Source organism: Drosophila ananassae, chromosome 3L (assembly GCF_017639315.1).
Source record: "Drosophila ananassae strain 14024-0371.13 chromosome 3L, ASM1763931v2, whole genome shotgun sequence".
NCBI classification, from domain to species: Eukaryota; Metazoa; Arthropoda; class Insecta; order Diptera; family Drosophilidae; genus Drosophila; species Drosophila ananassae.
The window spans coordinates 2,208,310-2,489,751 of NC_057929.1; the positions used below are offsets into that span (position 1 = coordinate 2,208,310).

A 281,442-nucleotide genomic window follows, 5' to 3' on the forward strand; every position below is an offset into this window, starting at 1 on the left:
CTATTGAGTCCTTTGTAACCCCTTGATAAGCGTAAATGTATTTATTTGTGACTTGCCCTCTGACACCGCGCACCCCCTTTGTTAGCATCCTGCCTCGAGCCAGCCACCCCCTTTCCCCTTCTTCGTCAAGGTTGCGTGTGTGTCAAATTAGGGTTAAATGCTTCTCCCCCTCCATCCGCTTTCCACCCCAACTCCCCCCCACTCTCGTCGTTTCCCTTGTCTTCTTAGCTAATTTGTTGTTTTTTCCTGGATTTTTTTATTAGGCGCTGCCTCTGTTCCGGAATACTTTCCCATGTACTTTGGAGTTTTGAGCGCCATACGCCCGACTGATTTTGGCCTTAAGTAGGTCTTAAGTCTTCATTTGTCTACTCTGGAACGAAGCCTCCATCTGTAGCTCCTCTTGAACAGTAAGCGCTTAATATGCCGACCGCATGGAAAACCCACAATTTTCCAGTCCAATTTTTGCTGTCAATTTAAGTTGTAATTAACAGACCGACGGCTGAGCACCCCGCCACATCAGGCACCCCACCCACTGAATAGTGGGCAAAAACCCAAAAAAAATTAAAGAATATTGAGAGTCCTGAGTCCTGTGGAACACAGCATATGGCATGCAGCTCACGTGCGCTCATTACGCATTTGATAAATTTAGCCTGAAAGGAAGCCAGAGGGAAAGGAGGATTCCCTTTTGAGAGGCAGGAGGTTCACCTTGTTCTCCGTGGAAAAAAAATATGTGTATTCCGCAGCAAATGTCAAAATAGACAATGCACAGATTACCTGTATTACTGCGGAAAAAGGAGCCCCATGGCACTCACTTTCGGCACATAATTAATCAAAAAATGAAAGCTGGAGCTGTCCGATTTCGGGGCAGTCCAACAGTCTCCGGATTTGGGTCATTAAAAGCCGGGGTACAGTACCCGGTACGGGACCAGTACGGGGCGTGCATAATGAGCTCGACTGCCAAAAGGATTAAGACTCGAAAGCTGCCCAACATTTTTAATGTCCTCCTTATGCGCTGCGGGTCGCTGCTCTTGGCTTTCCATTTGCTTTGTTTCCTTGGCCGAAGGACCAACCCATACCCAAGTCCTTCAACCATTCACATTTTTAATTCCTTTGCTTTTTTGTATTTTGATTCCTTTTTTGTGCTGCTCCACCAGCCCTCCCAGTTGATGCATCTTATGCCACTTTGGCGAAAGCTGCTCTAAAAAATAAGCTTAGGAATGGAAAACAAACCGCCGTCCAGCTACTTGAGTTTGTTGTATGCCAGAGAATACTCTCCTACCTATCTATCCTTTTTTTTTTTTGAAAATTTTAATACTTTTCTGCTCGTATACTCACTCAATTAGAGACCCTTTTTATTTCTTCGGATACTCGGCTTAAACGGGCTTGGGCCCCGTGGCCACTTAAGTATTCTAAGCTCGCTGCTTAATCTGGCTCTACGATTTGACCTCTTTCGATCACGTTTTGTCTTTGCTTTTTAATTGAGCCTGGCTCGATTTTTCTTGCTTTTCTACCCCCAATCCTTGGTGAATTATTTTCTTAACTTTTTTTTTGATAAATTTTAGGCAATATGCTACAATAACCAGAAAAAAAGCAATTTCAGGAACTTAATTTTTCAGCGATTATGTTTGTAAATATTTTCCCACTCACCCCAAAACTTTACCGAAAACCTTTCCAGAATCAGTGCCCAATGAGGAAACCAGAAGACAAGCAAAGTCTCTTTATCATCAACAAACATAGGTACCCCCCAGCCATCCCAGAATAAGACCCACCCCTGGATGGTCTGAAATATGAATTTATTTTCCATACTTTTCATCTCATTTCTCTTTGTGTTGTTTTTGTGTTCATTTTTTGTATTTTAAGTCCTTGTAAAGTGACCCTTTTAATTTTCGTTGCGCTGCGCTTCGTCGTATTGTTGCCACTTAATGTATCTGTATCTGTTTCTGTATCCCAGCATTCACCCTCAGTGAGTTTTCCGGCATTTCTCTCGGCTTTTGTCATATTGTTAATATATTCAAACGGGGCACTTTTTGCGGTTTGACACGCTTGTTCTGTTCTGATTCCTCGATATGATCTCAGGGTTTCGGTTTCACGGAGCCATCTGGGTGGAGCGGAGTATCTGCCCGATTGAACGCATTAAGGTATCGCCCGATGATGAAAAAGTTTAATTTGCATTCAACTTTTTAATTGCATTTGTGCATAAAGTATCTTTGTCTGCTTCGATGAAACTTCCGGCAAGTTTATTTCTTAATTTCATTAAAAATAATATAGGAACTAGTCGGGCAGGGGATAGGCACTAGCCCCCATCTTGAAAAACTTTGTCTCTAATCAATGGCCCGGGCCAAAGGCATAACTCAACTATTGAGCACTCTAACTAAATTAGTTGGAAAATTAGATTGTCTTGGGAGAGCGACTTGTATTAATTTCGGAGCGGGCAAGGAGCCACAGCTTCCGAATACCAATGCCAGGACCGAATCCTAAAATGGCTTCCGGTTGACGGAGCCGGCATTAAACGTTTTCTAATTAAGTGCGCTGCGGCTTCCTTCGTCCTTTTGCGTTTCAGTTCTGTGGACATTTTATGATTGTCTTGGGCCAGGATAACGATTGTTTCTCGGTCCGAGCACCAGCGATGCGTTTCTTTTCGATTCGTAATTCCATCCCAAAAAAGGGTTAAAAATGTTAAATGAAAATTTCGCGGTGTCAGTTGCGCGGGCTTATTGGATTAGAGGACGAAACTGCTGCGACTGTCCCTGTTTTGTTTTATTTTGGGGAAAAATGGAAATGGCCCCAGAAACCAAATACCTTTAATGACGGGATTTTACACAACTTGGGATTCATTCCCATCCCCTATAGATGTCGTTTCATTAAAGAAATCAAAGCAGAAATAAGTTGAAGAGACGCGATTATCGTGGCTCGTGTCTCCCAAATATAAAGAAAAATGTTCTTCTTTCTGAAAAGTTATTGAATATTCCGTTTTGTGTTTGTTTAATTACCAACTTTTTCCATTGAAAATGCATTTTGAGTTCTCTTCAGCTTTTTTTTATAATTTTGTCTCCTGCTTTTTAATCTGCCTACTTAATTGAGTGTAAGTTGTTCTTTGATGTTAAACTTTTCTTTTTAATTTCCACGAGGCTTCTTTTTTTTACTATTTGTCTAGGCCATCTTAAGCTTATTTTTTGTCTAATTGGAATTTTTCTATGATTTTCGCTAATACTTGACTGAAAAATCTACACCAAATACTGCATCTTAAGCTTATTTTTTGTCTAATTGGAATTTTTCTATGATTTTCGCTAATACTTGACTGATGGTTTAAAAAATGTACACCAAATACTGCGCCGAATATATACATATATATTAATTCAAGCCCCGATAAGTATGCTAACCTTGGCATCCTTCCACGGACTGCCATCTAATTTCAATTAAATTCGAGTGCAACCAACTGTGAAATAAACAAGAAATCACTTAATGCCAACAATTACATAAGCAATTAAGTACCCCTGTGGCTCACTCCTTGCCAAAGTCCGGCCAAAGGAGTCACCACAGCGGTGACAGGACGAAAGTTTATCAAATCGATGTCGCTTACGCTGGCGGAATACAAACAACAAACCGAGTCACTTGTATACTTAACTGGTCAAGCCATGAAGGGGTCCAAAAAGTTGCTAAACTTTCAGCCTTTTTCGGAGGGAAAAGTACCCCTCTCCAGGCATCAGAAGATTGGGCCAATTTGTTGTCTTGTTTGGCATTTGATACTTGATACGCTTAGGGGGGGAAAAACAAGCTCACATACGAGACTGATAAGCTACTTGAATGCTGCAGATTTTCCCGACCCCTCCACTCTGACTAGTGCTTAAAATATTTATAAAAATATGAAAAAGCTGCAATAAAAGAAGAGTCCTGACCGGCAGACTAAGCTGATATTGGCAAGCCCAACTAGGCGTATGCGTGATGTGTGTGCGCGTCTTCAACTATAAGTCGAGCACTTACTTTCGGCCCTTCCACCATGTCCTTTTTATACTTTTTTTATGTGTGCCCGCCCGATAAAGTCAACACAATGATAAATCGTTGCAAGGGTCCGGCTCTTACCGTCTCCCATGTGGATGTATAATCGAATTTTTATTGATACAAGCAGCTTAGGTTGAAAGGATGTGGCCTCTGGACAAATACAAAATAAGTCGATACTTGGTCAAATAAAAAATATATACTAATACGTATTTGTATCAATTGGCTGGGGCTGGGGCATGGGGGTATCTGGGGTTGAGGGCCTTATCAGGGGCTTTTACCCTGGCCCAGACAAATTACCTTATGAATATGTTTAAAGAAGGAAAACCCATTATAATTGCCCATAGATTGTAAGCTGACTTTGTGACTTGAAGATGAAGAAGGTAGTAGGCAAATCGGTAGTGGAGTTGGGGCCGGATGGAGAGCAAATTGTTTGCGTTTCGATAGTGATTCACTTACCAGAGAACCAAGAACCAAGAACCAAGAACCGAGACCCGAGAACACTCTGCTAACAACTCCGCAGTAACTCAATTAGCTCAAAGGCACACAGCCAGTGAAAGCCAGGCAAAGGCAAAAATTGTTGATAATTCATTTTTCTTCAGCAACCCTTTGATTGACGACTGTCTTGCCTCAGAGCATCTTGATAAGATTAATCAAATTTTCATAAATTTCCCGGCCGGGGAAAGGAGTGGCGGGCATGCCGCTGAAAAGTAGCGTGAAATATGCTCGGCGTGTAAAAGGGATTTAGGCGTAATTGTATAAGAAAGGCGTAATGGTGGGGTTGGGGGAGGGAATCAGCCTTTCAGCGCGACAATCGGGTTGACAGGACTATATCGCTAAGAAGTCTTTTCGAAATTCGAGCTCCCCCCAACCATCTTAGGCTGTATAGTTTCTTTTGTTGCATACTTTTAGGCAGGCACTTAATTAGCAACCGAATGAAAGGCTCTCCAGGACTAGGAGTCGGGGGCTAAAAGAGTTTTAGACAACGGGGGAGACCACAAAATGAATCTTTGGTTAAAACCCCATGTATGCTTGTAGTTTGCTCCTTTCATTCAGTATTTGCATTTAAAATTCTAAGACGTCTGAAAGCTTCTTTACAGTGGGAACCCCCGGCAAATTGTCAAGTTCGGGGAAAAGTTTTCCCAACGTATTTACATTTTGGCCGGCCCACTGTAAGCAGGCGCCCGAAAACGAATATAAAATGTAAAACTAAATTTGCACGTTACCCGCAACAGCAGCCGAGGAATATGTAACATCCAGTTCCACCCCCCCGATTCCGGGGATTCGAAGCAGGTGAAACCCAAACAAAGTCCTTTGGAGGGGGGGTGGGAGGAGTAGAACCCAAACCGCTTAAGATGCCGGGAGGATGCGTTGCCAGGACACCTTTACCTCACCCAGCATTCGGCTATTAGCAGCCAGGAGCAGACTGTGAAAGAAATAAGGACTTAGCAATCTTGACAACTACTTTCCGGTTGACATGCAATTTCCACGTAGATAAATTGAAGCAAACCGGAAAACTGAAAACTGTTCAAAAAATCATTGCGCCAAAAGGGAATGCCTGAAATGGGTTGGCAGTGCAAATTATTTTAGCTGCTACTGATTCTGCTTCATCACTTTTCATTGGGTTTAAAATGTTGTCCGGGGGTTGGGGAAAATCGGATGGCATTGGATGGTTCTGGTTCTGGATGGCTGTGGGAGGTAAAGCCAAGCACAATTGCCATCAACGCGTGGGACATGAAACGGAAGCTAACTTGAAGCCGGCACGAAAATGCATTTGCAACCCACCCAGACCCATCCAGAGATGCTCCAGTTGAGTCGATATCGGGCAAAACCATCGTCAGCAGAGCAGAGCAGAGCAAAAGTAGCAAAAGCACCAAAAGCAGCAACAGCAGCAGTTTCCGTCCGAAAGCAGGAATTTACTTGACATTTTCATTAGTGCGGCACAGCCACAAAACACTTTGCCAGTCTACGGCAAAAACCTTGGGTAGAGGAGCGAACTTGGAATGGGATTGGCAAGCACTTTCCTGGAGGGCTCACTCGTGGCAGCGTTTCTCCTGCAGCTTCGAGCAGAAATAAAAAGTAGCAAGGATTGTCGGGCAGCTCATATGAGTACAGTGGAATCGGGTTTTGGAATTTGTAGTAATTTTTTGCTTTCTAAAAGATAGTGACATCACTGCTCCATTCTAACACTATTAAATGTCACTAGGAAAAAAAGGAATAGGTATTATCCATTAAACAATTTACTTAATCCAAGTTTTTAAGGTTAGAGACTAATCTTTAGGCACATATTCAAGAGGTTATAGCTCCTTGGCTTGAAATCTGCTAGTCTAGTTAGTTCATATTTATAAACCTTTGCTCTTCTTGTCAAACTATTTTGACTGTTCTATAGTAGAAGTTGGGCAGGCAATTGGAGCAAGCCCCATCCTCCTGCTGAGCCCACAGATCACGCACATAAACCCCATTTGGAATGGCTTAGTTCTTGGGGTTTCGCAGCCTCACAAAAACATTCCCGGCCCACGTCGCCAGTTGTCACAGAGCCAAGTTGGTTCGGGGGTTGTGTTTTCTCGGAAAGGGGCTGGATGTTGGATGGTGAGGCCGATAGAGAGTTTCTCATCTTGATTCTGCAACGTTGCCTTGCTCCTTTCGCTCCTTTGGCCACTTTCCCGCAGCCAGCCTGTGAGGCTGGGTCTGTGCTCGTGCCTAATGTTGTGGGAAATTGCATTAATTATTCTATTAGCAGCGTAATTCGTTCTTAATTGCATGATAAACTTTATTGCCTTTTAGGAGGATTGCGAGCATAAGTATAAGTATATATATTGCACGGAGTCATAGTCACTGTCACAGTCACCCTTCCTTCGGGGATTCGCATTCGATGAAATGCTGAGCATAAGTAGAAATTTATTTCACTTAAGTGGACATCTTAGTTAGAGTGTTGGACTTACGGTTGCGGTAGCTGTTCGGCCAAGATAGCAACTTGTGACGAGATCCGTGTATTTTGGCCTCTCGATGGGGTAAAACACTCGGTTGCTGACGAAACTGCTTAGTAATTCCCAACCCTTTAGCTGTCAGAAAGCTTGTTTACCGATGGGGCTCTGATTAGCCGCGATTTTGAACAGCACTCGAGGCGATCGACTATCGGAAATCTATCTATCTAACCGGGTTCTTCAGTCCGAGTCCGATTCCGAGTCCAAGTTATCTAAGCGAAATCCAATTAAGCTTTATCGCCTCAAATTAATCAAGCAGCAACAGCTGAACACAATAGCTGAGCAAACAGAATCGTTCTTAAGTCAACAGTAATCAAATCGCAAAACCAAATGAACTTATCGATCTCGGCTAGGTGAGACACAGGTAAGGCATAGTTGTGGCTTATTAGTATATACCCCACTCGCTTCGACCTTATTCACTTTAAAAATAAAGATTCCCAGCCAAGAGATAAGCCTGTGAAAAGTGCAGCACTTCACCTGATCAAAGCAAGTGATTTTGTTTGTTTGATTTTCGATTTTGTACCCCAATTCGATTCCCAGTTTCTGTTTGTATTTGTTTAGGCCACGAACACGAGCCGCTTGTCAGTTTTTAACCAATATTTGCCACCCCTGGCCGCCACCACCGCCCACACGCAAAATGGTCCACTCCGGCTGTCATACCTCTGCCATCCTTGCGTCCCCTGCCAGTTTGGAATTTTGCGGCACTCCTGGTTCCAAGTTGACCGTTCTCTGCATGCAACTAATTTAATTATGTGGTCATTTCAAACTATCCTTTGGTCATCCCAACACCCCATCTGCCCCCACTCGTTCCCCAGCAAATGAGTTGCTTTTAGCGGAAAATGTTGCAGCGGCAAATTCTGAAATTCTGAAATTGAGTTGAGTCCGCTTCATATTTTAACCGCATTTTCTGCAGGCCCATTGATGAAATTTGCGAAACTACAAAATTGCGGTAAACTCTCAATAAAAGCCACAATTGGAGGGGATGGGAAGTGGCTTCAGTCCATGGAACTTTAAATGGATGGAGAAGAATATTTAGCCAGTTTCAGAAAGGTTTTGAAAGTCTCTTGAATGTTAAACCTTATGTGACGACTACCCATCTATTTATTTGCCTTAAAATTGTGCACAATTTAAAAATAAGCCATTACTGAAATGAGAAAATGCGGAGGACAAATCGCGAAGGTCTCCGGCAGAGTTGGTTGTGTGAATGGAGGGTGGGTGTGTGGCACATGGTCTTTTTGTGGCAGAAACGCAGACAAGACCGAGACCTCGATGGTAGGACAAACAAAGTCAAGTGTTGCCCGGAGTGACAGCCGCAGGCACATGACAACTGAAGGGCTCTGGGTCAGATTCAGGTAGCCTGGACGTGGTGATGATGTTATTTGGCCAACATCACAGCCAACTGACTTTTTGGCTAAGTCGCGAGGTCAATATTAGCATTGACGATAAGCGGCATAGAAGGTACATATTTGAGAGTAATTTTAATTACGGATTTGTCCGAGGCAGTCGACAATGTCAAGCATCAAAGACAACAGACAAACAACAACGATATCGACTGAATATCGATCTATCGATCGCGATAAGCAAACACAAACTCGTCAAACATTGTTCGGCGGCATCCACAAACGATTGGCGCAATCTGGTGACTTGCGGACACTCCGGCGACTCCATTTTCTATTTTGGTCTTCGATCTTGGTTTCATTGTCAAGCCACCAAAGTCGAGCTCCTTATCGTCGGGCGAAATTTAACAAATCGATATCTTGTTCCCCCCGAGCTTTTGAAGATGCCGGTCGAATGGTAACCGCAATCATAGTCACATCCGATTCCCCCAGATACAGATACAGATACACTAACAGAGATACAAATAGAGCCTAGAGTCATCGAATTTATCTATTGATTTGAGTCTAGAGTAGGGGTGGGTGTATCTTCGTATCTCGGTATCTGTTAAATCAATTAAGGCTTTCAAGTGGAACTTTTGCCGATCGCAACACGCTTACCCATGTCACCAGGGGGCTTGGGTGTGTGCATCACCCCGCCAACTATGACAGCCACCCAGTCACCAGAACCATCCACCCACCACTCCAGCTCCCGCGGTGCTTTCAATTACCTCAAGTGGTAAATGTGGTTATTCCATTTAATCAGGAGGTGCGACTGGTCCAACAAAGCCCGTACATTGTTTGGCCAATGTCTCATGCCTTTCAAACTTCTCCAACTAATTGGAATGCGTTCCACGTCCAAGGTTAGCCCTCGGGATATGTCGGTCAGAGCTTGGATGATAAAGAAAATGATTGGATTGTTGAACAAGTTTTTTGGAAATAGCTCTATCTTGATCTTCGGGACTTCCAACCTCATCGCAAGACCTATAGTTCTATCAATTGAGCACTAAATGTCAAACCTTTAAGTTAGGATTTCCTTTATTTATAGCCGCCGAAACGCTAGTCCCCGTTTAATTACTTTATTTTCGCCATTTTCCGCGCTTTTCCTTCCGCCATCAAATCCCATTTTGTGGTTCAAGCGAGTAAATAGAGTTTCAAGTACATAATAGCCTATATAAGGGTCTCGTATATGTATCTCTGCTGCTATTGCTATATATTGGGGGAAAAAATAAAGAAAAACCCTAAATTGGCGCAGGCGCATTTCCCGACATCACTGGCTGATGAGCTCCAATGGCACCGCCAACAGAGGATATCCACTCGTCCCCGTCTCCCCTGTCGGGGAGCGTCAATACTTGAGCCAGGCGAATGGCAGCTCTCCAGTCCACACACACATCCTGGCTGCAGGATAATTCCCAAGCTTCCCTAATCGGGCATTCGAATTGGTTGGCCAACAGAGTTCGTTCTGTAAATACTTTTATATAGAAGATATGTTAGTGTATGTGGAGATGTGGGGACGATGTCCTGACTGTCGATTGTATCCTGAGGGTCCTTGAGTGGGTTGATAAGCCAGGCGGCAGGACCACCCAAATAAAGACGCCCGAGCTGAGCGGAAATGTCAAGTTGACGCTCTCGCCGGAAGTGCTCAGTGCTCGGAATTCAGGACTCAGATCTGAGAGCTGGCAGATAGAGACAGGACAATGGCAGTGATGCCAGGACACTGTATCCTTCTCGGCATTACCCTGAAAAAAGGGGCTGTGATGCGTTTAATCAACAATAAAATCAGAAATCAAAAACTTAATGAATGTCCTTTTGTCGTTACGACGACAATGACACCGAAGGAGGTTTCCAATGGGGTGGGACTCCTGATGATGATGATGACGGGTGCTCCCCGCTCTCCGCTTTCCTTTCCTCGTTCCATTCCAACGGCCGTTACGGCATCCGTGTCCGTGCTTCTGGCCGTGTCCGTATCCGTGTCCGCGTTTATATTCAGTCTGTGTGTGTGTGTGTGAGCCAGTGTCCGGGATGATGACTACGATGATGTTGATGGGGCAATGACGGCAACGAGAGCTCTTAGCGCGGCTGATGGCTGCCACATTCCGTAATAGCGGTAACAGGGAATGCCTAGCCCAGGACACTGGCCACTTCCTCACTCCTGAATCTCTCGTAACTGGACCCAAACGGGCGCATAAAGTTGAAATGTTTCCCCACACGTTAAGGCGACTGGCACTGAAAGAAAAATGTATAAAATTAATATCTTATTTCAACTGAGTTTGAAACACATCTTCACGATGGTTGTCCGTTTTGGGAAATATTAAGGTCAATTCTGTTTTTAGTTTAACTTATTGTTAAGTTTTAGAGTTCCCTGTAAACCATTTTTCACCGTGAAGAGGCCCGCCATAAAAGATGAAAACTTGAAACTGAACTCTGGGGCCCGCCAAACGATGGCTTTAATAAAATTATTGATTTTCGCGTCCCGAGAACTGCCTCCTGGACCACCTACCTCCTTTCTACCTCACTTCCTACATCCTACCTACAAAAAAAACCATCACGCACATGCTGTGCCGGTCTTTTTTAGCCCGATGATGTCGCGTTTTTGCTTATTGGGATGGGAAGTGCTCTATGGGGGACGAGGAAGTTCACGATGAGTTGGCTAACTGTAAATATAATATACTTTCAATGTATGGGCCACCAACCCAGACACATGGGTTTATTTTGGGCGAACAGAAAAATTGGCAGCGCGTTTGGTGGCCCAAAAGATGTCATCGAACCGGAAACGCCAAACGAATGTGTGTGGCCACTGGAAAATATGGCTTCATACATTGTAACTAAAGAATTCGCCATGATAATTTGAAGAAGAGATGCTAAAGAATTCTTTTATAATTTAGTAGGAATAGGAGTCCGCCTTACAACCAAACTAGACTCTATTTACAAACCATGTTTCAAGGATTATGGCACTTAAGGATTATAAATACCTCCTAGAAAGTCTACTAGAAATAAAATTCACCACCAAAAAGCTACTATGTTGTCTTTTGATGAGGAATTAATTAAATTTCTCTATTCAGGATCTGAAATTACATGTCGCATTAAAATGTATGTTTCAACATAAAAGTATGCTTCATTTCCAAGTGTGTGTGTGTGCTCGTGCGTGGGTGTTGGTGGCTCTATCTAAAATGCTAAGAACACCAAAAGATTTTGAGAACCGAAATTTTTGGTAAAGCTCCCCAAATAACGGCAACGGCGCAAGGAGAAAGGAGAAAGGCGGCAAGCGGATGTAAAGGAAAGAAAAGATGAGGGTGGGGAAAGCGATAAAACCGCAGTTGGAGCAATGTTGGAAAAAAAGTATAGAAAATAAGAACAAGATGAAGTCTCGAGCAAAGCAAAGCACTCGCTTAGCCAATCAGCGAGTGGCGGGGGCGGAGTCTATCCCGAACTGGTTTGCCGGCGCTTTTTATGTCGATTTCGGTTTCGTGTTTTTCCTCTTTTTTTTTTGTATCTCGTATCTTGTATTTCTCGTATCTTGTGCCTGCGTTTACGCTTTGCTCATCTCTCTGTGCTCTAATTTTTTCCATGGGTTATCTCGCTCTGGCACAACACCATAAGAGCGAGAGAGAGGGAAATGGCGTTCGTGCTGGTGTCCATGTGTGTGTGAGTCCAAGAGAGCCGAAGCGAGCGAGAGGGCCCGAAGAGTGAGGGAGAAAGTAGGTGCCTTCGTATTGGGGAAATTGGGGGGGTTCCGGTGGGATAATATTTCATATTATAATCTAATCCTGGGAAAGGCTAATGGTGAGAAATATTAATATTATCAGTATAGTTTTATTATTTTGTTTAACACTATTTTATGAAATGGAAACCCTTTTTGAAACATCCTTTTTAGACTTCGCCCAAAAAGGAAACAGGATTTCTAGCTAATTAAAACCTTCCGTAACTCCACCCAGTTTTGGGTTCCTTTTTGTTTTTTTCTTCTCCTGCCAGAGGGGTTCCCCTAGACGGCTGGTATATAGAAATCTTATATACCATTTACTTGGACGCGGTTGGCTAAATCCTGGCTCTCGGACACCTAATCACATGTAATGCGCGCGCATTATCTGCGCTCTTATCTCCGGTTTCTTCCGGGGGCACCACCCCCCATCCCCATCCCCAACCCCATCGCCCGCCGGTCGCCAAAGTCCACTTCGTTTCGCAGTTCACGAGCCTGAACCGAAGGCCGTCGCCATTCACAGGCAACGGAGGTGCTAAATGCCGAGTGGGTGTTGCCACTTCCCCCGGGCAGCGCTCCCCAGCCTGGCCGTCATCCTCCACCACCACCCACCATCGTCAGAGGAATAAGCACACGCCCACGCCCACTGTTCACGGTGTATCCCCAGTGTCGGTGTGTGTTTCGTGGTGTGACGGTGTGCGTGTGCTTGGCATAATTCCACCCGAATTTGCAGCAAATCCACGGCGCACAAAAAATAAAAGAAAACGCGCAGCCGAACGAGAAACCATTGGGTGCGGGGTGCTGGTGCCGGGGTGGAAGTGAGGGGGTGGTGCTGGGGGGTTGGGCACCACACGAACGAGCGACGACAAGTGCAATTCTGCGCCGGAACAGGTTTACCCACCATTTGCGTGTATGTGTGTGTCGGTGAGAGAATGGCTCTCTGGCCCTCTCAAAATGGTGCTCTCTCGTCGTTTCCGGCAAGTATGTGTGCTTTGTTTTGGTCACACACACGCATAACGGGAGAGCGGTATGCTTAGCTCACTCACCAACAAGGAATTTCGTAGTATTTCTACTACTATTTGGAATTCCCTTTTCGGAGCAGATATTTTGGTTTAAAATTTAGTCTATTATTATGTTTTTAGACAATTAATTGTAATTTGGAAATCATTTTTAAGAATAGTGCTATTAAATAAAGTTTTTAACTCTACTACACAGATTTCCTGTTATTTTTAAAAATGGTTTTTTGAGGAGTTTCATAGAATAAAAGTTTGCTGTATTTTGGCAATTAAAATTATTAATTGTAGTACAATGAAGATCACAGTGTCCAATTTGAAAGATAATACAAAAAATATAATTACAATAAAAAATTAATATTTCTTATTGTAAAAATGAATAGACAAACTAGACCCTAAACATAGAAACTTTATTTAAAGGTAATCCATTGTGGAAGGACTGCAATTATACTACTTTTTACTGCCATTTCTACTCCGCTGTTATCTCAAAAGCGCCTCTCTTTGGAGCACCCACACAGAGGCATCCCAAGGTGAGAGAGCTGCGACTCTCATAACTCACACCAACGCACCCCCATGCCGGAGGCATAGACCGAGCACCCGAACGCCGGCACCCGGCAGCATCGACTGCTCTGCCGCGCGAAGGCGAAAGAATGCCGTCAGTTGTGCGACAACTTGGACTGCGAGAGGATGTCTTGACGCGCACCCTGCCATTCAGTCAGTTACCTGCGAAGAGTTCCCAGGTGCGAGAGCGATCAGCTCCAGAACATAGCCAAATTAAAGGACATAGCTCCCATATACATACACCTCCTCCTGCGGGCAGCCAGACGTTCGGCCCTCCAAGCCCCCAAGAAGAGCCACTGAACGCTCCACTGGATTTGGAAGTGCGGCATTCGACACGCTGCCAATCCTGGTGACGCAGCGACGCGATCAGCTCCCGATTTCATGGCACTAATGATGTCGCGTCGCCCCCAACAACAACAACAACAACAAAAACAAAAATATCAACAACTATTGCAACAACAACTGACTCAGAAACAGAACCAGCATCTAGCGTCATCGAATCCGTTCCAGCAGGAGTCGCGCCTTCCAACCGAACGTGTGTGCGAATACGCGAGTGTGTGTGCGTGTGTCTAATTAGCGTCTTAAATCGGAAATCAGAAATCGGCAATCAGAAATCACAAATTGAGAAATATCTCTTCCCCCCCATCAACCTCATCAGTCCTCTCAACCATCTCGGTAACATTATCGCGCGTCTGCAATTGCACTCAAATCGAATCAAACTCAAATCGTTGCGGAGAACCATTCAAATTGCAATTAATGCCAAAGCGCCTGCATCTGGCCAATAAAAGTAATAGGTGGAACAATATTGCCAGTGATTAGAACATTGAATCGCCAGCGAGATGGACTTCCAGAGCGCCATGGAGACCTTTGCCGAGGCCTGGGTGGCGGCCAATGCCGGTCAGCAGGTGAGTTCTATAACCGATATCCAAAGCCAAGTTTGTGAAAAATATTATATATAATGGGATCTTGAGTGCCTCCTACGATTCGCCGCCGGCAATTCACACCTACTTCACAGATACACTTATGTATCTGAAAGTACAGAAACCCTCTATCTTCCGGATTCAAAATGAATCAGTTGAAGGCAAACAATAGCGACATATGGCCAAGCGATGGTGATAACAGTCGTGGGTAGATATGCGACCGTTTCGCTATTTATGCAGATTAAGATAATCCTTATCGGCTGAGATTTTCGAGATCGGTGGCGCGATAAGCCCGACTCCCTGTACTCCACACACCCCTTCGTCTGTTTACTCGGAACAGTTCTTTTCTGTTTTTGTTTGGGCCACTAATTGCATTGTAAAGCCGATCCCCAAGCCCCGCGGTCTAGTTGTCCCCCCAAAAAAAAGTGGGTTGAGTTCCACCGAAAGCTTTTGCCAGCCAGATAAGATAATCCCGACGGCAACTTTGACAAATGCTGGTAATTTCGGCATAAGGCGATGACGAACTTAGATATCGATGGGGTTTACGGATCGGGATGGCACCCACCCCGGGTACCCACAAAGGGGTTACCACCATTGGGGGGAGTACAAAATCGTGCATGTGTTCCGCGCGTCATCGTGGTGCGACGTTATTTTTTCTTTTTTTTTTTTATCGGACGCCCCTGTCTAGTGATATCGCAATTAATCCAAATAAGTGCGATAAAATTGATTATGAACATGCTGGCGTGATTAGCCCACTCCCCGCACAGTAAAAAGTAAAGTAATGGGTGGGTTGGGGTGTCACTCATACACATGTCCAGATAGCCCAGTGTGTGCGAGAGTGTGTTTGTGGGCAGAGTTTATTAGCAGACATAATTGATTATGTTGTGTGAGTGTAATTATTATTTATCTGACTCCGAGGTCTGACTTCGACTTCTGCCGACTTCGTTGGTGCCTCAGACCCATTGATATCGGTTACCCGATCTCTCGTCGGTTACCCAAGCACCCAAAAATGGGGGGTGACTAATCCAAGAATTTATGGATTTTGTTTCCATTCGATTTTGAAAATGTCTATGGCTGTATATTAACTAAATCTGGGGGACCCACTCCGCCATTGTCTCTCTTATATATAGTAGTACCCCCTGACCAAACTGGCCAAATCGGAAAGCTCTACCCTCCTCGCCAATGGGAATACTGGGTTTCTAATCACGGGCTTACTTCAGCCCCAAGGGGAAGATCGAGATTTAATTTTTAAGTTAAAAAAATTAATTCATCCCCTGGGCTAATGATTACGCAATTTCCCAGTACTGCTCTGATGAAATTTTAGTTTCTCGAAGAACTCAAGACTCTCCATATTTTATTGTTGTTCGATTAGAGTCGTTTGGGACACCAGGCTAGGGCATTCGAAGCTTCGGCTCTGCTTCGATTTGTTTCATCTCCTAGCCTTTTGTTGTTTCTGTTAAGAATTTTTTGACAGTTTTATGTGTCGACGCATATGCTTAGTGAATGGGATTAAGATAAGACTTAGGCGGCGTAAGTTAGGCGGCCCGACTGGGCCAGATAATAAACCTGTATGGCCAGAACCGTCAGAATGGGTATAAATAAATGGGAATTCTTTCGTAAACTATAACAAATCATATTTAATAACAAACCCATATGCGTCGGTGTGTGCGTGAGTTCGTTTGGCTTGCAAACTAATTATAAAGCATTTAGTTTTATTGTTGTGATAATTTCTGTCTTCTGTCTTTTTTTTCGGGTTTTTTTCATCGAGAAAAATGTCGAAATCGAACCCGAGGAAGAGATAATGCCGAGCGAGTCTCTTCATTCACGGTTAGATCACCTGAGACCCCTCCAGCTCCAGTTCCAACCCGCCTCTCCACCGCTCCTGAGTTGGCCAGATAGGCCGTCTTATAAATTATAAATGGTTCGATTTTGTCTAATCTGAAAGTGTTAGGGAGGGTGGGGGTAAAGAAACAGAGGCCTTAGAAATCAGATAATGGAATATTTATTAATTGAAATCTTCTTCACCGCCACTGTTTCCTGCTCACCGGCATGATCATCGAATAGTCATTTCCTCAGGCCCAGTCCCAAGCGATCGGGGTGACCAAGACTAATGATAATCGGGGTTAATCTGGCCGCGCATCAAATCTGAGCTCCAATCAAATGCATTCTTCGACCATTCTTCGAGATCTCCTTTCAAAGGTATCAGAGGCAACGAAAGCCCCTTCCCACGTTTTCGGTTTCGTTAAATTCCGGTAGTCAAATGTCCATTAAATGCTGCTCATAAATGTCCAAACTGTTTGTCATCTTTGTTGCCGTTGTGGCTGCCGTTTGTTGGTGTTGTTAAGACCCGCCTTCTGACTCTGCAGCTACTGCTTCTGGCTTGGCTTTCTTTTATTCCTTGTGGGCTCTAGACACCTCTTTTCAGTTCTCTGGGCATTCCGTATTTATCAGAGCTTAGGTATTGTGCGGCCCAGTCCCCCCCGCCTGATCTCTTTAGCCGCTTTTGCGCTGCCCCGTCTTGATTGTAACACATTTTTAGCATTTCATTCGACGGCGACTTTCGGCTTTCTCAGCTCCTCAGCTCTCAGATCTGGGAGCTGGTAGCAGAAATCCCCAGCGATCTGTCAGTTGAGCGGCTTTTTACGGCCCGATTATGCGCCTTCGTTGAGTTTGCATATAAGATACAACACATATAGTATATATACTCGTATTTATTAATTATTCAAAGCCGATTGGATTATAATAATTTATAATGATTATTATCATAAGTCGCTTGGCCTCAGCTTTAGCTTCAGCTTCAGATTGTCAGCGGTCTCAGTTCCACAATCAGAATCGGAATCAGAATCAGAATCAGATTTGAGACACAGATTTGGCTCGGCTGGTTTCCATTTCAATCAAACTAAGAGCCCCCCAAAGTACTCGATAGTTAACACACCGCCTATGTCACTGGGAGGTTCTTGGGAAGAGTGACAGGAATATCAAAACACCGAAAACGCTTTAAGTTAATTACAAGTTGTCAGCTTGTCTCAGAAACTTCCATTTCTTCATTATTATTTGGCACTTTCAGTAAGGTCTTAAATCAATTCTATTTCACTATTTTTTTTTGTTTTTGGTTCATGATCGGTTTTCGTTTGTTCATGTTTTTCGATTTCGGTTTTTCTATGGTTGGAATCGCTATGGGTTTCAAAGGGGCCGCCGGATGGTCTCCTCCTCCTCTCCTACTGCTCCTCAGATAATCAACAAAACGTGTTCGACTTGTTGAGGTTTTCCTTTCTGCACTTATCATAGAACACCTTGCGGCCGGGCGTTGTTGGCTTGCAGCTAATGACACCTTGATAAAACGATTTGTAAGACATTGCGATAAAAGCGGTTCAGGCTTTGTAGCTTAAGGTGAACCAAAAGCTGATAGCGAAGGAGTGGAAAAAAAAAGAATAGAAATACCAGAACCAAACGAAGTTGAAGCCGAAAAATAAGCGGAAAAGTTCGAATGATAATGACAACTTTCGGGTAATTAATTTGTAGGGCGCAGTGTGGCGCAGTCCGGCATCTGGATTCCGTGTCTCTCTGTATTTGTTTGGGGCATTTATCATTCAGCATAATCGAATGGCACAGTCTGTGACAAAACACGAAAACAGAATCGAATTTTATACGATTTACGCATTCCGAAAATCATCTTCAAATGTTGCCTCCCCCATTGTCACCTTTTTCATTCTTAATTAGTGGATTTAGCTTGTTCCCCGTAGATATACGAGACTGCCCGATTTCAGGCCAGATCTCGCCCCTCTTCTATCCGGACGGAGGCAACTATTTTTATATGGGCCAACCAAATCCGTATTCCGTATTCCTCCACTCGAGCGGACATAAATTTTGGGAATGTTTTGAAAATTATGACAAGTCGGTTGAGCGGAATATCCAGAGACAAGTGGAAGTGAAATTAATATCGGGGGAATATCTCTGAGAAAATCTGGGGAGATCTGAACCATATATAAACCATATAATAATTTTTTATGATTTTTCCGACGGGGTGATTATAAACTTTTGGTTCTGATTGCCGCCAAGATCACGATGACATTGTTGGGGCTTACACGAAGGTATTTTCGGTGCTGAAGATTTATTATTTATCACTAATACGCCCCGTTGAAAATCATAAGCCGGGCCAGGCTTATGCCGGGCTACGCGATTTCTACAAGTCACAGCGACAATCGGCTTCCGAGCATATTTCTCTCCTCAAGCCAAGTCACAGAGCCAAGTCGAAATGTCGGTAACCTCGTCTTATTTAAAGTATTAACTGCTAACTAATGTGCGACACATTATAAAGCAACACGCTCGCTCGCTCGCCCATACGGCCAGACATCGATATCGCTTCGGACTGGGACTGAGACTGGGACTGGGACTTGGACTGAAGCTGAGGCTGACAAACACAGGTGAAACAGGTGATCGCCATCACGACACGGGCACAGTGAGTAAGCGGCGATCATGCCTGGCATCGACAAAAGAGATTATATTTCCTAAGCGGGCCCAACAAAATGTGACCAAAGCTGGAGCGAAGCGTCTGGAAGCGTATTTAATGCGCCGATCGCCTCGCCTCGCATCGCCGCCAGCCCCGCTCCAGTGCTCCGATCGCTGAGCTGCTTAACTAAATCCGGCTTAAGATCCAGCGCACACAAAATTAATGTCGTTGAAAAACACAGCAAAAGTCACACATTAACAGCGGCGGCAGAGGCGGGCGGCGGCGGAGATCGTTGCCCAGTTGTCCAGTTGCCCAGGAAGTGGCTATATGGCCACTCTGGCGATCACCCATTGTCGATCTCTTTCTAGTCCCCCCCCAACTGGTCTCTTTCGGCTAATGGCCGGAGGAAATGCTCGGTGTGTGGACATCTTACAGGGGATTAGTTTGAATTTGCAGAGTGAAGCGGAATGCGGGAAAATAAGCTACTTGCTCTTGGAGAGCCTGCCTTTTGAGCCCCTCGGGAGGTCCCTGTTCCCCTGGAATTGATTCAAATTACCGGCGATTTATTGGCGATCGCCGGCACTTGGCTACCGTGATCAACTAATCCACTTATCAGTCTGGGCATCTAGCATCTCTGTCGGTTAGGCCATCCGGTTTGTCTTTGTTTTCCTGGAATCAGACCATATTTTCATAACCTTTAATCGGTATTGTAAAAAATGAAACAACAATTAAGGTACCAGCGGTATGATAAATCGATCATTACCCAATTTAATCTATATAATGGGGCTAGAGGACTGGGGGACTGGCGGTGACCAACCGCCTTTTATCCAAATCTAATCAATTCCACCAACGGCTCTCCCACCCCGCCCTGGCGTATATCTAAATGTGTAAATTAGTGTGTTTGCCGTTTATCAGAGAGTGGACAGTTGGAAACCCGAAAGCCCTGAACCCGAAACCCGCAAGTGACCAAGGCGTACGGTGTTATATCAAATGCCCCGACACTGTCGCCGGGTTAATCTAATCGCACGGGCTCGCTCTGCGCCTGGGTTTGGGAATTATGCGCCAGTTTGGGAAGATAACCACCGACACAAGTCCAAGAACGGAATTCGATAAATTCCCAGTGTTATCATAATGAAGCGCCCCCGATTCCGATTCCGTAAGAGCGGGTAAACAGAATTTGATTGATTAGACACACAATTAACACAATCACATCTGATTCGGCTCGATTTCAATTCATTTCTCCACAATTCGTCCAATGAGGGCAGTGTAAATAGACTACTCTGCTCTTCAGAAATGCCCAGACAGCTGCAGTTGCGTAGCCAGAGTCGCTGCCTTTGAGGTTGAGGGTCAGAGTTGAGTGTCAAACGGTTGATGTTGACCCAACGCCAAATCCCACTATATATATCGCCTCGGTCGCATCGGTTGCGTGCTTGACACTAACCCCAAAAACGCTAAAAAAGTATAGCAAGAAACCAGAACGGGTAAAAAAAAAGAAGAAACAAATCAATTCCTGTGCAAATTGAAAGCTGCCACCCACCCACTGGATATTGGTGGTACCACAAAGGTGGCTCGCATGTCTGGCGACTGTAGCCGCTTATCGGTGTCATCGTATTTTGTCCCCACACGCTGTAGCCGTGGATGGGGGGCTTTTGACTTGGCTAAACTTTGCGTGTTAGCCAGACCTAATCCCGGCTAAATAGTGGGGCGGCAGTTAGGAGTGATGTTAGTGGTGCAGTTATAGCATGACACGTAATGTGAATGTCAGCTAATCTGCATGTGAAATGGCAAAGCAAAGCGAGGCAGCAATTATACCAAACACTAATTAGAAAGAGTGGTGGTACTACCCCAGCAGGAAGTTGTCAGCAGCTAGCTCGGTCACTCAGTCAGTTGCTCAATCACTCATCCAGTCACTCATTCATTCAGTCATTCATTTATTCATTCATTCATTATTCGCTCTAAACCGGAGATGGTCCCCAGCAGATCATGGAAATACGCTTATGTCGGATTATCCCATAATTTATGTTTTCTGTGCCTTGGCCGAACAATGGATTTGCCTTTCCAGCACACACACACACACTCGTACACTCGCACACCTAATTGCCAAGATCATCAGAAGGAGATAGAGACTGCCAACGAGGCAGACAGAGAGGTAGACACTCTTTAAAAAGGAGGCTAATGACAATACACCTCGGAGGAAGCGTTCCCGGCAGGGGCGATCAAGAGCAGATGACAAAACAGAAATTGTGTCACTCGATTACAGGATCGGGAAGCATTATAAAAAAAAGAGGCATCGGAGGCAGAGGCAGAGGCAGCAGCAGAAGGAAACAGCAACCGGAAGCGTAATCGAGCTAAACGAACGCCGTCGGGGAAGTGATCAAAAGGTGCGTGTGTGTGGGTTAGCCCATTGTGAAAGCCAAGGAAGAGGAAAAAATGAGCGGGAAGCGCTGAGGAAAAACGCGATGAGGAAACTCGCCCAGGAACAAAGTCAAACACAAAAAATAAAAAGAACACATCACTACCGGTCAGAAGGGGAAGCGACCTGGAAGGGAGAATAGGAACCAACCGAAGGCAACAAAAAACGGCTAGAAGACCCAGACAACCACCAATGGGTCCCCCCACGTGCAATTAATAAAAAAAAAAAACCGATGCCGGGGGAAACACCATGCCAAGGTAGGCAAAAAGCGAAAGAGAGAGGGCCATATAGAGATCCCCGTAGCTATGGCAATGCTAACAGGTGAGGGTGACAGTCCGAGCGACGACCATGTAGCGATGGCGGTCCTAGAAAAGTCAGCTGGGAACAGCTGTAAAAATGCTAAGCGATGCGGAAGATATGTATCTGCGGGATGGTGAAAATTGTATCTACAGCAGCTAATTAACGAAAGCGTTTTTCGAGGTGATCGGCAAGCGATGGGCCCCGGTTGCCATTCCAAGATGGCAATCTAAATAGCTAAGACTTGTCTATCTCGTACATAAAATCACTTAATTTTCACAACTATATAGAGCAATTAATCATTTTTATTGGCTTGTTAAAATTTTAAATATTTCGATTGTTAAAAACTGAACATATATCTTGTTTGGAGGAACACTTAGCAATTAGTGGAACATAAAGATCCACCTTTCGTTGAACGAGGAGAACGAGAATTCCGCGAAATAGTTTCGTTTCCTGTTTGCCGATTTTCGGGACATAGGGCAGAATGTTTTCCGCTTAAAAATAAAGACATATTCGAGTATTTTGACTCGAAAACCAATTCCGTGAGTGTCGCCAAAAACTATATGCATATATATTCGGGAAAACACATTCGCCAGCGGGTCGAAAATCGTAAAGTTCGAGCCTTAGGGCCCACAAAGACCCATAAACTTACATAGTTGGGCCTGTTTAAAATGCGCTTAATAGTTTCAACATGTGGCGTGGAGAGACAATTAGGCAATAAAATTAATTCACACCAAGAAAGCATTAAAAAAAAACGTCAGACGCCAGACCGAAACGGTGGAGACTGTGGCAAGGTGCTGGCTGTGCTTTCCATTCGCCATTTGGAGTTGCCACTTTGGCCATGCAACATTTTCGCACGCATAACTCGGAAATTGCAACTCCGCGATGCGGCGACACCACCCCGCCCCCAGTGGCGCGTGTCCGCTGACAGTTGGCGATGTTAGCTTGCTGCATTAGCTCTCTGCTTCCACCTCTTGCCAGCTCTTTAATTGACTTTTTTACGTTTGGGCCCCTCTCTGAATGGCAACCGGCAGGCAGGCATTTGTCTACGAATAATTAAGCCGATCAGCAAATCAAACAAAAGTTTGCGCCTGGCAGAGAACTGTCATCGAAAGCATAAAATCATTATTCGCAAATGCTTTGGGGCAAAAAAACAGGGGGTCTGGAGGCTGGGAAATGAGCCATCCCTGAGGTGGGGTTTACGAGATCAGGAAGTCAGTCGCCAGTCGACAGAATACTTCTATAAAGTGCAAAACTATTGGCTTTAATTAGCATTTTATGTTTGATTTGCTACAGAGTGCAGGACCTTAATCCGTAACCCCCTTTAATGGTACATGGCCACAGCTTCTTGTGGCATCAGCACGTGCCTTCAGTTGGCACACGCTCTTCTCTTGGCTTCCTGTCACTGTTCCTCGGGTTTCACTTTCAACAGGACAACGGAACAGGACTTTTCGATGTAGGACACACTGCTGCTGCTGCGGCTGCTGCTTCTACTTCCTATACAAATGAGGGTGCTGCCTCTGAAGAGAGACCACTTCACATCCGATATGTGTGTGCCCTGATATGATAATCTCGCAATCGAGAGCTCGCACCTCATTTGTGGCAGAAACAGCCGAAGTAGCAGCAGCAGCAGCGATGAATGTCTAGAGGTCTTCCCCCATTGTATTCCGGAGTGCTTCCTGTCTCGATGCGGCAATAAAAACGGGAATACTTCCACTCGAGTCCAAGGTGAACCTTGGCATGTGTGTCTGTCTCTGTACTCGTATACTCCTTGGCTGCGGTTCTAATCGTTCCCCCGTGACTCAAAACCGAGGGGCTGTTCGTCATTTGGTCTCTTATCATTAACGACTTTTGTTTTTTGTCTTTTTATATCACCAGCCAGAGATCTGAGGTCTGGGGCTTTCCCCCTTGGCCCTGGTCCGGAATATGCCGCAACAACGCGGGTGAAAAGTGAAAGCGGCCGGACTGACCCAGCGCAAGTGGAGCAAACATTTTAATTAAGTCCTGTTTTGGGGGACGAGGCTGAAAGCGAAGGTCCTTTGTCTGAACCTGATCTAATCAGCCTTCGTTACCGCTAACGGTAAAAGCTCTCTTGCATTTTGTCGCCCCACCCTCGACGGACTTTGAAGTCCTCGCGCCGTGTTCACATGTCCTGCTCCTGCTACTCTCTGGCACTCTCTTCACATCCTGTTTAGAAAACATTGTCTTGTTTTTTTTTGTTCCCAATGCCGTTTAGACCAAAAGCCACACAAATTAAGTTAACTTCCTGTCTGTCTATGGCTAATAGCAAATTAATAAGAGCTTCCGGTCAATTTGGCTTGCGGTTTTCTGTCGCATTTCCATTTCGTTGGTCCTGTTCTCTTTTATTGCTGATTGTCCTGGGTGCGGTGGGTGTGACCCCGACTTTCGGACTTCGGTCTCAGCGACAGCTGTAGAACTTACTGGCTTCGTCGTTCCTCCTGGAAGTTCTTTTGGCGCCTGCCCTTGACACACATACCCGTACTCGAGCACCCGGGGCATCCTTTCCACTCCACTACTCACACTGGCCATGTCCTCAGCTGTCTTCAACTGCTGCACTCTGTACTTGCATTGCGAATGCACTTTCTGTGCAATTGTTATCTAAGTAGGGCTCTCGGCTATCGCCAGCACCCGTCGACAATTCAGGCCGCTTCCTGTTCAGTTCTTCCCTCGCTTACAGGACCCCTCAAGGCGAGTGTTATCCTATGCAGCCATCCTGCACTTGCACTCGGCCAAATGTCAAAGCAAACGCCGACGCCGACGCCACTGCAGTTACAGGAGGAAGTCGAAGGACTCTGGAGGTCCTGCTCGGCTGCCTGCGCGCACAGCTGTCCAAATTGTGCAATTGAAATGGTTGGGGGGATCCTTTTGGTTTTTTTTTTCTGAAGATCTCGTAAGTTTTTTTCTGAGTTCCCTTGGCGGGATTAGAGGCTCTGAGGTTGCTTGTCGGGGATTAGTTGAAAGAGTCAAGTCATTTGGAACTAAGACAGTGGATTATACATTTTTGTGAACAATAAATTATGATCTCTCTTCATCTTTTTTTTGATATTTTTAAGCCTTTGGAGAAAGGGATTTCACAAGAGATACTTTCTAGATACTCTCAAGAGATACTCTTTCCACTCTCTTCCAGTTTCTTTCATTAATTAATCCGATCCATCATATATTACATCCAACTATCGCCAATTAAAAGTCTATATTCCACATAACCACCCCCATTTCCGATGCTACTCCGCCCTCCGCCCTGGTCGTGCCACTTTTTATCAATTTAAAGCAGAGCAGACATGATTTACATTTTTATTTATCGCGGTGCTTCCATTCGGAGGCGCAGACATGGCTGCCACCGAGTGTTGCAGCAGCAGTCGCTGCGGCAGACGAGGATGTGTCTATCTAGTTCGGAGGCAGTATCGCTGGGGGATATTTTTCACATTTTTAGCTTAATTGCATTTGGCTGGCCGCACGTTCCGGCCACTGTTGCTGCCTCTCCGAGAGGCAATTGTTTATCTTATGCTGGGCTACGTCTGCGCCGCGTCTCGTCTAGTCTCACGTGCAACACTGCAACAGTGCCACAGTGCAACCTGCAACAGCAGCAAGTAGCAGGAGCAACTGGTATTTTCATAGCTGTCTTTGCCTAATAGACACACCACACACTCACCCATACACCTGAAGTGCAGTTTGCAGCTTGCAACATTGCAGCAAAGTCAAACAATTGTCGATGAGAATGGGGCTGTGGCAGAGGCAGGGGCAGCTGGCCGCAAATAGGGGGAGTGTTTTGTGTTCTGTGGCTTGTTAAGTTTAAGATTGTTTGATATAGCCAGAGGTCTGGGTTGGGCTTTCCACAGGCAGTCACACACACAGACACACACCCTCCTCTCTGCTATCCCCACTCCACCCAAGCCCAGCAACCTAGCAACTTGCAACGTGTTGCTGTTACGAGGCTTTCGGCGCTAAGAGACATGTTTTCAATTATGATTGCTGGCGTGTCTTATTAATTACAACCATCAAGCGATAGACAGCATTTAGTCTGGCGTTTAGTAGGGGAGCGCTCGGGTTGTAATTAATGTTTAATTGTGCATTCCAACCGGAAGGATAAAGGGTTCTGATGGTAAGCCCTCTGAAGATTATTGTTTTGTAGATCGCCAACGGGATACGGTCGTCTTCTGCGCAGAATCTGTAGGCTCGAGCGAACAATCTAACTGATTGCTTACAAATGAATCTCAATTAAAATTAATTCAAAACATGAACCGAGTATTATTTACCCATTTGACACTCGCTAGAACGGCTCCTACGGCCACTCGATACACACCAGATTGACACACATCTTTCGGGTGGAGAAATGGGGCGGAGTGAGCATTGGGGGGCAGTGGATGGATCATCAGAAAGAGTTCTGGGAGATGCTCCGAACTGGGGAGCTGCGCATATCAACGGCATCAATTAATTTGGTATTCGTGATTCTACTTAACATCGATTGACCCCGACAGATTAGTGAGCGAGGCGAACGAAATGTTGAACTTTGCTTTCGAGCATTCCTCAGGCCTGGATCTTGGGGCTTCAACTCGCCTTTTGGAATCTACAGCCAGCCCCCTGCACAGAACCGTCCAGTTGTGACGCAAATTGTCAAGCGATTATTTACATCTACAGATATTTGAGTTAATTGAGCGCATATAGAACCATCGGTGATGGCTCTACGTTTTGGGGGCGCCTCTGTCTGTGGCTGAGGCTGCGGCTGTGGCTCTGGCCTAATTGGTGCGATTGAATTAAAATCGTTTGCCGCCACTTGCCGGTTGTGGTTACACTACCTCAGCATCTGCATATATTCTTCTATATATAGTATAGTGTCGATTAGGCTCACAGATCACTTGATTGCTTTGCTCTTGGTTCGCTTAAATGATTGATCAATGAGCCAATTGTCCGCGAGAATCAGTTTAGAATTTGCATGAATCTCGGCATTGGAGCCGTGCCATGGCGTCTTTTATTGATTGATGAATAAAATGTATATCAGACATGGTGCTCCGGCATGATGCGATTACATAAACATAGCTAAGGCAGGCAGACAACAAATGGGTATCCTCTGCACAGGAAGAGGATCAGAGGACTCGCAGGTCGCATCGGTCGTAAATTATTTCCTGCTCATTTGGCCATGACAAAATTGTGTCCCCTGACGATGCTTCCTCCGGGTTTTCTTTCTAACTTTTAACCTATTTAATTGACTTATAATTGGAGTAGCCCAAACACACTGGCCCCGGGACATATGTGTAGGTAATAATTTGTTGAGCAAGGAGTTCCTCAAGCGCAACACGGACCAGGGACCTGAGGCACTGGCCCTAAAGGGGATGGACCCAGGATCATGTGAAACAGTTAGCAGAGAGGTTGGCCCAAAGAGAGTCACACTTGAACGAGCTGGAGGAGCGGGGAAATTATGCCGCCCCAGCATGTTGAACTTGAAATTGTAATTTGGCATTCGGTTCTCGGTTTTTTGGTATTCCAGGGGGTACCTAGCATTTGGCATTGGCAAGGGCACCTACATAAGCCAGGATGTCGTCTGGTAACCAACAAATGAAACTTCACTTGCCAACGGGGTTGGGTTGTCATTGCCAGAGTCCGCTTCCGTTAACTGTTTTGCCTTTTGGCCAGTTTCCAAACTGTCAGCTGTTCTCTGATCGATGTCGAGGGGCTCTTCTACCGACATTATCCACCACTTTGGGATATTGGAAATTTTAATGTCCTGCACAAGCAGGTAGTTAAGCCGTATTGTCAGGGCCATTAAGCGATTAGGAAGAGTTAGTATATAATTTTAGCGAAGAAAAACAAGCATTGCTGGTTAGGCCAACCATCGAAAAACAATCACTACTAATAGAAGTCGTTATGGGCTATGAGATGGCATGTCCTTTCTGCTTTTTATTCCCTTCCCGATCGATTTAAGTGGCCATCAAGTGTTAAGTTAATAATTTGCCAGGGCGAAATACGCGAGCCGGGTAATTGAAAGAAGGCAAAATGCCAACACACATTGTAAGCACGAGAGAGCTTTATTAATTTTTGTATTTAAAACATTTCAAGCACTCGACACCTTCTCCCCAGTGGCAGTGGCACTACCATCGACCACTGCCACTACCAGTACCAGTACCAGTACGAGTACCAGTTTCAGTTTCAGTTTGCTGTTTAGTTCTGGGACGATCGATCCTACAGTAGCCGTAGCACCAGTAGCAATGATCTCAAATTGATGTTCGACGAGTAGAAATAATGGGGATCGTCCGAGGGGGCAAGGATGTGAGCAAGGAACGCGCGCATAATCAAGGCATGGGGACATGGACACGGACTTGGATGTGGATGCAGAGATGGACCTGCTACTTGGACATGGGCATGCCATTGCCATTGCCAATTGGCGATTTGCCTTTGCTGCTGATGCTTCTGCTGCTGCTGGTGCTTCTCCCCTTTATGATTATTGTTATTATTGAGTGTAGGCCTCTGCAATTCAGGGCAAAGTCATCATTAATGCGTCGAGTGCTCAGCAGCAACAGCAACATCAGCAACATTACCGAAAAAGCCCTCCAAGATGCTGAAGCAACAACATCACTAGCAGCAACAGCAGCAGCAGTAAAATAAAATGAAATGAAATATAATTAAATGTCGCTGTCTTGCTGGCCTGCTGGCTGACTGGCTTGGCTTGCTGGGCTGGTGAGGATCGGTTGGGTTAACTTGCGTAGCTGGGTAGCTGCTGGACGGGCTCGTAATTTGGCCAGAAATTCTTCCGCGATCGCTGATCGTCGATCGTCTGAGTCGGAGTCTGGATCTTGGGTATCGCTCAAACTGATCGCATACCAAGTCGAGTGTATTTTGTCAACCGGTTTTGGCCCGTTTGTCAGCACTTTCTGGCCGTCCCTTTCCCGCATTTTGTCTCTGCTTATCTGCGGCTTTGTGGCATCTTTAAATGGCGTTTTTTCGCACTCGGCCCAACTCGATGCGGGCGTCGATCTTTCACGGACGGCGGGAACAGGAACAGGGACAGGGACAGAGATCGAGGTTATGGGGATTGCTACTCTTTAGCAGAACGTTCGCTGATTTTTAATTATTTTGCACGTTACGATCCGGACGATGTTCGCCATCGTTGGAAGGAAGTTGCTGGCCATGTCTGTTGAATTCCGAACTGGCCTGGCTCTTGCTGCCTTTCGTCACTTCGATATTGAAACACTTAATCACAATTTCGTTAAGGACACAAGGCATGCGAGCAGGGAGACAGTCAGACAGGGACACACATAAATGGCAAAAGTCAGGGAATATTCCAAAAATCTCATACAAATTACGAAAAAGCAGACAAAACCAGAGAGAAATCACGAGCGAGGAGACACGAAAATGATATTTCTACGCGCCGAATTCCAAATGTTTGCGTTCGCTAGGGAATTTGACGAACACGCAGTCCCGAAGATCTCTGATCGCCTCAGATCGCTGGATGTTGAATACTGAGACGCTGAACACTGATCACCTCCCGCTGACGATGATAATTAATAACAGGGGCCCGTCCCGGCCCAGTCCGAACCGGCAAAAAGCATAAAAACGCTGGCAAACACCCAATCGTACGGCCAGAAAAAAACACCAGACTCTCGGCCAATGGAAATGGTAATGCCTCGGAGCGAGGTTGGCTCCTCCCGACAGCACAACACACACAAAAAAAACAAAGAAGCCAGACCAGTCGGACATAATCTCAGACAGCGGGGAAATGTCAATGTCTCGATTGCGGGCAGTATTAAGATAGCAGACAGAAGGCGATCCTCGATCTTCGATCTGCAATCTCCAGTGATCAACACTTACATAAACCAGCCAAAGCCAGGAGCCTGACAGCGAACATGACAAGAACAAGGCCAGCGACATGGTCGAGATCAGTGGAACAACCAAACTACCATCCATCCAGCTTATCCCTCGAGTCTCTAAATTCCCACCAAAAATATCAGACGACACATTTTCCTCTCATTCTCACCAAAAGCCGGGTCGGGTCGCAATCCTCCGGACAGTTGATCAGTCATTCCCATCACGCAACACTCGAGCAAAAACAATTAATGCCTTCGAACAGGAGGAATCAAATGATATTTGGCTAAGGACAGGACAGCGCCATGGTGCCAGGCGCAACCACGATTTATAGCCCGAGTGGAATGTGCCATACATCAGTGGCACAGGATCAGGGCGCAAAAACCATTTAGTCCGCAAAAAGGAGTGGCAGGAGTGGCTGGAGCGGCAGGAGGAGCCGCGTCCATCCATCCCAGTGTAGTCGATGATTAAAACACATTAAAAATCCAGTAGCCCTGAACTGCGGAGAGTACGGTTCGGACTTTCGGTTTTTGGATGGGTCCCAAAAACCAAACTAATTTCATATTTTTCATGCAATTGATGAAATTCCATCAAGCCCCCAAAAAGAGACTCTCCTTTCGGGGCAGCCTCTTCGCTCCTGTATCTGTGTCGCAATCAGAATCCCCGACTGTCGCTCCGTCTGTCCAGTTGTCCGGCTGTCCGTTGATGTCCGGGGACTACCTGTTGCGACGTGTTATTAGGCGACGTATTGACGACAAGCAAACGTCAACCCGAAACGTCAGCTCATCATATCATCGATTGATGCGCATCGCTGCCACTCCCCATCCTTGCTCCTTCGAGGTCCCCCTCATGCCCGGATTTCCTCAACTTTTTTCTTTCCTGTTTTGGGTAGCCCCTTGCATATTTTTGGGACTGTCTTTAAGGACAGAACAGAAGCTCGTTGTTCTTGTTCTGGAATTTGTGAAGATGGTACGGGGAAAAAAAAAGGAGCAGGGCCTCTAATTTTGTGCAGATCCGAGGTGGACCCCGCTCGCCAAGGTGGTGATATTTGTTAGTGTAAACTGTCTATCAGGCTGTTCCTGTTCCTGCTCCTCCCGGGGCTTCTCCACCGGCCAGCAGCCAGCGGACCGACGTGATTTTGCGCTTTAATGAGGATTATTAAATGCGAGATTATTATGTGCTGCAATTACTTTTCGCTGCCACTGTGTTCGATGGTAAGGTTCAGTTTTTTTTCCTTCTCATCTTTTGCCTTTTCATATTCGGCGGGTTTGGACTCGGGTTTTTTCCCCCCACTTTGATTTATTTTATTGAACCATAAAAATGTAAATTTTCGCGAGACAAAAGACAAACTTAATCGTTGTCAATTATGGCCTTTGACAGGTTAATATTATAACGTTCGGCTTAATGGCCAAAAGGGAAAGCCGGGCTGGGGGGATCTTGATTGGTAGCATTCAGCGAGGATGATCGGGCTGGTAGATCAGAGGCCAGAGAGGAACGCTATTGATTAATGGGTGTAAGAGTTATTAATATGCAGCCGGACGACGGTGATGTGTGACCGGGAATGGGGCATGGATTACCTGGGGCACCTCGTCTTCGCCTGAAATACATCTCAAGGTTCTAGGGAGGCTCTTTGGGGGTTACTCTTTCAACCATCGCATTGAACCTCCGCTGATGACTCATTCTGGCGGATCAGCAATTTCTCGCATTCTTCAATCAGTCCTAATGCCATGAATTTGGTGGCAGCTCCTTGAAATGTTTGATTATTTTGCAATTTATGGCCGCTGGCGGTTCAGTTTCCGGCAGAGGCGAGCGCCGGCCTCCCCCTCGGGCGGGAATCGGAAACAGGAATCCTGAATCAGGAGTCTGGAGGTTGGAGTCGAAGGGGAGTGAATGGGAGCACCTCTATTAACATAATCACAACACGAGTCGGTCGTCGGTCGATCGTTTGCTCTTCAGTCTTTTTCGCTTTTTGGCCAACCGAAAATTACGGCAAGTGCGAGCGCAAAGAATATGTATATGTTTCAAAAAATGTTATGAGACGGTACGGTGCGGGGATGGCGGACTCAGATCAATTTTTCGGGAACCCAAATCACTGCAGGGCGATCAATTAAAATTTTGATCGAATTTTCGTCAATTTCTTGACATGTGGCCGGGAACTGAAGCCGAGTAGCAGCTTTCGGCTGGACGGCAGGGGGCTGCCACGCAAGACGAGATCAATGTAAGCTAAAATTGTCGGCTGGTGGCCTTAGGCGGAGTTTGCCCGGTCTTCTGCTACTTCTCCGTCCTTCTCAGCACTGAAAGAAATCTAGAAGGAGTGTCTCAGTAACCGTAATACTTTGAAAAGTGAACTACTTGATCAGATCTCCCTGTGCAGGCCCATATCTCTGGCTTTCCTGCTGGAGCTTCTGCTTCTGCATAGTGAATGAAATTGATTAAAGCGTAAATGAATTTTTGCGGGCCTAAATCGCCGCTGATGGCCGGGAGGAAGAAGGTGGGGAGCCTGCGATGATTATAACACAAGATCGATTGCTGCTTGTCGCTGATCGCTAACTCGATGTGGCTACTGTGGAAAGCAGAGACGCCGCGCCGTTGCAGCTCAGTCATCAGACCTCAGTCCCAGGGATCCATCCCTTCAGCCTTGCCTGTTTGCTTCTTTTCTTGACTTCTTATTAAGTTTCTGAACATGTTTTTCGGTTAAAGGATATGCCGCTGCTACTTCTCTGGCCTCTGCTGGTTTTTATGCCCTCATTTGACAAACTAGCCAGAGGCGACGATCGACCTGGCCCGGCCTGGCCTCGGCTTCGATTTAAGTTTATCCGCACGATCAGCGCCAAAAAGCTAAAAACCCAAAGCGAATGCCAATGCCATAATTTTTTGTGAAAATACCAGAAATAAAAACCCGTATGTTAGATGCTTCGAGTGGAATTCCATGCGTGCCCAGCCAGTATAAACGGTAAAAACGGTAGCCAAAGCCGAGACGCTATAATTATTAGGGTCAGCTCGGGATCGATGATGGGAACAGAGATTGGTTCACAGGGGCGCTAGTTCGAGGGGATTTAGATGGTTTAATATACTCTACATATTCTGAGTCAAGTCACTTTGTAAACCAAAAGAGATCCTCCAAATAAAATATCTATAATAATCAATTAAAGCCACTAAGCTGTGGCATTCAATGCCTCGGAAGTCGGTCACTTCTGATGGACAGAGTGCCATTGCTGATTTCGCTTTTTGGGCATCAAAGACTCCAATTTCTTAGCTCTTTTTTTAGATTTCAAGTTCCGAATCCAAGTCGGACTCATCATCAATTGCTGCTTTGTGGGGCCAATGGGTAGATGGCATGGACGTGAGGACGGGGTGCCTCCCTCCGGACACACATGTGTGGGGCAGTTGTGAAAAAGCTTTCAGCTCTTTAATGGACTGGAGACGAGAGCCACATTAATTTAGTTACGCTTCGACAACGATCTCGAGCTCCAGCCGGAGATCTTTGCATCATTAAAGACAATTTCGTGATTCGCCACGATTTGTGCAGCAAATTACTTGCTAAATTATAGAAAGCAAACACTGCTGGCCGGCTGGCTGGCCGGCTGGCCCGCTGCTCTCGGCTAACAAATCAATAGAAATCAACGCCTGTCAGGCCTGAGACGATTCTCATGGCCATTGTTGACTTAATCAATAAAGCGAATTTGGGTTGTTTTCTATTTCGAGCGCGATCCATCGAATTGGAAGTTGGAAGTGGAAATTTCACCCGATCATTTAGCCGAGCAAACAAGCGACAAATGGGAAATCTTGGGCTCTATCTCCCCAACCACCTACCCGTACCTATTCCCATTCACAGTGTTTTCATTTTTGGCTTTTATTTCTTTGTACTTTCAGAGTCAGGCCTTGGCTTTGACGCGGGCTGCCAACGCGGCCGCCGTTGTGGCCGCCGCCAATGCCAAATCACCCGCTTCGGGCGCCTCGGCAGCCGCCAGTCTGGCGGACCTGGCCGTCAAAAAGGAGCACTCCCTATCACCGCCCCACAGTGTCGTCGGCGTGGGCGTGGCCAGCGAGGAGCAGCATCGACGATCCTCCTTGCAGGGTGTCCAGGAGAAGCTCACCCAGCTACAGATGCAGCAGCAGCACCACCAGCAACAACAGCTCCACCACCACCAGCAGCAACAGCAGCCAGGCGGCGGCGGTGGAGGTGGTGGCGCGGGACCAGGTGGAGAGGCAGGAGGCCGGAGGTCCTCCGAGGGCTCTCCGCCCGCCAGCCATCCCAGCCAGAACTCCGAGGGAAACGCGCTCTCCTCCTCGACAGCCTCTTCTAGTCAGAACGCCACCCCCAAGAGCGATCGCGAAAGGGAGCGGGAACGGGAGCGCGAGAGGGAGGAGCGCGTGGAGCGGGGCAGCATTTCGTGCCTTCCACCCGCCGCCCTGGGAATGGCCGTGGGCGTGCAGCAGGCCCAGCAGCAGGCGGAGAAGCTCCTCAGCCACCCGGCCCTGGACTCGCGACGGGAGTTCGACGTCAGCAAAGTAAATCGTGAGTAAAGGAAGCTTTAATTATTCAAAAAATATAAATTATTTCTTGAACATACGGTAGGGGATTATTAAAGGAATAAACTATTATTCCTAATCCCTCAGAGGATGGAGGGCAGGAAATGCAATTAGGATGCAATAACTGCAAAGGATTTTTGCGAAAAGGGAATGTATAGTTGCGAAGAACTTACACACATTCCTGGAAAAAAGTGTTATTTGCATAAAATCTTGTAATTAGAAGAGATTATTTATGTGTGCCGTTATCGAGAGGCTTTAAAGACACAACTTTAATCAGAACAGCAGCAGAAGCAGCAGTCGCAGCTGACGGCAAATGGAAATGCCTCGGCTGCTTCCTTTGCCCCAACGCAGCAGCCTCAGCCGGCTTAATCCATGAAAAGTTCATTTGATTTGCTCACAAGGCATTAAGCACGTATCCCACAGATACAGCATACAAACACACACACCTACTCATATGCACACAGATACAGATACAGGTACAGACACATACGCAGAGTTGAAGCAGCAGTGGCCATGGTAATCTTGTTTGGTTCATCAATAGTTTAGCCATGGCCAGAAGTAAACCTGTGCCACATCGACCACTGCGTTGCAAATGCATCCATTCAGTTGGAGCCTCACCCTCGATAGAGTGTGGGTGTGTGTGTGTGTGTTGGTTGTGCGACGGATATAAATGGAAACAGTGAAGCCTTTTGCATACCAACAATATCAGCTCGAGAGCACGGAGCAGCTTCCGTCACTACTCCATTCAGATACAGATACAGATGGCTAGAGCTATAGCTACAGATACACAACACTCGTATATGCATCGAAATCCCCTGGATTAAGCATATGAAGCATTCATAACGTTTATTTTGTGTGTGCCGTCTCCTCCTGGGTCTGTTTCCTGCGACAGCAAGTCTGTGTGCAAACAAACATACTGCTTCTGGTTAGAAAACCTAGGTGGGAGCGACCTGGTGGGTTGGCTGGGTGCCAAATGAACACACTTGTGGCGCCACATCTAGAGGGGTGGCAGCCATGCATCCTGCGTGCTTCGCTTCTGTTTGCTCTGGCTTCTGTTTCTCGTTTCTCCTGGGCACTCACTGCGTATACGCAATCTGAAAGGATGTGTGTCTGTGTGGGTGAGAGCACGTGTGACCCGTCAACGCATCAACAGGTGGCAACAAACCCACTGCGGATGTCGGGGCCAATTTGTGGCTTCAACTTGCGACAATAGTTGTTGAAAACAATTGACTGTCTCACCGTGGATGGAAGGTATCTCTTCCACGTCGTGGTTAGTAAATATTAAAGGTCCTGTCGCAATGCCATTAATACTTTAAGCTTGCCCCAAAAATTTGAGTGGAAAACTAAAACTCGGGCTCAGGCTTAAATCAAGTCCCTGGAGCAGACGACGAGAAGGGATTTGATTTGAATTTTGTTGTGAATTTGTGAATGTCTCTGTTGCATGTGCGTGTGTAAGAGTGTTCGAGTGTGTGAGTGCGTATCTATGTAATGTGCTTTGTAGCATATTTTGAGGATTTGCACAACAAAGAGGGGGTTTGGCGAAATCGGATGGTTTGAGATTGAACGAACACGGTATCCTGGCCCCAGCAGCCACCACCTACTGACAAGGGGGGGAGCTCAGTGCAGTTTGGTTTGCTTATTGTTGCCATTATTTGTTGTTGTTATTGTTGTTGTTATTATTGTCATTTAACATTGCCATTTTTGGCTCTGTGTTTGTGAGTTCATATGTAAATCTGTTTTGTTTCATGGCGTTTTGTTGTGCATATTCCCAGAGTGTGTATTGGTGCGTTTGCGTGTTTATTGTGCCTAAGCTGCTCAGCGACGCAACACGATATTTATCCTGCCTCCTGTCGCCCAACCACGCCTCCCAACCCACCAGCTGGGCTTTTCATTTTGGGGCTATTTTTATGCCCCATGCCTCTGATGGTGGTGCCTCGCTTCGATTTATGCAGAGTTTAGTATGCAACATTTTCATACGTTAGCCTTAATAAATCCCCACCCGGCTGCACTTGTCAATATGCATGCTGCCCCCCTGGCCCCGTGCCACCAATTTTTGTCCACCAGCTGCCATACTGTTTGGCACCTATAAGCCTATGCACACACCGACACACCCACTCTCATCCAGGGACACACACGCTGCCAACAGAATATACATATATAGCGTCGCGTTCTGCAATTGAAAATCACTGCGCCTTAGTTAACGACACGTTTGTGGATCAACGCGTTCGGGATGCGACCCAGCCCAGCCTTGCCCACCACCCGGCTCCCCCCACTTGACCCTGCTATTGAATCATTGTTGTTTTTGGCCACCAAAAGTGGAGCAACAGCAGCAGCATCTGCATGTGTCATAAGCCCGAACCATGAATGCAGGACTCTGTGGACATAAGCACGCGCTCAAGGATTCAAAAAATGGGCACCCATTCGATCGGCTATTATGCAGATGTCATGAGCTACAGCCCCCGAGAGGGATTGTATAATGAGGTGGTGGGGTGGATGGACTGGGCAACTGGGCAACTGGGGAACTGGGAAGTTGGGGTGCTCCTCCTGATAAGCCCTGATGGACGCACAAGTGTCGGCAAAGCTGGGCAGTAACTTTTGCAGTGCTCTCGCTTTAGCTCGAAAGGAGCAGGATTTCGGGGAAGGGGCTGCTGGTAATCAAGCCGCACAGAAACAAGCTGTGCACTGCAACCTCCTCCTCGTGCCGAAGGATAAGAGATTCTAAAGCGAGAGGAAGAGTACGGCACAAGTTTCGCAATCACACGCAAAACTGGCTAGGAGCCACCTGACCCACCTGAAGTGGCTAAGCTCCGGACCAATGGTAGGATATGTTGATGGGCCAGGAGAGGGTGGGAGGGCGGCAGGAAGCAGAAAGGAGCCTGTAGCCGGTAGCAGCTTAAGTGTTAAGCGTTATGCACAGTGGCCAGTGCCGAGCTGAATGATACCACTCACTGGATGCCACCTAAGCCGGATCCGATCCCCAATCCCCAAACTCTAAAGCTCCCCCAGCCGGCACCCACTCCCGTCCGATAGCCGAAAACCCAAACAAATGTGCTAGCATCGGGCATAGATGCAGATGCGGATACAGATACTGGCCCAGATTGAGATACAAATTCGAATAAATGCCAAAAGCAACAGGAGGCAACATTTCCGAATTATAAGCAAAAAGGGATTGGCCCGAGCAGCGACTACAGCAGCACAAAAGCCGGTTGTTGCCAACCATCCACCAGCTACCAACACAGACACACTGACAAGTGCAGCAAGGACATCGGCAGGACCTAAGGGCAGGTGCTGCAGGTGATGCTGATTAAGTTAAGCCACCGTCATCGAGTGCACTGAGAGTAAAAACTAAATAATAAAATATTCCAAATAAAAATAAGAAAAATATTTGTATCGTTTATTTCAATGTCTATCATATATTATGTAGTATTATCCTTAAAGGGCTCTTTTTCTCTCTCTGTAAGAGTGACAACTGGCAACTCTATTTTCAGTTCAACCGTTTATCCCTCACACACATCCAAAGATACAGATACAAATTTTAGGGATTGAAGTGTTGGACTGAAAAACAGATCGAACTGTCCGAGCCATGAACTTGCAACATGCCACGTAATACGAACCTTGAGAAACTAGAAGCTGAAAACTCTTAGGGAGCGACTTGAGACGCTCTCCAAGATGGCTTATAATCAAATAAATACCCGGCGTGTGTCTTGTGATTATCAATGGAGAAATGCATCTTCCTGGGGAGCATCCATAAATCACTTGCATTAACTTTGAGCAATTTTGCGCCCGAGAACTTATGTAGATATTTACATTCGAGAGTGTGCTCGGACCCGGGCGCTTCTATTAATACACAAGTGGAATTAGGCTGCTGGCAAAGTTGTAATTAGATAAACACCGGTCGGTTGCCACCAGGAGGTTCGATTATGAATATTATAAGACTCTGAAACAGTAGCAGCAGCAGGAGCAGCTGCAACAGGGATTTGCCATAAGCCTCAATCGACCTAAGGACCGAAGGACCAACGAGATGGAAATACTTTCTTAAGATTGCACACAAGGATTCTTTGATGGGTCTGGGCTAAGCCAGAGCCCAGAGTGCCAATTAATGTTGCTGCTAAACCGTTTATTTCCTGTCACTTAATATTGAATTTTCACCCAGCATCGCATCCAAAATATCTCTCTTTAACCGAAGGATATAACACAGCCGTCTATGTGTATCCTACGCACTCATGTCTGGGCTGTGAGTGGGGATTTGGGGGTATTAGGAAAATCGCCAGCGAGGGAAACTAATGCGAATGCAACTGGGCATGGTCGCAGGGGCGTTTATAATCCACAAGCGAAAACAAAATCATCATCATCATCACGAACTTGCGGCTAAGGAGGGCGGGTGGGGGTGGTAGGGCGGTCGAAACCACCCAAGGACATTAGGCGAAAGCATCAAGTTTGCGACTTATCCTGCGTCCTAAGCCTCTGAACCCGAAAAAAGGGGTAGGGAACGAGACACAGTCCCTGCCTCTCTCTCTTTCTGGCTAACCTCGCTCGGTCTCTGTCTAACCGGCAGGACCTTCCTGCCTGCCTGCCTGCTTTGCATGCGAATTTGGCGCCAAAAACTTTCAAGTTTCATCCCGAGCTGCTTGAGCAGAGGGCATGACATTATTTGGGAATCCTTTATCCCTTTATCTGGCTTTAGCTCTAATCCCATCAGACACAAATGAAGAGAAGTTTCACGTTTCGAGCACTGCTCCTTTTCCTTACCCTTCTCTAGCTCCTGCTCCTGCTCCTTGTTCCTCTCCTTGTCCTTGTCCTGAAGCTTTTGTTTTTGTTCCTGTTTCGCCCCTGTGTTTGAAGTGCTTTGGCGATGGCAACGACGTTGGGATTAGGCCGCCAGCTAATGCGTTCCTGTGCCGGTGTGCGTGCGTATCCTTCTGTCTGCTCCTTCTCTCCAAGTCTATGGGTGAGTGTGTGTGTGTAAGTGTGAGCCAGGTGGGTTAGACGACGGGCCAGACAGTTGCCAGTTTTGGGAACGAGTCAGTTCGGTTCGAGTCGAGTCGAGGCTTTGGGGATGCTAATCCCAATACGACTGGCAATCCTGCCAAACTGCCGGCAGACAACTCGCCTCACCATTTCCAAACTTCAGGCGATGCACTGAGAGAAAAGTTAAGACCTGGATTACCGAAAGGCATGAAGAACCTCTCTCTATAAGAGCACCCCTATCTATAACCCTACAGAGAGAAATATTAGTATTATCATGACTTATTCACCTTTTTTCTCAGTGCCCCGACAGGCTTTATTGATCGCGCAGGGGATTATCCAGGGCGCTGGCATATTGGCAGCCTGGAAGGCAGGCAGGCGGGCGATTGTCCATTTTCAATTTGTGCTCCACCAGCTTTTCGGGGCTGGGAAGTGGATGGGATTGGGATTGGGATTGCGAACGAGCAGGGGACTGGGTATATGAGCGAGAACAGGAAAGGGTTTTGGATGAGAAAGGAGGGGAAAGCCGGGATGGGATGGGATGGGACCGGACCGGACTGTAATCCGTTCGAATGTATAGCCAGTGTAGCCTATAAGTTCTGAACCATCTACATACATACAAAGCATATGGCCCAGAGTCCAACGTTGTTGTAGTTGTTGTTTAAAGCCAGTGGCTGTCTGGTGCTTTGTTGTTTTAGCCTCCATATGAATCATACGCAACGTAATCCCAATTCGTTTAAGTCACTGACAATCCATGGATGCCCAGGCGATGCCGCAACGCATCCAAATACTCACACATACGCGGGCTGGCGGGCAAGCTGCCCCAATGCCAAATCGCATGCCCCTCTGGCGGTAGCCCCCCGTCTCTCTGTACCCAACCAGTACACCCATCAGACCCCCTGGCTCCCTCCCCTCGCCGCTTTCGTTGGGCAACCGGGTCGAGCATATTTTCGCAATAAAGTAGATCCCGCATTAATCCCAACGATTTTGTGCTCTGGGCATTGCGTGTGCTTTATTTGTCAGTGTGTTGGTGGCGGATCTGCGCCTGTGTTGGTGCCCTGCCTGTGAGCGAACTCTGCCTCTGTCTCTGTGGGTGTGTGAGTGTGAGTGTGAGTGTGAGTGTGTGTCTGTGTTAATCCTTAAACCGGCAGAGCTAAAGCTGCCCGCGTCGACGTCTCTGCCAACTGCAACCGAAAAAGGCCCAAAAGCATGCCATGAGTTGGAGTTTTCGAAGGGCGTTGGGGTGTGGGGGTGGCGGTGGCGGTGGCGGGATGACGGCCTGGCGGGCGGGCTGGTGGAGAGCAAGGTGGTGTCGGTGGGTAATGGGTGGGGTGGAGCTGAGCCACACACAGCGACAGCCACGCACAGTGACAGCCCGCCCCACTTCCACTCCCACTACCCTCCATCCATCCAGTCTCGGTTTGCGGATGAGTCGATGGCGACGGCTGCTGCTGCTGCTGCTGGGAGATTAACTTTTTTCCATGCAAACAGAGCGAGGAGGGGGAGGCGGTTGGAGGCGGCTGGAGGCGGGCTGGGACGGGGGGCTGGGATTTTGCGTTTGCGTTTGCTTTCGGTGGCCGTGTGGGCGAGGGATTTAATTTCGTGCGGGATTATTATTTCGGATTTAACTCTTCGTTTTATGGATCGCTTGGCATTATAATGAACAGTGGCGTGGCTGAAAGGCCATGGGCGCGGAAAGGGGGCCGGCTGGTCCAGTTGGAAAGTAATTATAGGTTCTTGGTAGTCTAGTATGATATAGCGATCGCCTGGAGATGAATCTTGAAATCTTGATATCCTTCTTAATAATCCTAATTAATTAGAAATGGAAAGAAAGACTGCCTCTCCTCTATCCTTCTAATCCCTCTCGATAAATCATTTCATAACTTACCCTATTAATCCCAAGCCTTCTAGCTCCTGGTAGCTCCTCTTATCCAGGTTAGCACGCCACTGCTCTATAACCCGCTTTGGCATTATAAACTCCGGTGTATTTTTATAACTAAACCTTCGCATCGCCTGCGACAGCTCCAGCATTCAGCATCGGCTATGGCTATGGCTATGGGCTAAAGAGCTACGGTCACAGAAAGCAGCGACGGCACAAAAAAAATGAAGAAAAAAAAATATCCAGCGCCAACGGAAACTGTGAACCCGAATCCATTATAGCTTAAGCTGCTGCCAACACCAAACACCCAGACTCACACACACACAGAGAGACATCCCAGCACACACACACACAGACACAGACACACACGTAGTGGCAGGGCATTATCCCAAAACGAAATGACATCCCTTGGAAATTAATCCTTAATTCCATTCATTTCGTATAATCCCAGAGATATACTTTGATAAGCGTAATGCGGGGCGGCCAGTGCTCGGTCGTCGGAGGGGTGAGCGGAGAGAGAGCCCCCGAGGGGGTGCCGACTGTATGTGTGTGTGTGTGTGAGTGCCAGAGAGAGAGTCTGAGAGCGAACTCAGAGCCACATGTTGCTATCGGCGTTTGTGTGCGTGTGCAATGGCTCTGCATGGGGGCAGGAGCACTCGACTCTCGCAGCTGAGTTTTCGGTCTCTGTCCCTGTCTCCGGGCCCTGTCTCTGTCTCTTTCTCGATTTGGGTTTCGGCCTTTGGTGGCACAGTATCTGAGTATCTCTCAGTATCGTTCAAAACATGCTGGAAGAAGGTTGGTTTTTGTGTAGCTCAGTTATTTACGTTCTAGTCGCGCCGTGCCGGTTACTTCGAGACTCGATTCCGCCGTAGTGCTATGCCTGGTTACTGGTTATGATTCTGGTTATGTGGTGTTTGTGTTTGCATCTTGCGGCCTGTGGTCTGGGTTTTTTATGTTTGATGGCCAGCAATTGGATTATGTGCGAGATGCTGGATTATGAACAACAATTCCATTAAGTGGAGGGAGGGCAGTGGGTGGTGGCATATGCCTCAAGAAACGTTTAGGACTCAAGGTGGCCATAATGCCGGGAGGGGAGCAGAGGTGGAAAGTATCTCTGAAGGACACTTGGCCTGCAAACAAAAGTAGTGACATCGGTTGGGTGCGTGTTTTGGTTAGTGAGTCGGTGGCAGACGAGATTTGCCACACCACTGTCAAGTCGCATTTGTCAACAAAGGCAACAAACGCACACAGATACACCACTCACACTCACACTAATGCCAACACACACACACACCAACACATAGCGCTCAAATGAACTTAAAAAGCAGAGCGAAAGCTTTTAAATCTGTTGCTTTCGTGCAGGCTAATCCCTATGAAGTTCACTAGATTTTGCTTTGTTGCTGTTGTTGTCCCAGTTCAACAGTGGCAGACACCAGCTCACCAACACTCCCAGAAGAGCTGCCACACACACACACACACACTCGTACACTCGTAGACTCTAATGCAGAGTAAAGCTGGCAAGGGAGAGCTGCCAACAGCAGCAACAACAATGCAGTGCCACTTAAACCGAACTGAGCCGTCGGGCAGGGCTCATCCCCAGTGCCCTCGAGGGTCAGGCAGACCGGCAGGCAGGAAGGCAGGTTGGAGCTGGCTGTGTGTCCCTCCAGCCGCCCACTGACCTAAGCCAAGCTCACCCGAAAGCAAAACAAAAAAAAACAAAACATTCAGACCAAAACAACAACAAGGACACCGAGAGCGGACAGGAGCAGTGAGGCTGTGAATATAAAATAAAAGGCTGAAAGGACGATAAGTATGAAGGGGCAGAAGGCGATTCTAGGCGGGATCATCCCACTCTGTGTATACCAAGGAAACCATGTAGGTTATCTACCGCCGATCTGAAGCTTCTAATGATGTTATGAACAAGCTTCTAGTTTCCACATCTGTTTGATTCGAAGGACCATAATTAAGCAAATACTCTGTTCGATAAGGATCTCTTTGATCCTGTATCCTGAAACGGATTCAACCCTGACCCGAGAAGCTTTTTCAAACTCCAAATCCCCAGAAAATCTCCGATTAAGTAGCAAGTTCTGCTCGTTGCTTTAGCCCTCGAAGGCATTTAATTACCCAACCCCTGTTCCTGTTCCATCGCATCCGATTATGTAACTCGCCAGGCGTGCACTCTGGCGGCGATTAGGTAGCCAGATTTCTCTCATTATGCCTGAAAAACGAGAAACCTTGGCGGATTAAAACCCACTTCATCCACCACCACCACCACCCTTCGTCCCAGCCCAGATCGGAGCTGGGTAGTTGCTCTCCAACCCATTGGGAGATTATACCAACTTCTGACTAATTTGATTATCTGATTTGGTATTCATAGGCAGCCCTATATCCCTCGCCCCCAACCACCTAATGGTGCATTTTTTACTCGAATCGCTTAAATGGATCCACAGGCGGTTGATACTCTGTGTGTGTGTGTGGTGGGGCGGTGGTGTGATGGGCGAGTGTGACTGCAATCCCCAAAGATTTAACTGTAAAAGCCCCTCGATGCGAGTGGCTGCCAGGCATGTGGAGCTCTGCGGAGTATCTGTATCTGTATCTGTATCTGTAACTGGCAAAAAAAAAGACACACTCACACACTGGGAGAGAAAAAAATGAACTCGAAATACCACTGGCATTGGGTGAAATCGCAAAAAATTAGCAGTTAATCCCCTTAAATTGAATGCCGCAGATGGTGTTGCTGATGTTTTTCTGCTGCTGCTGCTGCTTCTGTTGTGTTAGTTCGTGTTGCTGCTGCTGGTGCCGCTGGAAGCAACAGGAACTTCAATGGACAGAGAGCAAAAAGGTTAACACTGGGTGGGATGGAGGTCGGAACAAAAGTGGGCTAGATATGTTGCCACCCCCAAGTCCCAACCCCCAACCTCAAGAGCCATGTGTGTGTTTGTTACTCGTGTTTGCGGCAATTAGCTAGAGTTGCCACATAATACGCGCGGATAAATGTTTAAGATTTTAAGTTGCGACAGAGAAAGCAATGGTAGAATAGAAAGAGAGGAGCAACTTGGCTTTCGCCTGTCGCTCCTCTTTTGGACACTGGCTGTCAGCCGAGTCGTGAGTGTGTGTTGGTGTTTTTGCGGTTTGGCTTTTGTGGCCAGAGCTTAGGGCCGCCACATCCACATCCACCTCCAGCCAGGCCTGTGCCTGTGTCTGGCCCCACCTAATCCGTAACTAGTGAAGAAATCTGTTGAGAAATTTAACCTAATCCCGGCCCGAGAGTTCAGAGATCTTTCGGCGGGCTAAATAACTGGAGAGGCGAATCCAACAAAAGGCTGGAAATAAGAATACGGCCCTGTGGCCCTGAGGGGACAAAGGGGTGGCCGCCAGAGTCTTATAATGGCACTGCGTAAATCCCCTTCAAATTAAGCTCCTTGGCAGCCTCGCGTATCGACGGCTTGCACCCTTCATCCGCCTATCCGACTTCCCTCTCCGATTCCGATTCCGACGACTTCCCATTTCGGGGCGAGGTTACGCTTAATGCAAATACAATGCTACGCGCTCACCGCAGCCGGATCAAATTTCATCCTTCTCGGAGGGCAACTCCAGCTCCCGGCACCCGTCCTCTATGCCCTGCGGTCCTTCTGCTGGCTGGGGTTCGGGCAGACAAAGCCCAAATGCCAAAATACCAATGCGATATGGCGACATCGTCGACATCCTTTCCGCCTCCTGAGTAGGACATCGTCAACGTCGTCGTCGTCGTCTGTGGGCCACTAATAAACCAAGCAGCAGCTCACCCACCTTCTCACCTTCCGATGTCCCTCTTCCTCCGTTCACCCTCTCCATCTCCTTCACTTGCAAAGCCGCTCATCTGGCAGCTCCTTCAGCTGTGGCCCCCTCGGCTTCCCAGTTCATTGGCAGCGGATTAAGCCGGCGCGCATTCGCAGAGGCAGCAAATACAAAAGACGCTTTTGCCATTGGATCGATTTAAAATACTTCAGCGAAAGGAAAATAAGCGAGGCCGAGGCCCGGACCTGAGACGGAGAACAAAAATCAGTTGTGGGTATTAATAAGCGCTGAACAGTATCTGGGAGTGGGCCAGGGGCGGAAGGACTGGAGGACCGAAGGGTAATATGCATAAGCACCATTAACTTGTACTTAAAACTGTGGCAGGTGGTTGAGCCGGGGTGCGGACCGCCTTAAATGAGGGGGTTTAAGCTTGCAAGGGGGGGGCGATGGCTTGGATGGCGAGGAGGCACTTCACCCCCTCACCGGCCTTGCTGAATGTAACTTAATTCGCTGTGTGGCTGGCAGCGTCTTCAAGCGGATTATATTAATCAATACAGTGATATATATGCCTTTGTTCAGCTCTGCTCCTGAGTGCTGGAGCTGGTACTGGCACTGGTGCTTCCTTCTCAGCATTTGCCTGCCACTTTGTTGTTTAAAGCCAGCCTAGTAGCTTGGCAGTCTGGCAGCCTGGCACCCACTAGGCGTATACTTAATTTGTATAGCCACTTGACCTGAAAATGGTTCATAAAACTAATTTCAAAGATACGGACTAATGATTATCAGCATGAGAGTGTGATTGCGTGGATTTGTAATATTAATAACAAAATTTTCCTTTAATAACTAGATTTCCTCTATCATGAATCACATTTTTCGACTTTCGAGTTTAAAAATACACAAGTGATTCAATTCAGTTTATTTTCTTTGGGAATCATAGTGAGCCTTTAGTTTGATAACATATCATGTATTGGATTAGTTACTCGTTGACGTTGATTTTAAATGAATAATTCCAATTGTGAAGTGCCATGGGTAATGGCCAGTCGGCACCCTTTTCTTAGACCCTAGTTGCGGGCTCTGAGTTCTTTCTGGCCCCGCTTTAATTGAATCAATGGCACAGATCGCATGTTGTGCTCCTTTTCCTCCGGCGCGCCACCGAGTGACTTTGTTTGGCTTTAAGCAGGAAGATTTAAACGTAATGCTAGCCGGGCTGGCCATATTCATGCATTTATGTATACATGCCTATAATTCAGTCACACAGTCAAAGCGTCTTAAGCGCTAAGTAGAAGCAACGTAAATAAGTAATATTGATAACTAAAGTGATTAAGGTTGCCTTTGCTTTTGCTGTTGCTGTTGCTGCTGCTGTGGCAGTTGCAGTTGCCATTCTGTCTCTTGGCCGGCTCTTGGTGGCTTTGTCTGGTGGAACTTGAGCATATATTGTGTGTCTATAGGGTGGTCCCTCTTGGCCAACTTGGTCAACTCAAAAACGCTTAAAACAAACGGAGCCGTTTCTGGGTCTGAGCAGATTTATGAATGCGAGCGATTTCTCGGTGCCAGTCAGTCAATGGCATTTTGGCTTTGGTTTGTGCTTTTTTTCCCCTTTTTCGTTCTGTGGTTGCGATTATGTATGTTTGGTTCAACGGGCTCTGGCTGATTTTTGGCCAACCCAGGGTGGCAGTCCCCGTCCCGACTCCTCTTTTTCTTAACCAGCCAGCAGCAAGTATATCTCGACTGCGTTTGTTTGCAGACATTATCGACATTTAAATCCCTTATTTGTGTCTGCTCCTTCAGTTTCGGGCGTCCTTGTCCTCGCCGGGTACTTGATAGTATTTGTCAAATTGAAAATCCTTTTTGTGGCGAGCGAGTCCTTGTGTGCCCTCGCATGTCGGCCTTATCCTGCAGTGCATAATTTTAATCCTGTTTCACAAAAATTTCTGCTTATTTGCATCGCCAAGACTCTTAAGAATCCTTGAACTCTTCTTCAAATAAAGGCTCTAGAGTCCTGACTGTGGATACCTCCAAGCTCTCTATTCTTTGTGCTTTAATTATTCATTTCTAGGACAGAGCGCCTAAGCTTTCGCCATCAATTTATCATAGCAGCTTCGATTGCATAACTTTGCACTGGTTTGCTAAGAGTCATTTGGCCGAAAAATACACATCATAATCCCTTTGTAAGGATTTGTCCCAGGTCCATGGCTTTGGCCGCTTTGAGGGCCTTCCGTTCCGTTCCGTTCCGCTCTGAACTCACAACTCCACCCTCCTGTGCATTCAATTATTGTTGGCCTCGCAGTTGGCCATTGTCTCAGGGTCCCTGTCCGCAAATTCGCAAAACTAATGAAGTGCTGCAGCTTCTTGAGCAGCCTGCTAATGCCACTGGAGTCCTTTTCCGTCCGCTCCCCCCACCTGGACGATTTCCTGGACGGCTGGACTCTTGAACTCTCCAGCCACTTGGCCACATGTATAAGCATGTTTTCTGGTTTGCTTCACAGACAAAGCTTAGAACCACTTAAGAAAATCCATTCACAACCTGAAACTATCTAGAGTCCTGACCATCCTGCCCTCGGCTATGTTCCCCCTGTGTGTGTGTGTGTGTGGGTGTCCTGGTAAGATTTTCTAACTACGTCGTCTGCTGAGGTTGCTGGCCACTGTCGTTTTTGCTGGCAAAAGAAAACTCACCTGATGATGGTCCCAAATCAACATATGAAGCAAACAACAAAAAGGATTAAGTCTAAGACACACACACACACACACACACACTCAGTACCTAAAGGACCCCCCCAAGCTCATGCATAGTTGTACATGTCTAAGGACAAAAAATGAATTTATTGCGCAACAAAAACAAAAACAAAAACAATAGCAAAACTTGAGACAATTCCAAAGCCTAACCCAAAGAGGCCGAGGACGAGGCCAATTTAGCAGCTGAACAGTCATAACAGGGATGGGAGAAGGACCAGGATGGGGGCTTGAGAAAAGGATTCATATAAATTACTGCTACGGGCCATACTTATTTCATTAGGATTATTTTTGACTAACATTTACGGACCTCATGCCACACGCTTCGAAAGTAATTGGAGCGGAGTTGGATAACCAGGCGAGTCGAGACTTGAACTCGAGATTCCCCTGATTTCCGGCCATATCCGACTGGCCGTGTTTCGATTGGCGCACTGATGAGGGCGCTAAACGCAAACAGCCGGCGATAAAAAGAAAGAAAATGCCTCACGGCATTAATTATAATCCGCTTAAAAGTTTCAACATGTTTTCCCAGCCCCCGAAAGCCCTATTCAAAAACATACAAAAACAAGAAAGGAAAGCTAACTTCGGGCGGAGCCGAAGTTGATATACCCTTGCAGTTCAGTCGCAGTCCGCTAGGTGGCGCCACGCATCTTATATTATTAGATATATAGCGGATCGTATATAGTCGGCCGATCCTTATGAAATTTGGCATATCGAATTATTTTGCCAAAAGAGTAATCTGTACCAAATCCCATCTTTCTAACTTAAAAAACACCAAAGTTATGCCAATTTCGATCGTTCTATGACAGCTATAGGATATAGTCGGCCGATCCTTATGAAATTTTGCACACAAGATATTTTGGTCAAATATAACATGTGTGGAAAGTCCCAACCCTCTAACTTAAAAAACACCAAAGTTATGGCATTTCCGATCAATCAGTTATATGGCAGCTATAGGATATAGTCGACCGATCCCGGCCGTTCCGACTTATATACTGCCTGCAAAGGAAAGAAGGGTGTGTGCAAAGTTTCAACTCGATAGCTTTAAAACTGAGAGACTAGTTTGCGTAGAAACGGACAGACGGACAGACGGACAGACGGACAGACGGACAGACGGACATGCTCATATCGACTCAGGAGGTGATCCTGATCAAGAATATATATACTTTATAGGGTCGGAGATGTCTCCTTCACTGCGTTGCACACTTTTGACCAAAATTATAATACCCTCTGCAAGGGTATAAAAAAAACCAAATACAAGCGGCACAAAAAAAGTGCAAATCCCAAAATACGCCTCTGAGTCAGAGGGCAAAGGCCAATACGACCAAGAAGCGGTTCTCCTCCTCAAGCTGCAAAGTGCAGAAATACTCGCATATGCACAAGTGGAACTCGAAGTGCCAAAGAGCAATGACTTTGATTCGAAACAAGAGCCCCAGGCCCAGAGATCTCAGGCCAAGAAGGCAACTGAAAGTAATCCTTGTTACAAAAATACGAGGATGAGGGTAGAAGAGTTTATAAAATCTAATATTTCAAGAAACTGGTAATCCACATTCAATACTTTACCAATTTCCAATCAAGTTAATCTTTTATTCCCCGGGGTAGTTATGGTTCGATAAAGAGAGTCGAGAGTCCTGCGGCGAAGGATCGAAAATGCCTTTGGCAAAAAGCAAAGCGATTTGCATTTTATTGTCCTGCTTAATATGTTTGTTTTTCTTTTGAGAATGCATGGAGGAGACTGCAGGGTCTAAGGCCAGGATATGCAGCAGGAAACAAAAGGTGTGAGATGCCAGCCAAGCGAAAGGCTCACGTACCATGCGTGTGTGTGTGGGTGTTTCAGGACGAGCGTAGGTGTGTGTATGGGTGAGGAAAGTTCTTAAGTCGCTCGGAATACTAGTGAAGCTGCAGGAAGCTGTCGGAGGCATTATAAATTAAAATGCACGCATTAAAAATTCTACTAAAAAAGAGTTTGCAATTAAGTAGGACTTAAGTTGAAGTGTAAATAAAAATGCACACACACGAACACACACAAGGATCCCTTAAGACGCTGGGTGAAAAGGACATGAAAATTTGTTTTCTGGCGTGAAGTGAAGGAAAAACTTGTGGCAATTTCCTTAAGACTATTGCTTAATTTCCGGTCACTCTTTCTTGTATAAAATCCCCTCAACCACCCACACACTCTCCGCAAAACTTACACACACGAAGCATAAGACACACACACTCACTGGCATAGCATAGAGAAGCCTACTTAAGTCCCTTGAAATCCTTAAGATTTTTTGCACTGGTCAAGCAATGATAAGCAAATTTCCCAACAGTTCATTTGGCTTAAGACGAACCAAGCCCGGTCAACCCTTCTCCTCGAATCCTTTCACCCAAAAACCATCATCATCCCCTTCTCGGTGCTCATGTGTCCGTTCTGGTTATTAAAACTTTTGCAGCTCGCCTGTTGAAATTTTAATTTTCCTAAATACCCAAATCACTCAAAATCATTTTAATAAGTAAATTATGAGCATTCCGGGCTATAAATAAACAATCACACAATTTATTCCATCGAAAAAGTTGAGAAAAGACTACAAATATTTGCCAGAGCCGGAGAAGGATACTTGAGTAATCCTTTGCAGTCACCTAAATAGCTTTTCCATCTTCTCTGTGCGAGTGTGCGAGTGTGTTGTATGTGTGTGTGCCTGCCTGTAAGGATTAAATCGTTTTGATGTCCTTGCCAGGGCAATTTATAATTATTTGTTTGCCTCGGCCTGTGGTCAGCCAATTGGTCAATTTCTTAGAAGAAAGTCGAGTGGATAAAACTTTTCCACCCAGCACCCTGCACAAGACCTTCCCCCGCCAGATACTTTATGCACATGAGATGTTTCTGGAAACTTTTCAAAAGATTATAAGTCCTGGGCATGGAGCGGAAATCTCCTTAAGGCACTGAAGGCACTCCTGCCGCCATCCTCATTGGCCTGGCCCTGGGAAATTTTCCAATTTCAGTTGATTGCGATGACTGAACTTGATTATTTTCAGCTGCCATCGATGCAGGTTAATAAATCTTAAGCCGCGTGGCGGTTGACTGCCGATGGGGGGCAGGGAGGTGGTGGAGGTCGAAGAATATCATCCTAGAGTTCATTTACAAATCGTTTGTCGGCTTAGCGGGGCAAAGAAATAAGGAGAGCTAACAGGAGAGTCTGCCACAGTCCTCAGTCTTTCGTTCTATCTGTCTGAATTCCTTGCCAAGATTTAATGCCCTCGAACCACCGAACCACCCACATTTAATTCAATTTGTTTTGGCCCAGCTCGACGACTGTCTCGATTACATTTTTTGTGCCCAGACTGACTGCCACTGATAATGCTAATAAGGATAAGCTCTGTCTGCCTTCGTTGGCCGGGTGACTTAAAGCTGCTGATTCCGGTGGGTTTGGCGGCCTGAAATGCCCTCCTTCTCTACCTCCTTTACGAAAATCCCGGTAAACAGGCTCGATGCAACAATTAGTGGCTGCTCCATGGCCGGCTTTCGGCTTTGGGCTTTAGGCTTTGGGCTTTCGGCTCCACCACACACACTATGTATGGTACTACACTAACTGGGCACTGGGCCACCCACTCGCATGCATGCAGGTGGACGACGAAATCCGCTTTTGTTTTAGCCCCATCAAATCATGGCTCCATGGATAATGGATATATTGAGTTTATAATTCGCTTTTCGCAGGACGCCGCACACACATTGAATTTCCACCAGGCCGGGCCACCGCACTAATGACCAGTTTTTGGCCCTCCATAATGCCAAAACATTTCCGTGGTAGCACGGGATGATGATAGAGAGTGGGGGGGCGGAGGGGATTGGGCCACAAACAATACGTAACCAAACGGCTAATTTCGTTTAAATTTCCAGTTCGCCAGAACATTGCGTAATGCAAAATTTATTCAATTTAATTGGATTATTTTTACAACTTGACAACTCGGCTCGCATGTCCTTGAAAGTTCTCAGCCTACTACTACAGCCGGTGACAAACAATGCATTATAGTTGAATTCTTTATTCCTTTTCAACTCGGCTATAATCACACACACACTCACACACATATGTGTGTATGGACACACTCTTCGGCCAACTCTGCTGATGTATTTATTTTTAATGCCAATGGCCCCCAATGAGGTTTCCATGGCAATTAAAAGATTTGCGTGCCACACACTCCACCCACGACAAATACATATGCCATGAAAATCGCCTGTAATTGGGCTGAACTTTTGGTTGGTCCGTTATTCCACTAAAGGCCTGCCGCCAACCTCTCTACCGCCTCTCACCCTACCCCTACCTGGGGTTCTTTAAAACGCTTCCAGCTGTCCGAGCCCAGCAAATACCAATCGTTCGCCAATCTCTGACTGCTTACAATTTTTATAATTGGAATAATTAATAATACCATTATGTTGGTCGGTCCTGGGGCGTTAAGCTTATTTGGCCAAAGCCCCTCCCTCCCTCGTGTTGGCCATATATGTAGGCCTCAATATAGACCCCCTGCCCATTGCCATGGAAAAAGTTCTATAACTTCTATTGCCTGAATTTTGGGAAATTTTAATTTAAGCCTTTTGGTAAATGGTTAGCAGGAGAAGTTCTGCGAGTCACTGTTGGTTTTCGAAAAACATCATATTGGAAAAATATTGAAATGGTCCTCGCGGTAGAGCTTCGAACCAAGTCCGGTAGCCCAAAATAGGAGGAGGGAGAGGGCGGTAATTTAAGCGGCTAAAACCATTTGCGGCTAACCGCAACATGCAATAATTTATTTTAATACTTTAGTGCGTGTGGCGGCGGCCGAGAGCAGCCAATCTGTATGGAAAGCTCCATTTTGAATATGTTTTAATTGCTTATTTTAATTTGTCGATGATTTGCACTTGGAACTAGACGAACCTAAACCGATTATTAAACTGCTCTCGAGCTATTAGAGTTATTAGTCTGTCCCCTAACCAGTTTTCCTCCCCTCTTCTCTTGCAGCCAAATCACTTCCACTCCACTGTGTGGTGGAGTCGGTGCACTCGCTGCACGCCTCCCTAACCATCGACACCCGCCAGCCGTGGAAGCGGCGGCCCAACATCGAGACCGACAGCTATGTGATCATCGCGGCGGCCACGCCCTGGAGCGAGATTGTCCAGACCGCCCTGCAGAGGCTCGGCTACTCCCAGGAGGTGGCCAACACAGCCAGAGGTGGGTTATCTCAGCTAACCAGCCAATATTAGCACAGAAAGCCCAGTGTTTCAAACAGAATAGCTAACAAATGGTGTCCTTTGTCTTCTCCTCTAGGCTCTCTCATTATCAAGCACTGGAAACCCATTCCCCTGGAGCAGATATCCGATAATCCGGCAGTGCCAGTGAGTGATATCGTCGGGGAACTCACATCGGTGATCACTCTAAGGATTGTCATCCTGCGGCCCAAGACATCATCGCTGGGCGAGATCAAGGACAAGCTGTTGAAGCTGCTAGTGCTGCAATCACATGCGGTGCTCCGTTCCACAGGATGTCCTTTGGATGAGGTGAGTTTGAGCAGAACCCCAATACCAACTCTCCTTCCGCTGCCAATTAGACATTCACTTTGAACTTTCACTTCAAATTCTGCACTAAGACGACAAAACTCTATAATGATTCATAAGCGGTTTACGGTTTACGGTTTACGGTTTACGGTTTACGGAGTGCTGCTGTGCTTTCCCGTACTTCTTGATCCGTCTTCCAAGTTGCTAAAACTTGCCGAAAAATGTCTCCGGATGAGGAGGAGGGCAACGGCGCTAATTTGCGTGACGTGAGGCATGAGGCATGAACACACACACACACACATACTGGCAGCAACAAGGATACTCGGATAGTCGACATCTTTAGCATGTCCTGTCTGCTTGCGGAATATTTAACTCATTGAAAATGTTTTGATAGCGACTACAAAGAAATTTTGTTAAGCAGAGTTCATTTATTTGGTTCACTTAACTAATCCTTTTTTGCAATAGTTTTCATTTTAATCCGCTTTGCGTTGCCAGTCTTTGTATCTCTGTATCTGTATCTGTATCTTCAGGATGTGCGTATGTGTATTTGAGTATGGCTTTTGTTTCCTTATTGAAATCGGTTTAGAAGGCTTAATTTGAATTCCTGGCGAAGGTGGTGGTGCGGGGCGAACTGCACTCCAACAGGGCTCACATGACCCCATTTCCTGGGTGGGGGGGCGATATCGATGCATTAGCGCCATAAATCAAATGGCACTACACTATCATGGGCGATGAACAACACGAAATCACGGCCAGAAATACCCTTCAATTGATATTGCGATTGTTGTTGTCTTCTATTTTTTTTATTGGCCCCTCTCCCCCTACTCCGATTAATATTAGCAAAGCAAAGCAAAGCTCGGCAGTTGTCGTCCCTCCTAATCACATGATAAGCATTTACCATAATTTCCACATTCGTTGTCTGACACCTCCAACCCATAACCATTCCGATTCCCATACCCCAACCGTCTTCTGCGATTTCCAGTGTCCGCTGAGGAGCTTTTGGGGTGCGGCGATACGAAAATCAATTTAATAATACCCCAGCACGTAAGAAGCGTCAACCCATTTTATTTACAATTAGGTGTCTACCCCACCTAACCCACCAACCACCAACCGATGCCCCCTCCTCCAATCCTCCTCAACCACCCTCAACCCCTTACTTGTGCTCTGAGCAGCTTAAGTGATTTGGGGCGCCTCCTTAGCTAGCTGATAGCAGTGCCATCGGTAAGGCAAAAGACGAAACCACCGAACCGCCTAGCCCAGAGAACCGCCTAGAGCACCACCGAAAGAACCTCCGACATTATCTTTTACAGTTGGGAGACAAAGCAGTATCTATGAACACTTAATACGCCATACCCCTTGGCCAACTCATCGCGTTTCTATTTCTGATTCCGTTTCTGTTTCTGGTTCTGGTTCTGTTGGGTAAATTCAATTTTAATCGCCATAAGCTGATGGTGTCGCTGCCTATCAGGGACTATCTATTTATCGCCTTCGATTCGTAGCACTGCGGCAGTGCCAGTTAATATCAGCAGCGGGTATCAGTCCCAGGTTCTATATCGTAATAGCCAATTTCGGACTCGCAACCGCACTGCCTACGGTCGCCACATTTATGGCTAAGTAAATCCCGGCACTTGAAGCCGCTCCACCTTCCCCCTCTCACCTGGCCCCTCACCTAATACCCCTTACATTACCCCTTATTTTGTTTTTGATTTTTTGTCCAGCCGGCGACTGTGATTTTTATGACAGCCGCTTAGTGACCGGCGGCGGGCGGATGGACTCTGGGACTCGGGGGGCTTAGTGCAGCTACTGTTGACAGTCGCTCAGTGCAAACCCCACTCCAAGGTTGCTGGTCACCACTAATCCCCGGCAATTCGCTCTGATTTCCCGCTTGGGGAAAAGCCTGATGATCGATTCCATTGCTTTTTATTCAGGTGTTATGTGAGCGAGTCAGTCGAAGATCGACACGTTCAAGATATAGGTGTCATGTTTGAACCATAGATTACCAACTTGTATCTAAAAGGTCTTCGTTACGAAAGAGCTTCACTTATTATTAAATTGTTTGCTAATTAACCTTAAAAGTATCTATATTCTTTGGAATTAAAGTAGTTATTTAATTACCTTCCCATTCCTTATGTCTTTTCAGGTGACTCTCTCACAGATCTGCCGAAGCTCCCACCAAAACACCTATGCTCTGCCTGGAGGTGAGATCTCCGATGATCTGCGTCGCAAGTTCGACCAGTGGTGGTCCAACCAGCTCTCCCCCCAAGCGGCGGCCATGGCACCCAAGATGTTGCCCTTCATGACCGGTCCGTCGCCAGTACCGGTCCCAGTAGCAGTGCCCGGCGAAATGGACTTCCCGGTGGGAACAGCCATGGCGGCCGCAGCCGCTGCTGCTGCCCATGCCGCCGCTGCCGGAGGAGCCGCAGGAAATAATCCTCTGGGATCGATGGGCAGTCGGGAGAGCCTGCTGCTGGCCAACGAGGCAGCCCACCACCCGGTTGGTGGGCCGGCTCCAGGTGCTGGACACCACGGCAATATGCTGGTGCACCCGATGCACGCCTCCCTGCACCACCATCACCATCACGCCGGCAGTGGTCATGGCCCCCAGTATCCCAACCAGAAGACACGCATGCGCACTAGCTTTGATCCGGAGATGGAGCTGCCGAAGCTACAGAAGTGGTTCGCCGAGAATCCGCATCCCTCGCGCCAGCAGATCCAGACCTATGTGGTGCAGCTGAACGCCCTGGAGTCTCGCCGTGGCAGGAAGCCTCTGGATGTGAACAACGTGGTGTACTGGTTTAAGAACGCCAGAGCTGCCCAGAAGCGGGCTGAGATGCGTGGCGGCAGCTTGGGCAGTGCCATGAGTGCTCTGGGCCATGCCGCCATGAACGGCTACTTGAGCCAGCATGCTCCGCTGGGCCAGAACTCCAGCAGCAGTGCCGGCAGCCAGCCCATGAGCATGGGCAACCTGTCCATGTCACACGACTATCTGAAGAGCCCGCTCAGCTTGAAGTCCGAGGACATAGACACCATGTCCCAGCACTCGGACGACATGGAGGAGGAGCAGAGCCGGCCAAACACCCCGCAACTCCCCTTGTCCCTGACCACCCACGAGCGCCATCGCAGCTCTCCCTTGATGGACGACGATGAGGAGGAGACCGCGGAGCAGCCACAACAGCTCCAGCAGCAGGGCGAGGCCAAGAGCGATGGCATGAACGGCAGCCTAAACGAAGAGGAACGCCAGGAGAAGCCCCGCGACGAACTCCAGGATAACGACAAGGAGGGCTCCGGCACCGAGGACCGTCACCAGGACTCTGATGCCCAAATCGATGCCGCATCCAATCTGAGTGGCAGCCACAACAACAACAGCCACCACAATAACAACAGCAGCTCGCACAACCAGAGCCACAATGACCAGGATGTCAGCTCCACGCCCAAGCGCACTACGCCCAAAGAGGAGGACGACGACCTGGACATGGACGAGGACGAGGAGGACAACGAGAACGATGCCAGCCATTTGGACGAGTTCCGTTCTCCCTCACCGGACATGCCGGGTGGCGTGGCCCCGCACAAGGATCAGCTGCCATTTCCCATGGTGCCCAACTCGATGTTCTCCCAGTCCTTCATGTACATGAGCCACTACATCCCAGCCTTTGGCCAAGCAGCGGCAGGACATCCACATCATCATGCCGCAGCCGCAGCTGCCGCGGCCGGAATTCAGCCCAACGCCTTGATGGGCGGTGGTGGCCTCAACCTGTCCAGCATCTCGAACGAGGAGCGAAGGAAGAGGAACCGCACCTTCATAGATCCGGTCACCGAGGTGCCCAAGCTGGAGCAATGGTTTGCCATGAACACGCATCCCTCGCACAACCTAATCCTCAAGTACACCGAGGATCTGAACACCATGCCCTATAGGTGAGTTGTACTTTTTTATTTAACAATTAAGATAGGAGTTTTCAGTTAACATTTTTCATCTAAAATTAAAACAAAGTATCAAATTTTATTAATAATATTTTTATTTGTTTTTGTTCCGTCTTTCAGGCAAAAGTTCCCCCGTCTGGAGAGCAAAAATGTGCAGTTCTGGTTCAAGAACCGCCGGGCCAAATGCAAACGCCTCAAGATGTCCCTCTACGATAGCAACCAGTGCGCCCAGCTGAGCGGACTTGGATCCTTTGTCCCCAAATACGAGGAAAGGGACTAGAGATAAGACCCCTATCCGGAGTTTGAAATCAAAATTAGTAGCATTTCTTTTTGTAAATAGTGAACGAAGAAAAAAAACACAGACACACACACCCAATTAAAGCAGTTTCATGAGTCAACTGCAGATATGACAAATACTATACCAATATTATATACGATAGATGATAAAATATACAATTCTCTAGTTTAGCCCACTCTAAGTATTATGAAAATCAGAACTACTAACCCAGTTACGCGTTACCAGTTGGCCGGAGGAGCGTCTAGCGAAAATTAGAGAAAATATTACGAGTAATAAGATCTTTGCATGAACCAGTATGACTATTTTATAGCTAAGAGAGAACCTTTAATCCTAGTAACTCTCTTCATCTATTTCTATCTAGCTCGTAGCGATATCGAATCGATGTAGTGGTATTCGATATATTAAGAATAAGCAAACCAAAGAGAGCCAATTTTCGAGAATATAATGTATATAATGTATGTTATCCCTAGGTACGCATTCTTGAGCATTGTGAATTTTGTTCGGTTTTAGTTGCATTTGAATCGGCAGTTTAGGTTACCGTTTAAGTTTGAGTTTTCCTGCCTTATTTGAAATAATTGAATTGAAAAAAATATGAAAATTACCCCTCCAAGCCTAGCACATATCCCGCCCCGCTCCCCTGGAAAGCTAGCACACGGATATCGCATATATAGAATGTATAACATATGATTCGTTGCTTTCGATGTCTTGGTATCTAATACCAAGCGCCCCCCCAAAAGCTCAGTTGGCCAATCGGCAGCGGTTTGGCTTAAACCCTTCGTTGCTCTCCATTTCTCTGCAAAACGTTTCGAATGAAGCACCTTGACAACCTTAAACTATAAACTGAAATACGAAAAATGTTTTATAAATTGTTCCATTAGTTTCGTAAGCCTTCAGATAGAGAATAAAATTAATTCAAATAATATTGTAATTTATTGCCAGAAAGCGCATCCATAACAGCGTCACAACTCACGAGTAACACAAATCAGACATGAACATCCACACATCTTTATATATAATATAAATAGAAATATATTCCCCAGCAATTATTAAATGATTAAATAAATACAATTTTAAATGTCAAATCTAAGAAGAGTCTTTTTATTCAAAGGCGATGGGTTGGGAAAGGAAATTCTTTCTAAAAAGAAAGAGACTGTTATAAAGTCTAGGAGCTGCTGGATCTGTTCTTTCTTTAAACACCATTAAAAGCTCATCAATTTTGTGCATAGAAACTGGACAGACTCCACATGAAAGGATGGTTAGGGGTATCTTAGATATTATTTATTTTTTTGATGCCTCGGAGCTAATGTGCTGCTGCAGTCGTAATGGCTTTGGCAATTTCTCATATGTGCTAGGCATTGCTTTATTTCTTTCTTGGTTTTCGCCTTTTTGTACTTTTTGGTAAGTCAACTGATAAGCAAAGGGGAAATAAATATGCATACGGACCGAGAGCAAAGCGAAAAATGGCAATATGAGCAGCACATTTAGCTTCGTTTCACGGGGCGTATGAGTTATCTGCCGTGGACCTCCCTCCCGCGACATCTTGGCCGCAGATATGAAACAATTTATTAGCACCAAAGTTTACTTATTTTCATTTCTTTATTTCGTTCGCCTTTGTTACATCCCGCAGACACACACCCAGAGATAGCAAAGAAATACCATTTTTTCCAAGGGGGTTGTGGCTTCCGCACGGTTACTAAATCAGCGCACAACATTATTTCTTATTTTAAGTACACACACATGGGAGTGTATGTACTGGTGGGAGTGTGGATGCGGCAGGGGATGTGCATCATTTGTTATCGCCAACTTTTAAATTAAAATTGTGGTAAGGAGTGAGCTGCTGAACAAATTTATGGCATATCTTTGGGCCACAGCATATTGGCCATGGCTGCTTATTTATGGATTTCCTAATAAAGTGCTAGACTGTTGCATACTTCTCGGCTAAAATATGAACTGCCGGCCATGGAGATCACTTGAAAGGAATATGAATATAATTCCACAAAGTCCCCCTTTACAACATAAATATTTGCGAGGAAAATATTTAATTCCTGGCCAAAAAACAGGAACTTGTACTTCTGACCAAAGCCCTTGGCAACAGAGGGATGTATGTTGGTGGAGCATTCCGCATAACTTTATCCATTAATTAAAATAGCTAGCACTTTGCACCGCTCTGTGGTTGGCTCACGAATGAAATTGCAGCCACGCCCCGTCCTTCTAGGGGGCATTAAATGTAAATATACATAAACAGGAACCGAAGCTGAAAAGAAAACATTTACATAGTTAGCTACGCCGCACTTGCCGCTAGCTGCTTGCCACTTGCGGCTCTTGGCCAACTTTCGTGGTGGCTCAAAGGTGGGCTGCTTGTTAGAGTGGCAGCATAAATCTTGCTTTCCAAAACTTTTTCATATTGCCTTAATAACGCCAAATGGGGAATAAATCTGAATAATGCAATCATAATTAAGTGATGCTCGCAACTCGACAGAGATAAAGGACTCCAACTACGACTAGGACTCCTCCTCCACCTCTATCGAAATCAAGCAAAGAACCAAATACCCATCAAAGACAAATTTCTTAGCGGCAATTAGAGCGCACAAAAACAAGGACCAGTCCAATGAAAGTCAGTGCCAAAAAGGACAACAAAGGCCTGGGTGGAGGGGGGAGTGGCCAAAAAGGACATAAATAGTTTTGCGGCTTTGACTGATATGCGGGGCAATAAAACTAATGAGCGTGCGAGCCAAAATAGTTGACAGTGGTTTCGGTTTTGGTTTTGGTTTCGGTTCGGTGGTGGCTTCTTTGGTGTGCCATTGCTATACTACATTTTTCCACCCTGCCCCACTTCAGGGTGGTTTTTGGCGGCGATTCATTTGGCAAATTGAGTGCGCAAACAAACCGTAACGAAAGTCAAATGAATATAACGCAAGTCCAATTAAATGGTCATAAGTAATAATATTTCCGCTTTGATTTGTGACATTCACTTTACACGGCGAGAGCGGAGAACAAGTGTGAGGGGTTTCGGTTTCTACTTTGCTAGACATCTTTATTTACTTGCCCAAATTAGTTAATGAGAAGCCCTTCCAGAATATAGGAAAAGTGCAAGCCAGGCGTCTGGTAAAGGTAATAAATTGTATTCTCAACTTAAAGGATAAAACCTTAATCCTAAATTAATGACTAATAGAATGACTGCTCTTTCGTACGAGTTTCTAATCTTGATAAGGGTTGTAACTTTGAGTCATGTTTTAATGAATATTTCAGCTATTTTTGGACCAATTTGAAAACGGAATACCATTTATGAATCAGGGCTCTAATTTCCTGCAATCTGCATTAAAAAGTGGGAAACATGATACAAAATAATTTTCGATCCAAATTTGGCTAAAATCATGATGTTACCCCTTTGAAAAACTTAAAAAAATGGGTCAAAAATTTTGTTTCCTGGTTTTGATTGAAAATTATTCTACTCAACTTTCTAAGATCGGGAAGGTATGACATTTGTGGTTCTGCCAAGTATTATCCAAGTTATGCATATTTTTCTATCAGAAAAAGTAAAAAGGTGGAACGGTGTTTTTGATTTTCATAATTTGGCCAAAATCGACAATTTCGATTTACTTTTTAGTGAATATTTTGGCCAATCCTCAACCGATTGAAAAACGGAATACCATTTATGAATTAGGACACTAATCGCCTCCGTTCTGCATCAAAAGATGGAAGAAGTCAACCAATAAAAAATTCGATCAATTTTTGGCCAAAATCATGATGTTACCCCTTAGAAAAATTAAGAAAAATGGGTCAAAAATTTTGTTGCCAGGTTTTGATGGAAAATGATGCTACTCGAAGATCTAAGATCGGGAAGGTATGACATTTGTAAATCTGGTCGGAATTAGCCAAGTTATGAATATTTTTCCAACACGAAAACTAAAAAATTGGAACAGCGTTTTTGAGTTTCATTATTTGACCAAAATCGAACATTTTGGTTAACTTTTTGGTTCATATTTTGGCTATTTCTCAACCGATTGAAGAACGGAGTGCCATTTATGAATCAGGACACTAATCGCCACCGTTCTGCATCAAAAGATGGGAGAAGTCAACCAATAAAATATTCGACCAATTTTTGGGAAAAATCATGATGTTACCCCTTAGAAAAATTATGAAAAATGGGTCAAAAATTTTGTTGCCATGTTTTGATTGAAAGTGATTCGACTCAAAGTTCTAAGATCGGGAAGGTATGACATTTGTGGTTCTGCCAAATATTAGCCAAGTTATGCATATTTTCCTTTATGAAAAGTATATTTTTTATGACTTATGACTTTAAATTGGTAAGAAATGCTTACCATGAGAAATCGGCTAGCTATATTTACTATCCGCAATACAACCTGGGTATAGAAAACTATTACAACTTATATAAACTTAAATTTCCCACCATCTATTAGTTTTCTGGGCCAAAAGGAGTTCTCAACTTTCCTTACTTATGGCCATTAAAAGATAATTATAATAGTTGGGCCAGAAGTGTGCCAGGAACTGGGATTTAAGCTGGGGTCCAGGGAAACGGGAGCCGGGTCAGTAGTAGATACTTTCATATCAAGATATTGCGTAAGGATATGACAAGGGGGCTTAAGAGGACACGTACGGAGGAGAAGGGGTAGCAGCAGGACCTTTACCACCCCAACATGCTAGTGCCTGCATTGGGCGATTATTATTTATTATCTTAATTACGTCTTAAAATCCTCTGTGAAGCGGGACAAGCACCTGCCTAGGAGAAGAAAATGCGAGGGCAGACAGCACCCCTGCCTGGCTTCTGGTCCTGTATCCTGGCTCATGTGCTCCTTTCCGGTCCTGTCCTGTTTGGAAAAGTATTTGCGCGGAAAATTCCCCATCGGATGAGTGTGTGTGTGTGTAAGAGCTTCGCACATGCTACCACTCTAAGCCTTCCCTTGTCGTGTCTTGTCTTTTTGGCACCTTATCCTGCTGGCTGCATCCTCCCACATCCTCCCACATCCTTTATACATCCTCCCCCCCTCTGTCAACTGTCGTTTGTCTTGGGCGCGTAATAAAAAGACTTAACAACGCGAGTTGTTTAATTATTATTTATGACACTCCTCGGCTCAGACCGAGACCGACACCGAGACCGAGATTATTGCCCAAAAAATTGTTGCTCCGGAGATTCCAGAAGTAAGATTCCAGATTCTAGCTTGGTTTGATTTACCGCCTAGGCTGTTAGGAGTCCTCCGTTCCGTTCCTGGTGCGACTATTTAAATCAATTGCGGATTCACTCGCTTTCCAGGGTTTGGGAACGAGCTCGAGCTCAATCTCAATTCATTTTCATAAAATCCAAAAACTTTTACTCTGCCGTAATTTACGATGATAATTATGGCAACTGCGAATTACCCCCCAGGGAGGCTAAGCCAAGGCCGACCATGGCCTCCCACGGCCACACCCACTGGGCGGCAAACACAGCCACCAAAAAAATGTAAAAATGATAATCCTATTGTCAGGCGATAATTCAAAAGTTTTATTCCCTTTTTGCCGGGACTGCCCATCGTCCAAGGATCAACTGGAAGGTGAGGAGAATATATTACTTAAAGTAGGTTAAGAATTCGGCTTTTTCAGTAGAAATATTAAAGATTAATTTGATGATTTTATTTCATAAAAGTCATATATTCTTCCGACCATGTTTTCGTGTTTTTGGAAAAGTGGCTGAGACTAAGCCCTGGGAATGAATTATGCTTTTAATTGGAAACGCTTGGCGCTTGGCACTTTCTGCTGATGCCGAGATGGCGTTGCCAAAAAAGATTTGCTCATTAAACCGCCGAAGGACTTTCTTGGCATCCTCCACCCCCACCTCACGCCCTTTACCATTTTCGAATGTCGGCTGGTGGTGCGCCGCAGGTATAAATTTCATAAAACTAATACGAATTGATTTATGGCATTCTTTACTGGCCTGGTGAAAGGCTTGCCTCCATCCGAGGACTTCTTGGCTTTTTTATGCCCCCGACCGCCGTCCTCCGCCTGCCACCCGGCAGCTACTTTCTCCGGCTCCTTGGAGACGCTGTTCCAGTCTGGCTTTTTAAATCTCGCCCAACCCCCGAGGTGGTCGGCTGGAGCTGTGCTATCAGTAGCTGGCATTTGCTCTGGAGTTGGTCTTTGTCTAAATCTTTGCCTGCTGTCAGTAGAAGAAAGTTTTCTTTTTTGGCACAAGGTGAACTCCAACCCCGCCCACCGTGCACCCCTTTTTCAGAACTGCGGGAGGGTGGGTTCACGGTTGGCGCGTCTTAAGCTTATAATTCATAAAGCATTTAAGTGGACGAAAATCGAAATTTATTGCTATTCAAGATATTTGCTGTGGCACGCTGGCTAAAACTCTAGAATGGCAAGCATTAAATGAGAATGTCTTTGGTTTAAAACTGCCGCCCAGTGCCCCAACCCCCTCCTCACATTTTCCGCCCCCATCCGGCATAACTGAATAATAAATATAATTGTCTATAAGGCAATTCCTCTAGCTAAGGGTATGCAAATTGCGGGGTCTGCTTTATCACCAGCCCCCACCCCAAACCCCATACTTGTGTATCAAAAATGTGGTACTCCTTGTGACGTATCGTCCTGCAGATAGAAGCAAATTGTTTCTCTCCAGCCCCTGACTCCGAAATAAACATTTGTGTTTAGTGGGCGCTAAGGCATAAAAAATATAATCAAAGCCCGGAAAGGAAGGTCGTTTTGTGTGTGTGCTTGATGGGAGAATGTGTGGCCCAAATATCTTTCTGATGAGGCCGATTAGAAGGAGTCATAATGGCGAGGATATCTTTACGACATCTGAGGAAATGCTAAGCTGGCAAGCTAGCAGGATGCCTATGGTCGTCTCGTGTCCATTTCCCAAGCGCCAGGACTTCCGTTTCAAGTTCCTTTTATTTTTTTTTCTTCACCTGAATTCGCATTTTATTTTATCAGTTGCCTCTGGCAGATGGACAGCTGGGTGGTACGATGGCTGCGTGATTGGATGCCTGAGTGGGTGGCTGGGTGGTTGGGTGGAGTGCTTATCTCGCGACACCGCAGCTGTCATTCGACTTAACTTTAACTTTGACTGCACTCCGGGTGGTGTCCTGCGGTGTCCCGCCTGTCCGACTTAGCGCTCAGAAAATAAATAAAAAGCACTTCATTTCTTATTAAAAAATCGCTGGAAATTGCCCAATAAAACGGCGAAGGCGATGACGATGGCGAAGGCAAGCTCTAAGTCAGCCCCAGATTAGACGGGAGAAACGCAAAATCAAAATCAAAATCAATCCATTAACAAAAGCACACAAAGGACGAGCGCTAAAGTCCTTGGACCGTGCGGCATTAACTTGTGATTTCAACTGTGCGAATTCCCAACGCCGGCAATGACTTTGCATCGCAGCGGCCGCTAATTATCCCACGAAAAGTGGGCGACAGGACACAAGGGCACACGGGGCGTGGCATGACAAAAGGCGTCTCGGCAACAAAGCCGTTGCGCTTCATTAAAACGGCAAGGACACAGCCTGCGGGAGCAATTGAGAGCGGGACTATAAGCGGGATGAAGGAGCCGTGGGTCGGGGGACAGCGCATCCCTGCTCATTATCCTGTGCAGTTATCCACCAAAGCGTTGCGTGTGGCAACCGAGTTCAAATTCGCCTCCACAATCTCTCGCCGAATTCAATAGTGAAAAGTTTTGGAAAAAAAAGCATTGGTCGGAGGAATTGAGAGTGGGTGGGTGGATGGGTGAGGATGGTATCCTGACAAGCTTATCAGTCCTGGCATTACGCTGACTTATGCATTCTACATCGAGCTCTTTGTCTGCCCCCTGCCTCCTGCCACCGCCACCCGATTTCCAGCTCTCACCCCTTGTACTTCCATCGTCGCTAACCATTTAAAATCGTTTGCTTTTCGGAGGTTTCCGGAGGTTGCCTCTTGACTCTCCTCCACCCCGTAATCAAGCTAAAAACATGTGGCTGTCAACACGTCACTACGGCAAGTCCTTGATTTTATGTTTTCCTTTTTTATTTAGTCCTGGTGAAGATGAGTTTCTTTTTATTTTTCATTTCACACTGCATCTTTATCGCACTGTCGTCTGAGGCGTCGTTTCTGTTTTGCTCACGCTTCATTACAATAAATCCGGTTACGGATGTCTGCAGGTCGCTCCTGCTGCTGCTACTGCTGTTGCTTCTGCTGCTAGTCCTGGTGTTGCACTCCAGCCGTATCCTCCGGCGGGAATGAGTAATTTTAATGCCCTATCAGCAACTGTCTGCCTCGTGTCTCCGTGAATCAAAACACTTGCTGCAGTTGCACTTCATCGGTTTGCCCCAAGTTGTTTCTTTCTTAAACGACTACCACTTTTCTTGTTATTTTTTTGTTTTTTTTTTTGGGTGGATGATTTATTGACATGTTTCCTTTTAAAATTCCATTTAAAATTTCAGCAATTATTTAATGGAAGTTCCTTAAGAGGGATCTGTAACTTGGAGCCTAACTATTTCAAATCTTCGGTATTTCTTTTACGGCACTAACCAACACAGCAACTACCCGGGAAAATAACATTTAAACGCTTCTCCACACTCGCTCCCCATTTCCCCATGCCCCACGGTGGCTTATCAGTGGCTTATCTTATCAGGCGCCGTGGAAGCCGATGCCGAATGCCCGTCGTAAGCGGCCAGCAGGTGAGTAATTTTCCTGACTCGGTCAGTATTAGAAAATCAGTTGCGGGCTGATCGCATACAATCAGGAAATCGCACAGTATCGCTCAGGAATTTCAAAAACTTTGGACTGACAATTGTAAAATGCTGAGGGCGTGGCTGCACTGGAGTGGCGGTCAAGTTCTACAATTCTCAATTCTGAAGTTTTGAAAACTTCCCCTTCGGCCAAGTGGCGTAGTGTTTACATAGACCCGTTTTGTTTTCTGTTACGGTGCTCCAGTTTTTTTTTGTATTTTGTGGCAGATAAGATAAGTCGATTGCAGTTCGAAAGGTGTATAATACGAGGCACACAAAATCCAACAGGTGAATAGCTCGTGGAAACCCAACAAACAGTCTGTGATGTCACTAGCCCCCTGGAATCGACGCAATTTTAAACTGCGTTTAACCAAAAGTCCAGAGACAACAAAATAATTTCAGCTGATAAGTCGTTAATGGCAGTGCCTGCGCATTAAAGTATATATATTCGTATTCCTTGCAGATATGGGGCTGTTTTTGTTGCTCGCTGGCCTCCTACTGGGCCTGATCTCCACCGCCTGGGCGGTCAACTGCCCCTTTCCGTGTCGGTGCACCTGGATAGTGGACAGTCTGTATGCGGACTGCTCGAGAAGGGGCCTCCAGACTTACCCCAATTTCGAAGGCATTCCAGTGGAGCACCTGGACTTGTCGGGGAATCTGTTCTCGGAGTTCCCCACCCAGTACGCCGACATTGACTCCCTGATCTACTTGGATCTGTCCAACAACCACATCGCCACTGTCGGTGCAAGATCGCTTATTGGCTTTGGTTCTTTGATAACCTTGAAGCTAGCCAACAACTCCATAATGTCCTGGGAGGATCTCAGTCCCAATGAGGCATTCAAATACACCCCCAAGCTGAAGCGACTCAATCTCCAGGGCAACCAACTGGGTAACTTTGGAAGCGGCGAGAGCTTTGAGTTGCTCATGAGCCTGTCCCTCACGGAACTGGACATCTCCTCCTGCGGAATAACCAAGCTGGGCGGTGACCAACTCATCAATCAGTTGCCAAACTTGGAGCAACTGAGTCTGGGCAACAATAAACTAGAGACTTTGGCCAACCTGCCCTCCCACAGCCTGCGATTTCTGGACCTGAGCAACTGCAGCATTCAATATCTAACCGTGATCTTTCTCGACTCGGTGGGAAGCCTGGAGGTCCTCAACCTATCCCGCAACACACAGCTCAACTTGGGAGACCCCATTACGGAGGGTCCGATCTTTGCCACCTCCCTTCGAAAGTTGGATCTCTCGTATTGTAATCTGGACAGCATCGAACTGAGTGGACTTCCCCAGCTCACGGAGGTTCGTTTGCGGGGAAATCTTCTACGGGAATTGAACTCCGGGACCTTTGGCAACAACTCTTTGCTGGAGGTGCTCGATCTTTCGGAGAACGTCCTCCGACTCATCGGCCAGGATGCCTTCTCCAACTTGAAGAGGCTGAAGGAGCTGAATTTGGCTTTCAACGAAATAGCCCGCTTAGATCGGAACTTTATCCGGAACAACGATGTGCTGGTAGAACTGAATCTTAGCCGTAATGTACTGCGGAAGCTGACCAAAATAGTTTCCAACTCCGTGAGAACCATTAACATGAGCTGGTGCGAAATCACTTCTATAGAGAGCTCAGCCTTGTCGAGTCTCTCGGCCATCCTGAGGTTGGATTTGTCGAACAATCTGATCAGTGATATTCCATCTTTTATGAGATCAGAGACTCTCAAGGAGCTGAATTTGGGCAATTGCAGGTAAAAGGTCATATATTGTTCCTTTAGATAGCAATGATTAATCCCTATTGATTTTCAGAATATCCACCATTAGGAACAACACTTTCCGGGACTTTCCAGAGCTAGCTGATCTCCACTTAAATGGCAATCGCCTGACCAGTCCCATCCCACCACTTTACTTCCGTGGCAACAAGTTTCTGGATCAGCTATGGATGGGCGATAATCCCTGGATATGTGACTGTCACAACCCACTCTTTGTCGAGTTCTACGACTATCTCACTTCGAAGCCAGCAAAGGTGAGTTTTTGGATTCTTAAATGTGAATAATTAATTAATATTTGTGCTCTCCAAGATCAAAGACAAAAATCACCTGCGGTGTGCCGCACCTGCCATTTTCTACGGCAAGCTCTGGGAGTTTGCTTGTGCCGATGTGTGGATTGTGAATGCCAGGAGCAGTAGCGGTGGCGAAAAGGCCTGGTCCATTATCATGATAACCCTGATTGGGATAGGTGCTCTCATCCTGGCCTACGCCTGTCTGCAGAAGCATCTGAAAAAGCGGAAAATAAGGCAGAACGATAGGGAGTACTCCGAAAATGATGAGGAACTACAACGCATGTAAGATGGATAAATATTCAATTGAACTTCTTTTCACAATAATTTCTTTTAGACGACACCTCAATAGTCGCATCTTGCTGGAGGACGCCACACCCAGCATCCACCAGAACCAGGAGATAAGTTTGCTTCCTTCCTACGAAGATGCCCTGAGAATGCCCAAATTGGAAAGGCCAGTAAAGTCCATGCTGGATCTTTCGGGACCGGATCGAGCCCGCAACTCCCGAAAGCTGAGACGATCCCAAACACATCCCGACGGCGATGGCTCCCAATCAGACATGGAGGAGGGTCTCCAGCTGGACTCCCGCCAGAGGTTCCGCAGTGCTGAGATGCTGTCCAACCGGGACAAGGAGAGGCGGGCTCAGTACGGACCCTACCGACGCACAGGGTACATGGAGTATAATCAGTCGGGCAGCCGGCGTTTGAGCATCGAGGATTCACGGTTCCCGGCAGCCCACCTCAAGTCCCAGAACCTGCAGAGTGCAGAGCAGATTGGCAACTTCCAGAGCTACGAGAACAGTCCTTACACGAAACGCAAGCCAAAGATAGCGGAGATACCGCCCTTCAAGCGGGTCAACATGATGGCCGAGAGTGTGGAGTTTCTCACGGACCCGGAGTACGAGGACCTGGGCAGCAAGCCGGGAAGTCCGTTCGCCAAACGAAAGCCCAAACCGCCTCTGCCGCCGCCCAACGCCATGAAGGTCAACGCCCAGGTATACACGGTGCAGCACTCGCCTGTCATTGAGCTGGATCCTGCCATCGAGGACTACTTCAGTGCCGCCAAGAAACAGCCCTCGTCCTCGACCATCGCCAGTGACTTCCAGGAGCTGTTGGAGCCGGAGCTCACCTCGCTACCGGATGACAATCGGTCCAGTTCCTCCGGCGGTGGTACAGACCACGACTTGGAACGCGGACGGCGCAAGAAAAGCAAGAACTCGGCTAGCCGGCGGGTGAGCGGCAGTTTCACGGCGGATCGGGCGGCGGACAACTCATCCAGCGACTCTGAGCATAGGGCTCAGGTACATCGGCCCATGCGAGAGACTCTATTTTAGGTTTATCCATTTCATTTGAACACCATCCCAGATACACGTTAGCCATAACCCATAAGATTATTTAAAAGCCCTACGACACGAAATCCAAATTAAAACGAATCATTAACAATTATATTTGATATGTTTAATGACTTCAAATTATTGCGCTTAAAATTGAAAGATGATGGCAGCTCTGATTTGAGGTTTGAAACTTGGATATGTAGTGTCGCCATCTATTGAGTGGTAGATTTCATACTACTTTCAACTAAAATTCGTGGGGTTACTAGAAAATAGGAAAAATAAATAAAAATCACTAATATAAATTAGTTCCGCGATGGGCGAATACAAATACGCGTAAATAAAATACTTAAATCTCCGATGTGGGAATTTGTGGCAACGATAAAAATGGTTCAAAGTTGAAAGATGTGGCATCACGAGAAAACTGTCCAAGTCTGGCCACTTCTGACAAATTCAAATTTTAAATTTTATCCAACAATTTTCTTTATATTTAATGTTGTCTATCTATCTAAAATGATAATAAGTCGTTCTAGGAATCTTTTAAGTTATTGGGAGTTAAGGAGAGTATCAGTAGTTTCGTTCCCCCATCTTCAATACCAGACCATATAAAAATTTCAATAAAATTCAACACACACATATGTTCGTTTGAAAAGTCGCTCGCATTTAATGAATTAACACAATATAATTTCACAAGAGCATGAATCTTAAGTAGTTTACAGTATATAGATAGGATATAAAAGTACATATACAGTAAGTATGTATGGGTGGTACATCACATGCAGATGCAGATTGAAAGCATTATCCAAAATATAGGTCTCTATTTTATTTATATCTCCTCCACTCCTCTGTCGTCCTTTCAGTTAAACCATTTAATTTCATTCCACAATTCATTTCACTCGAAAGTCGCGGGCAGGCGATTGTTTTACATTTTAATATGCAATATATTTTTTAGCTTTGGTATTAAACTAGATTTATGCTTAGGTGTAATTAATTTACTTATTTCTAAACACTACTACTCGGTTACACTTAAGAGGGGGAGCGGGTGGTAACTTAAATCGAATAGTTTTCTGTCGTCGTGGCCTTGTTGGTAGTTGTTGCAGATGTTGCTGTTGCAGGTTGTTGCTGTTGCAAGTTGTTGCTGCTGCAGATGTTGCACTTGTTGCAGTGTTTTCCATTGGGTTTCAGATTATGATATACATCCCTTTGTTCGGATTTCTACTTTCGAATGCGGGAGTACCTATTCAGGGGGTGTGGGGGGATTCAAGGACTGTGTCGAGAGTTGATGGCTGGCCCGATGGCGCGGGTCTCCCCCCATCAGTGGCCATTAATGGGCTGGTGGGTGGGCTCGATGGGTCGCAACGGGGTGGTGATGATGTCCCCGGCATTCGATTTGCTGCGCGTCACCAGCATTGGGGTCTTCGGCTTGGGGGTCTCCGTCAGCTTGATCTTGACGCGTCCCGTTTCCGGGGAGTAGACGGGAGAGTAGCGACCCGATTTCGGGGACGAGGGCAAGTAGGCAGCGTCCGGTTCGTTGTTGTTCTGCTCGGCGGGCTGCTGGTGCTGGGCGTATTTGGAGGCTCGGGGGGACTGAGGTGTGGGATAGCGCGGACTGATGGGGTAGTACTCATGGGCAGCGGGCTCATTTATTTCGGGAGCATCCTTGGCGCCACCGTTGGCCGATCCATTGCCGTTCAGCAGTGGCTGCTGACCAGCTCCGTCCTTGGCATCTCCGTTCTCGTAGGGCTTCTTCACGATCTGCGCCTCGTCCAGCTTGGTCTTCTCGCCAATCAGCGGCGAATGCTCCTGACCGTTGCCGTGGCCGTTCTTGTGCAGCGGCTTGCCCAGCTGCTTCTTGTCCATGTCGAGCAGCTCCGTCTGGCGCTGGGCCTCGGCATCCCGTTGCGCCGCATTGCTGTCGTACTTGCAGCGCTTAATGGCCACGAACAGGATCAGTCCCACCACAATCAAGCCGATCACTGCCAGCAGGTAGTAGATGGCGTTGCTGTCATCCGTCCGCTTGCCCATACTGGCGGTCTTGATGTCGTCGGACTCGTTGTCGTCGCTCAGAGGACCATCGGTGACCACCTCCGATTTTACATCGCTGGTGTCCAGTTTCGTCTGCACCACGGGAACAATCACATCCTCCTCGACGGGCTGTGGCTTTCCTTCGCTGCCCTCGAAAATTCCCATGTGTCGGAATTCGGTATCCGGGTGTTCCACTGGCTTGCTATCCTCAGGTTCGGCAGCGTGCTCCTCCTCCTGTGATGCATTGTCAGCCTCGTCCTCTGGAGAAAGGTGCACATGTGGTATGATAAGGGGACCACCGCCGCTGCCGGAGCCTTCGATGTCGTCCTCATTTGCCTCATCCTCATTGACTTCCGGGACTTCAACAGCTCCGTCGTCGGAATGAGTCGCGGCCGCTTCCTCGGAGGCCTCATTTGCCTCATCCTCATCGACTTCCGGGACTTCAACAGCTCCGTCGTCGGAATGAGTCGCGGCCGCTTCCTCTGTTTTACCAACGGGGGCCAAGAGTTCCATGTTGGTTTGGGTGATGTCCCCAGAACCCTCGACCAGGTCGCCGGGCAGAGGTTCCTGCGGTGATCGCACCTTTTTGGATGTGGCCGATAGACTGCCGCTCTCCAGGAGCATAAATGACTTGCCCAGCTCTTCTTCCTCCTCGTGCTCGGCGGAAGTGTCCACCGGCTGGTCTCCCATCATCAGTTCGTTCTCGTCCGCCTCCTGGACATAGGTCTGGTGGTGCTCCTTCTGGCAGATCTCCTCCTGCTTCAGCTGCAGCCAGGAACGACCCTTGTAGGCCAGCGGATAGCTGCACACCACCGGGTGCTCCATGAAGACCATGCGCTCCACCAGCCAGTTGCGCACCTCCAGCGTTTGGCACGAGCAGTTGATGGCATTGTGGCTCAGCTCCACCTGTCGCAGCTGACTCATGTGGGTCAGCTCCAGTGGCAGGTGGGTGATGTTGTTGTGCTGCAGGTTCAGGACCTGCAGGTGCTGCGGCAGCTTCCTTAGCTTCTCCGACGTGATCTCGTTGTGCTTCAGATTCAATCGCTTCAGACGCTTGCTCAGGTGACCGAACTCCTGCAGCCGGTTGTGCGACAGGTCGACGGAGGTCAGGTCGGGCAGCTTGTCCAGCACATGACCCAACCGGGTGAGGTTCAGGCCCGAGAGGTCGATCGAGTGCATGGGTATCGCCGACTGGAAGGCCTTCTCCGCCACCTTCAGGCCGTGGGTGCTGTTACACTTCAGGTGGTACAGTGGCTTGTGTGTGTGCTGCGACAGGGTGCAGGTGCAGTCGGCTGGGCAGTCGGAGGCGGGCGTACGTGCGGGTGTGGGCGTGGCAGTGGCTGCCACGCACAGAAGGAAGAGGGCCAGCCAGGCGGACAGATTTTTGTGCTCCATGGCTGAGGCTTTGTGGGTGGGGTGGGGTGATGTGCTGGCAGTGGATCCTTCAAACTTCCTCACTGAGATCTCTGAGCGTCTTATCTGAAATGGATTTTTGGAATTAGTTTATTTTTAAATCAGAAAATTAAAACTGAATCATTAGAGCTGTTTAATTACTAATATTAAGTGTTTTTTTTTTGGGATAGTAATCTTTGCCTGGCAACCTGTCTTCGTCATTGGTTGCGTCATCCCTCTCTCCTTCTAACGTCTTCAGTTCCACACCCTTTGCTTTCCCACCGATATCGCTATCGGTGCTAAGTCCGCTTATCAACGCTGTTCAGGCCCAAGTATTTGACGCTATCAGCCTGAGGGGTAATTAATATTTCATTCGCTCGTTTTCTGTTAAACAGCTCCGTGACATCAGCAGCTAAGCATTACCCACCTGACCACCCAACCACCCAACCACCCATTCACCCACTCATCCATCCACCGATTGACATCGTGAAGCTTCGTGAAGCTCTGTGAGTCAGTCTGCGGAAGATACTTATCGTCGCAAATGAAGATTCAGCTGCAGCCCGGGTGGGGTTAGAGCCTTGAGTAATGGATGCACTCGCTTAATCAGAACAGATTGTCAGCGGTCCGCTTTTAATCCTCATAAACATACTATACACATACACAATTATGTGTATATTTTGTATATATATCGCTTGTTTTCCATGAGCCACGCAAACTGATTGACGGCTGTCTCGTGGATGCAATTTAAGTGCAACTGGCGCTCGTTTAGAGCTTCCATATTCCCACCCCGGACTACCCGCTTTCAGTGATAAGCCCTGAGTCTCTGACCGCAATAGGAAAATCTCATATTCAGAACAAAAATACTTGTATTTGTATTCTTTTCTTGCTGTATTTTTCTCTCTGTGTGGCGCAGTTGCACTGCCCAGTCCTAATCATCGGATAGGCTAGAATATCTGGAAGAGATGCCGAGTTGTCTGAGTGGCCGAGTTGCAGTCTAGAGCGATTGTTGCTTTTTTTTTTGCAATTTGCAATTTGTAGCACGGCGCACTTGAATTATTCAACAGTTGGACTATATTTTGCATGCAAGTAGCAGCCTGAAATTGCCACCGATTGGCAAACCGGCAACTGTTTTCGAAATGAAACCCCGGAGGGTTGTGGGGGAAGAGAGCGGAGATGAACTTGCAAGGGTTGCACGTGTCCCGCAGCGGGGTGGAAGCTGTACAAGGCCGGGGGGTCGGAAATCCAAAGCTCAACTTGCAGATCTGCAGCTGCTTCATGGCAAATAATTGAGGGATCTGGGCCGAAAATGCCAACTGGAAATGAGGCGTCACATGAGGCAGAAGCATGAACAAGAAAAATTTAATCTCTGAGGAATCCCGCTGGTGTGTATTTTTTGTTTTTGTGACAAAGGGGGAGCCCCAAGGTCAGTGTCATTACGGTTGCCATTCGTCCGTAAACAGAGACGACACATGAAAAGTGGTTTCCAGCAATTGTGTCACTTCTTTTGGCTAAACAGGCACCACCACCATCAGCAGATGTCTTCTTTTGGCTTCGGTGTTGACAAATTGCTTGGTCTTGGACGTGGACTTGGACTTGGACTTGGACACATAAATGGAACTTTCACCGGGCCAGCACACTTGCCACAAGGTGTGCAGTGCATTTGTATATGTTTCCCCGGACGGGGAGGCAGACATTTATCAAAATCTGTCAATTGCTAAATTTGTAATTTGCAGCTGCCACCTGTTGCGGCCAAATGCAATCAATGTGGTTAATTGCCTTTTGCTTAAATCTGGCCAATGGGATCTCTGATTCCAGATATGCTGATGTGCTGATATCATAATTCGATCAAGAGGCATCGTTAATTACTCTTTAGCTAGAAAGCCCTCCTCCTCATACTCCTCCCCAGAGCCACTTTGATGTTACGGCGACAGGAAGCCGAAATTAGTCCGGGGAAGGGGTTACTGTGGGGGAGCTGTGGATCGACTAAATGCCACTTAATGGCTGGCGAATGTGAAACCAACTTAGAATTAAAGGCGTTTGCAAATTGAACGAAATCAGCGCCAGACAGCGGCGAAAGTCTTAAACGATGACAAATGTTCAACCTTGACAGAGTCAGAGGAGGACTGGAGCGGAGAACAATCTTGAACTTCTGTCTTCGAGTTCAAATGCAAAAGATAGTCGCCCCTCAGCTCACCAGTTCCTCCTCCACAAACAACTCGTTCTTTCACACTCACAACAAAAAAAGCAACAAAAAGCAAAAGATACCCGAATATAAATCGGGCAAAATTTGAAAAAATTAAATCACGTCATGCTGGGATGGCGATAGCTTGCGAAATAAATTGTTGTATATTTATATTTTTAGATTTGTGCAAATCTTTTTTATACATTTCAATTAGCTTGTGCCCGGCAAGAGCCATCCATTGTGTGTTTGTGGCTCTGGCTGTGCCCCCCGAACAATGATAAAATTGAAAGTGTTTATTCGGGCCATTGTTTGGCCAAATATGCAAAATACAAAAAATATTTTATATGAAAATAAACTGGCAGAGAAAGCGGCATGCAGCCCAGATTGGGTTCTATTTATCCCCTAGTCTCTAATCTCTAGCACAAGTATGTACTTTTCTCTCAGTTGCTATTATGAAAAATATATTTAAAAAATCATAAAAGAAAAAAAAAACAAATAACTGATGACGCCAGGCAATTAAAACATCAGGTGATTTCAGTATTTCTGCCTGGCCAAGAGCCGAGGCAAACGGTAATGTGTTGGCCGCATTAAGACAACAAAACGCAAACCGCTCAAGACAATGAACAAAAAACAAAAAAGAAAAGATGCGAAATGGGGGAAAAAACCGACAAAGCCATGAGGAGATGACGTCTGGGGGCTTATGACTCAAAGCCATCAGATTTGGCCTAAACAGGCTCTCCACCACGCCACCACCATTCACAATAATCCATTCAAAGGCGGCAGCTGAGCGGCTAATTAGCATATTCTAATTTCTGACGGACTCCGATCGATGCCTGACAGCTTGGAATACAAAAATTATATACACGAGATGACCCAGTTTGGCTGGGTCTGGGGGAATGGAGTCCGCAGTCAACATTATCAATAAAGTGCCATTTAAGCATTTCGCAATTGTTCGCAAACTGTTCAATCAAAAGCCAATGAGCCTAATTTCAGACGCAACCTGAAAAACTTATAAGCAGAAAAGCTGAAAAACTCTTTCCCACTACCACTCTACCGCTCCAATCCATTCCAAGTTCCAGTTCACGTTCTCTTTCGCTTTTGGGAGCTCTGGGAGCACCTCCAGTGTTTAATTGATTTCCACGAAACGGGAGAAAACCAATCACCAAGCCAGACCAAGCCGGGCCGGGACGGGACGGACTGCATAACCAAAATATGAATATGAGCGCCCAAAAATCCGTTAAGAAGGGGAAAAAGTGCAGAGCGTAAGCTGAAATTATGTGAATTATGCAAAACGTGTTGGCCAGAAAGCAACCGAAAGTCGCACAATCAGGTAGAGTCAATGTACCAGTTACCCAAACCCCAATCGAAAAAGTCTCTATTCCGGGCATTACGTATACGACCCATAGACCATTATTTCCAACAGATAATCCCATAAACGAACGCACAATTTCTACTTGAACTTGACCTACGAAATCAGAAACTCATGAGGCCACTGTATGAGGCCCGACTATAATTATCAGTTTAATTCGGCCGATTTTTTGCGCCTTTGGGCAGCCAGCCAGCAAACTGAGGGCGCACAAAAATTCTTGACATTCAAATACTCGACACTCTCCCTCTCGAATTTGCCGCCAGTCTGGGGCAAACTCTGGCACGGAATTCTCAAAATAAACAGAGACCAGAAAGCAGAGACCAGAGAAAGGCAGGAGCAGGAGTCTTAAAAATACACTCTAGTTATGTTTTTCTTAGTTTTTGTGGGACTTCCTCTTGCAATCTATGCAAACATTGGACACCTACGCCAAACATTCAAATCTTAGCTACAAACACCCACTGAAAGATATAGATACAATGATACATAGATACATCTGATGATGGACTTGGATGGCGACGAGTGTTGGCTCTGATTAGTGCCAAACGCCATTTCGAATGAGTGTTTCTGTCACGGCGAGGAGGTGGCGACACTGATCATAAGGGATTGGGATTGGGTGAGAAAAACTGAATGAATTTCATCTTTATAAGCGATTTACTTTGTTTCCGAGATCCACAGCTAGTTTTAAATAAATCGCTAGACGTAGTTAGATTAAAAAACATATATTAGTGGCCGGCTTAAAGTTGATTGATTAATTGCCGCGTCAAGTTCTCCAGTTGGTGGAAAAGGAAACGCATTGATGCCCAAGGTTGACTTTTCATTGAACTTTTCTGGCATTCAATTAGAAACACGTTAATTTAGTCTCAGTCTCTACCCAGCCCCCGATCAATGCCTTATAATTGTTTGAGCTTTATCAATAACAAGTCCCCCCCCTCCGTGTTAGGCTCAGAGATCAAATCGACTCGGCGGGGAATCGCGCCACGTTGCCATAATTAGCTAACTCGAGCCGCAATGTTACGTCTGGGAAGTATCCCAGATACAGATACTTTTTACTTGTGTTCGTGTGCATACTAATAGTCGAGTTAAATAAATATCCACACTCTTGTTAATTGGCAAAAAACGACCAAAAAAATTTAAAAAAAAAAACCCATGCAGATCGTTTATGTTCTGGAGGAGAGCGAGAGTCATGAGTTTCAGGTTCGGAATCGGATGATGCAATTGGCAACCAAAGTCGAATTTTGGTTAGAAATTTGACCAAATTAACGCACTTGTGTGTGGGTTGAGTTTTATATTTTTTTATTTTTATATGTGGTTCTCGCAATGAACTGAATTCCATGATATACATTCGTGGGCCGACCTTCCGTCGAGCGAATTGCATCCCATTAACACTGGCCGACTGTCCGGCTGTCCGACAGCCGACTGCTACCGATTAAACTGGAACTTGCAAAAAAAAAAATCTACTCGGAAAATAAAGCGTAAATCGAAAAATTAGTCACAGCTCGAGGTGAGTGGAAATTTATTCGGATTTATAGTCAGTTGTACTATAAATCCTGAAATCGCACCATAAAAGATCTATTGAAATTAAAAGATTCTGTGATCAGTCGACAATATAGACTCTGTCTAGCCAAGAGGCATTTGTCCTATTTCGGTTGAATGCCATAAATGCCAAGACGACGCCTCGAGAAGCTGGAAATTATTTGCCAATCTGCACCTGCGAGATGCATTCCGACTGCTGGTGCTATGCCGGCATCTCTGAAATCCCCCGATTTCTCTCTGGCTTATGTTTACACTGCACTTCCCGGGTTCAAGTTCAGGCCGTTTAAACGGTTCCAAATAGCATACTACATAGTGTACTATATGGTTGGTAAACAAGTGACAAGTGATACGGACGGAATCTTGGATGCAATTAAGATAATAATTGACTCCCCACTGTCAGCTCCCCGTTTTCAACTACACTTAATGACTCGAATTTCGCATTAGTTGTCGATTTGTGAATGGAATTCCTAGGAAATGTGAAAAGTCAATTGGCGCAAAAGGTGTTGCGTTGGAAATACTGAGTCAACGCGTCGGATGATGTCATAGACAGCGTTTGCCGAAATAATTTACTAGAATTACGTCACTAAAATGGCCAAAATGGTAAAATAGAAAGCCCAAATATGAATATGAAAAATGCCAATTGTGAGACATCATCGACTTAACTTTTAAGGTCTTAAGGTTAATAAATTAAAATAGATTTTAGAGAAGGATAATCTCTTTCAGTGTACAATTTGGCCCGAGGCTGCGATTCAAGAGCAAGTGTTGACCTTCCCAGAAGCTGATCACACTGCAGTACAGTGTAATTACAGCCAGTAACCCATTCCCATTTTCACAGAAGGCGTCTGGCAGGAGGACATGATGGCTGGGAGGATACTCCTCGGCGGGGGACAAATTAGCCTGTGGTTAGCCGTGAATGTGGATGCATCCGAAAGATCGCATGATCGTCCAGCCGTTTTTCATGGCTTCGTTTGCCAGCAGTTGGCAGTTGACACGTTAAGAGCACGCACGTTTGCCGGCCATTTAAGTGCTCCAGCATCGGCATCGGCGTCGTCATCTTGGCCATTGCCACTGGCCAGGAGATGGAGATAAAGCTCGGTGATTGAGAGAGGGGTAATGCCAAGCAACAGGCGGCGAGCGGCATTTGACAGTTATGACCACTTGTTTTATTTTTAGAGCCAAAAACGGCTAGGCGAGTTGGCATAAAGCAGAGCCAGAGAGCCCCCAGCCGAAAGCAATGCCGGCCGGCACCCACAGACTGGCTAAAATACACAAAAAGACAACGGCAAGAAACAAGCTGAATGCGAACCAGTTTGCTTCGTGATGATGACGCCGCCAAATGACTCTCAAGCCCAGTTATAGCCCCCCCAAAAAAAAAAAAACCAAAAAAAAATACAAGCTACATAAAACCCCTCACATGTCTTGCCATGATCTTGAATGGTTTTTAGTTTGTGTTGCTTTTTGGAGGGAATGCTCGCACAACTTAATTTTCGGATTGTCTTACCTTCTATAAGACATGCATACGATCGATCCGAGGTCCAGGCCAGTCAGAGCTGCAAATAACATAGAGATATAGAGTTAATCTAGTATTTCAATATCGGCGATTCGACGAGAGTGCACATTCGAGTGACTTGCAATAAGAGTTTTCTATTTATCTGGTAATTATTTCTTGGCTTTGATTTTAATTGTTGGCAATTAAGGCCTTAATTGCCCGCCCGTCTAAATTCACTTTTAACGAACTTTGCTACAGAGTCGTTCGTCTGTCATTCATTCGCCGGCAGATAGTATTGCAGCTGCAACTGGGAGTGCAACTAAGACTGGCTGCCTTTTGTTATTAATTTCACAGCCACTACAATCCCCTAAAATCCTCAACTAATCTTAATTGCCGTCCATCGCCAGTGAAGTGTGAAAGTTTCGCCCAAAAAACGAGTGGCTGCGAAACCGAAATGTTTAATCAAATCTGCCTCAGGGTCAACCGAGTTCATCCCGTCCTCAAGGTGACGAGTTTTACGGCTTCTTTTAACTAAAAATATCATAGGCTAATCGCAGCTGGCTCTTAGTTGGACAATAAATACTTTTTTCTCAGGGCGTAGCTCATCCATTGTTAGTCACAGAGTTCTCTAAGAAAAGAGCCAACAACCTGTTGCCACTCGCCTGATTGCTATGCAAGGGACGTGACCGAAAATACTGTCACGTAATCGGCCAACTCCCACAGAAGTGTGGCTCGATGGTTTGTTTTGTGAATGGATCAGAACCCTTTGTCTGGACCCTACCGAGCCGAGGTCATTGCTCATCATATTTATTCAAATTAGCTGTTATTGACGACCTGATCGAGTTAGTTGGCAGATGCTAAACTTTGGAATCAATCCAAAGGTGCCACCTGCCAGCGATCTATAAAGAACAGATGCCGGACAGATATGCTAAAGATCTCTTAGTTTTTGAACTTGACTATAACTATTTCGCTGAATTGTTTATTCGATAAACAAATTTCTGGACCAATCTGCGTCACAACAGGGCTCCCTCAGCGATCAGTGAGATCCCTCGAAAGAACTATCCATATGCCCAGTGCGGAATTCCTTTCCTTTCTTTTCATGAAGCTTTCCACACTATCTCTGCGGCGGGGCCTTATCTTATCGCTCGACATTTGCTAATTATAGATAGACCCAGCCCCAAGCTCCAAGCCCCAAAAGCGAAAAGCCACTACCCACAGTCATGTGCACTTGAGCCCTGGGGATTTCTGGCATTCATTTGCGTTTGACAAATTTTTGGGCCTATTGCTGGTCCCCATCCAAGTGCTGGAATGCATTTCCCCCATTCATAGTGTTTTGTTGCCCAATGATATTGTTTTGATTGTGGCTCGATAACAGCTTGTTTCTCCTTATCGAAATACATTTGTTGCTCATCCAATGCTTTCAAAGCGGCTATATCTAATGGGGACAAGGTTGACACATCCACCAAAAATGGGACCATGAAGTGCACACAAAACTTCTATAAAAAAATCAGAGCTCGATGATGACTGCAGTGGCTGGGGAATCGCCTTGAAATTTGAATCGAGTCGCAACAGAGAACTGCGAAAATCGAAACCCCAGACACAAGGCGCCAATTTCCAATAATCATACAACTAATTGGGGAGTCAAGCGAGCTCTTAACAATTCTGAACTTGAAGCAGGGAAACTGAACTCGCTATCAAAACAAAATCGGGGGGAAGTTGAAATTAGTCCCCAATGAACCTATATTTAAGGTCCCTTCTGAATTCGCAATCCATTCCAGTGTTTTTTTGAACATTTCAAATAAACTACCAGACTACAGGGACTATATATAATACTACATGGGAAGTCGTATTCGCAGCATTAGCACCCACCAACTAAGCTTTTTGCTTGGCTGGGCCTCGAGTTATTGGCCATAAAGGCGATTTCTGGAAATTGCCTGAAAAACAGTTTCCAGTTCGCACTCGCACACCTCTGTGAATTATGCGCTGGAAATTAGCACCTTGGCTTTTGAGAGGGAGCCAATGTTAGTGGGGGGCTCTTACGTAAGAGCCGGAGTCAGAGTCGTAGCCGGAGTTTATAGCTTCACTGAGAGATGGGTGTTACGCCTTCGCAATTTTCCCCCAAGCCAGGGGATCTGTATGACTATTTCCCTATCTCTTTGTTGATTGATAATCTCATTAGTCGATGACGTTGCATGACTTTTTGCTTTTATTTTAGACCTGACAAGCAACAGTTTGTATTATTAATATTCCTTTCCATATAGATTTCGTGGCCAAGTGATTCACCTGATGTGGGTGCTAGAGCTGGCCTTAGATGACACTCTAAATGCGACCACAAGCACAATGGGGAAATTGGAAAAGTCGGAAAGAATATATAGCCCCGATCACTATCCTATCCATATCTGGATGATTCAACTTGGCTGCCGTGTGCGGTTTCCAATGGTTTTTACGTAAACGATTCCAAATTGCAGGGCACCGAAAGCTTGCCGGCTCGAGGGGGTTTACACACTTCTACGACTACGAGACATACGAGCATGTAGTACACTCACATCCACATAGGATCGGCTTGGATCGAGGGGTAGGGCATGGGGTGGCTATACGGCTATATGGCCATATGAGTAGGTAGTTGAGATTTCACATGAATGCGTGATGTTGCTGCTGCTGCGGCTGATGTCTCTCTCGAAATAAGTTTGCAATGGCTGTTACCATAAGTGCCCTTGCCAGTGCCGGGGGGTTAAAAGAGTAACCGTTTTATTATACTTTACTCATCCCTTTTCGTTTCGTTTCCAACTCTGATTTTTTGGCAATTATATAACTCGGATGGGTTGGGAAATAAGGTCAAGTTTGCCACAAAAACCCAGCCGCAATGCAAGTCATAAAGAAACCCATTCGAATTTAAGCAAGTTTTTGTTTTTGATACTAAATGCCCTGAACCCAGGGTATACTATATTTTTTTGGGGAATAACCAAGACTAAAGGTATATTTTGGGCTTATCAAGACCCAAAACCCCGACTTGAAGACAAGACACACTCACGCCACACCGAAAAATTTATGAGAATTTGCACTGTTTTTTATGGTCGTCTTTGTTATACTTTCTAGAGCACTTTTATTTGATCAGATACGAGTTTATTTTGCACCATTTAATGCGTGAGTACACATTATTTTTATTCTTTTGCACCGAGGTTGGCTGTCTTTTGTTCTGAAGAGTCCTTAAACCACACAATTCGAAATTCGAATGCGAACCGAGGTCTTGCGATCTGAAATGGCGCAAAGAGACTGCCACGAGAATGCTTTTCGTGATATCAGAAGAGAATGTATCGCAGCCGCCAAAAAAAATGAAACAACAGCCAGAAAGCACAGATACAAGATACAAAAACTCAGAACTGAAATGGGAAATGGGAAAGAGCACCCAAAATATATCATCCCGAGAGGGATGTTGACAATGAGGCAGCCAAGAGCCCAAGAGCAGGAGGCATCAAACAGAGCGCGTCGCAAACAATTTAGTTTCGTCAACTAACGAATGCAAGTATCTTGATAGGCTGGCGTTTTGATTTCGATTCTGATTATACATTTTTTTTTTTCCCGAAAGAATTTGATGGTTCGGTGTGGTGTGGTGCGGTGTGCGTGTGTATGGAAACGGAAACTGTATAATTTTTAATTACCTAAACGGAGGGGGATGAGGGTGCTGAGGTGTGCGTGTGTATTGTATTCGGACCGGGAGCGGTACGGGTTCAAGTTTCGCGCACACACGTCTCGACACTCTGGAGTTGCCCGAACGAAATAAAGCTCGATACCTGGCGATCGGCTGGCAAAAAATTTCAACCGGAGATCGGAGGCAGATCGGAGACCGGATTCAGACACGACCGTTCCCAACGAAAGCTTGATACCGAATGGCTTGGTAGAGCCACTGGAAATCCATTCCGAGCGATAAACTTCACTGCTGGACTGTGAAGAGAGTGAGCCAACTAAAGCTACCCGGCGGAGAAGGCGAAGCGAGCGAGAGTACCTGGGGGGAACACGTGGATAATCGGCGGCACACGCGCCCCAGAACGCATACTATATTGTTTGGGTTATGAAATACATTGGCAAAAGCTTCTCGAATCGCCAAAACCACGGAGAGTGGGATCCACCAGGAGAGTACACCCCATAGACTAGAGAGAGATTGGGAGCGAGCAGAAAAAGCTTATCACTTGGGGCCTGTTATCAATTGATGAGTTTGCTTAGCGATTTGATTGTTGCAAAAAAAAGAAATAACTAATTGAACCGTCTCTTTTTTATTTGTTTTACAACGTTTGCGAATTTCCATTTCCTGCTGTAAGCCAAAACCAGTCTAAAAAGAATACCTCTCTTAGTATACATACATATACCCCTAAAACACACACTCGTTTCAGTCATTTTTTTTATCAAAAACTTTTGGCCATATCTTATCAGTTTTTGGCATATTCTTTTCCGTTTACTTGTCTTCCAACATTATACGATAAACTTTTCTCTTTTTCTCAGTTTCGTTTCGGCAACAGCTAATTAACTTCAGGTAACCCACCTCCACCACCACGTCCAAGCGAAACTCCACGTAACTCCATCCAAAAAAACTAGAGATTAATGCGTGGGTGGGCCTTTGTTTACGTTTTATTGGGTTTGTGGGTCAAAGTTAATGTTCGCCTAGCAGGGGCGCACGCAGGGGGGGGTTTTGAGGGGTTCGAACCCCCCCCGAAATGTTGAAAAAATTACAAAATTAACGCGAAAATAAAAATATAAATTTCATGTTCATTCAAAAATGGCGCCATGCTCATAGTTCTGGCAGATACCACGAGAGCGCCACTTACAAAATGAGTAACTATATTGACATTTTGATAACCTATAAAATAATATGACGTTTATTTACGACCTGCCCAACAAAAATGTCTAATGCAAAGATAACATCATTTTTCAAACCAAAAAATGCGCCAATTTCGGACCCTAATATTCCAAATACTCCATTTCCGGAACAAGTTCAAAATGAAAATGAAAAGGCCATGAAAATCACTGCGAAAAGACCAAGATTAGAGGATTCAGATTCTTTAGATCCAGCACGTCACGCACAGAGCGATGGAGTAGCAGAAAGAGTGAGAATAAAGCATATTAATAATTTGTACATTCGAAACACTCCAGCGTTAATTATTCACTTTTGAGGGTTGCAGTTAAATGAACGTAATAAATGAAATTGATAAATCTGAAATCAATACCGAATAAAAAAACAACGGGGATAAAAATAAAGAAAAACATTTAAATTGATATTTAACAAAATAAAATGAATATGGAATGATGATGTAACAAGGAGAATATGAATAAAAATCATAGAATGTGCAAAAATAATCATCTAAAAGTTCTCCTGCTTCGCAAAAGAACTTTTGGGAGAAATTGCGAAGCAATTTTTCAATTGACAGCGTTGACTGTGCTGAAACGTATCTTCAGCTTGACGAAAAATCTGAGCCTGTTCCTCCAACAGGAAGACTGCGATTTGAGCCAATGCGTCAGTTACGCGAACGATGTGCACCAACAAATCAAGCAGATGCGAGTACAAGCTACAGAAAAATTCAGCGAAATCTTTATTTTAGCGACAGAAGCTGCAGATTGATGCTGAGCTGACTGTTCCTCGACGAGTAGGACGACAGAAAAATCGGGACAACTACGAAGGGAGTATTGAAGATTACTATCGTAGATCAATTTACATTCCGTTCTTGGACAAATACTCAGAAGAGCTCGAGTCGAGATTTTTGGAACATAGGAATATTCTCTCCAGGATACAAAACATCATTCCGGAGAAATGTGCGGACATTGATGTGTCTGAATTACACGATACTGTTCATACCTTGAATAAAGAATGGCCAAATGACATCCCTGTATTCACCGAAGAATTCGAAGCAGAAATTGAGTTGTGGAAAAGGTAATCGTATTGGCTCAAAATATGCTTGCATTATAAAGAAAAATTTTTCTAATTACAGAAAATGTTCAAATCTTTCCAAAGAGAAGCCCATAAAAACATTCATCGAAGCTTTGGACGTTTGCGATGAAACATTCTATCCAACGGTATACCGATTTCTTCAGATCGGTGCAACACTGCCAGTAACAGTGGCTTCGAGCGAACGGTCGTTCTCTACACTACGAAGATTGAAGACATATTTACGCAATAAGACTGGAGAGCAAAGATTATGGATTGGCGCTTCTGAACATTCACCGGGATCTGGAAGTAACCTCTGACGCAATATTGAGTATAATGGCCCAAAAACCAAGAAAGATCGATATTACATTGTGAATTATTCATGAATAAATTATAAATATTCACATTCAAATTTAACTTACCTAACCCCCCCCAAAAATATTTCCTGCGTGCGCCCCTGTCGCCTAGTGAATGAATCGAGTGAACTTCGAGCAGCCCACGATCGCAATTACCAATTTCTTGATACGAAAGCTAGATACGAAAACCCATACACTTCTACAGAAGTACATATGTATGTGGCAGGGTGTACTATTGAGTGGCAAAACTTGTGTTAATATCAATGTTAAATATTTGATTTTGATTTTTTCTTATCGCTATCGGGCCGCACATTTGGCTTGTTTGTTCTCGATGGTTGGTGGTGCGGCTGGTGATATCACCCCTCTCAGTTTAAAGATTCCCTCTTGAGTCCATCGGCTTCTGATCATCGCCCTTTTGCTTATTTTACGCAATCGCCCTGTTCTTAATTAAACGGATTTCCATTCCAGAATCTATATGGTTCCGGGCGGTAGGATGGGTGGGAACAACATCATTATCTCACCAGCAAAATATTTGCACTCGCACACCCCGATCTTTATGTTTTCTTTGGTCGTTAAAATGGGAAAGCCAACTGGCAGGTCGACTGTTAAGATGGAGCTTTCCAGACTAGACGATACTTACATATTTTTTAGCCCAAAGGAAATATGGGTAGTTGGCCAACGTCTGTTGGTTCTACTTCCTATTAAGTCAAGAAATCTTATTCCAAGTATTTATGAAATCTATATTGCTGTCTACATCCCTTCGTTTACTGGGTATTCGGCGGATCGAAAATAAAGTATCCGCCTGTTTATGGCTAGATACTTTTCAGGGGCATTCTGCCGCCTTTGTTTATCTCACTCGTCCCACCTGCCGAAGAGACTTTGACGATCCTCTCCAGCTATACCGCTCTTTTGTACGTCAATCGATCGGAAGTGTCCAACGCCCCAAGACACTGCCAGCTGATAAAGGTTGTGTGAATGGGTTTCTGTTTTGGCAATGGCCAAAATTTTAATTGCAAATCGGCAAGGCCCAGCCTTGTCAGCCAGAACCGGGAGAGCCAAGAACTGACGTCAGACTTCTACCAATAACTGATCGTGGGCGATCGATCGGATGTGGAATGAGTATGTTTGCGGGAATATAGAGTTGCACATAATATTTACGAGTTACGGGGCTACGGGGTCTACCAGATACCAGGCACTAGATTGGATCAGAGCTGAAAGCTGAGCTAATAGGAGAGCTGGAGTTCAGCGGCGCCTTGTTCTATTGTTTGTTTGGCCAACGATCTATTTACCCACTAATTATATTACATATTCTGTTTCAGCGAAAACCCTTTGCTTACGCAATCGAGTGGAAGATGGAGGAGGAGGAAGCTGGTGCGTCATCCAGTTCATCAATTTGCTTGCCGCATGAACGATGGAAACACTTGACGAAAATTGGTTCTGTTTCTTGATTAGATAGTCGTGATATTTATTAATAACATTAGCCCTCTCTCCTGACAAATATATATCACTTCTCACCTCAAACGACCAAGAATCGGCGTTGGACAATCAGCTGGCAACTGGCGAAAAGTTATGCAATTTCCAGAAGCAGAATCGAAGATTGTTTGTTTGTTCAGCGGCACGGGGAAAACCTTTCAATAAACACCTCAAGGTGAAGGCCCAGGCTTCCCTGGAAAAATGCTCTCATACCTCCTCCTTCTCCTGGGAGCTTGGGGTGTTGACTTAATTGATTAGAGCACATGACTAAGTTAGTTTTGGGGCCTTAATGCCGAGATACTTTTCGGCCTGACACTCTTGACAATGGGATTAATATTAATTTTTTTGATAAATATTGATACGATATCTTTATTGAGTGGGTAGTGAGTAGTGGGTGTGTGCATTACCAATTAATTACGCTCCGAATGCGAAAATTATATAAGATCTTCTGTGGAAAAATTGTATCTGGCAGCAAATGAATCCCAGCTAATGAGAAACAATGCGAAACCCTGGGCCGGACTGACCCACATTGTGGAGTTTCATTTTCTTTGACTCACTGACTGAGTGACAAAGTGACTGACTAGGCGAGAGGCCCACAATGGATCCCCAATGAGCTTCAATGAACCGGAAATTCACAATTAACCACCCACTCCCCGGCACCCCAAACGCGGGTGTTTCATAACTAAACTGCATCTGCATTTGGAGTCGAGCCTCCATCTACAAATCCATCCACGGGGTGCAGTACTTGGAATCCAAATCGAATTCGTATATGGAAATCTCACGTTCCGGCTCATTGGTCGTCGCTGGACATTTTGTTTTCGGTACCAGTCTAGGTGTAATTTTCAGATGCCTTCTTTGGCCCTCAAAAAAGTTGGATAAACAAACAGTGGTCGGCGGGGCATTTTAATCGTTTGTACGTGTTGTTCTACAAAGGCTTGTTCGCTGTGCTGGCCAAAAAGAAAAAATATGTTATTATATTATTATGCTCTGACGGCGGCAACGTGATAACCATTTCGGTTCGGGTTAAATCAAACTAGGCGCCCTTTTTGGGGTCGTAGCGAATACAGTTACGGTGACTGGGGAGGAGGGTTCATTGAATTCCGCGTTCCACACTCAAAACAAACAATAAAAAAAAGATATATATTGTATTTATGATATCATGTAAATGCATTGCGGCTTAAATATATAGATAACTGTAGTTTCACTTTTTCGGCTGAGCCCATTCCTAGAATGGAATGGGAACGGGATTGGATGGATGGGTTATTCTAGAGGTCTTGGAACGTGACTGACTTAGTCACCGCAGAGGGAAGTGGATGAAAACTTTTATAGATGTTAAGGATTGTTTGACAAATACTCTTAACCCTGATTTATTACACAAAAAGACTCTCTCCACGCTCAATCATGCTGTTGCCTCCATAAACGATAACAATTTTTCAGACTAAGCCCCGGCACTGGGATGCGAGTTGCGAGTGCAACCGGCAAATGGCATTCGCAGGTGGTCGCTAATCAACGTAATCAACTTGCAACAAGCTCGTTAGGCGAAGCAGACGCAGATTCAGCTTCGGCTTCATGGTAATCAGGCCACCAAGTTCTACCAACTATCGCCGAGGGGCGGGGAAATGGGAGGGATCCAGCTCTAACCAAATTGGTCGCGGTTTTCCCTCTCACTCTCTAGAGCTATGCACTTTAAACAATTTCTTTGAAATACTCACCTCAATTAGCATTTGAGAGATAAAGCCGTAAGCCTAAATGACCTTTTTCGAGAGTAATAACCGTCATAAACTATAACCACCTAAATAATAGAAAGTGTCATAAATTAGGCTCTCATTTCCAGCTGATAATTATATTCATTTTATCTTTTATCACTTGAGATAACACTGATATTAAAGTACATTTATTTCTCCCTGTGTCAACAGGTTTGTTTTAGCCTTCAGCACTTTGTCTAGGCTGTGAGCCAGACTTTACCGTTCGACCGTTTAGCTGGGTCAAGGTCATCATCTCCCATGATTTTGGTTCCTGGCCTATTCGCGGATGAGAATCCAGACGTTTCCAGCAATTGGGGGAGACTACCAACGACCGGGCGGCAATTTCATTGCAATGCCAGGCACGCACAAATCAACTGGTCGCCTTCCATCGCCATCAACCATCCACTATACACCATCTCCATCATCATCCTCAATCCCCATCGTGTCCATCTGTAGCGATCAGATACTCGGATGCTCCAGAGATCGAGGAGCGCCCAAGTGGCGGCCTGTTGCTGCATTTGGTGCTGGCATTGCCGACTGCGTTCCTCATTGATTTTCGTTTCGTTTTCGATTTGCTGAGATATTATTCAAGCCCATGACAGTGGCGTAGCCCAAAGGGGTCTGAAATTGTAAATAATATTTCTAAAGCGCGTTTAAACCACTGAACCACCTGTATGTAAACATTAAAAGGGCCATTAAGTCATTAAGCCACTATGGGGCTTAGACCTCCCCCAACCTCTGAGGCTGACACTTGCTGCAAATTCAGTTACAATTGTCGTACACAAAGCCGAGATTTTTCACAAGAAAATATTCATGTGAAGGCGAAAACTGCGCAGGCGCATGTTTTGTCAACTTGGCCAACAGGCGGTTGGCAAAAAGACAGTCAGACTTTCGGAGGCTGGACCCGGTGCCCGTTGACGTTTGCGTGACAGCATCAGAAAAAGCAGAAAAACCAACAACACAAACAGCATCCAGACGCCGTTTTGACCAGTTACCAATTTTGGCAGCAAGACTTTCATTTATTTGCGATTCGGTTTTGGCAGTTAAGGATCGCTTGGTCAAAGGGTGCATTATCCCGACAATGAAGTCATAAAAAAAAGTGTAGTAGTATAAAAATTCCAAAATTTAAAAAATTTTTAAATCTTAATTTTTTGGTTTTTAATTTTAGACATTTTAGTTGGTTTTAAATAGAAATGGCGGCTTATATAACATAAATCACACACAGATGGCGCCACAACACCACCAACATAATACATAGATGGCGCCATAATGATACGACGAATTTACCACGTAACAAGTAAAATTCGTGTAAAGTTCGAGAATATAACAAACAAAAACGAAAATCATAAACAAAATTTAGTTCCAGGAAAGATAAACGTGTCAGACGTATAAATCAAAAATAAGTTTCACTACGGGAGTTTTACTACTAACGAAAAATTAGGAAATAAAATGGTACTTCAAAGATGTGGCAGCACACGAAAATTCACCAAGCCTGGCAGCCTCTGGCAAATTCAAATATGGCCGGGTAAAATAACAAAATATATCAAATACTATAAACAAATATATATAAAATCTTGACCGGATGTAACCGGAAGGGGGCAAAACCGGAAACCATGGAAATCTCAACATTTCATGGGGGAACCCCTTGAAAAATATCGAAAAATTTGAAAACGATTTAAAGACAAAATTTTAGAAGAGAAGTTGACGTACTCGCTTCCCTGATGACAAAATGGTTTACCTTTTCTAGATCGGATGGAAATTGGCTGAGATATGGCTACCCGAAGGGAGCAAAACCGGAAGCCATGGAAATCTCAAAATTTCATGGTTGAACCCCTTGAAAAATATCGAAAAATTTGAAAACAATTTAAAGACAAAATTTTAGATGAGAAGTTGACGTACTCGCTTCCCTGATAACAAAATGGTCTAGCTTTTCTAGATCGGATGTAAATTGGCTGAGATATGGCTACCGGAAGAGGCCAAACCGGAAACCATGGAAATCTCAAAATTTCATGGGGGAAACCCTTGAAAAATATCGAAAAATTTAAAAACGATTTAAAGACAAAATTTTAGATGAGAAGTTGACGTACTCGCTTCCCTGATGACAAAATGGTCTACTTTTCCTTGATCGGATGTAAATTGGCTGAGATATGGCTACCGGAAGGGGGCAAAACCGGAAACCATGGAAATCTCAACATTTCACAGGGGAACCCCTTGAAAAATATCGAAAAATTTGAAAACGATTTAAAGACAAAATTTTAGATGAAAAGTTGACGTACTCGCTTCCCTGATGACAAAATGGTCTACTTTTCCTTGATCGGATGTAAATTGGCTGAGATATGGCTACCGGAAGGGGGCAAAACCGGAAACCATGGAAATCTCAACATTTCACAGGGGAACCCCTTGAAAAATATCGAAACATTTGAAAACGATTTAAAGACAAAATTTTAGATGAAAAGTTGACGTACTCGCTTCCCTGATGACAAAATGGTCTACCTTTTCTAGATCAGATGTAAATTGGCACATCTGTGCATATTGAAAGAAGCAAAAGTAACAATTTTTTGAAAATTGATATATAAATAATGAATTATTGTTAATAAAAAAGCCATCATTTTTCTTTAAGCCTTAAGTTCCAAATGATTCCAAGTATTGTGGAATTTCCGGGAACCTTTCATAGTGAATCAGAGTTCTTCCAGCGAACTAAAACAAAAATCAAAACAAAATTATTCCCATAGCAGCACGTTCCGGAATAGACACCGATGAAGCTATGTCATTTCCTTAAATGCGAAACAATTATAACCCAATTTAAGATCCTATGAACGAGCTTTCGGGTCTGGGATTGCGAATGTTGAATTTAATTATTCATGGAATAGCTGGTCAGCACTATCAATTACCAAACCGCAGTGCGTATGAATGAAGTTCGGTGCAGGGCCACACACAAGCTAAATGGGAGAGAGAAAGGATTATAAGGCGCTGTCTAGCCAATTGCAATGGCTTTACTTTGATGTAAAGTGCCGACAGCATGGCAAGCCTAAGCGGACTATTACACACAGAAGACAAAAACACACAAACTCACACACCGGGCAACGGGCATCGGACATCGGACATCGGGCTAGCTCCTGCCAGGGAAATCAGTCTAGACGGGGCCGGCTTAAACACAAAGCAATTTCTTTTTGTCATCGAATATCCTTGAGGCACCGCAAATTGCCGTCACTTAAGCTCCACCCCGCCCCTGTGTTCGTGTGAGCCTGCCAACCTCTCACCGCCCATCGGCTAATGCTAATTATCGTGAGAACTGTCAACATTATAATATTACGCATACGCAGTGTGGGTTGATATGCAAATTGAATTGGGAGGAAATGAGTGCCTAATTATAGAGCAATTCAATCAAAATTCTATGAATATCCGGTTGGCAGTTCAAATGTCAGAGAACATGCTTTGATGTGATTTTCGCATTTGATTTATTTTGATGAGCGGAAATTCAAAAAACAAAACCAGGAATATGTTCATATTTTCATTCATAAATTCACGATAATATTGTGATAATTTTAGAATCACATACATGCACATATTTGAATGATTCTACAGAGTCTATGAATCAATGATTCATGGCAGCGCGAGAATGCCATTTTGGCGCAATTATGAGCAGCAATGGCAATGTCTCATTAGATGCACTTCCAATAAATACCCAGCTATGTGGCAGCCACATGCAGCCAACATCATTAGTGGGTTAAGGTGGAGGACTGTGAGTTTTGTGGCAGCATGACTGCGGGCAGTGTGGAAGCGTGGTGGTGGTTGCAGCTATCAGCGAGCGGCGGCTTAATACGCGCCCAGCACGCCATTGCCCAATAAAACGCTCCGCGCCGTAATTGACGTCCAAATCCCAGACCCAGACCCAGACTCAGACTCAGAGCATAGCAGACCAAAGCAAAGAAGCAGGCAAAGTTTCCCGGCTCTCCTGCCCATCAAATGTCTTCATTTCGCCAGCGAAATGCGCGAAACTTTGCTAAATCTGAGGCTGAGCAACATGCAGTTTGTTGGCTCGGATATCTGACAATTAGATCTAAATTATGACGCTGTTTGCACCATAAAGAAATCGTTTTTCTCGACTACCTGGCTGCCATCGCTTTGCTCTGGCCAAACAATAGACAGTTAAGGTTGGAGATAAAGATATGTTTTCTATATGGTCGCTGCATGATTTTTGCTGCATTTAATGAGCCCTGCTTTGTGTTGCTGGCAACACACTCGTGTGCTTTGGCAACATCTTGCCGGCTAACGCGACCGGAAATGCATTTCCGGCAACATGTTGCGCAAAAGCGGTTGAGCGAGTTATTTACATGCCTCTCACGCACACAATAACAACCGCCACAGCAGCCTGCGTAGCACAGTGGTTCTCCTTGCAATATAGAATGGTTCGAAAAAGGACAATTTTGTTGTAAAATTTAATTTGTTTTAAAAATTTTTTTTTAAATTTTATTGAAGGTCTTAAAAAATAGTCCTTTTAGTGGGAGATATATTACCAGAGATTAAAGTTTTCCAAGGATGTTGAAAATTGAAATCCTTCATAAAAAGTGTATTTTGTTTTTAAATTTTCTCATTATTCTATTTACAAGTTTCTGCTTTTCTAATATTTAGTTCCATTAGCAAAATATATTTTTTCATAAAGTTATTCAATAAATGAAAATATCAAGCTCCCAAAAACCAATTCCTTGGTCGAATTTTAGCCAACAAAACCTAAACTGCTCCACTGTAGCTGGCGTAAGGCATCTGTATGGGTGTAAAATCGCTGAGAACTTTGGTTTACAAAATGTAGACGTTTTCGCTCTTTGAGAGAGGTAGTTTTCGGACCGAACCGGTAACGCATGCACGAACCGGGTATGGATAACCGATAAGATAGCATGCGAAAAGTCCAATCAGAAAAGACCCCAAAAGCCCAAGTCAAGTCGTATTCGACCATCAGATGGAGCAGACGTTCCAGCTCCACCTACTCCTCGATATCCAAACAGTGTGTGTTGTGTCCATTTTCGTGATTTCCAAAGGCAAGAAAGGCCTGGAGAAATGTAAATAAACCTTTTGAGAAACTCTTTTCCAACAGTTGCCAAAAACCGAAAGCTCAGCGAAATAATTGTGTAAAAAAAATAATAAACCCTAAACGATCGCAACTCAGCATAAATTAAATTTGTGTTCTTGTTTTGAAAAAATATATTTATTATTTTCTGTTATTTTTTTTAGTTCCTGTTTTTATGAATTGCCTTTTATTAGTGCTGAAAACTGAAAAGTAAAAACTGAAAACTGACAAACAATTTCTGAAAACAAGTGAACTTGCCGATCATTTGGCATGTTCTACGCTAATTTATTGGCAAACATCCACGTCCGAGTGCGAAACTGAAAATTATTGCCTCTAAGCTCTGAAATCGCTTAGCAACATCAGCTAGCCGAGGTGCATTGGGAAAAGGTGAGCTCACTTATGTAGACTGAATGAATTCCATCTTAAGGTTCAGATTTTCTCAATAGAAAGAAAATAGAAGGAGATCTCTCCTCCTCCTTTCAGAGTGGATATTTTGTTTCACAGACGTTGGACTCTTTTTTTGTCTTTTTTTTTATTATTATTATTTTTTTAAGGCAGCAGCCGCAGCGGCAGACAAAAATATTTCCACGTATAATTGCACATCTCAGACAATAACAAAAATTCTTGCATAGTTGTCAACAAAAGGCGATCGAAAGACTCAATAACAGCTCGGATTTCATGTGAGCCGATATTTATTTTTATTTGCTCGGCGAGACGGGACTAGGGACTCGGGACTCGGAACTCGGGAGTCTTTGCTTTTTGCTTGTGCGGTTTGCTGTGTCTGCGAGTCGTTCAGAAGTCAGATTCGTATTCGAATCCCCCATGCCCCAGGTTGGGGAACAGGAAAGGAAAAGGGGTACACCAAGAACAACAGCCACGGCGTCCAGAGTAAGCAAATAATAATTTCACGCGCGCGCGCGCTTTTCGACTTCACTTCACAGTCCTGCAGATTTCCTGTTTACTTTTGGACATTTTTTGCGGCTGTTAATGAGCCATCATGCCTCGCTTCTAAGCGACAAAAAAAAAACTAAAAACAAATAAATAACAAAAAAAAGAAATAAGGAACAGCAAATAGCCATCTCAAGTGCCGGCATTTTTTTCGGCCAACGCTGCGTATGTGCAACGCGTGACTTAAAGCGCTGGGAAAATAAACAGATAAGCCCAAGGCACTGAGACTTAAATTGATTAAAAATTTGTTTAAATAATTTTGTTTTTAGGACTAAAAATAAATCCTTTTTTTTTTAATAAAAAGGTTAAATAAAAGAGTAAAAATAGCTACCCTCTTACCTAACATCACCCAAGGTTTCCGGCCAACTAGAACCTTAAAGCTATATCTCCTTAGAATAGGCCCTTAAATCTTTTAATATTGTTGTTAAAAAATAATATACAAAAAGACAAAAAAAGATGTGCCTCGGAATTCTTTGCCAATTTTTCCCTCTGTAGCCATAAGCAATGGATCACAGCATCACGTCGATATGGTCAGTGTTTGTCTGGTGGTGTGGGTGTGTTGGTCAGGCGAGCCTTCCTCCACAGCCCCAACAACAACATTGGGGGCAGTCCAGCTGTCTGCCGCTGCGATGCTGCCTACCGCCTACTGATGAAATAGCTACTGCTGTCCGACGGTTTTGATTTGATTTGTTTGTTGGTTTATGTATATTTATTGAAAATTTACTGCTTGCATAACAAACAAGGCTTCTGCTTCTGCTTCTGGTGTGGATTCTGCTTCTGCTTCTGCTGTCATATGCAAATGCGTAAGTGGGCGTTTTGGCCTGGGGGCGTGACCGCAGCCCAAGTGTCATTAATCTCGCGCCAAAAGCGACAGAGAGACAATCAGTTTACTTTGGCTGATGAGTTTGCCGAAAGGAATTTCCTGTTGTTTACCAAAAAAGACAAACTGTTTCCTTAGAAGCGCCTTCAATCTCGGCCAGCTTTATCCTCTACCCTCTGTAGTATTTTTTTTTTATTTTTGGGTTATAAATGAAACCAAATACGTTGACCTTTTTTTTATATTTGAACCGTTCCACAGTTATACAGCTGGGCGACCAAGGCGGGAGACCCACAGGGTTCCGCAGAACGGACAGCGCTAAAAATAGCTCCCAGAGCCGGATCTCCGACATTCGCGATCGGTAACATATTGCGCAATCGGCCTGAATGGTGGGGCTTAAGTCGGTCGGTGACTGGATCGCCAGTTCAGCCAGTCGATCGTAGAACCCAGACTAATCCGCACTGAGAAAAACAGAATTCGAATGCCAAGATCCTTTTTCAAAAGTATCACTGTTTCTTTGCATAACTTGTTGTCATATTTGGGGAGACTTTTTTTCAGGAAAGGTATATTGGGAAACTGATATGAAATTGCATACTTTCCAATTCTAAAATCTCTCTTCACCTTTATATAAATATTTTGTTTTTTTGGATTTTTGTTTTTTTGCAATTCTAATGGCAGAATAACAGAATTTGTTTGGAAACTTTATACATGTGTTTTCGAAAATGCTATCATACTGCTGGGTGTCTGGATATCCGATTGTTTGGATCAGTTTTCCTGCATACTATTTGATAGGACATATATAGCACGTGCTTGAGAGCATGCCCGCCTTATAATATGATACGCACTGTACAGCTGTACAGCTCGGGGAGGCTTAATCTAATACGAAAATGTAACTAAAGGCGAGTGCTGGTAGCTGGTAGTTATGCACTGTGGAAAGCGGAATACCTGAGGGAACCGCAGTGAAATTTAGCACCACACACATTTGAGCACAGCTTGAGGTTGAAATTATGCACTTGTTGCTGAAGTGCAACAGCAGCGTCAGAAGCAGCAGTTGAAGACGCAGCATAAGATGCAATTCAATACAAACGAAAATGCGCAGGAAGAAAAAAAAACACAATTTGCGAAAATCCAGAATAAATGCCCAAAAACACAAAAACAGGTCTTTTGAAGAGGGGCGGCCAACGGTCAAACTGCATCTCCAAGAAGGCATTCGCTATAGCGACTATATACGTATATGCACATGCCTATATACCCACATATATACATACATGTGAGTATATAGCCCAGACTGTCTGCTTCTGGATATATACATACGTACGTGTGTCTTAGTGGGTTTGTGGATATTGAGTTTGGCAATGCAGTTGCTAAGCTTGAGGAATGCATTTTATGCCTTGCCCCGCTCTTGTTGTTGTTGTTCCCGGTCCGGCGCTCCTTGTATTTTTTTTTGTTGTTGTCTGCTGCTGCTCCTTTATGTCATTTTTGTTGTTGTTGTTGTTTATTGTGACTGTGCCCAAAAGACATTTTTTTGTAAGCACTAAAAAATTCGAGGCATTCAAAGCCCGAAAAACTGCAAGACAATTCCAGCAAATGCTGGCAAGCTCCCCACTCCTGGTAGCCAAGGAACTCCTTAACGGATCGTACAAGATCGGAACTGCAATCTGTGGGCTTATATCTCTTAAGATATCGCCAGGTGGAATTAACACTTTCACCACGCTGCGAGGAAATTAATTTACTCTTAAGGAATATAATTATCAAAAAACTATCACATACAAAGAGATTTAAAGAGAATATCTCCCAAACTATAGTTTGTAACGTTTAAAAAGCGAAGGATTGAAGTCCTTAAGATACAATACTCTAATAATTTGCAAAGTTCTCAATAAGATTAAAGGCACTATTCCCTTAAAATTACATTCTTAAATAAACACTCTCCCAAAGCCTCATTTCAAAGGTTTTAACGTTTAAAAAGCGAAGGATTGAAGTCCTTAAGATACAATACTCTAATAATTTGCAAAGTTTTCAATAAGATTAAAGGCACTATTCCCTTAAAATTACATTCTTAAATAAACACTCTCCCAAAGCCTCATTTCAAAGGTACCTTGTTTTCAGAAACCTTTTTTTCTTTGGTAAAAAATCTTGAAATAAAAACCGTCACAACCCAAAACAAATGTAATTTTTAAAATTTCTTTTTGTGTATTTGGGGAGTGGATATCCTATATGTGTGTTTTGGATCAGTCCGTTACATTTGTCGTAACTAAGTTATTTGCGATACCGTCCGCAAAGGTTATAAAAACCCATTGACTGCAGCCGGTCTAAAAATAGCCTCTCGGCAGGAATGCAGCTTGTTGCAGTTGCAACTCCAATCGCCGGCTCCAAGGCAAGTGCGTGTTATTGTGTATGTGTGTGTTGTGCCTCCTTTTTTATTTTCGTGGGTCTGTGTGAGTGCAGACAGCGTCTGGCGGGCAATCGTCGTCGCGTCGCGCCGGCTGGACAGGTGGACGATAGGACCGACTACCGCCGGATGCAGAGACGGAGACCGAGATGGAGACCGGCCGCCATATAAAATGTGGCAACGTGTGTTAACACAGTATTTATTTATTTATTTACCTTTCTGTTGACCAGGCCAGGCCAGGCCAGGGGACATGAACCCGTAACGCAGTAGGTCATTAATTGTCATCCAGTATTTGCATGCCCGGAGCCGAGCAGCAGCTGAACATTCGATAATGACTGCGAACTGCGAACTGCAAACTGAAGTGGGCTAATTGAATAGGGTAACAGGAGGAGAGGCAGGATCCAGGGAACAGGCCAAAAGCCCAAAGTCGTCATCACTCGCTCGACTCAAGGACGTTGCCAAATTAGGATACTCGAGCCAAGTCACACTCCAGTCACGTTCCATGCGGCAATTGTTGCATGTCTGGATCGGCCGACTCGTTCTGTTCTCTTCTGGCCTGCTCATTTCTGTTCCGTCTGCATATGTCTCGTATCTTGAGCACGTCCTTAGTGTCATGACGATGACACTGACAACAGGCCAAAGCTTCAGTCTCAGTCTCAGTCTCAGCCAAAGCCAAAAAGAAACCAACAAATTCTAAACTAGCGCGCCAAACAAACTGCAAGTCACAAACGGGCAAGCTGGCAAACAAACAAATAACAGAAAGACAGTCATATAGGTAGGAATTGGTGGGTTAGGGGAGGGCAGACAGAGACCCAAAGCCAGACTGCATAATGTGCAAAATGCGCCAAACCTACAACACACCAAGAGCAACAGCAACAGCAACAGGTTCTTTATTTTTAGTAGTCGCATTTTGAAAACCGCCTGCTCAATGTCAACTCAACGTTTGAGACTTAATTGTTGCCTCTTTGGCGTCGTTCTTGCACAAAACATTCTTTGTGCTTGACTGGCTGTTCTTGTTGCCGGTTGCTGCTTGCTGGTTGTTGCATCATGTTGCAGGCTGGCTGACTGGCTGGCTGGCTGGCTGGCTGGCTGCCACACTGCCACTCCATTCGAGTGGCTCCCATCTAAAAGCCAACCTTTTGGATGGGCTGCGTTGTTGTCTAATTGAAATCATCCTTTGCAGCCTTTTTTGCCCCAAAGTGTTTGTTCTCTCTCTACAATTACATCTATGTGCAACCATTGGTAAATATCCCTTTCTTTGTTTATCCACAGACATCGCGTTGTCATGCCTCATCATCATCAAACGAACAGCCAGAACAATTTGACATTTCTAAAATCGAATTACAAATTCAAGCGCAGAGACATGCCGGCGATCCGCGCACTTCCTGCCGCAAAAGCGGAAGCGCGTACACCAAACCAATTAGCGGCAACAATGTCAAAGACGTCAGCAGCAGTAGCAACATCAGACACATCTGAAGCGGCAACAGCAACACAACAACTGCCGACAGCTATCAGCAGCGAATGTAGAACAATTCTAAGTTTATTTATAGTAATCGCATGGAACTTTTTGCAAGAATCTTTGGTGGCCAATTGCTGGTGGTTGTGGCTCATTGAGGATGACGATCAATATGGCCGTGACGTCAATGGGGGACAAGATTGCTCAGACGAGGTGTCAATGGCACGTGAACACCAACAAAAACATCAGCATCGGCAGGAGCAACACCAGCCATCAGCACACCAGCAACATCAGAAGCAGCAATACAAACACGAACACTCATCAAGTTCTAGTCCAATGAAGAGCATGCGTTGCACGACAACAGTAGCAGTACCAGTACCAGCAGAAGCACCACCGGCAGCAACATCAGCAAACACAGTAGCAACATCAGGGAGCCCAGCAGCAACATCATCTTCTGGCCATCAGTCGCAGTCGCTAGTTGGACAGCCATTGATGGCTCTGTTAATTGGATTGCTGCTACTGAATATGCGCCTGGTGTCGGGTGAGTATTTCATTAAATAGTAGATGCATCTGTCAGATACATTACACTTGATAGATCCCTTTCAAATTCAAGACTTTAGTTTGCAATATCTAATAGAAGTGGATTTAATTTTCTTACTAATGTTTTTTTGAAGAGTATGTTTCCTATCTCCAATAAATAAATAGTTCAATTTTATCATAATTTCTTAAAATTTCTTGCGGTGCATTGGAAAGTGGCGCCTTGCATTCAGTTTGCATACAAATCTCGATTCCAGTTCATTCGCCTCGTCTTGATTGAACGATAAATGTGTCACATTATATTCAAATATGACGCAATTTCTCACAGCAGAGCCCCTTGTTTGTTTATCCAGCAGATATCCCAAATCTGTCGAGGCCTGCCAAATCGATTTGATCACAAGTCAGAAGATCAAAATAAGAATATAAAAAAGCGGCGAAAAAAAGCGCGAATCTTCAATTTTTGCCAATTCGATTAGCAGCCGGCACATTCGCATTCCTCCCGAAACTAAAAAGTAAACAACAATATTTGTTTTGATTATTTAAATACCTGAATGAAAGATGAGCTTCATGAAAAGGGCTGACTTCTACGTATCAGGAGACACATTTCTATTTATTTTGAATTATATTGGGATTCTATTAAAGTATAGCTTCTGTAAACTTAATTAAAAGGTTTCTTTCTTTGAAAAACTCTTTATTCTAGCTGGCACCTGCTGGCAAACACACCTGGGAAACGGCAAGTGCAGCCAAATCTTTTCCACCAACATGTCGAGGTCGGAGTGCTGTGGCACCAGGCCGGGATTCTCCTACACAGATCGGGAGCTGAGCAGCGTGGAGTATTTCTTTGCCACGGCCATTGGCGGGGGAGTCGAGTGTGCACCCTGCATGGGTGAGTTTTGTGGCAACTGAAGACCAAATAAATAATCCTAATACTGGGCAATTTTCAGAGAGCTGCAAGGGCTTCGAGTGTGGGCCAAATAGAAAGTGTGTGAAGCGCAAGGGGCGGCCAAAGTGCGTCTGTGCCCCGGAATGCGGGGCAGCCTTGCGTCGCAAGCAGCAGCAACAGCCCCGCGAATCACGTAGTCTAAGTAGTGAAATTTCCAGCATAAATTTAGGTTTAGATGGCGATAAACGCCAACGTGGAAGCAGCAGCAGCAGCAGTGGCATAGCTGATAACCAAAGAATTCAGAAGCAGCACGGGAATGGGAATCATCATAAGAAGGCATTGGGCGAAACGAAGCACCGGAGACTTTTGATCATAGACAGCAGCAATTTGCGAGATCAGCCCACAAGCCCAAACGGTAGATTTAGTGGCACAGGCGGAGGCGGTGGCAGTGGCGGACTCGGAGACGGACTTAGAGACAGAGATAGAGGCGTCGGTGTCGGCGGTGGCCGTGTGGAAATGAGGGGCTATGAGAGGCACGGATTGAGAAACAGGCCGCGAAACAGCCATGGCAAACACTCGACAAGATCAATGACGACAGGAGCCAATGACTCGTCCAAAGCAGACAAGACGCCTTCGCAGGCGACAGACCCAATCTTGGCTCCAGTTCCAGCCTCAGTCTCAGTCTCAGTCTCAGAGGCAGCCACAGTTTTAGCTTCAGCTCAGTCAAAGTCTTCGTCTCAGTCTCCGTCTAGACGCAAGTTGGCAAATGCTAATGAACCCGCCAACAACATCAATAGACAGCAGCAGCAGCAACAGCAACAGTCGGATAATGCCAGATTCAGACACCAGCATGCCAGACGAATTGTAAATGCTCCACATTCACAATCACAATCACAATCGCATTCACGTCCAAGTTCACATCGGAACAATGGTCATCGGCGTAAACACCGCCAACAGCTCCTCAAGGATCGCCCCAACGAAGCAACATCATCCGCAGAAGCCGCAACAGCAACAGCAGCAACCTCTGCGGTAAATACCACACTGTCTGGGCATTTTTATCTGCAACACGGAAGCAAAAACACTGCGTCATCGGACTTTGCTTATGCCGATGACTTGGCTTTTCTGGGCGGAATTTACGAGCCAGTGTTGATGGTGAGTTTTCAATAGTATTCAAATATTGCATACTCCTTGGGGCAGCTAACTTTGGATGGGCTTCCATTCCATTCCAGCAGCAGCAACTACACTCAAATCCGGTTTGCGGCTCCGACGGACGCACCTACAACACCGAGTGCCAGCTGCGCAAGCGCGCCTGCCGCACCAACAACGCCCAACTGGAGGTCGCCTATCGTGGCAGTTGCAAGAGTAAGTTCGCAAAAATGCACAGAAATCTAAAAAAGTCCAAGGGTTCATAGGCTTAAAACTTTAATATTTAAAATACACAGTATGTAGGTCTATATTTAGGAGAAATCTTAGGAATTCCAACTTCGAAACCATAAACGATTGCCGAGAAGTTGCAGAGTCAGTGGAAATTGGAATGGACGTTGGAATGGGTGGCTCGCGTGCCAAAACGCAGCAGCGCCACAATTAGATTAGATGACAAATTATTGCACATTTCAATTACGGCCAACAACTTGTCGCCAGTGGTGAAATCAACTGGCCAGACGACCAAGTCTCACAAGGGGACCAGTGGAACGGGGCATGGGTATGGGTATGGGGCACAAAGTCTCCTCCTCGATTGGAACGCAGAGGGGCGGATAGAAATGTTGTGTAATAATTTAATGATACAGGAAGCACTCGCAAACATGCTCAAATGATCAATAAAAACGGCGTACAAGAACGATGAGCCGAGAAGCCAAAGAACTTCTTGGATTAGCCGCAAGCAGCACACAGCATTCAGAAACGGCTACTGCAACTGGCAACTGGCAACTAGCAGCCTGCAACCTGCAACACAACTAACCGGCAACGGCAGCAACAACAATCTAATGTTGGCGCGTGCCGTCGATATCGAATGGAATGCCCAATCGGCTATGCCGATGGGGATTCTGATACTGATGCTAATGTCGATCCCGATCTCTCCGATCCCGACATCCACTCGATCGCATTCAATAATACTCGCCGTTGCAGGCTGGCAGAAAAAAAAAAATGATTGCAATATTTCGCGAGTGTCACAGTTGGCGCCAAGGCGTTGCGCGTTTTCGCATCAACGGGCCCGGGCATGTCCCCATGATAAATTTCGACAGTTTATTGCCAGCCATATAAGCGCATATATCCGTGAACAGTTTTGTGCTGGTGTTGGCCGGTGGCGAATACGGGTCTAATCATAGAAATTGGCCAACAGCACATAGTATTTATAGGCCCAATCAGTCTATAGAGGGAGAGCATATGTTAGTGCCAAAGACAATGTTGCAAGGTGCAACATCCCTTTAATATAAGATATTAATTAGAGATTATTTCTATTTCTTTCAGCAACCTGTAGTGGAGTACAGTGCCTGAATGGCTTGACCTGTGTGGAGGATCAGAATATGACACCACATTGCATCGCCTGCCAAATAGAGTGTCCCGAGGACGACCTGGATGCGGACAACTATGATGGCAAGCAGGCTGTTTGCGGGGTGGATGGGCAGACATATAGGAGCGTTTGTGATATAAATCGGATGATTTGCAAAATTGGACGTTCCATTGCCGTGGCATATCCGGGACCCTGTCGAGGTATGAATATTCGTATGTTATTTTGGCAACAGCCAGTCAGATAGTCAGCCAGCACTGTCTGCGAAAATCAATCAAATTAATTGGTATGGAAAGGCTTGTTGCAGTCGGCAGTTGGCAGTCGGCAAATTGTTGCCTGCAATTGCACTGAAATAGTTGTTGCTGCAAGTTGGGTAGCGGCTGTGCAAATTTAACAACAATCAACAAAGAACCGCAATTTTGCATTTGATTGACTCGACTGAGGTTTCCACCCAGCCCAGCGAGCCAAGTTAAGGCGAATTGAATCGAATCGCGTCACAGCCACAAGTGGTTGTTGCTGTTGGCTGTTGATACACTGAAACACAAACAGTATGACAGACTGATAACTCTTTATACTACTTTCTTAATATCATGGTAACAACTACTACCCCTTTCCTGAAGTGTAACATGTCGTTTTGCTGTCTGCAGCCTGGCCATATCAAGTTGCTTGGTGTCTCGGTGTTTGACTGAAATTGCTACATTTGCTTATACGGCTCCGTGATTGCCAGCAATTTGATTAGCCCGTTGCTGATGTTGCTGTGGCTGTGGCTGTGGCTGCTGCTCCACTTTAGCTAGCTGCTCATCCATCCACAATTACAGCGAACACTCGCGACGTCGGCATCATTCATGCTTAATAATTTTGTGGTCGCCATCCGATTGATCGGCTCCGATTTCCAATTAATTATAATGCCCCTCATCGGCCCACGTTCGGAATGGTGGTGGTAGCAACAGAGTAGCAACATCTTGGTGGCAATAATTTACACATACATGGCCCCTCGAGGGCGTGGAGGGCGTTACGCTGTCGCACCAAATCCGGAGACGAACTCGAGAACGCCGTAAAGACCATGTGCTGAAAACTAGTTTAGTGTGCCATAGGGGGGTCTGTGTGCCGGTGGACTGCAATTGCCTGTTAATTGCAGTGTTTTGCCACAAATTGCAGCGTGCAGTTAATGCGAAAACAAAAGCCGGCCATCCAGAAGTTGTTGCAGCTGCTGTTGACAAAATCCCCCCTATTAGGGGGCCAGTCTGGCCAGCCCGGACAGCACAGTTATTATTTATCAACAATGTATCCTTCAGTTGGCCCAAATTTGCATGAAAAGCTTGTTCAGGACTGTACTAGGATACTCAACTCACTCAAGAGTTTAAGGCTTAAAACCATACTTTTTGGTATAACAAATCCTGATAAATGATTTCCGGCCTTGAAGCAAGTATCCTTATTGTACCTCCCTTGATACCCATCAACCTGAGTAATCCCTCTTAACGGTAGCCGGACTCTAAAGTAAATTAAGATCATTAGCTATTATTCACTTTTGCTTTTAGCCAAGCCATCCAACTGGCCAACTGGCAATCCCACCCGACCAAAGTGTAGAAAATATGAAGTGTGCGTGCGTCTGCGCAGTTTGTTGATCTCCTGACCAGACCCGATCCCCAGCTCCTCCCTAGGTCTGCCCTGGCCAGCTCCTTCCGCTTCCCTCGATTCCTTCCTGCTGCTTAATGTGCGTCTGTTACTCGTTATGTTACCTGGATCGTCTGGCGTTAGCATAAGATAATGCCAGCGTGCGCCTGTGTTGGTTGCTTTCTGACCATTTTATCTTCATGGTTAGTAAGTTTATGGTTCTCGGGCATTTGTTTGTTTGTCTGCTTTCACATAAATATGCTTTTTTTTGTGTGTGTCTTGTTGTTGTCTGGCTGCGATCCCCGGGTAAATGGGGTTGGAGGCAGGAAGGTAGATTCGGTTTGGAGCTCCGGCACAAGCCACGAAAAGTTGCCGTTGGCCCCAAGAAATATGACTACACGTACAAACCATTAAAACGCCATTTTCGCAACGGCGACGCAGGTTCTGTGATTGCAACTGCCAGGAGTATGGTATGGTGTACAATACAGCCCCGTCCGGTCTGGTGTCTGGGGTGTCCGGCAGTCCGGCTGTCCGGTTGTCCACTCGTCCAGTGGTCGTCCCCCTCCGTCCAGCTGTCGACGTCGTCGCGACGTCACTTTTGTCTGGTCAAGCGTCTGGCTCTTCTTCCTCTCGGCTGCTCTGTAGTTTACGATCGTATTAAAATCACCTTAAACAACACGCAATGCCAAAATGGGCACACGGAAAAAAAATATTAATAATATTAGGATACATTCTTAAAAAGATTCTTGAGGTATCTGCAATAATCATTACTACATCCAAGTGGCTTGACTATTTTTTCATAAAACCAATCAAAAAATCTATAGAATTGAGATATGTAGGACTACCAATATTTTCTTTGCATGGAATTGGCTTGAATGGGAACGCAGGAACACGCGGGCAGCATTCAAAATGGGATATATATATGACCCGAGACGCATCCCTATATATGCATGCCACACAATGTTGCAATAAGTTCCGCCAAGAGCCGCCGGCGTTGATTAAACCACGTCGACATAACAAATTGTAGTTGGCTCCCCCTGTGACGGCATTATCAGCCATAACCACCGATGCTGCTGGAGCTCCAGCTCCCGCTCTGGCGGCCACTGCCACATCCATCACAATCAACAAGTTGGGGGTCTGGGACGGCGGAGGGCATCAGCGGTGGCATGAGGAGGGCACAGGGGGCAGTAAGGCCTCGCACAAAGGACGTATCTGCCTAAAGCTAAATTGGCAGTTGAAATTAATAAACTTTAACTGTTACGAATTGCTAGACGGCGGACTTTCACGCACCGTCTGGTACAGAGATGCAGATGGAGACAGCCAGACAACCGTGGACTCCCTTGGCATCGCCACCTTTTCCTCCTCCTCCTCCTTTATGGCCCCAGCTCCCATGAGCAATTGCGATCAACAATGCCCGGGGGCTCTGGCAACAATGTTGCCAAGTCGCAGATCATGTTGACGATAAACACATATATTGGCCGGCGTTTGCGGCTGCGCACCGCTTGGCTGCTCCATCCATCGTTCCACAATTCCACCGCTCCACAGCAAAACTGTTCCAACCTTGACTGGTTGCATATTGGCCCGGCCCGAAGATGCTACTCGTCTTGCGCATGCGCGGCGCACTTTGCCGAAGCGAGAATGCAGGGGAAGGGTCTGCGACTTTGACTCCAAACTGCAGAGAGAGAAACCCTAATAGTTTATCAGTTTTAGGTAAAAATTAGGATAGAAAAAAGAGGGTTTATTCATCATATATTGAATTGATTGGGAGATTGGAAAGAGGATTTTCTTTTCCAGGTAAGATAATCTATTTTTCACAGTGTATTAATGGTCTCGGTCTGTCTGCACCATTGCCTGTGGTGTGAATAATGTGTCAGTTTGCAAAATTGCAGTTCCAGACAAGAGGCCAGAGCTCAAGTCAATGATCCATTGGGTGGCTTAACCTCGCACATCCTTCTGCTCAGTTACTCAGTTATGATATATGACTTGTAAGACTTTAAGATGCATTTTTAAATGGTGATTGTTTAGAGTTCAAACTGGGAAAGTTTACTGGCACAAGTTACTGTTCCGTAATCACAGCAGCACCTGCAGAAGTTCCCATGTGGGGTGGAACATATACTGGAGAGTGCCGGGGCCGTTAAACCGAAATTGCCGGACATAAAATAAAAGCTGAAACTTAACCACAGGCAGCCGTCATTAATTCGCTTGCATCGTAAACTTTATATTGCAGCCGGCCGCGTTAGTTGTGCGGACATCAGGTGTGGACCGAAGGATACCTGCCTGGTGGACTTCCAGACACGGATGCCGCGGTGCGTGTCCTGCCGCTACAAGTGCCCCAGGAAACAGCAGCGACCGGTGAGCGTACAATTATATAATTCATAATCCATCGTTCGTTGATCTAATTTTCCATTGCAGACCCAGAAAATATGCGGCCACAATAACCACACGTACAACTCGTGGTGCGAGATGCATCAGCACTCCTGTGAGTCCCGGTACTTCATTGGGGTAAAGTCCGCAGGCAGTTGTTAGGAGGGATATTTTAAACAAATAGCATGCATATGTAGTCCGGGGCGCGCAACTCTCGTGTTCTTCCGTAGTTCCAACATCCAAAGATTCTCGTTGTGCGTGGATGGGCCTTAGGCTGTTGCCAACCAACCAACAACCTTACGCTACATAATATTGGATACATTTAACATATGGCAAAGTATTATCAACCATACAACATAACCAGCGCATGTATCGCAAGAGAAACCACATATCTTAAGAGGCTTTTGAATTTAACATTATCATAGGCTACACGATAATTAATTTAAACAATTGGTTTGAATGCGCATTTCGTTCGCATTTAGTTTATAGACACACCTATACGCGACGTCATATTTATTTAACATAATCTCTATTCTGTATTCTGACGTTCATAAGCGAAGCTAAATTAATTAATTGACTGATAGCTTAACCTTATAGAAAGATTTTAATTAATATATATATATACATAGAATCTAAATGTATATACACACTTACAATTATAAACACACACACACACTTATGAATATGTTTGAGTAATTGTTAATTAAATGTGTTTCCAACTTAATTGAATCGTCTTTAAATCAAATCAGGAAGTCTGTGCTTTAGTTGCTACTATCGGACTGATCGAAAATGTCATTGGCGCGCTGATACCGCTCCTGGGTGATCTTCAGGTTGGCCAACTTTCGTTTGTCCATAGGTCTGGATAAGACGGGGTCGGTATTACCCAAGCCACTAGTACCCTCGTTGGCCACCACGTTGATCTGTTGGGATATGAATATTTCTAACAGCAGGCCTTTTAGTTTATAAGTCTACAACTCACCGGTTCCAGGAGTCCAGCACTTGCGTTGGTCTTTCCCAAGGTATTACCCTTTTGCCAGCCCATTTTGCTTAGCATTTTAAAGCCCTTATTGGAGTTGCCGATTTCCCTAAAATAGAAAAATAATTAAAAAACTGTTAGAAGGAACATCTAAGTCGTAGACTTACGTATTGACACAAGCCACTTCAGTCTTTTCCTTGTCGGTGCTACTGCCCACATTCACCCGTCTTGTGGCAGCTCTGTCATTGTAATTCGAGTTGGACTGACCATTGCCACCGCCATCCACAAATTCTAAAAGTTAGAATATCAGATAATAGTATCCATTACAATTCCCATATCTTTATAGTACTCACTTTCATTTTCCAAGCCATACTTGCGCTGCAGTTTCTTCAGCTGTTCCTTGTGTGACAAAACAGTTCCCGAGGAAGCATTGGCAGTTGCCGGAGTCTGGGCGTTCGTCTCGATAAGCAAGCCGGGCTCACACTGGCCACAGGTGCTGTTGCCCTCGTGGACGTGGCACAGCAGCTTTGTCTGACCAATAGTTATCACACTGCCGTGCACCAAATCCATGGGAGCACTGGACATTTTTGATCCGTTGAGAATGGTGCCATTGCGAGAGCCCACATCGTGGATCTTGTAGATGGCCAACTTGTTCTCGTAGTGGAACTTCAGATGACACTTGCTCACGTTCACGTCCGGAATGATGACATCGTGGGAGCCCTCGCGGCCCAAGCTGCCGCCCTTGTAGGTGATCAGATGCAGGCTACCCACTTTGAGGCCCTCCAAGCCGGTCTCCTGGACAACAATGCGCAGCATGGGTGGATACTTTTTGGCAATATCTGAAAGCGAAAACCAGAAATCGTTTTAGTTTCAGGATATAAAAAGTACCGCGATAAAAATGCGGATCTCCAAAACACCTTGGAAGCGTCCAGCGGACTTGAAGATGGGCACGCTGCTGTCCTCGGTGTCGCTGTTGCTACTGCTGCTATCCGATTCGGAGTCCGAGCTGGAATCAGAGGACTGTGAGATCTCCCCTTCCTCAGCCTCATCCTTTTTCTCGCCCTGGCTGGTCCCATCGTCATCGGCATCCTTATGACGTGACTTCGACTTGTGGCGCTTCTCCTTTTTACTTTTCTTCTTGCTGTGTTTTTTGCTCTTCTTTTTCCGTTTCGCCTTTCGCTTTGCTTTCTCGGCCCGTTTCTTGGCCTTCTGCTTCTCGGACTTGATCTTCGCCAGCGTGTCCTGGTCGGTGATGACGCCGCCATGCTCATCGAACTGCACCTCGAACTCATCCTCATTGTCCGCCGCGGCCGCCGCCTCGTTAGCCTGCAACCAAGTGAAGAAAAGAAATCCGCGTTTTTATCGCACATTCTGGGCCTCGTTGCTTACCTAATGCATTGCTACGCATTCGGTCTATGCTGAGTTTGTGAAAATCAGCTAAAAGTCTACTATAGGCGCAGGTGTCTACATGCTGCGCCCCAAAGAGGAGAAGAACGTTGTGATTAATCATCAGGTGGCATCGCTAGCGATCGATCCGGTTGGCCATACACCCACTCACCTGCACCTGGGCCTGCGAATGGAACTCGAACGAGTCCTTGGCATGATCGTAGCTGTAGTAGCATCCTGTATTTCCATCGTAGTAAAGTCCATATTCCTAGGTGGTAGAAAGAAGTGAAAAATTAGCTATCTACTAACATTCCACTAACAATTCGTGGCATTGATGCAGGTTCGCTGGCGGCGATAACCCCTGAATGTCATTCGCGGCACCGCGATGCACCGCCTTCTTGCCGGAATAGAACGAAGCGTCATAAAGATTACGTCCGGGTTTATTGCTTATTTACCGCGTTATAGTAGTACCCCGTCTTGGGATCGTAGTACATGCCCGAGGTTGGCTCATATACGAAGTTGTTTAGATTCTCGGCATGCTTCGCCGCCTGGCGCATCTCATCCACGAAACTGAATGCATCTGTCGCCGATACTGGAAGTGAAAATTAATTTTTGGAGCATACATAATTGAGATTTTAATTCTATAAAAACTATTTTAAACAATCTGAAAAACAACTGATTATTTTCAGCCTTAGTTTCAAACAAAATATTTTAAAACACAAATCAGGTCAGACACATTAGATTTTTGTAAGGAAATGAGTTCACGACAACTCAGATAATGATTGGGGCTCGTTTCGGTTTCCTTCCAAAAATGTAACTCTACGGCATTATTCTGCAAGCCCCTTAGGGATTAATATTTTGATAACGATTGCATTCGCTGACTTTCATTTCCGCGGATTTCGGACGTGGTCAACTTATCACTTTTCAACTTAAGTACCATAAATCATGGATCATGTCCGCCCACTTGTGCAAGCCTTACGTTGCAGTGGGTGGCGTTAGCCTATGTGACATTCCGGCGGGCTAATCTCGAGCACAAGCGGGCTCGGATGTTTGACGCACGCCTTCTAAAGGCTTCGACCTGAGACCCCAATGATAGATAGATGATGTGGGTGGGCCAGGTTACAGGTGCTACATTCGCTCCCTATCTCTACGACAGGTGATGGTTTATGACTTCCATTGCCTTTCAACAAGAATTAAAGTGTTGTGCAAGATCTACACACCTTTTTCTATGTACTCCTTTTAAAAAACAGACAGTCAATTAAAATTAGCCAGTATTTCTTAGTATTAGTTTAAAAATAATCTAGAATTATCTATTAAATTTGACATTGTTATTTGGCCGCGTCCCAGCATCCCAATCTACAACTAGTGTCGATTATGTCGCCATACTCATTAATCTGTAGGGTGCCAAATCTGGAGCTATTGCTAGCAATTGACGATCCGAGCGATTAGCATATAGCGCAGTTGTACTCGTAGTCTCCCAGAATCAGCAAATCAGCTACTTAGGTGTTTATTTCGGTTTTAATTTGCTACGCAGCGGACGGATTGCAGTGGCAACAGTTGTTTCTACGTTTGGCGAACTGCATCGGATCGCCTCCAGCGGCTCTTATCAGGCCTGTTTAGTGTCGTCGTCGTCGCCGTGGACTGGCAGCAAGGCGCCTGGTCAGTCGTTACTCATCGTTCGAGGCAAGCGGTTACAACTAAGACAGTCAAACAGATTAGCCGAGCAAAATGCTGGACGCGGAGGTGCGAGAACTTATGCAAGCCTTTGTGCTTAGCGATTACCAGGTGCAGGAGGTGTACAGCCGTTTCTGCCTGGAGGTGGCGCGGGGCCTGAAGCGCTCCACCCATCCCCAAGCCAATGTCAAGTGCTTCCCAACCTATGTCCAGGATCTGCCAACGGGCGACGAGATGGGCAAGTACCTAGCCCTAGATCTCGGCGGCACCAACTTCCGGGTGCTGTTGGTGTCGCTAAAAGGACACCACGACGCCTCGGTGGAATCGCAGATCTACGCCGTGCCCAAGGATCTGATGGTCGGGTCTGGCGTGGACCTATTCGATCACATTGCTGACTGCCTTGCCAAATTCGTGGAGAAGCACAACATGAAGACGGCTTACCTACCACTGGGCTTCACTTTCTCGTTTCCCTGCGTTCAGGTGGGCCTGAAAGAGGGCTTACTGGTGCGCTGGACTAAGGGATTCGACTGTGCCGGATGCGAGGGCGAAGATGTGGGTCGCATGCTACACGAGGCCATCCAGCGACGAGGAGATGCCGACATCGCAGTGGTTGCCATCCTCAACGATACCACAGGTACTCTCATGTCCTGTGCGCATCGCAATCCCGACTGTCGGGTGGGCGTCATAGTGGGCACGGGATGCAATGCCTGCTACGTGGAGGAAGTGGAGAACGTGGACCTCCTCCATCCCGATTTCAAGAGGACGAAAAAACAGGTTATAATTAATGCCGAGTGGGGAGCCTTTGGTGAAGGTGGCCAGTTGGACTTTGTTCGTACGGAATACGATCGCGAAGTGGACGAGAAGTCCATTAACCGATCGCAGCAGCTGTTTGAGAAAATGACTGCCGGCATGTACTTGGGCAACCTGGTGCGCCTCGTCCTACTGCGTGCCCTCGAGCGCAAGCTCATCTTCAGGCAGAGTAGCCGGCGGCCAGAGTTCGCCACGGTCCTGCAGAAGCATCAGGACGTCTTTGAGACCCGCTACATTTCCGAGATCGAGGATGACACTTTCCCAGAATTTGCCAGCACGAGGAGCATCGTCAAGAAACTATTTGGTATCGAAAAGGCCTCCGTGGAGGACTGCCAGACGCTGAAGTACATCTGCGAGTGTGTAGCCAAGAGGGCAGCTACTTTGGTGGCTATTGGAGTGAGTGGACTCATAAACAGAACCTCCAACAAGAGCGTGGTGGTCGGCATGGATGGCTCCGTCTACAGATACCACCCCAAGTTCGATGCCTACATGAGGGAAGTCCTGGTGAAGCTGGTGAAGTCGGACAAGGCGTGGGACATAATGCTATCGGAGGACGGGTCTGGACGCGGGGCAGCACTGGTAGCAGCTGTGGCCAGCAAAACCAAGTAGTCACTACTTACTAGTAAATTAGAGAATTTCAATATTAAAGAGCTTGACTTACACTCGTCGTTCTTTCCTTTCAAGTCATCATTGTCTTCTTTAGACTTCTCCGTGGAACTGTGGTCCGGGTAGTCCGATTCAGCGGTGTCGCTGGCCTGGTCCCGGAAATTCTTAGTCTCCTGGCTCAACTGAAATTGTAGATATTGGTCAAACAAGATCGGGTGACGCCTGTTGCGCTCGCTTACAAAGTGTCTTAGCTTTTGTTTATAGGCCGCCAATTTGATGTCATATTTGCGGATAATGCTGTGTAGCTTCTCTATGTACTGCCGAAGATGCTCCTGATCACAAGAATCCAATTCGTGTGGCTTTTTCAGATCGATGAAATCGTGTTCGCTGGAGGCCTCAGACGCCTCCTCTTCAACAGCGGCCCCGGACATTGTTTTCAAAATATCCTATTTTTGTAAATTGAAAGTAAGGATGGCAAAGCTGTAACGATTTAAAATCAATCGATTGCAAATAAATCGATAAATGGCGCCAGGGCTGAAAGGTATGATTTATTTTACTGTTTAAACTATAAAGAAAAAGAAATGATTTAATTTTAAATAAAATGTTTTAGTTCAAAATTAACTGAGAGATATATTTTTTATTCAAAAATAAACCGATAAGTAGTCTTTATTCGATAAACTATTTAAAGATGTAACATCTTTAAGTCGATAAACAGCTGTTTTCGACAGCCGCATTTGTTATTTAACCAGCCACAACTTTACTGAATAAAATAACTGCTACAATGAATAACTGTATGAAACTACTTCCTGTGGCTGCCAAGTGCCAACAGAGGACCATCAGCACTACCGCCGTCCTGGAAGGCAAGAGGAACTTTCGCAAATTCGTCGTGTACAACAAGCGAGGCACGCGGGTGGTGAAAGAGGCCCAGAGAACCATGGCCAACCCGCCGGTGCCCATACACAAGCGTGGAGTCCGTGACACAGGCATCAAGATCGACGGAGAATACATTGAGATCCCTGAAAAGATTCCGGAACTCATCGTACCCGATCTCACCGGATGCAAGCTGAAACCCTACGTCTCATACAAAGCTCCGGACGTTGTTCAATCGGAATTCACCAGTCTGGACCTGTTTAATGCCATCTACTCAAAGAAAATTATAGAGGACTTTAAGGCGGGGACCCTGCAGGCGGATGGCAGTGCCAAGGAGCCCTCCCCCAACGAGCAGCTCACTTCGGAAGAGGCATACCAGCGAGCTCGAAAGACGGGAACCGACATTTTCTAGGCATAGGTTTATTTTTTGTTAAATACAGAGTCTAAAATCCACTACTCCTGCATGTACTTCTGGCGGTAATTGTAGAGTTTGCGCAGCCACTTTTCGGCCTTCGCATCGGGGTCGCCAAGGAACTGGAAAATCAAAAAATATCTCGTTAATAGAGAATAGATTTTAGAAGTCACCCACTCACGTTTGGATGGAATATTACATCTTCGTTTCGTATTGCCATGGCCGGCTTGTTGGCCACTGTCACCGTTTCTTTGTTGAGATCTATGATAACCTTTTCGGACGTTTCTCTCGAACTGATGAAGGTCGCCGGCTTGAAGGCATCCTCGTCAATAGTCTCCAATGCCTTTTGCACCTTGGCGTCCAGCAAGTCGATGGACTTTATGGCTGAAGCAGCAGCTACGATAGCTGCTGGGGCGGGCGCCGATCGGGAGTTGTTTTCGGAACTGGGTGCCCTTACTGTTCTCTGGGATGTGGAGCGGGATTTGTGGTCACGACTTCGACTTTTGCTGTGTCTGCTGCGGGAACTGCTCCTGCTGCTAGAGGAGCTACGAGATGAACTTCTGCTGGTGCTACGACTTCTTCTGGAATACTTCTTCGACTTTTTGGACTTTTTCTTCTTCGATTTGGAGCTGTGGCGACTGCTCCTGGTGGGCGATTTGGAGCGGTAGCGTCTTTCCCGATCACGGTCTCTTTCGCGGTCCCTCTCTCTGTCACGGTCCCGGTCTCGGTCCCTTTCCCTGTCGCGGTCTCTTTCTCTGTCTCTGTCCCTTTCTCTATCCCTATCCCTGTCCCTATCGCGATCTCTATCACGTCTGTCGCGGTCGCGCATTATTTAATAATATTATTAAACTTAAAATATTTCTAAAAACGAAGCTCGGCCAATCTAAAAGTAGGGAATTGCTGGTGGTGGCAGTTTTATATTCGATAATTTATGAAATCGATAGTTTTCAAATTTAAAGAAAAATTCGAACAGAGGGCGCCAGTTTTAAATCTTGGTGTTCAAAAACTTTAATTTTTAAAAACAACTTTTGCGAAGTTTACTTTGAAGAATGCCTCATCTTATAATGAAATGTTTTACTCAACATGGTCTAAATTACTTTTGTTTTAAGTTTGAATTTGAAACAGTTAGTTTAATAAAAGAACTAAGACAAACCAAACAAAAACAAAACGTAATCCTGATGAGCCTTATTATATTCAATTATGAATAATCAGTAGCTATCAAGATTCGGAGAATGATTATATTGAAGTACCTGATAACTAAGCTAGTCAGCTAAATCAACCGGAATCGAAATTCCCACACCATCTATCAGTCTTGCCGAATCAAACGACGTTTGGAGGCAAAAATAAACACCCATAAATTCGAGCAGCCGAATCTAAGACCTCTTATCGGTACCTGGGGGGCATATAAAAGGCACGGGCGGCCAAATTGGTGGCCAAAGCACCTGCACCTGCGAGTTAAAATATGTTAGTAGCACAGGCTATTGGGATTTTTCTATTGCTGGGACTGGCAGCAGCCCTACCAGCCGATTCTGGACGATCAAGTTCCGTAACAACGGTGAGCAAGGATTTTGATCCATCTTATGTAAATTGACTCATTCTAAAATATTTCTTCTATTTGTAGGTTACCATTGTCCAGGGCCATGGCTATCCAATTGAGGAGCACTCTGTTCAAACCTCTGATGGCTACATTCTGACCATGCACCGCATTCCTTACTCAAAAAATACTGGTAATGATGGCCCGAGGCCCGTGGTCTTCCTAATGCACGGATTGTTGTGCTCCTCTTCGGACTGGGTCCTGGCAGGACCTCACGCCGGACTGGCATACCTGCTCTCCGAGGCTGGCTACGATGTCTGGATGGGCAATGCCAGAGGCAACACATACTCCAAGAAGCATGCCACAAAGTCTCCACTCCTGCAGCCTTTCTGGAACTTTGAGTGGCACGATATTGGAATTTATGATCTACCCGCGATGATTGATTACGTCATCTACTGGACAGGTGCTGAAACAGTCTCCTATGTGGGTCACTCCCAGGGAACCACCTCTTTCTTTGTGCTTAACTCAATGGTTCCTCGATTCAAGAGCCGCATTCGCTCGGCTCATCTTCTGGCCCCCGTCGCCTGGATGGACCACATGGAGAGTCCTTTGGCCAAGGTGGGTGCCCCTCTTCTAGGACAGCCCAATGCCTTCGTAGAGGTCTTCGGCAGTGCCGAGTTTTTCGCCAGCACTGAACTGATGAACCTGTTCGGAGCTCTGGTATGCAAAGATGAGGCCATCTCCCAGTTTATGTGCACCAACGTCCTGTTCCTGCTCGGCGGCTGGGACTCTCCGTACCAGAACGTAACCTTGATTCCCGAAATCATGGCCACCACTCCGGCTGGCTGCTCGGTGAACCAGCTCTTCCACTACTTGCAGGAATACAACTCCGGTTACTTCCGACAGTTCGATTACGGAAAAACCAGGAACAAGAAGGAATATAGCAGCAAGACCCCCCCAGAATACAACGTGGAGGGCATCGAAGTGCCCACCTATCTGTATTATAGTGACAATGATTACTTCGCCAGTCTGGTTGATGTGGACAAGCTGAGGTATACCATGAATCCAAGTGCTTTGAAGAGCGCCTACCGCCTGCCGGAGGTGAAGTGGAACCACATCGACTTCCTGTGGGGCCTGAACATAAAGGAAATACTTTATGATCGTGTCATAAATGATATTAAAAATGCATGAGCTTTCGCAGCCAATAAAGAAAAATACGATTGTGATATTTAGAGTTTAACACAAAAAGTTCCACTCGTGACAACTTAATCGGGGGTTTTGAGGGTTAATGGTTTTGAACGATAATGTAGAAGTACCCATAAATTTAAAAAGAACGTATGACACTTCATCGTGACCAAATAGTTTAAGGCTAAGTGCTGATTAGACAGGACGAACTAGTTAAGGTCAAATATATTTTTGGATTATATTATAAAATTGTATTTTTTCAATAACAAACTAAATTAAATCATGATTTATATATATATTGTTTGTATAAATATTTTATATTTGTTTGGATACCATTTAAAAAAAAGATTGAACCGTTAATACAATTTTGAATTGCGCGCCGTTTTTTAGAGTTGACACCAACGGCTCAGAGAAACTATCGATAGGCCTATCGCATTCTAAAATGCAACCCTGCACGAAAAAACGCTGTGCACACAACGCAGGTACATCCACGACTGAAAAACCTAACCGAGAGAAAAATATTGTTTCTGACCGCTGGAAAAATAGAAAAGCCACCTTTGTTGGGGTTTTTGCATAGCCAACAAGATGACGCGCGTTACGAGAAGCGATATCTCGCTGGACATGGAGGTCTGGGTGGAGGAGTTGTCGCCGGCACAGTTGGCGTACTACGAGAAAATTACCAACGAACACAATGCGGTCAAAGGCGCGCTGAAGAACGCCGTGTCGGCCAACGAAGGAAAAGAACTGTTCAACGGACAGGTGTTCCAGGCCTACTCCTTCAAGGGAAAAGTGCTGCAAGACCTCAAGGAGGCCACTCTTCCCAAAAAGCCACCCAAGCCGGCTGAAACCCCCCTAACACCCGCGGCCCCAGCTTCGGGCTCTGGTAGGGGGCGGGGTCGACCGCGCTCGTCTTCGAATATTGCGTACTTGGAGACGTCGGACGAGGGCGAAGACGATGTACCACTGGCCAAGCGACTGGCCCTGTCTGCTGGCAAAAAGGCGGTGGCAGCATCGAGCTCCCTGCCATCAACAAGTCCAAAGGTGGGCCGCCCCAAGGGATCAGGTGCGGGTTCAGCGGCCTCTTCTTCCGGCAAAGAGTCGCCGAAGCTGAAGGCGAGTGGCAAGTTTCCTAAAGAGTCTAAGCAAGATCTGGACTCTCCTCCGAAAAATTACCGCCCCGCTGAGGTCAACTCGGTGGGTGGGCTGGTGGTGGGAAGCTCGGATGACAATAAGGATAAGGACAGCAAAGACGGAAAGGACAATAAAATGCAGGGCAAGACTTATCCGTCGCTCGTTGTCCTCGCCAAGCCCTTCCTTAAGGTCAAGGACATGGCTGCAACGCGCAGCAAGCTCGACTCCAAGGTCAAGCTCGTGCTTATGCTCACACCCAACAAGTTCTGCGAGTGGCTGCTCCAGGAGGGTCTTCTCAGGGCCCAGCAGCACTGCATTAATCACCGCAACAACGAGCTTAAGTTGGGTGAGGACAATCAGACTCTGCTTTGGTCCTGCTAAAGAATCTACTAACAATTTCTCTCTCAGGAATCTACTCGGATGTCACGAAGTTCCCCTACACCGGTGGCTATGTGTGGATCAGCGATTGCTGCCCCTATCGGTTTGTTTCCGTCTTTAACAATTCAATTTTTGAAGGCGCTCAGCATCCACCCACTTTTCTACTGAAACTCATCTACCACTGGGCCTGCCAGACCAGTATCCAGAACGTGGTGCAGTGGGTGAAGGTCGACAGCGTCTATATCAAGGGCATATACACCTGGCTGAGAGCCATTTGCACCTTGGCAGTGCACCAGAAGTGCAAGAAGCTGGGTGGTCCTGGAAAATTTGTAGAGGTAATTTAAAGATTGAAGGAAACTTATAACATATGTCTATAATACATTCTTTGCTCTTAGGTGGGTGTCATTTCTTTGGGAACAACTTCGCAAGACGGCTCCCAACGCCAGGTGAAGGTGGAGGTGTTGGGTGTCTATGACTATTCGGAGAAATCTATTCGTTTGAGGGCCGTGGAGCCCATCACAGACGGCGATCGCAACTACAAGAAACGTTTCCAAGCCATCCTGGAGCCACTCTCCCGATGGGTTCACAAGGACAGCACCATCTGCATCGACTTGACCGTCGATAAGATAACACTATTCAGCATGGGCTTCAAGAACATCGTTCAGGCAGCTGCCACCGACAACACAGCGAAGCACAATAACTCTGCAGTGATGGAATATCTGCGACGCATTGTGCCCCGCATGTTCCAGAACACCTTGTCGCTACTGTCGCGGCAAATGATTCAGCAGTTCTTGGACGAACTGGTCTGGCGTGAATCGTTTGGAACATATGCCCTGCAGGCATTCAACAACATTATCATCCACATAGCTGAGCAGACTCGAGTGACCACCAACGAGACCATTACCCAGCGACTGTATCAGGTAAGGAAAAGTTTTCAGAAAAGTATCTGTCCCATCACTCAACATTTCTTCGTTGTAGGTGGCCACAAATCCGTTCAAGGACTGGAGCATCCTGCCAGCCAACTACAAGGAGACGCCAGCCAACGCGGCACCCAAGCGGCTGAAGAAACGTTAGTAGTTTCGTAGTGATTTTTATACTAGGCAATGAATAGACTAATGATAGTTATAAGGTGTTAAGCCAATGCCTGCGTTTCTCACTCCAAAGTGAATTATTTCCCTCAATTATCTTGCATAAGTGTTCGGTTAGTTGAAGCCAAATGCACAGCTCAGGTCGAAGTGTTAAAGCCAATGGTTATGTGAATTCTGAATTTATAATCAAGTTGAAAGTTAACAAAGTGTACTATAAGATTTACTTTTTGATAATTTCGTGTTAACTTATTTTAACGACTCACTCTTAAGAAACAACAAAAAAAAAACCCAAATAAACTTGCAACAAATTTAAAGACCTATGTTTTTATTTGATTTGTATTTAAAAAAAAACGAAACGCAGAGTGTTGAAACGCATAAAGGCTTGTATATAAGCACTAATAGTTTTTGTTACGAGAGTTATACAAGATTCTATGATTGCATTGTTTGCTTGCAGCTATTAACGATGCGGACTACATTGTTTCGGCTAAGATTCCCAAGAAGGAAAAAGATAAGGACCGCGATCGGGATCTGTTGCCGTCGGGCAGTAAGAGAAGAGGACTGAGTACTCCACCCCCACAGCCGGAGAAGCGAAAGGGTCCTGGCCGTCCTCCGGGCAGCACCAACCAACCGAAAGGCGATAAAGCCTTGCTCCCGAAGATACCCGGACCAGCTTCAGTCACAAAGGTCCCGGGTAAGATGGGTAGACCTCCGAAAGAAAAGGAGGAAAAGGGACCGGTGGCCATCAAAAAGGAAGACGAAGAGCTCAAGGGCCTGGAGGAGCTGTACTATGGCATCAGCGATGGATCGGAGGAGTATTACGAAGCCTTCCCATACACATCACCGAGGACGGCCCAGGAGAATCTGGCCAAGACGGTGGAGTGCCCGATCTGCCTGAATGGCAACTCGTTCGACTCCAGCGAGAAGTTGCAGACCCATTTAGTGTCGCACATTTCGCCAGAGGGCAAGCAGCACCAGTTCCAGTGTCTGTTCTGCCTCGAGAAACATCCCACAGAGTCGGTTCTGGCCAAACACAACCAGATTATGCATCCTACCGAGACGAAGAACGAGGGCTCGCCTTCCTACTACTGTCTCATCTGCCAGCAGCGCCACAACTCACTGCACTTGCTAACGGCCCATCTGCAGAAGGCGCACAACACCCTGGAGCTGCCATACTGGTGCCATGCCTGTGGCTACCGCTCCTCCTCCCATCGCGATCTGGTGCGGCACTTCTACGACGACCACAAGAACCAGAACTTCCTGCAGTGTCCCTACTGCCTGGATGTAAGAATCTCTAACGATGACTTTAAGAATTTATTAAATTATGTGAAATCCCTATCAGATATTCTACTTCTCCAAGCGTGGTGTGGTGAACCAGCTGCGCATCGAGCACTATTTCCTACACTTGGACGAGCACATTAACAAGCGCGATGGCTCTCTCCGCTGCCAGAAGTGCTCTCTATCCTTCTTGGAGAAGGGCGACCTGAAGCAACACTCCGTTCAGCATCACATCAGCATGACCAAGACCAACAGGCCCGTGCGATTGTTGCTCAACAACTCACTGCTGATTCCGCCGCCCAAGACTCGCACCCATCATCGGGAGCAGCCTCCCTTCTCCTCCTACAAGCGGCCAGTTTTCTTCGCCTTCCTGGAGGGCAAGACCTGCGCCGAGTGCAATACAGACTTCGCCAGCGAGGAGACCCACTACACGTAAGTGTAAAGCTATCTAATTTATTAACGAAACTCTGTTACAATCCGCCAAGGGTAAAAGCCATAGTATTCACAAGAAAATACCAAAGAAGAGAGGATCCAGCCAAAGGCCAGGACACACCAAGCCAACCGCAAGGTGTCCACGTCGATAGCCTGAAAGCCAAGAACATTGTCCAGCAGGGTTACGTAGCCTGCCCGCATGGCGTCGTTGAAATCGGAGATGAGCCAGTGGGATAGCAATCCCGAGTCCTGAATCTTCATTACAAATAGGTTGAGGGTGTACTCCAGGTGGCAGTTGCTGCGCATCGGATAGCCAATGAGGGGGGATCCGAGGCAGGCGGTGGAAAACCTGAAGATCGGCTTATAGGCGTACTGTTGTTGCATCCCGAAGAACCTCCACCGCTCCTCGGTAAAGGGATACGCATAGCTCCGATTGAAACTCAGTAGGGCGGACACTTGTTCGCTGGCATCGACGCCGACCAGAAGAAGGGCCACCCTATCCACCATATGGGGCTCCACGTGGCGCAGAAGTATAGCCGTTTCATATTCTTTCACAAGAACCTTCTGTTGCTGTTGCACCAGCTGCTCCATGCTGTTTACTTGTTCTCCAATCACCAGGGCGGTCAAAAAGCTGTCCAGCTCGATGTTGAACCAGCTGGTGATGACGAATCCGAGAACCGTCAGTTGCAGGCAAACAACGAAGTATCGGATGGATGGTCTGTATGTTTTTGTCGGGGAACAGATGAACAGCACCCGGCTGATGGCGTCCAGAAAACTCAAGCTTAGGGTCTGCGACCAGTGGCGCCCCTTTCTTCTTGGACTCAGACAGAAGAGAGCTGCTGTGATGAACAGCAGACCCACGAGAAGGGAGTACCAGGAGCTGGTGTCGAAGGGTCTCAGGAGATACATATGCCGGGGAATCTCATTTCGTACTGGAACAATAAGGCAGTTGGGCGATATGACCAAAGGATAGCTCTTGTCTCCCCAGTCCTTGGGGGTGTGGACGTAGGGATGCACGGAAATCTCCAGCTGGTCGTCCATTATTAGCTGTACAATCCGGCTCATGTTGACATTGCTGGTGGGACTGAGGTCGGCGTCCGGATTGGTTATATGCAGCGAGGCATTGTGGCGATGCAAGTACTCCACTAATGTGCGATATGCGTATCCCCGAATCCGTCTGCGTCCAGTGGCATGATCGCGGACCATAAACACCCTCGGTATATCGTTCTCCACTGGGGTAGACACCACATAGCCCCGGAAGTTTTGGGTGGCCGGAGCGAAGAGTGGGTTCGTTTCAATGTCCATCTTGAAGAAGTGTACAGTAGGATAGGGGGAATAGGAATAGATATTCTCCTGGTGGAGAACGAGTGCACTGAGAAACTGAAGCTGCCACAGGCGCTTGAATATGTTCAAGATGGCCTTGCGAGAGGCGCTTCTTTTGGAACGAAGGACTACGATGAGGCGACTGCGGCGCAGTCTATGGAGGCACTTGTCGACATTGAACCAAACTATGTCCTGGCTGCCATAACAAAAGAACACACTCAAGCTGTTGTCCGTGGTGACATTCAGATAACCGATTGGATTATACTTTTCCGGGGGATTATGCGAGTCCACAGTTAGGGTAGTAACCTCCAAATCCTGGTGGAGCCAGTTTATAAAGCTGGTTAGGTCATCATGCTTGGTGCTGTGACCCACGAAGATTGGTGTGTTGGTCCACTGGTTCTGGCCAAACACGACGCTGAGCACTGACTTCACGAGAGTCATGTTGTGTCTCCCCTTGACGAGCCCTGGGATTAGGAGGAGGTAAACAACACAGAGCACTTTGCACATGGCGGTGGATTGGTGGTTTCTGGCAGGCTTGGCCCTTCGGCACTGGCTTATAAGGAAATAGATAATTGATTTAATGGTAATGGAGGTTGATTGGCTTGGTCGCTTATCTAGGGACGCCCTGGGGGTATTATCCGTGTTAATAGAACCTCAGATTAAAATTCTATTCATTTGTGTATTTTTAGCGGCTGGCTGCACTGCGTCAAATGTAATTACCAGACCTGTTGTGAGCGGGCTCAGTTCCGGCACGGAGTCGACTGCAATGGAAACTTTGTGGACGCCATGGAGGTTAACATGCCGCAGGAGATGCACTGCATTTGCGGCTTCGCCACCGGCAACGGCAACAAGATGGCCCAGCACCTGGCCAACTGTGGCCTGAGCACCTGCTACCCGACTCTGGAGGCAGCTAACGAGAATGCCATCAAGCGCAATATGCTGGACATGTTGGGTTTAATCCGCCGCGACGGGGAGACCTCCGGCGAGGGCGCGGACATGAGCGAGGCCACTGACGAGACTGGCGACCAGACCAGCGACATGATGCAGTCCCAGGACGATTCACAAATGCAGCATCAGCAGTTGGAGCACCAGCAGCAGCACCAGCACCAAGTGCAGCAACAGCAGCCACAGGAGCCGCAGCCTGGGCTACAGCAGGAATACTTGGCGGCGCCGGTGGAGCATGAGCCTGTTCAGAATCTTCCAGTTCACCAGGGCATACCCGTGCAGCAGCCAGGGCCCATCCAGTTCGGCGAGATGGAAGCAGCTCCCGTGCTGCTAGATCCCCAGCAGCAGGTCCAGCCGACACCGGACTATGCCCAGGTGTCTGTGGTGCAACAGCATCAGCACCAGCAGCAGCCCTACGGACTGAGCAACTACGGCCAGAGTACTCTCGCCACGGACATTGACATGCCGCTGATTGGGGAGTTGGCTGAGCCCAATCCTCCGCCCACACCACAATTCCTGGGGGAGGTTCACACGCCCATGTTTGATGCGGTGGCTGCTGCCGAGCAGCAGCACTATCACGCCCAGCAGCACCACCACCACCCGCAATGATACAAGCCTCCTGGCAAGTTGAAGTCTCGCGACTACACTCTCCACTGGCAGAACTACTAAAGGGTCTGCCACCATAAAATAATCTATTGCAAAAAGTAACTTAAACTGCAATACGAACAAAAAAATTAAAAAAAAAAAAAAGAAGACATATTAATGTTGTTGCAAACGTTAAAATTGTATAGCATTTAGTTAAGCACATTTTACAGAAAACATTTTTCAGAAAATAACAGTTGAATGAAATCTCAATGCACAATGTCGGACTACACTGGAGTACCATGCTTAGATTCCCTACCAAATGGAAGCCAACTAGCCATGCAGACCTGTGTAGGAATCCCTCCATCTTGAGATCCATAATATCTTCAAAAAAAAAGCTATCAAAAATAACCAATCATATAGACTTTCGATACTAACCATTTGTAAATGACGCAAAAATTCATTTTACTTTAATAATAAACCTATCTACAAATCCTTAATTGTGTCCACTTTTATTTAATTATTTTTTTTAAGGATAATGAGATCTATCAACTTGTCAGAACTGATTATACTGCACTCCTATTATCCATTATAACTTATTATAATGATCCAATTAGCTCAGAAAAAGTAATTCAGTGACGATGATGGAATCGATAGAATCTCCAACGCTCGCAAAGGAAAAGAAAGAAGGATAAGATCCATCCATATGCCAGGACTGCCCAGCCCAGTCGCAAGGCATCCAGATCCAGGGCGTGGAATCCCAAGACGTTGTCCAGGAGCCGAACGTAGTCGAAGCTGAGAGCATCGTTGAAATCAGAGATGAACCAGTGCTTCAGAATCCCCGAGTCCTGTATCCTCATTATGAAGATGTTGAGAGACCTCTGCAAGTGGCAGTCCCTCCTCATCGGATACCCGATGATGGGAGATCCCAGACAGGCCGAAGAAAACCGGAAAATGGGCTTGAAGGCATACTGCTGTTGCAGGGAGAAGAACTCCCATCGTTCCACGGTGAAGGGATAAGCAAAGCTGCGATTGAAACTGAGGAGGGCGGAAACCTGCTCACTGGAATTGGCTCCGACCAGCAGCCGGGAAACCTTCTCCACCAAGCGCGGCTCCACGTGGCGCAGAAAGGTGCTGATTTCGTAATGTTTCACCAAGACCCTCTGCTTTTGCTCGACCAACTGCTCCATGGTGTCCACTTGCTCACCCATCACCAGGGTGGTGAAGAAGCTGCTCAACTGAATGCTGTACATGTTGGTCACAATGAACCCCAAGATGGTGACCTGAAACGAGACTGCAAAGTACCTCAGGGAAGGATGGTAGATCCTGGATGGGAGGCTGATGAATAATACTCTGCTAATGCCATCAAGGATGTTAAGGCTCCTATGTCCTGGACCAGGCTGGATCCAGTAGATTATCAAGCTAATGTAAATCACTGCTCCAAGGAGGAGCAGCCAACTCCACCTGTCCAGCGGCAGGTATAGATAGGCATTGCGGGGAATCTCGTTCCTAACCGGAACAATCAGGCAATTTCTGGCCACTATCAGTGGGTAGCTATGATCTCCAATGTTTTCCGGCACATCTACATACGGGTGCAGGGAGATTTCCAACTGGCCATCATGTATCATCTCAATAATCCTTCCCATGTTCACACTCTGATTCGGTGTATGGTCCTGGTAGGGATTACTCACTAGGAGAGAGGCATTGTGCCGCTTGAGATACTCTGCGAATACCCTATATCCATATCCTCGGGGCTGCCAGCATCCTGTCTTCTGATCTCTTATGAAGAACACCCTTGGAACATCATTCTCCACTGGAGTGGAGACCTCGTAGCCTTGAAAATTAGTTGTGGCCGGAGGAAAGAGCGGATTGGCATCCATGTCCAGCTTGTAAAAATGCACCTCCGGATAGGGGGAGTAAGAGTAAATCTGATCCTTGTGCACCACCACCACATTCAGGAACTGAAATTCCCACAACCGATTGAAAATGTTCATCATGGCTCTGTAGGAACCGCTCCGACTATTGGACAGCACGACAATCATTCGAATGAGCTTCAATTTTCGCAAACTCTTGTCCAGATTCAGCCATATGGGTTCGTGGCTGCTCCGGCAGAAGAGCAAACCAACTGCATTGTCGGCTCTGATCTTGTAGTGTCCAAGTGGAATCTGTTTATGGGCTGGAGTCGTTGTATCCAGAGCATGGCAGGTAACTTGCATATCGTGTTGGAGCCACATCATCAAATCGTTGATACCGTCCCTTTCGGAGTAGAGACCGTGGAATATCGGAGTATTCTGCCAAGGCTCCCGACTGCCAATGACTCGTAGCACCGCCTTCACCAGTGTCATGTTGTATTCTTCCATCTCTTGGAGTTGGACTCCCGTTGAAAGTAGCAGCAGCAGTGAAATAGTTCTGCGCATGGTGGTTGGTCCTTTATTGATGGCGCCGATGCCTTACGAAGTACTTTTAAGGAAGCAAATAATTGATTTAATTATATATAATGATTCAGTTGGCTTATCAGCCATCTCTCCAGCAATGAAAGTGAATGCATTGCCAGGATATGTCGAAAATCAATTGTTAATATTTAGTTTTTATTTGAATTTCATTTTTTTATGAGCATTGAGATATTGCACATGGGTTGAACATAAACACATTAAACTAAATAAAATAAAAGAATACATACAAGTTACAGAATATAGACAGAGCAGCACGTAAAATAATTTACTAAATATTTGAATTAACATTCTTATACAATTATTACGGAATTAGAATTTAGAAACCACTACCAAATGGAAAGTTTTAAAATGATGGAATCGAGAAATTTCTTTTTGAGACGAGAATCATTTCTGTTTGGCCCGCTGCTTGGACTTCAACAGGGCAGATAGAACCAGAGCAGTGTCCAGCTCCAGCTGAGTGCCCGGTTCGTTGTCCAATGATAGTTCCGCGGCGCGTTCATGAAACCGCGCTAGAACCCGGGGACGGTAGTCTATAGTGAGATAAATTAGTTATAAGTTATATTTTAAGAATAACTATGTAGATACCCACCTACACTTCCTGCCAGGGGATTACCAGTAAGCCGCAGTGTCTCCAGCAGGGGAAGATTGGCAATATGATCAACCTCATCGAGCTCTTCGATCTGATTGCTGCTCAAGTCCAGGTTGACCAACGACAGCAGCTTCCGCAAACCACTCAAAGTCTTCAGTTTATTTTGAGCCAACTTCAAGGTAACAAGATTCCCCATCGTCAGGTGCCAGTCCACGCACTCGCTGATGAGATTGCCGGACAGGGAGAGCAGCTGCAGATGGGGAAGCTCTGAAAGATTCTGGACGTTTCGAATGCGATTCTGTTCGAGCACCAGATAACGAAGCTTGGGTGCCGTCCTGACACTACCATCTATTTGCGTTAGCAGATTGCCGGTTAAGTCCAACTCGGTGAGCTCCTGCCAAGCGTCGGCAGTGACCAAGGAGCCATTGGACTCGGACGCACCACATGCAGTTGAAGATATCTCCTCCGGTAGCAGGCTTGGCACATCACAGTGCTTGTGGAGATTGTCGCAGAGCAGCACTTGGTTGATATTCTGGATGGTTGTGTTGTGCACACAGATTGTCTGTAGCGTCGGCTTGAGCAACTCCACGTCCACAATGTTCTCCGTGGACAGGGCCGAGAATCGGAGCGTCTTGAGATTTCGAAAAGCGTTCAAATTAAACTTAAGTCTATTGGGGATAATGTTGCTCCGTCCTATAGGCACATCGACTGTGTTGTAGTCCTGCGTGAAGCTGGAATTATCTTTAACTGGGGTCACCACCAGCGACACTAGTTGGGTGCAGAAGTCTAGCACATGCGAGAAATCATATTTTCCCGGGCTGGGTGGACATGGAAGACTCAGACGTTCACTTATAGCGAAGACCTGTAGGACAAAAAATAAAAAAAAACAAAAAAGATATAATTGTGTCACTTGTATTTGGAAAAGTTTTAAGAAGTCATTGCAGATTTGAAGATGAGTGATTTTTTGTCAACGTCCGGGAACAACTCCTTTTCATCGGTGGCCAGAAAGCGGAGCATTAGCTTGTACAGCAATGCTATCCCCATGTACTTTCGCTGCTTTCTCGTAAACTTGTCTTTGGCCGGACCCCAGTAGACGCCCAACCGCCTGTTGGCCAAGTGATTCATGCCAAGTGCATCAATCATGGATGCCTCACGGGTCTGCGCATCATGCGACGATATACCCCGGAATGCAGGCAGCAGCAAGACACCACGCTCTGCTTTCCAGATCGACACGATTAGCGCCAACTTTGGGTCCTTGGCCAGCGTTACTTCGTGGTTATTTTGCAGCACTTGCTTGGCCTGCTTGAGATGAACCAACGGACGCAGAGCCTTGCCCTTGCCAACGTAGAATATGGAGCGCAGGAAGGTATACCACACGTCCATCTTGTGTAGATGACCCGCCCGCTCGCTCAGCTTGTTTGTTACTCGCGGATCCAAGAGCAGATAGTTGAAGTAATTGAGGTTGAATTTGTCATTTTTTCTAAACCATTTACTGTGCTCTCGCACGTAACAGGCGAGCTGTTTAATGCTCCTATAATTGTTCTCCGAGTGAAGGGTTTTTTCCAGCTCTGGCGAGAAGTTGGTGCGCCTCTTGTGGAGCGTACCTAGTGAGTGTGTAAGGCCCCGAACGTTTACCACCTTCGATACATGGTTACTGGGCTGCAAGAGACTACTCTCGATGCTATAAAATACTAAGAATTTTGACATGATTGCGAGTATATAGGGAGCTACAACAAACAAACTAACAAAGAAATCAAAGTCAGGATACAAACTAAAGTTTAGGCTCACCTCCAGGGCCGAAAGGTTGTACTCTTTTTTGGAGCTGAGAAGTGCATCCCCGCTCTCATGGAAAAGCTTGGCAAGATCCTGCAGTAGATAGATTATATCGTACTTGTTGAAGTCGAGGAACTCGGCTAATGCGCGGGGCAGCTCCGTGCGGAAGTAGATGAGCAGTTCCTGCAAGTAGGTCTCCAGTTGTTCGCGGCGTTGTTCCAAAAAAGCGGGCTGCTTGTTCCCCACGAGCTAAAAACAATAGAGAGTGAGACTTCATCATCATACTCATGTTTGGGGGCGTACCTTTTTAGGCGGCAGCAGCTTCTTGCTAATCGCCACTTCCTCGACTAGCTTGTCGTGGAGCTGGGCGAAATCTTTGTAGCGCCGCTCCACCAGCCATTCCACCCGGCCCACCCGCACTTTTATGTCATAGTAGGTCACTCCGACGGATGTTTCGTTGCAGAATTTCGGCACTGTCACCGAAGAGTCCTCGTGCTGCCTGTAGTAGCAAGCCATGGCTTTCCGTTCCTCTTCCCTGAGATAGTGTCACGCCTCCAGTGGATATTCATAAGATAAGCATCCTCTTCAACGGGTTCGAGCGCAATTGTTGCCTAATAACAAGGCAATTTTCTAATTTATTGCCATTAAAGTTGTCGAACATATGTTTTCTGTTATCGGATAGAGATGACAGTCAATAGTAAACAGCGACTCGAAAATATTTTATTTAATTTGAGGAATTTAAAATATTAATAAATAAAAGCTTAAGCTAAATTAATCATAAAAGTTAAAGACTAATTTTTAATATTGTGGATTCTATGTAAATAATATTGTTTTTAATGTTTTAAATAAATCATTGTCATACCTATCGATAACGATTACGATTACTATTTGGCGAATACGGCGTTTTTTGTTTATATTTGCTTGTTGGCATATTTGGTTCTTGGAACAATTGCTTAAAAAGTGAATGCATAAGAAATGCCAGTTGACACGCTAATTAAAAAGTAGATTTTCAACACGAGCGGAGCAGAGACCAAAAGAGCAAAATGGCTTTCCTGGGCGACTGTGTGATTGTTTTCGTTTCTCAGGTATGACTACCCGTAAAGGAATTCCATTTAAGAATGTTAACTTTTATTGTAACACGTTTTCAGATGATATTCTTTGCCGGCGGATGGCTGTTCTTCAACAAGGAACTCTTCAAGCACTATGAGATTCGTCACATATCCGTTCAGCTGATCTTTTCATCCACATTTGCCCTTTCCATTACCATGTTTGAGCTGATTATATTTGAAATCATCGATGTGCTGGAGTCCAGTTCGCGGTACTTCCACTGGCGTCTAGGCCTCACCCTGCTGCTCATTATGGTCACTGCCGTGATACCTCTTTACATATGTTATTCTGTGATACACAGCATTTCCTTCTGTAAGGATCCTTTATTCATTAAGTTTCAAACTTGTAAGTGTCTTTCTTCTGCAGTCTCCGACAGATGTGTCAGAATTCTGACCACACTCTCTTGGTTCGTTTTCCTCTACGGCCTGTGGCGTATTGGAGAACCTTTCCCCTTGCTGAGCGCCTCCAACGGCATCTTCACCATCGAACAAGGAGTGTCCCGGATAAGTGTAATTGGCGTCACCGTAATGGCCATCCTTTCGGGCTTTGGTGCTGTGAACTATCCTTACACCAGCATGACCTATTTTATCAAGTAATTGGAGTGGCTACAAATTTGTTCTTATCTTAGTATGACATGCCTTATGGCCTTTCTTTCTTGGCAGGCCCGTTTCGCGGAGTGACATCATCTGCTTCGAGCGGCGTTTAGCTTTGACAGTGGACATGCTGACTGCCAAGAAACGCCGCATTGCCATGGCTGTCTATAATCAAAATAAACAGAATCCCACGAAGCCCAGAATTTGGGATATGCTGACGTCGGCAGTGCATCGCAATATTCACAATGGCGAGGGTAAGCCTACATGCCCTATGCCTACATTTTTCCTAATACTAAATTAATTTATTTTCATTAAAAGATATAAATCAGTTGAAACAGGAAGTTTATGGACTTGAGGAACTCCAGCGTTCAGTTTTCCTGGAATTAAATTCCTTAAAAGACATGGAGGAGCGTCAGAGGTGGTCACAAACGTTGAAAGGAAAGTATTTCAATGTTCTTGGACACTTTTTCAGCGTATATTGCGTATATAAGATATTTATGGTAGGTTTGAAGTTAATTATATATTTAATTTTAATAATTTTCATATGTTTTACACAGTGTTGCATCAACATCATCTTTGATAGAGTGGGCCGCAAAGATCCAGTGACACGTGGCCTAGAGATTGCCGTTCACTGGTGCGGTTTTGACATAGACTTGGCCTTTTGGAATCAACATGTTTCATTTCTACTCGTGGGCTGCATTGTAGTTACCTCAATAAGAGGCCTGTTGCTAACGCTCACCAAGTTCTTCTATCGCATATCATCGAGCAAGTCCAGCAATATAATTGTTCTGATCTTGGGCCAGATCATGGGAATGTACTTCTGCTCGTCAGTGCTGCTGATGCGAATGAATATGCCGGCCGAGTATCGTGTGATCATCACAGAGGTTCTCGGCAATTTGCACTTCAACTTCTATCATCGTTGGTTTGATGTAATATTCCTGGTCAGTGCCCTGACCACCATCTGTGTTCTGTATTTGTCACGCAAGCCATTTCGCGTCGATGATTCCGATCTGCACTGAATAGATTTATGTATAGAGAGAGAGGAAGAGAGCACAACTGATGTTTTGTTAGATTAAGCATATTCGATTTAGAATCAGCTAGCCTAATTATTGGAAGCTTTAAGTTGTTTAAATCCATGTATATACCAGTGTGTATATTAAGGCTCAAAAATATGTCAAATGCACGAAATCAAAGCTACTTTTGTTTAAGTATAATAAAGTAATGAACTGTTTATCTATAGAAACCAGCTTGGTTGTTTAATTTTTGGTAAGTTTTGATTTGAAATAAAGGGTATTTTTAAAGCTTGAATATCCTAAAGCTCTTGGCAAGCTTTGTAGCTTTTTAATGTAGGTCTTTGGGTTGCTGGGTTACCAGAACCCTGACTCAACTTGAGTGAGATCCGTTTAAACATTGAGTGGATTAAAGATTCCACTGGTATCCCAATGCCACAGTTCCCTTAACTTAACATAGTAAAAGGTATTACTTGAGGTAAACTGTAGGGAATTGTTGAGTAACCTGGTGGGGGTAAGTTCGCAACGGTAGGATCCGTGAGGTCCAGGTCCAACTTGAAGTAAACTGACTATTCAGGCTCTACTATCACAAAATACACACATATACTGAGTAAATGTTTTATATTCTTAAATGCTGTTTCACAGAAATGTACTTTAACTGAAACTTTAGCTTCAGCGGGGCAAATGCCATTCAAGAATACCTTTTTAAACACCTGAGGGCCATTTTGAAGAGAAATTTCTCGACACTCCATTTCATTGCCTACTGCTCGGGGCACTAAAGAGACCTGCCAAAAACGCAAACATAAAATCGCAATTACAATTAAAGATGGGCAACTTTTTAAAAAAGTCCCGAAAAAAACGCAAGGCCACAACCGAAAAATATAAAAATTGGCACCACTTCCCCCTGCATTCCCCATTTTCCCCAATCCTCCCTCCCAGACACGGACTAAGGTCTAACCATGTGCGCACATTTCTGGCTAAAAACGCCATTAAAATGTTGCGGCTGCCGCAGATCCAACTGAGCGAAAAACATTTCGAGTGTCTAGATGAATAAATCATGAAATAAAAATGATTGAAGGCTTCCCACGGGTCGGGTGACAACTAGACGGAGGAGGAGGGCGCATTGAAACTGCAGTCAAAAGCGCAATATATGACCAAGAATCAATCAGTCGGAAACCTAATGAATTTGTAAATAAACCCCGGTGTGAGCCATCTAATGCTTTGCCTAATTAGATACTAAAAAGGGCTGAGGGGGCGAGGTTATACCACATTTTCCATGCCGTATTTACTGTTAACCTTATCGATTTCATCGATTAGTGATTGATAATGTGTGTTGGCCTGTTTCCCTTGCTGCGTTTGTGTAAGTGCCAGTGCCAGTGTCAGTCAGTGTGTTTGTGTCTGCTGGTTGACTTCATGGCCATTATGGAAATTTGCCAAGCAATTGATTAGAATTTCAGTTACGTTACGCATACGTCTCGTGTGCCGTGGCTACCATAATTAACACTGTATGCCCCAGTCACGGTTGGCTAATTAGCATAAATTCAATTAGTTTCCTTGTTTGCACCTCCGGTTGTCTCCAAAGTATCTAGGTCGTTTTTCCTCTATCCTATCCTAGCCACCTTATGGTTTTATCCGATTGGCAGGTGGGTATTATATACCACTACCTACATATGTGGTAGTGTTTTGAGCTGTTTGCTTTAAGGGCTTAGTTCTCAGCCAGCTTTTTGACGAGCGTGTGCATATTTAGCATATTTCCTGCTTGACATCTGACCTTTTGTCTTGCAACACAACGGATTCGCGCCTGACTTGAGGTGATGCCAACAAACAACTGGCGTTTGTGACTGCGGTTATCTGTCTGATTGTGCCACAGTCCTGCCACAGCCCCAGGGACATGCGAAACACATTAGCATAAGCAGGCGGCATTTGTTCAGATTGCCGACGAATTTGCGACAAGTTATGCAATAGGTCGTCCCCGTGAGATAAACGAAATCCGTATAATGGTACGCTTGGGATTACAATTATATTTAAATAAAAAATAAAAATAATATGCTTGTCCTGCTTTCTTGTTTATTATTCCTCACTTGTAGTTAAATACTTTATTCTTATGATTGGTTATGCCATTAACTCGATCAGGTATATCTGCCCCCCCACTCCGAGCCAAATGGATCTGGCTTAATGACCGCCATTTCGCATCCGTTAACCTTCTGCAATGGCTTTAGCCCCACTTAACATCGTCGATTGCCTTCGTCCGATTCGGAGTGCTACCACCTAGCAACCAAGCAACTAATTAAGACCCATCTCCATCCACGTCCCGGGCAACTCATTAGTGGACGATGGCTCCATATAATTAAAGATTCGCTTCCGCACAGCAGAGTAGTAATCAAAGCACTTGGCAATTATTACATTGATTACCAAAATGAAAACGAAAGCCATAAATGCCCTCAGGACCCTGGCCAGTCCACAGAGGAAATGAAAAATTATTAGCATACCTGAAGGAATATTCAGTTCATTACAGAAGATCTTACCTTTAGAACATTAAAGCTTAAACGGAATATAGGACGAAGGCACAGTGTCGTGAATTTCCAATCAAATTATTTGCCGTATCAAATATTTAAAAGTGCTGCAACGCACTCAGGACATGAGAAATGATAGCCAGGCAATTGAAGTTGGCGTTCTGATAGGGGGTGGTCTTTTAAAAACGTTCTTCAAATAAATCAATAAAATAGCAACTAACAGTATATAAATATACTAAGTTAGTAAAAACCTATGTGCACATGGAATGAGTCTTAAGGAAGGACCTTCTCGTCCTTAAGTGGCACCCTGTTTTGGGAAATGTATTAACGGTTTTTGTTGCCCTAGCCTTGATGTATGCGAATGCTCGTAGAGCCATTTTTTTTATCCCCCACAGAACTCAGCTGTGCCCAATCATCGTCGGCCATCATGGTGCTGCTGATGATGTGACCGAGAGCTGGTAGGTGAAAGCCTGCTAAGGGCAGATATCAATAAAGCGATTCAATAATTTAATGGCGGGCCAAATTAAGCATCTGAAATGGAGAGACAGGACCAAGGTCGCTTTACCGAACTGACCCACACTTTACTGAAAATTGCATCTATTTGTTATGCATGTGCTCGTCCACCTTTCATCTGCCATCCACCTTCCATCCTGACGCCCATTTTTACTTTCAAACTGTGCCAAGATTATTGCTCCATTTTACGCTCCAATGCCTTTTCGCAGGACCCACGGCAAAGTTTAGCGAGCACGTGAGTGAGTGTGCTTCCCATAAAAGTGCCATAAACGTTGATAAGATATGTTTGTCATAGGTGAGTGTGCGCTCGGGTTGGTGTTTGTCAGCACCTATGCCCTAGTCCTCGTCCTCGCCCTCGCCTGCATCTGCAAGATTGTTCTGGAAAGAGAAAAGAAACGATGTGCCAAGTAGTTTGTCTACCCGATATCCCAGAGATTGCTTTATTACCACCGGAACGAGCTCAATGCCTGGATGTGCCGTGCCGTGTGCTATCCGTCAGGATTTATGATTTGCATGCCAATTTGTCGGCTTATTAGGCAAAGATATGGCAAGGAATCAAGCATGTTTTATGGTTGATTTGACCTCTTTTCTTAGTTATTACTATTTTTTAAATATTTATGGTAGTAAGGTTCTGGTCTCGCTATAGAGACTAATTTCTCATCCGCCACAATTGCAGCCATTTTCCCATTAGTGCAGAGAGCACAACCCAGGCGATTGTGCCGCCAACTGGCCATTTGCAGCGCCCAGGCAACTAACACTGCCAATGATGGCCTCAATCACAGCTGTCATAAACAGCGCAAGTGTCCCTCTGTCCGGGTGAACTGGGGCCGGATGGTGGTCCAACGACAGAGTCGGATACACATAGAACGAATGAAGCACCAAATGAATGGAAATGTGAAAGCGGGCAGAAGGAGTGACACTTCCATCGCTTGAGTTTTGTATTTCTTTTGTGGACCCATCCAGGGCTATTAATAAATGCCGCAAATGCAAAAGGATATTGTTTACATCTAAGCCTTTAAATGGGTTGAAATTTTAGAATAGTATGTCAGGGCTTGAAGTGTCAGTATTTACTCCGGAGAAGCATAGAAAGCAATATCAAGCCTCCCTTACAACAAAGCCTATTCGCATTTCCATTAAAATTAGTTTTTGCAGAAATTAGTTCATAATTATATTTATAATACATCAACATGCCAGGTCAATACGTTAATTATAAATACACACGACTACTGATGGTTCTGATGAAGTGTGCCCTGTCCAGCTTCTACCTCTGGATAATGCTCCATGCTGCTGCCATTATGCCCGAGATTATTGAACGCTGGGAGTCCACATTCTGGACATCTCGGCTGAAGCTCTTTATTCGCTACAAGACCGTGTTCATCTCGTATCAGAAGTCGGAGTTAATTATCTACATGCTGGTGACCTGGGTGATGTTTTGTTTGTTCCGTTGTTGTCGCTGCAATTTCCTGGGAAGCCGATGCATCAGCCGAAGCAAGGACATTCCTAATTTGGACTGTGGCACCTATCTGTCCATGTCTCCATACCTGATGGCCTTCGCTTTTCTCTGGGTGTTGTCCGTGTGGCGTATGATAGTCAGATACTCGCAAGTGATCGATTATACAAAGGAGAACAATTCCTATTTGTTACTTTGCCAATTTTTGATGGCCCTGGCCTTCAAGTTGCTTGTATTGACCAACTTCTACTCCACGTTCTTGCGAGTCTGGATGATCCTGAACGTTTTCGAAAAGGAATCGGAAGAAAATGAGGTGGTGATAAACACTCATGACTTTGGCGAGCATTTGAATTTATTCTTTCGTGTTTAAACTGAAGACTCACTCCTCACCCTTGCAGTATTGTAATGTTTTAAAAATTCAAAAATAAAGTTGGCCTCTAGCTATCGTGTGGGCACAGAGTTCGTTAGGCGCACATCAAGTATACGGCCCGTGGACGTTAGTTTTTGTTGAAATTAGTAACTGTGTCGGCATTATGGTAAGTGGAGGGAGAATTCGGGGCAGTAGGCCAAGGTCTGTAGGCGTGGGGTTTAGAAACTGTTCCAATTCGGAATTAGACTCGTAAATTATGTAATTGAAGTTTAAAAACAATTTGTTCTGAAATGCAAATCACATTTTAAATGAGACTTCGTCCACGTTATTTATTTGAAGCCTTAAAGACAAATACCAATATCAATTTTTCTTTTTAGCAAGTCCCCAAGGCCCTCGGCGTGGTCTAAAATCAAATTTCATTGGATTTCTTGTATTTTTTCCATTACCTATTGACGCAGGTGCGGTGGTGCTATCATTTATCATTCTTTCCCCAGATTGCAGTCCCTTCTGAAGCTTTGAAGTTGTGTCTCAAGTGCTTTGACCAAAACCTTATCGAATCAATAAAATGCGGTGAGTTAGAGAAATGAAGGAAAAATGCCTTATTCGACATGAAACTTTCACGGATAGTTGCTGTGCTGATTATGATTTTCAAGGCGAGTCAGGGACACCGCCGACGCTGTCCACACGGACAGCAGTGGAATCCAAAGGCGAGGAAGTGCGTAAAATTTTATTTCGGTCCTTAGCCAGACAATAGGCCTCCACCATCCACCAGTCGAATCTAATGAACCCAAAATAGCCCATTAAGTTGGCCGGCATTAATAACTATAAAAAACTGTGAGCCGATTTTTTAATTTTAAGGTTGAGACAGACAAAGCCCTCTGGACGAAACCCTAATTTTTAACATTCCCAGAATAGATAAGTAAAAAGGACATAAAAATATGATAAATTAGGAGCCATTCATCGGTTGAAAAGGGTTCTCTGGACAATAGCAAAATGTAGAAACCTTTTGTCAGATTCTTTTGTTGGTCAATACCCCAACGACTCTACTTTCTTCAAGATGTGTATGTTTTCTGAAATGAACATCCAATCACAACTGTTACAAAGTCCGAAACAAACCTCAATTTTTGATGGTGGAAAAGGGTCTTCTTGTTTGATATTCCTCAAGGAATTTTCATTAATCAATGGAGCCACTCTGCATAGTGTATGAAAAACAAACAACAGATATGGAGTATTGAAAAAGAACAATATTTTTACCTTTATGCATTCAGGCATCGAAAACGTAAATAAAATAAATATAAACTGGCGAACAGAGTGCAACAAAATATAATCAAGATTGTCTGTCAAAATATCCGCAAACGGTCCGTGCAGTACGTGTCCATGGAAAATTCTTGAATGTTCATCGATTTTTTGTTCCCCAGAACGTTAGCTTTATTATTATTATCTGTGAACTGTGAATTTCCGGCTGCCGTGTGCAAATTGGATAATAGAGCAGTAAATTAAATTTTCCGCCCCCCATCCATTGGGGGATTGAGTGAAAATATGTAATTACAGGCAGACAGGGTAGCCACAAAACATTCTCACCCCCGCCCACAATTGTCCTTCAGTTTATATGGTAATTATATTGAATGACTTGTGATGGTAGTTACTGAAAACCACAACTTAACAGTCATTTCTTTGAATAGACTCTCTTGGAATTACAACAAAATAACAAAAAATACCTTCAAATCGTTTAAGGTATTCCGCTCAAAAATCGGATTAAAAATGTCCAAGATACAGCCATCACTGGAGGCCATATTGTCCTTCCAGGCCTGTTTCATAATTTTTGAAGGGGATCCATCAGAAAATGTCGATGAACATCTAAAAAATATTTTGTTCTTAGATTTTGATGCAGAATGGCGGAGAATCGATCTACAAATCGTTTAAGGTATTCCGCTCAAGAATCTGATTGAAAATGGCCAAGATACAGCCATCTCTGGGGGCCATATTGTCCTTCCAGGCCTGTTTCATAATTTTTGAAGGGGACCCCCAGAAAATTTCGATGAAAATCTAAAAAATATTTTGTTCTTAGATTTTGATGCAGAATGACGGAGAATCGATCTACAAATCGATTAAGTTATTCCGCTCAAGAATCGGATTAAAAATGGGAAAGATACAGCCATCGCTGGAGGCCATATTGTCCTTCCAGGCCTGTTTCATAATTTTTGAAGGGGACCCCCCAGAAAATGTCGATGAAAATCTAAAAAATATTTTGTTCTCAGATTTTGATGCAGAATGGCGGAGAATCGATCTATAAATCGTTTAAGGTATTCCGCTCAAGAATCGGTTTGAAAATGGTCGAAATACAGCCATCGCTGGGGGCCATATTGTCCTTCCAGGCCTGTTTCATAATTTTTGAAGGGGACCCCCCAGAAAATTTCGATGCAAATCTAAAAAATATTTTGTTCTTAGATTTTGATGCAGAATGACGGGGAATCGATCTTCAAATCGTTTAAGGTATTCCGCTCAAGAATCTGATTGAAAATGGCCAAGATACAGCCATCGCTGGAAGACATATTGTCCTCCCCATGCAGTTGTATGGGAGGTTAATCGGTCGATCCGTATTTTTGTTTATTTAAGTGATTGGTTCCATAACGTCTGGCTTCATTTTCAATTTCATCAACTAATACAAAAAGTAACACTCCACATTTTTGAAAAATTAAAATTTAATTGGGTTTGTTAATCCGCTTGAACAAAATGGTATTCTTTTCGCCGATCGTCCTGGTTTCATTGATTTTTTTTTCGAATTATAAAGAACATGCATCTACCCCTATCTCGCCTTTAAATGCTAATGCCGAATCGTGTGCTCGTAAGTTAAATTTATTTATATTCACTATTACTACATTGCCAAAACTTTCTTTAAACTTTGCTTAGGTGGTGAACACTTCATACCAGAGAAGGGAAAATGTGTCAGGCTTCAAAAAATTATGAGTGGAGGAGCTTATGACGTTTTAAAAAACGCTGCTATTGCGACTATCTGCCCCACTGGATGGTTAATCCTGCATATGGCGTGTGTAAAAATCTACAATTATGTAGAGGGATTGTTCGACTGTGATGTCGGGAATGTAATGCTGAAAAAACTTAATCACTGTCCGGAAGAACATAGAAAATTCGACCCATATTCAAAAACTCGAAAATGTCGGGAAAATGAGATTCGGAACCCTAAGACTAAAAAATGTGTGCCAAAACACGTAGAGGACACAGAGATTGACATAGATGAGTAACAAATTTGAAAAAGTTAAAAAGCTCGCAATTTTATACCATATTTTTCGATTCATTCTGTTATGAAAAAATTCATTTATAATTTCATCTAAAGCTGAAAATTTAAAATGTAATAAAAATTATATAAAAGGAAATGGAAATGAACATTTTCATGAAACGTAAATGGGCATAACGTGCAGCCATAAAAGTCAACGTTACCAATTTGGAAACACTCCGAATTGGCCAGGACTCTGCGTCCTCTGGCATATTTTGCGGTTGAAATCCACACAAAAGGTGCGAACATTCGCAGCTAAAGCAAATGGCAGTGGTGCTGCAGTTGCAGTGGCAGTGTTTAGGGGATGTGGCAGATGAAGATTCTGATGTGGGAGTGAGCAATACTGCCGGAGTGGTGGCTTCCGGTGATTCCAATTGGATGCTGTTGCTTATTTGGCACGGATTTTGTGGCACCACCCACAGCTTTTTGCCATCGCCAGTCTGCGACTGTCAACGCTAAAAGGAGGTTTTAGAAATTGAAAGTTGATGTGTGGACCACTGCAAATGTGCGATAAATGTGCTTCTGTCGAAGCCACCACAAGGACCTGAAAAGCCCTCTGACTAAAATGGAATTGTGGCTGGATTTTATTCATTGACGTAAACATTTTTTGGAGCTAAAAGCTCGCCAGAATTTAACCTAACTAATAACTAAGAGCATTTCTCTCTTTAAGTCGACGATCAACGATTTGTAAAAATCCAGATATCGATATCTATTACCTGACCCTAATACTTCCTCAAAACTTTTCATTCTATTTACAATAAATTGTCAAGAATCTCAATGCATTGATTGCTCTATTAGGGCCTTGTGTTCTAGCTGTTGCAGTTGCTGTTACTCTTCACTTACAGAACGCTTTGTTTTGAAAGCCCCATAAATTGCGCATACGCCACGTTGCACCGCAGCACACCGCTCAACCGAGTTTGCACAGATAGCACCACCTTCTTCCGCGTTCCGCACGCATAAATTCAACGGAGTGAAATATTTGTGAACCGTGAAGCGACATTGAGGAAAGTGAGAGAGAAAACTAAAAAAAATCAGTTAACTGAATGCTCCGGAGCACTTTAGACATTCGACGGTTTGCCGGAGGAGGACTTGGGAATGGAATTCCCAATTGACATGCACCAGGCAATGGAATGCAAATTTCTGGCGCCATATATGTATATACATACCCCAGGCTAGTGCTGGTGCTGCTGCCTTTTTGGTGGCAAGTTCAATTTGGAAGTCGCACCTACATTTGTCCAATTTTGATGATGCACTCTCCGTGGATTTAGGGGGAATTTTGCAGAGAATTTTCCGCTTCAAAATTGCCGGAGATCCTTTGGGTATTTGGGCTATGCTTCTATGTGTGTGTCTGTTTGCCTGAAAGCTTAAATATTTGCTGGCTTTGACTGCGCCTGTAAACATGGCCACAAAGTATAATGCCGTGAAAGTCCCTTTACTGGTCCTTCGCTGACGTCTCAAGTGCTTGACGTTACCCGGGACTTGCCAGCGCCACTAGAAAATTTACAGAGGCCCATCTAGGTCAAGTATTGTCAGAGTCAGCCACATCAACGCCATCGCAGTCATCGTCATTGTCATGAAAATTTCTCGTGCTAAACCTGTCACTGAAGTTCATGTCAGTTGCGACAGTACAGTGGGCTAAAAAACCGCCCAAGCCGATGTGGCTTGTAACCACCTGAAGTGTGTGGGTTGGCGACAATCTTTTGACTCTGCACTCGAAATGGCTTTCACTATAAACTTATACTTATTCCCCATTCACTCGATTATGTAGTTAAATATACAGTTGTATGTGATTGCTTATTTTTAGACCACAACGACGAGCTACCAGCCTTTAAAATGTGCAAATGTCCTTGACAACTGACAGAACAGCCGCAGGATGGCACTGCAATGTCGGAGAAGTTCTCGATGTAACTACACAAAAAAAATCGTTAAATGTCTTGCAGTGTGGCTAAGGACTAATGCAAAGATGGTCTGAAAGATAATGTCAAAAACTTACCTAACCATTACCTTTTTTATAAAAAATTAGCTCTTTTTATAGTTTTTATTTTTATTACTCAATTAAAATTTAGTTGGGACATTCTCTGTTTTGGTTTCTCCGGTTTGTATATGAGTTCTTTTCTCAATATGGGTTTTCCATTTTCCAATTCATCCACTTGTAATTGGATAATACCCATTTGCTTGTTTTTAAATGTAATAATTTTTATATGCAATTTATTTTGAATTTGACTTTGTTCTCTAATATAATTTCAATTATTTTCATTAGTTTGTTATTAATTTCAGTAGTTAATTGATTTGAATTTTAAAATATTTCTTTAGTGGCTTTTGTGTTTTGTTTTTTTTTGGTTTCCACATGGTAACATTTTTTTCCGGCAATTAGCCGAAAAAAATATTTTCCAATTCAACTCGTTCTAATACATTTTCTTTAATAATTTTTTAGGTATATATATATATGTATATATGTGTGTTTTTATTTCAGTTTCAAGTTTTTGTTTTTTTCTTTATATTCAGTTAAGTAGACAAATATGTAATACACTTGGTAGAAAAACGAAAAATTGTGCCACCAGATTAGTTTTTCATCATTTATTTATCAGTTTATACTTGTAGAGCTCAAAGGCTGAAAAATTGTTGAGTTGGATACCCCTTAATTTCCTTAATCTGAAACAACATTGAGTTTCTTTGGTTTTTTTTTTTATCAAGTTCATATGCATGTAGGTACAATTAACTTTTTATTACTTTTTTTTGGCATTGGCCAGACAAAATGGAAATGTTTTCCCAAAAATTTGTTCAGCATTTTCCTTGCATTTGTCTTATAATTGGTTTCGCATTTTTTTGCTTTTTCCTACTTTAATTTTTATGGAACATCGTGCCTTTTATTTATCTTTCTGTAACATTAGGTTTTCTTTGAAAATGTAACTTTAATTTTAGTTTAGGTTTAGTTCCTCATTAGTTACTGTCTTGGGGATAATAAGTAGCAGAGACCAAAAAACAAAGTTTATATAATTTTCAATTAACTGAAATTTATGTTTATTCTAAAAGTTGGTAATTAAATACTGAAAGAAGCAACCAACTTGGCTTTAAAATTAACATTGCACCTATTCTCCCTTCAACTCGTCATTTTTAAAGCTTTGCAAATCATAATCAACTTTTTCCCTCGACTTAATCATATATTATTTAAAGTTAATGAGAATCAATTTCGGTTAAAACATATTCACTAAGGGTTTTACAATTGTGTGCCCTCATCTTGATCGGCCTTTTACACATTTACAAATTACCAATATTTTTTAATCGTATTTCATTAAGCTTTCATTAAGCCGTGACCAACAAAATTGAAGTGATGAGTTCCTTATTCGGGATTGGTTTCTTTGCGTATCTTGTGGCCGCGGAAGGAGGCCTGGATTTTGGTAGCAGCCTTGTTAAGCTCGGGATCGGTTAAATCAATGTCCAATTCTTCGGCCACTTTCTTGGTTATCTCCTGGATGTCCTCATCCTCGGGCGCATCCTTGTTGACCAGCTTGCGTGCCAAATGACCACGGAATGTGGACTGAATCTTCAATGCAGCATGGCAGAGCTCTGTAAGACATGGAAGAAGGACAGCGGGGAGTAAAAATTAGTGTTCTAGTTTTTCTTAAGTGCCCACTTGGCTAACACTCCAAAAAAAAGAACAAAGGGCGAAAGAAAAACTACATACAAACATATATATATATATATATATATAATGGAACTAAAAACTTGTCTGGTGTTCCTGGGCCAATTGAAACTTTAGATGATACTCAAACAATTCCATGAATTTGTTGTAAACTTTTTTCAATTAGCTTCGGTTGGAGAGTTTCTGGCACATAAAGGTTAACAGATGCTGCCACAAATTTTATTTCATTTTATTGGCATAGTTTTGATTTTGAATCTTTGCCTCGCAGGGAGTTCCCACAGAACAATGGCAATAATTTATCCATCAGTCCCAGTATGCTTGTAAAAAGCAAATATAATGCAAGCCACGATTTGAATTATTCCCACAGCGCTCTTCAGAATGTTTAACAATCCCGATTTCTTTATTATAGCCTCGTGCTTTCATTTTTGCACGTCCGCTGGCAAATCTCATTACGTATACGCAGTGTTGGACTCGACGGAACGCATGTTTCCTGCATATTTTATCCACGCCAAGGGCGAAGGCGCTGTGAGCAGGCGCACGGAACTTGACCACAAATTAAGCTCCATTTGAAATGCTCCCAGCTGCCAGGATGTGCATGTGGTTGCGGTCAAGTCACGCGTGCCCCTGTCTTTCGTTTTCCCTACGTGCCACTACCTCCATTTACAGATGTATTATGGTTTTTTGCATCTCCTTTCCTCAGAACAAGCTCATTCTAATTAGCCAGTAATTGGGTAAAAACTCATGCTTGTGGGCAAAGCTCTAGGGCTAAAGAAAACATATTTAAATGACGCGCAAAAGTACGCAAAAAACTCATTTGGATGACATTGTCTATTTTGTCAGCCACTAGATTACATCACTGCAGCTGCCATTTTCCCATTTTTGTGATTTTTTCTCATTACTCAACATCGTCTTCGTGCATTTATGCAAATTCTGAGAGAATTCTCGTTTAAAATTCCCCTTTTTGATTACATTTGGCCTGGCTTTGTTAAGAATTTTTCGTCGCAACAAGAATGCATACATTTGCCCAACTTGGCCAATTTCCCCAGCGAAAATCTAGCGCTTGCCTTCGGGCCAAGTTTGCCCACTTTTCCGGGGCAAATATTTTCCAAAAAGGCCAGGACGGAAGGATGGAGGAGTCCGCGTTAATTCGTTTAACTTAATTGAAGATAAGCATTTGGCAAAGAGACCCGGAACCGGAAAGAAGAACCAACCTATGGCATGTGCTATTTCATAAAATTACGCACACACGGCGTATACGTAACGTGACCGGAGCGAAAGGCACGTGCCGTTCGCCGTCGCTGCATTTATGTTTATTTATAAAATATTTAAAAATATCTACAAGACGTGTAAATAGCCGTATAAGCCCAACAACCAACATCAGTTGTGCTGTGACATTTTCAGGGGCGGGGGCTGTTTTTCCAGGACAAGAGGTCCAACTAGCTTAGCTGAGCTTGGCAGATTCCCTGGCCAGTAATTAACCTGCTCTGGGGTATGCCACTCAAAGAAATTATCTAACTTTTCCGGGCGGAAGTCTAGATCAAAAACCTAATTTAAGTTGAACTTTCTAGTTTCTAGTTAGCCGTGGACCTTGCTAGTTTGCAATATCCTGAATGATCCTGATATATATACTCTTTAAAATTGTTTATATTTATTTTTCTTTGTGTAAACCCTTTTTTGGGTGCTCTTAGGCTTTTCTGATGTCCTCGGGCATGCAACACATGTTAAAAGCCGATCACGTAGCCTGCGTGTCCTGTCAGAGGACCGCATAAGTCCAAAATCTAAGCCTCAGTGTCTGAAAAGTTGTCAGCAAGCGTCGTGCATGTTGCTTTTTTCAGCCCGTTCGTCCTGCTTTCCTTTTGCTATCTGTTAGATGTCCTGCCTGCTGGCGAGGCATACAAATTGAGTTTGTGTTTCTTTCGGGGCAAAATGTCACTGCTTCTGTAGGGGCCCCTTGCATATGCATTTCCGGTGACGGAAAGGGCAGAACATGCCAGGGGCAGGGATAGGGGACAGGATTGGCACACCTTGCTGGATGTATGCCCAGGGATTTGCATGTCCACATCCTGAGGCAATCGGTCACGTGGCACTGATTGACTGACTAGCACGCTGCCAGTTTTTTGCTCTTAATTTTTAGCCTGCTGCACTATACGTGGTCTTTTTCTGTTTTCCCACCCGAGACTCTGGGAAATCGAATTTAATTTTGTGCCTTTATTTTTATTATAAACTTATTGGCATTTCATCCAATCAATGAAATCCCCACAGGGCATGCATCAAATGAAATCAACCAAGAGGCTGGCACTTTTCACCTGGCCTTCGTTCTGCTTTTATGGCAAATATTGAGAGTGTTGCCACAATAACAGCACAGAATGCAGCATACGTGTATCACTTTTATGTATCCGAGATGGAGGGGAGATGGGTATCCAACGCTCTTGACCCACATTCTCATAACAATGCAAATTTATATTAAAAAAAAATAAAGCAAGGAAAATAAAAACAAAGCTGAGCTATGAAATGCGACAATGTGCTCGGATGTGAGAGTGTCCATGTGTGGGTGTGAGTTCCATTAGCGAAAGTGCAAATCTGTGACGTGTGCTTAGTAATTGTGTCAGAAATAATAAACAAGAGCCGTCCCAGACACGCACACAATGAGAAAAGGTAGAAAACGCTAAAATATTTAGCTAGCCAGATGGGTAATGACAAATAAGAGAAACTGGGAAAACATCAATTCATTTTATTTAATACAACTAAGAGTATAGTGTATTAATTTTCTTTTAGAGTATACTTCTGCATTTGTCACTGTCAGGGAACTGTCATAATTACGTTGTTAAGTCCTCGTCGTAAATATCCATTTTAATTACACACTACCCAACCGAATACCAACAGCTGGCTTTTTGACTCCATTTTGATTTAAATTATACAAAATGGCCGACAAACCAAAAGGCAAACAACACTCATGGCACTTTTTACATTGCCTACTTTTGTGGGCATTTTCAAATAACGACAAATTGTGACAAATGAAGCACGATAATAAGCCGCTAAATGGAATTTTTAAGCCAACATTTTGGCCCTAGCATAGTGGAAGTTTTGCGGTTGCCAAGATTTTGTCATTTCGTTTTTGGCCATCTACTTTTTGCTTCTTGGTTGTGACCCAACAACCGTAAAGACTAAGCCCATTTTTCAATTTCCGGCAGAACAAAGTCTTGTGGTTTGTTCACCGTTCTGCTCAGTTTTCGGTTTACTTTTGGTTTCGGTTTGGTCTCCGGTTCCTCCTATTTCCATTGGCTTCTTATTGGAGCAAATAAATCTCCTGGAAGGACAAACAGTCACCCGTTAAGACCGACTTATTGGGATTGGTTTCTCTCCTGGACGGCCATCTAGATGTTGTGCAAATTTGCCTGCGACTGACGCAAACAAAGTCTAAATAGCATTTTCAATTTATTTTGGTCGAGCAAGAGCTGCCAACAAATAATTTCACCAGATGAGACCGGCACTAAAGCAGTCTGCTAGAGGAAATGCAAACAAAACTTTAATTAATATTAATCCCTAGTACAAAGGCTGATTACGGCTTATGGCGCAATATGGTCCATCCGGGCAATAAAACTCATTTAAAAGTTGGATTAATTTTACGTTAATCCCAGGCACAATTAAGTGGATTATTGCTGGGCACTAATTATGCCAGGGATCGAAAATTAAAATAAATAATACACTTGTGAATTTGTGAAATGTTTACCTATTAATTTGAATTTACACCAAACTTTGTCCGAGTCGTATTAGGAGCTTATAAATTGTTGAACTCAAGCCCTGGGCGTTGAGTTTCATGCCTCGCCAAGCAAAACAAGCAATTAAATATTAACCAAGACAACTTTATAGGACCTCAATAAACAAGTTGGACATAGGAGAGGGCTTTGGAATTTCTCGAATAGGTGCTAACATTGTTGAAATATTTAAAAGGACTCGGTATTTTAGTTAAACGTTTAATAGAAGGTAACCTTTTCTTTTCGTATATATGTATTCCCATATTGCGGCCAGTGGGCAATATAAATTAGACCAGTTTCTTGTCTTCCATATATATATAGAAACGTGGGTGCTTTCCTGTTTTTATTCTGTGTGCTTTGTTGCCAAGAAAAAATCGCCAATTCAGCGGCAGAACATTGTTTTAGCCTGCTGGCTGCTTATTGCGTGTTTCATGTCAATGTTGTCGTCGTTTCTCCTATTTTTTTTGTTGTGTTTTTTGTCGCATGTTTTCTGGATCCGCCTTTTTGTTCGTGCAACAACAGCAAGAGCACTTAACATTATACTTAAATGGCTTGGCCTGACATTGGCCATGTTTTGTTGCTTTTTTTTTGGGATTTTTTGTGGGTCTCCTGGCGGTGTAAATGGAATTACAAGCTTGCTTAAAACCGAAAATCCAATTAGGAGAACGCGTTGTGCTGCTGTTTTATCGCAGTTTGTGATGTAGTTGCTGTTGCTGCTGTTCATGCTTTTGTTTGCTGACAACCAAGCTCCTTGGAAACTAACAGCAACATCACGAAAAGGTCCTTTAAAAGGTATCATAAATTTTTGTCATTAATTTCTGTTTATTTATTTGTAAGTCTACTACAGATGCTGGAAACCCAATTAACTTAACAAAAACTGCCTCAAACTAAAAACTTATAAACTATTTATCAAAAAGTCTAACTGCAATATAATTTTGTCCAAAAAAGCATTAGTTTCATATATCAAATTAGCAAATTACCAAAAATTGACCAAACCAAAGACCAATGCATACTCATAATTTATCATAATCGAATAGAATCCGCCAACAATTAACGCAGACAACAATCCGGATGCAGTTTAATTACCATGCAGTCCCTGGCAGCGGCATGAGGGTGTTGTGGGTGGCGAAATGTTAGAGGATTCGAATGCAGCACCATAAACAATAATTAGTTCGGGAGGATGCGATTATGGGCGACAGAATTTGGGCCAGGCCACCACATACACAACAAGGGATAGAAACAAATTGGTCAGAAGGCATTAGGCCAGAGTGTGTAGGTGATGTGTGTGTTGGCTTCTTTTTGCCAACAAAGACAACGGCAGTAAGTAAATTCCTAGCAAAGCCGCAAACGTTTGGCCAAAATGCGAGTGGGCACACAAGAAAATATCCTTTAAATGGCTTTCGATTTTCATGTTCACATGCATTGGGCCGTTGCTGTTGCCGTTGCCTGCGTACGTGCTTGTGTGTGCCCTCATTTACATACGAAATGGGCCAAAATCGCAGTTTTGGGCTCAGAAATTGCTTCTGCTTGGCCATTTGTTTGTGGTTCAGCTCGTGAGCGCCCAAGCGCAGCTAAAAACAAAGTTCTTTATGGGCGCTCTTGCCTTTATTGTTGTAAGTATTTGCTTTTAAAATTTGCAATATGCTGGCTGCAAGTTTACAACTAGGCCAACACCATTAGCATGTCGTTGTTGGAGGCCTCCATGCGATAACAGTGAATAATGATGAAGCTCCTCCAACTACTTGGACACACTACGGGGTGTCTGTTTAAAAATTGGACGGAGGCATGAGAGTGTGAAGTTTTTAGGAACTGGAACAAATAGCAGGTCCTTCTAGACAAGGTTTTGTTTAAAGACTTAAAGTTCGAATTTATTATTGACGTGAACATAGAAAATCCTCTTGAGATACCTAGACTGATTATGATTTATTCGGTCAACGTTTTTGAATTAACTTTGCCTTTGTGCTACACATTCACGCCACTTCCTTTCAACGCCTCTAATTGAGTATGTGTGCTCTGGGCATCAAAGCCAAAAGGACTCTTCTCCTTCGTCTTTGAGATAGCAGTCTAATTAGCCGTCGCACAAATGCACAAGAATGTATGAATGGGCTGGCATACACACCATATACGAGTATTGTAAGAAGGCTATGCCTTTCGAGACTGGGCCCAGTGCCATAATTAAGCCACTGGAGTGAATGAGAAGAGGCTGCCGAGATAGGAAAAAGTGGGAGGGAATAGAAGGTGGCTAGCGGAGGTGGCTCACACGTGAGCTTTTTACAGACAACGGCTGAGAATCTCTAATGCGGTTGCAAATACGCCCCGTTGACAGCCTCTGACTTTTTAATGAGCCGGGGACCGCTTCCTCCTCTGGCTTCTGGTTACTAGTGTGCCCTCGACTCATTGTGCCCTAGGCAAATTATAGCTGAAAACTGTCAGCGCCCGTTACATCTTAATAGGGTTAAGCTGATGCTGTTGGGCTTCCCACCAAGCGCCTTTCGCTTAAAATTTTCATTATTTATGAGCGTTACGGATTTGTTAAGGCTGGCGATTAAATAACCAATGGCTGACACCACAACCAGTAATCCTGCCTTCCAAAGTTTCCACAAGAGCCTCTCTCTCCCCATCCCCCCCCCATGCTACAGTCCATCATGCGCAGGCACAGAAACCAAACTTTTGCCACAGCCAAGTGACAAATATTTTTGTTGCCTCCCAGCTGAAAATATATATATATACTTATACATTGCGTAACACGGAACACGGAAAGTTTGCACTGAGGTTGGGATGTAATTTGAGCTTGTAGTCCCAACTGGAAGTCGAAATTGTCGTGGGGGTTTGCCCAAAAAACCCATCGCGTTGATTCGACGACAATGTGTGCAAGGGAATCCCAAGCCGAAGAACAAAAAGGGATCAGATGCTTTTGCAGGAGCATCCGACATTGGGAAAACTCCAAAGAAGATTTGCAAGAAAGTTTTGGCCCAAGAGTTTGCTTTTGTACCTTTAACACCTTGGCTACACTTGAAAAATATCGTCACTGTTTGTTTAAAATTAAAGAAAATATTCAATAAATCAAGGACAACTGCTGACAGATCAGTCACAAGAGACATCTGAACCTTTTGTGATTGTCCTTTGAAACCTGTGTAAGAACCACTCACCCTTGTCGTTTGGATCGAATTCAGCCTCGAGCTCGGCTTTGGTTGGCTCGGGGGATGCGGCTGCTCCGGCGGCATCGGCCGATGGAGCTGCTCCGGTGGCAGTGCCATTGTTGGTCGCGGTTTTGGTTTCCGATTTTTTCATGGTTTCTCTTACTTTGTGGCCTCGATAGACGGCTTGGATTTTTGTTGCGGCTTTTGCTGTAATTAAAAGTGGACAAGAGAAAAGAGAGAATTTCTTCATAAATTGGTTTAGAAAAAATTTCAATAAGTTTTTTTTTTCTTTTATTTAAAATATTTCAACTCAATTAATAAGATTTTAGTTGTACCATAAAACTTCCATTAAATGCTTATATGTGATAAGTTTTTAATGAAATAATTTGCCGAAAGTTCACACTGCGTATGAGTAATGTTATGAGCACTTAAAAACTTCCATTTCCTTATTTTCACTTAAGGTTTTCATAAGAAACTTTTGTGAATCGATGAAAATGGGGTTTATTATGGCAAGGCTATCATGTGTTTTGAACTTCCATGTCGGATAAACTTTCCTGCCTTGGCACATCATCGACAGTTCCTAAAACTTCGGTTGCAGCTTTCAAACAATTAACTTCAAAGGGGTTGTCATGCATCGGACCCTCTGCCTCATGGCTGCCTTTTTGTTGGGAATTATATCCCCACCCCCGCAGGCGACTCAATCGATTTTGAATTGAACTGAGAAAATTCTTGGAATTTTTGGGCCACTTGCCAAAAAAAAAGGAAGACCAGGCAGGCAAAGAGCTAATAAACTTCAAGCGCAAGTTTGGTATAAAGGAAGAGACCAAAAGCCGAAAGGAGCAAAGGACTAGCGCCCAAAAAGGCTCTGTGCAATAAACAGAAATATATCGAGCATGTTCCTGTTCCCCCCCCGAAAACTGTGTTTGGCTGCCTGGGTCAGCATTCATTTTTTATGGCATTTTTCACGCAGATAGCAAAAGAAAAAAACGGCCGGCCTTGAATAAGTTATAATAAATTGACACGTAAGGCTTTTCGGTATTCGGTGTTCGGTGTTCCAGCCAAACACTATCAATAAGTAGAACCGTAGCCAAAAGAGAAACCGTTTCTAACGTTTCTAAAAAATAGTTGTTTGTGCTTGGCACAAGGTTGTCCTACCCAATCCGGTGGTGGGTGGTGGATGGTTGTGTGGGCGGTTAGGTGGGCTATAAGTGCTGGCGTTGGGCGTGGCAAGGTTGCCGCTGTCAAGTGGCGAGTGCTATGCTTTTAATAGCTGCCCACTGCCGACTAGAGTGCTCTATGGCTATGGCTATTAAATCATCGACTATCCCCATATCAAGATGCGAACTAAACGGCATTGAGTCCTAGTTACGCTTTAAGGATTATTTGGCTTTTTTTACTGGATTTTCTCTACTTCTTTTTTATCGAAATCCCTTGGCGTGACCAGCAATCAAATAAAAGCATATTTCCTTCTTGCCTAAGGGGATTTGGGCTTTGAATGTATATCTCATTCCCAATGCAGGAAATCTCTTCGTTTTTTATGAAAAGTCCATAAAAATTTGTTATTTGTTTTTTTATTTGACGGAAAAAATGCAAATTTATCGCCGAATTGGATTTATTAAACCAACATCTGTTCAATATACATAAATTTCCATTGTCTATGAGCTTTAAAGTATGAGAAAGAAATCGACAACTGCTTTAAAATTGCATTCTTTATTTATGTTATATAGTTCCCAGGAAACAGCATAAAACATCAATAAATTATAATTATAAACTAACAGAAGGAAATGAGAATTTATATAGCATACTTCTAATGACCCCGGGTTTTTAGTATGACTATAAAATGGAGTAAATTATGCGTGGCAAGGTTATTAAATAAATTTTGCATGCGGCTCATTAAACCTGACAGCCGCAAAGTTATAAATGTGAGTCGCAACACTAACGCTCCACAAAAAAACAAATGGAGGAAAGGTGAGAGTTTCAGTTCTGACACTCGAATGGCAACAAAAATTGAATAAGCACTGGTGAGGATTGGGAGGATCCTTCGCACCTGCCACCTCTGCCCCCAGAGAGGTATTAAGTGCCTGACCCTAAACGCAACACGCACCCAATTACCCATGTCGTACTCTCGATATACGATGGTGCCAGGAACAGGCTCTGCACGTGGCAAGTCATCCAGCTACCTCCTTAATTCATTCATAATTCGCCATTTGCCAGGCCATAACCCCAAAAAGCATTTCCGCTTCCGTCAGGAAAAATATAATTAAATTTGTCAGGATCCTGATTCCTGCAGAGCTTTCTGGCCAAGTAAGTAATTCAAATTCATCAGCTGAATGCTCTTGTTCCGGTTAGTTTTTGGTTTACTTAACATTTGTGGTTTATTCGTTTGAAGTTTTAACTGAAAAGCAAGTAATTTTCAGATAGTTACTATATTTCAGAATATTCAATTTAAAACTAGAACAACGTTCAATTTCATGCCATTTCAACGCCCACGATTCAAAGCTGTCCTGAATCACTGGATTGCCTGCAGCAAATTACGTGCAATTTATTATTTTAATTAAATTGTTGGTTGTCAGCCGCTGCTTGCTGCAATTTTATTTGAATTTTACTTGGCATTAAAACGAACACTCAGGTGGCCCAGTTTACCAAAAAAAAGAAAAACAGGGAGAAATATTTATAAAAAAGAAAACCAACAGAAAAATGGTAACTGGAGGGCGCACACAATGCCTGGAGAATATTAAAACGAATGAGTTATGCACGAGACCAGAGACAGAAGACCTAAAAGGAGAAACTTGGCCCAGCTGTGTCTTGGCCTTAGCGTCTTGGCCCATAAACTGTGCGCTCAGTCGGGCCAGAACTTAAATAAATAAACAAAACAGCAAACAGTGAACAGCAGGAAGCTACCAGATATCCGGATATCATCTTATTTAAGCAGGACGATTTCATTTATTAAGATTTCCTGTTTCTTGAAGACGTTGGTAGCGGAATACATAGGAAATTTAATACAAGATTGGATAATTTCAAAGACAACCTGAAGAGCAAATAAAGTCTGGGTTAAAGCTTTTAAGAAAATGAAAGAGCCAACCCCAGAAACGATTTTTTTCGCTCTAGTGTCTTTAAATAAATACTAGGAGGATTTTCCTTAACCCACATGTCTCATTCACGAAACCGCCTGTCACTTTTCCTTCACCCTTGACAGCCATTTAAGCCTGACAATGTCCATTAAATGTTCATACACTGTTTTGGCCAACTTTTCCGAAACACTCACACACTCATTCACTTAGCCAGCTACTTAGGTCCTGCCAACACCTGGAGGGCGGCATATTTGACATATTTTGGTGGCAAATTAATAGCACACAAATAAACTTATTTATTTATGAGTTATCCTGGCCGGGCCCGGACGAGAGCAATTCAACTGCTATCTATCTGGCACTCGACGTTTTCTCCAGCCATAAATTATTTGTTTGAGTTATTTTATTTATTTCCGTGACTGTTTGGTATACGGTTGTCATGTCGCTTGTCGGTCTAGTTCCAGCGAGCGTGTTAAATTTAGTCAGACTTTGTTCTGTCCATGACCTTGGGTGATTAGAGTTTTGTAAAAAAAAAAACAGAATTAAACGAGGTGGGGGTGGCAGCTCACGGAATGTTTGTCGCACGTGCTGTGGCAGCCACAAAACTGAATGAATTGGAACGGAATTCCAACTATTCTGATAAATTGTAGATACTGTCGAGCACCGAAACATTTGTGGCTTATCGATTTGGACTGTGAATCCTTTTTTTGCCTTCAAGTTGCCTATAAAGTTGTTTTTCGTCCTCCTGTCTACAGAGTTTATGTTGTGCGGTCTCCAGCTAATTGTTGGAACTTAGCAGGGACCAAAATTATTTGCAGACCCCAACGGCGAAATGGTCTCATAAATTACAGACTCTTATCTGAGTTAAATGTGACTTACCAACACTCACTGGCACTCACTCGCAATCAGATCACCCATAATGAACAGGCTTTGCATAATTAAACTCAGGCAAACCACATTTTTCTATAATGGACATGCTGGCAGTGCACAGCGAATAAAAAAAGGGGGGCCTGGTATAATTGAGGGAAATGAAAGGGAAAAACGTTATTCATGTGTGCGGGCATTTGGATAAAAACCAATTTAATTTAAATTCTATTATAAGTCATCCTTTCTTTCGAGTTTGGGCGGGCAATGAATATTTCAAATTGAATTTATATTCTTTGCAAGCTCATAAGCTTATCTATGAAAAAATTGTATCCATTGAAGGACACACATAATTGATTTTCATATTCTGCAACGGACAGATAGTGAAATTCATTTTGGTCTAGCAATTAATTTAAATGCGATTGTAAATCCATCTGGAAAAACTTTTTTAAAGTTACGCATACGCCCTGTAGGCTTTCTGGCAAACTATTTTATATGCAAGACGGGACTTTGTGGAAAATTATGAAGACGAAAGAGGACCAATTGGGAACTCGTCGATGAGGCAGCTGTTGGTCACGTTCTTCTTTAGAGAATAAAAAATAAATAATGCCATTATGTTGACAATTTGCTTACGTGAGCCAAAAGAGACTTTGTTAACTATTTGTTGAATAAACTTTGCACTTTGATCAATCTTGTTTGCTATTTATTGTCCCTGTAATTTAATTCTTCCATATGGAAATGGTTGTTTAAAGTTGAGAGCTTCTACTGCATACTGTGCCGGAAGTGTTCAGCTGTGTTTGTATTTTATTTTCGCTTTTTGCTTACTCTTCCATTAGCATTTTCCGGTCTCTGTTTATAAACCCGGCACGTAGTATACACACACCAAAAGTTATCCAGCGTATGTAATATTTATTATTAAAATTCTACTCAAAATTCGTTGCAACTTTTCGGGGCAACAAAATTAAAACAGCCAAAAAGTTTCCCATCAAAAAACTATGGAAAAATTCATTCCATTTCGAAAGAAAGAGTTCCCACAGAAGTGTGCTGCCAAAGGCAGGGCCAGTATCCTGCCGGGGACCTTCAACAACTCTTTACAATTATTAATAAAAAATCTACTTTCATGGGAAAAACAGTTTTCCTCCAATTTCTATCTTTCTGCATCCTGGACCACCGTTTGGCGTACTGGGTCCTCTGAATTGGCCTCCATTGTGCAGGACAATTGAAATTGAAACTTATTACGCTGATGACGCGGAAAGCAGCAGGTAGCAACAAGCTACCACGTCCATAAAAAGCAAGTGCAAGTGCATAGGGATCGGCTGCAGGTCCTTGTGGTCCTTTTCGTCCTTTCGGCCGGGAAAAGGCCACAGTTCATGTCGAGCTAACGGTAACTGCTTTTGCTAGCATGCCAAATGGCAATTTGCTGTCCGGCTCTCCTGGTCAAAGGTCCAATAATTTCCAAGGCTTCTGATGCTCGACCACTTCGGGGTCATTGAGTTTGGTTATTAATCCTGTATAGGAGCTACGGGAACACGAAGGGACCCCATTTAAGCCGGGCTTATGAGTCTCTTGATAAAACAGAAAGGGTTACAAGTATTTGGGGGGATAATTGAAAACGGTATGGTGTAGATATAAATAGAAAAGGCTTTTTTTGGGGAGATAGTTATTTGCAAAGTTTCCATTTTTAAATTAAAAATGACTCAGCACTTGGTTGTTGTTTATAAAATAGAATGTCACTGTGCCAAGTAACTAAGTATACTTTTTAAGGAACTGAAAATTGAAATTAAAGCGAATGAGAAGGAAACTCTTGAAAAAGAGGCCCCTATATCCTTTTTTTTGACTCAAAAACTTTAATACTTTGGTATACCAACTAATCTAAAACAGTTTTAAAGAAAACTCATCAATTTTCGCCTGTAATTGTAGCTTCTTGTAACTAAAGAACAATTAATTGCAAACTGACATGCCAAAAATTAATTTTCACCTTTAATAAATGCGTTCGTAAAAAGCAGGCCATTAAAAAAACTTAACGAAGCGTCATGCTTACGAGGAAATCTTTTACTTTTCCGGCCACGTTGCCATTTTCAGTTTCATTATATTTTCCTCTGCTGGGGCATTTTCCGTTGGCATTTTCTTCTTTTATTTTTATGTTTTTTGTTTGCCGCTGATGCGTGAGCTATTGACTGCCATTGTTTGTTTTGTTTTGTTTGTATTGTTATGTTGTTATTGTAGTTGCCGTTGTTAAAAGTGTTTCCTGCACATTATTATTATTGTTTTTGTTTCTCTGTTATATTTATTGTGGTAATTTATACTTAAACTTTTGCCTTTGCCCATACCAGGTTTTCCATTTCACTTTTGTTGCTGTGTCGCTTTTGTTTATGGCTGTCACCTTTTGTTTGTTCCTTTCCTAAGTGAAATGGTTATTGTTGCGATTATGTAATGGTTTGTATGTTTATGGGTATGCCAGTTAAAATTAACAAAACTGCCAGTTAAAAGTGGAATTTGCAATTCATCTGGCAGCTGATGAATGACAGCAAGATTATTAAAATCAAGTTAAGTTTCTTATGGTCCATAAATGTCTATTACCTTACTGGGTCTCATACAACATAAACTCATAATAAATATTAGGCCATGTCAAGGGTCTTAACCCCATTTCACATGATTCCAACTGTCTTGCAATCTCAATTAAACTAATTCCACTGTCAGTGTCACAAAATAAACGACCAGAAGAAGGCTAACTCAAATTAAGTAGCTTGTCATGTGCGACGATGCCCGACGGAGACTTAAGCCAATCTTCTAACCATTTCTCTTTCCTTTGGTCCGAAAAATATGGACAACAAAAAAAAGTGGACAAAGAGCTTGACCAACCACTCAATTAATCGAAGAGAACGGAATACAGAATTGAATTAACTCATAGTTGGCCCTCAAAAGAGTCATAACAAAAGTAAAGGAGTTCGCCACGGGTCCCTTTCACATCCTTGCGTGTGTAGTCCAATGCAAACATGCAAATGTAAACACTAAGTGGCAAGGAGACGCCTGGTCTCGAGTGTCATTTTGTGGTGTGTTGTAACAGGGTCCAGAGCCGACACAGCAGAAATGAAAGAACAACAAGCTCATCAATAGCCAAAGATACCAAACCAACAAAAGCCCAGCCAACCACCAACAATTCACTGGGCGAACATAAAGCGTCAGGACATAACGATGCGGATCCAGAAGTAAATTACTGAATACAAGATAGACTAAAAACAAAAGAGTCCTGGCTGGGAAAACTAATTTTTCACACAGCTTTTTATGTCATTTGCAAAGAATAGAGAAGTTATGGAGGATACACACAGAAAATAAACAACAGAAATTTAAAAAAAAATAAACATAAACCAAGAAACACTGAAATTTTTAATAGGAATTTTCCCAGAAAGATTAGCTAAAAATCTAAAAAATATTTCGTTCTCAGATTTTGATGCAGAATGATGGAGAATCGATCTACAAATCGTTTAAGGTATTCCGTTCAAGAATCGGATTGAAATTGGCCAAGATACAGCCATCCCTGGGGGCTATATTGTCCATCAAGGCATGTTTCATAATTTTTGAAGAGGATCCATCAGAAAATTTCGATGAAAATCTAAAAAATATTTTGTTCTTAGATTTTGATGCAGAATGACGGAGAATCGATCTACAAATCGTTTAAGGTATTCCGCTTAAGAATCGGATTAAAAAGGTTCAAGATGCAGCCATCTCTGGGGGCCATATTATCCTTCCAGGCCTGTATCATAATTTTTGAAGGGGACCCCCCAGAAAATTTCGATGAAAATCTAAAAAATATTTTGTTCTTAGATTTTGATGCAGAATGGCGGAGAATCGATCTAAAAATCGTTTAAGGTATTCCGCTCAAGAATCGGATTAAAAATGGCCAAGATACAGCCATCGCTGGAGGCCATATTGTCCTTCCAGGCTTGTTTCATAATTTTTGAAGGGGACCCCCCAGAAAATTTCGATGAAAATCTAAAAAATATTTTGTTCTCAGATTTTGATGCAGAATGGTGGAGAATCGATCCACAAATCGTTTAAGGTATTCCGCTCAAGAATCGGATTTAAATTGGCCAAGATACAGCCATCGCTGTGGGCCATATTGTCTTTCCAGGCATGTTTCATAATTTTTTAAGGGGACCGCCAGAAAATTTTGATGAAAATCTTAAAAATATTTTGTTCTCAGATTTTGATGCAGAATGATGGAGAATCGATCCCCAAAATTCCCCATGGAAATTCACCAATATATGTGCAGAAAACCGAATATATAGCCCCAGTGAGGGCGATTTTCAAGCGTCAAGCAAATATGTGCCCCAAAAAATATCCTTCAAAATTGTTCAGCTGTTCAGCGGAAACTCTAAGCCTGTTGGAATTTCTATTTATGTGTTTGTGAGTGCTGCGGAGGAAATTCAACAGAACCCAGAGCGCTGAGAGCAAAGAAAAAGCAGCTGAGCCGAAAAGAAGCTTACCAAATGGTTCGTCACTCAAAAATGTTTGCCAACTGACAACAAAGTTGTTTACGAGGACGAGAGGAAGCATTTGAGAGTGGCAATTGAAAAACAATTGGGTACAATTCGTTAGAAATATAATTGGCAAAATCTTTTTCGCCATCAAAATATGTTTATTTATTTTGATCAAGATTGCATCAAGATTGCGAATGATGTCCTTTTGCCAATAATTGCTAGACACTTGACAAAAATATGCACATGTTTTCATAGACACGCTCTTATTCTATATTTATTAAAGTGCATTTGAGGATGCCACTCGGAATTTTCCCAGTCCCCCCTAATGCAGTTTGGCAAATTGATTTTATGCTCGAAACTCTCTGGGCAAATTTGCATTTCAATGTTTTCGCAATTAAATATTAAAATCAATTAAAGCCCCCTGGCAACAGAGCGATGGCGGACAACTCTGGTTCCACAAGGAGCACAGGTACAGACTGGTAAACAGGTGACTTGATTTTGTGCCGGGTAACCTCAGAACCTGAAACCGAATACCGTCTGTTTATTCGACATCGTTTTTTGAGTCTCCCCCAGGTTCGAGGATGCCGTCTAATGAGAAAATGCAGCCTCCGGCAGTGGTTTAATTATAAATGCCAACAGCCAAAAACAAATAGATGCCAGCATCTAAGGGATTACCAAACGGTTCATATCCTTGCATCTCAATTAATTTTGATGAGGAATTTGATTTCGAATCATTGGGCATGAAATTATATGAGGCACTCGGAATCATAAATCTTATTTAAATTAAAGCTAGGCAAGCCTCGAACTTTAAAGGGAACTTCCCAAGCTCCAATCAGTGCCATAAATCATGGGGTCCTTTGCACAACTCTTCTTTATGATTTCCTTCCTTTGGCCAGAGCACACATTTTATGTTTGCGAGGAATGTTGAATATTTGCGGAGTTGCCCCCTAATAGTTTGTGTTGCAAAAGTCAAATATGGCCTGAAAGTGGAGCAGCAAAGGCGAAATACCAAAAATTGCGATGATGTGGAGCCGGAAAAGAGATTCTTACCGCTCTTTGTAGTTCAACTGCAAATTTGTAGCCTCAACAATTTCCAAGTAGAGGGGAAAAATAACAAAAACCACCAAAAAATATATGTTTGGTTGAAAAAGGGACTCCCAACCATTCGCTACTCGACGTTAAAAAAAAAAACAGCAGGATAATAAAAACGGATTTACAGTTATGAGCACAAACATGCCGTAAAGCAAATAAATGACAGAAGGAATCCAACTGTAGGTGGTAATTTCTCGTATTTGCGAGAGGACCATGGTCCTCGGGTCATGCTCCATAGTCCGTTGTTCGTGGGCTGTGGTACTTTTGGTCCTTTTGGCCCCTTGGTCCTGGATAAATACGACCCGAATCCCATGCCCCAATCCAATTAAAGTGAAAGCAATTTCACGAAAATCCATTCCAGCCTTGAAGTCTCCTTCTTAAAAGCAAGATTCATTTGATATCGTCTAAGTAGAGCGCTTGGTTTAATTAGATACTCGTACCCGATGATGGCCAAGCTGAAAGTGGGCCAAAAAGCGGGCCGAAAAGCTTGAGTGCTCAGAGCCAAACCGATTAACAAAGACCAAAGGCGGTGGAAGGCGTTTCGTCTAGCATTGTCTTGATGGCTTGAAGGGTTCGGTCGTGGACAGTTGCATTGTCAGCAGTGCATCGGGCCACAACAAAGGCTTTGTGCCCCACGGGACACACGAGGCGAGTTCGCCTCGAATGACACACTTAGGGCACTCGACAATTGAATGGGGACTGCAACACCCTTCGATTGGTAACGAGACCTGAAGTGTCTCAAATCGATGGCCATTAGGGCAAGTCATGATATCACTTCAGAATATGATGTCAGAATGTTGTATCTTATATTTATAAATATATTAAAAAATTCCTGCAATAAGTTTACAATTTATCCCAGTTATATATCTTACAATTGTAGGGTAGTTGCTAAGTCGTCACTTTGCCATAATCCACTTTCCTTTTCGTCTGAGAAATTTATTTGAGTTTGCCGCCTTATCGAAAATGAGGGCGTTCCGACATTATCAGCGCTTGCATCGTCGTCTTTGCACATTAAAATTGCAGAAAATGCGACACAGTCGAGTGGCTGTGGGGCACGGAGGTCCTTCAGGCAGCTCACAAACACTCACCAATACAAAATACCAACACAAATAACCAAAAAGCACGTAAGACTTTCAATCAGAGTGCATTGAAACGGAAATTCTGCGCTGCAGCGCAGAAGAGGAAGGAAATACAAGCTCGACTGGTTTTCCGCCGAGGAGGAGGACTATCGGACAGGGCAGTCCTTGTATTGAGTAACTTGTGAGCTGACGGACTGTTCTTGGTAAAGGACCAAACTAACTGTATCAAATAGCACCCATTGCAATGTCCCGAGGACAGCTTATGCGGAGTCATCTGATCTCAGTTTCATTTGGAGCTGGGAGAGAAAGTATGTGGGTGGGTGGTGATGTCTTCTTGGCTCCTGGCTGCCACATAACAAGGTTGCTGTCAGTTCGTTACTCTGGCAGCAGCTAAGAGTGGTTATATGTAGTATAAAGTAACTTTGCTCCTCGCCACTGACTTTGCATACTTTGAACTTTGCCAATACATTATAGTTGGCTTTGCCGTTGGCCGTTGGTTGTTTGCTGGTTGTTGTTTTTCTTTCTGTCTGCAGCCATGATATTATAGAAAGAAAGTCAAAAGTATTGACAGGATGTCTTGGCAGAAATATGAAAGTGCACGTGGGCGGAAGAAGGACTTCGAAGGATGGGTGCAAAGTATCTGGTCAAGACAAAGATTTACCCGACCTGCCGTTGGCCAGAAAAATGCAACAAACATGGTTTAAAGATGGCCTTGAAAAATCCTTGGAATAATTGATGAGGCTGGCTTACCTCAAGATGAGTTAAGCACGGATGTTTGCCTGTCAGCTACCACATTTTAGGAGCTCCTGTGTGAGCTGAAAGATACATTCTATCCCCCAAGCACGACTCACTGCTTTCAATTTCCTGCGTGGAGTGACTTAATGGAGCGCAACCGGGCTCAAAACAGGAAAACTCACGGAATACAAATTCCATTTAATGACCGAAAATCCCTAACTGAAATAAATTTGATTTTATTGACTGCGAATCAGAATCAGGACTGAGCACAAGTTGGAGGTGGAGAGCCACACGATTTGAATTTGCCAGACAATGGGCACCGGGTCTGATTTAGGAAATTACATTTTCGGCCCTCATTGTTCGGGCCCGAAACAAATGAATTATGATGTGGCCAAACAAAAAAGAAGTGATTTCCTTTTTGTGGGCCCCAAAACCCCTTTGGGTTGGTGGGGGAACAGAGCCACGTGCGTGCCTCCTTGTCAACGGGGCGTATAAATCTTTTCAGCCACTCGATCCTTCGTCCTGCGTTGCTTGAAAGTTCTCGTGCCGCAACCAGGCCCATTGCTATTAAATATTTAGGCAATTTGTAGATCTATAACGATTTGCCCCTAATGTGGGTTATATTTATGAGCATGCCCTGAATAATTCACCTTGTTCGGATCAGGACCCTCTCTCTCTAGCCCTCTGTGGCTGGACATTGGCATTCGACATTTGTGTTTGGGCTTGCGTTTCCGTTGGGTAATTTATTAGCCACGTCTTTCAATATTTAATTGAATACGGTGGTGTCGCAGCGTTAGACAAATGGCCAAGACAGCACACGACTATGCGTGCCGTTGAGAGTGGGCCACTAAATTGCAGACCATCCAGACAGCAAGTGGCCCCAAATCGAAGCCAGCAGGAGGCATTCGTGTGTTTATTAATAGACCGACAATTTGGCCAGCCAGGGCCAACTGATGGGGTAGACCATCCCCTCCAGACTTCTCGGGAAATGGGGAAAATACCGGACCAAAATAGATATGAACTTTAAAAGTGATGGCATGTGGGCAGGTTGACAGATCTAACCAAGTGAAAAAGCTAGAATTTTGTTAATTTTTTCCATAGAATCTCTGGTTTTTTTTTCCTTTCATTATATATACACTTTATCATCCTTGGAAACTTGGCTTAAACTTAAACGAAAGTCAAATTTATGCGATGAAAAGCTCCCGGGCACAGGCTCAGCTAACCATCAAAGATGCAAAGTCAACATAAGCTACCACTTCTAGTGGAATGCCCCGAAAACTTTGTGGGAACATACTGCGTATGAGCAACGCCACCGCCGCCCAATTATACGCGCTGATTGACGAGCAAACACAACGCTTTCTGGCCGCAAGTGAGTGCCAGAAGAGTAACTGTTTGTCAATGATTTTAATTATGTGACACGGCCAGGAACATTAGAACCAGTTTGACATGTTGGATGAAAAGTGTATGTGTTTGCTGATTATCGATTTGAAAATAACTGTGGCCACAGGATCTAACCGACATGAAATGACACGAGGTGTGCCGCAAAATGCCCTTTGCTGTTGTCAAAGGATATCTGAAATTGAATTATAGCAAACAGAGTGCACAGCACAAAAGTCAAAGTCAGTGTCAACACACGAGACAAACACGTTTCCAATTTGTTAGGAATAAATGTATTTACGTGAGTGACTGGGAGTGTTGGCACAGAGAGAAAAAATGTGCTATAATCTAAACTAATTGTTGTTTTTACTAAGAAATAAACTGTAACTTAATTGCCCTTCAAGTAAGCTAAGCTTAACCACCTGATAACTCTATAATTAATCTTAAAAAACTGTCTTTCTCTTTCAAAAATACATATCTTTTTCCCAGTGCATATGGTAAAATGGGCGGTGAGCTGGCAATCTGAAGGGCTGCTACCTCGGTTGACATTTGTATAAACAGGGGACTAGGCGGAATATATGGTACAATATGAAATTCTGCCAGGACATGTATGTCCTCCATTCTCTTCTCTGTTTTGTTGTTATGCGCCTGAATGATTTCTTTTGTGAAATTGATAACTCTGCTAGTGTCTGTGTGTGTGTGTTTGTGAGTGTGTCTGGGTGAGGGAGCATGACTGAATGTCCTGACTGTGTATATGTATGGGTTTAAAATGCTTCAGATTCTGGATGGCTTTGTATGTTGCCTCAAGGACTGCGGATTATAACAAATTAAAGTTGTGTAAGGCTCCAGGGCTATCAACATTTTTGACAAGGGATTTTGATGGGAATGTTATTTTTTGTTGTTGATTTTTTTGTATTGTCATTGGAGGAATATTGAGCAGTCATGTGGTAAGATAAAACGTTACGATGAGCCCAAAAAAAAGTACTTTAGTCTCGTAAGAAAATGATGATATGCTCTAATGATGGCAGCTCATAAGGGTTGCAATGAAGCTTGCAAAAAGTCATTAATATTGATAAGAGGACAAAAAACAGGACTTCTATCAATTAACCAGAAAAAAGGGAAAATCAATATTGCAATATTCCAAAGAAATGCTTCTATTCAACCATATTTTTGTTAACATTTCCCCACTACACATCTTAACAAGTTACTTCCGTTTCTTTCGTACAGCCATCCATCCATCACAAGGTGCTTAATTTCATTTTGGCCCTTAGCGTATGCGATTCGGAAAGAAAGATTGTCGTGTCTGCATTTGCATAACTCCTCCCGTTTATTTATTTTTTCAAATTATGCGCTAAGCGGGACTTGCCAATGATTGATTGGCCGAAGAGGCGGCACGGCATTAGCCTTATACCTACACCTCATACCCTCCTTGACGGGTCCTGAAACTGAAGCTCACGTAAAGCAAGTCATAAAAATATTTCACCGAATAATAAAAAGTGAAACGAAGAGCGAAAAAACAGCGCCGAAATAACAAAACGTTGTAGGTCATGTGTCATCCGCAGAGTTTTCAGTTCCGTTCCGCTTTGTTTTGTTTTGTTTCGCCTCCGTGGCTCGTGTTGCATGTGGCATGTTTGTTTGCACTCTACTGGGATATACATATGTACACGTATAGTGTGGTACGTACAACGTACTATACGGTTCAGGAAGAGCCTCCGGGTGTGACGAACTTTAACACAGAACAATTTTGTGTCGTCCTGGCTTTCATGGGAGTAAAATTGAATATTTAATTTTTGCTTTGTCGCGCTTTGAAACAAATTCTTATATACATTTTTTTTGTTTGGTGCGATACTGCGGGGCTTAAGGCATTAATGAAATTCCTCCAAAGTTTGGACAGCTGATGCCCAGGAGCAGATGAGCCCAAATATTATGGTTTGGGGCAAGTACTTCGAATAACTTTGACTTAGTTTGAAAGCAGAGACAATTTTGGAATTTTTTTGTGACAAGTTTTTTGATAGGGATATTTTATTAAAAATTATAACCATTTTTGGGTATATAACAATGAAAGAAATATATGAAATACTTTATAGCTTCTAAACATTAGTAGATTCTTTTAAAAGAATAATTTTTCAACTTCCAAAAAAAGGAACAAATTAGAACATCCTCATCCTTTTTTAATCCCATTGCCCTTCCCTACTTATCCTGCTCCCCTTTGGCGCCTTTTTTAAGGCCACTTAATTAAATTGGGCGCTTGGCTAAAAGCGGTCCAAAAAATGGACTGAAATGTTGAAGGAAAAAAACACATAATCACTCCACAACATCAAGACACTTAATCACCAGAAGTTGTCAAAAAAAGAAATATAGGATCAAATGAGGCCACAGAAAAATACACAAAAAAAGTTATAGACATATATTTGAATAAATCTTTCATTGAGGACATTGAGGAAGCCATAATTACGATCGTATGCCAATGTATATAATAATAATAAAATCAAATATGCCAACTTTGGGCGTCAATTTTAAGCTGATTAGATGCAAATAGCAGTGATAAAGATAAAAATACCAAATCAATATCAAACTAAGTCGTTACTCAGCCGCACCCTGCTCCCGACCAGCTCCTCCAAACAGGACACTCGAAAACAAACTACACACACACAGCGTTGGAGCGTAAGGGGGAAAAAATTGCAAAGCCCAGGCAGATTTTATGTTATTTTTATGTTAAAAATAGGGGACCCTGGCCGGGAAGGAAGAGGCCTGGCCTCGACCAAGAATAAGGGAGCGTAAAGGCGGAACACACAAAACTTTTATTTATTCATGGGCACGGAGGGTCCTGTGTGCGTCACACGGAATGAGGAACTGAGATGTTCTCCAACTTGATAGGAAAGAAATATTTATTATACTATCGGATAGTAACAGATTGCTGTATAAAATATTTTAAATTAAATAATAATCTAAGAAGCTAAAAATAATATATTTTAAAATCATTTACCTTAGCTCTTCTTTCTGAAAAGGCTTAGCAAAAAACACTAGCAACTTGGCTTTCTTCTCTTCTATGAATATTTAAATTCGCGCGCACTTTCCCTTTTTGTTGGGATTTGAAAGGACTTCCGGCTGATGTTCCTTGATGGCAACCTATCGAACCGAACGCTCCGCTTGATTTGTGAAACTGGCCTCGTTTGGCCTGTGGGGTTGGTTAAAAACGTGCTTCTTTTGGCCCTGTTAACCGTTCGGGTGGCCCGAACCAACCGAGCTAACCGATGTTGTTGTCTTTGGGCCACTGTTAACTGGGTGTTGAATGAAACGAGCCAAAAAGTAGGTCCGGGTGGGTGGACTGAGTGGGACATTAATGGGGACGGTTTGAGTGAAGTTTCGAAAGCCTTTGCCATTCGAGCTTTGTATTTGACACAGGTTCCTGTGAGCTTTTATCAAGCTTTTCCTACCACAATTTCCCCGTTTATTTTTACTAAAATAATATACTACTTTAAATACCTGGGATTTGTACATTTAGGTAGCTGGTTTTCATAATCTAAGTGCCAATATTTACCTGCAAATAAAAATAAAAACTTAATCAGTAAAAATAAGAGAAAAATTCTAAAAAATAGCACATGTAACAAACACAAATAACAGTAAACTTTTCTAATATAGGGATATTTTTAGATCAAAAGCTTAATGGAAAGCTTTTCGGTTAAGTTGTTAGTGTTGCCAGCTAGAAATTAGAAATTCAAACTCTGAAGAAGATATATTTTTAAGGAGTATTTAGTTTTTAGAGTGAAAGACAGAAAACATGCCAATTAAAAGTTTTCAAAAATACAATGTTAGTCGGGTTAGAAAGATCTATTACGTAAAAGACAGTGTAAAAACGTGCAATCGTATTGGAGGAAAAGCAACATCCTATATCCTAACTACTTCAACTTTAGATTTAGATTAGTTTTGTAAATGAGAAACACCAACATTTAAACATTTAACAACAACAGCAACACACAGATAGAAATAACATCAGCTAGGGCAAATATTTGCAATAGAATTTCCGGTTTCTGTTGTTTCTGTTGGCCGAAACAGAAACACGCAACAGAAACGGCTTATTATCTTTCCGATAGGCTAATCACACACCAGGTTTTGACGAATTGGTTGTTGGCTAAAACGAATTGACATCGAATTTAAAGTCGAGATCCAAATTTTTCAACGGATTTCGACGGATTTTTTTGCTGCCATGATGATGATGGTGATGTGGTATGTGAATCTCCACTTCCGGTTCTTCATCAGATTTTCGTTTTACAAATATTATATAGTTTTTTGTTTCGAATCATTTATCAAGTTGTGTGAGTACAGAGATAAATACAAAAGAAATACCATCAATATTATTGAAATTTATATTTGTTTTTTTTACTTATTGGTATAATTATGTAAAATGATGCAATCAGAAAAATAGTGTGATATCTTGAGTAGGATAATGAAGTGGGTAAATTAAATGTGTATTGAAGCAAAGTGAAAGTCGAGAACAGTTGCACATTCACATTGACAAGACACACGCAATCATAATGTAGGGAAATGAAAACGTTGCGTATACGCGATATTTGTTTTATACAAGTCTATTTCGCCGAAACACGCACTCTTCGCCCCGGCAAGGACCTCCTCGACATCCTCTCGCATTTTAAGTGCCTTTTGTCACAGTGTTCCCCGAACTTTTCCCATCTCACCCCCACTATCAACGCCTGGCAATATCATAAATTTTCAGCTAATTTCCGGCACACACAACTTTTTAATCATATAAATAGCAATAAAGTGCGAGTCACTGGGAAACAGCGGGAAACTTTCTTTTTATTTTATGTCTGGAACAATGAAAGCGGCAACTTCCCAAACGGCAAATGAAATGTGAACCCTTGAACTTAAGTTAGCTACTTTGTATTTATGTCTGTGTGCTGGAGTGCCTGGCCTTTGTGAAAAAAAAGGAGGAGTTTTGAAGTTGCTAAAGTTTACCTTGAGGCTAAGTGCACTTCAGAGTATGCAATAAAAAGTTGGAATACCTGTGAAGTGGAGAGCTTAGTAGATAATGCAGTTTTTTGCATATTCCTAGCTTCGTAAATAAAGGTCTTTTTATTATTCTTTTTGAAATAAATTCATAAATTACTCCCCTCTTTCAAACTTATCCAAGCTAGTCCCCAAAACAAGTTGTCAACTAGACTTATGTAGGCAATTACCCCCAACCATGAATCCAATAAATTTTGAAACAATATCGATTAGGTATTTATAAATTATATACTCGTACACATTGAGAACTCTGCCTGTGGCCAGAGACGAGAAAATTCATTATGGAATTAGCCTGGCTCCAGCAGTTTTCATTTCCTTGCGCCTGCCTCTAGCAAGCTCCCAATGACAAGGCACTAACACTCACACCACCAAGCGGCACACACACACACCACCACACACACTTGGAGCACTGACAGGACTAAGTAAAGTCTACCGAAAGTTAGACATCGCACCAGACGGCTGCCTGCCTGCCTCAACTTGTTTCCCCAAAAAACTTTTAATCAGCCAAAAAAAGGGTCGGAAAGCCTTCAGTGTTCTTTTTGGGAAAGGGGGCACACAATTATAGCCAAATTTGCTGAGCAACAAAAACATAATCAACTTAATTGCATAAAGAGTGCTATGCAGGAGCAAGGAAAAGAATAAGGACTTGAAGACTAGATAGAATGTTAAAGGAAAACCAAGAAAGGTACGATTGTTACTCCTTTTGGATATTTTATAACAAATATTATATAGCAATTAATAGTCGAATTAAATATATCTCAAGCCTATTTCCTTCAGAATAGCTTCTACCAATCAAGGATAACATAGCTCTACTTATCAGCTAATAAGGCTTTTCAATGGCTTACAACCTTTATGCAGAATCGGATTTTAAATCAACTTGTGAATATTCAAACAAGCCATTCAACAGAGCCAACATGGAGCACCCAAACAGGATGACTTTCCGGGAATTTAACATAATAGGGTAGATAGGGTAGAGCGGCGCCAAGTTTATTGTCCTGGCGTCGCAAAACATAACCGTTTTCATTGAATAGCGGGTAAAGAGGGGTTATATTGGTATTGGTAAGGGCCGAGGGTATACTGGTATTGTATACTGGTATGCCCGATTGCTACTTTATGCTTTAGTGCCCCCGCCACATGCTGTTGTTGCCTTGGCGGGTAATACAATCAATTTCCGCTTTGTTTGTCAGGGAAGGAACTTGGCTGCGAAGGAACGTGAAAGTAGCCCACTGCTTTGACTTATTTTTCGCGCTCTTTTTTTTTTTTTGCTTAGTATTTTGTTGCTTTTTTGTTTTTTTGTTGTTTACGAAGCGGAAGCAACAGCTCAGCTGCCAATACTGTTCAAACATGACGTATACGTAACGACCCAGGCACCTCCCAGACCTCCTCCCAGTCGATAGCTTCTAATGTTGTTAAGTATCGAGTACACAGTTTTTAATTAAATTTGCCATTATCCGGATATATATGTACGAGAATACGTATTATCCATTATCGTGCTCGAGAATAACAATGGATGGCACTTCATTAGTCGCCTGTTTGGCTGCTTTGGGCAATTTGGTCGGAATGGAATGGGTCTGGCATTGGCTTTGTGCAATTAGCCTTTATGTTGTGTGCTCTTGATTAGGCGACAACACACTCACACACAAACACTCAGTCTAAGGATCACGCACACACATGCTGGCAAGGATACATAAGTGGAGCAGACACAAAAATATTTTTCAATTTTCGTCTAGGTCTTCATTCTTGTCTGCGTGCCGGAAATGGTTTTCGGCGATAGAAAGTTTTATGAATAAGAAATATCCATCTAATTTTAGGGCCCTTGGCCTAATTACGAGAAAGAAAACCTAATTACACTTTTTAGAAATTCAAGCGTCATGGAACACTAATAATAATGACTTATTTCTGAAAAGGTTTAAGTACAAGCCTATAAATAGGAAGTCAAATATGAACATAATCCAGTCATAAATAGCTTATCGCCATAACTCCTTTATGCTCCAATAAGTTCGGATTTAAACATTACATTCCATGCCATAAAACACAATTGTATTTCGCCCGGCGATATCAAATAATCATTTGCAATTATTCACAGCTCTTTTTCGGGGCCTCTGGTGTATTCAAAAGCTATGATGTGCCTCAAATATGTATCGGACTAGATATAAATGCAAAATATATGCGCATACATTTAGATTCGGTGACAAATGCCAGACAAAGCCGAGCCGAGGAAAATGTGTCAGGCTCTGCCGATAAGCATCATAAATAATGTTGGCATATCAATTGCTACATAATAAATTCATAGGCCAGTCGTCTGAACTCAGACTAAGCAAATTCTGAATAACTTTGGTAGAGAAATTCACGATTCAGGTGGTTATGCATAAAAAGAGACACAAAATACTAAAAACAGATTACTAAGCAAAAAGATTAGGTTCAAAATTTATGACTATAAAAAGTATCCGAAAGTCAAATTCGCGAAATCCTTCCGCGGAACACAGTGTCAGGCTGGCATGGCTGGCAAGGATGTCATGGCAATTCCCAAAGGAGCATCAGCAGTCAATGTGAAAAGGACTTGAATAAAAACAGAACAACGACAATAATAACGATTAAACCTGAAAGAATGGGGGATGATGGCGGAAAGGGAAGGGAAATGCTCGATTGCGCACACCGGATACGGATGTTCAGCAAAACGGGCGGGAAGCCCCAACAAATGTCAATTTATCATTTCCGCTGGTAAGGCGCCGCAAATTGCAGAGCTTAGGAAATGCTTTGCGCGCCTTTTTTAAAAGGCATTTTAGCAGGACAAACACGCAGACATTAGACCCTCTCTTACACCCACACAGGCACACACATCATCATACATATAAATGGGTCCTAATGGCGAAGGCGCACCCTCTCCCCCAACCCATCTGGTATGCATATTTTACTTGGTCTTGGCGCCAACATTCTTCATTTTGTGGCCATCCTAGAGTCGGACTGAAGTCGGATATTAAATATCATTCAGGCACGCATTTTTTGCGTTTTGTCCGTCGCTTTAACGCGACCCCAGTGTCCAATTTTATGCATTTCTTTCGTGTAAATATGCCACTGCCCAAGCCATCCTATCCCCCCTGCCCAGTATTATTCATATTTGTGGGCAAGGCCATTGCCAAAAAGAGAGTATTTTTAGACCAGGACGGGCAGGACGACCGGATCGACCGGCAATCCTCTCCTCTGCTTCAAATTGAAATTAATGCGTTTGGGCCAACGCGGCGGATACGTGTTATTGGTATGGCTGACTTTCCGACCGCTTGGAAAACCAAATTGACTGTGAACGTTCTGCTAAATTTGAATTTTAATGCTCTTGGCTGGTAAAATTTAACGACTTTGGTTGCCTCGGTGTGAAGATATTTTATAGTTATTGATTTTTGTATTGTCATAAAGGAGAAGTGGTGTTTTTTCTGGCGTTATTGAAAAGTGTATTGTTACTATAGCATCTTTTTTAATCAAAGAATTTAAAAGCTACATCCTTTTTTACGCAGCTGACTAATTGAATTCTTTGATCCGCCAACTGTTACACCTCCTTAACAAACAGGTTATATCCTGGACACACCCTGGGGCTGGAATTGCGCTAATTAGACTGACAACGGCCACGCACATCATCAGCATGACCATCACCACTACCTACAAGTCAGTCAACACAGTGAGTCCTGGCCACTCCCTCCTGGGCAAAGGAACGTTGTGTAAACAGGATACGTGTGGCCGGCGGAAATCATTTACTCAATAAATCAAATTGTCTGCTCGGTGGCGAGTAGAACACCTTATTTACTCTCAATTAGATCAACATTAGCACGACATTTTAGGCATAATTAACTGAGCACGGCGTGGGTGGAGCCGCAAATTGGAAAAGCTTCGAGACTTGTCAAGAAATTTAATTAAAATTATGCAAATGTAAACGATAAAAGTGAGCATTAGACTTAATTCGCCTTATGTTTTTTCTTGGAGGACGCCCAAAGGCGTCTTAAGTTGCCGCTAATGCCTGCTTTTGATACTCTTATTAAGAGGATAAGTGAATTTTAAAGGAAATAATATGAGATTCTGAATAAATGGATAGGCTTTCCTTAGTAATTTGCTCAATAAACAATGAAAATTAATAAAAGGGCATTTTAAAGTCTTATTTCCATTTAATCCTGTGGGCGTGTGTATACAGTTTAATTGCTTGTCTCTGGTAACAACAGGAACACGGAGGATCTGAACTCACAGACTGGATGGGACTTATTTGCATTTCACATTAGGCAAAGTCCTCCGAAAAGGAGCTTCCAAGGACTTGGCATGTTTCTCTGCCTCCCAACCAGCCTCCTGTTTGTTTAGGCTTGAGCTTTGCATGAGCTGACATCTTTATTGGCAATTTATGTCCGTCCACCTCAGACTCATCCGCAATTGTCAGGTAATTCTCAGTCAGGTCTGGGCGTGGTCACTAGTTCGGTACATAAGAAAGTGGCCCAAGCTTCCTCCACATTTCTTAATTAGTTGACAGAGCCAGCGGATACCGACTTAGCCATCATTGTGGATTTATATTTTTCATTTATTTTCACTTGCCAACGAATCGTAAAGAGGAAAAATATTAAAAAATACGGCCTACGTGTTTGGAATACGGAACTCCTTTCTCGCAGGACCCCACCACGAAACCAAAAAAAGCAGTTTTATGGTTGATTTGGGCTCTTTCCGCATTTCTTTAGTTTCTTTTTATGCTTTTTGGTTTGGGTCGGGTGTTGGTTTTGGCTTTATGCCTTTGCCGCGGCAATATTGACCAAAAAAGTCGGCCAACAGCCTAAACTTGATAGTAAGGAACTTTATATTCAACAAACTTGAATTTGAAAATATGCAACAACGGCTTCGACAACTCATTAAAATTTCTAGAACTTCTCGGTAGTCGGTAGAATTCCTTTTCATCTTCTACCTCCTGTTTGCCTTAGTTTTCGTTTTTCACCGAAAAATGGTGGAAAAGTTCTAATTAGCTCAGAAAACCTAAATGTGGGCGGCTTATGCAATATATTTCCAGAAACCCCAAAAGGCGCAGCTGGTTGTCAAAAAGCGTAAACGCATATATACAAAATATATGGGTTTATATATGTATGGGTACGGGTATTTTTGGGAAATTAAAATGAATGTCAGAGGAGTGGTGAAATTGCTAAGCAATAATCATAATTTGTGGCATTAACTGCCAAGGAATTTTCTGGGTAACTTTTGCCGGCAAGCGACCAAAGCAGCCATTGATAAAGTGTCGCTATACAATTTATCAGCACTCCCTCTGGAAAAATGGAAAATGGGGTACAAATAGAGGGGAAAACATGGGGGAAAGTACGGGGAAAGCTGAGTGAAAGCTGGGGGGGAGGTGAGAATACAGCAGCTAAACAAACAGCTACTGCACCTGCCACTGGGGAAAGCACGTTGAAGTAATTTATGAGTCATTCCCTGAAAACACTGTGTGCTTTCATTTTGGTTCGTTTGGCAATTCATATTTTCATTATTTCACAAAAAAAAAAACAAAAAAAACTTTGCAAATAAACCGCCGAAAGATGAATTAAATGTTTGTGGCGCCGGTTAGCATTCTTTTTCTCCTTTCTCGAGGTCTGGAAATAAAATTATCCAAGCTCGGGGCCAAAGTGAAAAGTTATTGCGGTTGGGTGTGGTATGCAAATGCATAAAAGTAAAAAAAAAATAATTTCCAAAATTACTTTTCATAAAGGATATGAGTTTAAGCTAGTTACTCTTTAAAAGGACTTTTATTGTGGCCTAAAGTCAATGCTGTTATCACCCCACTTGGCTCGTAAACCGAAATGGTGGCCCCGAAAAGCATGCTATGGAATTTGTATTATGATATTGCCCATATCGCTGGCCGTAAAAGTAAGTTCCGGCTACGCTTATTAGATAACATAAACAGTAGACTCAAATGCGTTAGCGTGCATTAGTCCAGCCAAGGACCTTTATCCTGCCCCAAGGCATTCCTTTCAGCTGCCCGGATGGCTGGATGGCTGGACACCGAGGCGGCTACTTAACAAAGTTAAGGATCTTACACAAATTTGCCGTTGGCGCATAAAAATGCTTACGGACGTAGTGGCGTGTAATGGAGTGCAGTGTACATAAACAAATGTATACATATATTAAATATACTATGTATATATGCGAATACAATTCATATTTGCAACACCATTAAGCACGGGCCGGACAGGGAGGTGGTGTTTCGTGGGGAACATGGGAAAAGTGCGAACAAAACGGCAACTGCGATAACGATGGGCGCCCAGTGTGTTGATACAGTAAACAATACTTAGGCTCCTGGCCACCGGATTTCCTTTCATCCATACCCACAAAGGACACTCAGAAAAACATGATAAAGTTTAGGAATATTTATGAACGTTTCAGTAGTTCTAGTTTAACTTTCTTTCTTCTTAAAATGGCAAAACCTATATTGGTACAAAAAGAAAACTTTTATTTATGTATTGAAATATTTTTTTTAAGTGCAAGCCACCCTAGCACACCCCCCACACACACACACATATAAAGAAATGTTGAATAGGTGTTAATATGAATGTATTGACTATTGAGGATTAGATTGGCCTTACCTTCGTCCTCCTCGTCGTTGAACTCCGTAATTGCCGCCTTGTCGCAAGGACGGTCAATGCCATTTGTTGCTTCTGACTTGCCACCAGCGGAGCCGCCTCCATTCGCCGCCTTGGCATCACCGTTGGAGATAATTGAATTTGATTTGGCGTGATTTGTATGATTATTCGAGGACTTGGAGCCGGAATCGCCCTCTAAGGGTGGAGCACTTGGCTCCGCATCCCCATTGCTGACCGCATCGATGGCGGCCCCATCCTTTGTTTTCAGCTCCTGGCTGGTGTTGCAGCCCATTATCCTGGATTTGACAATTTAGTCCGCGGCTTTTCGATGGGGTTTCTCCACAACCAGTTGGCCTAGGTTACTCGTTTTTGTTTAATCAATTGCACACACACACACACTCTAACACACTCAAACACACACACAGCCAAACGACCTGAACTTGTTGTTGTTTTTGGTATTGTTATTGTTATTGTTGTTCTTGTTTTCTGGGCCAATTTGCACTTTGACTTTCACGAGCCAGCTGGAAACCTGTTTCCATAAAATTACTACAAAAATACACGATTATTGTGTTTTGGTATTTGGGTTCGAAAAAACGTTCTTCTACTGTTTACAAAATTCGGTAGAAAAGGAGGGACACAACCACTGGTTAGCAGCCAAAGACTCGCACGGAACCGGAAACGGAAACCAGATGAACTCACTAGCAGACTATCTGTCTCTGGCCGAAGCTCGGTAACAACTGACAACAGCCAGCGACGCGTCCTCACAGCGTATGCCACGGACCCGGAATGTCCGTAAATATTATCCTGCAGGAACTGTGAGCTCAACAAGCAGCACCAGCCGGCAGGACCCCGGGTATCATAGAGAGTTGGGGTTCAGAGAGTATTTTACTCTCTCAGTCATGCTCTTCTGTACTCTCTCAATAAAAAGCACAGTGGGATGAAGAGGGCTTTTATAGGAAATATAATATGGTACTATGCTCAGATACTATGCCTAATTTTATGGACTTATGTTTATAATTCAATCTATTTATTTATTTATTTTTTTATTAAATTTTATAAGCCCTCACCCACTGTCCATTTAAAAGAATTACGGAAATTGGTGAGCAGACGAGAGCAACCAAAAATAGAGAGTCGCTGCCGCCTTTGTTGTTCTTGGCCCGCTCTGGCTGCAAAGTTTTTCGCAAATAAACAAACCGACAGCCAAACCCGAAACACAGATACACACACACACACACACACACATGCAGAGCCAAACACAACATGGCTTCGAGGAGCTGCGGTGGCAGCAGAATCCGACGCGACGGCCCAGCAGCCATACCACCAACACCAAAGGCAATGGCATCATCATCGTTCAGACTAGCCCCACAAACATACACACATACACAACAAGGACCTTCCACACATAGACATGTCCTGCGAGTAGCCAGGCGTAAATAGCTGAATGAAAGAAAAGCCAACCGGAATGCAAAAAAAGATATACCAAAAGCACAAAACCTGGCCATAAAAATATCAATGAATATGCTCCTTTCTGATGTCCTTTCAGAAGATGGCAATTCATAAAAATAACTAGCTTTCATCCTCTAATGTTAGGATTCCTTTTTTCATCCTTGTTGGTATTTATTTTGGGAGTTGGCTGTTCGACTCCTCTTCAATATGTATACTGTCTGTGGCTGTGTGCGTAATATCCATTATTGTGCCAGGACTTGCTCTCTTTCTTGGCCATTTCTACATCTCTTTTGGCCTGCCTACTAAGGACATCCACTTTTTATTAAAGTTTTGTGCTGTTATTTCCTTAAAAACTTGTCTTTTTTGTTTCATTTTTTATTTCCAGCGAGTGCCTAGGCTTTTTTGTCTTTGCAAGATAATCCACTTCCATAATCATAAACTCAAAGTGCGTTTAGTCTAGTTGAAGTGCAGCCCACGAATAATCGTAAAGCCGGAGTCCTCCTCACTGAACATGCCACGCATATGGTAATTTTAATCAAACTTCCAGGAGGGTTACCCACTTCCAAACACATCCATGGCACTCAGAAATATGCAAATTAGCTTTACATTGCAAATGTGGCATAAAATGACGGCCAACGAGTTCGGGATTCAGCTGCCAAACTCCCACAGGGGATGGTAAATAATATTAAATAAGTATCTACCAATTACAGAAATGTATTGTTTTATGCGAAATTCTGGAAAATAAGGATTTAATTAATGTGTATTGTCAAACAAGCATATCGTGTTGCCTTCCATGAAAAGTTAACAGCCCAAACAAAATAATTAAATTTTGCATAAACCAACAGTGTTATGTGTGTTCTGGCTTTAAAATGCATATTTAATGGCTTTAAATAAAGGAATTTGATTCGATTTAAGATTGAATTTAAACCACACTTTCTTCTGACACTTTAAGCCAAGAGAAATGGCAAAAAGGCCAACAATTAAGTGCGAAAAGCCAGCAAACAGCTGCTACGCCCACATCCTTTTCAATAGTTGGACTCGAAACGAAACAAAAACAGTCCCGGGCTCAGAGCCAGAAAATTTGTCGTGGTCTCAGTGTTGAAGCCTTGAAAGCGTGAATTCGCACACCCCTGGCAGGACACCATGGAAGGACAAAGACACACACACGATAAGGATGTCCCCAGTCGTGTGAAAATTCATGGCCGAAAATTCCAGAGTCCCTGGGCACTTGACAACTTCTTGGCGATGACAAAATCGCGCCATGCGACACATGAACCCTTTCAGGAGGCTGATAAAATGACTGACAACTCAAGACAAGAGTCTGGGGGCCGTATCCCAAAGTTTGCGCATCATTTGCCAAGAGAAATGCCGGGTCATTATGCCGCCCTACCATTCCATACCACCATGAGATATAAATAGCTTTGTTTTTAGATAAAATTCTTGGCTTTTCGATTTTTCCTTCGCTTGAGTTCTTCTTTTTTATTTTTTTTGTTTGTCTCAAAAGGCGTATAGGCCACGTTGGTGAGACTTGCCCTTTGCACTTCGACCCTCAACCTACTACAACGCCCTCCTCATTTACCGCCATCCGAGTTCGGGTCTATTTTACTTATTTATTTATTTTTTTTTTTCGTGCTGTTTTTGCGACCCTCCCGGGACTTTTGCCAAATGGAAAGTTTTTCGCGTCCTTTCAGGCCCGTCTTTTTCTGAGGTCTGAAGTTCAACGGTGCGCAACAATCTGCGAAAGCAGGTCTACGATGCCTAAAAGAAAAAAAAATCCTGACAGTAAGAAGATAAATTTAAAGTGAAAATCTCTATGTGCTTTGCGGATATGTGGCTTAGAGAATTTCCACAGTTGTGGAACAGAATTTAAACTGAATCGGATTTTAAGCCATTAAGCCAGCAAGAAGTAACGAATCCTGCCAAGTAATTTATATCCTTTTTATCTCGCTTGTTATTTTCGCAGGACAATCTATTCACAATGCTGTCTCATTATTTATTCGGCTTTTCACCTTGACCGTGCCATGTCCCTGATATCCCAGATATCCTTGATATCCCTCATATCTGATGTCATGTGGCGATAAATGTGTTTCTTTTGTCACCTTCATTTGTTGCGGACTTCGGTCTCATCTCCCAGTAGAGAACGTCGCTAACGGTAATTGAATTAGTCCCAACATGATATATATAAGCAAATATCCGGATATATATTGGCTGAATATTTTTTCAGCTCTTGTTCTCGTGCGACAATGCCAATTAATCATACGCCCTGTTGGCAGGCGTTGAACTGAAATATTAATCGTACGAGTGATTCAATTAATTTCCGCTAAAATTAATGATGCAAAATGTTAAAGTCAATATAGAAGTTCCATGTTGGCTTTAAGGGAGTGCTCTGCTACGATTGCATGGATAGCAGCATTCATATCGGATATATACCCGCTCCTTCAGCTCCTTTTTTTTGGCCACATGCCAAGCCAATATTAAACGGCAATATGAGCAGACAATAGATGGCCAAGGAGTTGGCTGCGAATCGGATAGGTTTGTCTGTCTGGCAGACAAGCGGCAAGCCAAAAAATGACAGTTCGGATGTCAGGAGTCCTCAATGTTGACTTTAAAATCACATTCAAGAGCTAGCTCCTCCGCGCACACTCAACCGGACCCATATAAGCAGTTCAATTACATGTCTCGCTGCTGCATGCCCCCTTCCCTGGTGGGTGCACCACCATCCCGTTCACATGGGCATGTTTATTGAAAGGTTACATGAATGACACACACGCCAGAAAAACTGAAGCACCCACACAGCACCCCCACATCGACCGCAGAAACAGCCCCGCCATTGGAGAGACAGTGGAGTAAGTCTAGTTTTTGATTTAAGATTTTATTTATTATTATTTAATTTATATAAAAAATATTAAGTATATATATAATATCATATACAATGATTAAAAACCACTCCTTTCTGTCTTAATCCCCCTCTGCCTCTAGCCACGCCACTGCCCTTGAACACACGCATCGAAACATTTCGATTGTCTGCTTGTATCCCCTTTGATTCGCTCCTTTTTGGTTGCTTTTGAAAGCATTAAGTGAATGTATCTGCATGCATATGCAACACGACAATAGACGTGCATTTAGGAGGGCGGGATATGAGAGGTGCAGCCTGCTGCCAATTGCAACAGACGCCGCCGTCTGGCAGCTCGTTACGTGCCATCACGATATAGCCCCCTTCGGTATCCTGCCAACTATCCTGACCCCCTCTTATTAAAGAGCCGTCAGTTCCGATTTAAGCTCAACTTTTTGTGTCGGGTCATTGCCTACTTTTTTGGGCTCCACGCGTTTCCTGTATTTTTCCCTGTGTTGCTTGATGGATGATTTTTTGAAATTGATTGATGTCCGAATTTTACAAACTTGGCAAAGATTGCAGATTAAACCGGAAACCACAAAGTTTCCGGGTGACACTTTTTGGCATAAACAAGTTCAGTTTAAATGGGTTAGCTGACAAAATCAGATATTCTTCAAAAAAAACAAAAATATATATTTTCTTCTGTATCCAATTACATATTTTCCCCTTCCTGAAAAACGTCAAATAGAAACATTAAAAATGTATTACATACCTACATATATGGTTTATGGTTCTTCTCCATAAACTTATTTTCTAAACAATTTAACGATAACCAATAAAAGGGTCGAACCCTCCTTGTTTTGGTTTTTTTATATGCGGGTTTGGTTTTTTTTATGACTGGAATCCGGCACCTCAAACACGCTCTCTGGCACTACGTGACCACAGCGTCTTTTTAATTAACAATTACCACATCAGGACATGCCCCAGGAACACGTGTCGAATGTGTTGTTGGCTGCTCTGGGGCCTTGGGTGCCTAAAATTAAGATAATGGCTGGAAAATTAGAAAGAGCGACCACAAGGGAGTCCTGGCAACAACGACTCCAACTTAATTCTATAGTGTGGGGACTCTCTTTTCTGTTACTAATTCCATAGAAAGGACACTACAAAATCCACACGTCAGGCTATAGAAATCCGACCGCACCTCGAAGCGCATGACGCAGCCGAGCACCTACAACATCTCCTCAGTGTTCTGGTGTTCCGGTGTTGAAGCCAACGGCTTGCATTTTAATTACGTTGTTCTTTACACCTTAACGTGTTGAAATGCCATAAGGGACAACAACAAAGGCAAGCACATTTGCAAAAGGACAGCGTCAACACAGCCATGAAAGAAGCCAAAAGGACACAAGAAAAAATAGAGAAAACTAAGGGGGATTTTAAATATTATATGCTCTTTTGAAGAAGTTTAATTTTAAAATAAAATATTTGTTGCCAAAAAAAAAAGATATTTCTTGATAGGAATAGAAGAACCTACATATATCTCAATTAAGTATTTATTTTGAAAGGGTATTCTGTAGTGTCCTTTTTCCCCGAAAACTCAGCTACTACCTTGCCTTGGCGGCAATTAAAAGTTTCTATTTACGATCTCACATGGCTGCTCTGCAAATGGCCAACACCAACAGCAGTGACTTTGGCTTAGTGTGCGTGTTGGCCGCCATTTCGGGGCTACTCTTCTGATTCTATTTGCTTTTCGCTGTCGAAGCGTGTGGCCACTGGCCAGGTCAGCTGGGTCGGCCGCCCAATGGTCAACGAATGATAAAAACGAAACGATAATTTCCGTTGGAGAACCTGGCGGTGGGCGGCAAAGTGAGCATTGACATGCAAATTTCCATTTAGGGGAAAGCTTTCTGACAGCACCGAAAGGAGTCATATTGAGAGTTCCAGCCAACTAAGCCAACTAGGGGAGTGTGCTCGAGGGAATTTGGGGCAGACGCGCTGAAGGTCAGAGTTCATTCGTTTGTGCAGCTGTCCTGCAGCTTATTCTAATGAGTTATGATAGAATGGTATAGTAATTAAAGCACTTCTTTCAAAGAATAATGGATTTCTTCAAGTATATTTGTAAATCACTTTCGCAATCTACTATCTTATAATATTGTAAGACTATTATCAGTACTGCACTTGATAAAGATAACACTTTATAGCCGATATAGTTTCTTTGCCAAGTTACAAAAATAGTTCTTCAGTCATGATTTGCCTTTTGATTCTTGCGGGTGGAGCCGCTGTGGCTAAGTCCCGCATTGTCCTGGGACTTATCCTGCTCCTTCCAGTGGCTCTCTTTGGTGGATTCCTGATCTGCTTGTTGATTCCGATACCCTTCCTCTGCTTATGGATTCCCTATCATTTCTGGTGGAGGCGCCGAAAATGTCCAGAGAAACCGAAGTATTGCCCACAATCCGATTCAGAAGACGAAAAACTTAAATGCAATTGAAAAACTTTATTAACTATAACTATTATAAGTCGCTGGGTGTGAACTTAATAAATAAAACCATAAACTAGTTAGAATGTAACTTAATTACTCGATGTCCCCTGACTTAGAGGAGTCTCGGTATAAAAGCTCCAGGCCACCGCCCAACGTGTTGTGTGCCCCTGATGGAATTCCGTGGTGCTGACATTTGTCAAACCCTTCTCCTTCAGGTACTCTAGTATCCTAGGCACGTTGGCCTTGACGCCCAGCATCGAGGTGAAGATGCTGCAACAGAATGCGGCCGTAAATTCAATTTCACGAACTCATCGCTAATCAAGATTGACTCACCGTACGCACAGCTTGTTTTCCAGGCTCTCGTCAACGATGCGCTGCACGAACTGCACCTCGCCACCCGCGCAGGTCAGCTCCTCCTGGCTTCCTGTCCTGGCATTGTTGGGTGCAGGTCGTCGCTCGGGGTTTCTTGTATTAGCCCCAAAAGGATTAGGGGAGTTGGAGTCGAAAAACGGGGGATTACACAGACAGAAGTGATACATTTGCTCCTTGGTGTCCTGCTCGAAGTAACTTTTGAATATGCAAGTGTTATCCGGTTGGGCAAAGACTTCCACGAGATCTTCCAGGTGGTTTCTTTTCACATTTTCCCTGGCGTATTCAATGTTTTCAGGTTTCGATTCCAAAGCGAGCATCTTCCAGTTGTTCTTCTTGGCGCCCAGAAGCGAGTAAATGCAGGACGAGCCGCAACCTATAGAGAAATCTCTTAGTATTCAATCAGTGGAATAAGGAAGGATCTTACCTATGTCTATTCCTTTGATTTGATCCAGCTTGAAAGACTCCAGTAAGTCCTCGATCCACAGAATATAATTCAATCGTAGAGCCAAAGTAGGCACCAAGCTTCCTGGCGCAAAGTCCACATTTAAATCGAAGTACTCCGTCAGCAGCATCTTTGTCAGCTCCCGCAGAGTCCGTTCGTTGCGAAAATTTACTGAAACCTTTCCATTGAGTTCCTTTTTTGGAAGAAATTTTTAATTAAACTTAACATTTAGTTAGTTGAAGGATGGAACTCACCAAACTGCAAACATTCCGAAAGTCCTTGTACTTGATGGCCAGCTTTGTGTAGTCCGGAGCCTGGCGCAGAACATTACGTAGATGCATGCCAAATTTTTTTGAATTTTGCTTATTTTTAACCATTTTTTAAAGTTAATTTTTACAATTTTTGGCAGTAAGTTGACTTGCAATCTCTGCAATTGCTGCTTGAGCTGTCGCTGGGGTGCAGTGGGACTGTACTTTTGGGAGCACTTCCTCACTTAAATGGAAGGCAAAAGGGCATAGATTAAAAAGTAATTATTACATTAAATTGTATTTAGTTTATTAAATAAATAAATGTCTTACCAGCTGGGATGTTTGTTATGATTGGTAGAGGCCATAGGTGGGCAGAATTCAAACTTGGCTATCGGTATGGTATGAATCACCCTGTGCTTTACCGCCACCTTGGTATTTTCTGGTATTTTATTCTGGTTCCTGGTCCTACTGCCACTTGTTGTTTTTATTTTTTATTTTGTAAACAAATAATGTCTTGTCCAGGAAAACTATTAATTACCTATGAAAACTTTACCGGAGAACTGGCTACAATCGAAAATGGCAAACCATCTGCAGTGTGCTCCGTCTCCTGTGACTGCAAGTGCAAATGCTGCCGAGGAATCTACGAGAAATACGTGGCATTCGACAGGGAAACGAAATTGTCGGGCTTTGAAAGATTTCCGACCGAGTTCTCCATGGGAGGAGGCGATGCCCAGAAGATGATGCGTTTTCGAACAGCAGAGATGTTGCTCTTGCTGCAGGCAGCCCAGTCCCGGGATAACTTCTGGACCAATATGTTCTTTAAAGCCGATCTCCAGGAGGATTACCAATCCATTATACAGGCTTTCCAGGCCAAGCAAGTGTACATTAGCCAGGAGAAGCTGGTGGAGATAATGGACACGGTGACCACCGGCTACAGAAGTGCTATAAGTCAACTTTCGACTAATGAAGCTCATGGAGCTCTTCGTCCCACCATAGCAGCGCCGTTTGTGGCGGGAGTACGTTGTGGCTGTCAGGATTGCACCGTCCTTCCTTGGCGGAAACTGAGGCAACTGGAGCAGCACCAAAAGGAGCACAGATTGGGGGACAATTTCCATTGCCGGATTTGCTTTCGGCGATTCTATTTGCAGCACTCGTTGACTTCCCATCTGACCAGAAAGATGAACTCCAATTTGGACGAACTGATGGAGAACTCAAGCTATAGATCGTTTCTGGAAGATCGTAGGCTAAGGGAGAAGGATGACCAGCCTCGTATACAAGTAGAAGAATTGGTACTCCAAGTACCTAATGACTGTAACCTAGACTTTGTGGAGGAACCTACGAAAAAGGTTATATTCCGAAAGACTTGCAAGTTTATGAAATGCCCGTTCTGCCAGGAGAAGTATCGGTTCTCCTTTAGCCACCAGCTGCACATGATTAGGCACAGGCTACGAGAGAAACCATCAGAGGAAGGCGACTCCCACTTTTCCTGCTTCACCTGCAATCGGTCCTTTCTTACGCGTTATTACTTTAAGAAGCATCTGGCCCGAGTTCGGAGTGCTTGTCGACTAAGACATCGTCCCTTCAAGTGTCGCAGCTGCCCCTGGAGATTCCAATTGTGGCCCGCACTCAAATCCCACGTCGTCCGCATGCACCAGCGGCGAAAGCCCTGCCTGATTTGCCAGCTTCCCACATTGGGTCGCTGCTGCTGTGCCCACACTGCCAAGGAGTGCAGGGAAGCCATCAAGAAGCACCGGGAGCAACGCCGCCTGGAACGAGGACCGCCAAAAGGGGATAGAAAGCGACCGAAACCGATTTGCGAAAGCTGTGGCCAGGAGTTTGAGAACAATTTCCACCTGAGGGAGCACGTTAACAAAAAGCATCTCAAGAAGAGAAATTTCTTTTGTGAAATCTGCGGTGCCGCCTTTTACACCCAGGGTCTGATGCAAACACATCGCCAAGCAGTTCATCTGCTGACGCAGACGGTCCACTGTGATGTCTGTGACTTGACCATTAAGGCAAGGGGGAACTACCAGCGGCACTTGAAGTCTCAGAAGCACCTGGACGAACTGGCCAAGTTGGAACAGCAGCCACGGAATGAAACTGAATCTTCAAAAGCGCAGCAGGATCTGGGAAATACTTCTTTGGACAAGCCAGATAAAAGAACTACGAGTAGGTTTCAAAAACCTGGCAGGATAGATTTCTGCTTGCCCTGTGGCCAGACAATTGTAGGACAGATCCTGAGACACAACAGATCGAATAAACACAAACTTAACTTGGTTAAGTATAATGAAAAAGTACGATCAAAGAGCAATATGTGAACATACAATGTGCAATGCAATACTTAAATATAAATAAAGATAATCTCATATTTTATTATTAAACTAATTTAACTTAATTAATCAGTCTGAAGGAAACATTTATATTTTGAAATGTTAAAAGAACCCGCCAAACCTTCAAAATACTAAATGCATTGCAGTATTTTATTACTTGTGATATATTATTGAAAAAAACATCTGGTAACACTATTCGCCGCTTGTTCACAACGTATGTAGATTTTCTAAAATTTTATATATTTCATAAATTAAAGTTTAAATAAAATTTAAAATGTCTGAAACTAGTTCCAAGGACAATGTCAAAACTGCTATGACATATATTTGTGGGGGTAAGCCAAGGCACAAGCCTACTATTGAAGAATACACTACTTTCTGAAAGCGCACATGGCGACCAGGCTGCAGTTTATTATTTAAAATAATTGATTTTATCTAATGTTTATATTTAACTTTTAGAATGCCATCACGAAAACGAGATGCGACCACGAGATCCGATTCGTTGCCGTGAATGTGGTTACCGCATCATGTACAAGAAGCGCACCAAGCGTCGTGAGTATTTGTTGACCCTAGGGTCCTCCAGTGGCTCTCAAACTGTACTGATGAAATTATTTTTTTTTCGATTTTAGTCGTTGTCTTTGATGCCCGATGAAGTCCTTTTATGATATCCTTCTGAACTACACTTTTAAGGCATTAGTTTGTAGTCAATTTCTTCAATAAAAATATAATGTTTTAAAATGTAAATCAACAATTGTACTGTTATTGATAGCCCCCAAAATCCCATTGAAAAACAATAGAAATTATATTTTAAACTAATTATATTTTATTTTGAATGTTTTGGAAATATATAATTTTAAACTAAAAACACTCACATTACAGTTATTGTAATTATACTTTTATTTTTTGCAAGTACATTGCTTAAATAAAATTTTAAAGTAATTCGGTTTTTGTTTTCTTTGTTGTTTCCTTTCTCTCATAAATGTCTTTTTTCGTCTCAAAAATTTTGTCTAAATGGCTTGTCATCCAAAAATTTACTTTACTTAAGAATTTCTCCTCGTTTACTCCTTTACGCTTTAATTTAGTTTATTTTTTTTTTTCGTGTAATAAATTTACGTTTTTTTAGTTTACCACATTTAGCAAAAACACACATTTTACACTAAAATTGTTTATACCTTTATTCATACATATATGTATATCATGTTTTCCCCGACACTTTTCAGTCAAATATTTCTTGTTCAGTGTGGCAAAAAGTTATGTAATCTAATCCTTTTCTTTTATTTTTGAGTATTTTGTATGTTATGTTGTTCTTGTGTTACGTTCGTCCTCTGTTCCTCGGCTTTCTCCTCGGCATTTCTCTTACTTTCTTTTCTTTTTTGATAAAATCATGAATACATCTACGCGTACAGTAATATAGTTGGATCCTTTTTTGTTTTTTTTAATATTTATATGTTGGTTTTTTGTTTTGTTTTTTTTCGTATTTAAAACGTTTCTGGCTAGAATGCCTTCCACCAGTTGAGGGCGTGACTGCTGCTCCGAGAGGAGTAATGATGAATAAACTAAAACTATAACTAAAACTAATATATATCCTTCGTGTTTAAAGCTTAAACGATAAGTAAGGCAAAGGGGTTCGATGAGGTTCGCATTTGCAGTTCATAAATTAATCCGTAACTAAGGGTAAGACTAAGGGCTACATGTTAAAAGATGGCAATCATTACTCGTAACTAAACGCAAGCTTTGTAAATGGCAAATTAAAGCTTTCTTTTTTTTTTGTTTTCGATGAGGTTGTGTGGGGGGGCGGGGCGGAAAGGACACATTTGATAAATGCTCATACCATCTAAATTACAAAAACCATCTAAAGTTAATTGTTCATTGAGTGAGTGAGTGAGAGTGTAAGTGCTTTTGAGATAGTTCGATCGTACAACTAAGATAATGAAATACATCTGCATGCTTCGTTTTTGAGACCAGTTGCCTGCATGAATGCTTTGTTTTAAGTATTTTTTTATGTTTTTTTTGTTTTGTTTAAGAGAAATCATATTTCAGGTACATCACAACTTAAAATTTAAAAAATTAAATGCAATTTTTTAAACGATTTTCAATTTGAATTTCAAATGCCTACTGCATTAGGCATTCCATTCCATTCCACTCCACTCCATATATGGCAAGCAAATATTTTCTAATCTTAATGCGAAAAAAACTGAACCGAAAAGTTACACGGCCATCACGGCATCGTCCTGTCTGCGAGTCCTTTTCAGCAGAGCTGCCTGCAGCTGGCTCCTTCGCTTAGTGGCGGACGTGGCCTCCCGACGATGTCGCCAGTACCGGTGCAGCGCCAGCGATCCCAGCGTGTGGTAGTTGAAGCTGATGGCGCTGCTCTTCCTCGACTGGTTGCACTTCAAGCACCCCAAGCGCTGGCGCACCATCCGGTTCAGATACTTGTCCCTCAGCATGGCCACAACCACATCCGGAGTCAGCCGGATCTTCTTTGGCTGCGCCTGCTTCCGGGAACTGCGAGCCTCCTCCGATTTCTTGCTAAAGTCCAGGGGAGCAGCCAGGTACTCCTGCTTGCTGGCCGCATCCGCCAGCAGGGGCAGCAAGGTGGCCAGCTGGTTCATGGACTTGCGGGTGGCACTCGTGTGGTTGGCGGCACTGGAGTGGTTGTGGGCCGGAGCAGCCTTCTTGGGACTCCGCCTGGGGACGGACAAGTCGAGCTGACGCTTCAGCAGCGATGTCTGTGGCGGCGATGGCTGCTGGGCCTTGGGTGCAATGGTCAGCGTGATGTCCTCCTTGTTCCGCAGATACTCGATGTACTCCTCCGTTTCGCTGAGTAGCCGACGGCGCTTCCCCGGCGACAGGTTCTCGATGGCGGCATCCAACTGCTGCTGCTGCTGGCCAGTGGTGGTGGCCGTGGGCAGTGCCGCAGCTGCCGCGGCAAGCATTAGTGGCGTCTCCGCCGCATAGTACTTGTTGATGATGTCCTTGACGTAGTTCTGGAACTGGGTGCCGATGCGATTGAGATTCTGGTACTCCATTTGGGTGAGAAACGGTGTCTGGTTGCTGCTGGTGCTGTTGCTGTTTCCCGATGCTGCGGCAGCTGCAGCAGCAGCAGCGATATCTGCTGCAACGGCTGCTGCTGCGGCGGCAGCTGCTGACTTGGATTTGTTGTTCTCCTTGTCATCCTGATGGCGATGATGGTGTATGGCATTTCTGTGCGATGACTTGTCCTTGTTGTAGTTGTAATTGTTGTTGCTATTACTATTGTTATTGTTGTTGTTGTTGTTTAGTTTGTACGCGGGAGACGATTTAATAAGCTGCAATCGCTGCTGTTGCTGCTGCTGTTGTTGCTGTTGCTGTTGCTGATGTGGCTGATGTTGCTGCTGGTTTTCCTGATCCTCGTCATTGGGATCCTCGACCTTGATCTTACGCTTGCTGGCCAGCAGCTCGATGGCCGTCTGCTCGTAGCTGGCCGCCTCCAGAAATGCCGTCGCCATCATCGCTTTGGTGGGCATCATCTGCTCCTTGGCCGCATCCTCCATCTTCTCCAGCTTGACGGCATGACGCGACGACAGCTTCAGTGGTGATGTGGAGCTCATGTTGAACTCATCACCAGAGAAGCTCGATGACGAGGCGGACGATGGTGTATTCTCGTCATCCTCGCCGGTGGAATGTTGTCGCGCTCGCATACCGTACTTTTGACGCTGGGAGCCAGATACTGAACCGGAGGATCCGGTCGTCGGGCCACCCATGCTGCTCAGGCTGTAGAGCAGGGCAGCAGCCTCTCGTGTCGTCCATTGCGAAGGCAGTTTATTGTTAAACAGGAGTTGATGATTGGCTGGTATTTTCAACTCGTGCACGCCTCCCGCCTTATGAAAATCCTGAGCGACCGAAGCGGTGTTGCGACTGATGGCGTCCATTTTCAGCAGACTGTAAGGATAATAAGGATTCCATTAATAAGGATTCAATTCAGACATTAAACACTAATAAACTTTAAACTTAGGGGAATCATAAAATACGAAAAAAATCAATACAACAGCCAAAAAAAAAGGAGTAATGATGGGACAACAAGGACACTACAATCCTTACTGATTCATGAAACAAAAGTGTAAAAAATGTCCTTAAAAAAATAACAAAACTCAATGGGAACCAAGGAATGCAAACACAAACAACAAAAGCGCAATGGTTTTTTGGGGATATAGTATGTAATACCGCGCATAGTCCTCCGGATCGCTGCCCTCGGCCTCGAGGTACTGAAATAGTCGCTCCGAGCCGCGTTTCTGTGTGGCGGCATTCGGCAATCCGCCGGTTAGCAGGTCATGTGGCGGTATCAACGACCCATTGGCGCTCAGCCGCCAACCGACCATCGACGAGGGATTCACAATGATCTCCTGGAGTGGTCCGCCGCCGGATATATTGCCGCTAATGCCCCCGCCACCGCCACCGCCTCCGCCGCCGCCGCCGCTGCCAGTCACGCCCTCATTGGTGGTTGTGGTGTAGATGGTAACAGCACCACCGGCGCCGCCTCCATTTGTATTCCCCACATTGCCACTGGAGGTGCTAAGCGAAATGGCAAATGGCGATGGATGATGATGATGATGATGGAGGTCGGAGTTGGAGATGAAGATGATGGTCATGATTGGGATGTCGATGGTTGGTGGTGGTGTGTTCGTGGAGAGAACGAGAGAACGAGGGTAGTAACTAGAGTTAGGAACGTTGTGCGCGCTCGTTTTGGATTTTGGGGGAAAATTTGTTGTATTTGTGTTGGTGTTTTGGTTTTTGGTTTTTTTTTTCTTGGGATAGGTTTTTTTAATTTAATTTTTTTGTTTTTAATATATACTTTTTTTTAAATTTGAATTTTTTTTTTTTGGGGGGGCAGGGCGGTCTGAGAATGTTACCCAAAAGCGTTGCCGGCATAGGTGTTCAGCTGGTTGTTGGCCACCAGGCTGTTGCCGATGGTTCGCAGCACATTGAGATTCTGGCTATGGCTATGGCTATGGCTGTGGCTGTGGCTGTGACTGTGACCGTGGCCATGGCCGCCGGAATTGGCGTTAATGCCACCGCCACCGCCGGCGACCGTGCCATTGCCATTGCCATTGCCGCTGCTATTGCCGCTACTGGTGCTGCTGCCGCCGCCGCCGCCGCTCGTGTTGCCATTACCGCTCCGCGCCGGCCGGTTATCGTGCGGACTGATCATGGGATCAGGTTTTGACAGGAAGGATCAGAGAATTATAATGGATAACGTCCGGGGGAAGAGAGTGGGAAGAGAGAAGAGCGAAGCGGGCGAAAGAGAGTTCAAAAGCTGTTTAGAGTTTTTCATCATTCCCATCATGTCGCAGGAGGAGGGGGGGAAAAGGATAATCCTCGGCCGAAGCCACCGAGGCACTCCATAGCCCTTGCAGATACAGTGGTTCAAGATTAAGATACATTCTCGGAGGAATATCGGACATCTTCCTGTCCTGGCAGCCACTGTATCTGCAAGAGTACAACTCCTTTCAAGAAGACCCATGAATACTTACTGCACATCGCTCATGTGAGCCTGGAACTCCTCCTGGGTGTCCGCCAGATAGGAGCACTTGCTGCAGGCCCGCTTGTTGTGCACCTTGAGGACGTGGGTGGCCAGGCGCTCGGAGCGCGCCGCCTTGTAGTCGCAGAGCAGGCAGACGAAGGGCTTTGTGTGCGTGTTGAGGTGCCGCTTGAGACCCCACTTGTCCGCTCCGGACCACGGGCAGTAGCAGCAGGTGAAGCGCTTCTCCCGCTTCGGCTTCAACAGGCCGGAGTTGCCGCCGCCATTGCCGTTGGCATGACTCCCGCTGCTACCCGAACTGGAGCTGGCCACGGGCTGTTGCATGACGTGGAGGGGCAGGACTCCGCCACCGCCATCGTCCAGCTTCTCCTGCTTGAGCTGGGCCAGCGGCATGTCGGTCGCCGAGGCCACCGCCTCGATGGTCTCCGCGATGCTCAGGCTGGACGAGGTGGGATGCCGTTGCGCCTCCAAGAAGGCATTATCGATGTTGACGCCGCTGGCATTAATGGTCACATTGCCGCGACCGCCGGAGTGGTGGGATCCGCCGCCGGATGAGCCGCTGCCCGAGGAGCCACTGCCGGCCGACACATGCCGTCGCGTCTTGTTGATGTCGTACTGGAGCTCCCGATGCATCCGCAGGAAGTGCTTCTTGACGTGATCGGCGCGATTGAATTGCTTGAGGCAGGCGTAGCACTGGAATGGCTTCTCGTCCTTGTGGATGTTCTCGTGCCGGGTGTACAGATCCCGGCGGTCCGTCGAATACGGACAGTGGGTGCAGGCGTACCGCTTCTGGATGTGCACTCCATTGGCGGTTGCGGCAGCTGCTTGGGCCTGGGCCTTCTTCCGTCCTCCTCCTCCGGAGGAGCTGGTGCTGCCGCCGCTGCTGTTGCTGGGCGCTGAGGTGGGTGTGGACTGGGCCAGGTTCTGGGCCGCATTGGCCGATGTCGAGGGGCTGGCGTAGATCAACTCGGCCGCATGCTCCTGACGGTGTTTTCTGCGAAAGAGAGAGATTCCCATACCAAGTTAGCATGAAGGATTGGATTTGGATTAGATAGAGACACCTACTTGGACTTGGGTGTGCTCTGATGCGGCTGTTGCTGCTGCTGCTGTTGCTGGCTGACATGGGCATAGCTCTGCAGCTTCCCGCCCGATGTCCACTGGACGAGCTGTGGCTCAGCGGCTGCAGCCGCCACCAGACCCGATCCGTCCTGGGCCCAGCGCTGCTGCTGCTCGCCGGCCTTCAGCAGACCCGCCTGACCAGCGGCGAAGCCGTTCTGCATCAGGGCCGCCAGCCCGAAGGCTGTGCTCAAGTGGTCTTCCGACTTGAAGCCTCCAACTGCCGCAACACTGGGTGCCGGGACCACAGCAGATCCACCGCTTGCCGTCACCACCACCGAGTTACCCGACTCTCCTTGCTGTTGCTGTTGTTGTTGCTGAATTACATTCGCTTGGGTGGTGGCCACGTTACCGGTGCCTCCACCAGCTGCTGCACTAGATTCGTATTCAATGCTGGGCGCTGCCGAGCGATCCAGTTGTTGCTATTTTCCATGAAATCAGAAGGTTAATTAACATTTTTTGTTTTCTTGCAACAAATGGTTGCAACAAACACTTACCAGGTTCGTGAAGGAGCGCTGCTCGCCCTCGGGCACCGCTGTCGGCCCGCTGGTGGCCACCTGAGCCACCGGCGTGCCGAGCGTATGCAAACCGTTACCGGTCTCCTCGCCGTACAATTTTCGTGTGATTTCCTTGAACATATCTTCGTATGTGGCCTCCACATTAGAGGTCTGTCCGCTCGCTGCTGGATGGCCGCCGGATGTCGGTATTAGTGTGGCCATTGCAGTCGCTTTTGCTCGTTTTTGCCGTTGCCGTCGGCCTTGGCTAGAGGGCGCGATGCACTGGCTGCTATCGGGGGGCCGCGACTGCTGCACTTGCTGTTCCCTTCACGTACACTCGCCGAGAACTAGAGATACAAATAAAATAATAATTATTAATTAATTATTATAATTTTTATTTAAAATTAAAATTAATATAAATCTTAGTAGTATTTAGAGAGAGATATAGTTAGTGTCCCTAAGATAGACCCACATCCGGTATAAAAAAAACCCAACTTCTGGGAACGACTGCTGACACATCGAAGTCATCTCGAAGATGGTGATGGGAGGCAGGGAAGGGGAGGAACTGCTGGGAGGGGGGCTGGCACTGGACTGCCTTGGGTCGCTTGCGTGGGGGGTTTTGGGATTGGGCTTCGGGCTTCGACTTGGACTGGGGCTTGGGTTTCTGCTTCGGTTTGACGTCGTCGCAGCATCGCTGAGTCAGCGGAGCCAGCTTGGAGCGGGCTTTTTGTTTACGAATCTCTGCCTGATGGACCTCCGCCGCAGAATGTCAGGTCACAAAAGTGTCAAAATCAATTTCATTCACAATCATCTTCCCATAAACTATTACTTTTTAATCAAATTGATATATATATTCAAAAAATTTATAAAAATAAGAGAGCTAGAAGAAATATTTATTTAATTTGAAACATTTGTCGCCTGCACCCGTTTTTTTTCTTGTTTTTTTCTCAAGACACTCTTACACACACTCTACTATACCTTTTTTGGGGCCCCGTCCCGGCTGCATATTTTAATAAATTTAACCACCTTGACGTGCCCAACTGACGAACCAACCCAAAAACCCAATGAGCGTCTTCCACCTGGTGGGTTGGACAACATCATCAGCCCAGCATCTCAAAGGAAAAAAAAACAAAAAAAATAAGAAAAATGGCTAGAATGGCGGCACTTTTGTTCTTCGGTGGGTGGCTCTACTCTCTCTCCTACACTGAGAGAAATTACAAAGATCAAAGGCCACACTTAGGCCACATGTTGCTGCGCCTTGTTTTTTATTTTTTTGGGAAGATGTGGCGACAAAATCTTGGTCTTTGTGGTTGCCTGCTGGGCCCTGGGCACGTTCTATGGCCCAGCGCCAACGGCTGCGCCCACCCACCGCCAATAGCCACCACCCACCCACACCCACACACCCACAACCGTTCCCCAGGTCCCGAGATCCATTCCGATCACAGCCTGTCCCTGTTTCTTCTCTCGCCTCTCTTTTGAGTTCATATTTCGTATCTGAGTTTTGCATATTTGATTTTTATGCTTCGTGTGCTTTTTACGAAGTGGTGCGGTGGGGTGGGGTGGGGTGTTGCTGCCACCATGGGGGCGTTTGTTGTTCGTGGTGGAAGGAGAGGAGGAGGGGATGGAGGAGAGGAGAGGTTGGGAGGCCTGAAGTTTGGCATCCGGGGTAAGGGGACTTGCCCTGATCTGTTGGCTGACTTGCGGGCTTGCTGGCCTCACTCACTCGGTTCTCTGCGTGTGGTTTTTCAAGCCAAGGGCATTCGGAGTAGTGGTTGTTGCCGCCGCGGCCGCTGCTGCTTGACTTTGGCCACGCTCTCAAGATCATGCCGCACCATAACCTCCATTCCGTCGGAGCTCGTTTCTCGAGACTCGAAAGAAGGAAAGTGCAAGTGTGGGGATGGAAACCAGTTCTCTGCTACCAAAAAAAGTGACTTAGTAGCAGGGTCAGGAGTAGGGACTATCTTTAGACACATTTTTAGTTAGATAATCTATCTGTAAGTTAGTTGGGGCCCTAAGCTGTTGTCTCTGGAACCGCTCCCAAGACATCTACGCCCCACTCGCACCACCACTGCCGCCCCCTGATTTTTGATAAGCGTCCGCCAAGGGGTCAACTATAGTGGGCGAGACAAACAACAAAAAAAAAACACAAAAAAAAAAACACAGAAAACGGAAAAAGTGTCGTGCGTTGCCAACAGCAACAAAAACAACGACAAACATCGCGCGTGTGGGTGCTGGGCCTCCCCCTTTTGTGCTGCCGCCGTCGCAGCAGCAACACCACCATCACCACCACCACCACCGCCTGCAACAACAACATCCGCTTTGCTAATAACAGACAGAAAAAAAAAATAAAATAAAAACAACAAACGGGAGTGGGCTGAAAATGGGCGCGCAAGCAGCGACAGCAACAAAAATCAATTTACAACAACAACAATAAAAACAACAACAAGAAGGAGAGGCCCCCACCACGCGCACATCAGAACAGCGATCGGTCGACGGCAGCTGCGACGCCGACGTCGAATGTGGTGGGTGTGCAAACACAGACGCCAACTTTGGGGAGTTGTGAGAGCGGGAAAGGAGAGCGAAACCGGTTGGGCAGCTGAAAAATGCCGGTTGGGGGAATTTTCGCTGTTCGACTTTGCCGACCGACTCTCACGTAATAAGTGAGAGCGTGCTCGATCTCTCTCTCTCTCTCTGTGGGTCTACCCCCCAATTTGGATACTTCCCCCCTTCTTTATGTACCCCTCAAGCTGTCGGCAGATGTCGCTTTTTTTGCAGATGCCGGGCCACTCTTAACGGTAAACGCATTATTATTGACTCTCCCCATTTATGGGGATGTGGTGGTGGTGGAGGTGGGGATAGTGGTGGGGTGTTTTTATTAGCTCTTACTCTTATGTACCTTTTTTTTTTGGACTTTTTGGGTTTTTTTTTGCAATAATTATCGAAACCCTCAGATGATCAAAAGTTATAGCCTCTATTCGAGGGCGGTCATCAGAGAGCCAATTACAAAACCTACAGTGGGTAGTGGCTAAGATGTACCACATACTTAGAGGGGGGGTTTAGACTTAGTTTCAAGAATAAAAATCAAGTTGGGTTTAAAATTAATAATGAGTTTCAAGTCTTAGAAAAATCTATTTTTTTAAGTCTAAGTAACTTTGTTTTTTTTTCAAAAAGGGTGGACCTTATTTAAAATAAAGATCTAGTCTTCAAAGAAAGTTTAAATTTTAAGAAAAAATAGTAGTACCATAGGACCTAAGCCTTATAGACACACACTCTTTTTTTTTAACACCCGTACCGTACCCGTGGGTTGGGCCAAGCGATCTGGCAATCTGGCGACCTGGCAGCTCAGGGTGAGCCACAACATTTACTTGTTGTTCGCCGTTGTTGTTGTTGTTGTTGGTGGTGCGGTGAAAGGCCACAGCAGCGACCGCAGAAGAGGGCGTGTAGCGGGCGGTGGGGTATACGAGATGGGGGCGGAGTACCAGCAGCCCGTAGAGTAGGAAACAACAACAACAACGACATCAGCGGACGCAACCACCAGGCACCACCGGGCCAGCCTAATGACATGTTAACGCCGCAGACTGCTCCCCCACCCGCTTCCCCAGGCCCAGGCCAGCACGCAGTTATTAAAAAACGCTTTGGCGGATGACGCACAGTGGGATAGTTTGAATGCCAGGTGTGGTGTGTGGCAAGAGGAAGTGGAATGGCATTAAAGTGCAAAGTGCAAGTTTGCTTTTTAAAGAAAATGTAAGATTTTCTCTCTTATGCCAAATTCTTGAGTCTTAAAAGTGAATCCCCACCCACAGTGGTCATAGTGGGTGGGCCACCTCCACTCCAACATCCCACTGACCGCAGCTGTCAAAATGATCCAATCGAGTCAGCCAGCGGACTAAAAACCAAATAAAATCGAAGACTTTATATGCGACTCGAATTAACACCAACTGGTGGCTGCTGGCTAGGGGGCTGGGGGCTAGGGGGCTAGTGGCCAAGAGTCTTTCAGCTTCGACGCCCACTGTTGTCGTTGCGACGCAGGCGCAGCTGTAAGAGGGGGGCTGGGGGTGGTAGTGGGAGTGGGAGTGGGGCTAGTGATGAGGCGAGGTGAGCTCAGCGAGTGAGTGTGTGTGTGTGTGTGGGTGGCAGCTGTTGTCATCATCGATGGGGGGATTGCAGTTGTTGGCCAAAATGTTGCGTGGGTCATTGTTTCTTAGTTAAGAGTTAAGTTTTTGTTTAAAAATAATTTTAAAAAATATAATACAAAATAAAATAAAATATTGTTTAGTACTATTATTTAATTATTAAAAAATAGTTCCTATTTCCTGTTACTTTTAAACCTGCAAGCATCCTGAGACCTTTCCCACAACCCATCTGCCGCCACATCCTTGAGGCTTTCGTGCCTCCTTTTCCTACCTCCTGGCAGTCTCCCCTTCTCCTGGCATCCCTCCTTCCGAACAAAGGACAGCACTTTCAGCGACATGTATATGGGCGGCAGGTGGTACCTTTTTGTGGCCAGCCATGATGCGACGGCAGCTGCTGCTGCTGCTGCTTCTGTTACTTCTTTTTTCTTTTATTTTCTTTACTTTTTTGGCGTCTGTCTTCTTCTCTTTAAGCTTGTTTTTATTATTTCAGTTTTGTTGTTGTTGCTTTTTTGGCCAGCAGACAACAAAAGCAAATTGCTTTGGGCCAAGAGTAGTAGTCTCCGGAGAGCTGGTTTCATTTTTTGGGTGGTTCGTTCGGCTGAAGGTGGGCGGCGTTGGAAGACTCTTCAAGGGCAGGTCCGAACTTCGACTTTAGCTTTTGGCTATGATTGCCCACTTGCCACTGCCTCTTGTCCCCTCTCCTCTTCTTTTATGGCGGCAGCTGTGGCAGGTGCGCGCCCTCATAAAATGGCCAACCAACCAACCATCCAAGAAACAAAAATGCAGGCTGGTCAGGAGCAGGATCAGAAGCAGGAGCTGGAGGAGGAGGAGGAGGAGAAGACGTTGCACATGTTCGTCTGGCCTGCAAGTCCTGTTTCTTGAGTCCTTCGTCCGAGTGTCAGTTGCACCCTCCCAGTCCCAGCTCTCTTTTCCTGTGAAATCTTTGCTTGCCACATGCAACATGTGCTGTCCGATCATCCATGGGGTAGCAATTTGTGCCATGTTCGTTTTCATTTTAGGGGTGGTTTCTTTCCAATTCTTCTTGAGCTGATTCTTCTTCCCTATCCCTGCCTACAATCCATGCCGACCTGCAACCTGCAACCTGCTGCCCAGAACCAGAACCCTGAACCCGAGATCACTTTTAGGGTTGCCCCCGATGGGCTGCAGGTTGCAGCTGCCATTTTAACACGCCAGTGGTTGGGGTGGTTCACAGTGGTGGTGGTGGTGGTGGTGGTGGGGTGGGGGGTGCTTAAGTGCTGATCCTGTTGCTTGCGGACTAACGAGAGTCCTCCGGACAAGTGAGGATCCTCAGTCGAGGGGTGGGATTTTGGGAAGACCATGATAAATGGATTTGGAATTCGGGTGTGACTTTCTATTTAATTTTTATTTCTTTAGAAGAATATAGGCCATGTACTGGCCCCTCTAGGTGGAGAGATCTCCTCTTTAGTTCCCACCCATCTGCCATCTCTGGCGAAATGGCCATCGGATTGAAAGCTCAAGTCAAGCTTGGGGTTTGGGGTTTCTTCGTGTTTTGTACTTTTTGGGTTATCATATGAACAAATGGATTTCCGAGAAACCACCAACCTACACACACGCAGAAGAAGAAACTGAAGCCACCAACCATCATCATCCCATCCCATCCCATCCCATGGCCGGCCTATCCGGTATATACCCAGAGACCCCAGAGACTCAGACCCAAAACCCAAACCCAAAACCCAACCCAACCCAAAAACTGAAATCTTGACGCTGGACGCCTCTTAAAAAAAAAAAGCAACAACAACAACAAGAGGCAGAGGCAATAAGAAGAGTAGGAGGAGGAGGTGTAGAAGGAGGATGAAGTGGGAGGAGAAGGCTGCTCTGCTGGCAGAGAAGGAGGGAGGAGACAGACCCAGACCCCAGACCCCAGACCCCAGACCCATAATGAAATTTCACAACAACCTTCAAGCAGACATCGTCGCCGTCTGTCGTGCTCTTCCTCTTCTTCACCATCATTTCGTTTTTTTTCTCAGTTTTTATTTTTTTTTTTTTGTTGAATATTGAAAAACGGTCGAAACGGTTGAGGTTTTTTAGTTTTTTGTTTTTTAGGCAAATTGTAGTAGGAGGAGAGGTAGGTGGTGGTGGGATAGAATGAGCCAGCGAAACGGAGATAATGATGATCGCTGGGCACAAAAAAAACAAAAAGAGACCAAGACGGCCAAAAATCTTTTGGGCCAACAAAAGAAATATATAACAAGAGAGGACCTACACCCTCCCCTCTCCTCTTCTACCCAACCACCTCATCCCCACCCACTCTCCAAAAGAGTGGAGACAAGAGAAGAAAAGAATTGAAATCCTACGCAATGGGGTGGCTCCTGGTACGAATCCCATTCCGATTTCGATTCCGAATTCGGTTCGAACTCTCCCAACAGGCCAACAGGTAAAAAGGTGGAAACCTTGAAAGCCGCAAAACAAACAGCTGCTGCTGCTGCTGCTGGAGGTGGAGGTGGAGAGTGAAAACAGGTAAGCGATGAGCCAGGGCAGGTAAGGCCAGGTAGGGGGCGGGTGTGTAACAGGAAATTCCTATGTGATTTTCGGTGCAGATTGCCAACTGGGGTCTCTCTCTATAGACAGGGATTCTTCATGATCGAGTGATCGGTGCCGCCGTAAGCAACCCTCCGACGTCGATGTCGACCCGGGGCAGGTACTCCGCGGCAATCCCATCCCTCCCTCGCTGAGTGAGTCGCCATTTCCCCCAACCCGGCACTCCTGTCTCCTGCCACCTCCCCTAGCTGCATAAAATTGCAAAAACGGGAAGTGCGTAATTTATTTTTGCCCTTTTTTTTTTGGGGTCGCTTTTTTTTTTGTTGTTTCATGGGAACAGAGTCCACAGAAGGGGTAGGGGGAGGGGATGGAAGACAGCGTGGGTTGGGAGTTGGAAAGCGCAACAAGAAGAAGAAGAAGATGACTCAAGAGAGGGTTTTTGGAGAGTTTTGGAGACTAATTCCTCCCACTGCTTGGCCTATCAGGATGTGGGTTATGGACCAACTCCCCTCTTTTTTTCTTCAAGTGTATGCTTCTTACTCCATTGTACTTTCCCATGAAGAAGAAAAGGAACCTCCCCCTCCCTCCTGAACCGGACAACCCCTTTTTTTCTGTTTTTGGTAAGCGAGGAAACCGCAAAAGATGACTCCACAACGAAGAAGCAAATAATAGGAGGAAATAAAAAGGGGAGCCAGAGAAGAAGAAGGAGGTCTCGGGAAGATCAACAGGGTGGAGCAGTGGCCGAGTGGGCTGGGTCGATGGGTGGGTGGGCAAGGAAGGCGAATGCGAGGAGACAGAAAACCGAAGATAAAGCAGGCAAGACGGCAAGAGGCCAAAATAAGAACCTACAAGACATCAACATTTGAAACAGCGGGCGACGCGACGGTCAGTCGCCTCCCCCACCTTCACCTCCACCCCCTACTCCTCGACGGCCTTCTTGGCAATTAAAGAGCGCAACAGGGCGAAAAAGAAAGAGAGCCGGGGAGAGAGTATCTGTACGTGTGTGTGTGTGCGAGGAAAGGGAAAGGAAGAAGAGGAACGTGTGACAAAGCAGAACAAATAGGAGGGAGACCATGTGAGTAGGCGGCTCTGCTTCAGCTACTCCAAGGCAGGCAAGATTTCTCGCATCACCCACTCACTTGCGCATATGTCTATGTGTGTGTGGGTCGGCGGAGGGAAGATGATAAGCGGGAAGAAAGTAGGATAATGAGGGAGGAGGCGAAAGGAGGGGGAGGAGGACAACCACACGCAAGCTGCCAAGGATTGATGGCCCGCTGGTGGTGCTAGTGGTGCTGGTGGTGGTGGGTTTCTTTTTTTGTTGTATCCTTCTTCTTCTTCAGCGCGGGTTCTGAACCCCTTGCGGCGTCGCATTCGTCCGCTGGAATCTGGAAAGGGGGTGCCCTACCGTTTTAGTCCCACTTTTTTTTTTCGTTTTTTGGGGCGTTGGAGTGGCTGTGTTTTTTTTTTGGGTTTTGGATGTATAATTGGAAATGGGGTAACCGGTTCTGGACCTCTAGCTACCTGTGGGCCGTTTGCAGCATGGCCTTCGAATTGATTTCTCGATGGGTCGGCCGATTGTGTGGGTTAGCTTTGCTTTTCGGCCTTTTTTTTGTTAGCGTGGGGGGGATTGGTAATTAATGAGATGCACAAAGTTCCCACTGGATGGCTAGACTGGGTACTACATGCTATAGTTTACCTTTTTCTGTTACAGGATTCAGTTCGTCCCAGTTGGGCCCTTGGCCATTGCTCGAATGGGTGGATTTTGGCGAACCAGCCGGCTTTATTTTGTTTTTTTTTTTCCCCTTGAAATCAAGTCACTCTCTATTCTCACAAGTTTGCACTTTTCGAGGATCACCGCCAGCGGGGGGATGGCTTTTTAGGGATTGATAAGACAGCGTTGGCGAAATTCGCGGAAAACCACGCGTTGCAATGTTTCAAAATAAATGGCAAGAAGTTGGTAGCGAAGCGCCAAACAGACGATCCAAGCACGCAGACGAAAGAACGAACCGCACGCCACGAGAAATTCCAACAGATTGAGAGAGCCTCCGACAACAACGCCGCTCTCAGCCGGCGTCGGCTGCGTCGCAGTGTTGCCAGTTTGGCCTTTTTCCCGCCATCTCCCATGCAGCAGGTATCTCTAAGCACCCACTATCTTTTGAATTATAATTAATAGAGGATATAAAAAGTGTAGAACCCTTTTAAAGACCTGGCCCTAGCTCTAATTCAGTATTATTTTTATTATTTTTAAATAAACTATTGAGAAATTGAAATAATTTATATTTTATGATAAGAAAAATAAGCCGAATTATTCTAGAATTATCATTATTTTTTTAGTTTTTTATAAAGTAACGTATAAAATAAAAAATCAAAATTGGATCAAAGTTTAAGCAACAATATTTATAATAAACTTAAATCAAAGAAACTCTACTGGCGCTACTATTGTATTTTTTATTTGTAAAAAAATGTAAGAAAACATCTAATCTACTATTTATTCTAATATTAATTAATCCCAATATTTAACGCCTTGCTTCACATGTTGATCAGTTTAATCATTTCGCCAAATTGGCATCACTGACGTCGACTGCCGCACCAGCTGAAGCAGCAGCAGCAGCAGAAAGGCAAGGCAAGCCACCCGCTCATTCACGGTTAGTTGTTGTTTTTATACCCGGTACTCGCTGAGTGCAAGGGTATGTTAGTTTCTCGAAAATGTATCTGTGGGATAGCGATGGCGCTATCCCGTCCACATGTATCTATGAGATAGCGAATAGTGATGGACCTTAATGGTGATATATTTTCTTGATCAGTTAGAGTTTATAGATACATATCTTAGAGATACATATATATATATATTTTATTTTTAATATTTAAAAAATAATAAAGTTGAAAAAGTCTGAAAAGGGGGTGGTGGGGATATAATAAAGTCGAGAAATTCGATCAAGGCCTTCATCTATAATGGGGGCTCTGTGCCCCTCGACCGATAGGGAGTGGGAGTTGGATCGTGACTGGGGGAGAGAGGCGAGGCGAAGAGCCTTTCTGCGTAGGGTGGTTCGGTTGAGAATTTTCGGTCAGTTTTCAGGTCAGTTTGCGACGGCGCAACTTGATTTCGATGTTGGCTTGATTGTTGTTGGGTTTCGTTTTTTTTTTTATGGGCTGCTCGGGTTGGTAATGATCTTCGGGCATGTGGGTTGGTGCTGACATGGGCGCCGCCGGCGGGGTTCCACAGGCCAGGCTTGAAAGTATCTCTCAGAAAAAGACCTACAATCTACATGGTAGAATGTTTCATTTTACCAAAAAATTATCCCATAAACCAGTTCCATATCTCAGAAGGCGTAGATGTTCCAATTTGGAGGGTTATAGTCACCCCCCTTGAAGTAATCCTGTCGCCGCCCATGGGTATCTGCGTTATTGTGGCAGTGGAGGAGTTGACTACGAACTGTTGCGTTCATTAGCGGGCCGAGGCTTTTTTTGGGTTTGTTATATGGCCAGAAGGAGGGCGTGCAGTACATGGTTCAGGTAGACACATACACACTGTACATACAGTGAAGACAGCCTATGATTGATCCTTTTTTCAGATTTTTTTAGGTTTTTTTTACAGATATTTTAACCACAAGATAGATATTTTAATCAATAAGTGTGATAATATCTCTTATATTCAGTATCCACTGTACCTAAATTGGGTGGCCCAGCCCGCCAGTTTTTAGCGTGGGCTTTATTTTAGCCACATTCGATTTGGGGTTCAAGACTTGCCATTCAACCTCTGCCTCTCCGGCGGGCCTGTTCCATAAATCTCTATACTATCTCCGATCCATTCGTGGATTCGAGCATGCTAATACCCAGACCCAATGACTCATAAATGGGAAACTCCCAGTGCAGCAGGAACCGCAACAGTTACTACTATAAGTGAATGAAATTGAAAGTTATATGCCTCCAATCAATGGGGGCCTAGTGCATCATCTTGGTCGCCGACAACAAGTTGGCGATGACGCTGATTTTGATCAAGGAACTGGTGTATATCCCCCCACGGGAGAAAACAATGATATGTTGTTGCGAAAAATGCACATGGTGCCATAAGGTGGACAAGGGGTCCAGATAGTTCGGCCACAACGACTTGAAAGTGCGCTTATTTGAATTCTAAATAGAAAACATACATATTTTGTATTAATTTTTAGATATTTAGATTTCTAACTTTATATTTTATTCTATTTTAAAAATTATTTATTTAAGAACCTCTCATTGATTCCCATATGCCCTCTCTGTAGGGTGCTGGCAAACAGGTTGGTCAGCGAAATGGAGCAGTGTGAGTTCACTGAGCACCCTACTTTGTCTTTCAAGTGGAAGTGGAAGTGCCTCAAGATGGTGGTGGAGGTGGAGATGATGGGCTCTGCGACTGAAGCTGAGGGAAGAGCCAGGAACCGGTTCGCGAGGAGCCGTCACTGCCTGGCCGACATGTGGGCCACCACCAACCATCTCGGTTCCCCTGAGATGTTCTTCTGTCATTGGGTGGACCCGTTAGTCCATCCTTGGACCGGTGCAAGTTGTGATATAACCAGGGAGCACCACAGCACCGTACTGAGCCCGTCCAATTACACCAGCACATGGCTTCCTTCCATTCCACAAAAAAAAAAAAAAACAAAAAGAAACCTGTTGCCCCTGAAGATCATGGCGAAGCCCTTTTTGCGTTTTTGGGAGAAAGTTCCCTCCGCCTGGGTAGGGCTTCCCACCTATGGGGCGCCCCGCCACTTTTTGAAGAGGAAATCTGCAGGGCCAAGAAGGGATCAGAAGGGGTCGAAGTGCCTTGCACTTTGTCACGTCTCATTTAACTTGGGAACCCCGGGGTGGTTGTGTTGTGCGATCGTTGGTTCCCACTGTCGGGAGCTCCCTCCCTCAAAACTATGCCTACTAGCTCTCATTCAAAATGCACATAGAAGAAAAATTTAATAATTTATAATAAATTATTAATTAAAATTAGTCACAAAACATGATTTGAGAAAGACTTGTCACATAACTCTCTAGCACTTTATGTCCCCTTTAGAAACAGTTATGATCAATGTATTAGTTTTTTTTGTCTCAGTGTAGAATCACCCCTTGATGAGTGGGTGTGGAACGGCCACGCATGCGCAATTCCCTCCAAAACTCCCAACTCCACGCCGCTTTCAGTGAGTGGGTGGGTGGACGGACGGTGTCAATGTGTGTGTGTTTTAAAGAGTGTGATGTGAGTTTGGTGTTGGGCTGGGTTGGGTACAGTCTCCATGGCATGGTTTGGGTTGCGGTCGGGTGAGTCATGGTGTTTTGGCCCCTGGGTGATATTGTGAGAGAAGTTGATTCAACAGGAAATAGTCTGTGGCTAAGAATTTGATCACTAATTTGATATATATTTCTATTTTGCCAACCAATATTGTGGTCTATTATCTTTCCAATTTGCAGGATTCCTCCTTCCAATCACTTCCTTCATTAAACTCCGGACCAAAATCAATTCCTGTCGTCAAGTAAAAAGCAATTAAACTGTCAGTCTATGTAAGATACTCGAAATACACAACTAACTTCAATATGTATATGTTTTAATATGTATCTCTAGTCCATGGAGACGGCATCAAACAAATGGTTTGGGAGCCGGTACACCCAACTCTGCCACAAAATATTATATGTATATATAACTCATTTATATACGTATTCGAGGCATAATCCCTAGCAAATGCAATTCGAGTGCATACAAATTGCATTTTCTATATAATAAAATATATATAAATGGATAAAATATGTGCGTGTGGTTATATTTTTATATGTGGCTCTTGAATGCAGTTATTTGCATTTTCCACCCACAAAATTTTCATATATGTATGTGTGTATGTGTGTGAGTAGCCTGACAACCAAAAACAACACATTTTTAGTTTCCATTTGACTCCATACCGCACAAACGGAATTCATCAAAGGCAAAATAATCAAATACAAATTATATAATGCACATATATCCCCAACACACACTCATACACACACACATGATGCACATACAAACATGTCGCATATGTTGCATAAAAACCGAAACCCAAAAAACCATATGCAAAAACCGCCCAACACCCCCCCTGAAATCGTAATTGCATTGGAGGAGAGAGAACCAAAAATTTCACAGAGAGAAAGCGCAAGCCTGTGCCGTTATTTCCCTTTTCGAGAGAGAGTGAGAAATAGATAGAGAGAGAGAGCGAGCGAGCGGAAGTTGAACTCTCGAAAGTGCAGCACAATTCCTTTGCACTTTTTTGAAGCGGGGGTGGGTGTGTGGGTTTTTGTGTGTGGCATGGCATTTGGGGGGTGTGGGTGAGGGGGAATATAACAAAAATTGTTATAGACACAAAATTTATGATGTGCTCCGGCTGTGTGAAAAACAACCACCCACCCCCAAAAAGGGGGAGGCTCAAAAATGTGTGGGTGGCTTGTAGTTTTCAAATGCCAAAACAGTTGAGCTATTGTTGGCTGCCGAAGAGAGAGAGATAGAGAGCAATATCCTAAAGAGAGGGAGAGAGTGTGCCAGGGGGTGGGTTGTGCATTGTTTGGGGGTTGCTATACAGTTATACCGTTGCATAGAGCGCCTGCTCCACACACCAATACCACAACGATGCTTCATGTTTTCAAAGTATTGATGATGGAAAAATAGAAGTTGGCGCTTTTTAGTTGGGGGTTGTTGGCGCTAGTTGTTGTTTTTGCACAGTGTATTTGTTTTTGTGTGTGTGTCAGTGTGTGTGGGGTGTTTCTCTGGAAAAAGTGCATACCGAAAAATGTACGCACACGCACACACACACACACAAACTCAACGCATTGCGGAAAAATCAATAAATCACTCAACTGGGAAAATATATTTTAATTGCTTGGAAAATCAATTAGTTTTTTTATATCTCTGGTTTATCGAAGATTTTGCAATTTTATTCACATTTTTTCTAAAGACTTACCAACATGTTCGCAGAAATTTTTGCGGCCAGCCCCGGAGTATGCAACACTTTTTGGCCTCTTTTGTAAGGGCACCGAACTGCACACTATTGTTAAATTCGATAGCTCGGTTTTCGTTTCCGTTTCCGCTTTATAACTATTCGAACTCACTGCCGTTTAGTTGCTAATGCACTTTTTGCGATTTTGCGGATTTGAACCGCTTTCCTTCACAACTAACCTCATCAACACTCACACACCGAATGAGATTTTGTGACTGAATGAATTGCCGCGGAGGAGCGGATCCTACGGCTATGAATCCTACGGCCACCACCCCTTCGACATCGGCGGGTGGTTAGATGTGTGGGTGGGTGGGGGTGCGGGGGGTTTTTATTTGAAACTCCTCACCCCCCTTTGGTGTCGAGCGTTGTAATACTGTGTAGTTTTGTTATTGCGCTGCGATGCGTTGTTTAGTTTGCTGTTGTTGTCGCACCGATTGCCTGTCGCGTAATAATAATACCGCTGCGACGTTGTGCAATTGTTGGAAAAGCTTCCTGTCTGCACCGCTCTTCCTCTTCCTCGTTCTCGGCCCCGCTTCTCTGATTTTCCTCCTTTACAAAAAGCGCGCGCATTCCACAACGCTCCCACGCATAACAGTGGCTTTCTCTCTAGTCTTTCTCTTCCTGGATTTTGGGCTCTCCGGCTAGTTGACTCATCCCCTGGCGGCCATGTTTATTTACAAAAAGTTTAACGGTATTTATGCGCTACAGCAAGGTCCATATGACTTTTTAGAATACGAATAATTTGAAATTTTTTTTGAAAAATACATCTGGAAATGGAATCATTTTGTATTCAAAAGAAGTAATTCATCACTTTAAAAACTTCATGAAATATACACAAAAATATCCAAATTTATTTAAATATTTGATATTGATTAACAAAAATGACAATTTTATTTAAAAATATTTTTAAAACATAAAATTAGCTTATCCTAAGAATATACTTTGTATATCTTTACTAAATATTTCTTTTAGCAGAAGGTTTTCAAACGACATTCCAATAATTAAAGATTAAGGATCCATTTTTAATTAGGGAAATATATTTTTCAATATTTCAATATTTTATTATATATTTATCTCATTTCTATATTAATTAATTTTTGTCAAAATTATTTTAGTTTGTTTTGGCAGAAGTGTGTTTTCTTTCCTAGCGCCACCTTCTGTGTAAATTAGGAATCAGATTTCTTCAGCCAAGACCACAACCACCCAGAGCCCCACAAACTCAACGTTGCAACGTTTTGAAATTAAATATAAAATTTTAATTTAAATTTCTCTTTCTTAGTTATTTTTTTAAAGGAATTCAAGTAAAAGAAATATGAAATACTGCTCTGTCAATGGAATAAATATTCGAAGCCACAAATATTCGAAGGATTCTCTGTCGAGCTACTGACATTTCATATATACTGTCCACCTATCCGTGTCCACGTTCATGTTCCGATTTTTCAATTATTTCTCTTTTTTACAGTTCCTTGAGTTGTGTTCCCGTTTTTCAGTTTTTTTTTGTTTGGTGGCACCCAAGTTTTTAATCAAATTGCACATGTGACCACATAGTCAACCATAACCCACACCACAAACCCTCAAACTCCTTTGCTAACCTAATTTTCCAGTTGCCTTTACAGCTGCATACACTCACAAATAGGGAAACTCACACACACACTAGCATACAATTTTCGTCCTTTTTGGAGAATTTTCTGCAACGTCAACTGTCTCAAAAAGTTTTTAATCAACGTCACCAACAACAAGAACGGTACTTTCTTTTTTTTCCTACTTAACAGTTTAATTTTTATTTTCTGCCATTTTTTAGTTTATTTTTTTTTAGTTTTCCGGAGATGGCCTCGATTTTTGTGGGTATTTGGGAGCGATGCTGCCGCATTTTCACCGCAACTCAAATTCAATGCAATTAAAAAAAAAGTCATAATGGAAGAGCTGAGACGGTTTCCCCCTCAGTAATTTGTCTCCAGCTGGGAAAATTAAAAGGTACATGAAAATAAAACTGTGGCACTTTTGATTCTTCTCCTCTTGCTTTGTTATTGTTGCGAAAATTATGTTTTTTTTTTTTTGTTTTTTTGTATCCAACATTTGACGGCAAGCGGTCGTTTTGGTTTATGCATTTAATTAAAAACGAATGGGAAGACCCAAAGCCAAAGCCAACACCAAAGCCACAATGAAAACGCAATGAAAACGAATAAATATGAAAGGACTGACGGAGGCAGGAACAAGTGCAGATTCAGATACGGATACAACTGCAGAAATAGAGATAGACGTAGTCTAGGGCAGACAGAGAGGCATTATTCGGACTAAAGCTGATGCTACTTTGGCTAAAATATGCAAACAAGAAACGGAAAAACTTATTTAGACGCCGCACCAGACAACAACAATACACCATATACACACAAAAGTTGTTAAAGAGCCACAGAAGCCAACGGAAAAAAGCAAATTGTTTCTTTGGCTGCTTATGAAAATGGCGTCACACACAGATACTCTCGCACGCATACAATGCCACATGTGCATTTTGCACTGTGTGTGAGTGTGTGTGTGCCTTTGTGAAACTCCCACGCCCCTTCGTGTGTATTTGTGTGTGAGAATTGGCCGTCTTTGTTAGTTTTTTTAAACCAAACGCATCACAATGGCAGCCCGGGCGCTTTATTCATCCAAACGGCAAAAACAAAAAATGGTTTCAATTAATGGGATAATAAATAAAAGCACGGATGACCGATATTGTATTTCAGTCTCTCGGCTCGAAATAATGCCCATAATTTACATATTAATCTTGAATTGGACAGTACTTTTTCTGTAAAGCAGCAATTGATGCTGTTTTGCCTACATTTAAATGGGAATAATAACTCTTGAAGAAAAATTAATAGCAATTCTTGCGATTTATGCTGTAAAGGGAAATAAGCCTGCAAAATGTGAAAATCTAAAATTGTTCTCAGATTATGGTGCAGAGTGATGAAGAATCGATCCAGGTATTCCGCTCAAGAATCGGATCAAAATTGAAGAAGATATAGCCATTGCTGTGAGCCAAATGGCCACCCCCATGCGTTTACAACATTTTGAAGGGGATCGCCCAGAAAATTTTGGAAAAAAAATTGAAAAAATATTTGTTCTCAGATTTGATGCAGAATGATGGAGAATCGATCCACAAATTGATCAAGGTACTTCGCTCAAGAATCGGATGGAAATTGGCCAAGATATAGCCATCGCTGTGAGCCGAATTGCAATCCCCATGCGTTTTCAACATTTTAAAGGGGATCACCCAGAAAATTTTGAAAAAAATTGAAAAAATATTTTGTTTTTCGATTTTGATGCAGAATGGTGGAGAATCGATCCACAAACGTTAAAGGTATTCCGCTCAAGAATCGGACAGAAATTGGCCAAGATATAGCCATCGCTGTGAGCCAAATGCCCATCCCCATGCGTTCTCAACATTTTAAAAGGGATCCCCGCCGGAAAATTTTGAAAAAAATTGAAAAAATATTTTGTTTCTAGATTTTGATGCAGAATGATGGAGAATTGATCCACAAATCGATCAAGGTACTCCGCTCAAGAATCGGATGGAGATTGGTCAAGATATAACCGTCGTTGTGAGCCATATGGTTCTTCCCTACATTTTTACTGTTTTTGAAGAAGATACCTCAGAAAATCAATATGGACTCTTAATTTTTTACCCATAATCGTCTGGTAATTTAAAATTTTTGAAAAATAACGCCAGAGAGTTGTAGAGTATCCTCTTAGACATTTAATCACATATATCTACAAGGGTACTTGGGCTTCGAATCATTGTGAAACCTTTATTTTCTTTCTGATTTTCTACCTCTTTTTAAACTTCTTGCATGTGGCCAAAAGTTTTTTCCCTCTTTTGCCAGTATTTGATTGAAGCTGTTGTTGTTGCTGCTTTGGTATTACCAATGCCTGGAAAACATAAAACTACGAAACAAAACAAAAAATTCTCTCACTATTGTTTGGGGCGCGTGGGAAGCGTTTCCAGTGTTTTGTTGCGTTTGGAACAACTTTTTTATGTTGCTGTTGTGTCTTTAGTTGCTATTATTGTTGTTGTTGTGGGATGAAGCTGAATCAGCAGTAGCAGAACCTTGCCCCCCAAGAACCTCAGGCTGTTGGCCGCCCACTTTATAAGCAACCCCATTTGCAGTGGAAAGAAAATTATTAATACATAATTCATGTTTAATTGTTCACCATTTTTTGCCACTTCTTCATCTTCATCTACATTTTCATCTCTAGAGTTTTTGTTTAATTATTTGGGATGAGGGATAAGGGAAGTTGGAGGGACCATTTGGTCTAATGGCTGCCAAAGTTGATTGGAACTTTCGCTGATTGAGCTGCATTTAGTTTGCCGAGATTGCAGCGATCAATGTGCCCCATCCGTGTGCCTTGGCCTTCTCCATCCCCCCCCGATGACAGATGGGTGGAAAGCGCAGGAGATGTGGGTGGTGGGTGGTAGGTGGAAGGGGCAGGTCGCGGATAGACAGACATTTCAATTAGCTGAAAATTGTGGCAGGTGGCAGGTGGCAGGGGTAGGAGGTAGGTGGTAGATGGTGCTGGCGGGGACGGGTGGCACTTTGAGTCGGATTTTGGGGTCTTGGCTCGTTGTCAGTTACAGTTTTGCAGCCTGCGGCCAATGAAATATAGATGAACGAGTTGACGGGTTGAACGTTGCACGATTCACTGCACAAGAAATAATCGCTGGAGGAAAGCGGGGAAAGTGGGGTAGAGGCCAGCTTAAATACACTACACCTCTGTGCCACACAGGGGTGGAGGTATAGAGGTGGCACCCAAAGGGGGTTTCTCTTAATTACATTTTGAAATTAAAATAAATAAAAATAAAGTCAAGAAAATATAAAGCTTATTTAACCCATTTTAGATTCAAAACAAAAGCCTAATTAATTCGCTAATTAACTTCGATTGAAATGTCTCTTAACACCTAATTGCCCTGAGGACTTTTAACCCCTTGTAACCCCTTTTCTGTTAGCCCATGGAAACGCACACATGGAACAATATTTTCATTACCGCGCTGCGGGTACCCAAAAAAAGTTGCGGGTGGTCATGATTTTTCCCACATCCCACTCTCTCTTTCTCTTTCTATTTAGCCCACCCCCTCTCTGTCTCTGACTCTGTTTCCCTTGCAACCTCTGCATCCTGCCCCGTTCCACAACGGAAGTGCACTTCTCATTTGTTGATGGTCGAATCAGGGGGTGAAGTGCATGGAGAGCTGGTTGCTGCAGGTTGAAAGTTTCAAGTGCAACAAAAACTAGCGTCCAGTGAATTAAACTTCATGTCGACAGAGAAGTTATTGGCCCTTCTGTACCCCCTAGCCTAGCCCTACCTCCTGCCAACCTAGCCAACATAGCCCTCTCATGCCCCATTGACTTTACTCTGGCGTACCCTCATGCTACTGAAAAATATTCGGGTTTGCTTTTAGAATTATTCAGATTTTCATTTGGCTTATGTATCCACAAGAGTGTGTGTCTGCGCTGTGTGTTGGTGGATATTTTTGGTGGTTGGTTGGTTTGGTGACTGCCACTTGGAAAGATTTCTGTATTCTTGCTTCTCGCTGTGGGTAATTAATTTGTGAAAACAAACGAAATTCGCATTTCAACGCCCAGACAAAGAAAATCGTATTGGGAATGGGTATTTGGGGTTTTTTGTTGTTTTTTTTTTGGTATAAGAATAGAGTCATTCCGAGACAGGGTTAATCCACGTCCTTTGTGGTCCTTTTTTGAATTGAAGTTGGACAAGCGCATTATCAGAAGAGCTTAAATCAGATTCCTAGAGTCATAGCACTCAAAAGAAAAGGATTAGTGAGGATAGTGGGGATGTGAGGCGATTTTATGAAAGAATTGAGTAAGCTACTGAGTAAGCTTATAACAATAATATTTCATTTTCCATTTTTCACATATTTAAAGAAAAGATTTCCAATCATATTTTTAATATTCAATCATTTGGAAGCCCTGGTTTACTATTCTCCTGGCAATCCTACACATCCTAAAGTTTTGTCTTTTGAGAATTAGTAAACCCTATCTGAAAGGTATAAAAGGAGGCTCTAGGCTGGTCGTAGTTCAGTCGAGTTCCTGGTCCCTTCGGACCAACTCTTTTATTATTTTTATTTTCATTTTTAATTTTCATTGGGAACTATTACTCTTTCTGAAACTTATATTATTTTAAATGATTTGTTTATTTATTTATTTATTTAGTTTCCAGAGTCTGGAGCCTCTCTTCCTGAATCCTAATTGGCTTTTGACTATTTTAATTTTTTTGCTGTATTTGTGTACTTTACTTGGTACTTAATCATTTTATTTTTTTTGCTTTAGCTACGAATTTTTTATCTTTGGATTCGTAGTTCATTCTGGTCTAGAGTAATTCCAGGTCCTCCGACTCCTGGAGAAGTGGGGAAAACTGCCAGCGATGGGAAGGTGGTAGTCTAGTATCCTTTGGAAGAGGACTCGCTTAAGGAGCCGTACGAGAGATCCAGGTTATAGACTTTACCCCAGACCTATGTACTAGTTGTCTAATTGATTGATAAGTTTTTTGTTTTAATTTCTTAATAATGTATCTTTTATAAGTCCCACTTTAAAATAAATATATATTTTCATACGATTTAAAAAACCGCTTTGTTTTTCTGATTATTTTTGGGCATTTCATTCGCGCTTAAAATAAATTAATTTTCGCCATTTCCTCTCGGGACTTTTCTGCCTTTTTTCCTTGGGTTCTTGTTGTATATTGTTGTTGTATTTTCCTTGTCGTTGTTGTTGTTGGCCACGAGAAAGTTCGTTTGCCTTTCGCCGGCATTTCTTTCAAACAATTTCGATGTAAACAAAACCAGCACTCGCAACCTGAACTCTTCTCGAACTCCAACTTATACTTATCCAACTTATGCGTATAAGAAGCTACCGAAACTGTTATATGATACGCATAATACTGATTTATACGCAACTTATATAGCAATATAAGATTGAAAATGGGTGTATAAGTTTAATAAGCGGGGACAACAACCTTTCACCTGCAACTGCAACATGTTTGTGGCGAGAGTTTTGTTGGAACTGGTTCGACTGCAAGTGCATCGGTCTGAGAATGCCAATGCAGCTCAGACAAGTGCAACACACCACCCACCCTCGCATTCCGAAAAACATGCACTCACACACACACACACACACACACACACAGTCGAAAATGCCGTTGCTCAAACTCACACGATAAGGGCGCAAAGAAGAAGAAGAGCCACTCGCGTGCGACTTTTGACTTTAGCTGGTTGGGATGTTTTTTGCCATTGCGGCGCTTCTTTTTTAGCTGTTTTAATATTTATGAAAAAAAAATGAAGGCGAAGCCGAGGAGCACTGGGAGTCGCGCGTTGCAAGCCACATAAATATCCACTAAGCCATAGCACACCCACACATACAGACACCCACCCATATGTGTGGGGTTGTGCCACCCTTAAGAGGGGGCCAGGCAGAGCCGAATATCCTGGCCACATTAAGCATTTTGTGTTGCAGCTCCTTGAGGCTGTCGAGCGTAAATTCAATAAATATGAATATAAGATATCCTCACACACACCCACCCTGGCTACGATATGAGCGGGAGCTGGCTCAAAGGGGGCACTTGTTGTTACATTTTTCACTCACTTGGACTAACTTGGCTACCCATTACCGGGCGCTTCTGCTCCTCCGTCTAGGATGATGACGTTGCTGGAGCTGAAGTCACTTTTTTTCTGCCCGTTCCTGTTGTTATCCTCTTCGTCTTACTTACAGGATATCGGAATCTTTGTTTGCGCTTATTATTTGAAGCCTTTTCTTTTTTTTACTCATTGTTGTTGGACGTTTTACGATTGACAATGACAGAGAGCGATTGAGTGAAGAGTAAGGCACTGAGAGAAAAAAAGTGTCATAGTTTGGATCTAAGAGATATTTTATCAAGGCAGTAGACCTATACTAATATGCCTCTAATCCTATATATTGTAATTATTGAAGGGGTATCAGATAATATAATCTTAAAAACTCATTTTAATAATTATTTTGTTTAAAGTAACACAATTTTAGGCCTAAGAACTAAGCTAGATACTTGTATTAACAATATTTAATACAAAATTAATAAAAACCATAGCACCCACACTCATAATTTCTCTACGTGCCATGAGCAAGTGTATCCAGGAGATTGGGTAGTAAAGTACGAGGAAAATATGAAAATAATTCATTGCCTTCCAACCCATTTCTACGTACTACGCTCCTTGCTTGCTCCTGCTCCTGCTCCTGCTCCTGCTCCATTCCCCTACTACTTGATCCTTTACTGGCTTTTCCTAAAAGTAAAAATGAAAGTGTGCAATCGACGACAGCGTCTAGCAATAAACTCAATGGAGCCATCAAAAATCTTCGAACGCATTGAAGCTAAAACTTGCCAAAGTGTCGCATCCACATACATATGGATATATGTGTCCAAGTGGAGGATGAGGATGAAGTGGGGATGGATATACGGATGTATGAGCGTATGTCGTATGTTTTAGTATGCATGTTTATAGACGTGACTTAATGCAATGTCCTCCCAACTCCCCCTCCCATAGATGGTTGGTAAATAATAAATAGAGCGGGACGCGGGAAGCCATGATTAAAGTGGAAGCATCTTCACTTGGATGGGCGAGGCTGGGAAAAGGGGTTGAGTGGATGAGTTGCACTTGGAGCAGAACTAATATAACTAATGGGCAAACGCCCAGGCAAATGAGTAAGCAACAAAGGCACTTCGGCAAATGCTATTTCACAAAATAATTATAATTTCGTTTTTATATTTCAGCATTTCAGGGGAATTAGTCTGACGGCTATACCTCTGCATTAATGCCAAAAATTAAAGACGCATTTCGTGAATTTTTGGCCAAAATGCCGTTTTCGCTGGAAGACATTCTTACTTTCAGCCACCCCTGTCAAAGACAAGGGTAAATTTAATGAAAATTTCACGAAAACGGCCATAACGAAAGGGTCTGTCTTGGGCCACGAGGCTTTCTGGGGCGCCATTGAATAATTTTCTACTTTTATTTTATTTTTTTTTGTTGTTGGCCAGACTAATAGGAAATAAAGCCGAAGGGATAGAGGAAGATTCGCATATGATGGAAAGATTGAACAAAGAGAAACTTTTGCATCGAAATTAAGCTGTCTGTGAAGGAAAAGAAACAAGGGGGTAGTAGTGGGAAAGATTGTTAAAACGAGTAAACACGAGGCCAGACCGAGGGCTGGTAACTTTAAGTAATTCAAGTTGCCAACAAGGAGGTGTAGGCGATTCTCAAGTCCCGCCACAAGGAGAAGGAGAAGGAGCAGCAGCAGCAGCACTAGCAACACTCCAATGAAAGGATTCAACGAAACTTGGCAAAGCCAAGAGGCTTGCTGATTCTAAAAAAAAAATATATATATGTATAGGAGGAGTATAGAAGGAGAAATGCAAACTTAGGTGAGCCGCGAGCTTTTTGCAAGGAAATCGGAGGAGCCCGAAAGTAGGCCAAAAACTTTCCTGATGAAGGCTGCAAATGCAATGGGCTAAAGTTCCGGGTGTTGGCCAAGAAGTACATTTAATAGATTTGCATGACTTAAAGGTTGAAGGTGTGTCTCCCTTTTGTACTTAAATTTTTATTAAATTTTATAATACCTTGATTGTTTGCCTTGTTAGTTACTTTTAGGATTAGATATTAAATATTCAATCGACTGGGAAGTAAAATCCATTAGATCCTCTGACACATCAGATTAACAATTCCAAAAAGCCAAATAACGAAATGAAACTGCAGAATAAAGTGGAAGGAAAAGCTCCAAAGTGAATCGGACAACAATACTGGGAATTATCCGTAGGTCAAAATGCAATAAACATACAAAATCGATGGGAAAAGGGTTAAGGGGTTAACAGGATAAGGGTCTAGGGGCTAGGGACTAGGGGCATGGTGTGAGTGTGGCATGGAGAGTGTGAAAAATGGGCAGAAAAAACACGAAAGCCAACAACTAACGGCTGAGCGGAGGCAACAAAATGAATCCTAAACGGAAATGTCGATATTAGCATTGCAGGAGCAACAGCAACCAAAAACTTTAGCAATAGCGGGTGCAGCAACAACAGCAACAACTACAAATGCAACATGGCTAACAAGAGACGGCGGCGACAGTTAGCGACACAGTCGCACAGTTGCCCAGTTGCGTTTACAGTTTACACACATGGAGCTGCAGGTTCACTGACCACGCCACCTCAGCGATGAGAGCGTGAGTCGGGAAAAGTAGAGAAATTGGTTATAAAAATTAAGGATATTTTATTTAGTAATTAAGGGATTAAAATTAAGTTAGTTGTACGACTTATAGTTATAGTTAAGCATAGCTTGAACTAAAATTCTCAACTGGTTCTAGCAGTGCAGGCTATAGGAGAGCCTTCTACTCTCATATCCTTAACCAAAATAAGTGCCCCATTGATACAAAATCAAGGCTCTCTCTATGGCTTCCTTTATTAATACCCACTAGAGTTTCAGGCCGATACCCTCACTATTTTTTGATACAATATGCATGGCCAGTCCGCAGCACTCACGTTTGCATCTCCCGGCGAGGCCAAGCCAAGCAGTCGGGGAAAAAAGACAAAAAAGCGGGAAAAAGCGAAACAAATGGGAAAAGTGCGCCATATTGACCAAACGAGTGCAGCATGCAGCATTGCGAAAGCATTTCAATGAGACATGGGGGTGTACTGAAGGAATAAGAAGGGGCATGGGGTGGTGGCAGGGAGGGCTATGGGGCGTAGGGGCATGGGGAGTTAGCTGCCTATCCGTTTTGTTTTAGCCAAAGTGCGCGAGCTGTGTTGACAAACGCCAGTGGTTAGCATCTGTGAGTGTCTGTGTGTGTATGTCTATGTGTGTTGAAGTCCATCTATGCGCTTGTATTTGTGCATCTGCATGCGTGTGTGTGTGTGTTGGCAATTCAAAATGGCATGCACTTCACTAAAAACTGCGCATTTCCGGTCAAAATGACGACGACGACAACAAGAGCGAGAGGCAAGCAGAAATGGCGACCAAAAAAGAGACAAAAAGAGAGAGAGCGACCTGCTGACAGAGCTAGCCGCATGTTTGTGTGTGTGTTCCTTAGGCTATCAGCATCGGTGTGTGTGTGTGTGTGTGTGGGAAAACTTTTTTACAGCTTTAATAGTTCCACTTGGCAGTTTTGCGTCCCAAAAGTTTTTGCAACTCCCTCTCCCCCTCCTCCCCCCTTATTGCCCCATAGTCCCTTTGCAGCAAAGTGCGTCATAAATGTGTGTAATAAAATATTTACTTTCTTTTAGAGCGGGTGGTCGGAAAAGGGACAGAAGGGTCATGGTGGAGGGGAAGGCAGGACACTAAACCATGTTTTTTGGGGGGCACGACCATATATTAGCTAAATCACATTCCCTCAGAAAAGGCCCCCCCCTCAGCTAGACTCCTCCGCTGCCCTATTGGCCAATTGAAAAGCAAATGAAATTCAATTTTTAAGTCCTGTCTGCGCTCAGGAAACTGAAAACATTTACCCACATCAAAACAGCATTTTTCCCTCAACCTTTCCCCCATCTTTCACTTTTTATGATTTTTTTTTTTGCTTTTTTGCGCAATTGTTAACTTTGTTTACCCGGAAGAATTGTCCTTCTATTTTTGCTAGGAAACTTGAAGTTGGGTCTGACATGACGATTGCCAGCCTTCGCTCATTGTTCCGCTTCTGGGGTTGGCTTTTCCCCATTTTCCATGGATGCATGTCAATGGCAGTTGCCCAGCTAGCCAGGCTAACTCGCCCTTGCATAACCCTGAATATTTGCCCGTCAACTTGGCTTACTGGCGAGGCTTAACGCGTTGGTCCTCCGACCCTCCACCCACCCACCTTACTTCAGACTCAGAAAGTTTTTGTAGAAGGGGTTGGACTACCCTTAATGCGTAGATGTCGCTTACAGACTTGTTTTAGACTGTTTCTCCTGGGAGGTGCTTCCACCTGAAGGATTTTCGTCCTGATTGTCTGCAACATTTCGTTTGCCTTATCAAGATAATTGGCTGTTACACTTGATGGCTGGCTGGTTCCAACCAAAAATATATTTTTTCACTGGAAACAAGTCTGCTTAAAGTGAATAAAAAGAAATATAAACAAGAGTGTCTAGAGCTACTGTCCAAATAGTAGTAGATATCAAAGAAGTAAGGAATGATAATAACTTCATCTGAACAGAATTAATACTCGTAGCTCGTTTGATAAACTGAAACAGAAAACAAAAGAAATCCGCTTATGGAATTGCATTGCATCAATTAGAAATGTTCTGAAACCACACGAAGTATACACATACTGCCACAAATCCAGAAAAATAGCATCTGTAGAAAGGTGTACCAGGAGAGCTTTACAAAAATCCGGAACAAAATCAGCCAGTGGGTAGCTTAACTATTCGCATATCCTTTTGCCTCGTCCTAGCCCTCGTCCTTGGATAAAAATCAACAGCACCCATGGGTCGGGCACAATGAGGAAGCCTATTAAAAACAACTTGTGCAGTTTGCGGCTTCGCATGTTTTTTGGGGAACAGAAAAAGGAAAAGGGGGGAAAAAATACAAAAATGAAAAGAGGGAAAACGCATAACGTAAACATTTTCCTGAAAATCCAAATACAACATAGCCGAAAGCTGGAAAACTCACAGAGCAGTGCAGTGCTCTGCGCTGAGAAGAGAAAAATTGCAGCATAATTGTTGCCCAAGCATTTTATTGTTTGGTTATGGAAAAGTTTTCTTTCTTTTTTTCCTCCACAACCCGTCCTACCGCTTTTTCCGAGGAAAACTCCGAGAGCTTTCCACTTCAGACTCGATTGGGAGGAGTGGGTGGCGCGAAAGTGGTTCTATTGATAAGCGCAAGTTATGATTGACTTTTAATTGAAAATAAATGAAGCCCGTTGTTTTGGTTTAATGGTTACGAAACGAACCAGAAAACTGTAAGGGAAGCAACCTCGGAAAATAGCATTATGTACGCAGGAAAAGTTGCGGAAAAACATGAGAAAAATAAGCGACTCAAACTATAAAGTTATTGAGAAGAGCTGTGAAGCCTGAAGAATAGGTAGACCATCTATAATATATAATATAAATTCGTAGAACTTATTTTTATTACTTTGTTTAAATGGAAAATAAACATAATTCCATAAAGATAATTTGCAGACGCATTTTCATTCTCGGAATTATGTCTAAGCCATATAATGACCTGCCCCAAATGAAGGGGGCAGGGAGGTAGGTAGCTCCCTAAGATTCCGACTACTTCCCGCCCATTTTTTCCGCCCATCCTGCCCATTCACAGATAGACACAATCAAAAGCGCGTATCTATGACAAGTTCAATATTATAATTTGTTTACGAACTTTCTCCGCCACAAAATGGGAGGAAGCGTAAGAAACGATAAGCAGATATGGCGAGCCTTCTTTTATATACATAGAATACACATACATACATATACAATATAGAGGCAGTGGAAAGGACAACAGCAATAACCGAAGGAGCGAGAGCACACAGGCACAAAACACAACCCCGCAACGAAACTCAATTTTCATGAAATAAAATCAAATTTAAATAATACAATACGATTGCGAGGCGGTGGGCTTGTGGGGTTTCTGGCCAAAGGAAGACCCAGACACCAGCAAGGATAACAAGGACCAAAACAACAACAAAAGCAACAAAAACAAGAAAAACAGAAGAGGCAGCCGTGAGCGCGACAAGAGCAACAAGGACATCATCAAGTGTATCGCTGCTTATTTATCTTTATCGCAATTCGTTTGTCCCCTTCCCTTCTCCACCATCAGGAGGAGTCCACCAAAGCCGGAATCTCGCCGACGTCTTAGTCCTGGGCTTGGTTTTCGTCCTTTTTTCCTGCTGGCAGGCATACTCTTTTGATGCGGGTTGCTTAGCAGGGGTTACAATTTGTGAAAAGTGGAGTGGCAAGCCATGGGGCATGGACTGTGGCATGGGCGGCAGTCAAAGACGACATCAATATTATTGCCATAAGTTTCATATTTGCAGCTTTAGATGCCGTTTAAAATTTCGCTTTCCACGTTTTCTCCAATGCCGAGGATTGCCAGGACAAAACACAAGCCGAAACGCAAAAAAAAAAAAAAATGGAAGGACGAAAGGACTCAATGGGAAATGGAAAATGGGCAAAGGGAATGAGAATCTAGGAATTCTGGGCACACAGTTTGTTTTTCATTTCGCCGCTGTGGTGGATGGCTTCTATGGATTCGTTTGCCTTTGCTCGTGGCTTTCCCTCAATTTTTCCATTTCCCATTTTTTTTTCCCCGTGCATTACTTCGCATAATTTTTTATTGATTTATTTGGTTTATAGCCCCCAAGACCACCCACCTCCTGATGAAATGGAAAAATGTTTGCGGAATTATGTGCATGCGGATGTGGATGTTAGGTTGTGGATGTGGCACTGGTACCAGTAACTGGTACCGAGTAACCAGTATATGGAGCTCTCTCTTCTAAAAGGAGAATCAAATGTAGACAAGTGAAAATTTGAAACGATTTACGCGCAATTTACGGAAATTGCAGCAGGGCATATCAAATTGTCAGCAACGGGTGGTCGAGTGGGTCGGTGGGTTGGTGGTGTGGTGGTTTGGTGGGTGGCGGCGTCGAAATTTAAACAAGCGGGCTATAATGGCAGGTATGGGTCGATATAATAAAAATCCCGAGCACTGACGCGATGTAAAAAATGTTTCTGCAAAACTAATACCAAACGAAACGACTACGAAATGTCAACGTCAATGAGGAAAATTGAAATGATATTTCCATTAAAAAGTACTTACAGAACAGATGGAAAATGGAGCGAAGATGCCGGGGCATGAAAGCAGATAGCTTTCAAGCTGAGAAGACAATTGTGGGGCAGAAACAAAGGAAATAAAGTTAAAGGCTTAATTCACATTTTTTATTATGGCTTGTTGGCAAGGCAACATATACGTTTGGTTTTGGATTTTCCCTTCACACCTCGGATCTATTCAAAGCTGTTTCTCCTCAAAAGCTATAACTGATATGAAGAAATGCAATTTCAGCACAATCCATTGTCGTTTGCTCAAAAAGTATCCAATTTCTTGAAAATAAAATCATTTTTGCCTAGTAGACTTTCTTCTCTGAAAGTCCTGTGCATGTCCTGTGCATCTTCTAGTCTAAAATGTCATCAGAAGCAACAGAAACAGGCATAAAAAACAATTAAAATATAGCTCTTATTTTCGCTTTCATCGTTTAAATGGAGACGTCGAAGAGCTCAGAATGTCATTACTCCGGAGACATCCTTCCCGCCACTCATCCTCTAATAACTTTCCTCATGCACTCCGACAATGGCCACGTTTCGGGTTTTGGGTTTTCATCTTTCTCCGCCATTGTCCCTTGTATTTTCCCTTCGTTTATTTTTCGACTAGGGTTTCTCATATCAAAATTGGCTTACCACGCATAACCAGAGCTAGACCTGCCAGGGGGGATGCCAAGCCATGCCCCATGCCCTCCGCTTTTGGCTCGGTTCTGGCCCGGGGGCATTCTTTCAGCCGTTCTCCCCCTCCAGCCGCCACTGACATGCACTTGAGAACTCAAGTTGCTGTGATTATCCTGCAATTTTCACTGGCTGGAAGGGGGCAGTGGGGGCAATGACAATGACTGCGTCCTCCCGATGCTGGCCTGCGTTAGTACAGTGAAAAAAATTATCGTACGGTTATGTTTTTTTTAGGCTTTATTCAAAATAAAGCTTAGATCTATGACTCCTTGATTTGCTTCTAATTCCTATTTCTCCTAATATCTCTCCTTAAATTTACCCTATTTTCCTCTAAGTGTAGGCGATTTTGGTTTCTTCCAGGTCCGTGTTGAGGCATTTGACGGCACGGTTACGTGTTGAGGCGTCGGCTTGCCATGATTATCGCCGACTTACGCTTCAATGCCTTCTTGCAGCATTTCCATGCCACTTGACTCCGATTCGGAGAAGGTATATTAGGCCTAGGCAGGTGGGCTTGTACTTAAAATGCTGCCAATACCTGCAGGTATAACTTGCTAAGATGTTGATACATTTTTTTAAATTTTAATGACAGTATTTGTAGTTTAAAAGTCAGGGATTATTTATGTAAAAATTTAACAAATTTTAATAAAGTAAGTGCATTAAGATCTGCATTTCTTTTCAAGAGGTAACACCAGGTGCGAACCGTTTAGAAACTCCTTGGCTTTCGGTGGCAGGTAGACGGACTCCCCGAGCATCTTTGACAGCGGGACGCGTCCTTTTGTCTGCGCCGAGCTCCTTGGCTCCTGCACCGCTGCGTTTGTGTCTGTGCATTCAATTTGAATGCATTCTGGCTAAGAGAGAGCCCCAGCCGTCCCTCGCCATCCAGAAACCCATCCCAGAAACGTGTGTCTCGCTCACTTTGCTTAATTAACGCGGGGACACACACACAAAAATTCACACACGGCATATACATAGACGCATAAAGGTCGAGTCGGGACTTTGACTTTGGCTGCCTTTACCTTTACCTTTTGCCTTCACGCGTTCACCTCTGCTGGTGTTGTTGCCAATCATTGCTCCGCTTTCCGAAGAGGCTGTGCAATGACACTGACAATGGCACCGAACACCAAATAGACCAATAGACCGCATCACAACTGTCGCATCACGTTTCGTAGTTGGTTTTCCCAGGGATCTTTAAAATATCTGCTGCATGTATTTTGGGCCACGTTTGTGCATTTTGTGCTTTGTGTCTGTTTATTCAAGCCGAGTCTCCTATATTTGGGTTTTCCACAATGAATTTCCATTGAGAATTCATCCAATCGATATGGGTATGGTTGTAGGTATGTGTGTTTTGTGTACTCTGGTTCATAATTTCGTTTGCATGTTAATTACCTTGATTATTGTACGACAGTCGTACGCACTGGACCCTAATACACCTGGGAAAATGCCTGGACAGAAGCTGCAGAGTGAGTGGCATTTGTTGTGAAAGATCTGAGGAGAGATGTGGAGTGGCAGCTGGGGAATGGATTTTGTGGTAGAATTCAAAATGTTGCCCTGAAACGATGTAAATATTTCAGCAATTTTTGGCTAAAGACCAAAATCATGGCTAATTGTTTTCGACAACCAGGATTGAGCCAGGACCTCTCGTCACTACTGGTCATATTTTAATTAGCCGGTAAGCTCAGCGACCTTTTACCTTTTTTTTAATGGTGTTTGCCCCTGTTTCAGGTTCCTTATCCCAGACATAAAATCTGCTCAGGTTCAAGAAAATTGGCCTGACCCCTGGCCCGGCGAGGCTCGGCGAGAAAAACTCAATTAAAAGACGTCTCTTCAGAGAACCGTCTCTTCGGGGAAGTGGGTGGAGCTGTGTAATTTTATTTATTTTGAACAATTTCGTAATCAAAGACAACCAGGCAAACAATCAACATTACTTTGTGGGCCAACGGCGAAATAAAAGTAAAATAGAAACATTAAATGGGTTCACACGATGGCAAAAAAATTGCGCCAAATTAATGAAAAGCACAAAATGACAAAACGAAAGAAAAGTCAAATGAAATCCGAAGCGGACAAAGCGGAGCGAAATGCTGAAGAAATTAAAATTTCAAGAGCAAAAAATAAAAGCCAGAGAGTCAGGGATCCAAACTGAAAACAAATTCCGGAAAGCGTGAATTTATTTGAATGAAAATGCAAATGCAAATGCAAAATAAAAAAGAGAGATATATAAAGTGGGAAAGAATTATAAGAATTAAATAAGTAATAAAGAAATCAGGAAAGTTAAGTTGAAATACAGAAATCATTTGCTTTCTGGGGTGGGGTCTGCCGCTAACAAAGTTTGCCACTTGTCAGATGTCCGACGTCAGTTGTCAGTAAATGTTTATGAGTTAATCAACTTGTAATGACCAAGAGCCGGACAAAATACGGACGAGCAGGCGGACAGACGGACACTTAAAGTGCGGGCATCTTGGGCGAAAAAAAAAAGAGAAATGAGTGAAAAGGGGGAGGTCGCTGAAAGGCTAAAGTCGGTGGAAAACTCGGGCATTCAGAAAGCACAAACTGGAAGAAAAAATAAAACTTAATTAGCTTTCATTTAAAGGCAGACAAGAAGCGGACAGCACTACGATTGCAGTCCGAGCACAAAAAGCCGGTCTCCGAAAGTCCGGCTCTCCAGCTTCCCAGCTTTTCGAGCTGCAAATGATGAAAAAACATCAACATCAACTGGAATGAGCGGACAAATAAACAAAAGTAAAAGTTTTTACTCACGTTTTCAGCGGAAATGCGCAATGCGAGTTGTTAGCACAAAAGTGTGGCAAAGACACAAGACAACCAAACCGGGCTCAAAGAAGAAGCCGGGTACAGTATAAAATCTACAAGACCCTAGTGTCAGAGCCAGCGATAGGGGAGCTGGGAGGTGGAAGCTGGGTGCCAGAGGGTGGCGAAATGTCATCCAAAAGTTTTTGGCCCTGGCCATTTATGGAATTTCGGAAGTGCCAGGCCAAGCACAACCAACTATGTACAATCAACAATTCCGACCAAGACCCGGTCCCGTCGTTCCATTCCATCTCCGCTGTATGCAAATGATGCGAAAAAAGCCAGCATTTCGAAACTTTTCACACTGGGCCACCAGAGCGATATTCATGTTATATGTATGTGTGGTATCTAACCCTCTAAATGCTGGTTATAGTCCTTTTAAAAACTTTGGCGATATATTCATTTTCTTGGAATTTTCGAGCTCTAAACTAGAGCAAGAAAAAACAGTATTTTCATTTTAAAGATTTTTTTCAAACATCATGTCAGGATTAAACGGTTTTTCTATAAAAGCCATTATTTTTTTTCCTTTTGAAATATTAAATTAATTTTGTCATTCAATTTTTTATAGAAAGTCCACAGTACACCTGTTTGAATTATAAATGTTTGTGAGAAAAAAACTATATGAAAATTCAATTACAATTGTAACAAAATAGGGTTGGGAGGCCCATTTGGAGAAGCCATTGAAACCCTTTATTTAAAAATCGATGCAAAAACTTGGATATATTTTTAAGTCTTTAAATACTTGTTTAAAATTTATAGAAATATCTACCCATTACCAAGCCCCTGCTTAATATACCATAACCCTTACCGCTTCGAATTCTCCTTCGCCTTTATCCCCGAATCTGTTTAGGCCAAAAGCCCTTAATGTGACTTCGTTGCCCCAATTAAGTGCTTGTCTGCTTTAATAACTGCTGCAAACTCTATGGGAACAACTGTTAACCCGAAAACTGTCAAGTTGAAATCATATCAAGCAATTTGCAAGCCAAACATCGTGTGCTTCCGTATCCTTCTCCGAACCCGAATCCTACAACCATCCACCCACCTTGGTGGGTTAGTGGGCGACCCAATAAAACGTTGAGAAATTTGCAACAAGCGTCGACAATTTGCTCAGGTAACAGCATTAAACAGTTAGCATAGTTGCCTGACAGTCGCCCTGGTACTATACTATATATACGTCTAAGCCCCGGAATCCCCTCCAACAACTTGCCCACTTAAAGAGCTCCAAAGGTTTTTGACAACACAAAACACAACAATTACTTTTACGACGTTTCTGGGGAGTTTCGAGGATAGAAGGAGTGAGCATCAGGACCTGTAGCAGAAGCAGTAGCAGGAACTGGTGATATCCCTCTGTGTGCACACTAATTTCTACAAAAGATAATCAAGAGTGATAATTATTTTTGTTGGACTTGTTGGCGATGCGAACCGCAGCTAACTGCGAGCACCTGCTGTGTGAATTACTTGAGCGGCGACAATAAGTTGGCACCCGAAAAACAACCCACCCACCTGGCTACCCGCGTTGCTACCACCCGCCCAGTTCCGGCCACATAGTTGGGGTCTTTTTGGTGTCAGTTCTGCAGATGATAACATTTTGCCATAACGTTGACAACGGCCGGAGAGCAAAGCGTTAGCGTTTATTTTCGGTTAGATGGAGCGGGGCTAGAGCCAAAAACTTTTGTAATTACATAAAATTTTTCAGAGGGTAAATAACTTTGAGCCATGAACGGAACTGGCTCCAACTGGCTGATAGCTGTTAGCTAGTAGCTACCACGGTATGGCTACTGGGCACCTGCCAGTGGCTAGACCGATTTCCGTGGGGTTGGGGTTTTTTTGGTTTTTGGTTTATAGGGTTTTCAGAGGTTTTCGGGTCTCTTCCCCTCTCGGAGGGACTGTCGAGATCGCGTGACCCCATAAAATGTTCACTAAGTGCGCCCGCACATTTTGATGTAATTAAAATTTCTGTTTATGTTTTTCCACCAGTTCCTCCAGCTCCTCGGCCATGAAAAATTGAAATCTATTTAGACTCGAACTCGGAACTCGGCTTCTCGGGAAAAACAGTGAAATTATTGAAATAAGCATTATGGTTTAATATGTGTGGGGGCATTATTCACGCTGTCGTTGATTTCTCAAGAATTTTGTCTGTTTATTGAATTTTTGAGAGACTATACCCTTGTTGAACTTGGTCTTCGGCCTTTGTTGATTTTGAAGAGAAGATTTTCATAAATTTTTAAGCCTTTTTAGACATTATTGATTGGTTTATGGGGAAAAATATTGTTTAAATTGGTTTTAAATTTAAGTAAAGCTTAAGGACTTTATGGAGAAGGATTAGAAGTCTTGTTAGAAATATGATTATAGTCTTTTTAATATTATTTTTATGGAAAGTGTATTCCAACATCTATATGTTTTCCCTCCACTATCTTATTAATAATACAAAACGCACTCCTGACTTCCAATGTAGACAAATTTTATTGCGCCCTCCCTCCAGAATTTTTGACCTCCCCCACTTCATACCCTCGTACCACTTGTCCAACCCATCACTGGACTAACTTACTGGACTGTCTTCAATCATCAATCCCCGACTGAGTCAGAGACAGTGTCTCAGTTGTTTGCGAAGAGCACGCGAGGCGCGACAATTAAATTAAAAATAATTAAAAATTATGAAAATGGACAGGGCAAAAGGAACTCGAACTCGAATTTCAGTTCCATCTTCATTGTGCTTGTAGGGCCGATGACCCATTAAGGCCGCGCCCTCCGTTTTGTATGTCCTGACATTTTACATCGACGTGCCGACTGAGACTCGGAGACAGAGACTCACAAGTCAGTGGCGTTTAATGAAAATTTATTCTATGCAATTTGCTGCACAGCGAGGGGGGATTCATCGGTTGTTTGGTTGGGTTGGTGGGCTGGTTGGTTGGTTGGTTGGTGGGTTGCCGGGTTGGTCAGCAACTGCTCCGATTACACAGTCGCTTCGCTTGTCTCGTGTCAATCCAAATGTCTTTTTCCTTAATTAGAATTGCTTGCTGGCCAGAGATGGTGGAGATGGAAAAGGAGGTATTATGCACTGAAAAAGATTACAAGAAATATGTTTAAAAGTGTGGATATTTATAAAGAAGATTCTCTATTCTTTGAGTCATACTTTGCCCCCATTACCCTACTATCTTATCTAAAAACAAGCTTTTTTTCCAGTGTAGCGCATTTCCAAGCGGAAATAATTTTATGCATTGGCAGGCTAAACGAGAGGAGGGGCCTGGGCCACTCTGTGGACTGTGGGCGGTTGGCTCGGCTGCCCTTTGATGCTAAATGTCGCCAGTAAATTGTCGCCCCATGTGGCGTTGTTTTCTGCAATTAAATGGGCGTGGCACTTAGTTTTGCGGTTCCGTGTGTCGCCCTTTTCGCGCCGTCTCAACTTTGCGGTTCGGATCGGGAGTCGGCGTCAGAGTCAGAGGCGAAGTCGAAGTCCTCCGCCTGTTGATTTTATCTAATTGTGGCCGCCGTCATCGTCTACTGTGGCAGTTGCAGTTGCAGTTGCTTGACCGGCTCCCCGCATCGTCAACTTCAGAATACTACAATTCCATTTCCAGTTCCATCTAGAGCTCCATCTCTACTCTCCACAACCCCCAACTTTAGCATATTGATAGTAGAGCTCTGGTGTTTTGATGTGGTTCCGCAGCACGATTGCGGTAAACGTTTATAGTTACTGACTCTGGATGGAGGGTCTCTAGAAGCAGGCTACCAACTACTACCATCTACCATCTGTGAAAACACTTTGGCTACCGAGTGTCCCCTTTTACCTGAACCTTCACCCTCAACGCATTCGACAATATTGAAAAGTTGCATCAAGTTGCAATTTGGAGGACACAGGTACTTTCTCACCAAAAAATACAAATTATTTTCTCTTTGGCAATCTGTGTGACTTTGACAAACAAAACTTTCTGTTTCCAGTTCGGCAAACATTGGAATATATTTTAAAAATAAATAAAATATTTCCGAGATGCATTAGAGTATACTTTGGCATCAGAAAGTATTTATTAAAATGTATATGCTGTTTGGTAAATGAAAATTGTTTAATTTTTGGTCTCTGGACTATGGTATAAATTTTGCATCTTTAAATGATTGCCCGGCTTGGTCATATTTAACTTAATGAAGTTTATATGCTTTATTTAAAGCCATCGAAAGCACACAAGTGCAGCAGCAACAACCACAGAAATTGCTGCCACATGCACATTTCAAATTAAACAAATGCATTGACATTTGAGTTATGGCCCCAGTCATTTGAAAGTTTTTAATTTGGCCAGAACCAGCACTACCACTACTAGCACCAAGCACCACTGGAAGCAACACAACAAAAACCCGAACATAAATCAAACAACTGACTGCCGTCGACGGATGGCAATGGTAATGGTCATAAGAAGAATCGAACCGAAAAGTGGACCAAGCATATCCAGAAATATAATTTTACCTTTTGTCCTGGTTGGGTGCTTTGCACCTCAGTGCCCATTCCAGTGAAAACCTGTAGCTGTGGCACCGAAACCTCCGGAAACATTTGGTCAAGTGCTGCCCCTTGCGTGTGTCCGGGTGTGTGCGTGTCCGGGCGGTTGTCAAAGGGCTAAGGGTTGTCAGAGGGGGCGGGGTCGGTTTAGAAACATATTCCTCCAGTCTGTTGCTACCGGTCGGTTCGTCGGTATTCAGCGTTATAAATTCGTTAACCACAAAAACAATTTGGTGTAATTATATTGCAGTTTCTCCCCTGAACAGTTAAGGAACAAAAGAGGGTATATTAGGATCTAGTTAAGTTCAGGATATTGAAAATTATATACCACATGACAAAAGGAGCTTTAATTGCTGGGGCTTAGGCCAAGCTAAGATGGATAATTAGTTTAATGGGATTACATATTGGAATTTCTAGTGCAAGGCTTTTACAAATCAAGAGTCCAGATAAGAAATTTGAATAAATTTAACATTTATGGTTAGAAGGTTAACAAGTGGCGATAATTATGTGAGAAATCATAAAGAGTTCACATATATTTTCAGCCCCTTTGATCCTTTGCGACTACGCCCTTGATACCCTTTGCCGAGCAGGCTCATTACTTTATTTTGTTGCCAACCATACAGACGTCTGTTGTTTTATGGCATGTCCTATACCGAATAATATTTGTATTATTATTACCGTCTGTATGACCGTGTTGGCTGAAACACTTCTGTTTGTCCTTTGTTATTTATGTTCGGCATTAACTTGCCGACTCCTTCAACGCATCCTGATCAGGCTCTGCCAACCCCAAACCCCAAACAGTGAGACCAACAACTCTCATTGTCTGCTGCCTTGCTACAACGAGAGCATTTTAATTAACCAGGCCGAAAGCAACATTTACATTCATTTGTGATGTGTATTTTGAGTTTTATTTTTACGGCCTGCATTTACGGGTTACTGAGGAAGGGGCATGTGCTGGGTAAAACCCTAGTTAAGAGAATGCTCGACCAGAAACCAAAAATACCCGTTCGAATCCCGAACCAGAAGTGAACCGCAACTGCAGTCAACCAGAGAGCCCTGACAGCCCGACAATGGACATGACCACCTGCAATCCAACAAAGGCTACTGGGTTGTTAATTAAGCTAGCGAAAGTAATAAAGTAATAACTGAATGGATTCATTCAAGGAAGCTTGAAATTTGGCAGAAATAATATCTACAACGATTACTCGGTGATTTTGGCCAAGAATGTTTGTCTTCTATTCATTAGAATATGCATTGTTCTAATTTATTTAAAATATATACTAATCCTCTTAAATTTTATTGAAAAATGTGTGAAGGTATTATAAATGATTACAGAAAACATAGCACTAATTTATTGTCTAACCATTGCACAATTTGCACAAAAGACCCCTAAACTAAACTTGTCCCCCTGAACAACCTAAAAAAAAAGTAAGCTAACAATGTGGCATTCATTTTTGTGTAAAATGTTTTTAATTTGTTTTATTTAGATCCCTTATAAAGTCCTAATAATAATATAAACATCTCAAAGTTCATTTGTAGCTTCTTCAGTTAATTATGTTCCCTGTTCACCCGCTTTTGACTTATTTTATGCAATTTGTGGGTAATTTTATTTATTAAAGCACGCTTTGGCATTGTTCCTGGACTGGCAGCTGGAGTCCTGGCTCCTCCAGCTGGGCGAGAAGGGGTAATCTGAGAAGGCATCGGGATTTCGCCAGAGTGTGTGGCATGTATGTAGGTGTTCGTCCGGGGGCAGTCATCAGGCTGGTGATGTAGCCGCTGAGGCTCATCAAGGCTCATGGCTCAGCGGCTACATCATCCAGTGCGAGGCAGCGAGGCAGTCCGACAGTCTGGCTGTCTGGCACGTAGATGCCAACAAAAAGCCGGAGTCCAAAATTGACAGCAACAGGAGCCGTGCTGCCGGCGAGAGTTTTCAAGTGGCCAACCGTCTGGCATTTGCATCCCGCGTCACCTCCCTCATAGAGCCCATGGTTCAACCCTTGGCCGGCCAAAAAAACAGAAGAAAAAATCTCCACTACCCTAGCAATGCAAACATTTTGGCTGTGTACGTGCCATGTCGCTAAAAATCATGGCCCGCATTTCTTGTTCACCGTTTTTGCCCTTCGGGAATTTTATATTTTTTTATTCTTATTTTTTTTTTTTTGTTGAATAAACATCGACAACAACAAACTGGCTCTTTCGCATATTTATTTGTTTATTGCAGGAGCGATGGAGGTACTGGGGGAGACCCGGTTGATGATTTCTGCTTTGCTGTGCGTTTTTATGCGTTTGCTGATTTATATCAACAGCTATTTAATGTCAATATAAACCGTCGAGTGGGAGAGTGGGTGGCAGGTGGTTGGTGGCTGGTGGCTGCTAACGCGTGGTAGGAGAAAATCCATTGCCTACTTTTGCGGGCAGGCGGCTGGCAGGATGCATTGTGCCAGTGTTGCAGAAAAACGATTGAAATGTGGCAACACATGGGTCTGCTCTTAGTGTTTTGTCATTCAAAGCTATTGGTTTGGCCAATGAATCAGCAGTGGAAGTGATTCCAATTGAATGTGGTTATCATTCAGTATATATTTCAGGCCAGAGAAACACTTAAAAGGAATTCAAATAAAATGTATCCTTTAACCTTTTATCTATTAAATCTAATTAAAAGCAAAAATATTGAATAGTATTTTTGCCAGCCCTGGTTAACTGCTTATGTTGACAAAAAATTATAATTTGATAAATTCGTGGGTGTGGGTGTGGGTGGCGGTCATGTGGCAGGATCAACGTGTGTCCATCGCGTGGGCAGCTGGCCAAGCGACTCGTTTCGTGGTCAGACAACACAAATTTACATTCGCACACCCTATCCAAGAGTTCATCCAATCCCACACACCATCCATCCCATGGCAGTTCCAATTTCCATTACCATCCACGAAATGAATGCGACTGGCTGGTCGGTTGGCTGCCTTTGTCAGGCATTGTCTAGACTTGATTCGAGTGCTGGCGTTGATTTATAATTATTGTTTGAGTGCCGGCAGTGTGCTGGCAATACCATCTGCCACACCTCCTAGACCAGGGCACACCCCCTGGCTGCCTGCCCCTTTCTATATTTTTCCATATTTCCACATCTTTGCCATTCGTCGCACGCTGACTAATAACCAAATTTCATTTCCTCAATTTTTGATTTCCTGCACTCTGCGGTTGCGGCATCACCATCAGCACCAGGACTAGAATGAGAACGAGAACGAGGACCAGAGTTGAATCCTGGGCAAACAGCAGCATATTTTATTATTTTAACACGCGCCAGCATCAGCACATAGAATGCTAAATTTTTGGCACGCACAGGACAACCTTCAAGCCATCGAAAATCACCCAACTCCCCCCAGGAAATCGCACGGGGCAAAGGGTTAACAGCTGCAGCCACGCCCCTTTTGCCCTATTCGGGGCGCAGGCAGTTAGTCCTGCCATTTGTATGAGTTTGTCAAACTGAAAATTATTTTTTTCCTTATTTTTTTTGGGGGGTTTTCTTTTTATTATATGTTTGTGGATGAGTGTGTGTGGATGTTTGGTCCGGACTCCGGACCATTGTTTGTTGCCAGAAATCATATTCATAAATAAAATTTGCATTTGGCATTCGGGAGGATGCGCGCATGTGTTGCCAAGGGGCAGGACCAGAGGGCCAGGACCATGATCAGGACTAGGACCTGCCCTGTGGCTGCCAGTGGCTAAGAAAATTTGGAATTGAATCGAGAACGAGCAAGGACAACTGCTGTGTTGATTCCCAAGTCCGGTGCTGGTTTTTGTGTTCGTGTGTGCGTGCGCTAACTGCCCAACATTATGGGACAATGGAATGTCCTTTTTAGTTACGTGCCAGGCTAATATATATAAATATGGTGTGCCCCGTTCCGACCTGACCTTTCATAATGCTGTCAATTTGTTCGCCTGCCTGCACACCCAATGCTTATATAAGAAAACAAAAATTTTAATACATATATAAATGTCCCAACGGAGCCCCATAAAAAACGAACTCCAAACACTCTGAACGGCTCTGATCCGTATTATTTAAGTATGGGTTTAATATTTGCTTCGGTCACAGAGACATCCACATTTTCCCAATCAACCTTTAATGTATTCATTCATTTTAAAAATCTACATTTCGATGCAATTTTTTATGAAGGGCATCAAACAGGACGACCTTCCCAATATTATGAATATTTTATATAAATAATAATACCTTTTTCTGTTTATGTCTAGTCGTTAAATTGGATAAAAAATAATAATAATATAAATTTGAGGATTCCTATTCGATGGGATGCTGCTGCCAATTCTTGGGCCAACAAATGTCGGCTAGAATCAAAATCAGTTACTTGCGAGGTGAGCAACCATAAGACCATCACCGGCAGCTGTCAATGCCTGTCATAGGCACCCACAAATTCCATCCACACCGCCGACAGTTCGTATGTAGAACCCACACGAGCCATTCATGTGCAACAGAGTTGATACGAAAACTAAAACATTCAACGACAAACTAAAACAAAAACCGTGCAGGCGAGGCTGTCGTGGCAAGATTTGAGCCAAGTGTGTAAGTCCCTTCAAGCCCTAAATTCAAAATTTGCTGCGACAAATAGAACAGTGGCAGTATTGTAATAACATTATGCACTTCAATGCAAATAAAGCTGATTAGTTTAGCTTCCCTAATAAAACTTCGTCATGTTTTTTAAGGAGCTTAATATTTCGGATGGGAGACAGAAAATAAAACTATTCAAAAATTATTAAATAGGGCTACTTCAGGTTTAGCGTTTGTCGTTATGCGAACTCCAAGAACCTCCAAATTCTTACAGTTTCTTTACAATTTATTTGATCTGTAACTCTTAGTGGTGACCCACTGTAGTGGGTAGTGGAATGGCACTTAGATGGTGGCCCAACCAACGGAACCGGAAGAGCGCGGAAGGCAACTCGAAGAACATATCAAAAGTTGTAGCGAGACTTTAATTAAACTTTGCAACGAACTGAGAGCAGTACTCTCAGGGGGGCAGTACTTTTGGCAGTTCTTGGCAAGAACACATACACATACGACTCCCCACCATACATATATGGTCATAAATACACACATACACACACAACCATACACACTCGTTGCAAGGACTACTAGAAATGGAGCACAATGGCTCTGTCTAGCTGGGGGTAACAATGGCTTAGAACTGGAGGCGGTTGCAGGAACCGAACAGGACCCAGAAGTTGGCAAAAGGAGCAGGACTTGTACACCAGGTGCCACACAATGTCATCGTCGTCATTGTTGTTGTAGTTGCCTGATTTGAAACAAACTGTTGATGGCTTGTGGCAGGCTGAAAAGCAGAAAGACAGAGCAAGAGCGGGTGAGGTCCTGGCTCTGTATTAGGGTGACACCCTTAGACAGTTAAGGATTAAATAGTAAAATACCACAAATTGCTGAAAATGCCGCAAAGTTTGCTAAAATGTAGTGCCCCCAATGTCCTTACCATTCCCCCTCGACAAAGGATCCTGTTCCCGTTCCAGGACATTTTTGCGCTTGGCATGCTAAACGTTTGTACTCCTTCGCTTCGCTGTTGGATGCTGAATGTTGATGGCAGATGAAGTTTCGTCAGGGGTGGCTCGTGCAACAATGTCGCAAGTGCATAAAAAGAATACAAAAGCATCGAATTAGTTGCAATGTGCGCTGCAACTTTTTCGTCTTTATTGTTCTTTGTTTCTTTTTTTTGTGTTTGTTTCTTGTTGCTTTATAATACGGCTAATGTTAGGAATAGAAACTGTCTAGGTTTAGAGTACTTTCATTAAATATGTAGGATGTATTGTCCTAAGAAATTGCAAAAAATATTATAGTTTTTTCCAAGAAAATCTTTCTTCAACCAGTTTTCGGTTAACCACTCACTTATCTCAAGAGCCATAAGCCTAAAAAGATGGCGAAGCTAGGCTGAACTTTAATGAAAATGGCAGCCAAAGGAATTTGCTGTTTGCCGAGTGTAAGGCTCATCAGTTTCCAGGATATTCAGGACTTCAGAACCCGGAAGTTTGACGAGCTGCATCGGCTTTCGTCTTGGTCTTGGTTTTGGTTTCGCTCTCAAGGCTTAGGCAGCACCTCATTGCGTGCTAAATGGTTTCACGCCGCAAAATTGCACCCAGGCATATACAAATTCTCTGGCTAACACAGACATACACCCACACCCCCACCAGCACACCAGCAAACACTCACACAAGCACACATTTAGGGCATGAAGACAAACGGCTGCGTTAGTTGAGCTACAAATAGGAAACGGGACGAGAAGGAAGGATGCGGCAGGATTTGTGAGCGCTTGGATGCTTTTTTGTATTTCTTCATAAGCAAACATTTTCCTAAGAATCCATCGAAGCTGGATAACAAAGAAAAACTTGTGGTTTCGGAATCGATAGAGGAATGAAGGACTTTTAAATGGTGCCGGAGGTGGAGTTTTTGTTTATGGTTTAAGCTTGTTTTGTTCTTCGTATTGTGAATTCAAATGAAACTCTAAATATGCAGTCCAATTGAGATAGCTTACTTATGCAAAGTTGAAGATTATTTTGAAAAGTAACATTTAGCTTCCATATTGGCTTCCACTTCCATTTTTTTTGGAAAATTCCATAACTTGGCTAATACTTATCCGATCGAAGATTGTTATACCTTTCTGGCCTTGTTTCTTCGAGTACTATTATTCGCAATTGAAATCTGGCCAACTAAAATTTTATCCATTTTTCGAAAATTTTTAAAGGGGTAACATCATGGTTTTGGCCAAAAATGGGTCCAAAATTGTATTTCTTAATTTTCATGACATTTTAACGCAGATCGACGGCAAATAGTTCCCTGATTCGTGAATGGTATTCCTTTTCTGAATACGATAAGAAATAGTCTAAATATTGTTTAAAAAGTGACCCAAAATATAGCATTCGGGCCCCCTCTGCTCTTAACTTGGTCAACAAGGTTTTCCCTTCGTTTTATTTCACGGAACTTGCCATAACTTTTCTAAAAATCATCCGATCGCCGAATGTTATACCTTCCCGATCTTAGATCTGCGAGTACTTTGATTCTCCATCAAAAACTGGTCACCTAAAATTTGACCCGATTTTCGAAAATTTTCAAGGGGGTAACATCAGGATTTTGGTCAAAATAAAACAAACAATTTTTTATATTTAATTTTTCCATCTTTTGATCCAAGTTGAAGAGGATTGAAGTCCTGATTTATAAATGGTATTCCGATTTCCAATCGATTGAGAAATATTCGAGATATGGACTAAAAATGGCCCTTATTTTGGGAAATTTTTCCATATCCATCTTAGCCAACACCGATTTTCATGTAGTATTTTTCCTTTTTGTTAAATTCTAAAAATTTAAACATGTAACTGGTTCAACTTGAATCCATTGTAATTGATGGCTGGGTCCTGGTGGAGCGTCCCTAGAAATCCATTGAATATTCACGAACCGTTACGCACGGCAGGTGACCCAAATAGGATGCACCTTTCCAGATGGCAGCCACACGGGTTCTTTGTCTTTCAGAAACCCCTGGGTTAGCGGTATCCCATGGATTCCCAGGATCAAATCGTCACATTTGCATGCAACATTTAACCAAAGCGTTGAATACGAAATGATTTTAGGAAACGGCAGGGCAACGACAAAGGCAACTACGGCGGCAACAGCAACAGCAATGGGAGCGGCTACGGCTACGGCAATTAATTATGCCATTCTTTTGGCTAAAATTTGTGTATCCGCGTCGGTCTAAGTTGCTCCTATGTGGGCGACTTTGTCTGCCATTTGGAGCATGTGAAACTAGCCGAAAAACTCATTAAGATCTTACGCTCGGCTCGGTTGCGCCCTCAAGTAGGCAACATACACAAACTGAAACTGAAACTGCAACTGAAACTGAAATATTTTGAGATCCGCACAGCTAACAGCTCCTTTCCCTCCACTCCTTCTTGTGACACACACACCCCCACCCAGAGGACTCTCCATGCAAAAACGCAACTCAAAAAGAAAACTTCATTTTAATTGTTTTCGAGCTGAGCCACTTGACTTGTACGCTGTAACCCTCCTTTTAATAAATAAAATTTGCGAGCGCCCGTTCAGCTCAGTGTGATGTTGAACGTTCTGCAGTCCTCGGGTACTGTGTGCCTTGCAACAAAGTCAACGCCAGAGTTTAATGGAGTGCAAGCCGGGGGGAGGGAGGGACTGGATACCCCAAGCTTACCGGGGGGTACGAGTCTAGGGTCCGATGGAGTTCTCTGCTGGCAAATGGCGGCAAAGGATCAAGTTGCCAGCGAGCGGGGAGCGAGCGAGTTCGGCGGGACTCGGGGAATAATAACAACAAAAAGTATGAAATAAAAACAATAGCAAAGATCGGGAGTAGTTCCTATAAAGCCAGGACGAATAAATGGTTCTCTATAAAATCAAAATTTTAAATAAGAAAACTATAAATGAAGAGAGCATATTTATCTTTAAGTCGTAAATATTTCTTCTTAAATATAAAAATTTAATTTTCAAAAAATGTGCCACATTCACAATTTATTGTTTCTCTTATTTGGAATTATTATACAATTTTTAATTGCTCTTTACCTTTTTATCCTTTTAAAGTATAGAAGATAGATCCAAAAATTGCAGAGTATCTGTAACAATGTTGTCGTATTGCCGACTTGGCCCAGCATCGTTATTTTACGCTTAGCGTGGCGCGAGCGCATAAATTTTTGAAATTAAAAGCGGCAAAGAAAACATGAACCCGGGCAGGCATAGCCTCGTCCGTTCGTCCTTGTTGTTGTCGCGCTTTGTTGCATCGCCATCCAGGATGACGAGGGACGTGGAGGACGTAGTGACGAAGTGGCCAGGCAGGAGGCGGTGGCAGAACCAGAAGCCGGAGCAGAGTCAGGCAAACACTCCAAGTCTCGCTTCCGGCTGCCAGGGCGTATACTTGATGCGACTGTTGCTCCTGTTTTGGGCTTGCGTCGCGTTCGTTGCACTCAATTTTGAAGCGTTAAGTTGCGCATAAATTTAAATGTATATACAGTCGTCCTTCCCCTTATGTCCTCTCTACTCTCTAGCCTCTGCATAACAATGTTCAGAGCAAGTCCTGTGATTGGTGCCAGTGATTGTTGCTGCCTTTGCAGGAGGCTTGCTCTCTAGCATTCCTATTCGAGCAATTAATATTTTTTGTAAATTTTTCCAAGGCAGTTTGATAAAGTAAACAAATTCCATGCAGACCATAAACAAGTTTTAGCCAGGCCATAAACATAGAAACTCACTTAGAGATTTCATTTGAATTTTAAATTCCTGTTTTGTTGTGAGACAACATCTTATTGTTTACTTTCTAGACACCCAAGGTCTTGCTCTCAAAAATCTTACCATGACAATGTGTCTGATCTGCCAGACGACGACTAATCATCTTTTGTTGAAGCCCCCCTTAGGTAGCCTATAAACTTTAATCAGAGGCCCATTAAGCTACGGATACTCGGTGTTTAAATGCCATTCGAAATGGCAGCGAACAGCAATTAATGCGAGTTTATTTCGCCACTTAAAACAAAATCTAAATTCATTTAATATCGCTCATTAAGTGGGTGTCCGTGAGTGAGTCTATAAATTTATACACATTCTATGGAGCGCACATTCTATAGATGTGTGTGTGTGTGTGTGAGATATCTATCCACATATCTGCTTCTAAAATATGTACGAGTATTTCATTTTGAACTATTTAGTAGTAGTGTTCCGGGTGGGGGGTAAAAAGTTTTTCGGGCAGATTTTTGGTGAGTTGCAGGCGACAAACATTTTTGTGCAGCTATGCAAAAATGTTTGTAGTTAATTGCGCATAATTTATATGCTGCATGCCGCATAATTTATTACTGCAGCTTATTAGCTTTGGTCAAGAGCCGGCGAGTCACTTAAATACGAAATAAAATAAATGACAATAAATATTATTGTCCTAGGAGTTGTGGCTCAGCATTTGTGGAATGTAGTCGAAGCCAAAAATATGCTGACGACTGTACTTTCTTGGGTTGTCTGTTGAAAATTGAATGAATTTATGGGACGACACATACACAGGGTTTCTGATTTTAGTTCTCTTTAGTTCATATGGCTACTTGATTAAAATCCAAATCAGGAGACAACAAAATCCAGCCACAGATTGCCTTAGGGGCCTCAGACTTGGATGGCCAATAAAGTTTCTGGCTTATTTATATCAATAAAATGTATAATTTTCTTTTTTTCATCCTTTTTCAAGAAAAGTATAAAACTATGGATTTGCAGCTGAGAAATATTATACAATAATGACTTTATTTAATGTTAAGTTGTATCAAAATATTATTTATTATTATATGAATGAATATTTAAGAAATGTATTAAAAATTTGGGTACTAACATCCTTGATAGCTTTTTCCTGCTAGTGGTTGTGCCTTTCTGGCCAAAAGATTGTGGTAATGAGCCTGAATGTGAACTGATGCCACCCTGCACTTCTGCTCCTGCTCCTGTCTTGGTTGTTGTTGTGGTTCCTGGCCTGTTATTGTTTTTGTTGTTGCTGTTGATTCTGGTATAGTTCCGCTGTGGCAGTCGTTGAGTTGTGGTTTATGCCCACGGAGATATGGCACAACCATATGGGGCATAAATATATGGCGAGTGTGTCTCTGGTCTTTTGGATTGTGATTCCTCCTATGGCCTTAGCTCTTCGTTCTCGTCCCGATTCTGTATTGCTATTGGTCCTGGTCCTGGTTCTGGTCCTAGCCCCGCTCCTGCTCCTGTTTCTGTTGTTGTTCCTAACTAGGGTGATGCTATGATGCCATGGGGTCCGGTGCTTCCGGTGCTTTTTGGCCAGAGACTGTGTGTGGGTGATTGGGTGTGTGTAGCAATAAAACACATGAATGAGGCGAGAGTTGGCCATGGGAAGAGTGACCAGGGGGAGGCGGACCAGGGTAAGGCGGCGGGAATATGCCACTGACACTGGCAACCGACAGCTACCAATATTAGGAATGGCCACCAGTGACAACAATGGTCCAAATGCTCACAATGCACTGAAAAATGAGTCAGAAGTGCACTCGAAATCAAGTTTGACAATTTCAAACTCTAAAAATACTTAGTTGAGTTTCAGTTAGTATTAGAATTAAAGATTTTTTTCTCAGTGTCGAAAATCATTCACATTCTGCACTATATGTGGTGACCCTATCGAGTCCATTCCCATTGCACATTGGCAGCAAAAAAAATGAGGAAAATCAGTTCGAAGTATAATGAGCAGTGCCACCGCCCTCCACCAAATATAACTGATAGCCGACCACCAAACAGGCCGGTTTACAGTCCAAACTGAACTGGCGTAATGAGCAGATGCTTTGACAGTTGGCTGCTGTTGCTGGACAGCTGCGGGGCACAAACTTTTGGCAGCCACTGTGTGTGATTTATCGCCGGGAAAACAGAACACTGAGCATTATGGATGGACTATTATATTTTTTGGTTATACGAGTAGTTAACAAACTGTTTCAAGTATAACCGAAAGTTTCAGATTTATAGCGCAGTACAGTATCTAAATGAAACAATTAGCAGGAGTCCTTGTTTTCGGCCGTAAATTCCTTTTATCTAAAAGCCACAAAAGCCTGGGGCGCAAGTTTATGGTCGGGGTGTGGGAGTGGATGACTTTATGGGGGAAAACTTTAATTGAAATGTGAAAGTAAAGTCTTCTCGGCTCTTTTATTTTTTTCACTCATCAGTTGCTGTTGCCTGGCAACTGGTTTCACCCTTTCACAGATCCCAGCCATACAAATAGACAGGCTCTATACTCTGTCCTTGAACTTAACCATTTGCCATGAATTCGTCCCTTTGTCCTTTTGCCTTCAATTTTCCTTCAAGCAGAGCCAGACTGCTGGCTCCGAAACTTCTCACAATGGCCACGGAGACGCATTGTAGCGCATAATTAGCTCGATGAATAAAAAGGCAAAAGACAAAACCAGAAAAGAATTTATATATATATATAGAATAAAAAGCAGAAATAGAGGAAAAGGAAAATCCAGAGAGATAGAGGGAAAAGTCCAACTTTTCTTCAATGGGAAAAGCTCTTGAAATTTTCAGATCTCCTCTTGTTTTACCCAAAAAATTCAAGATTTGCGCTAGAAATTAATTTGGTCGACAAGCAAACTAAACAAACTTCCTCAACGAAACAAAATTAATGCCGAAAACAAATTTCCAACCGAGACAGAGCCAAGGCAAGTGGCAAATGAACAGGGACAAATTGATTTGCATAATGAAAAGTTGCTTAAAATCCTAGCTGGCGTATAAATTACTTTGCTCGCAAGTGGCCAAAATTCGTTGTATCTAAGCTGTAATTTTCAGGCAGGTCACACAACATTTTTAATGACACTAATTTTTTGTTTCACCCTCTTTAATTTTTTTTTTCTGTCTTTCAGTTTGTAATTGAATTAGAAAATGGTTCGAGGGGTATACAAGTATTATGTATTTCGTGAAAAGTAGCTCACCGATATAAGAGCCAAATGACAGTTGAAATGGCTGGGACTTGACTCGCATCTAAACGCAAAAGAGCACAGCTGCCATGACGTCTATTTTGCATTTTATCTGAACGCGCTTATCCACGCACATACACACACATATACACTACCAAAACACACTTACACACACTCATGCAGACAATCGCGAAAACACCAACGCAAGTCATGGCTATGTGGCACACAAAATGGCGTCGCCTGTAATAAATTACGTGTACGCAGCACTGCAGGAGACCGTGGATTCCAAAAACCCATTCCCTTTCTAAGTGCCACACAAATGAATGCAACCAGCCACCCATCAACCAATTGGGGAATGAAAATGGCTGTGGAAATGGTCATGTGAATGACAATGGTCATGTCAATTGGTTTGGGCTTTCTGGTTGAATTCTCCATCTAGGTGGTATGCCCCGGTCGACGAAAATTTTGTCCAGAATCAGGCGGCATCAGGCAGCATCAGGCATTTCATTGTTATTCTAATTCCTTTACCGGCAGCTGTAGTTCGCGCCTGTTGGAAAGCGTTTAATTGCATAAACGTTTGGTAACTAGACCGGCTTTTTTTTGTGTACGATGGCTTTCTAGGCCAAAAATTTCCACTAAACGAAGCAGATTCAGACCGGAAGTGAACCTGATTGATGGTTAGTCGGATGAATGACACACATTAGCAAAGGATTTGGGTGGCTTTCTTTAAGGACATTTATTTTTCAAGCTACCAGGATTTTGATTTTAAAAAACAGTTTTCAGGATATCTTTCAAAAGAAAAGTGTCCAAAGAACTAATCTTCTTTATATAAATCTCCAAAATAATTGCCTAAGAATTTCAACAAAATATTAGATAATTTATCAGATTATCAAAAATCACTTGCCATGAAAGCTTAAGCTTTTGAAATCTTTTGCATTTTTCGTTTCAACCATACCACTTGTTAGCCAGACTCACAGTTCTTAGGCATTTCATCTAACAAGATAATTCACTTTTGTTGCCTGGTTTCGGCGGCATACCCGCCCCACACCCCCATGGCTCGTAAAATGAGACATCCTGCAATCCTGGTAGCTCCACCTCCGAGCACACCCCAGCTCAATTAGCAGCCGTTTGGCTTCCTGGAACGAGGGTTGGATTCCGTTGAAAGCTTCCATCTGTGGATCATAAAAACTTTTTCTATATTTATACAATTAACACGGGGCCCCGAGTGGCAGCCAGGCAGGAGGTAAGAGGCAGGAGACAGGAGGGGCAGGAAATGTTCGCTTATGTTTATCTTAAAGTCTGAATCGCTCCACGGTCTGTGATTAGAAAATTGCCAACATATACATTAAGGGCTTTTCGTGTTTTTCTTTTTTTGGCTTTTTACCCAGGATTTCCCCTCCCCGGGACACGAAACGGAAGTTTATTTTCCTTTTCGCCGTTTGTAGTTGATTTTTGTTTTGTTTTTTTCGTCGGTTTTTATTTTTTTCTTGGTAGGCTTTGTCTTGAATTTAATACTGATAGATGATGCTGATTGCAGAGAGTGATGCTACGGGGAACCAATAATCAACTAAGGACCGTTTTTCCACAAGCCCTTCCAGGAGGAGGTTAATGGTGCGTCGGTCCTGGAACTTTTTTTTTTTTTTTTTGGAGACGGTTCTTGCCAAAAATAAAACGCGTCCTTTTAGTCCGTCGACGTCGTTCATCTTCGCAAAAAAAGAGAAAAAAAAACAGGGACAAACAACAAAAAAATGGTACGAGAATGGCAGATTTCTTCTCCACATTGCAAGAACAGAGTAAAAAGGTCCTGGGGGCAGCCACAAGCCGCAATGTCCTGGCCCTGAGCATTGGTCTTTGCTATGTTTTTGGTTTCGTTTTCATTATTTGCTGGGCCTTTTCTTGTTGGCTTATTGGGTATATTAGTTAGTAAGTATTAAGGGAATATATTAGTAATTTGTAATTATTAAGGTATAATAGTAATAATATTTATTACAAAAGGAATTAGATATTAAGAGCTATATTATTTAAAAGCTTAATAGGATTTTATGTAAAAGTTAGGGTGTAACCTTGCCTATGATTCCCTTCTACCAAAATGCCCCCTGGCGTTTGGTTTTCTTTTGGGCCTGTTATTCATAGCTTATAAAACAATTCCCTTGGCTATTGCGCTCTAATGTTGGCCAAGCTTTTGGCCTGTCCTTGTGACTCCCACGGCAACAACAAAAAGCAAAAAAATAAAGGAAAAGTAACAACAACCAAATTGGGGAGAATGAAGGCAGTGGTCGTATGACTACTTAAGGTAAATAGATGACACTACCCGGACACAGGGACACCCCCATTCTTCGTCCTGGTCCCCATCCTCCGGCCAACCACCCCCAGCTCACCTTACCGATGCCGCTGCTGCTGATGATGATGTTGCTTATGTTGTAAACATTTTAAGCAAATTGTTTAGGTAAATAGATAAGACGTGACCTTTCTGACACGGGCAGAGCAAATGCATTGTCAGTGTCAGCGGAGAGTGGTGAACGTTACCTCCACCCACTCCATATCCACTCCCATTCCTCCCCACTTTTTTCTTTATATTTTCTAAGGGGGGTTGGCTTACGTCTGGCTAATGTATTACTTAGCGTTATTATGCTTTTTACTTTTTCCCAAACATATCTCCCAAGTATTATTGTCAATTATAAAAAAAAGGAAAGCACAATGCACACACACACACACGGGGACATGAATGGTCCTTCTCGACTATTGTCGTTGCGGTTGTGGTCCTTGTCCTAGGGCTTTTATGCCGCCAACAACAATGGCGGCAGTGGCTACGACAGCGACAGCGTCTTCTTTGTCGTCTTTTAGTTTGAAAATATGCAAATAAATAACGATAAAGTAGGTAAAATTGTCTGGCCAACAACCCGGGCTAGGCTTGCATCTGTCGCACAACTAGACCCTGGGGGTTTCTTTTGCGAGGGGGTGGCCCTGTACCCCGTGTTAATCACGAGGGCGGGACGCAGCTGAGCCTTATATGACCCTGGGGTCATATGCCAAAAAAGGCGTGAGAAGGGCCCAGGATACAAGCACTTAGCCCCCGGAGATGGAGTTGAATTTCAAAGGTTTTTGTTTGATTTACGCGGTTCGAGAAGACCCCGAAGACCCTCCCAAAAGCCAAATCGCATTGAAAACAAATTTCCAAAATTGAATCCTAAGACATTTGAAATTCTGTATTATCTCGGCTCGGTAATCCCGCAATTTTATTCGCTCGGAAGCTAACTTTTTTTAGGCACTGTCTCCCAGTGTCCTTGAAAACCACTTAGCTATCGTTGTATAAGTCTTTTTTAGCCTAAGCCCGATATCGTCGGCCAGAGAATTGTTTTTTTCCGCTCCTTTTTTTATTTTGGCTATTTAGCGTTTTTTTTTTTTGTTGTGATTTTGTGGCTCAGTTTTTTGATTATTTCCATTCAATTTGGCCGTTTTGCGTTCTGCGCGTTTCGCCTTCAACAAGTTGTAGCCTTGACAATATCCCGAAGGAAAAAGGAAGGGAAATATGAACACAAAACAAACAATTACCGCGGCAACAGGGCAACTGGCAAAGCCAAGGACTCAGCCCACAACAACAACACCAAGAGTAGAGGAACCAAACCAAAAAATTGGCAGAAAAAAAAAGGAACTTCCTTCCCTTCATTGGGCTTCAATATTTTCCATTTTTTTTCCTCGTATTTTGCAGCTGCCAAAACAGTCAAGTGTTTCGGGCTTTGTTGCTGGTGTTATTGTTGGTGTTGCCTGTTTACCCTCCCTCAGCTAATCGAATTTGATTGCTTCACACTGATAAGAGCAGCTGCCATGCCTCCCTACCATGCCATGCCCCCTCCTTAAGGTCTCTCCGATCCCGAAACAAGGATATCCCTATCCCTCCAACACTTGAAACCCCTGGATTTTTATTGCGTTTCATATTTATTGTATTAGCCAAAAGCATCCGCATCCGTGGCATATGCTTTAAATATATTTATATACATAATTCTGGTTTTAGTCCATTACCTGGAAAGGATTGGATGTAAAGGATTTTATGGTAAAGAGCATATAACAAATTCAACTGAGAGCGTATTTATTCAAACATTATTCTTAGTCTTAGAACTTAATTTTAACCTAAAAGTATCTTAATATTTTTAAATTTTTAATCATCGTTGCTATATTTATTTGAACAATTATAGAACTTTATACTACCACTTTTTTACTTATATTTCTTCATAAATTTATTTCTTTAAAAGGTATCTCCCATTCGAATCACCTTTTGAGCTTTCTATCCACGATCTTTTGTTGGATTTCGCATTTTGTTTACTTTGCAGATTTCATCGCCGATTTTTATGTGGAACGCGTTTATTATTCTTTACGTTTTTCGCGCCTCCTTTTAACCCCTTTATTTGATTTCCTTCCAGTTGGCCATAGAATTCATTGGTCCTTTCAGGATATATACTACATACAGCGCGTGTCGAACGGAAATGCCTCATTTTTGTTCCAAAGTGTTTTGCATTTTTGTGACTTTTCTTTGGTTGTTGCGTGTTATTTTCTTTCATCGTTTGTTAGATTTTTGCCTTTTGGTTATATTTTTTATACTGCACGATATGCAAATTCTCTGGCAGTTATTTGTGTTGGGGATTTGTTTTAAGCGCCCCTCGCGCGTGTCCTTATACCATGTATGTATGGGTGTCATATGTATTTGTGTTTTAGTTTAGTTTTGTCATCTCGACATGGGATATGGAAAGCGCTCAGCTCCGCTTTTGGATTTACTTTTATACAAATTGTTTTGGGTTTTGGTTTTTCGGTTGATTTATGCATTTTGAATGCAAAAAACTCAAACTTTTTCGGTTTCGATTTAGTTAAATAACTTGCAAAAGCAACTAAATCTATTGGTGTTGTTATATTGAATTGGATCCTGGACATTTTGGGGAATATTTGATTCCAACTTTTGGTGTTTTATTTTAGAATCTATACAGAAGCCAAGATTTTGCGTATCTTTGAGGCTTTATAATTTCCAGAAATCTGGCCACAAAATTTATGGTCTCTGCAGTCAATTGGCCATCAATCAGGGCATCCAAGCAAGCCACCAATCCACTCACAGCTCCCAGAGTTCATTGGTCTGTTCGACAGAATTGAAATCTCAGTGAAGGCTTAATGCTGCAGCCTCAGCTACCAAAAGGCGAACCGAACGGAGCAGTTTGGCGTCATAAATAAAAGAAATGAAATCATTTCGAGCAATTTGTCTACAATTTTGTGTCACACTTTCTGCGCCATTTCTCACATGCCATAAAAGTGCTACCCATACACTCACACACACACTCCCACACACAGACAACCATCGATGGTAGACACTGTGCCACCACAAGAGGGAATAGGGCGGGTGTAGAGGGACAGAGGGACGGGAGCCCAAAAACCCAGGGCCAAGTTGGCCACCCGGCAAGGTGTCACGCTGATAAATGGCTCTGCCTTACTTACGCCAACTTCTTCACTTGGCCACCACCCCCAATTTGCCCCTCAGGTGGCTCGACGGAAAAATCCCACCATTTTGCGTTTATTTTTTTGCACCCCAAAAAACTTTACCATTTTTCGCTTTCCCTTTGCCGTGTGCCAATTTCAAAAAAAATTTCCTTTAAGTATAATAAAATGCAGTGTCGCTGTCATAAATCTATTCCGCTCGATTGTCACCACCGACAAAGCGGAGGACAACGAGGACGACGCGCCACAAAATTGAAATGCATTGACATTGAAAAATTCATAATAAAAAGCCATAGCTTCAAAAAATTTGCTCGCCAAGGGGGCCAAACACAAAGCGTTTCAAACTTTTTGGCATTTTGCGCAGTGTTAATACGGAAATTAAATATTTTGAATAGCAGGAGAGCAGCGCTAAAGCAAAAATGTCCAAAAAAAAAGAAGCAAAAAAAAGCTGAACGAAACCGGAGAGCCTGGAAACAATTTCAAAACATTTTAGTTGACAGCGACCCCGGGACACAAACACACGCATACTCATACGAACACATACAGAGAGTGGTCATGTTTGCGCAGGAAAGTATGCTACGTATACATCCATATTCCACGGAAAACAAGCGATTTCGGTGACAAAAGGATGTTCCTGGAACTTCTTTCGCTGATATTATTTCAAAAGATAACCTTATATCCTTAAAGACAACAAGAGTAATCTAAATCTTTTTATTTTTGCTTTCTGTAAAAATTTTTTACAAAGTTATAAGTATCCTGCCGCGAAATTAATTTCCAGAATTATTAAATTTTATGCATAACTTTTTCTATACATACATATAGTTTTTCTGCCGGCTGACAAAAACGTTTTTGCCAGTTGGCTTTAAAATTCTAATAACACAAATATTTGCAGATGAAAGAGGTACTAAAAGGCATTTGGCCGCATGCTCCACTTGTCAACTGTCGAGGGTGGAACGAGACAAAGGAGTCGGAGAAGTGGAGTCGACCGGCAGAGTTATCCCTCTGCTCCTCTTCAACCAATAACCTCTGACCCCCTGATCCCTGAACCCAGCACTCTCCCAAATCCCGTCCCGTCCATCAGTCAGGCAGACGTTGGCACACTTTTTGGACAACGTCAGAAACTGCGACAACAGCAAAAATAGCAAGAAAAACATGAAAAACAAGCCGCAGACGAACGGACAAGTAATAGCAACATACCAAAACAAAACTGGGCAAAAACATACACACTTCTCTATTCTATTTTTTTTTTAGGGGTAATTTTCGTTGCATGTTTGCTGCGTTTTGCACTTTTGCTGAACATTTTTCATCTGCTGGGCTGGCAAAACTTTTTGACATGTTGCAGTGCAAATTGAATAAGTCCGCACAGACACACTCAACACACACACACACTCGTCCAAAAAAAGACATTGCAAAATAATGGCTAACACCCACCACACATACAAGCACACAAATACACACACATACGGATCAGATCCTTTGTTTTATGTTTGTTTCCTTAGCTCCAGTTGGTTGCCCCAGGTCAGAATAATCAAATTTGTAGCATCAACACACACCTCTCTCCACATCAACTCCACTGGCAGTGGCTGACAGGTTTTAATCCACTTTTTGATGCACTTTTATTCTTGGCCCGACACTGAGAAAATAACATAACAAAGTGCCAAGCTGTTTTCGGTAAAATTTATACAAAAATGTAGGAGACAAAGGACTTCTTCAAAGTAATTTGCTGAGCCATTAGGGTTACTAAGTTGGATGACAATCCGTATTTCGCAGATTATAAAGAGCTTTGTGGTCAAAGCATAAAAAAAAATGCAAATAAAAACCATTGACATGAGTGCCTGTCCACATGAGTGCCGAGAAAGAGCTGTAAGCCTTATTCAGAAATTCTGGGGAAAGAGGCAGAGATTGGAGAGGATTATGGACATAAGTTTCCATGGGAACTAATATTCGGTATGCCATTTCGTAAATATTTTCAAATGCATACACCTTCAAACTTTAATACGTAAATCATACTTTTTTGGGCCATTTTACTAGAAAATTTCCATTTGAGCAACTTTGAATTCAATTCATGGGCATGGGGCATCGATTCCCATTTTGAGGCTTGATAGAAGACACCCGCAAATTCAATTCATCGCCACACAAAGTGCATGGCTAGAACACAACCCACCGGAGAGGAGCATCAATAAAAAGAGGTAAGTGCTTTTCCCTTGGCCAACATAGCACCCCGAATTTTTTGGCCCAAAAGTGCCCCCCAGCCGTTATCCAATTTCTGTTTTGGGCCCTTGCCTATATGGCTAGGCTTGGTGTTCGCTTTGTCTTGGCGATTTCGACACGATTTTTCTTCATTTTCTGAAATCAATCAAATGCAGGCAACGGCTACAGCCATGGCTACCAATTGGTAGCTCTTTTTTTTCGGCCCAAGAGCAGGAGCTGGTCCTGCCTGTCAGCGGCGACACTCGATCCCACGGAGGTCCTACCAGCCTGCTAGCCTGCCAGCCTGCTTGTTGGACATTCATCAAGCCATTTCATCTATTGACTGATTGATAATATTTTTGATAAATGATTGGCGGCCAGGGTGTCCCAGTTTCCGGTGGCGTTCGGTTATTTACGGCGTGCAAAGAGGCAACGGCAACGGCATCGGCAGGACGAAAAAGGATTTATAGGTGAGCAGACGACGCCGCATGCAATATGCAAATTGATGGATCTTCGGCCGGGTCACGTCCAAACATGTAAGCTTTAGTTTGTTCCTTGATTGAGCTACAGGGGGAGCTATAGCTTCCAACTATTTTAGCCACCCACCAGTCCAGTCCAGTCCAGCACAGTCCATGGCCCACTGGCCGGCCATGTGTGTTGTGTCAATGTCTTCATTTTGAATCATTTTTCATAACAAGACGGGCTAATAAAAATTAATTGATACATCAGTGGCAACACCATACTCTCAAATGGCCGACCAGGCGATTAGAATCAGTTCCAGGACGGCGAACACACAAAGGTGTTAATACTCGATGCTCTTGCTTTTAGCCACGTTATTATTGTTGCTGGCTGTTCGGCACGCGCCAATGTTTACACGGCTCATGGCACAAGCCAGGCGGCACATGGCTAAAAGGTATGAATGTATATACCACAGAGCCGTAGGGCTCAAAAGGCGGGCGACACAGCTCCAAGCGCTGCCAGGGAAGCCCACTCGACCATATGCGCCCGGCCAAGAATCAAAACAATCAGCCAGGTAAGAGAGGGCCAAGAGCCAGGAGGGGGGCCATGCGATACGCCCACATTTGGACATGGCAATACCTCGACCAATAAGCCAAACAGTTGGCCATGGCCATGGACGGCCAGGGGGTAACTAAATTCTTTCGTGCAGAACTGGCTGACTGGCTGGCTGGCTGGTGACGGTGTCTCTGCCGGATTGAATTGCTGGAGACTGAAGGGCACATCCATTGGCAAGACAAACAAGGTATTAACACAACATTACAGAACAATGAAAGGTGTTTGCAAAAACTATGCAAATAAAAAATGTATTCTGGCCAACAGAAATACATTTTTCGCATTTTCACTTTGAGCCACCTATTGAATTCCAAATAATCAATACCATTTTTCTTTTATTTGTAAAATATTACTTTTAAAAATAATTAAATCCATAAGCACCTCCAATTATACATGTTTTTACACCCAAGAGTTTAATTAAATTAATTCCCTTTTCAATTTAAAAAAGCAATTACCTTTTGACTTTTTCATATTTGCTGATTAGACGATAAAAATGTCTAGACTTGAATGCAAAATAATTTCATTTATTTAGCAAAAAGTTTTATCAACAGAATAATAAACATTTTGTATATGTTGCACTTTTTATACCCATTTATTGGCCTGGTCAGAAGAGCACTCCAGCATCGGCTTCACCCTCGAGACCTGTCACTGCCACTTAGTGTTGCAAGTTGCCTTTAGCGGGCTTCTGCCTCTGTCTCTGCTCTTCGGTCCAGTTAAGCGCCGCGTGACTTATTTGATTGTTAAACAACATAATCTGTTGCTGCCACCTCGGTTGCCTTTTGTTTTCTTTCTTATCTGGCCAATTGGCCAATTGATTTTTGGTCCAGTCCGTTGGAGACACCTTCCGATGGATGGGATACCGACTCCCCGACTCCCCAGACTCTCTAGGGCAATTCTAAAAATTTCCAATAAGGAGCCGCAAACTGGCAAACTGGGAGACTGAGACTGGGCACTGGGAGACTTAAAGATGGGGCAAGTGGAAATGGAATGAGTGGATGGACAAAGTCAGAGTGTGGAGCTACTCGCACCCATTTACTACCTCCGTAATGAAAATGCAGCGTTGCGGAAAATCGCACCGAAGACACCGGGTAACCCAGTCATTTTTTCCATTTTTTTCTGCGTGTCTGTGTGTGTGGAAAGTGGAAATTGAAAAGTAACGAACTTCTGGCATCTAAGGGAACAGAAAAATGCACTAAGAGAAAATAATTAAATTAAATTTCATTAACTTTTATATTTAAATAAATGAAATATTAAGATGGAAAATATGGCTTCCAAAAGACTACTATGATTTCTCTCTCCTTGTTTCTTTGTTTTCAGAAATATAATATTTAAATTATGTATCTGAAATAAATTTGTATTTAACCACTTCTTTATTAAACTCCAAATCAAAGAATATTTTCCTATCTGCAAGAATATGGGGAAAAGGTATGAAAATTGTTCGCTCAAAATTCATGCATGAATTCAAAATGGTCCAACTGGGGGCGGAAAATGGAATTTCCAGAGGGTGGAGGTGGGGGGTGGTACAAGGACCAAAGAGTCGCCAGAAGCCGACTGAAGTGGTTTTCATTTTCCGGCTCTTTCTATCTTTTTTTTTTTTTGGTTCTTTTTCGGTCAAGCCATGGATGGCGTGCACTTTCCGGCAGTCAATATTGCGGGGCGGACAATGCCATTTTAGGTGTTATTGTGTCAATGTCTCGATGCCACTTCCTCCTGCATCGCTTGCCGCTTGCCTCATGCCTCATGCCTCATGCCACTTTCCACACTCCACCTCCAACCCTTCGATGTGCACTGAGTGGTTTTTGCTGTTGCAGCTGCAAACAGAATTGGTAGTTCATACATTTCATAGCAATTTCCATTTGGCCATATTGTCAGGCTGCCGAAGCTCCCCTTTTGTACTATCTGTACATTTTCCTAGATTTTTTGTCGACCGGGCGAGGACCGAGAGTCGACTGTTTTTGCAGTTTTCCGATTGACAACCATCCGGCAAATCAAAGCTAATTTCATGTAATCAGGCACATTTGTCGCATGTCGTCCGTTTTTCGAACATTTTGTTGCATTTCCGGCAATAAACTCAAAAAGAAGTCGGCTCATAAAATGAGAAAAGTCTCTGGTAGTGGAATTAGGGCCGAAAGAGTGTCTGGTCTGGGCCAGGTTTGAGCTTGAAGTGGCAATCAGTATTTCTGGGTTTTAGGTCAGGTATTGCCAGTTTTCAAGAATTTAATATTTTCCAGAGACTGCCAATAGATTCAATATTAAGTGCTTTAATTAGACTCTGAACCATCAATATCCTGTTAAGACCTGTCCTAATACCTAATCCCCTGTTAATTTCTTTAATTTTATTTTTCAAATAAAACCGATGGCGGGCTTAATAAAAAAGACTTGGCTCAGACAGCTCATGTGCGCCTTTCTGGCCGTATTAAATAGCCACAATGTTGATCAGTTCTCTCTTTCTTGGAGGGACTGGCACTACTACTACTGGCAACTTCCTTTAAGCAAATTAAGGCACGCCCCCCGCCGCCTCTTTGGGCCCCTCCCGCCAATTGGCCACAATCAAGTGGCCAGCTAGCCAGCTAGTTCTTGGCTAAAAATAAAAATCAGAACAGAACCTGGATGAGGAAAGAGTAAACTAGTTGTGCCTGAAGTTAATCAATGGGGAGAGCGGTCAGCAGGGCCAAGAAGGATCGGCCGGATGCTGGTAATAATATTTAGATTTTTTGCCCTTGATGCAAAACTTTATGCTTGTTTAGATAACATTATCGCCTCGACTGGGCCGAGTCAGAGCCTGAGTTGCAAACTGGTTCTGGCTCTCCTCTGGCAATGGGGAGGAAAAGTCGGCGTAAACTCAACTAATTTACGATTGCATTGTGCGCATTGGACTCGCTCATATAATTAGAGAAATTAATTTGTGTGCTCTGGAGCAGCGACAATAGTATAAGGAGCGGAAAGGGAATGGGTAACGAGCGTAAAGTTTTTAATTTTCATGGTGCAGATAATGCCCATTAAAATATGCCGGAAAAGGGCAAACGTGATAAAGACGGGGAGGTCAGGCACAAACACCTGCCTTGCCAGGTCCAGGATTCTTAGTCTCAGCTTTCCCTATCCCCCTATCCCCTTTACCAATACCAACCCACTCACCATCTCGCCTTCTTGAAGGCCCCTTTGGCAGCCTAGAGCTATGACTTCTCAGCCGCAAACTAAGTGCATTAAAAATGGCAAAAGGAAAATAATGCACGGCACGGAAAAAGGCGCGGTGGCAAAAAGAGAAAATGATTTTTTTATTATGCAACAAACAGAAAAGTCGTCCTTTGGGACCAGTTGTCCAGACGTCCAACATTCAACGAACAGCGAACTGTGAACGGCGAACAGCGATGCTTGACGACGACGGCCTTTTGAACCCGGGTAGTCGGGTTGGAGTCCCTGGTCCCCAGGTCCATAGTCCGTAGACCAAAGTCCGGAGTTTGCAGTCAAGAGTCTGTACTCCGTAGTCCGCAGTCCTGCAGTCCGGACTCGGGAGTCAACGAACGCTGCAGAAATAAGCTGCAAAAAGTTACCGCCTCCGGCTGTGGCCATTATGCATTATTATTATCCTGCTCCCTGCTTTCGCTACTGCTACTGATTTTCATTCTCATTCTCATTCAGATTCAGATTCAGTTGCCACTGCCTTTGCTTTCTATATATATTTTTGTATATATAGTTTAAATGGGTATGGATATTTTATCCCTGGCATCGCTCGTGCTGAAAATTACTGCTCGAAATCAATTTCATGCGATTGAAGCACTTAATTTTTACCAATTCATTAATTGATTTCGTTGGCCATTCGCTCGTACGTTGCTCCCATGATGCCGGCACCAGTGTGTTTGTATTTTGTTGCCGCTTCCTGGCTGGCTGGCTGGGAGAAACTTGCCACTTGCCACACGCCTCCTTCTGGTTCATTGAGCATCCAGGAAAATTATTGCAAAAAAAAGGGCCATGCGAAAAATAACTAGCGAAATTCACAGAGTTTTTAATGAGACTCGGCGATGCCCTGATCGGGGTGCAAAGTTTTCGGGTGAATAAAGATTGTCTTCAAAGTTTTAAATTTAGTTGACAAAGAAATGGCTGATTTTAATAATTTTTTTGAAGCAAGTTGATTGCTGATAATTAGAAAGGCCCTGTTGGCAACAGGACTAAGGATTCTTTCGGTCAATGGCAGTGAATGGAAGGGTTCACTGAACAGATTTTTTTTGGCCAGGTTGAGGACCTCAAAAGCATCTCAAAGTATTCAAAATAAATGCGACTATTAACTGAAATACACCCTTTAATTTCAACAAAACAAAATCGAATCTTTAATGGCATTTAATTAATCCTCAATGGCTTGTTGTTAAAAACAACAAAAATGCCAGAGCTGAGGAAAATAATGGTTTTATGTATTTTTATTACCGGAATTGCACTATTCGATTGCTTGCCAAGCCGCAAACAACATTTGTGCAAATATTTATTTACATATTTGGTAAAAAGAGATAAAATAACAAAAAAATTGCATTTACAGTGTTTGTTTTATTTAATTCCCTTAATTATTCAATCGTTTTCAACATTACTGCCTTGCAGGGCTTTAAAATGAGAAATGAAATTCCAATTGAAATACGAATAATTAATCATTAATGTCCAAATTGATTACATTAATGGACATTTAAATGTCTGCTTCTTGGTTTTACTTAAACTGATGTACCTGAATGTGTGTAATTGTATGAATGTTTATTTGTTGATATCCTTTTTAAATATAGTTCAGGATAACAGATACAGGAAACCGCATTAAGTATTAAGACACCCCATTATTGTTGAGTCGTGTAATTGCTAGATTTCAATTAAACAAAAACAAAGCACAGAATGTGCTTTATGTGTATTGAAATTTCATCTTTGACAACCAGCGGATATTTAACTCATCAGCCATAATTTATTAATTACACATCACTTATCAAAATAATTAAAATGGTAGAGGCTCCTGTTTCAAGCGATGCGGTAGTTGCTACTGTCAGCGTTTTGGGATAAACTAATTGATGTTATTAAATACTTAAATTAAATTAAAAAAATAGTATTAATTAAAAGCATCGTTTATTATTTCCAGTATGTTTAAAGTGCACTTCGAATTAATGCGAATTATAATCTGCATTGTTATCATATTGCATTTTTTTGTGGTTTTCAACATCAAACTCCAGTCGACATATATGGGCTTTAATTAAATTATTTTTTATTGATTTAATGTATTTGGATTAACGTGATTTTTTCACAGACATTTATCTCAGTAATTCTATTTTTCCAATTATTTCGTTGGCTTTGGCTGGGGCCTTTGAAAGCCTTAATTTACACAAACATTTCAGCACCCATACTCGAATGCATTATTGTGGCCATAAGCGGACGGTGGATTCAGTCCATAGGTGATTCTTTAATGAAACGCTGAAGTATAATTTATGAATTTTAATGAGTTGCCAAATGATGCCGAAGCGTTGATTTTCCATAATTATTAACACAGAGCCAGAGCCATGGCAACAGCATGAGCATCAGACTGGTCTTGGCCCGAACCTGGTGTCTGGACGTGGCCGTCAACTGGTCAGAATATGCAGAAAAAACGACGAAGGATGTAGACAAAATTCGAATACCCTTGCAATTCGGTGACAGCGGGCCTTTTTTTCCTTCCATGGGGTTTTTAAATTTTCGAAGAGGATCGCCCAGGAAATTTATCTAAAAATTCAAAAAATATTTTGTTCCCAGATTTTGATGCAGAATGATGGAGAATCGACCCACAAATCGTTTAAGGTATTCCGCTCAAGAATCGGATAGGAATTGGTCAAGATACAGCCACCGATGGGGCCATATTGTGCTTCCATGGTGCATGGTGGTGGTTCTTAAATTTTTGAAGGGGATCCCCCAGAAAATTTTACAAAAAATATTTAAAAAATGTTGTTCCCAGATTTTGATGCAGAATGATGGAGAATCGATCCACGAATCGTTTAAGGTATTTCGCTCAAGAATCGGATGGGAATTGGCCAAGATGCAGCCACCGATGGGGCCATATTGTGCTTCCATGGGGCTCTTAAATTTTTTAAGGGGATCCCCCAGGAAATTTTACAAAAAATATAAAAAAAATGTTGTTCCCAGATGTTGATGCAGAATTATGGAGAATCGATCCACAAATCGTTCAAGGTATTCCGCTCAAGAATCGGATGGGAATTGGCCAAGATACAACCACCGATGGGGCCATATTGTGCCTCCATGGGATTTTTAAATTTTTGAAGGGGATCCCCCAGGAAATTTTACAAAAAATCAAAAAAAAATTTTGTTCTCAGATTTTGATGCAGAATGATGGAGAATTGATCCACAAATCGTTTAAGGTAATCCGCTCAAGAATCGGATGAGAATTGGCCAAGTTACACACTTTAGACCACAACTTTATTAGCCTCTGCAAGGGTATAAAAATGCAAACTAAAAATAACCCCGCAATAAATGCAAAAAAATGCAAAATAACCCCGTGGAAAACGACCAATAAGCGGACTTTTGGATTTTGGTCAACGACAACTTTTGTTATTAACTGGTAGATGCTATACATAAATTTCAAAATGAGTTTAATTAAAATGATTAAAAACTTTAAAAAATTAAAAAAAAAGTCTTTTTTTATAAGTCCTTGATCTGAAAAAGTCATTAAAAAAATAGAGTATCAATTATTCCATTTCGAAAAGCACCCAAAAGACTTTAACATGTTTGTCTTATTTATTATGCCCTTATCGATGTTTGTTTTTCTCTTGTTTATTTTAATTTACAGATTATAGGGTCTTACGTAATTAAGCTTAAAGTTTAAAAAAGTTGAAAAGCACTTTAAAGTGAAAAAATATAAAGTTTTCAATTAAATTACTAGCCATTTACATCAGAGGAGGGCTCGGCAAAAGATCATTAATACAAATTAACACATAATTCACGCACACGGTCAATAATGCGTGTGCACAAAGCCATGGCTAATATGCGAATGCTGCCGGTAATACCTAATTAAAGCCAATAACAATAATAATAACAAAATGGTATGGTCATGGGACAAAGGCAAGATATGTGTATGGCGTATATGGCATAATGAAATTAACTAAAATATGCCATGGCGCTTGCTTAATTAAAACGGATTCGAAACCAAAGGACGCGTCCAGGACGCTTAAGCGTGTGAATGACACCACACACATACACACAGCACTGCATAGCCCGGCCAAACAAAACATGTATCGGTAAATATATATATTATATATACGCTGCCACCTATATAATCGATTTTAATGCAAAGCAGCTTAGTCCCGGATTACTGGTCACATGATTAATTGTAATGTGCAGCATTACATTTTATGCAGAAATTGGCCTTTTCGGCGCGGCGCTTCGTCCTTTATGGCGAAATACTCAATTTTAACTATTTGGAAAATGTTGAAAACAATGAACCAAATAATCCATTTTAACTATTAATTGAAATACAAGTGGGCAGAATTTCATGAAAATGTGTTAAGCCGAATTACAAGGGCTTTGGCAAATGCTAATCTTTTGTACTTGAACCGACCTAAATAATTAAACAAACCAATTTGCTTAAGGCCAGAAACATGGGCATTTAATGTTAAATTCTAGGATCAAAACGGTGATTCATTCAAGATATTTGCAATCATTTCATTTATTACTTAAAGGAAATTTTATTTCAAATCAAATCAAAAGTTGACTGCGAACCTACTAATAGATTTTGAATTACTTGAGGCCTTGTATTATTAATTGAAATCCCTCAACTGGTGACCATGGACCAAGAATTGCTTAAATTTAACCAATTCTTAGCCACAAATAGCAAATATTCTAGACCAATACACATTTGTGATTGCAACGACTATCTGGGATGGATGTCCAAGACACGGCTTTACGACTTAAGGTTGCCAAATGGTAATGATAATGCCTCACAAAGTCAACACGTTGGCAGATGCGACACTAAATCTGTTGTGAGGAAGGAGTCTCGGCCAGGGGACTGGGCGGCGAATGAAGGATACTAGGCCGGCAAAGTGCGGAGCAAATGAACTCGTAATCCACCGACACGTTTATGCACTTAAGAGGGCCGGAGGGGCTTCTCCGGGGGGTTAGAGGGACTAGATCTATGGACTGGGTGGATGGACTGGGTGGTCGTGGCACTTGTGGCACATTTAGTTGGGCCCTAACGGCTGTCTCCGACTAACAGTAAACAGCAATCACTGCTAATGAGTTTTATTGTAAATTAAAATTGCAATCAGTGTCAGGCAGCTGCCAGGCTGAAGTGTTCAAAGAGGCATGCCCCATGAACACACACACACTATTGACATAGAGTGTGTGGCATAGAGCCGATCCGAGTGACGTTTTTGGGGTCGATGTGCATCCATGATAAATGCAATAAATGACACGTCGGTCGCCTGTGACTCAAATCCTTGCATAATAAATTTGCCAAATTGCAAAACATTAAATAAAGACAATGTGCAATGACAAGCCAGAACACAGGGGCATACAATGCCATGCCACAGAGATAGTGGAGTGATGTCGTTACACAACGGCAAATAGTCAAAGCTGGTGGCATGCCGATCCATTTGCCACATGCTGCCAGCTAGTTGGGGGAGAGCTCCCATAGCAGCAGCAACTTGGGGCGAAGACTAGTCAGATATGCTTTCAGATTTCTTGAGATTATTACAGAATTAGAAACAACCAACAATATATTAAAATTATACTTTTCATAAACAATTAATTAAAATATTGTAATATTTTTAACTTAGAATTCAAAATTGCATTTTAAGGACATGAGCCAAGTCCTAGCTCCAAATCCAGACAACACTGACTGGCTCTGACAACCACCCACACACAAATCCAAACAGGACGCATTCTCCCACACTCACACACACACAGATGGACACATGTGATGTCATTAAAAAGCCATTCATCATCCAAAAAGGGAAATGGCGGCCAGGAGACGACACAACGGAGCGGAGTGGCACAAAATGAAGTCATGCTGGATGGCTGGCTGACTGCCTGACTGGCTGACTTATCGATATACCAAGTTAATAATTAAAATCGCAAAATGCGTTAAAAGTCTATCAGTTTAATTGCCATTGGTGGCTGCAACTATCAGTAAACAGCAGGCGGGGCAAACCACCGACGCCGACTGCGACTGCGACTGTGGCGCCGCTCCTGTCAATGACACTCTGATGAACTGCCATCAGGATGAGCTCCACCATCTCCGCCTACTTCTGGAATTCCCCCATCCAAATGATGCTGATGCTGCATTGATATGCAATTAACATCAAGGGGCCAAGGACTGCAGGGCAATTGACGCATTGGGGATTTATTCTATGGGCGCATGCATTTTTTATGATTAAATGATAGTTGGAGTCGTCCTTTTTATTCCCGCTGCGCCAGCAGTCAACCGCCACCAGCCAGCAAACCAGCCCGGACCTGGGGAGCAGGACCAGGACCAGAGTCAGGATATGCCAATGATCCACAGCGAGCCGAGCGAGCCACTGTGTGCAATAATTGAACAATTGCCAGCTGTCAGTGGGGAAATGGTCGTCGAAAAAAAGGGAAAAATAATAGAGAGACAGACCAACCAAAAACTTCACAACTGCAGCTGCTTTAAGGGATTAAAGTATTACCAGGACATTGGCTATTGGATGGCGTTTAATGGGGATTATGCGGACCAAGAGGCGGCAACGTATAGCGCACTTTAGTTAAGCCCATGGGATGCGGGTAATATGGCCCGTTTTTATCATTTATTCATTGATTTTGAATGGGTCTGATTAAATTAGCCAAGAGATAAAACCAAAAGCTCACGAGAAGTTTCCAAATGGCATTTAAGGGCTGTTAAGTTAATGTGCTTGAAAATTGGAATGTGGGTCAAAATGAAAGGATTTTGGGGGTGGATTGAATGGGATAGGATTACCAGTGGCCCCAGGCAATATTTCCAATTAAACTAAATTAATGTTAGCCAACTAATAATTTTTAAATGCGTTTTCACTTTCCCAAAAAACCATTAATTAATAAATCCCATAAATATCGTGCGCACCTTCTTAATTAACTGAAAACACACCTCTTGATTGTCTCGCATTTAAATTTCTTTTTGGCCAACAAGATGTGAGTAAGGATTATGACAAAAAACCCCTACCATTAAGGAAGTCCTCAAGCAAACACAATGTTAATTTTCCTCGCTTACATTGTGTACATGGAGACTAATGAGCGAATGAGCTGAAATCCATTTAAGCTTACCCGGAAAGCATCTGAATAAAAGAATGAGACTAAATCCATACTAAGTCGTATCCCCACATGCCACTGCCACTCGCTCCCCTCTCGGCTTCCGATACTCGAAAACTATTTATGCTAAATGAACAACATGTCTTAATCGGCTATTCATATGGAAATGCATGGATTATTATTCAATTAGTTACGTTTTCAAAGAAGACGGACTAGAATAAAAAAAGATGTAGATGTAGTATATAAAACGAAACGAAATCCAAATGTATCCATGAGATACCTACACAAGAGCAAAGAAAATAAATGGGCGGGTAAGCAAAGTTGCTTCGCTTCAGTGAATTTTATTAATGAACTGTGGCCAACTGCGGCTGGAAAGTAACTCGAGAGCCATGGGTTCAGGTATTGGCCACGGGAAACGGGCTAGAGATACACCTGCGAGCGTCGTTTCATGTTCATTATTTGCCCAGGCACTCAAAGCACCGAGAGTACCAAACACCAAACACACTGGGCAACCCGGTACCCAGTATACTCAGTATATACCAGTACACCACCACCACCAGCCATCCCGCCCCACATGTTCAAGCTGCTCTCGTATCTTGTATCTTGTATCTTTGGCGAAGCATATTGCGAAAGCCACAGCTACAAGCAGAACAACACCAACAACAACAACTATAACATCAGCGTAGTAAACGCAAATGGCCATGGGGAAGCAAACTATACATAGCTGCTGTTGCCACTCTCATTCATTCATAAAAATCCCAAGCGCCAAATCCAGTTTGAGCCATGTATACAAACCAGATTTCACACACATTCGCTTCCCCAAATCAAGTTCAGACTTTATGGCACAGTGGAACCAAAACAATCGGTTGCATCCTCAGGAAGTTGTGGGAAAACTCAAAAGAAGTTTGGAAAACAATAGAGTTTCTAGGGGGAAATACTATTAAGCTTAACCCTCTCTATTTGAATTTCAAAAGAGCTCTTAGATATTAAACATAAGCTTTAAGGAGTACCAGGTATCATGCATTTAAGAAGCCCCTCTAATTTTTTTAGTCCTGAGAGCTAGAGAGATTATAACTCCCATTTTCAAAGCCCATGGAATACTAGGTAATACCCCCCTGGGTTTTATGTTAGCCCCCTGGAACTACTGTGCGTTACTGAGTGGGCAGACAGCGGATGTTCGGCGGTGAACATGAGACCAAGAACAACAACGACAGTAGATGATGATGGGGCTTTGATCTTCGGTTGGACCTGTTTCCGTCATAAAGTATCCGTATCTGTATAGCTATAAGTATAACTTTTGGATGGCTCAACTTTTTTATTGATGGAAGTCCGGCGCGTGGGCTGGGCTGGCAGTGGGTTGTCAATTTCGAACAGGCAATTAATTATAACTGTTTGTGTCGGCCCATAAAACGAGTGGGTGTCAAAATGTCGCCCCCTTTGACTCGATTTTTCCGATACACTCTCTCGATACGATTTGCATATCAAAAGCAGCAGCCACCGTTGGAAGCCACCCGAGCGGTGGAGGCGTTGGACGGAGTGGGACAGCGGGACGTTGGACTAGTTACGGGGGCGTGGCAGCTTATCAATGCGTTCTTTGTTTAGGCTCAGCCAGATTGAATGAACAGCCACGCCCCTCAGAGAACCCTTTTCTATTTTTGCCAGACACGCAATATGCAACTTGTGCGACTTTTCCCAGTTTTCCCGCCATGCCTTTTGACGGATTTTTTGTGCTTTTTGTTTTAATGAATTTAATAAATGCTTGCTTGACTTTTAGCGGTAGTAAGTTCTCAAGTACCATCAAGCAATTAGCGGCATGCATCTTCTTTGGGAACGGAAGCCTTTGGCACACGCAATGAACAAGCCGGGCAGGGCGGCGAGTCCCAGTTATAGGGAAGTTCCCGTTTTAGGTCGAAGTGAGTGCCAGTACACTGGGAGAATAAAGGGTTTTAGGCATTGACCCTAAAGAGATTGAGACTAAATAAGTCTATTTATTAGGAGTACCGGGTATTAATTAGATAACCCTTTAGGTACGTAGGTTCCCCTGGAAAATAAACAAATTATATCCCATTCCATAATAAAATGTTGTGATTTCCTCTCTGTGAAATATGATTCTGCTGGCAATACAGCATTTGTGGGCTTTCCTCAGGAGTCGACGACTCTTCTGATTGCAGGGTATGAGCTTCATCTAAAAAGGTTTGGCCGAAGAATCTTAAAACCCGTACTGGATGTGCACTTAATCTACAAGAGATAGGATATCTGATTGTCGCTCACTACCAACTTCTTGGTAGGGAATATATATACAAGTATATATATTTCCCGCACCGATGCTTTGTTTTGATTTTAATTTGGTTCACACAATTCATTTGAGCTTGGCCTAGGCAACTGTCTCGGTGTCTCGGCAGAGTCTTGGCAGTGACTTGGTAACTTGGCTGACTTGGCTGACTGGGCTGACTGATGTGATGTGATGGGGAGTGACTTGCTCAAGATTCCCACATAAATTATGTGAGAGCCCAAGTGTGACCAATAAACCAACTGTCCAGACGCAGACGAATATGGATACGAATCCATCCGCAGGGTTTCGTATTCCACCGACACCGACCGACCTGCAATAAAATATGCCTGGCAAACTTTAAGAAAAGCAAGACCAACCACAAAAACCCCATATAATATGAGATGTGTGTGTGTGTGTGTGTGTCTGTGCCATGCTCCTGGTCCTTGCATGAACCCTTTTCTTAACTTAATTTAGAGCTAAATATTAGAAATTACCTCACGTTCGGGGCATCAGGCTGAAAAAGGGGAGAATAACTTTCAAGTCATGCAAACTTTGTTCCGCACTCGAATACAGTTCAGTTCGGTTGAGTTGAGTCGAGTTCTTGAGTTGAGTTCAGCTTCGGTTTGGTTTGGTTCGGTTTGGTTCAGTAGACTGAAGTAAAGGCAAATGTGCCTGCAAATGTCTTTTCAATTGGCAATCGAGGTCCTGGCAGGGGCAGGATATAGCATGTAGGAGGCTGGGGCGCAAAAAGCGTTGCGGTAATATCCTTCTCGGCACATGTTAGGGTGTCGGGTGTTTGGGGGCTTTGATGCGGTGCTTAAGCAGGCGTAATCCTGTCAAAGTGTTATCGCTAAGCACAAACCCCAACACACACATCCACATACTCGGACCGAGTTTGTTCTCTGGCTTGCATGCAAATTTTTTATACGTTTTTTTTTTGCCAACCCCCGCCATCACCATCCTGATTTCCTGCCTTATATTTTTTCGATAACTCGGCCTGATACTTTTCTTGCCTTTCCAATCCAATCCGCAATCCCTCCCCAATCACCTTTTTTTCTGCTGACTTTGCTCACGATTTTTACGCTTAAATAAAAAATATCTACACTTAACACTTTTTGTTGCTCACCTAGCGGTGAAATCCTTTTCCTTTTTCGGGGAGGACCGGAGTTTTCACGACTCTTGTATCGAAGAAGTCATCAGCTGGCGAATGGCAAATGGCAAATGGCATCGCTTGTCGCCATAAACTTGAACAAATATGCAGCCCAGAACGTGCCACTTATGCTGCCGCACAATCGCCTTCACATTTGCTCCAAGGTGTGTTTTGGCACGTGTGTGTGCGAGTGTGTCTGAGTGGTTGGGGTTTTCGGTTTGGTCTCTGGGTGGTTTTTGGGTGCCACTTGGACGGATGGGTGGTGTCAAGTGCAGGGGGCAAGGGTTCCGCTTCCACAGGGTCTTAGTCCCTGTGCAATGCTGCGCTTTTTGTTTGCACTGCGGTTTCTTGCCACAGTTACGGCCACGGTTTTGCTATTTGCGCGGTCTGATTGAAAGATTGTCTTGTCCATCTACCCACTTACGTATATATCCTCCATGTTCTTGCAATATGTGGTTGCTTATACCTCACCATATATACAAAGACATATGTATGTATGGAGAATCTTACGCACAAACGCGGTGGGGGATTATGGCTATTTATCCAGCAATCTGTGTGGAATGATTGTTCAAGGGAGTGTTCAGGGATGCACATTTATAGATTGGTCCTTGCAAGGATATCAGAGCCAGACACCAAATCAGAACATTACTTAATTAATATTGATATGAGATATCATTAGATCTGCTTAAACTATTGTACAATATGTCTTTAATAGAAGACCTAAACTGGTCCTTAAATTTCAATGATTTTAAACATAATATTCAATTCAGACCTCAAGGGCACACATATTGCTCTCGTAGAGTGCAGAATATTTTGTCCGAGAGTTTTTATAAAAGCGATTTAAGGACACAAGAAGCTCTGCCATCCCGGGCAGGTCGTATATCATGTGCCAACGGTATTCACTGGATGTCGTAATTAGCTCATTGGAGCTTGAGGCATGGGTAGCATCCAGTGCCGCATCCAGCATCCAGTGGCAGGGAGCAAACACCCTCTGGAGCTAACAGAAAGCTCATTAGCCGGGAGCATATATTATGGGGCTGTCAGTGAGGTCTGGTACTATGAAACTGGCACATCATCAGCTTCAGCTTCATTTGCAGCTTCAGATTCTACAGGATCCAACAGGCTGTTGCTCCTCATGCAAATGAAAGTCGTCCGTCCGCCTTCTCTAACTACCTACTAAATGGGCTCATTTTTCAAATTTTATAGCTACTTAACACAACATCAAACAATTTTTATTTTATTAACATGCGCGCACACACACACCCCATATCCCATTCCATATCCATTTACATTTCACGGCGTTAGTCTAGCAACTCAATTTTTTTTCTGGGTCTTCGTTTTTTTTTATATTTTGATTATTTCGGCAGCATCACCAGCACCAGCTATCTTGAAGATATATTTGTATCTATTCATAATAAGCGGCGTCGCTTGTGCTCGACTGACTTCAGACTAAGGGGCGAACAATGTATTGAAATAATTGTGTGTGCTCACACATGAACGAGTCGGGGGCTCCAAAGGAAAGAATCCAAATAGAACAAAAAATTGGAAGCAAAGGATGATTGGATGCAGGCTCGGAGGAGGGTGTAGGGAGTAGAGTGGAGGCCAATCGAAACAAAAATCATATGTACATTGTACGATGTACGAGTATGTGTACAAAAATACACACTACATGCCCCAGAGGGACTCACTCAGCTCCTGACACAACACACAACATCCAACACACACAGGCAATCCGAAGCGGCATCAATAAATGATTTCACAAAGGCATTTCACAGGGCTTCGAAATAAAAAACAAAAAATAAAATAAAGGAACATCGCAGTAGCGCTGTGAAATGAAAACCCCCGCAAAGGTCATGAAAACATCATTGTCAGAGACAAAAACACGAGACCCCGAGTCAAAGGGAGACATATATAAAAAAAAAAATATATATATATCCACATCAAGTAGAGCGGCTGGGGAGGAAAGGGCATTAAAAAGACCCAGCGGGCGTGTTGAGGAATGTGCGGTTTAAAAATAAGAAAAAAATCCAAGACAAGATTGTGCCACATGGGTGCACGTTGAGCGACTTTGTCTCCTACATTCTGGACCTCGGATGCTGAGATGTTGTCGGGACGTCGGTCTCCTGCCCGGCTAATTGTAGCCCGCCGGCATTAAGAAACAAACACAAACACACACACACTCGAAGATCCATATATCCTGGCCAATTTGGGTTTCTTATTTATGACCCACTGACATTAGTTTAAATTCAAATATCAACACATAATACGAGAGGCAATAGAAGGCCTCGGGTCTAGGGACACCCAAGAAAGTATCACATTGCCGGTTGTGACATTAATTAGTCAACAGATCATGTTGCAGGATTCTTGACCTACAAGGATAAGCGGAAGTATTGTTTACTGGTCTTTTTCGTCTCCTTGTCTGATGTCCACTCGAAAGGAATCCTTTTGTGGTGGGGATTTATGCAGATATACAGTGGTTTGATTGTTTATTTGAGGATCGTGTTACAGTCGCCTTGTCGCCTTTTTCTTCCCGGCTTCTGTTCAATTACTTGTCCCAAAAATAATAGTGAATAATCCCCTGATCTTGAAGGCATACTGTTTCAGCCTAAGAATGTCTGGTAATCTGGCTAATGGGGACCCCATTTCATTTTTAATCCTTCCTAATGGAATCCAATCCCTGAAGAAAGTAAATAGCTTGCAACGAAACGAAGTGCCTGGTACTCTACAACTATATAGTTCATCTTACATATTTTTCGGGTTTGCGACGACCACCGCGACGACCACAAAGACTACAGAATCGGGTTTGTAGCAGTATTGCGCCAAATCCTTTCCGAATCCTCGCTGCTCATCAACGCCCAGCAGCCAAAGTTTTTCACTTTTTAATCCCGCCGAACGCCTCAAGTCCTTCTCCGAAGCGCTTTTCTTGCACCAACTGTTGTGGTTCTTGTTTTTGGCTTTTATTTCATTCAGGCTATATATATATTATATATATATATATAATTTTTGTGTGTCTGTGTGTTTGTATAGGAAAAGTATGAAGAGGAAAACCCGAGCGCGCTTTTCATCATCGTCATAATCTCAACAGCAACATCAACAACTTGAAGTGATTTGTGTTTTTCATCCGCCTTGCGATGGTTAAGGCTTACCCACCTGCCGTCTCCTTGCCGTCTCCTTGCCATCTCTTACCATCCAACCATCCAGCCATCCATCCATCCTTCCACATCCTGTGGCAGTTTTCCTTTTCGCCACTTTCCGGCACCCTAACCAGCCACCGCACCGCCTTATCCTTCAGCGCCCAACTCCTTGTGGCAGTCTGCCTTTTTTATTTAATCACCTCACAAGGCGCTCAAGCACACAACACGGCTTTAATCTATTTTAATTAAAAATATAATTATTTAATATAGCTCAAGAGGGTGGGCTCCTTGGTTTCAGATCCGGGCTTGACTTGGATAAAAACAGTGACTTGTTGCGGAAGGATACTTCTGATCACGAAGTGGTAAAGGCTCACAAAGTCTTAAAATGAAAACAAATATCATTTTCTTTTCCAAAATCTCTGTTAATAATATTATTTAAATTAAAAATGGAAAATTCGTGTATAACTTCAAGCTATGCATGATCCCAGAATAATCAAAAACTTTGATATTTAAATTTTTTTCGAAAAGCTGCTTTTCAACTTTTAAAAAATACCAATCAAGGCTCACTTCCTGTTAGCCTGGCAATTTAAGGATCGGTCCTTTTTAGGCCCACACACAGCCAGAGACCTGAACACATGCCGACAAAATTTCGCATAAAATTATAAAGTATCCTTAGCGAAGGGATAACTGGGGTAAGTACTTTAGGAAACTTCTTCCTTGCTGTGCAAATTTGCGCCAGCAAATCTGTGCAGGCTTTTGTCACAAACTCCCAGCACATCATGTGTAGAATTCATTAAGGTGACTAAATACACTGGGCGGTGGCAGGACGCAGGGATGCTGGGATGCCGGGAGGGGAATGTTATTTTGTGATTTTCCTTCGTTACCTGTCTTTTTTTTTTTGGGAGGTTTGTTCTGTTTTTAGGAGGGATGATGAGGACTTGCCAGTTTCTCAAGCTGCGTGTAATTTGTAGCAAGTGGCGGCAGGCGGCAGGTAAAGCGATGCCAAAAAGGAAGAGAAGCTGCAGTGGCATCGCCAACAGATATTAATTTCGTCGAGGCGAGGCGAGGCAAGGCAAAGTAACTTAAGCTTCAACTTGCAGAAAGAAGATTGAGATACAGGGGAACCCAACCTGAGCCGCTCTCTTCAGCTTCCTTCAGACCCCAACCAACCCAACAACACCTTGCCCTCGCAAAAGTTGTTGCTGCTGCTGTTGCTGCTGCTGCCGTGCACATTAATTCGTGGGAATTAATTATTCTCAGGCCTGTGACGATTCCCAAGACACTCGCTCACTCATTCGTTCGTTGATACCCAGATCTGAGACCCATTCCCCTCCAAAACCTCCACCTCCTCGGGCTCAGTTCGTCACTTTGCTTCTGTGGTAAGGCAAGCATTTTCGTATCTGTATCTGCAGCACTTCACGCTCTTCTTCCACACTGGATAATCGTGCAGCACATGGGTATATTGGATATATTCGGATTTATGTTCATCACCGGAAGTGAATATTTTTTGGAGAGTCATTAAAAATCATACAGAATGTATGTGATGATCATCTTCATGTTTCATTCGTTTAAAAACTAAAGCTAGGTAAGCAGTACCGGGTATCTCACAGTCTAGTACCGGGTATCTCTAATTATTTGTGCAAATGTATGCATGCCACCCTGCACATACACAAACACACACTTGGGCAAAAGTTTATGTACTCTGGCCCCATGCCCCATGGCCGTCTCTGCCACGGATAAGCTTCGCAATTACAACAGGGCCTGCAAATCGCTTCATCTTTTTTTACGGCTGCCCTACAATGACCGTTTTGGGATAGTCTTATGGATGGTCTGGCTCTGTTGGCCAAAAACCAGAGAGCCAGCCAGCGAGGCTACCGTCGGGCCCATAACAAATCATTGGGCCATGTTAGCCGGGTAGTAAGTAAATTTGATGATTTGCACTTTTAACTTTAATTTGTTGTTCCCGCGCCTGTTGTAAGCGCATTTGCCAAACATAAAACTAATGGAAATTTCGAAATTTAACTATCTTCTTAGTGTAGGGAGCTGTAATAAGCTGGGCATTTATATTTTTGGCATTTTAATAATTATTTTACGCTTAACAAAATTGAATAAAATACACTGATAGAAGTAGAAGGGTCTGTGGAAGTTATGGCAGCCTGTTCGAAAATGTAAGCCAGGTTTGTACTTACCCCATTTCCCCATATGCCACGAATTATATTTTTTCATATTTCTGTGCTTGTTTTTTAGCTCTTCCATCTTTTTAACACATTTTTCTTTTCTTTTTGCCAGGCCACATTGCATTATGTACATGAAGGGGGAGGAGTTCTTTTTTCTAGAATTTTTGTTAATAATTCTTACCAGCTTGTGAAAAACTCGTATATATTTTCGCTTTTTTCATTCTGCGGCTATTAAGCTGATGATTTTAATGAGTGAATAATGTGTTTGCTTTCCCTCCTCAGATACTTTGGAGGCAACAGTATCCCCGACCGACGGAGGCGGGAGGCATTCCCCTCGTTTTTCTGCTTCTGCTTTAATTTTTTAATAACCTTCCAACTCTTGACTTCAAGTTGAGGTTTACCCCTTCAGTTCGGGCTGTTTGTGTTATTTGTTGTTCAGTCTTCGACATGTGTTGGACCCCCGCCTGGAAAAGTTCCCATTTCCATTACCATTCGCTACCGCTCTCGATTCGAGTCGAGCATTAAATTTGTCATTAGGTTTTGTGGCGCATTCTGAAAATTACATCAAGTAGTTGTCTGTGGTGTTTTTCTTCTTTTTGTTATCATTATTTTGTAGATTTATCTTTTTAAATATTTAAACGTTCTAATTGGCTGACCGTCGGCCACTTGAGGCAGTTCCAGCCATCTGAGAACATTTCGCCGTTGACACAGATAATTGCCTCGCTTACAATTATGTCGCGCAGATTATGCCACACAGCACTGACAAATTTCTGGAGATTCCCCAAAGGGACGGAGACTTATTGTGAAGCTTTCCGAGTAGTCTGGGAGTACTGTATGTTGTGCACTATAATGAGCCAAAGTTGACTTTTCATTTTGGGTTTTTGTCAAGTGCTCTGGGCCTGTGCACTACTTGTCCCACACATCTTGAAGCTGCTCCTCTGACAGGGGGGAGCTGTGACATTTTTTATGGCCTGTACTGATGTTTTAACCTAGTAATTTAATGATGCTAAATGGCGTGGCAGTTGATTGCCGGAACATGCGGGCAGGGCCAAAGGGGACGAGGGCGTGGCGCCTCTGGAGCGAGTGGGAGGGAGGTGTGAGAAAGCATCTTGAGTGCAGCAAATGACAGAAAATTCAATTTGTAGCTAGAGCTTTTGAGACATTACAAAGTGAAGTGCAGAAGACCGTTGGCAGTCTAAGATTCTTATCCAAAAAGAAGAAAATATAGGGCGTTACTGTACCTACTACTTATTTTTCAGGCCTGGAAGGATACAATCTACAAGGGATAAACAAACTGCGCTAAACAAAATATATTTGATGGGAAAGACAACATTCTCCAACTCTTAGAAAACTAATATACCTTTTAACTTTACAAGAAGCAGGTATTACAAAGTTTCTAAGCATTTCCATGTCACCTAGCAAAGGAAATGTCCCACTCAGTTGACTTGGATATGGAAATACACATTTAACTTTAGTTTCAGCTGTTCCCTTGGGCCAAACCTAAGGCATTTCGCCAACTTAGAAGGGCTTTTGACCCGGTCTTCCCCTAAAACAATTCTCATGTTGTCATCGTCCATTTGTGCTGGCCATATCGCTTCCCATATCGCAGCCACCAAGACCAAACTGCATCTTCCTCTTTACTTCTGCACTTCTTCACTACCAAAGGGACTTGGAAAAAGGAAGTAATCCATTCTGAGTGCAGTTTTCAATATCACTTTCCAGAGAGACAACTTCCTGCCCGGGCCAGGCCGGTCGCTCGGTCGCATCATCATCAAAAAAAAAAGGAAGAAAAAATAAGGAAAAAAGAAAGAAAAACTGTTGGCACTTTGCATACAAATGTGCTACCAAGCCAAACTTATCGCAACATTTTAATAACTGGCGGCAACAGTAGCCAACTGCAGATGGTGCAGAAGATGGAGCTTCCGAGATGATATAGACGGCGGAGCAGCAGTCCAGTCAGCTTTCATTAATTACCAAGAAAGTCAAGTTTTTTATTTCGTTTCGGCTTAGCAGGCTCCGGAGGTTGCTTTGGCTCCTTTACGCTTTTCCTACCAGTCAAGTATATTTTCCGCCAAACTGGCCGGCACGTCAACAGGTTGCTTCCCTGGCCCTAACTGGGCCTGCCTCGAAACTGGCTCACACACACACACACACCCAACCTGTCTGAAATCCCAATCCCCGAGCTGAGCTCAACTCTTATCTAGCTGGAGAATCATGCAACAGGCGCGTAATTTTTATGAATGAAGTGTTCGCTTCCAGCCAGGATTCAGAATCGAGCTAGGAAACGGCTGGTCAACTGGTTTTGGGGTTCTGCCACTTAATTGCAATCGCACCTTGGCCAGAGCAGAAGCAGCTCCAGGAGTACCAGCAACAGCAGCAGCAAGTGCAGTAAATGTTGCAGTTGCTGCTGCATCAACAGGCCCGCAGTTTGTCAGTCAGGTTAACAAATTGCGTTAAGACAGACCAGTTGTTTAACCGGTTTGCAGCACATCTGTGCTCTATTCTGAGGCACTTGTTGCATCAGGTCCAGCTTCAGCTTTAGCTTCAGCTCCATCATCATCATCAGGAGCAGCAGCCGAAGTAGCAACAACCGAGGCAGCAGCAACATCAGGAGCAGCAAACAGCATCACACACTTGCAACTCGCTTATTAAATAGGATTATGTGTTCGATTCTGAGCTCGTCTTTAAGTGGTTTAAACACTAAGAAAAATATATATAACTATCAAATAATACTACTCAGAGGAAGATTCCATTTTTGTTAAGCTCTTCTAGTTTATACTGCAGGTTTGAATGTTTGATGGAATTAAACTTATTTGTAAAGTTTAAAAATTTAATACACATACTATTTGTTGAAAAATAGAGAAGAAATATTATCTTGAATAGGGTAATGCATTTTATTTTAAATCTAAGAATTAAAATTTGTATTTTTTCAGTGTTCTACTTGCACTTGATGGTAAAAGTATGGATAGTCACAGGAAGTGAAGCCGCGCCAGGCGTCGTCACATTGGCGTCCAGCTTGAATCCCTTCCCTGCCCCTCCCGCTGCTCCTGTCCCATCCGTGGGGCTGCCCCTGCCTCCCCAGACCCTGCCCCCATTGCCGCCCCCTTCCTCAAACAACAACTGCCAACTGCTGCCCACTTTTAATGAAGTTTTCCGTTTTGTGATGGTTCTGTTGACTTTCCACGCCCGGGCCAGGCTGATACCCTTAAACAGGAAAGGAGAAAGGCATCGCGGCACTATGTTTGCCGTTTGAAAAGCCTGTCAGGGCATTTGAGAATCGTTGGAGGCTCCTCCTTATCCCTTTACAGCAAGTTTTATTGTTGGTAGTGGCAGTGGCTGGCTAAGTTGCCAGGCAAAATAAAAATCCATTGGCCGTTCAAATGTTTTAATTAAAATTTAATGAATTCAGTGTACTTAATTATGCATTGTTGTTTTTGTCGCTATTGCTGTTGCTGTTGCTGTTGCTGTTGATGTCGCTATTGCTGTTGCTGGCTCCTGCCAATTTGAAGGCAATGCTGGAAATTAATTTTAATTGTTTTATTTTTCTACTATTACGATGGAGTGGCAATCGAGGCGTATATGAACCAGAAAAAGGGTTCAAAATATTTATGCACCACAATTGTAAATGCGCTGAGAGGCAACCAAACATGGCAATTAAAATTGAATTTATTTTGAGAATAGATTGGATTATAAAAATATGCCAATATTGTTTATGATGTAAGCCAAGCCCGAAACTAAGTGTCGCATATATGTTTTAATTAACTACACTAGCATATGGCTGGCGAATAAACAAATACTCAAATTAACTTCCATAATAAACAATCAGAATTTAATAAATCCAGCAAACTGGCCTGGCCGGGCCACTCTGGACCAGGCCAGCCCAAAAACCTTGTGGATGTGGCAAATCAATACAATAAGTAAACAAATTATTTCATAGCCAACTAACATTTTATTTCGATGAAAGGCAATGCGAAATGCAAAATCGAGTTCTGCCAAATTGATTATTAATTAAAATGAAATCATTTTCAGTCAGCAAAATCGCAAAACAAATAAAATATGTTTCATGGAATCTTGAAAGGCAACTTTCATTCCAAACTCAATAAAACTTCGATTAAATGAAACTCAATACGGTAAATTTTCAAACTGAAGAAAACACTTGAGGACCACCTGTTATGTTTGCCGATTTCTGGAGGCTGTGAAAGCCTCTGATCCGTTAATTTCACATTTTTAAAAATTAAAAATGAGTATTATTATATTCTTCATTAATTAAGCCAGGCGGCGGAGGCTATTAATTAATACGAGTTCCCCGAACAAAGTGCCGCCACTGTGTCTGGCCCCGAGTATTAGAATCAATTAGGCGGCATTTAAGGTGCAAGTGGCCACGCCCCCACGGAGAAAGCCCCGGGGGCGAAGAGAAAGATGAATGATGATTGAAGCCAGGGCGCTGATTGATGACACTGGACAAATATCCGTCTTTAAGGAAGCTCTAAAGAAAACCGCCAGAACGATTTTCAAATTCTTCCCCTCCCCCAAAAGATAAAAGTCAGAATTTTAATTTGAAAAATTTGTAATTTTATTCAAATATTTTTCTTTGTTTAAAGATACAAAAATTGTTGTTTTTTGTTTGTTTTTTTTTTTTTTTGTTTTTTTAAAGTTTTTTGCAAGGTTTTTGGTTAACCTTATTTTTAATATTTTAAATATTACATTTAAATATTTACTTTAATGAAAGTTTTTATACACATACTTAGCTTGGTTTTTTGTTTGATTTCGATTTCAATTTAAATGCAAATGCCGTTGAAGTCTAATTTATATAATGAACATTTTCATTGAATTCGTATTTATAGAGTTCTTTAGCATAATTTTTGGCGCTCACGCGTGTATCAACTTGTTTTTCGTTTCTTTTTTTTACCATGTATATAATTATTGTCATGCATGATAAAAAGATAGTCGTTGAATGATGTAAATACGTTGTTTATTTCGAATATATATGTATGTATAATTTTTTTGTATGTCCCCTGTCTTAAGTCTAGAAAAAATCACACTTAAAAATAGTTCTCTCGTTTCAATAATTGATGTTACTATGTTTGATAGATTTGGTGATTTTGAGTTGGGGTTCGGATTTTAAGGACTGGTGTACGTGTGTATATTTATATTTATATATAGTACGTATATTGATAAATATTGGTATGTCCTATAGCTTAAACTTGAACAACTGCTAATGAGAATGAGTCACGACTCGACAGACTCGTTAATATTTATTCTAAATGCTAAAATGCGTAATTCCTACTACTTAAAATCGAAAAATCTTACTACAAATTAATATTTTAAGAGTAAAATTGTTTTTTTTTAATGGTTTTTTATGTTTTTGTGTCTACTAATGCTGCTGTTTTGGGTTCATCTTCTCTTTTTCATCGGATGTGGACTAAAAACTGGGTGGAGGGCAAGCATTTTGTAGAGCGGGTTGCGCACCTGCCCCGTGGCCAAACCAATAATTCCCATATTTTAGGGCTTTTTTTGATAATCTCTTTTTTTTTGGTTTTGTGGCTAACGTGGCTCGCGTGTTCTCTGAGTATCTGAGATTTGAATTGAATTGGTGTGGTGTTGTTCGGGCCAACGTCTACCAGAGCTTTGGGTACAGGTACTTATCACAGCCTTCGAGCGCCGCATGCAAATGTCTTTTCTCAAAACACACTCAACATGGTTTCTCCATTTGCGCTCCATAATAATCAACGTCATATAGTCATAATAATTACAAACATAAAATCCAAATAAAAATAAAAATAAAAATATTCAATATGTGAATAACCAGCGACGGCCAAAACAACCAAAAAGGCGGTTAACAAAAATGACACGAAACGGTCCATATGATGGAAGTCCATCCAGTTCTGTGGGTTCTATGGGTGCGTGTGTTCGTGTTTCTGTTTCTCTCGATTTTGATTTTTCTCTGCAAGGTGATTATGAATGATGTATGTCAATCAGTCTAGCTGGGTTTGGCTGGGTTGGGCTTTCCGTGCCTGTCATTGACGCTCAGTAAGTCTGTGGAGGAGAAGAGCAGCCCAGGCGGGGAATGATTTCATGAGAAATGCGATAAATACAGGTTGCTACAACAAGCTGTTAATTACTAGAATTGATCTAGATCATTATCTTAAGTATCGTTCAATCGGGAATATATATTTTGTTCTTTGAAAGCCTCATAATTTCCTGGAGAAGGAATGATGATGGGCTTCTTAGTTTATGGGGAAGAGCAGCCAAAAGTATGCTTATTAAGAAACTTAACCATGATTCTAATTTTTATAAGAACTTGAGAAACTTACCACCGGCGGATAGGACATGTATTTGTCGCTCATATTGAAGTAGGAGCCATCGGCAGGCGGCGCCGGCGAAGGCGACGATATATAGCTGCCCTTGATGACCAGAGAGGAGGCCGGTGACGGCGACGGGATGTACAGTCCATTAGAGATCAGCATGTGATCGTCCTTGGAACGCATCGGCATACCCTCAATTAGGCCCGTGGCACTGTTCCGTTGACTGTGCCTCTTGGGATTGGGCAGGGTGCGGGTAAAGTCCGGATTGCAGAGTGGATACGGTGGCGTGCACATGGAGCTCTCCTGGTATTTAGGGGGATATGATGTCGACTGGATGATGTCCACGTTCTCCACGAGGTAAGTGGAGGCGGCTGCTTTCTTCTGCACATCCGCCTGCAAAGCAGTGATGGGCAGCTGGTTAGAATTTGCGGAAATCAAAAGGGTTTTTCAGTCAGTATGTTAGCCAGGTTAGGAGTTAATAGAGTCTTACCTTGTAAACCGATTGGCTGTCGTCCTTGGAGTAGACATCATCGTTGCTGGGCTCGGCTTCGCTCTGGGACTTGTTCTGGCGGCGAATCACGAACCAGGCAACCAGGGCGGCATTTAGAACCAACAGCACCATGGCAGCAGAGGTTATTCCAATGATCATGACATTGGGGAGCTCATCCTTTTCCGTATACTCCGCCGAATGAGGCTGAGAGCCTTTGCTCAGGGTCAGCTTGATGTCCGGCATGAACTTACTGCCGCCCGCCTCGTTGGCCGCCATCACGGAGAAGTAGTAGGTGGCTCCGGGCTTCAGCCCATCGAGGGATACATTCAAGTTGCCCGGCTTGGCATCCACGTACTTGTACTTGTCCTCGCCCTGCTGCTTCAACCTCAAACGGAAGTAGGTCTGCATGCCGCCATCGAAGCCCGGCAGCCAATTGAGCTCCACTCCCGTGTCACTCACATTTCCCACCCTCAGCTGCAGAGGGGCATCGGGCCGAGTGGGCTTACTGAACTCCAGGGTGGTAGTGGCCTGGCCCAACGCGTTTCGCACCACACACTCGTACTGGCCATAGTCATCGGCGGAGGTATTTTCTATCAAAAGAGCCGACTCATAGTTCAGGACGTCCACCTGGCGCTCCACGCTCTTGAACTTGTTCCTGCGCTGCATCTTCAGGTCCTTGCCATGGCGACGCCAAATGAAACTGGGCTGGGGGGAGGCCAGAGCCCTGCATACCAACTGAGCCCTAACGCCCAACCGGGCGGCATATCGGGTGAAGGCAGGGGTGTGGTCAATTTCCGGGGAAGCTAAGGGGGTTGTCAAGTAAATAATTATGGGGGATTTTAGGCTTGAGTCTCTTCGATCGTAATTTTAAACTTTTAAAGAAATAAAGTCTTATTTTCATTACTTACTTTGCACAACTAGCAGGACATTCTGGGCCGCCGGGGCTCCTCGTTGGTTGTCCACAATACAGGTGAAGTTTCCGATGTCACTCCTCTCCACACTGGCTATCTGAAGCAGGGCAGTGCCGTTCTCGAAGCTGGAAATGGTGCGGGTGGACAGGTCATAGCCGTCGCGCACCCAGCGCACATGGGCAGCCTCCAGGGGGCGGGCCTGAATGTGACAGGCCAAGACAGCCGGCTCGCCGGCCACAAAGCTCCGGCCCTCGCTCACCGACGTAATCGTAGGGGCATCTGGAAATAGAAATCACATAATTAAAAATAAATGTATTATGTACTCTGGAGGTCACAGTCACAATACTCACATTCAACGTCTATTTGGATCTCCAGCAGCGCCGAGCCTTGGCTATTTAAAGCCTCACAGACATAGACACCCGCATCGTTGCGACTCAGACGGCTGATATTGAGACGTGGTCCGTCGGAGATCAAACGCTGGCCGCTCAAGCTGTTGCTGCTAATGGGCAGGCCATCCTTGGTCCAGGTATAACTAATTGACATGGGATTTCCGCTGGCCACCAGTTCCACATGGAACGGAGCGCCCTCGACACCCACGAAACTGCTGGACTGCGAGGCCTCGAATTTGGGGGGATCTGGGGCACAATTATACATTTTTGAAATACAAATCAATCAAATATATAGAAAATTAACTTACAAAGTATGTCCAAGCTGATGGTTTCGTGTACGCTGCGCTGCAATACCTCGTTGTGGCTCTGACAGGTGTAAATAATGCCATCCAGATCCTGGGTTATGTTAACATACATTTCCAGAGTGGAGACTGAGCCGCCCCAGAGGCCAGGCCTGTTAGCCAAGTTGAGTCCTTCCACGGGAATGCCATCCTTCCACCAACTAATCTTGGCCGGAGGATTACTAGAGCTAGAGTCGCAGATGAGCTTGGCCCGAATGCCAGGCACCAGATTCTTGGGCACCACACTGATTTTAACTGTCTCCGGAGGAACTGGTTTTCGGAAAGTAAAAAGAGAAAATCCCTTAAAGTAAATCCCCAATTGTAATCTGAACAAACTTACAATGAACTCCCAGAGTTTTGGTGGCAAAGAGTGGAATGTCAATGGCGGCATTTTGAACCTCGCACTTGTAAATGGCATTATTGTCGGAGGCATTGACTAGCAGGGAGAGTTCCGAGCTGATTTTGCTGTCTACCAGCTTGGAGGGGGCGTTGAGTCGTTTGTCGTTCTTGTACCACTGCAGAGTGGGCGGGGGATTGCCGCCGGCCGAGCTGCATTGGAGTTTTAATATTGAGCCGGAAATTAAAATATCGCCATCGTTATAGCCAGTTAAGAGCGGCGACGAAGGGGCATCTGAAGAAGGGGTTCAGAATTAGGAAAATCACTTACTTTCTAAATGAGAATCAGCTGGACTTACAGAGCACGTTTACGGTGTGGGAGCCCACCACATTCTGGGTCAGTTCCGTGTTGAGGGCATGGCACACGGCAATGAAGGACCTGCTCTGGGAGTCAATGGTCAGACTAATGTTGGAGCTGCTGACCCAACCCCCATCAGAGCTGCTGGTGGTCTTAAAAGTGCTATCAGTCAGGGGACGTCCATTCAGGGACCAACTAATCCGAGCCGGAGGATTCGAGGGAGCTGTCACGCAAGTGAGCTCCACAGTATCCCCCACCTTGGCCTGATTCGCGCCACTCAGATACACATCCTTGGGGGCATCTATAGGATTAAATTATGCCTCAAATGAGTCATTATTTAATAAATATTTTTTGAGGATACTTACACAGCACGGTGAGGTTGAGTTCAGCGCGCAGGGGACTTATCGAGAGGAGGTTCTTTGCCTCACACACCAAATTGGCGCCATTGTCCTCCTCGGAGGCTGTGAACTTGTAAATGTTCTCGGATAGACGGCCGGAGGTGCGTTGGGGAGAGCTGACGGCCACACCGTTTCGGTACCAGGTCAATTGGGCCGGAGGATTGCCGCCGCGACTGCGGCAAGCAATTTGCACATCCTGGCCGCGATGCAGGCTCTCGCCCTTGCTATAACCCTCAAAAAACGGTGCTCCAGGTGGGTCTGTTTTATGGGAATGGAGTGTGTTTTTATTAGAAACTTCTCCGGCTGAGAGGCAAACTATTCACCCGGGCACTTACACAAAACGGACAGCTGCACGGTGGCGCGCATCGGGACATCGGGGGGCAGGGCTTTGTGGCGTGCCTCGCAGGAGAAGTCCTTGTAGTCGTCCTCGGAGCGCGGCTGCAGGTGCAGCGTGGAACTGGTCGTAAAACGTTTTGGTGCAGTTTGATTCACAGAGACAATGGGAGCTACACAGAGAAAAAAAAATATATGTCATCATTATAAATACCTTTGCGATGGGATATTCTCATCCTGTATCCTTAGGACTTACCCATGGGAACTGGAACATCACCCTGGTACCAGACAATCTCCGCCGCCGGATTGGCATTCTCGGCGATGCAGTGCAGCGTCAGATTCTGGCGCTCCTCCACCTCCACCTTGGCATTTCGGGCATATCCTTCGATGACAATGCTACTCGGGGCCGCCACAATGCTCAACTTGGCGTTGGCACGGATGGCCGGATTTCCCGCCGCCGGGCCCACCTGGCACTGGTACTCGGCATCGTCCTCCAGCGAGGCGTTCTTGATCTGCAGATTGTAGGCCCCCTGCTTGGTATCGACCAGTACCGAGTAGCGGGGGTATCCCGGTATCACTGCCGAGAAGCCGAGCGCAAAGCCATCCTTGGTCCACTGCACCTTGCCGGCGCGGGCGGACACCTCGCAACGGAGGAGGGTGTCGGTGCCCTCGAGAATTTGCAGATCGTGCGGGGTTACCCGAAACTTTTGTACCACCGGGGAGGCGGCTACGGCCGGGGATGGGGCAGGTGCCACCTGGGCAGCCGGAGTGGGAATCGAGGCCGTAACGGTGGCCATTCCATGACAATTGGTGGCAACTGCAGAGAAAGAAATGGGAAATACATTAAAAAGTGTTATCTAAGCCTCTGTTTAGTTGTAAGACAGAAATTTAAATTTAGACATTTTTAAATGGAAAAATGTGTAGAATTTGGCTATTGTTGTGAATATTTTTTTCAGTGTAAATTAAAACGAGAGGCAGGAAAATTCGCATGGTTAATCGGCACGTTCGACATTTGCGCACGTAGTTTGCCAAGTGCACCGGCAATGGGAACTGTTCAATTGGCATCGAATCGACATGGATGTCGACCTGTCAGAGCCCAGAGCGCAGAGCATAGAGAACCGGAGGACCAACTGGAGCCCCACGGTTACTCAGTTTTACAGCCCACACATAAAATACACATTACTTAAGCATAAGCCCCGACGACGTCGCTCAGTCACATCGCACTAATTTGGAACAACTTACTTTTTTTTTTTTGGATCGTTCGTTGTTTCGAGACTCGTTTCCTTTCGGCTCACATGTGTCAGGGGTACTCTCAGGCTGTCATTGAGACATGGATGTATCTGTCCGTCTGTCCGTCAGTCCGCCTGTCCGTTCATCGGTAGGTCTCGTTCCGAGTTCTCCCCGCAGTCTGTTTGACGCTATATCAGCCCACACCTAAGCCGAAGTAGGTCTACAGCTTGCGGCTCATTAGCATTAAAATGTCTTAAAGAAACGACCAGGCCACGTTCGATACCAAATTGAACAGCCTACTCACTCTTGGCTAAGACACACACATACACACTCTTGTACATATAATCGTGTATATATAGGTATTTATTTATCGGCGTGTGTGTGTCATAGACGACCTAATCAGCATTAGAGCAATCTACATAGGTATACAATAAAAGCATTGACAACACTCGTGCCACATTGTCACAAAATCATGGGAACTTCTAGTGAAAATATACTGTGTGGGTGACATTTCTGTAGGAGAAAGTTAACAAAGAAGTACGACGGAGTAACCTGCTCTGCCATAAATCAATTCTCGATCAAGTTCTTATAAATTAGCCAGCTAAAGACAACTGTCTCGGTTATCTGGCCATAAATAATTCGCCGCATACGCTCCGCTAATGAATTAGCCATTTATCAAGCTCTGCAAATCTCTAATAACATTTTTAATACCCAATCGAAACAAGTTTAATTCGATTTGGCTAAGAACACTGCTCAATTAAACTGGTTTCCGTGCCACTGTGCTGCGTGACTCTATATCTGGGAGCTACAAATGGCCAGACAAATAAAACAAAACAAACATTTCTGTCGTGGACTTCATCAGTGGATTAATTGATTATTTGTCTTGGAAGACATTGCCCCAAACGAGATGGTCTTGAAACTAGTCCATCCAAAGACCGGTGGGTAGGTGGTCGGAGGTGGAGATGAAGATGGAGGTGGAAAACGGATATGATTTGGTCACAACGGAAATGTGAAAATGTGGCCATTGGCCACCCACGAGGGTAAAGTTAGTCATTCGTTTTGAGGGCGCCTCGATTTGCATTCAGCCATTATTCTTCTTCTGGTCTCCCGGCCAAAGTTCAAGCAATTAAGCCAAGCGACAGTTGACCAACTCGGCACTGGCAGAACATTTCCTGCGGCAATTAACCAGCAACCAGCCAGCTAAAAAAAAAAAAATGCCAACAAAAAGCAGCACAACTTGACAGGTTTTTGCTCTGACAATGACGACAAAAACACAGACACAACCGGAGAAAACCGAGACCCAACCCACGGCGAGTGCAACAACGATGGCAACTTGCATACAACTCATTTAGTGACATTACGGCAGGTGCACTACAAGAAAAATATTTAATATTCTAAGCACTCATATGTAAAAATACTAAGAAAACTACAATAAAAATGACAGAAAACTTGAGAGTTTCTAAGAATTGGTTGCATACAACTTCCTATTTATAGAAATTTTAATTTAAATACTAAAATTCTCTTAATGTCCCTTAAAGTAACACCCTTTCCAAAACTTTTTTAAGCAATTCAATTAATTCTCCAATTTTTTACCCTTATCTGAAGACAGTATTTTTTTTCCGTTGACAAAAACACGGCCAAAAGGGCAAAGAAACGTTTGGCAGGAAAGCCAGCCACCCCGCTGAAGCAAACAAAAGACAATAAGCGGCGGGTAATTGTCACACATATGCATGCAGTTAGCCAGGATGGCCAACAAAGAAATCCTTGAAGTGTGACAGTAGGAAGCAAAGAGGTAACAGAAGCAGTCGTCGAAGGAAGACGGCCAAAACACACACAGGCACACACATTGGGCTCAGTCGAGTGGAGTAAGTGCAAAGTAAATGAAAGATGAGCAGCAGAAGGCTAAAGACCCAACCGGTTTAGCATTTCATTCATGGGTTTCTGGCCAGTGGTCAGCAAGGGAACAGCAGGGAATAGGGAACTGGGTAACAGGGAACAGGAAGAGGTCAGAGTTGCGGCCCAAAGGCAGCTGTAATTGTCAACTGGTCCCACAAATTGTACGCAAACTTAACTAACTGCTTAACCGCAAAGCGTACGTAGTTGATAGTCGATGAAGACTGAGTGGATGATATCCTTCCTCTATCGTACTAGCTT

The 281,442-nt window shown here is 43.8% G+C and overlaps 22 protein-coding genes and 3 long non-coding RNA genes across 40 annotated transcripts in view; 12 read left to right on the forward strand and 13 right to left on the reverse strand.

The window, feature by feature from the left end:
- Positions 1–13,682: 13,682 nt before the first annotated feature.
- LOC6495468 lies at positions 13,683–58,212 on the forward strand. Of its 2 annotated transcripts, XM_001958879.4 has the most exons (6): positions 13,683–14,529; positions 33,393–34,038; positions 52,377–52,586; positions 52,683–52,912; positions 55,050–56,821; positions 56,948–58,212. In XM_001958879.4, the coding sequence occupies exons 1-6, from the start codon at positions 14,464–14,466 to the stop codon at positions 57,105–57,107; spliced, it is 3,084 nt and encodes a 1,027-aa protein (XP_001958915.2). In that variant the 5' UTR covers positions 13,683–14,463; the 3' UTR covers positions 57,108–58,212. The 2 variants fall into 2 exon arrangements, with proteins under 2 accessions (XP_001958915.2, XP_032306306.1); XM_032450415.2 differs by lacking the exons at positions 13,683–14,529; positions 33,393–34,038 and adding an exon at positions 41,662–41,691.
- Positions 58,213–65,793: 7,581 nt separating this feature from the next.
- LOC6495469 (insulin-like growth factor-binding protein complex acid labile subunit) lies at positions 65,794–69,319 on the forward strand. The gene is made up of 5 exons (XM_001958880.3): positions 65,794–66,115; positions 66,291–67,563; positions 67,622–67,838; positions 67,894–68,156; positions 68,209–69,319. Exons 2-5 carry the CDS (start codon positions 66,293–66,295, stop codon positions 69,203–69,205), a joined length of 2,748 nt encoding a protein of 915 aa, XP_001958916.1. The 5' UTR covers positions 65,794–66,115; positions 66,291–66,292; the 3' UTR covers positions 69,206–69,319.
- A 523-nt stretch (positions 69,320–69,842) lies between these two features.
- LOC6495170 (protein windpipe) lies at positions 69,843–83,091 on the reverse strand. Of its 3 annotated transcripts, XM_032450035.2 has the most exons (4): positions 82,852–83,091; positions 79,205–79,253; positions 71,708–72,706; positions 69,843–71,626 (listed from the first exon to the last, which is right to left on the reverse strand). In XM_032450035.2, exons 3-4 carry the CDS (start codon positions 72,620–72,622, stop codon positions 70,517–70,519), a joined length of 2,025 nt encoding a protein of 674 aa, XP_032305926.1. In that variant the 5' UTR covers positions 72,623–72,706; positions 79,205–79,253; positions 82,852–83,091; the 3' UTR covers positions 69,843–70,516. The 3 variants fall into 3 exon arrangements, with proteins under 3 accessions (XP_032305926.1, XP_014763184.1, XP_014763183.1); XM_014907698.3 differs by having other exon boundaries at positions 69,843–72,706; XM_014907697.3 differs by lacking the exon at positions 82,852–83,091 and adding an exon at positions 82,224–82,487 and having other exon boundaries at positions 69,843–72,706.
- A 3,292-nt stretch (positions 83,092–86,383) lies between these two features.
- Positions 86,384–87,145, forward strand: LOC116654756. The gene is made up of 2 exons (XR_006507302.1): positions 86,384–86,725; positions 86,782–87,145. It is a non-coding gene; the product is annotated as an uncharacterized LOC116654756 (long non-coding RNA).
- A 6,470-nt stretch (positions 87,146–93,615) lies between these two features.
- LOC6495470 lies at positions 93,616–107,983 on the forward strand. 3 transcript variants are annotated; one of them, XM_001958882.3, is made up of 9 exons: positions 93,616–93,682; positions 93,910–94,132; positions 99,172–99,896; positions 100,593–100,778; positions 100,837–101,927; positions 102,005–102,137; positions 103,242–103,484; positions 107,123–107,247; positions 107,308–107,983. In XM_001958882.3, exons 3-9 carry the CDS (start codon positions 99,185–99,187, stop codon positions 107,419–107,421), a joined length of 2,604 nt encoding a protein of 867 aa, XP_001958918.1. In that variant the 5' UTR covers positions 93,616–93,682; positions 93,910–94,132; positions 99,172–99,184; the 3' UTR covers positions 107,422–107,983. The 3 variants fall into 3 exon arrangements, with proteins under 3 accessions (XP_001958918.1, XP_032306133.1, XP_032306134.1); XM_032450242.2 differs by having other exon boundaries at positions 93,619–93,737; XM_032450243.2 differs by lacking the exon at positions 93,616–93,682 and having other exon boundaries at positions 102,008–102,137.
- Positions 107,719–113,223, reverse strand: LOC6495169 (angiogenic factor with G patch and FHA domains 1). 2 transcript variants are annotated; one of them, XM_014907695.3, is made up of 9 exons: positions 112,951–113,223; positions 112,767–112,893; positions 110,077–110,213; positions 109,794–109,889; positions 109,625–109,706; positions 108,589–109,074; positions 108,403–108,526; positions 108,239–108,344; positions 107,719–108,179 (listed from the first exon to the last, which is right to left on the reverse strand). In XM_014907695.3, the coding sequence occupies exons 1-9, from the start codon at positions 113,140–113,142 to the stop codon at positions 108,021–108,023; spliced, it is 1,509 nt and encodes a 502-aa protein (XP_014763181.1). In that variant the 5' UTR covers positions 113,143–113,223; the 3' UTR covers positions 107,719–108,020. The 2 variants fall into 2 exon arrangements, with proteins under 2 accessions (XP_014763181.1, XP_001958919.1); XM_001958883.4 differs by lacking the exon at positions 109,625–109,706 and adding an exon at positions 109,153–109,561 and having other exon boundaries at positions 112,951–113,222.
- Positions 111,138–112,767, forward strand: LOC6495471 (hexokinase-2). Its single transcript, XM_001958884.3, has one exon. It carries the CDS (start codon positions 111,350–111,352, stop codon positions 112,712–112,714), a length of 1,365 nt encoding a protein of 454 aa, XP_001958920.1. The 5' UTR covers positions 111,138–111,349; the 3' UTR covers positions 112,715–112,767.
- A 170-nt stretch (positions 113,224–113,393) lies between the features above and the next one.
- LOC6495472 (39S ribosomal protein L41, mitochondrial) lies at positions 113,394–114,034 on the forward strand. Its single transcript, XM_001958885.4, has one exon. It carries the CDS (start codon positions 113,493–113,495, stop codon positions 113,991–113,993), a length of 501 nt encoding a protein of 166 aa, XP_001958921.1. The 5' UTR covers positions 113,394–113,492; the 3' UTR covers positions 113,994–114,034.
- LOC6495168 (serine/threonine-protein kinase fray2) lies at positions 113,982–114,927 on the reverse strand. The gene is made up of 2 exons (XM_001958886.4): positions 114,175–114,927; positions 113,982–114,115 (listed from the first exon to the last, which is right to left on the reverse strand). Exons 1-2 carry the CDS (start codon positions 114,820–114,822, stop codon positions 114,035–114,037), a joined length of 729 nt encoding a protein of 242 aa, XP_001958922.3. The 5' UTR covers positions 114,823–114,927; the 3' UTR covers positions 113,982–114,034.
- Positions 114,928–115,390: 463 nt separating this feature from the next.
- LOC6495473 (lipase 3) lies at positions 115,391–116,753 on the forward strand. The gene is made up of 2 exons (XM_001958887.4): positions 115,391–115,548; positions 115,615–116,753. The coding sequence occupies exons 1-2, from the start codon at positions 115,456–115,458 to the stop codon at positions 116,716–116,718; spliced, it is 1,197 nt and encodes a 398-aa protein (XP_001958923.1). The 5' UTR covers positions 115,391–115,455; the 3' UTR covers positions 116,719–116,753.
- Positions 116,754–117,147: 394 nt separating this feature from the next.
- On the forward strand, positions 117,148–124,366 carry LOC6495474. Its single transcript, XM_001958888.4, has 7 exons — positions 117,148–118,189; positions 118,252–118,556; positions 118,617–119,141; positions 119,200–119,290; positions 119,764–120,590; positions 120,649–121,016; positions 123,029–124,366. Exons 1-7 carry the CDS (start codon positions 117,298–117,300, stop codon positions 123,891–123,893), a joined length of 3,873 nt encoding a protein of 1,290 aa, XP_001958924.3. The 5' UTR covers positions 117,148–117,297; the 3' UTR covers positions 123,894–124,366.
- Positions 121,022–123,022, reverse strand: LOC6495167. Its single transcript, XM_001958889.4, has one exon. It carries the CDS (start codon positions 122,844–122,846, stop codon positions 121,041–121,043), a length of 1,806 nt encoding a protein of 601 aa, XP_001958925.1. The 5' UTR covers positions 122,847–123,022; the 3' UTR covers positions 121,022–121,040.
- A 132-nt stretch (positions 124,367–124,498) lies between the features above and the next one.
- Positions 124,499–126,283, reverse strand: LOC6495166. Its single transcript, XM_001958890.1, has one exon. It carries the CDS (start codon positions 126,281–126,283, stop codon positions 124,499–124,501), a length of 1,785 nt encoding a protein of 594 aa, XP_001958926.1.
- Positions 126,284–126,549: 266 nt separating this feature from the next.
- Positions 126,550–129,376, reverse strand: LOC6495165 (nischarin). The gene is made up of 4 exons (XM_001958891.4): positions 128,985–129,376; positions 128,697–128,930; positions 126,909–127,770; positions 126,550–126,849 (listed from the first exon to the last, which is right to left on the reverse strand). Exons 1-4 carry the CDS (start codon positions 129,195–129,197, stop codon positions 126,704–126,706), a joined length of 1,455 nt encoding a protein of 484 aa, XP_001958927.2. The 5' UTR covers positions 129,198–129,376; the 3' UTR covers positions 126,550–126,703.
- On the reverse strand, positions 127,805–128,635 carry LOC116654700 (ankyrin repeat and LEM domain-containing protein 1). Its single transcript, XM_032450551.2, has one exon. The coding sequence runs from the start codon at positions 128,613–128,615 to the stop codon at positions 127,836–127,838; it is 780 nt and encodes a 259-aa protein (XP_032306442.1). The 5' UTR covers positions 128,616–128,635; the 3' UTR covers positions 127,805–127,835.
- Positions 129,377–129,556: 180 nt separating the features above from the next.
- On the forward strand, positions 129,557–131,612 carry LOC6495475 (Golgi pH regulator). Its single transcript, XM_001958892.4, has 6 exons — positions 129,557–129,766; positions 129,830–130,100; positions 130,155–130,380; positions 130,451–130,635; positions 130,700–130,881; positions 130,939–131,612. Exons 1-6 carry the CDS (start codon positions 129,725–129,727, stop codon positions 131,398–131,400), a joined length of 1,368 nt encoding a protein of 455 aa, XP_001958928.1. The 5' UTR covers positions 129,557–129,724; the 3' UTR covers positions 131,401–131,612.
- Positions 131,613–135,468: 3,856 nt separating this feature from the next.
- LOC6495476 lies at positions 135,469–136,367 on the forward strand. The gene has a single exon (XM_001958893.4). The coding sequence runs from the start codon at positions 135,605–135,607 to the stop codon at positions 136,235–136,237; it is 633 nt and encodes a 210-aa protein (XP_001958929.2). The 5' UTR covers positions 135,469–135,604; the 3' UTR covers positions 136,238–136,367.
- A 701-nt stretch (positions 136,368–137,068) lies between these two features.
- Positions 137,069–137,614, reverse strand: LOC116654739. The gene is made up of 2 exons (XR_004309948.2): positions 137,492–137,614; positions 137,069–137,429 (listed from the first exon to the last, which is right to left on the reverse strand). It is a non-coding gene; the product is annotated as an uncharacterized LOC116654739 (long non-coding RNA).
- A 3,947-nt stretch (positions 137,615–141,561) lies between these two features.
- On the reverse strand, positions 141,562–175,187 carry LOC6495164. 3 transcript variants are annotated; one of them, XM_001958894.4, is made up of 3 exons: positions 174,379–175,172; positions 150,077–150,274; positions 141,562–143,096 (listed from the first exon to the last, which is right to left on the reverse strand). In XM_001958894.4, exons 1-3 carry the CDS (start codon positions 174,665–174,667, stop codon positions 142,870–142,872), a joined length of 714 nt encoding a protein of 237 aa, XP_001958930.1. In that variant the 5' UTR covers positions 174,668–175,172; the 3' UTR covers positions 141,562–142,869. The 3 variants fall into 3 exon arrangements, with proteins under 3 accessions (XP_001958930.1, XP_014763180.1, XP_032306630.1); XM_014907694.3 differs by lacking the exon at positions 174,379–175,172 and adding an exon at positions 165,750–165,957; XM_032450739.2 differs by lacking the exons at positions 141,562–143,096; positions 150,077–150,274 and adding exons at positions 166,268–166,304; positions 166,871–167,014 and having other exon boundaries at positions 174,379–175,187.
- A 5,938-nt stretch (positions 175,188–181,125) lies between these two features.
- On the reverse strand, positions 181,126–182,595 carry LOC6495163 (U6 small nuclear RNA (adenine-(43)-N(6))-methyltransferase). Its single transcript, XM_001958895.3, has 5 exons — positions 182,523–182,595; positions 182,199–182,436; positions 181,927–182,137; positions 181,464–181,875; positions 181,126–181,400 (listed from the first exon to the last, which is right to left on the reverse strand). The coding sequence occupies exons 2-5, from the start codon at positions 182,319–182,321 to the stop codon at positions 181,220–181,222; spliced, it is 927 nt and encodes a 308-aa protein (XP_001958931.1). The 5' UTR covers positions 182,322–182,436; positions 182,523–182,595; the 3' UTR covers positions 181,126–181,219.
- A 60-nt stretch (positions 182,596–182,655) lies between these two features.
- Positions 182,656–185,263, forward strand: LOC26514810 (telomere zinc finger-associated protein). Its single transcript, XM_044715757.1, has 3 exons — positions 182,656–184,736; positions 184,979–185,071; positions 185,149–185,263. The coding sequence occupies exon 1, from the start codon at positions 182,702–182,704 to the stop codon at positions 184,508–184,510; it is 1,809 nt and encodes a 602-aa protein (XP_044571692.1). The 5' UTR covers positions 182,656–182,701; the 3' UTR covers positions 184,511–184,736; positions 184,979–185,071; positions 185,149–185,263.
- LOC6495477 (DNA-directed RNA polymerases I, II, and III subunit RPABC4) lies at positions 184,713–185,263 on the forward strand. The gene is made up of 3 exons (XM_014907837.3): positions 184,713–184,854; positions 184,979–185,071; positions 185,149–185,263. Exons 1-3 carry the CDS (start codon positions 184,797–184,799, stop codon positions 185,169–185,171), a joined length of 174 nt encoding a protein of 57 aa, XP_014763323.1. The 5' UTR covers positions 184,713–184,796; the 3' UTR covers positions 185,172–185,263.
- Positions 185,264–185,319: 56 nt separating this feature from the next.
- Positions 185,320–205,773, reverse strand: LOC6495162 (protein charlatan). 7 transcript variants are annotated; one of them, XM_044715754.1, is made up of 7 exons: positions 205,242–205,773; positions 191,651–191,997; positions 191,103–191,575; positions 190,030–191,031; positions 189,409–189,699; positions 188,723–189,070; positions 185,320–188,440 (listed from the first exon to the last, which is right to left on the reverse strand). In XM_044715754.1, exons 2-7 carry the CDS (start codon positions 191,870–191,872, stop codon positions 186,727–186,729), a joined length of 4,050 nt encoding a protein of 1,349 aa, XP_044571689.1. In that variant the 5' UTR covers positions 191,873–191,997; positions 205,242–205,773; the 3' UTR covers positions 185,320–186,726. The 7 variants fall into 7 exon arrangements, with proteins under 7 accessions (XP_044571689.1, XP_032306081.1, XP_044571688.1 ...); XM_032450190.2 differs by lacking the exon at positions 205,242–205,773 and adding an exon at positions 200,000–200,359 and having other exon boundaries at positions 188,723–189,061; XM_044715753.1 differs by lacking the exon at positions 205,242–205,773 and adding an exon at positions 200,000–200,359.
- Positions 205,774–225,985: 20,212 nt separating this feature from the next.
- LOC116654723 lies at positions 225,986–227,478 on the reverse strand. Its single transcript, XR_004309909.2, has 2 exons — positions 227,330–227,478; positions 225,986–226,599 (listed from the first exon to the last, which is right to left on the reverse strand). It is a non-coding gene; the product is annotated as an uncharacterized LOC116654723 (long non-coding RNA).
- A 45,272-nt stretch (positions 227,479–272,750) lies between these two features.
- Positions 272,751–281,442, reverse strand: part of LOC6495161 (nephrin) — a 22,807-nt gene continuing 14,115 nt past the window's right edge. Inside the window, exons 2-12 of one of the 2 annotated variants that reach the window (XM_014907691.3) lie at positions 278,315–278,875; positions 278,061–278,231; positions 277,693–277,983; positions 277,329–277,628; positions 276,974–277,264; positions 276,601–276,903; positions 276,254–276,538; positions 275,901–276,182; positions 274,993–275,795; positions 274,512–274,895; positions 272,751–274,233 (exon numbers count right to left, since the gene is read on the reverse strand). In XM_014907691.3, the coding sequence (XP_014763177.1) occupies positions 274,225–274,233; positions 274,512–274,895; positions 274,993–275,795; positions 275,901–276,182; positions 276,254–276,538; positions 276,601–276,903; positions 276,974–277,264; positions 277,329–277,628; positions 277,693–277,983; positions 278,061–278,231; positions 278,315–278,875 (3,680 nt within the window). In that variant the 3' untranslated portion in view covers positions 272,751–274,224. Of the gene's footprint in view, positions 274,234–274,511; positions 274,917–274,992; positions 275,796–275,900; positions 276,183–276,253; positions 276,539–276,600; positions 276,904–276,973; positions 277,265–277,328; positions 277,629–277,692; positions 277,984–278,060; positions 278,232–278,314; positions 278,876–281,442 lie in introns of both variants that reach the window. The other variant, XM_001958898.4, reaches the window with a different exon arrangement.

What these genes read in the sequence shown, in the direction of transcription:
- LOC6495468 (XM_001958879.4), top strand. Translation starts at nt 14,464, where the DNA reads ATGGACTTCCAGAGCGCCATGGAGACCTTTGCCGAGGCCTGGGTGGCG. An exon ending in CGGCCAATGCCGGTCAGCAG is followed by an intron (nt 14,530 to 33,392) that starts GTGAGTTCTATA and finishes TTGTACTTTCAG; the next exon opens with AGTCAGGCCTTGGCTTTGAC. An exon ending in CAGGATGTCCTTTGGATGAG is followed by an intron (nt 52,913 to 55,049) that starts GTGAGTTTGAGC and finishes ATGTCTTTTCAG; the next exon opens with GTGACTCTCTCACAGATCTG.
- LOC6495469 (XM_001958880.3), top strand. Translation starts at nt 66,293, where the DNA reads ATGGGGCTGTTTTTGTTGCTCGCTGGCCTCCTACTGGGCCTGATCTCC. An exon ending in TCACTTCGAAGCCAGCAAAG is followed by an intron (nt 67,839 to 67,893) that starts GTGAGTTTTTGG and finishes GTGCTCTCCAAG; the next exon opens with ATCAAAGACAAAAATCACCT. An exon ending in GATGAGGAACTACAACGCAT is followed by an intron (nt 68,157 to 68,208) that starts GTAAGATGGATA and finishes AATTTCTTTTAG; the next exon opens with ACGACACCTCAATAGTCGCA.
- LOC6495170 (XM_014907698.3), bottom strand. Translation starts at nt 72,622, where the DNA reads ATGGAGCACAAAAATCTGTCCGCCTGGCTGGCCCTCTTCCTTCTGTGC.
- LOC6495470 (XM_001958882.3), top strand. Translation starts at nt 99,185, where the DNA reads ATGCCTCATCATCATCAAACGAACAGCCAGAACAATTTGACATTTCTA. An exon ending in TTTACGAGCCAGTGTTGATG is followed by an intron (nt 101,928 to 102,004) that starts GTGAGTTTTCAA and finishes ATTCCATTCCAG; the next exon opens with CAGCAGCAACTACACTCAAA. An exon ending in CCAGGAAACAGCAGCGACCG is followed by an intron (nt 107,248 to 107,307) that starts GTGAGCGTACAA and finishes TTTCCATTGCAG; the next exon opens with ACCCAGAAAATATGCGGCCA.
- LOC6495471 (XM_001958884.3), top strand. Translation starts at nt 111,350, where the DNA reads ATGCTGGACGCGGAGGTGCGAGAACTTATGCAAGCCTTTGTGCTTAGC.
- LOC6495169 (XM_001958883.4), bottom strand. Translation starts at nt 113,142, where the DNA reads ATGTCCGGGGCCGCTGTTGAAGAGGAGGCGTCTGAGGCCTCCAGCGAA. An exon ending in AACAAAAGCTAAGACACTTT is followed by an intron (nt 112,894 to 112,950) that starts GTAAGCGAGCGC and finishes CTACAATTTCAG; the next exon opens with TTGAGCCAGGAGACTAAGAA. An exon ending in GTGCTGGACTCCTGGAACCG is followed by an intron (nt 108,180 to 108,238) that starts GTGAGTTGTAGA and finishes ATATCCCAACAG; the next exon opens with ATCAACGTGGTGGCCAACGA.
- LOC6495472 (XM_001958885.4), top strand. Translation starts at nt 113,493, where the DNA reads ATGAATAACTGTATGAAACTACTTCCTGTGGCTGCCAAGTGCCAACAG.
- LOC6495168 (XM_001958886.4), bottom strand. Translation starts at nt 114,822, where the DNA reads ATGCGCGACCGCGACAGACGTGATAGAGATCGCGATAGGGACAGGGAT. An exon ending in ATGTAATATTCCATCCAAAC is followed by an intron (nt 114,116 to 114,174) that starts GTGAGTGGGTGA and finishes TTGATTTTCCAG; the next exon opens with TTCCTTGGCGACCCCGATGC.
- LOC6495473 (XM_001958887.4), top strand. Translation starts at nt 115,456, where the DNA reads ATGTTAGTAGCACAGGCTATTGGGATTTTTCTATTGCTGGGACTGGCA. An exon ending in GATCAAGTTCCGTAACAACG is followed by an intron (nt 115,549 to 115,614) that starts GTGAGCAAGGAT and finishes TTCTATTTGTAG; the next exon opens with GTTACCATTGTCCAGGGCCA.
- LOC6495474 (XM_001958888.4), top strand. Translation starts at nt 117,298, where the DNA reads ATGACGCGCGTTACGAGAAGCGATATCTCGCTGGACATGGAGGTCTGG. An exon ending in TTACCCAGCGACTGTATCAG is followed by an intron (nt 119,142 to 119,199) that starts GTAAGGAAAAGT and finishes TCTTCGTTGTAG; the next exon opens with GTGGCCACAAATCCGTTCAA. An exon ending in ACCCAAGCGGCTGAAGAAAC is followed by an intron (nt 119,291 to 119,763) that starts GTTAGTAGTTTC and finishes GTTTGCTTGCAG; the next exon opens with CTATTAACGATGCGGACTAC.
- LOC6495167 (XM_001958889.4), bottom strand. Translation starts at nt 122,846, where the DNA reads ATGTGCAAAGTGCTCTGTGTTGTTTACCTCCTCCTAATCCCAGGGCTC.
- LOC6495166 (XM_001958890.1), bottom strand. Translation starts at nt 126,283, where the DNA reads ATGCGCAGAACTATTTCACTGCTGCTGCTACTTTCAACGGGAGTCCAA.
- LOC116654700 (XM_032450551.2), bottom strand. Translation starts at nt 128,615, where the DNA reads ATGTCAAAATTCTTAGTATTTTATAGCATCGAGAGTAGTCTCTTGCAG.
- LOC6495165 (XM_001958891.4), bottom strand. Translation starts at nt 129,197, where the DNA reads ATGGCTTGCTACTACAGGCAGCACGAGGACTCTTCGGTGACAGTGCCG. An exon ending in AGCTGCTGCCGCCTAAAAAG is followed by an intron (nt 128,931 to 128,984) that starts GTACGCCCCCAA and finishes TATTGTTTTTAG; the next exon opens with CTCGTGGGGAACAAGCAGCC. An exon ending in ACAACCTTTCGGCCCTGGAG is followed by an intron (nt 127,771 to 128,696) that starts GTGAGCCTAAAC and finishes TTTGTCCTACAG; the next exon opens with GTCTTCGCTATAAGTGAACG.
- LOC6495475 (XM_001958892.4), top strand. Translation starts at nt 129,725, where the DNA reads ATGGCTTTCCTGGGCGACTGTGTGATTGTTTTCGTTTCTCAG. An exon ending in CAATATTCACAATGGCGAGG is followed by an intron (nt 130,636 to 130,699) that starts GTAAGCCTACAT and finishes TTTCATTAAAAG; the next exon opens with ATATAAATCAGTTGAAACAG. An exon ending in GCGTATATAAGATATTTATG is followed by an intron (nt 130,882 to 130,938) that starts GTAGGTTTGAAG and finishes TGTTTTACACAG; the next exon opens with TGTTGCATCAACATCATCTT.
- LOC6495476 (XM_001958893.4), top strand. Translation starts at nt 135,605, where the DNA reads ATGCCAGGTCAATACGTTAATTATAAATACACACGACTACTGATGGTT.
- LOC6495164 (XM_001958894.4), bottom strand. Translation starts at nt 174,667, where the DNA reads ATGGGCTGCAACACCAGCCAGGAGCTGAAAACAAAGGATGGGGCCGCC. An exon ending in CAACGACGAGGAGGACGAAG is followed by an intron (nt 150,275 to 174,378) that starts GTAAGGCCAATC and finishes TTTTAATTACAG; the next exon opens with CAAAAGCCGCAACAAAAATC. An exon ending in ATTCGATCCAAACGACAAGG is followed by an intron (nt 143,097 to 150,076) that starts GTGAGTGGTTCT and finishes CATGTCTTACAG; the next exon opens with AGCTCTGCCATGCTGCATTG.
- LOC6495163 (XM_001958895.3), bottom strand. Translation starts at nt 182,321, where the DNA reads ATGGTTAAAAATAAGCAAAATTCAAAAAAATTTGGCATGCATCTACGT. An exon ending in TTCGGAATGTTTGCAGTTTG is followed by an intron (nt 182,138 to 182,198) that starts GTGAGTTCCATC and finishes CTTCCAAAAAAG; the next exon opens with GAACTCAATGGAAAGGTTTC. An exon ending in GAAAACAAGCTGTGCGTACG is followed by an intron (nt 181,401 to 181,463) that starts GTGAGTCAATCT and finishes ATTCTGTTGCAG; the next exon opens with CATCTTCACCTCGATGCTGG.
- LOC26514810 (XM_044715757.1), top strand. Translation starts at nt 182,702, where the DNA reads ATGTCTTGTCCAGGAAAACTATTAATTACCTATGAAAACTTTACCGGA.
- LOC6495477 (XM_014907837.3), top strand. Translation starts at nt 184,797, where the DNA reads ATGTCTGAAACTAGTTCCAAGGACAATGTCAAAACTGCTATGACATAT. An exon ending in TATGACATATATTTGTGGGG is followed by an intron (nt 184,855 to 184,978) that starts GTAAGCCAAGGC and finishes TTTAACTTTTAG; the next exon opens with AATGCCATCACGAAAACGAG. An exon ending in CAAGAAGCGCACCAAGCGTC is followed by an intron (nt 185,072 to 185,148) that starts GTGAGTATTTGT and finishes TTTCGATTTTAG; the next exon opens with TCGTTGTCTTTGATGCCCGA.
- LOC6495162 (XM_044715754.1), bottom strand. Translation starts at nt 191,872, where the DNA reads ATGGCCACACTAATACCGACATCCGGCGGCCATCCAGCAGCGAGCGGA. An exon ending in CAGAGCACACCCAAGTCCAA is followed by an intron (nt 191,032 to 191,102) that starts GTAGGTGTCTCT and finishes TCTCTTTCGCAG; the next exon opens with AAAACACCGTCAGGAGCATG. An exon ending in GCTCACATGAGCGATGTGCA is followed by an intron (nt 189,700 to 190,029) that starts GTAAGTATTCAT and finishes TCCCATGATCAG; the next exon opens with TCCGCACGATAACCGGCCGG.